We start from the raw sequence: 288,358 nt of genomic DNA, 5'->3' as shown, positions 1-288,358 counted from the left end.
ACCTTTTTTTTAAAGTCGTGCTAATTGTCGACTTGTAAATTGGCGACGGAATCGTGTTGAAGAGTTGCGATGTAGAGGATATGCTTAAATATCTTTTCAATTACAGGTAGGAGCGCAAAGGCACGATGGTGAGTTTGGCTGTGTTTTGGGTGCTTGTCCGGTTTCTTAAGCATGAGTTTTAAGAGAGGCTCGTTTCTATACGTAGGGAAATATGGATTTTTCTAGGCATTTTTTGTACAGCGCATGTTCCATGAGATGTTCCGGGAAGATGCCGTGAAACTTCTTTATAACTTCGACTTCAAGTTATATAGGGACCTCAACAATGAGACCCCTTTCAGCCAATAAAAGGACCTTAGTGTTATTATTGCTATGGTTGTGGTTTTCATTGAGAATTTGTTGTTGGGATTCAATAAGAAGGTCATCGTTAGGAAACGAAGTGGAATGAATATTGGCAATAGGGTAGTCCCACGAGCTGGTAAGTGATCCCGTTGGTGTGATGGGGTAGCTGATTACTTCCCCTCCCCTTGGAAGATATCTGGTGACGATCTTGTAACGATTTCCCAGGGGCTTGAATGTCCAGTTGTGCAAACGAGATTTTTCCATGACACACACCGTTGAAGATGTGATGGGAGTCTTATTGACCATGCGTCATTCCAGCTAATCTTAAAGATTTTCTATGGCAGTCAGATCAAGACTGAGCCAGTCACCTCAAATGAGATTCCTGTGATGCTGGCTTTGTGGCTTGGCTTGGATCCTGCTGGTATGTGCATAATCTGTTTCCATCGAATTATCACAGTCTAGGTAGCATGGAATTGATGCTTAATGCAAATAACACTACTCACTATATTTATAAACTAAATTTATATCATATAACGAAATAAATTTAGTTTATAAACGTAGCTCAGAAATATGAACTGTTCTCATTATGATTATGATTGCACAACTTCTTCGTCAGAATGCATTATCAATTGTTTAGTTTAGGACCAAATAAACTTTGTTTTATAATTGTCCCGCAGGTCGTACAGTACTTAAAATCGTTATCGTTTAACATCATGGAAAAAAAGCCAGGTTGGAATCCATGTGAACGGGAGAAATTTTAAAGAGACCATCTTGACACCGTTTCCTATGTCAATTGGGTAGTTCCCTCAACTTCGATGAGGCCTCCATCCTACACAAGAATCGAACCCAGATTGTTTACACTCGTTGTGTGTGTGTGAGAGAGAGAGAGCAACGATGGTATCCACTACACCACTCGCAAAGGCGAAAACTGGGCTTATTCAGATATCAAAATTCACCAGTCAAATGATTGCTTCGCGAAGACCGTCGGGAAACGATCTCCGGAAAGCCGATGTTATTTTCATAACAAGAAAATTGCTGAAGTGGTAGGGTGTCGTATTTCGATAGTGCTGTGAACTGTAATGGATTAGTTGTTAAGTTGAACCACTGACTTCTTGTTGCTGTTTATTTTCGAAATATCAAACATTCTGAATTCGGTGATTTCTTTTGGAATGTCTGGACTACGTCTTGGGACGCTTCATTTGTCGTTTAATTACAAGCTATTAAGGCCACAGGTAAGGTACTTAAAAATGCTACACATGTCCTTTTAAAGGAGGCGTGTCTAAATGGCTTTTACGTTCGAAAATGCTTATATTTATGAAAATAATAAGCATTGAGTGAGAACGGTTGAAACTAAATTAATTGTGTTATACAACTCCAACCGACAAAGCAAATTCAAGTTCACCATAATACAGTCCTTCAACTGTGAATTGCATTTTGATAATGTTTATACAATTAAATTATTTCCTTACATTTATAGCATGAAACATTTTGTTTTGAATGAATAGTAGTTATGTCTAAACGGTCAGTGCTATTTTCCAATCCCATAACAGCATTGTATTCGTCACTGTATTCTCTCAAAGTATCTAAAACTTGCTGAGGAATTCGCACTAGAGGTGGGGGGGGGGAGACGGTTGTAGGAAGGACGGTTGTCCTTCGCAATTAACCTCAGTTAGTGCAACCCAGAATAAAAACTATTCTTCTATAATTTTAGCTAGACGACTATTATGCAATTAGAATGGTTTTGTTTAATCAGTTTTAAGCGCTATATTAAAACAGTAGGGAAATGAATTGTTCCATTGCCTCTGTGTGGGCGTGTTCTATTTTCTCACTGGAGAATAGGGGTGGGGAAGAAGGAAGGTTGGAACCTAAATACATATTCATGGGAGTGATTAGTGTACAATAATTTATTGTACACTAATCACTCGTCCATCTTTTTATACTTCGAATAATTATTGCTTCGCCAACAGAGAAGTTTGTTGTTAATTATTTTCAATTGAGTGCCACCACCAGAATGGTCATTTAGGTATTGGTTAAGCATTTATCAATGGACGCATATACCCAATGTTTGCTGCGACTTACACCGAAAGTGTAAATAAGTCGCTTAAAGTAAGGGTCAGTTTTTGTTATTATAAAAACTGACCCTTAATTTAATAGCTGAGTAATTCTATCCTCATACCAGTTTTCAGTGATGATATTTTAAGAATTTATTTATTATTTACCATCACAGTTTTACCCTCTTACAATGTGTAAGTTAGTTGTAGGCGTAGTTGCGTTCTTCTTTTCTGGAGGTTGGTGAAGTGGTGTTTCGCTAAGAAATGCTAATCGGCACTGTGATAATTATGAAGTTTATCCTTTTGCATTAAGTATTTTATCATTTTAATCTGGATGTTTTCTAATTTGTTGTTTTCGAACCAAAGAGGACACTCGAATTCCAATAGGAGAAGCTCCGGAGTGGTATATAAAGTTTTGATTAAACGAGTATTGCCGAAAGAGGAAGAATAACGCTTTATGAAATCTAGTCGCCTGTTTGGAAATGTAGTCTGTGAGATGAGAAGGAACAGTTGTTCGAGAATGACACCTATATCACTCATTTCATTGGTGACTCTTGAAGTCCTATACTAACCAAGCTAAAAGACTTTCTTAAGAGGATCTTTTTAAGAAACCACCTTGCATTTATCGATATTTATATGTAGATTGTTAAGTTTGGTCCAATGATAAAAGAATTCAAGAAAGGTCGGAAGTTTAAAGTGTTACAGGATTTATAAATATTGATGTCATCAGCATATAATAAAAGATTTACACCTTCTAGTCTAGGATCTACCTACTCATTGAAATGGCCACACATCAAAATTTATCCAGACGATTACAAACAGATCATACGACAGTAGCATTTTATAATTTTTTCTGCTTCGCTTAAGTAAAAACTTACGATGACACCCACTCCAGAAAAACAGAAGCAACCTTAGATAATGATGGAACCACCATCGTGCATGAGTGTAGGCACTAAACAATGCGGCACCACTTTTTTTTTCAGTTGATCATCTCACATAAACTATACACGTAGATGCAAAAATTTTAAATTTGGATTCATCCATCCACAGTACGTTTTTCCGCTCTCCAATTGTTCAATGTTGGTGGCTCTTAGCCAAAGCCAATAAGGGCTTTCGGACCGCTACACGACCATGAAGTTCTGTTTGTTTAAGAAGTTTTACAGTGGATGTAGACACGGGAGTTTCTCTGTTCCTATTGAACTCAGCTCGATTTCAGATGCAGCCGTCGACTGCGTTTATAAATCATTTTTATGGTCTTGTCTTATGCAGCCGTTGTTACGCGTGGTCGGCTTGAACCGGGTTTGTCCTTTAAATGAAACACCTAGTTTTCTGCCAGTATTTCTCATGGAATAACTTTCTTTATAGAGCACTTCTTAATATAATTTATATATAATATTATTCTTTATATAATAACATTTCTTTTTTTAACAAGTTCCTTATTTCTTGCTATATTTATCACGAAACACAAAACTTACACCAAACTCTTTCTGAATGACGGATGTTCGATTTTATAAGTTATAACTCTTACTCCTCAATTTATTTATTGGAAAACACTCCGGAATCAGCTACAAACTTCTGTAATATTGAAAAAATATTCTCACTTTCTAGCATCGCATTTAGGAATCTTCCGCACTGTTCTACCACATTCAGGAGTCTTCTACGCCCTTCTGGAATATTCTGAAAATTTCTTTAATATTTTCTTAAATATTATTTACATTTTTAATTTTTATACATAATGAAGATATTTTAATAAAAATTGGTAAACAACTTGGTCCTATTTTAATGAAACGTTTGAAAATTAAGAAAAATGAAACGTGATTCCAATCTTTCAGGCTGGAGTGCATATGGATACTGAATTTTATAGTATTTTCAGTGGCGTTAACTGTTGTACGTAATGCACAATGATTCCATTCCAGAATAGGAAGCTAAATGTTAAAATGGGCCAAAAATATACACTATTTTATATGAGGTTGGGGTTTTTTTTTTTTTTTTTTGGTTTTTTTTTTTTTTTGGTTTTTTTTTTTTTTTTTTTTAGGAGCATTAGCAACTAAGGCCATATTGCTCCGGGATATGCGGTGGTCATTCCCTGACCTTTCCGCATCCTCCATATTTGGTGGTGACGGGCTCGAACCCCGGTCTAATCAAGAAGCGTGTGCTACGCACTGCTGCTCCTTCCCACCTGGCTACGGAGGCGCCTGAGGTTGGGGAGAATCTACATAATGCGTCAGGGCCATAGTGTAACCTCTAAGCATTAGCAAAGGCACATGATGCAAGAAAGCAAGCTTATATAGCATCAGCCAAAAAAAACTCTTATTTTACCCATCCACTCGCTGCAAATGTTTTTTTAGTTCTGCCTTGAATCTATTTAAGCTATCAACTTCTACAACGACAGATGGAAGTTTGTTCCAGCAATCAACCACCCGGCGCCTCCGTGGGCAGGAGTAGCAGTGCGTAGCACACGCTTCTTGATTAGATCGGGGTTCGAGCCCGTGACCACCAAATACGGAGGATGCGGAAATGTCAGGGAATGACCACCGCATATCTCCGGAGCAATATGGCTTAAGTTGCTAATGCTCCTAAAAACCAAATAACAACAACAATCAACCACCCGCTGGCTAAAGTCAAATTCCGCGCATCTATCCTACAAGTATCTTTCCTCAATTTGAATTTATGCCCGCTCAGGCGATTATTCTAAGCAAGAGGAAGAATCCCATCAGCATTGAGCATGCTCAGACCATTCAAGGCTTTATACACCTTAATCAAATCACCTCGCAGGTGCATAGACTCCAGACACTTAATTTGCAAAACTTAAGCCTTTCTTCGTAAGAGCACCCCTTTGTTCCATTCACTAATCTTGTTGCCCTTCTCTCTACTCGTTCCAACAGCTCTACATCTTTCTTAAAATGAAGCCTCCAGACCTGTATACAGTACTCAAGGTGTGGCCTGACCATTGCCTTATACAAGGAAATAATCACTTCCTTATCCCTGCTAGAAAAATTCCTGTATATCATTGACAAGACACCATGAGCTACTTTTGCAGACCGTCTGCACTGTCAGAAAATTTCATATCTGCCTGCAAAATTACCCCCCCCCCCAGGTCCATTTCACTCTCTACCACTGTCAGCGTAGTACCACAGAGTTGATACGTTACTCTGGGGTTACTGCTTCCCATATGCAGTACTTTACATTTGTCAATGTTAAACTTCATTTCCCACATCTCAGCCCATCTGCTCAACTTTTCTAGATCCTGTTGCAGCAGCGTAATGCCCTTAACAACCCTGCCGACATTCGTATCATCTGCAAACTTGGACATTAAGCCTGATATACCCCATCAATATCGTTAATGATTACAGAAAACAACAATGGACCCAACACTGAACCCTGAGGGACTCCACTAATAACATTAGTCCACGATGAGCAGTGTCCATTGATTACCACTCTGTCTTCTCCCACTCAACCATCTCTTTATTTATAGCAGCAATTTGCTTTCAATGCCACACTGCTCCAATTTGTGCAGCAGTCTTCCATGTGCAACAGTATCAAAGACCTTTCTAAGATACAAATATATGATATTAAAATTATTCTTTGCATCCAGTTCCTTTGTGACCGCATTATAGTATCCAATCGAATTGGTCAGACAAGACATCCCCTTAACAAACCCATGCTGTGTCCGAGCTATAACTGAAGCCTTGTCTAGGAGATCCTGCAGTGCATCTTTAACCAGTGCATCCATTAATTTCCCTGAAACAGAAGTTAAACTAACAGGTCTGTAATTACCTGTCTCCCCCTTTGATCCTCCTTTGTGGATTGGAGTCACATTTTCACATCTCCAGTCTATGGGTACCTCCCCTGAGTCCAAGGAAGCTCTCATAATTATGGCTAAGGGTTTGCTTACTTCCTTTGCTGCCTCCTTTAATATAACTGGATAGATCCCATCCACCCCAGGTGCCTTTCTTATGTTTATCTTTAACAATTTCTCCTCCACTTTACTCTCTCATTTATTACAAGATTATCTAGCTAACTGCCTGAATTTAATACACCTCTGGCATTCCTCTCCCTTAATTCCTCATGTGTGAATATAGATGCAAAATATTCATTTAGTTTGTTAGCTACCTGAGCAGGATCATGAACACTTGAACCATCGATATCAAGTGGACCAATCTGATTCATACCCTTCCTTCTAGAATTTACCTCAGTAAAGAACTCTTTGCATCCTTTGCCAAAGATTTCTCGTAATCTGCCGTTTTCTGCCTAACCTCCTTTGTGACTTGGTTACAAGATTAGGAACGTGAGCACAGCACCACGAATTACCTTAATAATACATTATGTAAAATGGACAGACCAACTTTTAGATCAACTTTTAGATACAAGGACATATCTTATTACAAAATCCAACATTCGTCGGATGGCATACTTTTCCCTCCAGGATTGCGAACTTTTCAAAAATGGAAGAGGAAAAATTTTACTGATTTGATCGGAAATGAGATTGTCTTAAGTAACCATACATGTATATCAACTGAAATTAGTCCTGCAGTGGAATTTTACGTTCTTAAAACCAGAACTGTTTCATTTCTTTAGATATGTTAACTGTCCTGAAGAACGCCTAATCTCAAACACAAAATTTGGCAGAAGGGAGTCATAGCAACGTTCACAGCAGAAAGGGCAAAAGCGATTGTTCTTTATTACTGCCTCCTTTAAAAATTAGCATTATGGCCGCGAGCGATTTTTACTGATGTATTGTTTCATGACTTCACTTTGGTGATTTCACCAAACAGGACATTTTATCCTACCCGCTCACAAGAACACTGAAGTCCGAACTAGTTCTTGAAAAGGAAGATCCAGTGCAACAAGCTGCAACTTATCCTTGTCATCCTACTAGAAATTATCACACTAAAGTAAGGACGAAGAATTTTGAATAGGACCTCAACGGCTATTGATGAAATTTACATGAAATTTAAAAATAAAGATGAAATTTACAACGTGCAGTAACCTTACCAGAAGTAACTTTCTCAATGATGTAACATTATTTTTTTAAATGAACCACATATTGCAATGAATAGTACCATTTCCTCGAACGCTAACCACAACAAATTTTCTAGCTTGGCATTATATTTAAATTGAATAATGCATTGCAGATTTGCTGGTCTACTGAAAAAAATCTCTTCTGAACTCATTTCCGGAACTTGGGCATCAAATTAAAATATGCGAACTTAGCACAACCTCTAATTACACTGCTCAACATTTGGCAGCACATCCTTGTCCTATTTAATATTATATTCAGACTAGAATATAAAGCATCCTCCTGAGCCTTTCATCCCAATATTCCAAGCCATCTCTAAAGACAAAATTTAGAAGTATATAATCCTATTAATTTCATTAATTGAACTTCAACAATTTTGGACACAGTTGTGCGCAAGTGTAATCAATTTCTTTGACTTCTTCTCAAAATGGCTTTACTACTGGCTAATCAGCCCCTACGAACCTAACAGTCTTTTGATAGTTTATAACAACAGCAGTGGATGATGGCAGATAAGTAGCTGTTATCCTAATGGACCTTGGTCATGCATCTGACGGTAGTTCGTGGATCTCTTTCTAAAAAAAAAATTAAGGTACCATGGACTATTTGATCCCTTCATGCTTAGGTAATTAGTTGTATCAGTAACGCCATTAAACACCAAACAAACCAACCAACCAATCGTATCAGAAACAGCACGAACTGAGGCTAATTTCATATATTGGCGAATTGAAATATACTACTAAGCAGCAGTAAATGTATCTGTTTGGGGTTTTTGACGCTCCCTCAATGGTCGACATAGTCTGTTCGAGATGTGTGCGCGGGGAAGTGGCAAAAACACATTCCAGCGCAGTTGTAGATAAGCGTAAAGCGATGAGAAATTCGGCGAATACAGGCAGAAGATATTGTCTGTCACGAGTAAACCAATAGCAACAGTCATTGTTGCTATTGCTCGAGTCACGAGGACAGCGTGTCACGTGCCATCAGCACGCTTTATGTGGAAGAAATGGAGTCACTCAAGTTCATTTACAAGGCTTGTCTTTTGTCTATGAATGGGCGACTTGTGAGCGAAAAGGCTCTGGAGTGGAACTTCCTTCCGTAAATGTAGCGGTTTCCGGGGGTCGGCAGTAATGTGTGCACGTGCTTAGTCATTCAGCGGTGTAATACACCTGAGTCTGGAGTTCCCAGGTGAGTTACAGCACTCTAGCGACGATTCTTCAAGATGGTGAGATACAAACACAACGCAGGCGGCGAACCGGAATTTTCCATTCTCCAACCGGAAACCGGAAACATTAAGGTGTTTCCGGTAGAGCCGCGATTTGAGGTGTTCTCCACTGATAGAGAGCGCTCTTTTCTATGAAGGGATGGCGACGAACCACTTTGCAGTGGCGATTTGGAAAAAATGAAGCTCATATGTTTTCATCCTGTGACGTTCGTTGCAGAGAAAATGGTGTGAAAGATTTAAATGGTCGTTCGTGCTTGTTTCTTCGCTGCACGCCTCTCGCTCAGCAAGGGAACATCAGCTCTTTTGTGATTTCGAAACCATTTTGTGATGGGAAATCACTTTGCCACGCATTCTTACGCAGCGTATGCGAACTAATAAATTACTCAAATGTTAACAACTATTCTCGTTTTCTAACGACATTGTCTTTCATTGGCTGACCTCTGTTCGAAGTCCTCGAATTCAGTGACACTGCACACATTAAGCGCTTCATTTCCGACTTTTCCAATTTTTTGTAATCAAATTGTCCTTACAAAATTAGTTTGCAGAATCATTAATGAAGTATACGACGAGCTCTTTCTATGAACACAACTGGTTGGAAAAAAAAAAAGAGAAAAGGATTTAAGAAGCAATCTCTAAACCCGATAGAAGTGAATTTAATTTTTAACATTATATTTAGATTAATACGTAAATAGCTTCTGTTAATTTGATCTCTTTGGGATTGTACGCAAATATGAGCTATTAATTATTTACGAACATTGCGGTTCATTATAAAGAAATATTTGTACAAAGGCAGTGAGGTTTCTTCGTGTTATATTCGAAAAATGCGTGAAATTTGAATATTAAATAGTTATTTCTTCGCATTTAAGACTCGCAGACTTTTTTTTTTGAATGATTTTTTCTCTGTTGTTTGGGGAGCTATTGCAGCTTTATGTAGTACAAAACTGTAGCTCTCGTGGGTAGCACAGTGGGTTGGATCGCCGTCCTCCCCACACCGTATGGAAAAGACGAATTCGCGTCTCGTCGATAATGGAAGAAATTTTTATGGGTTTTTTTCACGACGTGTCTGAGTAAGTTGGTCTCAGATGAAGGTAGCATGGTTTTTCGTCCAGCAAACAGAAAATCGACCTTCGAACACAAGCAGTTAAGAGACAAGTATACATGGAGCAATATGGCCTTAGTCGCCGATGCCCCTTAAACACTGCTATAACAACAACACAAAACTATAATAATCTTAAATTGTAAAATCTGCATCCGAGTAGTATCTTTGGCCTTCAGGTGGCTTCCATAGAAAATTCTAGAGTGGGATGAAAACTACACTGATGTACAAAACTTAAGGACCATTCAGGTTTTCACCTGTAGCTTCTCATAGGAGCGACCTAGATATGGGAAAAGCATACCAAAGGAACCTCGTGAGGTACAGAAATGAAGGAAGCAACAACGGAAACAAACCGGTACAGAGGGACTTTATTCAAAAATGGCAACATATCACTGGCTGCCATGATACAGATGCATCACTGCCAAAGACGGAACAAAGGGAAGAGGTGGTCCTCAGTAGGAGAAATGGCCACCCCTAATGTCGATGCAGGCTTTGCACCGCCTGTCGATACTTAGAACAATGTTGTTGAGAAGTTCTTGCGATAATATCGTCCATTCCTCTGTCAGCGCCATCTTCAGCTGGTCAACATTTTCTGATGGGTGTGGACGTGCCGCTAGGCGTCTCACCGGAGCGTCCCATATGTGTTCGATGGAATTTAGATAGATGGAACGGGCAGGCCAACCCATACGAACAATGTCCTCACTTTCCAAAAGCATATCAACAGCTGCAGTGCGATGGGGTGTGTCGTTATCCATAAACACGAACTCGAGGCCAATTGCACCTCGGAACAGACGCACATGGGGAAGTATTACTTCAGTACAGCAGCGTGCACCGATTACAGTACCGCCTTCTAGTATCTGGAGTTGTATACGTCCATCCAAGATAATGCCTCCCCAGACGTGAACACCTCGACTGTCATATCGATCCATTTCAGTGATGTTTGCGGGCTGATACCGTGTGCCAACCTCTTGCCAAATTAGCTGACGTCCAGAATCGCTACTGAGACTGAAACTACTCTCATCAGTTAAGAGTACCTTACCCCATTGCGCTGCTGTCCAGTCCTTGTGTTCGATACACCACTGTAAACGGTTTTTCCGATGGGCAGGTGTTAAAGGGACAAAACTATGGCTTACAATACTGGGATCCCGGTCATTTTTTTTCCGGTATTGATACAAAAAATACCGGTTTTTCGGTACTAATTTAAAAAACATAATTGTTTATAATTTAATCATATAAAGGTTATAAAATAACCTTTATGTGATTATGACGTCGTTATCTCTTCTTGCAAATGTTCGATAAATCATCGATAGGACACTATGCAACATTGCAACCTCTCCAGAATTCTCGGACAACTTCATGTCTGACCGTATCGTAACTCCCAAGTCCCTTTCCTCCACTACTGACTTTAGTTCAACTCCACCAAGTGTATAAGTTATTTTGAGGTTGCTGTTCCCCAGGTGTAAGACCTTGCATTTTGCTGAATTAAAGCATAACTGCCACTCTTCTTGACTGTCCCGGAAGTCTATCTAGATCACTCTGAAGAAGCTCTGCTTGGCGGCGATCATTAACTACTCTACTGATCTTTACATCATCTGCAAGTTTAGACCTCACGCCCTCCGCCCCTTCATAGATGTCATTAAAACAAAAAACAACAGTGGTCCCAATACTGATCCTTAGGGAACCCCACTTTTTACATTAACCCAATCTGAGGAATAACCATTTATCAGAACCCTCTGCCTGGTGCCCTCAAGCCATCGTGCTATCCATCTAAGGATTTTCTCTATGAGTCCAGCCTGCTCCAGCTTATAAAGTAACCACTCAAGTGGGACTGAGTCAAATGCTTTACTGAAAGCCAAATAAACAATGTCGAAATTATTCCCTAAATCCAGCTCACGAGTGATCTGCAAAATGGCTAACCAGATTAGTTAAACATGATTTTCCCTTTACAAAACCATGCTGTGTATCCTACAGAATTCTATTTCCATCTAAATTATCCTGAATTCCACCCTTGATCATTGCCTCCATGATTTTCCCTACTACTGAAGTTAGACTGGGCGGTCGGTAATTTCCTGTGACACTCTTAGAACCACCTTTATGTTCGAATTTACCAATCCCACGGAATCTCTTCTGAGTCCAGTGATGCTCTCATAACTAGCCTTAATGGTTCAATGCACTCACTTGCCACCTCCTTTAAGGTTATAGGGTATATGCCATCAACCACAGGAGACTTACTCGCCTGTAGGTGCGAAAGTTCTCATTAAATAATCATTTGAAATTTCAACATCATTAATTACATTTTTTCAACTTCACTTCCATAATATCTCATTGACATAAAGGGTTTTATAATGTAAACATCGATGCAAAGTAACTGTTGAGTTCATCTGCAACTTCAGCTATGTTATCTAATACTATCCCGCGTCCATTGCATAAGGGTCCAATCTGAATTGTTCTTCTGTTCTTTGCATTTATATATGTGAAGAATTCCTTAACTGCACTCTTTGCTCTTTTCTTTAGTCCTTATCCCCACTCTTTGCTCTCTGCCAGACTCAGTAAAGATACTATAGTGAAAATTATACTTCGCTGAATAAAACGTCTTTCTCCTTCAGAAAATGATGAATATAATTCAACCATGGAAGACCAGCATGGAACAGAACATCAGTGTTCCGCAAATTCTTTCCAAAATAAGAAATTGCCTGACTCCAATGAGATTTTAAAAGATGAACTTGAGTCGGAAATTAATGAAATACTTTTAACTATTTTTGCTAAAAAAAGTTCAAAGCCTAGAAAATATGGACTGAGATCGTCTACGATTATCTCAGTACCAGAATAGAATCCGAAAGGGCGTTTTCTGCTGCTAATCAAATATGTACCAAAATTAGATCAATTTTAAAGATCATACTATTGATTGCTTATGTTTCTTAAGAACTCACTTTATTAGGACAGGTAGTGTGGATGCTTAAACATAACTAAACTTTGCAGTAACAATATGTATTTTTTTGTTTTTAGAATAACTGTATTTTAATGATTTTTTTCAGAATATTTATTATTGCAATAAAAGTTTATTTAAAACACGAATTCAAGTAATTACAGTACTTGTTTTTTTCCCTTACTTTATTGCACCTAACTTTATTGAGAAAAACGTTTGCTTTTGGAATACCGGTATCCTGGTTTCATAAATTAAAAATACCGAAATACCGGTATTAAGATTTTGACCGGTATTGTAAGCCCTAGACAGCGTATTGGCCGTCGGGCAAACAGTCAATATTTGTGGAGTCGCCTGGCCACAGTAAACCGCGATGTCCTGTGCAGCTGGTTTGCAATGGATCCCGCTGTCTGGTATCGGTCCCTCTTGGCCTGTAGGAGTATATAGCGGTCATCATTGGGCGTTGTTTTTCGTGGACGACCACCACTAGTCCTTCGAACAGCTGTACCTGTCATTCTGAAGGCCGACCACGCACGTGAGACGATGCCATGGGCGATACCGAACTCTGCAGCCACACTCCTCGCACTTTTTTTTCTATTCTACCCCGGATAAAGTCATCCAGTGTTGTCTACTGGCCATTTCGTTGTCTGTAGCACTGTATGAAACCAATGGAACATCTGTAACAATCGTGCTCACCATTCGGTAATTTGCACATAGCTGTTGAACTGCTGCTTTTATCTGTTTAAGTGAGCCCTGTCATCACGATTCAAATTTTTGCATGCGCACCAGCTTTGTACTGAACGGCCACAATTAAGCAAATCGCCACAGGCTGGTTCGTTTGATTTTTGTGTTGTAACCTTTAGAAATAGTGTTGGTCCTTAAGTTTTGCACACCAGTGTATAATGCGAAGATTTAGCTCCCTTTCCATCAGTTTACAAGAGTTTTTCAAGGAATATATCCCTAAATATCAGAGGTAGCGGATATTATGTTCTGCAATGTTTTACTATGTTTTCATCATTTATTTAATTAGCTGGAAGAGGGCAATACGTCGATATTCGACTTATGGGAATGAACTAAAGTAGACACTAACCTTCCACGTGAAAGATTACTTTTTATTGAAAATAGAAGTTGAATTTAAATTGAATTCATCTGAATAGTACATCAATCCAGGAGCTGGTTCAACAGGCTCGACGAGAAGAAACTGCCTTTTCGAGACGTCCAAACTATTTAAGCCTTTCTAGTCAGGTGTGTTCAATTTAATTACGTTTTCAATAAAATAAATTAACGACTCATGCGATAAATTGTCTTAGGTTTAGCTCACTCCCATACGATTATTTTTTTTCCCTGTAGAATTGGGGACTTCTCTAAAACCTCATTAAAACTGATACAAAAGTCATCGTGCATATGCTCAAACTATGCATTGTAGGATTTTTGAAATCGACCACAAGTGTTAACTCAATCGCCAACCATTCTCTATAACGAGGATTTTTATCGTTTTGTATCTAATGGTCGTGCGATTTCTGCATGAAATATTTTAATAAGTTTTATGAGTATTTATAGTGTTTCCTATTTAAATTCATTGCAGTATTTTATTCTCTTATTTTTATTCGACTTAACACCAGTGCTGGATTTAAGCATACGTGAAATAAGCCATGGCTTGGGGCCTCGCTATTCTAGGAGGGCTTTACCTCTTTCTTTTGCAATGATAAGAATGTATAATAACATATTTTAGGGCCTCTTCACGTGCTCAGGCCCTCCTGGGTAACACAGTTGGTATAATCACCGGCCTCCCACACAGAGTGAAAAAGACTAAAGTTCGAATCTGGGCAGTGACGTGAGAAATTTTTATGAGGTTTTTCCGCAATATGGCTGAGTTAGTCGATCTCGGGTCAGAGTAGTATGTTTTTTTACCCTCGCGGACGGTCTGATTTTTCGTTCACCTAACAGCAAATCAACCACAGAACACACAATCAGTTTACAGACATTATATACGGCGTTGCTTAATGGTCCTACAAGATCACTCTGGAGGAACTTCATCGAGCAGTATTGAAACTCAAGGACAGACAATGCCCAGGTCCGGACCTTCTGGAGCCCGAGATTGTCAAACGAGTAGCAGACTACAAGCCATACTTACTGCTGAACCTTTTCAACCACTGTCTTGCAAAAGGATACTTTCCACTTGATTGGAAGACAGCTAATCTTCGACTTCTTCTCAAGAATCCGAATAAACCGCTACAACAGCCAACATCATACAGACCAATCGCCCTTCTAACTGTCCTCAGCAAACTCCTTGAGAGACTAATCTTCTTCAGAATTCATAAGTATTATACAAACAGAAATCTACAGGCCAACAACCAGTATGGATTCTATCATCATCATATATTAATGTATATATGGTGGCACCCGGGCCCCTCGACGTGGGCACCTGTACGTGGTGAGGGGACCTCCCAGTGATGCTGCTGGTTTTTCCAGATTAGCATCACTGGGATCTAACGCCCATACCTTGGTTCCAGGATTACATCTTTGGAATCCGGCGTGTGCAGCCGTGCGCCGCGACCCGTGGAATGCGGAAAGGGGGTTCCTGGTGGTTGAGGGGCCCAGCCTTAATACACCACTTTGGCCCCTGCTTCGACAAGACGGGTGGTCCCGGACCGGCCCGACTGGGATCAATCGGCGTGTGGTTTTATACTGCTAGGGTCAACTGCGTTCCAATAAGTCTCCCTCCCTATGGTCCTGGGACGGGATAAAGATTTATTGGTAACGTGGGTATGGTGTTCTAAGCGAACTCGGCGTCCCATTCGTGTACGCAGTACCTGCTAGTTCACGAGTGGTCGTCCCCTCGTAGGGCTCCGTGGTGGGTGAGGTACTTAGGGCATCAGAAATTTTTATTATACTCCTATGAGTATTATTAATTCAAATTCTTCTTGGGGGCCCCAACAAGGCCCCTACCTAATCGAGATCATGACGCAGATAACACCTCTGCAAAAAGAGCCAGGACTGAGGATACACCATCACCATCAGTGACACCGCTTTTCCTCATTCTCCATTCCACCGGAGAGCAGTCCATTGGGAAGATGTCACCCTTCTTTATCCAGAAAGGATTAGAAGGGTTGGCAGGTTCACCTAAAACTGTAAAAAGACTGCGTTCTGGCGACCTTTTGGTCGAAGCTACGTCTATTAAACAGGCGGAAAAAATCCTGAAAGCTACATTAATAGGGGGAATACCCATCATCGTAACCCCACACAAAACTTTGAATTCTTCAAGAGGTGTCATTTCAGAGTGGGACCTTCTTCACGTTTCTGAAGAAGAGATCTGCTCTGAATTAAAAGACCAAGGAGTGACAGCTGTCAAGAGAATATCGATACGGAAGGATGGGAATCTCGTCCCTACCCGAGTTCTTATCCTCACGTTTAACACCCCACGGCCTCCAAGTTCCATCAAGGCAGGCTATCTAAACTGCCCAGTGAGGATTTATATCCCAAACCCACTGCGGTGTTTTAGATGCCAAAAATACGGCCACTCACAAACAACTTGTCGTGGAAATCCTGCCTGTGCTCGATGTGGTGTTAAAGACCACGAGAGCAAGGAATGTTCAGCTCCAAAACCGACCTGTGTCAACTGCCAAGGAGAACACCCCGCCTACTCTAGAGCATGCAGCGGTGGAAGAATGAAAAAGAAATACAAAAACTGAAAACAGAGCTGAATATCTCCTACCCAGAGGCCAGAAAACGTATCCAACCAATAAATAGCGGGAAACCTTCATATGCCCAGAAGGTTTCTGCTAAGTGCACTATCGGGACACAAACTGAGATGACTATACCACCAAGAGAGTCATTCACCCCGATTGCACGCTATTTATTGAGTTCACAAAAGCCCACCAAAAAAACACAGTCAGTTGCCACTCCTATATCCGTATACCTCCTAGTGCTCCACCACTACCAAAACCAAGTGGTAAAGAAAAGCCAAAAATTTCAGAAGAGTCATCCGTGATACCAGAAACAATGGATGTAGAGAACAAGGAGGTACCGGATGAATCAGTCTTGGAACTCTTTGCGGAGGAAGAAATGGACACCGGACAGCGTCCTTTCTTCCCCAAAAAAGATAAATCCAAGACTGACAAAATAAAGCCCCCAGCATCTCGGAAGCCGCCTGATGGACCCACCAAGTCAAAATAATGGCTAAATTCCTGCAATGGAATTGTCGTGGATTCCGGCGAAATACTGATGACATCAAGGCCCTCCTGCAAAAGCACGAGCCAGTTTGCTTTTGCTTGCAGGAGACTTATCTAAAGGCAAATGATGATCCCACCTTGCATAACATCACAATGTTCCGTAAGGATAGAATTGCGGATGGTCCTGCTCATGGAGGAGTGGCTATCCTTGTGGGCAATCAGACCCCAGTTCAGCCTTTGCTAGTTACAACCAGCATAGAGGCTGTTGCAATTCGCCTTTCAGTGGGATTTTTATTAACTGTGTGCTCTATTTATTTGCCACCTGGGACTGACATCTCCCAGGCAGACCTTGATGATCTTGTAATGCAGTTGCCTCCCCCTTTCTTACTTCTCGGGGATTTTAATGGACATAACACCCTGTGGGGTAGTGCTAACATCGACGGAAGGGGACGAGTCATAGAGCGTATGCTCAATGACAATGACCTTTCCCTTCTAAATAGTGGAACAAAACACCTTCTTCCACATGCCTACCCGGACCCTTTTTGCCATTAATCTCTCTATCTGCTCCCCTTCTCTACTCCCTTCACTCACTTGGGAAGTGGAGGAGAATCCATACGGAAGTGATCACTTCCCTGTGATAACCTCGTTACACAGTGGGAGACCATGTCTTCCCTTCAGGTTACCACGGTGGAAGATTGATCAGGCTGACTGGACTGCCTTCCAAGATCAGGCAAATTTTGACCTCAGTACCGTCAGTCAGGAGCCTATCAATGGTGCAGTAACGTACATCACAGAAATTATTGTCCAAGCAGCTGCGACTGCTGTTCCAAAAACATCTGCCCGGTTTCCACCATTTCCCAAACTTTGGTGGAATTCACAATGCACAGCAGCAAAAAAGGCTCAAAACAAAGCGTGGGGGATATTCCGCCGATATCCTACCACGACCAACCTTATAGCCTTTAAACACGCACGAGCCAAAACACGCTATATCCGCCGTCAGAGCCAAAAGGAATCGTGGATCCGTTTTATATAATCTATTAACCAGGCTACCAATTCTAAGGTAGTCTGGGATAAAATCCGGAAAATGAAGGGAAAATATACATCCCACCCTTCTTCAATCCTAGATTATAATGGATGCTCTATTGCAGATCCAACTGCAATAGCCAATGCTCTTGGGGAAACATTCTCTAACATCTCTGCAACATCTTCATATTCCCCAGAGTTCCTGGTCCTGAAACATAAAATCGAAAAACAGGCACTTAATTTCAAGTCCAAGGGACTCTATCCCTACAACGGGGCATTCACTAGAGAGGAACTGAAAAGAGCCCTCACTCTTTCCAAAGCAAGTGCTGTTGGACCAGATGGCATCCATTATGAAATGATTAAACATCTTTCACCAAAATCTATGGATTATCTGCTCCTTCTATATAACAGAATCTTTATTGAAGGGCAGTTTCCGGTCTCCTGGCGCAAGGCAATCGTCCTTGCCTTTCCTAAGCCAGGAAAGGATCCAAAAATCACAACCAATTATCGTCCTATTGCTCTGACTAGCTGTCTGTGCAAAATCCTGGAGAGAATGGTTAATTCTCGTTTAATATGGTACTTAGAATCAAATGACCTTCTCTCCAACATCCAGTGCGGTTTCCGAAGGAACCGGTCCACTTTGGACCATCTTATTAGACTGGAAACATCCATTCGGGATGCTTTCCTAAAACGCGAACACTTGGTGTCAGTGTTCTTTGACATGGAGAAAGCGTATGACACAACTTGGAGATTTGGCATCTTAAAAGATCTGCATAGCCTGGGTCTTAGGGGACGACTCCCCATTTTTATTAAAAACTTTTTAGCCAATCGATCTTTCCAAGTTCGTGTGGGATCCTCACTCTCTCGTTCCTTTAGCCAAGATGAGGGAGTACCACAGGGATCAGTTTTAAGTGTCACGCTTTTCGCCATCAAAATAAATTCCATCACAGAACAACTTCCTCCTACTAAACAGTGCCCTCTATGTTGATGACTTTAGCATATTTTGTCAGTCATGCAACATGAGGGTTATTGAAAGACAACTGCAAAAATCCATTGATCGCCTCAACTCCTGGGCACTTTCAAGTGGCTTCAGGTTCTCGCCGGAGAAGACCGTTTGCGTACACTTTTGTCGTAAGCGTAATCTTCATCCTGAACCTGAATTAAGGCTCGGACAAAATGCTATTCCAGTAGCAGCGGACACAAAATTCTTGGGACTCGTATTTGATAAAAAGTTGACCTTTCTGGATCACATCCGTCAACTCCGCACAAAGTGCACACGCGGGCTTAATATTCTCCGCTCGCTCTCCTCTACATCTTGGGGAGCAGACCGATGCACCCTTCTTCGGCTTTACCGTGCACTTGTGCGATCCAAACTTGATTATGGGTCCCAGGTATATTCTTCAGCCAGAGACAGTGCCCTTCGATGGTTGGACCCTGTCCATCACCAGGCTCTTCATATCGCTACTGGAGCATATAGAACATCTCCTGTCCAGAGTTTATACGTCGAAGCAAACGAATCACTGTTATCGCTTCGACGTAAGCAGTTGTCTCTAAAGTACGCTTTTAAACTGAAATCCCTGCCAGACCATCCTACGTGGCTATCCGTTTTTGAGCCACGATGGGAAAATTTGTACAATACCCCTAAGACTGCTAATCGTCCTTTTGGTATTCGTCTCCAAGAGCTACTCATAGAACTTGATATCAAGGTAGACAAGGTTGCCCAAACACCGAAGCAACCCCTTCCACCCTGGCATGCTCATATTCCAATATGTGACTTGTCCCTTAAAAATTGGGGAAAGTCGGACACTCCATCATCGGTCTACCTGCAGCTTTATTCAGCACACCGAGCTGAACTTTCTGACTTCGCGCCAGTTTACACAGACGGTTCGAAGGCAGAATCATATGTGGGATCTGCTGCTGTCTTTAGAGACACCACTACATCGGAGCAGATTCCCTCTGAATGCAGCATATTTACTGCAGAGCTGCACGCTATGGAGTTAGCCTTGGATCACATTAGTAAATGCCAATACCAACGGTTCATTTTATATTTTGACTCTCTTAGTGTGTTACAGGCTTTAATAACCGTGAGATGTAATTCTCATCCAGTTCTGTCTAGTATTCAGCAGAAGATTCACTTCCTCCGTGGACGTGAATATGATATCCTCTTCTGCTGGATTCCTAGCCACATTGGGATTAAGGGAAATGATTTGGCTGACACCGCAGCCAAATCAGCAATTCCCAGTAATAATCGCTGCCTGTCAGTCATCTATACAGACTACAGGCAAAGAATACACGAGAAAATACACTCCCAATGGCAGGATTCGTGGAATAGACAGACTGCGAATAAATTATATCATATAAAGCCTGTAATTGAACCGTGGCAGTCTAGTCTGCGCAGGAATCGTAAGGAGGAAGTTGTTCTTGCCCGGACCCGCATAGGACATAGTCATTTGACACATTATTTTTTGCTGAGGGCTGATGACCCTCCTGTGTGTGAGTTTTGTGGCACAATTTTATCAATTAGACACCTTTTAATCGACTGTCCAGAATTTAGCAATATCCGTTTTACCGTTTTTAATCATCTGACTGAGCCGTATACACTCAGTCAGATTTTATCCGACAATGACCATGTGTCTGCTATTTTTAGTTATTTTAAATCAATAAAGGTTTTTACTTGTATTTAATATTTACATGTTACTGTTATTTCCTTATTGATTTATCTTTTCTACATTTTATACCTTTGTTATTTTATATACTGACATGCTGGCCTAAGTAATTAGGTCAGTGAAAATTGAAATTTTTATATATGACCTTAGTTTGGCGCATTATAGCCTTAGTAGCTAATGCGCCAATAAAACCAAACAAACAAACAAGCACCCATCACCACCCGAAACCTCATCGCCACCAGGATACATACACTCAAGCGTGACTGCCCCTGGTGCTCATCCCTAAGTAGCTGTAGCCAGGCCCGGATAATCTCTGTCGGTATTAAGTACCATCTCCACGCCCATTGGATAGTAGTGCAATTCCAATGGGCATCATCTTCCCCACCTCCAAGGGGCCTAACCCAGGAGGTCCTAAAAAAAACCCAAATGATATCAACAGCAATATTAACACTATTAAAGATAAAACAAAAACTTAAAAGCATCAGACTACATGAAGTGGCAACAATCAGCAACATCAATCAGTATACAGAATGTCTAAAAAAATATCCACCAACACTTGTAACCTTCTTCTCTTTCAAAACACTAACTCGCAAAAATTACTAAACTTGTTAAAATTAGACTTAGTCTCTATGTAATGAGGCTCAAATCCTCTTCCAAAATATAATAATTCATACCTAAACAATTGGCGATATTCCTCATACAATAAACAGTCGTACAATACATGATCCAAACTTTCATTATTATAACCACAACTACAATTTGGCTGGGTTTCCAGACCAAAATCATATAACTTGCTCCTTAAGGATCCATGTCCCGTTAATATAAAGGACGTCAACATTTTAGGAAAAAACCACTGCTTATTTTGGTATGCAAGATGGAATAAATAATCTGGTAACCGCCCCTGTTACACTTACATCCCATCTGTCCTGCTATATTTTCAAGAGTTTACCAAAAATCTCTTTTTTTCCTTCTTTAACTCCCACTGCCACATCATTAGTTATTCCAAGATATGATATCTGCATTCTTTTCCTTAAATAGTAACAAAAGGCTGTATGTAACAACTGACAATCTAACGGTAATACTCCTGCAATGACTTGCAGAGCATTTGTTGACACTGTCCAAGCTCTTACCATTAATAACAACATTGATCTTTGAATCGACATCAACTTATTTCTAAATTTGACATTGGATATTCTCCCATACACTATCGAAGCCGCATAGGTTACAATTAGAATAAAAATAACTTTATAATATAACCCCAGAACTCTCTTATTTAATCCCCACTCAGTTCTTGTCAACCTTACAATAGATGTCGTTTACTTCTTAAAAAATCCAAGTGTGGGAAAAAAGATAATTTGTCATCTAACAGAACTCCTAAATATCTATTTTGAGATATCAATTTTGAGATACCAATGGTACCTGCTTTCCATTAATAAGCAGCCTGGAGGGTCGTCTGTAATCAAGTTTCCCTTTAAGCAACATCATTACATTCTTGCTCAAGGAAACCACCAATTTGTTATTTGTAGACCAATGCACCAGGCTATCAATTATATCCTTAATTTTTAGTTCCAACTCATTTCTGGAATTTCCCTGCACTGCCAAGACCACATTGTCCGCAAAAGCTACTTTGTGGCAATCCTTGTGATTCATTGACAACCAAGAATTAATTACAAATTACAAAATATTGGGCCTAATAGCGATCTGTGGGAACAACCACTACTCAAGCTATCTTGATATCTTAAATGTTGAGATCTGATAACTACCTGCCTTCTGCTTAAATAATTTTGAATTGTCTTATATAACCTATTAGGACATGCCAGTCTCCTTAAAGTCTCGAGGACGCTCTCATACCAAACAGTATCAAAAGCGCCCTCAAAGTCAATAAACACAGCTAACACATTTTTTAACTGCCAGTCTGTTATAATCCAACAGATCATGTATTGCATCCTCAGTTGAAAATTTCTTCTTAAAACTGTATTGGTAAGGAAACAATAAATTGTTCTTTTCAAATAAAGATAGCAATCTAATTAGTAAGAGACGTTCAAATACCTTCCCCCAAATTCGCTAATAACGAGATTGGGCGAAAGGCTTTTGGGTCATTCTTATTTTTCCCAGGCTTAAGCAACAATTTCAGTAAAGCTATTTTCCAAGGACCCGGAAACTTACCTTCCAAAAGACATTTGTTAAACATGTTCAAAAATATGACAGGAAAATTCTCTATAGCTTTCACAATACAATTGTTCTCAATCAAGTCTATTCCTGGACTCTTATTAAAATTTAATTTCGAACAGACTTGCACAAGTTCTTCAGTATTAAACAACATAATTTCATCCAACATACTCTTCATTCAGCCTTCTAATCTCCTTTTGCCATTCATTATCATCCTCTGGACAATCCCTCCTAAAAAGCTTCTGTACAATTGCCTTTACTGTTGTTACCCAATCAGAGGATTCCGCTCCGTTCACCACCACAGTATACATCAAGTTACTTAAATTGAACTTATTCCTAGTAAGCTTGAAAATGAGGCACCAAGGATCGCTATTCCCCACATCATACACAAGATCTTGCCACGCTTTAACCTTACATTTTAATATCTGCTGATGGTAATGCTTCCTTTTGAGCTTATAAAGATCCATATTCCTCTCTTCTTCTCTCCCACCCCTATCTCTAGATCTTTGATATACTTTCCATAGATTAAAAACCACCCTTCTGATCAAGGTCAATTCAGCTGACCGCCATGGAACAGTCTTACCCCTCTCCCTTTTCTTCCTGGCAGAAAGCCAGGAAGAAAAGGGAGAGGGTATAAAATACCAACTCTTTTGCTGACATATTATTTAATTCCCCCATGGTATAATCAAAGCTAACAGACAACGAGCCTCTAAACTTCTCCCAGTCTATCTTTTTATAATTATACCTTTTACAATCATTAAAAGCCAAGGAAGTATTTCCATCACAGGTGTACAATAACTTAAAATCAATGACTGTATGATCACTGTTTGTCAAATACATTTTAACATCCCAATCAACAATTTTCCTGCTTAAATTAACTGACGTCATCTTCACATCTATATTAGAGGAACCATGTACATTATCAAATGTACTTGGCTTCCTCCCTTCATTCAACACCTGTAAACCATAACTGTTCACAAACTCTTCTAATAACAAACCCCTTCTATCAATAGTACCACAGATCTGATTTGGCATTTGCATCCATAGTATAAACCACACTCTTACCTTGTACAAAACTCATCACATTTTCCATATTCTGAATTGATATCTCCATCTCCAGAGAGGGAGGTCAATATAATGACACTAAATAAAAAGAAATCTGCGGGGTTGACACAGAAATACATACACCCCACTGATTACACAAACTAGTTATCACTGTTACATTTAAATCTCTATTCAATACCACAAAACTGCCTTAGGTTTGGCATCTAACCCATGTATAATCTGGGCTGACACCGGAAACCCTGTCACTTTATAATTTTCACCGAAGGTAGCCACATAAAGCTCTTGAATACACACTATATCATAGTTATCATGTACCCCAGCTAATCTGACCTCTTCATTTACAGCTTTGGCTCTCTGGCAGTTCATCTGCATAATCTTAACATATTTCCGATTTATACTGTTATCAATGCTACTACCTAAAGAATTGTCTTGTACCCTACTAAAATCCTGTATTTCAATACTACTATTACCACCAGACATTTATATTATCTGTATTATTCATGATATGTCCTACTACTAGCTACATCCAAAGCTCTGACGTACTCCGGGAAGTTGCTGTCTCTAACCGAGTGGTCACATTGCCTCCCTTTCCGCTTACAATTCACACATTTTGGGTCTTGATCTTTACTAGGACAATCAACTAGGATGTGGCCACCCTGGGCACAATGCCCACACGTTACAGCTTTATGGGTACAATGAATAGCTGAATGACCGTAGACCAGGCACCGAAAACACTTACTCACAACGACAAAAGCACGAAATTTATGAGATGTAAATCCCAGATATACCCTGTCCTTGTCAAATAAACGCTCGTACAACTTTGGGTTTAACCCCACAATCCAGTTAGTCGTTTTAGACTTAGCCCCTGTGCTAAACCTAAATATCACCCCATCAGTAACCTCCTTCTCAGAAAAACCATAATCACTAAAATTCTTAACATATAAATCGTGCAATATTTCCTCCTTGGTAAGTTCCTTACTAACATCATATATCAAAATGAACGGGTCCATTAGCTTCAACCTGTCGGGGACTATCCCCTTACTCGACAATTCCCCAGATCCTATTACTTTATTCAAATCCTCACTACTTTCTGTCTCCAAAATAACCCCCTTATTTCTTATCATTCGCAAATTCCTTACTCTAATATCCTTACATTCCTTATTCAATGCGGCAACCACTACGTCTTTAACCTCAAGACTAACAGCATAGCTAGACTCTTTATCAGCCATCAAAATAATAGTTGTATCAAATTTCTCCTTAAATTTCCTATTCTTACCTTCAACCCCAGCACCCCCTTCCACTATTTGGTTAGCTGTACCATCATCACTATTTTTTTCTCTGACTAGCATAGTTGCCAAATGTACCAGCATATGTCTGATGCGGACTCTGCTCAACTACTTTTCCCATTCCTGAATATCCTCTCAACAAGTCGCCAAGAAAAGCAACTATTGTTTGTAACTCTTCATTCTTTACCTTCAGATTTTCGTTATTTATTAACAATGCAGTTGTCACAGCCTCCAATCCAACCATTTGTCTAATATGAAGTTTGACGTAGCCTTAGTCACTTTATTAGAACCGTGGGTAGTATAATCTACCACGATTTTCTTTAATTTAACCATTAGTTCATAAATGGTGGTTACGTCCCCATATCAAACTTACTGCTCACTAATATTTGAAATAATTATCTCACTCTTCCGACCACAATCTCCAAAGAAGCTATCAAAACTCCCCGATGGAAAATCTGTCAGCTCAACCATTTTAGGGTCGTCACTCGTTTGTAACTCCACATTCCTCTCAGTGATATTCTCAATTAAAGCTCCTGGATCCATACTCGTCCCTGAACCTTCGCTAACCTCAGGGGGTTCCTACACTCACTGACACAGTTTTCTCCCCTGTATCACCAATGGCTAGATTTCCCACACTTTCTGACGCATTTATCGCATCATTATCTTCACTTACTGGGGGGGGGGATGAAACCGCACTTCTAGCTTTTGCACCTTTTGACTTCAAATACTTATCTTCCAACACTTTTTGCACTGAATCATCAGCAGATAATCTAGGTAACCTTGAAGAAGAAGTTAGGGGGAAAAGAACTGGAATCCTCCTCCCTTCCACCCCCTCCACGTTGTGGAGGATTCCTACTATAAAATTTACCTACTATACTAGATTTATCTTCCATTAACCAGCATCACCGTAACAAATTGACCAAATCATCAAACAATGTCCCAGTACTCCTCCCGGTATTTCGAATCCAATTCTAATACTCCGACTTTACACTGTACTTGTTAGTAGGAAGAAAATGCCTAAAACACTTATTCACTGACTATATTTCTATACAACATCCCCCTCAACTAAAATTAGTATACCTGCACTCCAACTCCACACTTAGTAGAATATCTTTATCAAAACGATGCAATATGCCGCCTCACACTACAGCACTCAGTCAATCGCAACAATCACAACACTGTAAGTACAAGTCACAACACTGTTGTTAATTTGTTGTTACACTAAGCTGAAATCCAATTAATAAAACAAAACAACGGTTAAGAAAAACTCTTAGTAACACGTTGAAATCTTAGTAAAAAACTTAGTAGCAGAACGTCAACTGCACACAACCCAGCCTATCTCTAAACACGGAGCACAGTAGAAATGCGACCGCATTCTCGTATAGAAATACACAAGGCGACAAGCTTTTTCTGAAGAACACTAGTTGAAGTAGAAAGTTCTATGGACTATCAGGGGCTCTCGACAGCAGACGCACTAAACAACCTGATAATATCTGCTCAATCCACACCTGAAAAATACTTCCTTGTAATTGCCTTCGCCGGGGCGTTCGACTCACTTTGGTGGCCAACGTCCTGCAGGCTCAGACAAGCACAGATTCCTCAAAATCTCTACTCCTGCACTAAAAGCTATCTATGTGACATCTGTCGGTGTAGAGACTCCCTACTCCAGGGTGTCCACAGGGCTCGGTCCTAGGACCAACTTTCTGGAACATGGTCCTGGATGAATTCCTAAATCAAGATCTTGGGCATGTTAAGCACAAGCATATGCAGATGATTTGATGCTTTCCGTGCCTGCAAGCTCAAGAGCCCAGCTTGAAATTTCTGCTAGCCGAGCACTCTGGCTCCTTCAGGAGTGGGCTACCCAGCACAACCTGACAATCTCGGCTGAGAAAACCTCCAGCATCCTCCTGAAAGGGAACCTAAGCTCAACCAGACCACGGCAGATTCAGATCATTGCCACAACCATCAAGCACCGCACCCAGCTTAAGCACACCTTGGTGTAATCCTGGACTCAAAACTGTCCTTCCTCCCACACCTACAGTATATCAAAAAGAAAAGAAATTATGCATAGTGTGCATAGTATTAGGGTCAGGCGCCACCTGTGGGTTCCCACATCTGCGCCATATGTTCGCTGTGAAGGAATACAGTACTACTGTAAATGCCAGAAAAGTGTTGTGTGTTGTATATGACATATTGTGTTAGGTTCTGTTGTGTGTCCTGGCATTTGGCCGCAGGGCCCCTAGTGGGACTCCACGTTGCCCGCACACACCACTAGGAGGTAGCCAGTCTGCCCATTATTCTCTGGCTTGTCTCCGCCAGGGTCACCAGAGCTTCCTGGACGGAGACAAAAAAAAAAAAAAAAAAAAAAAAAGAAATTACGCAGCAGTGGTGGCAAGGGTCACCCGCAGGGACTGGGGTCTAAACCGACGTACCCTAGCCATGTTTTACAAAGCAGTCTTTATTCCAGCCATATCATATGTTGCAGGGGGTCTGGTATCATCGGGCAACTATTGTCAGAAATCAGAAGAAATTAGTCACCATTCAAAGAGCAATACTACTTACTATAACCAGAGCCTGCTGCACGGTGAGCACTCTTGCTCTCCAAGTTCTCGCTGGAGTCCTCCCTTTAGATCTTGAAATAATTAGATGCGGCATGTTGTATCATCTGTCCAAAGGAATCTTCACGACCAACCCAGCAATCAATCACAAGACAGAGAAAAGGCGCCTTCTCGCTCACCTGCAGTAGGACAGATGGACGACATCCGCTAAGGGAGCAATTACAAAGAAATTGATCCCTGAAGTAACATTCGCGTTCCCAAAAGCTCCAAGCTGGTTTTCCCCTAGCCTGTACATAACGTATCTTCTCACAGGCCATGGGTCGATACAAGAAAAATTAACGTCTCTGGCCATCACAGATGATCCACTGTGGCACTGACGAATCTAGGCACCGTATATTGACTGTCCTGACTATGAAGACTTGATCTATTCTGATCACAAAGATTATTAATTTGCCAAAGAACATATACTAATTCACACCCATGACAATTATAAATACTTCACCACTTTTGCACAGGATATCTTCAACAGACGAAGAACATTAAGGAGCCTAAACCCGAAGAGCAATAACTTGAGACAGATTCTGGGCACCCCTCTCCAGTAGCATCACCCACCGGCCTCATCGAAGCTCAGTTGAACTGAAATTCACTTCCTTCAAGTTCCATCGGGCTAATATCTGCAATTGAATCTGCAGGCAAGCTCTACCAGTACCTGTTCCCACTCAAGACTCCAAACCCAGATACTGGAGGCACCAGCAGCTTTTCTGCCACAAGCCACATTGGCAATCAAAACAGTGGACATAACACTATATCCACTACTCCCCCCCCCCGACTGGGAGGAGAGTAAAAGAAAACCAGGCTAGAGTGCTCGGTTTGATTGCCAATGTGGCTTGTGGCAGAAAAACTGCTGGTGTCTCCAGTCGGGGGGAAGGAGATTGGTTCCTGTTTACTTCCCCTGCCGCTTCCTTCTTCCGCCTAGTGAGGCATGGGCCTGCCTCACTGACTTTCTGGGGTCGCCTTCTCTATCGTCCCCATACCTCTGACTTTCCCCTTCAGTCTTCCCCCTACTCTAACTCGCAGTGTATACCCCACACAATTTATCAATTAATAATGTCCAAATTTAAACCGCACATACAAAAACCTCTCTTGGTCTTTTATATTCTAGCGTTACCCACCACCCCTTTTTTTTTCACATAGGCCCTTGCAACTGGCAGAGCCTGCCAGAGTACAAAAAATCTACTGGGTACCTGACCTGCCTCTGCGAGGCCAAGTGCGGTAACGGTGGGGCCCAACGTTCAAATGGTCAGAAGAACAACGGTACACAACACTACAATCCGTCCACTCCCCACACACTTTTTTTTAAATCTCTCCCTTTCACAGAGTTCTGTGCTCCACAGACAGTCCTTAGCAGCCTATGTGTCGTTAAACTCAACAACAACAGAGTGCACAACGCGGAGATGGTGGAAACCATGGTGCCGTCAGACAACTAACACACTTAGCACTTCTTTTTTATACATACAAAGGGTAGAAATTGCGGAGTTAATGCTTCTCTTAAGGTCATCATTTCTGTTCCGAAAAAAAAAAAAAATGGACTATGACATGTGCCTGTCTTGTAAACCATTTAGCACCCTCGTAATGCTCATTCGTTACTTGATGTCTTTGAACAAACTTGTACTTGTAGGAATTCATTATCATTATTGTTTTTTATTTACGTTATTATTATTTTTTTTAATTTTAACTATTTATATTCTTGTATGCCGTTTGCCGACCGGGCTAGCCGAGTGGGTAAAGTACCTGCCCGGCAACCCAAAGGTCGCGGGTTCGATTCCCGCCTCGGGCTTGGATCAAAGTACTGCAAAACCCTTGGGAGGTGCAATATGGCCACAGAAGCCGATGCGCCAACAACTACCAAATCAAAAAAAAAAAAAAAAAAAAGTATGCCGTTTATCAGAACTATTCTTTTTGGTTGATCAATTGTATTTAAAGGCTGCTAAGAAACGACTGCAATTTATGAGCTAATTTTACTGCTCTTGTTCAACGAGTGTCAAAATGTCTGAGTCCTACGCGATTCTAATATCGAGTTTGAAGTTCTCTAACGATATTGGAACTAGCACTAGGTCCAGTAGTATGCAGCTGGACTGATTCTTCTCTGTCTTGTCCAACAGTTCCATATAGTCAAGTTTTCGCATTAAATTCACGATGGTTTCTAAGATCACATTGAAAATGTGTATTCGCCTTATCCGTCTTTAAAAACCATGAACTGCATTATAGCGCAGAAACGAGTACATTAATATATCATGTTTTGTAGTGCGAATGAATGTTCGAGTTTCAAGAGCACATTTTTGGAAATTGCGCATTCTCCTCAGGGATAGCAACAATATTCGTTATCATGGATACGAAGACATCATCAGTGCCCTGATACCATGTGGACTGGACAGTGAAGATGGAATCAGTCCACATTACTGATGTTCCTTTTGATTTCATCACAAGGATACTTAACGGCAACTACACGGTCATAAATAAATACATTCCTAAATAATCGTTATTGTTGCAAAGTGAGGTGCAGATGGTAAGGTAGAGGCGATATTGTCTATTGAGGTGGCATGGTCAGGAGAAGAATTACATCAAGACAAATACGATGACTTATGTTAATATTACTGAAATGTATAGCGTCGATTAGAATACTTGCATTTACACTGAGTGGCCAGTTAATTAGGCAAAAAGGTAAACTGCAGCTATTACCAATTCACTGAAGGATGGAAGCCTTCTCAACGATTCGTGTCGAGAGAAATGGATCATAATCTGTCACCCTGGTCAGTGCCAGTTGGCAGATCGCCGATGCTTGATTCTCGGTCTACTCAAAGAGCGTGTGCTACTGCACTCACGCTCCTGATCACTCCTCTACGGAGACCTATTAATTCGGTATATCCTGTTATCTCAGGAATCAATCATTCTGTCACGTGTCCGGACCGCACTATATAAAGCAGATAGTCAGCAATTATGAGGGACTGTTTGTGTTATTCAGCGAGATAATGAACCAACAGCACTACTAAGTGACTTGATGAGCAGTATTATAGCTGGTGTCAGATGCACCTGTGGAAGTATTATGGACATGTCCGCCCTAGTGGCCGACCGGGTTAGCCGAGTGGGTAAAGTACCTGCCTGGCAACCCAAAGGTCGCGGGTTCGATTCTCGCCTCGGGCTTGGATCAAAGTACCGCAAAAAAAACCTTGGGAGGTGCAATATGGCCACAGAAGCCGATGCGCCAACAACTACCAAATCATAAATCCGCCCTAGTGGGGTGTTGCCGTAATAATGTTTAGAGCTTACTGAGAATAGTCCAACAACAAAAAGAAAATCTTAAGGGCAGTTCTGTGGCAAGGAGGCAATATAAGGGGCTATTGGATGGTATTAAAAACCCAAGTCTAAGAGACTGGCTACAATTGGTCGAACGGATAGCGCAGTACAACAATGGTGTGCAAAGCAACAGAAGCCCATTTCGGTTGAGCAGTCTGTTCAGTTGAGGTGTAGGAGCAAGCGACCTCACCAGCTTCCATTCTTGTCAGCTAAAACCAAGTAGCTACAGATTCAATGACAAAAGAACACCAAAACTGGACACGAGGAATGGAAAAACAAAGGTCGCTTGGTTCAATGAATTTCGATTCCAGTTGTTCTGTGCTGAAGTAAGGGCCAGGACATGGCTACAGCAGAATGAATAAATGCAGGTTGGCAGTGGGGAGTATTTTTATTCTGCTGGCGACTCCCATACCGGCTGATCATCGTCTGAATGCTACAGCCAACTTGAAGATTGCTGACCAGATACATCCCTACAAGTTTACAGTGCTTTCATCAGGGTGATGGCGCCATATTACAAGACATAGATTGTTCGGGCAGTTTGAGGAGTATTGGGTTTGACTTGAGCATACCTCATTGGACTGCTCAGTTACCCAATTGGACATTTGTCGTTGATGTGGAACGAACTGTTTGCAATAGTGATCCGTTAAGTCGTAATCAACTGCAGAATACGATTCAGTTTGCATCCTTATGACACTCTTTAGGCACCTTTTTATATCCTCCCCAATGACGAGGGCTAAAGGAGGTGCCACTCACTATTAGGTCGGTGTATTTAATAAATTGGCTACTCAGTGTACGTGTTCTCACGTTTACTTTTCATATTCTCTGTTTATTATTTATATACTTTTTATTATATTATTTATTTTATTTATTACACAGCTATTATATAAATAACATCTGTGTATTTATAGTTTATTTCTTTATTCATCATATTATATATACTCTAATTATATATGTTGTGTGTTGGAGAATCAGCCAGTGTCATATGATCCAAGCTTTTTCGTCGAATCCGTCTTATTCAGCAGCATCGCTGAATAAGACGGATTTTACGTTTCCCTAATTTAAAATATTGGTTTCAAGAAAGGTTTCTCCTTGTTAAATGTTGCTGTGGACTTTGAATAGTTAATTCAGTCCAAGGTATCATTAAAATCAATCAAATGTAATATATTTTCACTTGTTTTTTATTATCGTTGATAACAGAGATACTGAATGGAAAAGTCTGTTAAATATGCCAGCATGTTAAATGATATACATTCTGTTAAGCAGGTTATTGAGATGGGGTAGAAGGTTAAAATGTTCACAAATTATGTGAGTTACTACATAAAGTTCGTTGAGAAGACTGTGTGCTAAATTATTTATTAATTAGGAAGGGGGAGACGTAGGTAGCTGCTTTGAGAGTGCACAACGGAGTTAATGTAAAGAAGGAATTCTTCAGAATGATGTAAATTAGCATAGGAGATAGCAATCGCATGAAAACTCGCTTTCATGCAGAACAAAGGCTGCCTCTCTTCTCCTTGTAGTAGCTCTACATTTAAATTAGGCTTTCTCTTCCGTAGCAACAAGTCTTCATAAAGTTGCAGCCACATCTCTGAGACGTGAGCAGTGCATTTCCTAAAATATCTTTCCCTCTGCCTGACAGTTTGATCTTTAACCTGGTGGACCTCGTTACTTTGTATAAGCCTTCGGATTGGGCTATTATAAGAACAGATAGGCCCATTTCTGACTGGAACTGAGATGGATTCCAGTGTTCGACAACCCACTGTCCATAGATGAAGTTAATGAGATTTAATCGTCTGTTAAGCCCTCAGATTTTATTTGTTCCCATAAAAGGGGGGACAGACCTTTAGTTCTGTTCCTTCTACGGTGCCCTACACCTCAGTTAGTTCTCCCCTTAAATGTCTAATTGTCAAACTTTGTAGTCCACGCCTTCCAAGCTTCCTTTTTTTAGGTGGGATATCTGGACATGGATTAATATTCTAAATGCTCTCACCGTTGTCTTGTATAGCTAGATGGCATACTTCTCAGTACTAGCAAAGATCCTAAAAATCATGATCGCTACACAATGCGCCTTCCGATCCGCCTGCTTACATCAGATTGAATCGCAACAGCTAAGGTTTTTCTTTAACCACTTTTATTTCCTTTTCCCTAGCTTATATGTGACTTCTGGATTTTCGTTCCCCAAATGTATAACCTTTTTTGAAGCAACACGGCCTTACTCAAATTGTTAACCACTCTATCATCAGCAAACGTTAACAGCATCCCTCGGATACTTTCATTAGTATCATTAATGAAAATCAGAAATATGTAAGGACCCAACGAGTCCGGACGGACCACACTTAGTACACTGAAGTCTGACAAACCTCATTAGGATAGAAAAGATTAGAGACAGAGGGTTGTCATAAATGACAACCCTCTGTTTCCTATCTTTTAGCGAGCTTGTCGCCTGTAGTAGGACGTCATCAGCAACTCCAACTTCTAGGTTATATATCAGGCTTCCATGTGGAACGGTAAGCTTTAATAAAGTCGAGGTATCTAAGGTCAAAATTACAGCGTGCATCCAACTGTTTAATGACTGTGTTGGTGTGGCATGACCTTCCATTAACGAAGGTTAATGGAAGGCCATGCCACATCCCAGTATCTTGAATACGCCCCAGTTTGGGATGTATTCAAGATACCATTCTTGTCGGGGTGGTCCAGAATTGCGTCCTTGACTATAGACTCTGATCTAGCCTACCACAGAATTCATATTCATTGGTCTACAGTGAGTTTTCAATGTTATCCATCGTTTTAATTTTGTTGTCTTCAATGTTCTGTAAACAATCGTTTTAATTTTGTTGTCTTCAATGTTCTGTAAACAATCGTTTTAATTTTGTTGTCTTCAATGTTCTGTAAACAATCGTTTTAATTTTGTTATCTTCAATGTTCTGTAAACAATGAAAAATATTTGCTCGCAGCCTATTTACTAATAATTGGTACATAACTGTACATTAGACTTCTCTACTCGGTGAGATTCGCTGGTATGTTTAGCTATATGCTACAGCGGTGTTTGTAATATACTATGTTCACCGAATAATGGCCGACGCTGCATACATATATGAATCGTTCATTCATATCTGCATTATAATTAGGATTACCCCGTGTAGAAATTTTAAGCTCTGAACTATCTTTTGAATATAATTTATTAGCAATGAACATTAATTTTCGATGATCATGAGATCACTCAAAGAATTCATTTTAACCACCAGCTTATCCAATATATACCTTCATCTTAATGAAAAAATGAATATGCACGTTATATAAAAATTATATCTGAATTAAGAACGCAAAAATAAAAAGCATGTGCATCCATTCTGATATATACTTCTGCATAAATGTATTTTCCACCAACTTTTCAATAATAATAGAATGAAGTAACCATAGTTACCTTAACTGAGAGAAGAGTTAAATGATTATAATCTGAATATTACAAGAAACAGGCTTTGCTGCCCGCTAATAAAATGCGTAGGTTTTTATTTTTCTTTCTATTGCACGCTACATTAATTCGATCGACTTCTTCAAACAAACTTCTTTCTTAGCTTGAATGTGTCAGGTTAAGAGAAAAATTTGCCTTTAAAATGTTTCACGGGGATGGGTCGGGGAAAGGAGAAGTAAAAAAAAACAAAGAAAAAAATGCATCTTCCGTTTCTCTGTACAGAAAACGGAAGCAAAAATGGACCCGTCTCTTCACCTCCCATACAAAGGGAATTGTTTTAACCACTTCCAAGCATCTCAACTAAGACAAATGTCTCGTCGCATGCCCTGAAGCTACCCCCCCATCACCAGAGCCCGGTCTGAGCAGTACGGAACTGGCCTATTATCTGGGAGACGACGTTTCAAGTTCCTCTACACCAACGCAAGTCGTTCTTCTGTGAAACTTTCCATCAGAGAGAAAGAGTACGTCTAGCATCGACTGAAAGCGCGAGCACCGCGTTCAGAGACAGAGACGGGAGGACGAAGGAGTGGAGGGGGGAAGGGAATGTAACGGCGAACATGAAGGAGGCGGGGGAAACATGCCTGTTTCTTGTTCTCCGCTCACCGTGAAGACGTTGCCATTCAAGAGCGCTCAGGCGTCTGCTGGCATTATGGGCGCGTGCTTGCGCGGCGTCTCCCGGATGACGTGCGCATGATGGGTGAGAGAGACAACCGCCATATTGCCTGCAGACCCCAACGTCGTTTCGGTCAGATCCTGCACTCAGATAGTCTTCCCCCGACTGGTAGGTTGCCGTTGCAGCATCCTCACGGACTCGCTATTTTCGGGAGAAACACGGCTCAAGTCAAGTATATAACTCTGACACCATCGTCGGGTAGTTACCCTCATTAATCTTCGAGATTTATACTCAGCAGGGCGTAGCGCTGTTCGAAAGCAGTGTAGTGTAAATCAGCCACTGCTGGACAAGAACACAACTCGTGACACTCACTCGCTTGTTCGGCAGCGTTATGCCCAGCGCCCCCTGACAATGGCGCCCTCGACATGCTAATTGGCAGCCGCATACTTCTGTCCATATGGCAATGGGCAGTGCAACTCTTTGCATTGCATACACAAAATAGTGGCACCGTTTAAACAAGTGAGTACAGCGAGCAGATGACAAATGTTTGTAGTCCAAAAGAAGTACACATCAAGAAATTGCATCACAGTTTTCACTTCTTAAGAAAAAATTAAGTTACAGTTTCAGCCATCACTTAGGTTTAGTCAGAAAGTCATTGGGTTTCTTCTGTGCCGAGAAATATTTGGTTCATTTCAAATACCTTTGAAATAAACCAAATTTTTAGCACAAAACGAGCAGTTTCTCTTTGCGTATATTGGTAAAGAAAATCTTGTCGCTTGGATCAGAATTAAGATTGTCCCAAGGCGAATGATGAAGGAGGAATAACAGAATCCCCCCGCCCCTTAGGTATAACTCTGGGAAGTTGATGTAATTAAGTTAGATTCGTCGGTATCCGGCTTTTTAAAGCTGCAGAAAATTACGTTAATGTAAAAAAATTAGCATATATTTAAATGAAATATTTTCACTTTGGAGTAACTGCTGACCAGAAGGATAATCTTCCTGGAAAAAGGTGTTGGCCCAGATCCCAATATAGGGAATCCGGTAGAAAGAACTAGAGATATTGATTTTAATAAGAAATTAAAGAACATTAGGAATGGGGAAGGGTTATGTATTTAATTCATTATTACTAAAATTAAGAGACTAAGATTCATATTTGAGATTACATTTTTATGACAGAATTATTGAATATTACCACGAATATTTATAGACCTATTTGTATAAATCTGTTTATCTAATATCAAAGTACTTATATTTCTGGAATCGGGTGTATCAAGAAGTTCTAGTGCTACTAATGTTTATGCAATCACAGCCTCGTTCACAGGGATTGGATTATACTACAGTGTTTAAAATTGTAGTATATTTGAGTGTTTGGTAAAATAAATTAATGAGGTGGCATTTGTTCTACTATAGCGAGTCTCGAGAAAGAAGCATTTGATCAATGTCGCACAGCTCCCCTTAAGGATGACATTCGACAACCCTGCCTACTTCAGAAGCATCTTCCCCAGGAACACCATAATCTTCAGTGAGCTTCAAATAAACTATCATAAACTGAAAATAAAACCTAAACGAAAACTTATTGCAACCTCTCTTGGCTCAGATCTGAAAATCATAAGAGAATGCAGAACCTTAATGAACGATTTCCACTTTCATCTGAAAAAGCAAATGATGTTTACGTTGTGCAATAGGATAGTAAAATGAACTCTGAGTAAATTAACAAAATAACCTAGTTTAAAAACAATATGCAACATGTTTCAACCTCACCGAATTTTGGATTATTCATTTCAAGATACTGAATTATTCCTATCTATATTTATAATTGGAATATTGGACCATTCTTCACAGAGGAATGTTTCAATCTCCTTAAGTGATGAAAATGTGAAGTTAATCTGCTTTTCACTCTTCTCTCCAAATATGCTTAATGGCTCAATAACGTTTAAGTCTTTCAGGCCATGGAAGAAGCTTAGCTTCAGTTTCATGCTCCTTAAAACAAGATTGGACACATCTAACTGTATTCATTGGAGCACTATCGCCTTGAAACGTGCATTGTTTATAAGAAACAGTGTTTGCATCATGGGATGAACATAGTCACTCACAATATCAAGGTGGCAGTAATTCGGTAGTTCAGGGTGATGATAGGACCTAAAGAATACCAAGATATTGATGGCCTAATCATTGTTGATCCTTCTCTGTTTGAACTCCCTGAAATACAAGACAGCCAGAATGATGTGCTTTTTGGCATTCGCCAAAAAAACAACTCACCCTGATTTTGGAAACAGTGAATGATGATTCGTCTGGAAATATGATATATTTACAGTCGGTCTCCAGTTTTTGTGCTCCTTACACCACTGTATCCTGTTTCTAGCATTATCATCAGTAGCGAGTGGCTTGGCAATAGCGGCTCTGCCATAAATTTCAGCGTTTTGAAGTACTCGGTGAATTATTTTGCTAGAAAATGGATTGCTGAGAGTCACATTAAGTTCTGCAGTTATTTTTGAGGCAGTAGTTTCGGATTAAATTCCTTTAGTGTCCAGCGGTCTCTTTCAGTCAGCTTCGATTTTCTGATACAGTTAGTTTTTCCATAATTGGTGAATGCAGACATCTCTTTTGACACAGTTGCTCTGGATGCATTAAACAAATCATCAGTTTTATTCACCGATGTCCTTTGCTAAACTGCACCAACAAATTAGACCAGCATTCTAGATTCTGAGGCGTACGGAGGGGGTTGAATGTAAAAATAAAAGCAATAAACCAAAATAATAATGATAATATGCTGCCTGTTCATTAACCACAGCTTTCATCTGATTGCATTTCTTTAAGTATTTTAAAAATGCACATTGGAATTGTTTATCAAACATGCATTGAAATTTGTCTTTTTTCATGATGTTCATTGTTATTGGGAATAATTTTTCTAACCATATTAAATAGTACAAAAAGTTTTACAAAACATTTTTATCGAGAATTTTATGATTTTGTAACAATTGTTTTCACTCTTACTTTTTTTTCGACTCTTGCTTCGTCCTGTGATGTTAATATGCTGGGCGACTTAATGTTCATAATGAATGTTCATCGACAGATTCTTTCTTACCCAAATCTCGAAGTCAATTTTAATTCTATTAATTTTAGACAACTTTCTGCTAGCTTTATCCTGTAGAATTCATTATCGTGCGTGTCAATTTGCAAGCAACAAATTCTCCTAAAACCCTCGTTTCGCGTTAAGTTTGCAGCCCATTTTCACGTACCTTAATCTACATAAGTTATTGAAAAGCACCATAAAATACTGTGGATTGATTCTGTAATATTTCTCTGCATTAAACAGAATAATAAAAGATTTTTTTAATACGGAGAAATATGTTTTTGCAACGTCACTGTTCTTGCAAAAAATTCGTCCCTAAACACTGCATTTTCCGAGAGTTTTGTTATTTACTCCTCCTGCCGTCTTCCACACGCGTCACCCTACTCAGAGGATAACGGAGTCGTGCTTTAGGTCAGACCAGGAAAGAAAAAACTGAGTGGAGGAGGAGGAAAGTTATCTCCGCCCTTGCCATTGATCACCCCCTGATGACCGTATGGTCTCTGTCCAGAGATGTCATTCGTCTTGTAGCTGATAACATTTTTGATGGGGAACGATCATCAGCGCCACGCAGGATGTTACCTAGAGCACATTGGACTGCCTACAGATTTGTAGTTGAATTATGTATTAACGGAGAGAGATTAAAGAGGTTCTTGTACGGAATAACTGCAAATAAAATAGGCCTTTTTAAAAAGAGGTTCCACGAGCCTTGTTAAGCTTTTTTTTTTACTGATAGCCGTTGGTTAGTTGATCGTTGTTTGGTACAATTTCTTTTGAATCGAGCAATTAATTAGGTTATTGGGTTCAGTCACTGAGCACTGGAAGAAGCCTTTGCGATATATTGACTAAGATCTACTTAAAATTAACGCTCTAGTTTTATTACAGATGTTAAGATCTTATTTACTTAGTTTTTGCTAATCCAGTAAAATTATCTAACACTGAATCCTTCAGGTTTTGTTTTAACAAGAACTATGGAGCCTTAAAAACGTAGTTTCTTAATTTCACACATCTTCAAAAAAATAATATTTTACGTCAGAGTAAAATAAACTCGTATTTAAATATACGCGCTGTCGATTTTAAGGATCTGTGAAATGTAATCTTCCCATAATTTGTTTTATTTAAATAGGTGTTACAGCATTTAGGACTAACAGAGAGATAGTTCAATCGGAAAACGTCCAGATAAGCTTGAAACATACATATCATTGGAGAATGATATATATTTGATTCTCTTGTAACATTACTGGTTATTTAGACGTTATGACATTTAAATTATCAGTGATATCATTTATAGAGAGTGATTCAAAAGTGGAGGCTAGTATTTCATCACGTTGTTCCACTCACAAAAATACAAAACAAAAAATGAAAAAATGCTGCCATTTTATAATTTTAAACACTCGATATCGTGTTATACGCCCGAGAACATTCATCTTAGCGCATTGTCTTTTCTGAAATCGAAAAGATAATTCTCTGAATTTTGCAAAACAAAATTTTCAAGTAATAGAGGGATAATGTTTTAAAATTTGTAAAATACTTGGCTTTAATTTGCTGTAGTATTACTGAGCGATAATGTGCATGCTAATGTGACTGTATCAGTCATATAAATTTGGCAATCCCATGATTGCCATATTTATGTGATTCCTGGCAGAAAACTTCATGAGAGACATCAAGCCTGCAGAAATAACCACATCAGCCCAGTACGCCGATATGCACCTTGTGTGGCCCATGCCAAAGAGATGCTACAATTCCAGAATTTAAATATCCTCGTCTTCGATATCCCAAATATCGTATATTTGTCACAATCTACCAAAGGATATGGGTTTCCCCATCTAGAGAAAAGTGACTTGGTCGGCCTTGTTCAAGACGATATATATATAGTTTTTTATTTAAATCTTTTATAATGCATATGGTACATTCTTGTGGTAATTTCTCTATATTATTTAATAAAATAAATGGATCAAAAGCAACTGTTATGAATGCTGTCTATCAACCCTCAAACAGAACTCATCATATTGCAGTCATAATGGGAATATCAAAATCTCATTTGGCGTTGTGTTTGCAATAACTTTGTGTCCGTGCACAACGGATTCAATCTCCTCAACCACGAAACAGATATATCCAATTGCACCTCTCAGGAGATTCTGCACCATTGTTGACATTAAGCATCCTTTGACTTGCAATAGTCAAAGGATGATTTAATGTCGCAATCTGCATTTTTGGTCAACAGAAAGTCTGCACTTTTCGAGCATTGAGTGAGACTGGGCTGTTTTCTCCTGACAACGAATTTCCCGAGCATTTGAACATTACAAGGTACCTTGTTTTTTGTTGTTGCTTAAATTAAATTATTGGAGAATGGCCTCTTAAGTCAGTGCCGTAATTTTCCTTTAACAGACGAAGCGACCCTTATTTTGAGCTGCAGTTTGAGGACAGCTGAATGAACACGAATAACACCACTGAACTGGCCAGTCGCATGGCATCCAATTCACTGATTTAAATCCGATCGATTGTTTTTGCGGTTGCACACGAAGTATCTCATGTTGGACAGAGGTTACGATCTGCGGTGACATTTTAAAGACTGCCTTTTCTGCAGTTGTCCAGCAGTGCCCTGGACAATTTAATCTCGTCCATGCATCTAGCTCGCTCTCGTAAAATAGTGACGGCAGTCACTTCGCGCATGTTCTATGAGTATCAGCTCAGCTCCAAACGGGGCTGTTTTAAGTGGTATAGGATGTACTGTACTTAATATAAATGCGAAACACATCATATTATATCAAGTGTTGTATTTAAATACTTCATTCAATTTGGTGTTTTTAACAATTTTTTATTTCGTTTATTTCTTATCTTTATCTACAGTTGTGTTCCCGATCCATGAAAATTCGAGGTCGTATGACTCGATAACGGTGCATTGAAAGTAACATTTATTCTATATGAAGCTGTCGTGATTTAAGCGTGGGTTGCGTTCCTGGAACGCGCACAAAGATTCGCGGAAATTAAGACCCGTTATTACCCAGAAACAGATTAAAATTCGGGACGAACGTTCTGCAAAAGCAAAGTCACCAACTTGATAATTTTTTCAGCTTATTTTTTGTGGATAAGTTAATTAATAGAATTTTTTAATAGTTAACATAAATAAGATAAAAAGTAAATGAAACTTGTAACAAAAATTTACGTTAATTGTTTGCGAAAAAATTCAAGTAAATTAAGAAATAAAGATGCGAATTAAAAATGAATTAAAATATAAAACATCGGGCTTTACCTTAAATCCAGAACTTCACTCACTGCGATCTTTTGCTTTATTGAGTTAGCTGGCAATTTTATAAGGGTCTTTTTTTTCTGACTCTCAATGAACACAGAACAATAAGATTTATTTATTATTATACTTATAAGGGCGCTTTATTTTAAAATCGCGCAAAATAAGACCACATAAATCACAACCGCACTTGCATATCTTTGTAATTTCGTACGGAAAATCCTCTCGAAATATTTACTCTGAGTTATTGTGTAGCCAGTACAGCTCTTCGAGGAAAGGGTGCTTGCTGGCACAACCCGATCCTAAATGGTGTTGATAGTTCTAGCGGCTTGATTTCTCCTATTAATTTGCAATATGGAAATCAAGTCAAAACCCTGTTAGTATTTTGCAAAACTTAGCAATTCCCTTTGAGATATGAAGGGTGAGTTTTGTCTCGTCCTCCGTATCTGAAAGGATGATTTTTTTAAATATTTATTAGTTTTTGCGCATGGATAAGAAACAATGTTGATTTTCATTAAATCATTTCTTCATAAGAAACGGCATTCGCTAACATCTTTTCAAATATTCTATATAGAAATTTAGATGGAAAATGGTTAGCTGATCTACTTAAGTAAGTTCCGAATGGTATGCAGATGAATTATATCGTCTTAATGAAAGAAAAGGAGGAACTGTGTTTTCTTTAATTGAGAAATAGCACCTTCCATGAGTAATTTTAAAAAAAAATAGTTATTTTTTTTAGATCACAGGCCTAAGAGATGTGTGATATCCGAGCTCCGGATATTTCATGGTAGAAAATTGAATAGTGAAGTTTAAGAGCATCTGGTAAGTTTATACAGTAAGAAATTAAAGGATCTCGGTGCATAGCAGAGGTAGATAACAAGATGCATCTAACCAATTCTGTATTAGGATTGCTGCAAAATTTGGGATAAATTTATCTGTTTAAAAATGATAAAGATATATGAAATGACCATATTCGGAATGAGTGTCAAGGTAATTCAGAATTATCACGTGTCTCTGTTTCGTGCATGTAAACTGTGTGCGTGTTCTCACGTCAGATTAGTTTTTCTGTGATGAAACACTTGCCAAAATCCGTGAGAGGCTCTGCACTTGAAATTGAAGCCAGCTAACTCAGTTATTTTCTGCTTGCAAAGACCTTATTAAACTCCTCGCATCGCCGTGAAAATTTGAACCTAAACCTTTCTGAATGGGTGACAAATGAAATGGCCCATGTGTATCACCTAGAACGAGAGGCAAAAAAATAACTGCCTCGTGCTTTCTTGCAGTGTATAAAATTATAATTTCATTACGAACAACGAATGTAAATTTTATGAAGTCCAGCTCGGGCTCGATACGCACATTTGGCTTGTTGTGGAGCAGATTGCAGTTAACACTCAGTGCTCTGTATCTAGAATTAAACTGTTATAGTTAAAAATTCCTATAGCCATACACGACTTCCAATAGTGCAAACATGATGAGGAGAAAAGTAGTAAAAATAATATTAGGGGGGCGTTGCTGAGTCCAAGCTCAACTGCATGATGTTTGCATTTATTGTGTTTAGGTGGTCCCAGCCAACACCTTCGGCATCCTGATGTCTATCGCAGGATCAACCACAACGGCAACCTAATGAGCCACCATCGAGAATCAACCACCAAGCTGGCACAATGAGCCACTATTTTCCAGTCGTTAGATGCCGACACGACTACAGAATGGTTTGGTAGTAGTGTCGGTACTTCCTTCATTAATAAACGATGAGAAGTAAAATACCACTATCACGTTTTTCAAGCCCTTCGGCTCTGATTAATATTAACTTCGAAAAAATAATGTGGGGTCGGGAATTTAAATGGCTTCAAGAGAACACACTTCAGATTAATTCTAACTCTTGTTGTAAAGTCATTGAGTTTATCTAATATACATTTTCTTTTATTTAAATCAATCAATCAACATCGATGAATTGGAGAAATTGTCTCGATCTTCATCGGTCCATGATTGGTATGGCTGCAGGTCACGGGTTAGCTGCGAGACTCAGCTCCTTGGCTTTGGTCCATAATGGGTCTGTTACATCAGTTGGAACTGGTTAATGTTTGTAAGTGCAATTTACTTTGGGGGGGGGGGGGATTAAGATACTTTCATTTTCATATTTAATTGAAATTTGCGTGCTGTGAAGAATAAATCTGAAAATGGCGCATGTTGCTACCTGTATCTTTCCTATTGAAAAGTAACATCTTTCCTATTGAAAAGAGGGTGGTATGGAATCTAACATGCTCTCGCGCTCAATTACTCAGAGAAAACAGTGAAAAATCACCTATAAAACCATACCAAGTATGGTTTTCTATATTTAGGAAGTTAAAACATTTTCAGATATTTAATATATTAACAGTTAACATTCGACTGCTATTTTTAAGAGGCATTTGTCAGGTACCACAAAAGCATCACCTGGTTTAAGAAACAGCGCTATTTTAGGTTCTGTTTCTTCATTCTTAAAGAAAAGCAGGCGTATCTTTCAATGAGATTAAAGAGTAAATACAGTATTAATTGTAAAAGTTGTAAAATCATGAGAAATTTTCCATGTACTCTTCATCACTTGGAGACAAAGATTTTTTCCTTATACGTATAGTGTATACATAATATCTTTATTGTCTCGTGTAAAGTACTGTACATTTACAATTGCACGGCAGCATAATCCATTAAGGGTTCCCCCGATGGAATTAACGTAACAATAATGACTGTTAATGGTTGGAAACATTGTATAATAAAATACGCTTATTAAACTAAATTTATTCACATTGCCGAATATTATATAAACATTAGACAGACATCGGAATTAACCCCATCCATACATTCAAAGTATGTTTAAATAATTGCTGATAGGCGCTCCATAAGATGGTGTCCAAGTTGTTTTCATTAAAATTATTTGTCACTGTAAATAAAATCATTTTAGCTAATTATTTACATTTCATTTGAGCTTCATACTTACGAAATCCCAGACTTAATCCTAATCTTAATGAGCTATAAAGTAGTTTGTGTTTTGTCTGTGAGACAAATGGCGTGTATTATGTAAGTTTTGTATGATTTTTTGGATATTTTTGGCGTTTTATTAGAGAAATTAATTCTAGATCAGGATCATCGAATAGGAATAAATTCACTCAGATAATTCCGATTGGATCATTCCAACTACAGTCTAAAAGTCGTAGAGATGATCTGTACGAAAAGCGTTTACAGGGATTATGCAATAGCCCCGTAATTTTTTACCATATGTATGGCGCACTATGACCATAGATGCCGATGCGCCAAAAAATCCCCAATAAATCAATAAACCCCGTAAATTTCAAGTCGTTTAAACCATTTCATTCTGCTGGAAAAAATTATCAATTAAAAATAACGATAATATTTAATATTTTGATGTTTTTTTTAAATACATTGTATACAAATTCGATTTTGTTGACTTTTATCCTTTTTTTGGTAATGACTTTGAAAAGGATATCAAATTAATGGCATATTTAGTAAATTTCCAGTTCCAAAACAGGATTCTGTTCAGATTATAAACGCAGATAATTCGTTTATGCGGTTCCAAATGCAAGGCGAGTCATCTGCAGTTAAGGGTTACTGAAGGTGTGGATTACCTTCAACCTCAAAGGATTTAGTTGAACAGAATGATCCAAATTTCAGAGTTGTACCAGTCCGGAGATTGTGAACGGAAAAATATTTCACACTCTACCACCGGCAGATTCAATGCTCACAACTGGAATGAGAGCGAAATAAAGATTTAGCAGTTGAATTAAGAGAAATATCATTTCCTTGTGGAAGAAAACGGCGTGTGGAGCTATTCACAGAGCGAGCTGATGCATGGTTAAGTGATACATCGGCAATAAAGGCTAAGAAATCTCTGCGGCTGTGTATATTCACAGATGGCCTGCAAATCTGGAGACCTTCAGAGCACCAATTCCTTAAAGTATTATCATATTCATACTCGAAGTGATTTGGAGTTCATTGACTTTACTGTCGATCGAGTCAATCAGATATACAAGTGTCTTCAACAGGCAGATGGAGACGGTTACATTTGCATGTCTGATGAGAAGGAAGATCATTCTGAACCGTGAAAATACGAGCTGCCATGTTGCAAATACACACTTATTACATAAATTTATTCGTTAGATAGATGACTATTGCGCTGTATTTGGTATCCATTGCCGCAATCCAATGTGATTTGTCTAAAATAAGTGTAATATGTAATATTGAATATGTAATATTGTTTAGCATGTGGATCTATATGCGTGAGTTATAGTTTTTATCGAGCAATGTTCTGGCTTAGAAGAAGTCAATATTTGGCCAATCAGTGACGTTATGTATGGCACGAGAGGGTTATACAATTAAAATGCAGTTCTGGTTGCGAAACAACTTTTGTTTTTTAAACTAATACAAAATTTAATTGAAGCTGTTACAGATTGTGGAATATGGGCGACATAGATTAAAGCTGTTGACCTTGTAGTTGTGTAGGATCGTTCACGGTACCTGTTTTGCCAAAGTGCTGATAATGAAATGAGCAGTATTAGCAGACACCAGCACGTTGTTGTTTATCACTGACTGTCTCTTGGCATCAGAAAAGATTTGGATGCAAGGCTGTGTTTCAAAATAAACGCACTTCTCGCGAAACATCCATGTTATGGACTGGGCCAATAAACATGCTGAGCCTTGAATATCATTTCTGTAAAACTATGCCAGTTGTCTAAAATATGACACCATTTACTCTTACCACATTTGTCAAGGATGCACACTGTTGAGCAATGTGTTGCGTGATAAATGAAGAATCATTTTCTACCCAGCATTTGTTATAATGTACAGCGTCCTGTTGAATTTCATTCTCTCTCTCTCTCTCTCTCTCTCTCTCTCTCATTCATTGCTGTGATGAGTTCTGTATTAATTTAGTATCATTGCTATATAACATGACCTAGTACTCAAAATCGCAATCCAGATGAACCTTCTGGATTACGATTATCTGCTTAATAAATAAGATTATAATTCGATTGAAAATACGTTTTTGTCTTTTCAAAAATTTACTTGAAATTTTACCTTAGGTCTACAGAAAAGTTTTGCAGCTTCCATTCTCGGCTGAGAATTTTAAACGCGATTTCGCCCTTGTCCCCATAAATATGTTGACTCTTTCACCGACCGTTCATATTGGACTGAGTATTGTTAAAGAGGTTAAGAGCCGTAACACATCAAAATAAAAAACAAACAAACAAACACGAGAATGGATTCATTAGAGTCATTAAGAGAAATCTTTAAAATTTTCTTGATAATCATGACTAGTGGACTATCTAGAGCATTTATGTTTCGCGTGAATGCGTTCAGTTTTAAGTAGTCGCCACTAGAAGTCTTTTTTCAAACAACTGCTACAAATACTGCAATCTAAAGTTAATCCATATATTCTGTTAGTACAGAAATAGATATTCGGAGGAGAAACTGATTATCGTATGAGACGGGAACGCTTTCTAATGAGCAGAGCAGATCTTGAAGGCCGTTCCATAAGAAACCCTCCGGGTGAACTTTCCGCATTTCCAATCTCACGAAAGAGGACTCCGCACAGACAGTCCTCCGCTTTTTCAAGACCTACCTTGAGCAGGTGGATTTTGATCATTTAACCAAATATTGGCAAAAATAAGGCTGATTAACACAACGGAACGGTGGAACCAGTGACATAATAGAAGAGGCAAGTGTTAGAGAAATTCTGTATGAAAGCTACCGGCTTGATAAAGGACAAATAAGTAGAGAATCAAAGGAGGATTAGAAAGAGAACTTGAGATGGACGGCGAACTAATTAAATCCTTCGGAATGCCAAATTCTATTTAACATCGCGTACCATTGTAACAAGACATTCGTTAACTAACACAATTCTTTCGGCGGTCCATACTCTGCAAATTATCATAGTGGAGTGCGCGATAAGCGCTCAGTTGGAGGGGAAAGGAGAATGAGGAGGAAAGAGTGGCCTAGACGAATAAGTGTCCCAACATGGCGGAAAAGTAGCGTCACCCAGCAAGCACATAATTACCCGTACACAGCCAGGAGGCAGGCAACGAGCTCCTAATGAGCGGAGTATGACGTTGATTACACTGAATTGCGGGATCAGCGATTTCGAGCAGCCGAAACCCCATTGTCTTCCGTTGTAAGCCTCACTTCCCCCAGGGAACAATTACATGCTAATGTGCCTTCGTGGCGACGTCACACGGTAAACAGAAACTCCCGACGCCAGATATTAAATCGCTGCCTTTTCTATACCCAAGAGAACCCGACGAGGTCCTGCTTGATACCCGACTCCGGGATGATCGGACTGAAACAACATAACGGATTATAAGTGCGTGCGTTCCACAAAGGCTCCCTCCGAAACGCACGCGCCCCCACACACACGCGCACATAGGATATCTGAGTTCGGAGAGAGAACAGATGAGCTTTTCTTCAGTTTCGAGAGGGGCTGAATGAAAACTGCACTTCTCAGTGAACACGTTTGGCAGCTTCACGTGCCGGGCCCAAGAATTGGGGGCTCATTTTACACAGGTCAAGGCACACGGGAATATTCAATAGTTTGAACTGTGTCAGATCCAGGCGCACCGTCTCTGTTTAATTTCGGGGACAGGACTGGGGTCAAGTGTTGTCAAATAGTGGCTGCTTTAAATTCCGCTCCACTAAGAATTAAGCCTCACACCGATCCGGAAATGAACACGCAAGAAGTTGGTGGGAAGGTTGTAGGATAAGAGGATATTCGTTTTTTTTTTTTTTCTTTTTTTTTTTTTATACTTTTGGTATACTGCTCATCTGTCTGGTTTTTCTGAAGTTAAGACAAAAGCTAAAGGTATGCGATGTAAATCAACTGCAAGATACCTCTTCTCTAATGAGGCTTTCTAACTGGGTTCTGCACTTGGTCTCGAACAGAGATCTGTCCCATTATGTTAAACATTGCCAGTAGTTGAGCACTAATTTTACACTTTCAGTGGTTTTCGCAGCTGTTTGCAATTTCTGTGGTGAATTATTGCAATCTCCACAGTTGGATTAGAGGAATAACTATAGAAAAACTTAATTTATCATTTTACGCAACTTTGGTTTATTCTTAAATGCACGCGATCAGGACATTGAAAGCGAAGGTCAGTGAAAAATAATAGCATCTAAGAAAGGTATAAAAGCGAGAGGCAGAAAAGGAGGGTAGAGAGAGATGTTAAATGAAGATAATGAATTCAAGAAACGAATATTTGAGACAAAGGAGAAAGATAAAGATGCGGTAACGGGAGAGGAGAAAGCGAAATATGAGATAGGGGATGTTCAGAGAGAAGACTGGACGTGATCGGGGTGAGTAGGAGATAACCAAATAAACATGGACTGTTGCAAAAGAAAGGAAAGAGAAATGTGACGTTATAGAAAGAAATGATAAATTGAAATTATCATAATGACTGACAATGCATGCATTTGAAACACTCCCAGATAAATCCTGCAATTAAAAACGCAAATAATCCTTTTCACTGTTAGGGCGCGCTTAATATTTTTCGCAAAAAAAAGTGCCAACTTCTAATAACCGGCAGTGTACACATTTTGCTTTCTTCTAAGAGTAGAATGAGAATATTCCGGTGCTGTTGTCAGTCGCCCGGGTTAAGAAGCTTGAACAAAGCGAGTAAATTTAATCATCTCTTAACCTTATTAATCAAGGGGCGCGAGCTGAGCGATGGCTATTGGAGATCGGCTACTACAGTTTACAATGGCATGCACACAGACGGACAGCTACATTAGAGGAAGCAAAGACTTCTCTGCTAAGACCGATATAAAGCAAGAAGCTTACTTTCCCCACAATAAGAAGAAAAAAGAGGTGACATACTAAACAAGCCACTGCAAACAATAAGGGGAGCTTCTCGCCTTCCCCCTGCAGGGAGGAACTGTAGCTCTCACAAAGGCGTATTGCCTTTTTGCCATTGTTGTCTCCGGGCTCCTCACGGCCCGGCTTGCGATATGACTCCGTGAAGAAGGCGCAGCATTTTATTGGCACATCACACTTTCCTGGAAGGCGAGTAGTTTCCTGTTCGCGGCATCCTGCCAGGCGACGACCTTTAGGCTCCGAGAAGCTTTGTGGGCGAGCCGACTTTCTTTTTTTTTTATCTTGTCGTCAGATGACCGCGAGACGCCGGGAGGTCTAGAAAAATGGAGTTCCCGTGGCCGACTCTGGCCAACGGACGAAAAGACTGTCATTCCGGAAACGACCAGGCTTCCATCTCCGTCGGTTGCCAACTGTGGAGAGTATGTGCGCGATTAGAGGTAGGCTGGCGGGGCCGTGAAAGTGTCATATCGACAGGACAGAATACCCCCGCGCTTGAAGGGATAATCCTGGTCACTCCGGATATGGAACTCACTGCGGCAAACTGCTCTCTTCCTCAATGTTATCAGCTGCAGAACTGGTCACTTTCTAGCAGATTGGCACAATGTCCAGGTTTGCTAGAAAGCATATCGCACTTCCACCCGGTATATAATGGCGAAAGTGCGAAAATATGAGAAAACGTGGCTGAAATTTCCTAACTGATAAAATGGGTTAGATATTAACGCGTGTTATCGGTCTCGAACAAAGTCGAGTTTTTAGAGAAAAATCTCGGTATCTGATTTGTAAATATAAAACGTATATCTGGGGTTTCGAAGGAATTTATTTTGGAATCGATCACAGGCGCGCGAGTAGTGAAAATGCAATTTAATCTTCATATTCGGAAGTATGGGAATAGAAATGAGAAAAAAAGCCATTCGGAATGTTCAACACTTGAGCTACATTTACAGGGGTTACAGTTGGCGCGTGGAAGCTTAAAGGGGAACCGAAATATAAATTTTAAAAATAAAACAAAAACATTGAATAACAGGATATATATTTACATTGCTTTATTATTTGTACATTTTCATAAATAAAAGATTACTTAATAAAACTGCTTAAAATAATTTCTGTAGGTTTAAGCAGTTTTATTAAATAATTCTTTTATTAGCAAAAATAGAGATTTTGCAACTCTCATAGGCGAAACCGGTTTAGACTAGTCACTCATTCTCCCTCTCTTCTTGAACAGATACCATTCACTATACCCAGCTTGAATTTCTCATTATAAAACTAATTTTTCACTGCCTGTCCCTCGTACTCAACACTTGGAAGTCCTCAGTTCCGTTTCCTTCAGGTATTGAATAATCACAATATTGATTTTACAGTTAAACCGTCTATGTATAAGAAACTGTTCTTTACTCTGTTAATCTAAATTTTGCATATATTTTAATACCAGTGGCTGTTTTGTATCGATCCTCTGTAATTCTCAGTTTTCTCACCATTACTAGGATATACGTGCCCTGGGGGAGAAGTTTGTAAATAAATAAATTAATTAAATGTGAGCTGAGCTGCATTTGGAAATCTTGTAAGCGACTTTAACTAAGAGATTTTTCATTCATTTCTGGCGTTAATAAATATTGTTACAGTGCATTATAAATTTCGTACCACGAAGTGCAGCAATTCTTTTAACGAATGTTCTAAAAATTGAACTCCGAACGCGATTGAAATTCACAGGAGGTGGAAAGTACATCTAATACAGATTAATAAGTCCAATAACAATTGTTGATTTAATCATTTATGAAAAAGAGTATTCCTTTCGAGTCTTCTCTATTTTGATTATGAACAGAGTGCACTTAATAACAATTTTAATAATAATTTCGAGAGGCAGAACGAACAGTGAGATGAATTAAAAGAAGAGTTCTGTTTTAGTGATGATGCAGATGGTTATGACAACAGCTTTAGGGGGGGAAACCTCGTAGGACAAAAATAACTAAAGCAGTCGGCAGATTTTAAATCAACCCAATGGCAATAACGCTAAAAATTTTAATGGTGAACGGTGGGTACGATTTTACAATTGTACATTCCCTGCCATTCTAAATCTACAACACAAGCATATTAAGTTAACATTTGACTCACTCTGTGAATATATGAAATTCTGTTTGCAATACTAAAGAAAGAGCTTGTCTCATTTTAGGCAGACAATTGAAAATGTATGACAAACTTTCTTGTATATTATCCCGATAGCTGAGCGAATTTTTTATTTTTGTAAGTTATTCACAAAATGCACAATTTTCCTCATTCTAAAACATTCTCGCGCGCACGCAGAGTCGTGCCATATTGTTATTGGTTATGAAAGATTACGCCCTCTGCATATATTTAAAGCAAAAGTCAATTTTATTTTATTATAAGCAATATATTAAGATATATTGCTGCCATTATTATTATATGGTATATTTTTTATATAAACTTCAGTTTCATTAAGCTGATCGCCACTAAGGAAATATAAACTTAACCCAGAGTTCTAGACATTTCTTTTTTTCTCAAAAACGGAACCGATAAAACTTACATTGTATTACGTACGAGTATATTTATTAAAAAAAAACATTCGGAAATTCTATGGTGGTTTGTATGTATAAGGAAGAGAAATTTTTCCATACAACACATTACATTTATGGGACAAAAAGATTGAGTGATACAATTAATTTTTCTGAATCGGGAATATATTATGATGGAGTTTTATAGTATTTTAATTCATAACTAAAATAAAGCTCCTGATAATCACTCAGAGAAATATGTAGCTGGGAGTACGTCGAGTACGTCAATTATGGTATAAAATTTGATAGTAGCTTCGTAATGATTTCGGTAAAAATGCGTTTCAATTAAGAAATGGTACACAATAAACAGCAGAGCTTCTGGTGAATTTAAAATAGTAGAGATACGTATTCATCACGCAGCGTTGTAATTGGGAAAAAATTCTATCCTTAATCTTCATCAAAAGACTTGGTTCCTTTATAAAAATCGGAAAATAACTTTAACAGGTAATAAATAAAGCTACTCGACACCCTTTTCTTTCTTTTTTTGTAATATTGCCAACCTGCAGCTCTTTCAATCTGAAATGATCCTTCGAACATTATTCATATTAACTTCAGATGTCTCAAAATGATACGATGCTATCCCATAAATCTAGCTTTACGAAGCGGCACTTTTACTGATACAGAAAATATATTAGCTACTGGGATATTAAGAATTTTCGCTGATTCTTCAAATGTTCATAAGCTTCCTTCTGACAAGTGGTTGAAACATGCCCAAGTTGTACGAAGAACATCGGGACAGTAACTGAATGTCAAACAGTAACCGAGCGCCTTGTCGAGACTAAAAATTTTGGCATAGACGACGGACAAAGAGCGAAGTAATAGATAAAGTGTATTTAATAGAAAGAGTGAAAGCACCGGCGTTTACTGCAGGGTTGTTAGCAGACGGAAGGTAAGATGGATCTGACAAAGTCTGACCCGAAGGACAAAGTGTTAGCGAGAAACTTGACAGGGATGGTAATAAGCAACTTCCTTTATACTTTAATGAAGCCCAGAGTCGACAGGAATGTATTAAAAGCCTAGATCTGCGTCTGCGAGAGAGATGTAACTGCCGTAAGAGACAGATCTATCCAGTTCCTGTATCTACCGAGTATTAGATCACCCTCTTCCGCATGTGAGTATTAAGGATGATAATCTTCTTTTCTTTCCTGCTCCCGCACGTGGGAGGAATTATAATTCTAAAGACTGACACCAGGGCACGTCTCGATGGATCGTTAACACAGCAATCAGGTCTGGAATAAACGATTATGCTATAAACAGCGCTCGGATTTTCTTCATCTTTTTTTTTCTCTGTTGCCTCTGTAAGCCTAATTCCCTTAAGATGGATAAAAGCTTAAAGAAGTACTTTGTGTAAACAACAGAAATTTCTTACTCGCCGCTATCTTACCTGTCTACAAGGCTCTATCGTGAGTGCGTTCGGATTTCACGAAGTTGTATTAAAAATTAAAACAAAAATGTTAAACTTTTGAGTTGTATAATTTGATATGAATGTTTATGCCTATACTAAGATGATACTATTTATCCGTGATAACTACATCTATTTCCTAAATAGATTTTCCTTCTGTTGATTTCAAAATATCACATTTAATAGATTTATATCTACATACAGCACTTTTCCAACATCACATCCATCCTTTATCCACTTGGTTACCATAGCAATTACACGTTAAGGAACTGATTGGATAATGAAGTTATTCATTATTGCAACCCCCATTATTGTTGGGATCATTCTATACTAAATTTTAAGCCTGGTGATAAGTGGTAGCATTGAGAAGTTTGTTTGTACCTCAAGGCGTAATAAAGCGTACGTATTTCTAACATATGTAAATTATAATTAGCACTTTGAGAGCAGAATAAACATTTTTTACAAAGTAAAAGAAAAGTAATACAACACGGTGGACATATTTGTATAAAGATTAAATACGAGTAAACATTCAGGACTTCATATTTTGCATAAACCGATCTGTGTTGTTGATGTTGCGTCATTGTTGATCTTGGTTTCTATTGCCCGGAGGTGGAGTGGGGAAGAGAATTGCCTGATACATAGGAAAAGAGCTACATATGCGAGCAGTCAAATAGGACAAAACCAACCTTCGGTTTTGTTCTGATACTGGAAGTAAACTGTTAGACAATCAACAGTCGTTGTCGTCTATCCATCTTCGACAGGCAACTCGGATGTGTCCCTCGACTCGGTGGGCGGTCCACACACCGTGTAGAAGTGGGTAAGTCCAATGGTTCGGCGCGTGCCCGGTATTCACCCTTAGTAGCCTAGAGAGCCAGGAGTTGGAGCAATGTAAGCGTTATTTGTCTGAATGTAGTGACTGAGCTCGCAGTTAATCACCGGCACTCTGTTGGCCGCTTTTAAGGCTCGCCGTGATCCATCAGCCCCGGCCCTTAGAACTTTGTCCCCTCCATTACCATTCTGGAGGTGGGCTTTGTTTAGTGATGGCAGTGTTGACGCCAAGGCTAGCGGGAAGCGTTATTATGGCATACATGTGAAAAGGGGGAGGATCACATCCCCCTTTTGTTGCCCTTGATACATGTTCTCATGTTGCGAAAAGCACAAGAAACGGTCCAAACTCCGCATACATTGAGAAAGAAACGTATCTGTGGGCACCTACTATGTTTTCTTTCAAATATTTGAAACAGTATTTCGCTATTTATCTGCCTGTTTTTAGATTCAGTGAATTTTTCTCAGTGTTTTAATGTAATGCGAATTTCTCCGCTGGGAAACAACTTTTTGGGAAGCGCTTTATCAAACGACAAATTGCTAAACCACTACACATAATTGATGGCTATAACAAACATATTCTTTGCTCCATTCTGCCCTTTTCGGGACTTTCATTTTTCTTGACAATCTAGTGTGATTATTTCTTGCTTCTCGTCTTGCGAAGAATTTTGCAGATACAGAACAAACTATTTAAAATACTACAGATTTTATAATATTATATTGATTTCATTTGAACAGTACCTTTATTTATAAAAGTAAGGTACTTTTCAAATATTTGTAAAGCCATATCATAGACACTAAGGTCAGGAATCTTAATTGGGACTGCTGATGGGAAGGAGAACATCTGGTCAGGTGACCCATAATCTGCAAATCAGTAGTTGAACTGATCAGTTAAAATCATGAAACTGACTATATCTGTCGAGTACTGAAGGCTGGAACTCGCCACGTGTTGAACTTCTTTCCCAAAATTTACTACTAGGCCACAACCTTTTCCTTTTGTTTATGAGCATTTTAACTTCTACAATAGCGAAATTGTAGTGCCATGCACGTTAGTTAATGTCGAATGATTTTTTTCTTTGAAGGATGATGATGACAGTATTAGAATTTAAAATTTTTTTCTTGATCCTAGCAAGAATTTCGTTTTGGCTTCAAACCTTAGTGAGTTTGAAAACTTCATTGAAAGAAGTAGGCCTGTGAAATTATGCTGTCATCTCATTAATAAAGGTTTCTTGGAAGAAAAGAAGCCTAAATTATTAATAATCATTAAACAGGAAGTTGTTGATTTTTTGTTTATTTCTCTACGAAGTAGGAATTCGCGCTCCTTCTCTAGCGAAACTTAGACTTTTAATCAAAGTCTTACGAGTGATTATAATTTCATCGAGCTTTGCTGTCACTATATTAGCACTGCTGTTTTCGATTACGTCATCAGAAGTGCCATATTTTGTTTTAGAAATTGATTTTGATAAACTGCAAAGAACATGTCCAGCTATTATTAACACATTCGTAAATTTCTCTATTACAAAACAGTCCTCATTACGATCTGTTAGAAATCATCGCATAAAACACACGAAAGAAATCGTACTTCACTAGTTTGCAAGGAAACTGTGGAATAAATACTTGTTACATTAAGACAACCACTAATTGTGGTATTCTCATCTCTCTTTCTGAGACCACAATATTCTCCTCGCGGAAGAATAGGAGAAAGAGATAAAGACAGAAAAGGGGCTTATTTAATGCTCAGTTCGCACATGTGGATTCCCACAACCGTAAATTCCCTCGTGTGGTCTGGCCTCCCACAGTGGCAGTGTGGCGACTGCGGTAATCGTTACATAATTCATCTCCAAGTCAATCGGTTAGGCTTAGCAGTGAGCAGTAGCAGCTTGAGAGGGCTGCGGGGGGCGATGCCGAGCCGCGGACACAGTAAATGACAAGTCTCATCCTGTTATTTAAATTCACGATATTAATTATACCCCCCTCGTGCCCTTCAGTTAGAAGCCTGCAGGCGTTGACCTATTTCGTCACGCTTTGCGGAGATTGGTAACGGTGGCTCTCTCTTGCTTTCACATACACGCTCGTTCGCACGCGCGCGCACGCACATACATACGAGAGAGAGAGAGAGAGAGAGCACCCCTTGGTAGTGGCAGTCGACGGGATTTAGTGTCCGTACCGCCATTGCTGCTCGCTTTGCGGTGTTCGTTGTGGAGCCCTGGGATTAGGCCTAAATAGCATGGTTTGTGGTCTCGTGAAGAATGGTCCTCATAACAATGAGAGCAGTACTTAAAAGGAGAGTGATGATGAGCAGTGAGGCTCGATAATCCTTAGGATTAGGCTTAACTTGGCACGTGATCTTCCACTGCAGCTGCTTGCTATTGTTAAGGGGAGATAGCCCTCTTCTGAGCAGAGAAGAGAGGCGGACTGTCTCTGGGAACTATACATTTCGACGTGTGTTCGACTTCGTTTTATTCATGAGTGTTTTAAGAAAGATTTACTACAGCGTCAAAGGATTAATTCTCACCTTTTCCACTAAATTACACTTAATTACCTGTTCCACGGAAAGTGCAGCCTCCACACTCAACGGAAACCGAACAAATCGAGGGTGAAAACATCATTCCATAGTTAGTCCCCTTGTGTATCATATGATCAGGAATTTCCTCATCTAAGTACAAGAATGATATTACAGGGGGGTATTGTTACAGGTACTAGCTAGAGAAGTAAAGTACAACGTACGAGAGGTCTAATGTACCATTTGTAAAGTTTTTTTTTTTTTTTTTTTTTTTTTTTTGCTGCCATATAAACGCTGTCAGACAGAAATAAGGAAATCTTGCTGGAATAGTTAAGACAGTTTGTCTTACTTTGTTTACTTTTCAGAAAATAGAGACGGTTCACAGCAGATATAAACAAACGTTTTTGTTTCCATATCTAGTTGAGTATTCAAGTAGCACATTGGTTTCTTATGACCATTTAAAAACCTTAAAAAGCGTGAGCCTTTTAATGGATTTTTCACCGTTCAGCATCTTACTGCAGTACACAAAGATAAACACCTTAATCTGCTTAAAAATGCAGCTGTAAATTTATTTACGGCCTATTAAAGGCGACTAAACACTTAAGGGAATCGCACACAATTAACAGACATTAGATAAATGTTAGTGGTTTGCCGTAATAACTCTGTATACTACTTCGATTTTCTTACTAAATTTTCAACTATTCCTTACGTATAGATGCAAAGTACTTGGGAAGAAACAAAGCTGTTGTAAAACATGGATGAGAGGAAGTTTCTCTGTGGGACATCCACCATAAGATTAAGTTCTGATGTTGAAAATAGGCATTGACAATAAAACTGTGGAAGGCTTTATCTGCGGATTTTATTTTTTCAATTTTTTTAAAATTTCAGCGAATATATTATGGACCGGATATAGTTGAGTAAAGCTTCAATAAATGAATTCACGCATCCCTTGAGAGTGTACTCTGCGTGGTAAGATTTGATTGCATTATAATCGCCAAAATTTAAGTATGTTTCGTCCAAACTATTTAATGATTTCTAAATATGCTGAAAGTGTTTAATATTTTTCCGGAAGGATCTGAAAGTGTTTTTTTTTAGCCTTTAGGACCCATAAATGTGGACTGCAGTTATTGTGACCTAGTTTCTAGAGGAGCTTTTACCAAATCTCTAAATCCTCACGTAATTGGCAGTGCAGTTTACCGATATATTTATCATCTCAAAAAAGTTTTAAATATATCTTTAAGATTTCAACTTTGCCACTTTCATTGCAGGTCCTATAGAACAAATATTAACAATAGCACTAACAAGATTCCATCGACTATAATTGTAATTAAGAATTCATTCCCTTCATGAACCTATACCAGGGTATTTTTGGCTGTAGTTTTTAACACGCTTACTCTACATCTGTGCTTACAGCTGTTACTCTCACATCTAGACACCACACCGATCAGTTGTATAATTCAGTCTTGGCACCAACATTAAGGAGACCGCTCCGGGTGTAAAAAAAAGACCAGTTTCCGCAGTTTATACAACAGGAAATGGAACCTTTCTGGCAGGTGTGCAACCCTTTCGTTTTAATGATGATTAGCACCTTGGATCGAAGGAGAAACGAAAAAACTCGACAATCCAGTAACTATCAGGAATGATTCGTCGATGTATACACTTGATAAACTTCACGGTGTTAGACATCGTCACTTGACGTCCATCGCTTTATCGTTGCCGACAGGTCAGAAAGAATAATCGCAGTTAGAAACCCATCTTGCTGTTTGCTCGAAAATCGGAGGCGAATTCAGTCGACTGTGGAATGGCCGTTTCGCTACATGTGTTGTGCATATTGTGTGTGTCTTTCTCATGCCGAACATAAGGGGGAACAACACTTTCCCCCAGTTCTCCCCCCTGACAATAAATAGAGTCCCGCTTTATTTACTGTTCGCATGAACTCCGCTAATCGATCATTGGTAAGTCACATAATGCTCAGGCACCTTCCCTATCTGTAACCCCCCTTTCCCCTTCAGAGCACGCTTGTAGCGAGGGGTGGAAAGGTAAGCTTCCTATTGTGCACGGCGCTAAACAGGTCTTCGACACAGAGGGTCGCGTGCACATTACGCGACCCTGGCGTAGCGTTACGGGCAAACAGGATAGCTGGCAGAGCAAATATTGTATCGACTACTTATACAAGTCGGCCAGGAGGGCCAGTTCTCTGTTCGACCTCAATTTCGCGAAATTTAAAATACGATGATGTTGGTTCTGAACTCGTTTTTCTCCTACATTGGGGCGCGTGTTCCCGGGTACATGTAGTAGATAAACATTATAGGACGCGCACGAATGAGTGCATGCAGAGAAATGAGTTACTGCCAGCTCTATGGGATTCTGTCAGTTTTGTTATGGTCCTTTATGTTACCGGCAATACAAATGCTATATTTGTCGAACATGGGCGATGTATTTGCACAACTTTGCACGAGCGTGGTGTTGAGTCCGGTTTTATGAAAATACCAATATTATGATGTTTTGTAACATTTCAAATAGCGACTTCCGATATTGACATCACCAAAGTGGACATTGTCACCCCGAGGAAAAGTTTTCCACTTTAAGTATTCTCAATAGTTGTGATCAATTGGAAAAATGTCAGTAACTGGAGCATTGCCACCTGCCGGATACCTCATATCTTCCTCTCCAGTCCTGGGCTCATGTCCCGTATGAATCCAGGATTGGAAGAACTTGATTTTCTTTTTTATATTTCAAGTCGTGGCCACACTAAGCTGGAAATACTCAGTGAATGACTTGGTGACCTTTTCGTACGCTCCAAGTCACCAAATTAGCGCAAGAACGATGGGCTGATTACTGCTGTCAGCTTTGCCTATCATAACGACTTGCGTGGGGATCGTGCATACGTAAAACTAAAGTCCAACTGTGACATAACGTTTCACGGTACGAAAGGAAACAACACACGTGAGAGGATTATTAAATATACTAACGACTTCCTTAATGACTTTTGGTTAATGTACGATATGTATGGCACGAACTCCGGTAGTAACCACCCTTCAAGATGCGGGAGTTATAAATAAACGGACCGAAATTACGCATAGAAACAACACTTAAAAAGCGACAAAGAAATATGGGCAAACTGAAACCGCAACGTTCTGTTGTCACGACATCTGCCGGAGAATTATGGTAACTAAATATATCCATAATTGGACTATTAATACTGGCGGCTGCCTTCAGGGTATATTGGGTGTGTTAAGAAAGTTCGGGGGAGGGGTGAATAGAGTTGTTTTCGCAGTGATTATTCTTAGTTAGATTTGATCTCGTATTAGCATAAAATAAATGTTTGAAATGTCTGTATCGGGGACTCGAAACTGCCCTCTTGGGTGCGGTTTTCTCGTAGCTAAGCGTGTTATTGCGTGATCTGGAAGCGTCGATGATTTCTGGCAGTGAATATTGACAGTTTCCAGTGGAGTTGTGTACATTACGACAGGTGAGTAACTACACGGTCTGATATTTTGGCAAAACACCCTGTCTGCCACCCTGATTGTTTGATTTGATTTACGTGTCTGTTTGTACTCAAGGCAAGCAGCGATATTCTGATAAAGTCTGTCATGGGGTATTAAGTAAACGTTATGGGAATTGTCTGTGTGTTTTTGGAGAACTTTGAGCGACAAATTGTGTGTTTGGAGATGGGGGAAAAGGCGTGGTGGTTATGGTCCGCTGTTGCATGAGGAAATTTTAACCACGTGACCCTTTATGGTCGTTGGTGGAGATTATTCAGTTTTATTCATTTGAGTGGGAAGAAATTGTGGCACAGATGGCGCTTTCTAATCGAACTTTCGAGATGAATTTTTGGATACAACTACCTCATTTAACCAGACTTATACTGAAAAACTCGTATTTTATTGCGTTGATGTTGCATATTTGCTGTATGCATGCAGTGAGCAAATTTTGACGACGTGGAAATTTTTATAATCATAAATAGCCGACGTTAATTTGAAAAGTTTCGCCTTGTTATGATGCAGTTTTTGTTCTTCCTCCAGCATTATAACAGCGGTGATTCACTGTAAGTGAGCGCGTTAGTCCGGAAGACTTTTTCTTGGAGTCTACCACGGCGACAATGATAAATTCCTTAGATTTCCGGAGGAAACACAATTTAAGTTTATAAAGAAAAGACGTCGCTTTCTTTTTCACTTTACTTCCTCTGTTTCAAAGACCAACTGACCTAGCTCGAATAAACATATGTTGCTCTGTACACTTCGAGGCGATTAAATGCAGCTGCTAGAGGGGGGAAAAAAGCACAGCTCGACTCTTTTCTTTAATATCTCTCAATATTTACACGGTGATCAATTACCCTACTTGGCACTTTTGTAAGGTGGTGAATAATCGCCGAACCGTGTTAAGAGAGTTTTTATTTTTTTATATTAAGTATTCTATTGAATTCTGTTTTGTTCTCACTGCTAGCTTTCAAATATTCTCATTTCTTGTCTGGTGCCTCTTGTTCGCCTGTTTTCCTTTTCCTGCTGTCAAGAACTCGGTTTAACAAAACCTTAGGTGTCATTTGAGATTCAATTTTTTTTTTAAGTGAAGAAAAGTTAGCAAAAATTGTTTAAAGAAAGTTTTTATTTTGAAATTGAACTATTAAACTTTGCAATGTTATTGACGTCATAATAAGCGATGCTATTAATCAACCAAAGAGTAAGGGAGAAGATATGAACAAGATTGAAGTCAGCTGCTACGAGAGTTCCAATCAAAAAGTGTGCCATAATCCGTAATAAATGTTCCATGGCAATTTACACTGCAATTTACACTTTACCTTTCCAATACATTTTTATTTATATTACATTCAAAAATGTGATCAACTATACTATTCAGATTTAGGCAATTATCTTACTTATATCGCTTTTCGTCATATATGCTTATGATTTTATAATTCTTGTTGGCACAAGTTCATGTGATTTTCAAAATCTCGACCAGAAATATCTCCTGATTTTTTTTTTTTTTTTCAAAGCCCCAAAGGGCGTTTATAATATGGTACCATAATATCTACATATCAACAATTGCAACTGAACTTTGAAACACGATAACAAGAATTATTTGTATACATTGATAAGAATTTATAGAATCATTCCTGATAACAGTTACTAACAGCTAAACAATGTCCTTATAGTGGACAAGCAATCCAAAGTCTGCTTGATAATGATATTCCATATAATTCGTTTCGTCTGCAGAAATCATGAAAATAGAATACGAATAAAATAATACATATTCGCCATCATCCTAAGTTATAAACACTTAAGGTGATCACGAATCTCCAAAATCGTAAACTCAGTGGTTTACTCAGTGGTAAAAGCAAGGGAGTATTTGGTGTCATGTAATTTGAGTAAGCCAATCATTTCATGATTCCTCCGATCTTCGGTAGCTACTTTTTTTACTCGAGAGGGCCACGGAACCGAAGAGAGCTTTTCAAGTGGTCACCCATGTAGAGAACCAACAGATGTCCTCTGCATTAGTGGTGGAACTTGAGATCCGAGAAACCGACGATAGTCTTGTCCCAACCCCCATCAGTGAGTTGGGTCGCCATGATAAATTAATATTTTTTCCATTAACTAACAAGAATTATTTGTAACTCCTGTGCTCGCTATCTCTAAAATCCTTCTCTGTACTTTAATAAGTACTTGGCATGATTTTTCTGTGGTGTTTGGGTTGATTAAAAAACTTCAAATGTTTCCATCATTATCTGACATAAGGAAAAAAAAACGAAAGTATTGAGCTGAGTAAAAAAGTTTTTTTTTCTTAAAACATGTGGAATTAGGTTCTTTAAATTGTGTTATCTTTATAACACAATATAAAATTGTGTTGAAATTGTGCGGAAAATTATTAAACAACCATATAAGTTGAAGTTCTCATGATGACTTAATTTTGGCCCCGTTCGGTTGCAAAAAAGGGCGACAGATGACGCAATTCTATTCACAGAACATGGGAATACTTCTTCAATAAGGGTCAACTTGATTTGACCGTTATTAGAGGTTTTCTTCGGAGTAGTAAGTAATGTTTACATTTTACCAAAGCATTAGATGATATCGAACATGAAGAATGTGGTGATTTCATGAAAACTTGTAAGGATTAATTCCTAGTGGAATTAATCCTTACAAGTCTTCATGAAGACTAAATTTTACAAGGTTAATATCACAGGTTATGCATAACTTGTGATATTAACCTTGCTTCTCTTTCCATCCGTTTTGTGTGTCGGGTTATTGACAATTTTCATTCCACCGGGTGGTGTCCATCTCGGGATAACCAACGTTTCCTTCTCCCAATTCATGGGATAAGGAAAAGTAGGATATGGTAGTGTTCTGAGGGATTGTCCTCTAGTATCGACGCCCGTTTCAGAGATTGAATTGATTAATCTGTAGTTTTTGTTTTGACACCTTTTGCTTATATTGTTAACTGATGTAATTATAATCCTAGGGAATGTTCTCTCTGTGAGGTTGATGGGGCTGACTGATAAACCTAAAGTAATAAAAGTAGGAAGTATCTATTTGCAAAGCAGTGATAACACAATAAGGGATGCTTCATCAGTTGCTGTTGTGATTAGTGTGAAGAGTGGGTCTTCAGTTGGCACACTATACCGATGTCGGTAGCCCTGGTGGCACACTAGTTCACTTCTCTTAAGATGAACAATTACAGCTGTGCAGGTGGTATATTATAGTATGATTTGATATACTTTAGTAAAGAGCACAGCATTACATTTGCAAATCTTGTTGGGGGCGCAGACATTTTAGTCATACTGCTATTTTAATATTCATTATTCGGGTATTTCAATTTTCTGTAGTTTCATTTACGAGAAGATAACCAAATGACGCAGTTAGAAGAGCTACACACACACGTCCATCTGGATGTGCATGGTTGTTATAATTTCCAAGTTCTCCTACTTTATCTTCCACAAGATACTGCTGATCTTTACTTTAAAATTAAGAGATCAACAAGATGCAATGTAAGCGTATTATTCCGAATGATTTCCAGGTCATTATGTTCGCAGTAATTAAAAGTAATATCCAAGAGAGAGAGAGAGAATCAGAAAGTTTATTATCTATTCTTTGATGTTACTATTGCTAGAAAAACCTTAGAAACGAGAACATGAAGGATTCCTAGTACCGTTTTGTACTTAATGTGTCCTCCAATATGTTTTAAAACGTTAAATTAAAAACAAATCTAGTTAGAAAAACGAATTTAATATCGAATGTGACCTTGTAAGCTTTTAAGACATTAATAACGGAACATAAAATAAAAAAATGCAAAAAGTGTACCACACAGTGTTTTTCGTACAGAATTCTTATAAAGTCCTTTTCCACTTTTCAAAATTACTCAAACTATAGGTCGTATCGAAAAACAGTCTTTTATATTGTAGTCAGTATATGTGGGATTTTAAGAAATAAACATTAATTCGAAATTTATCCACCGGGGTTTAAGTTATTATTAAATAATATACAAGGATTATGAACCCTGCATATTATTTAATAAACAGATTATTAACTCCGATAGAGAAATTAGCTTGGCATTCGTTAGAAAGAGGAATGATTCCGGGATCGGAGAATTCGAGTATTTGCATGTCGTGGTCTTATTCATCATCGTCAAGATAAAAAAGAAAAAAAAAAACGAACAGCTGTATCTCTAATTTCAATAAGAGTATAGTAAATTTCGTTCTAAAATGTTGTCTGAAGCTAAATTACTTTAATCAATTTTTTATAAGAATAAAAATAACGTTATTGTATCCATTAGAGTATGTCAGACAGAAAATTGTCTCAAGACTTCATTATTCGAAAAGAACCGTATTAAATATTGAAAGGCGTTTTGAAGAAGACTATCTTGACTGCTGGCCTAGAAGTGGTTCTCCGTCCGCGTCACTAGAGGGAATTGATGAGAGGTAAAAACAAGCCTGATCAAATTCGTTGGGATTATCTCGTGCTCATCATAAACTCGAGTGACTGGTATTCCATGGAGTATGGCACAGAAAGCCTTAGAGGTATGCCTTCACCTGTTTTCCAATAAAATAAAACATCTGCATTGATTGGAAGCACAAGACTATAAACGCCGTCATGATTTCGCCCACTGGATGACTAACAAGACTGCACAGGATCCAGAATGGTTGAACATTCTATAGATGGATTGGAGTGCACTTTCACTTTGTTGGGTATGCTTGGTACAAATTGTCGAATTTGGGATCTGGAAAAATCTCATTAGCACGCTGAGGAATCACTCCACCCGTTATTGTTGGCCTCTCTTTCTTTGAAATGGTAGGCAATCGGGGACATTTTCAAACAGGCACAATTAATGGCACACAATATTAATGGCCTATTGAGAACCAACATTATTCCAGAGATTAATGAATGTGGTTTATACGGAAGCATAATTTTTATACAGAATAGTGCTATGTTCCATATTGACAAGTGTCAAAAAGATGTACGAGAAGCCTTCAAGGAAGGACCAATTATTAGTCACCATTTTCCACATCCCATCGCTCGACCTAATGCAGCAGGCTTTTGGTTGTGAGAATATATGGAATACCTTGTTTACAAGAGATATCCCTTCAGCTTTTTCAGGTTTTATTTCAGCCCGTCAGGTGGTAAAAATTCCATCAGAAAATTTTAAATTGATTTTATTAAATTTTATATATTATTATTATAAAGCAATGGTGGACAAGTGAAGATTTCATCATCAATAAAGATGTAAAAATTTACCTTCGTGCCATTTTTCTAAATTAATCACTTTGCATGCCACCTTTCGAACTAATACATTTATTGTTAAAATCACATATAATGCTGATTACAATGCAAAAAAATGCTTTTCATAACAGCTTTCAAGTTATAATTTTTAAAAGTTGGAAAGGACTTTATATAAATACCACGTACACGTTTTTCGTATGTATAGACTGGAATCTTATTCCTCTTCTCCTTATTAGGTTGCGGCTAGTTTTCGACTTGAATTACAACTTTTTATTCCGGCTGTGGGTTGTTTAAAAACATCCCAGAGATGTTTGGTTGGGTATAAATCTGAGCTTTTGGCTACAAATTGCAGGTTTATTACGTTATTGTCTTTAATCCACTGCTATTAATTGTGTTTCATGACATGGGGCGAGGCTATGCTAATATAAATACTGCTATCTCCACAGAATTGCCACAAAACAGCTAATATATTTTATAATATTGCAATAGACAGGCCCATTTATGGTACCATCGGTGATCAGTGAATTATGCGAAAACCAAGCGGAAAATGAACCAAGATTTAGGACCTTTTCTCATCTCATTCTGTTCCATAAAAATTGCAATCGAATGTGCGTGCTTTTTATATCCTACTTTTGGAATCTCTTGAATTAACCCTTACTTTCTAAGGGTGGGTGTTCCGATACGTGTTGGAGGAGAGTGTGTGTGTGACCTAGCGTGTGAAAATTTTTCATTTCATTATTGTTCTTTGTTTACAATATTTGTTTTTAGACTGCCGCACTCTTTAGATGTCTGACACTTCGATTCCCTTTAAATAAACCTTTGGCACCAAGCATAGAACCATTTTGAGTTACTTCTGTATTTGATGAGATTTGATTTATTGAAGCATTGAGAGTGGAATTGCTATTTATTGAGGAAGAGAACATGTTTTTGTTTTCGAAGTGTTGGTATAGCCTCGCCCCATGTTCGAGAAGCATCCAAATGAGGTCTTTTGTAGTTAAAGTACGTTATTTTTTTCAGTGAAAACTGTTTAAAATATTTCTTTTTTAATGTAATTTCGTTATTGACTTATTTTGTTGAAGATCCTTTTGTTTACCTTTTGTTATAATTGAAACCAACAATCTCTTGTTGGTTTCAATTATAGAGTTGTACATTTTATTTGGAATTAAAATGCAGTTGTTAACTTATTTCATATGGTTGGTGAACATGAATACTTTAATATACCTGAAATATGAATGATACTTTTATGTCACACGATCTCAGAACATTGATGCTTCGATGGGTTTATTAGGCGCGTTAGCATAGGCGTTAAAGCCTGTTGTCTTCACCATTTCTGTCCGCATGCAAGAATTCGACTCCCAGTGGATGGATATTCAGGCAATGAGCACATTAACTAACTTGTTTCGAGATGACGCGAAGTAATTGTAGATTCTCCCTATTAAACGAAGATTTATTTAGATGCGCGGAACTCCACGGTATAAGTATTCAGTATAAGTAGAATATCTTCCGATCAGTGCTTTCTCAAAGTGTTTCCATGATAATCAATGCGAATTCATATTCAGAACAGTACGGGATGTTTATAATACCTCTGAAATGTATCCGTAAATTGTGTCAGTGGCGTATTTATGCAGCCTATTGAGAAAATATGATTAGAATTTGTCATATCACAAGCAAGTTGTTTCTTCCAGCCTTCTTTGGACACCAATCTTATTGTGGAAGCCGCTATAGTTGAACTTGCTATACGTAGATGGAGCTTCACGCCATGACGATTACGCATGTGCAGAAAAATTAAGATCGGTTGGTATATTCAAATCACATACATTTCCTATAATGAAAGTAAGTGGGTCCAGCCGTCTAATTAGCCGTAAATTCAACCTTTTAACTGATAAAGCAAGCTAATATGCGCATGTGGACGACACGCTCTATCATTTAATTAGTTCGGATAATCGAGACTCCACCATAACTATAATAAATCCATATATACCTTATGTGTATAACCTCTGCTGAAATTTTCACGCAACGATGCTCTGTGCAGTTTATAACATGTTGCGTATTATAAACCAAAGGACATTTTGAATATGAACTTTGCCAACTTACGAAGGTAAGAGAAGAGCTTTAAATCGAGTTGCGTGGAAGTTTGTCGTATTAGTTAATTTTAGTGTGCTATAAATGAATCAGTTGAATTATGTAATATGCAGTAAAATCCCACTTAAATGCGCGAAACATGAAAATTTAACTAGAAAAATTTGCGATATTAATTAATGTCATTGTGTACATAGAAGGAGTCAAAATAATTGAAAGAAAACTCTAAATCGGTTGATTGTTCACCTGAAATATTCAAGCCAGTTGTGAGCATATTAAGACAACACATAGATAGTCAGGTTAATGGTAATATCCATTTTGTTTATCATAAACCTTGAGTATTGAATAAAGCTTTAAATCAATTTGTTTGGAAATGCTGAAATTTTGAAGTCGGTGTTATAAACAAAAGAGGGCGTTATAAATTAAGTGAAATTAAGCTATATAATGCAAGTTATTACTAACACTTAAATGTTCGAATGGGCAGTCCATTTTGACAACTTCTCTGAAATAAAAATAAAGTAAGCTTTAAATTAATGTGTTTGGAAAGGAGTGATTGGAAAATGGCTGCTCTCGCAGTGGCCACCATCAGGGATTGCTACTAACAGGAGGAAGAAAGATTTACTAAGTCTTCAAGTTGCCTCTTAAATCTGGCAAGAAAAAAGGCACTAATTTGCAACTGCTTCAGTCTATGGTCCTTCAGAAACTCCAGCGTTTTTCCTGGAATAAGTGCAAAATGACTTAGTCCTCTTGATCGCACCAAGCAAGAGGCCGATGCTTGATGCGAGCTAAAAACTGCCAGTCATTTTTGGTGGAACGAAAGCTAATGACCTATCTCAAAGCTGGTGTACATTTGGAACCTTCATGCGCGTTGTACATGGTTACGAATGTTGTCTTCCACACCATGCGGCGCAATATGGTTTAAATCGCTGATTCGTCTTAAACTTAAAAATAACTTCCACACCGTGTGGTAAAGACCCGGGTTAGAATTGTCAAGAAGGAAAATAAAACGGGATTTTTTATGCCGTGATCGAGTTAGTCGGCCTCCAGTGAGAATTGTGCCCTCCCCCCCCCCTAAACTCTGCTTTTTCGTATAGAAGGAAAAGGTAAATCTATCTTAGAATATACAGAAAGCACAGTCAGAAATTTGGCCTAACTACAAAGTGCGAATGCATTTTCTCGAGGCTCTTGAAATGTAGCTCAAACTGGTTAACGGAGCCATCTGATAATCAAAGCGTGATTATGTAAAAGAAAACCGATGTGAAAACAGTTACAATGCTCCATGAATTGAAAGTAGCAGTTTACTAAATGTTATATATCACTTCTGTCACTAAAAGTGACTCTGCCAAAGAGCCATCCTGGCTCTAGAGCTATTCCAATTGCTTGGAATTGAGAAGAAATACATGTCTCTTAACAGAGGCCCAAACATTAATGAGGCGTCAGGTGTGTCTGTCCATGAACTGAAGTTCATTTTAGGTTTAGTGTTCCCATCACGTTTTATAGTAATTTAGACATCCCCTCCCCAACACTCTACCATGGAACACGATCGACTGTCATTTTATTGAAGCTACCATAATGACCAACCGTGCAACAGATCGGGAAGTATGTTGCATGGCCGGTCATGCAACACATCGAGATATATTTCAATTAAACCGACTCCAGGTTCCTTTCCGGCTAAGTTGAGCTTCAGAAAGGCACATGGACAACCATTGAGTTGTGTTGTTTGGCTTCAATCTGTTGGATATACGGAATAACTAATAATAAATTAGAAATCCGTAGCCAACTGTATTGGCTGCTCGTGATGAAAAAAGATTTTCATCTTGGCTCCAAATACAAAACATCATTGTCGAGATGAAAGCTATATAATCTAACACTGTCAGTCACTGTACTTAACTGTGGGGTAATAAATATTTTATTTACAGTTTTAAGTAGTTAGTACATTTAATGTTTAACTTTTAATCTCTTTCTGATTGATTAATGGCTTATAGTTTACCTTTATGACTGGGAGTTATATCACGCGGGTAAAAATAAGATAATTATTATAAAATACTCAGTTTTTTATTATTGCAATGAGTACGAAGGATGCTTAACTAATTCTAGAATTAAACTACCAATTTTTATTACCGGCAAACAAGTGATGTTAACAGTAACGACTGTAATATTATCACATATTTAAGTTTTGCGCCTCCACAGTTAGAAATTATTTGGTCTTTTCTCTTCGAAAGAAATAAAATTCAAATTCAACTATTTTACTCACTCACCAAGTTAAGAAAGGCTAACAGATCGTGTTCAGAAGATCTCTCCAATGCGTCTTTTTGCCTTTGTTTTACTTCGTATTAAGAAAGTGCGCTCTCAGCGTTTCGAATATTCGATTTCTGAGTTGCTGTATTTTTTTTTAAGTTTTCTGTAGCGAAGTACTATCCTTCATTTTTCTAGTTTTAAAATGCCTCGAAGTCGTTTTACATAATGTGTGTTTTTTATCGGTTTCAGCTCATCTGTTACGCAGCGATGCGCGAACACCTTTGTCCTAAGAAGATGAGCTTTTTTCCCCCTTTCTTTCCCCTCAAAGGTGTCCTCTGTAGAAAACCAGCCGAGTCTGTGCACACACAAAAACTAATTTTAGCAACGAAAGAGAAGGCAGTCATTATGAACGAGAGAATGAAAGCCTGCGTTAGTTATTTGTCGGCTGCCGGCAGACTCTCGACTACTCCATCCCTTGGAAAAGAAGGTGGAGAGCACATCCGACAATGACGCAACGAGTGACTTCGTAGCTTACTGAGAAACTGAGCTGGGTCCTCTCTGGCAGGCGTGTCATTAGCAATGCAAAACGTCCGATGGGTTCCTGCGAGAACTCATGCAAAGTAAATAAAGCCGGAAATCAGTGAATGTGAGCCACGGAGAGCAGACAAACCTCGGGAAAGGGGGATTTTCCGATCGCAACTTTCGCCGGCGGAGGAGCGGGAGTTGCGGTCGGCGAGACTCAGAGCACCTCACGCAACAGTGCGCTTCGAAGGCCATATTGTCTGTCTGTATGCGTATTATGAGTCAGAGATCGCGTTGCCCAAAAGGATTGCCATTAAAGTCAGGCCTGTCAACCTTTGATGCACGCTGCTAACGAGGTTACAAGTCATGGCACACAGGAACAGAGACGTGAATAGTGTGAGCCCATCTGTAATATTTCCTTTTTCCTCCCAAGCTTGTGTTTTTGTTGCTTTCTTTCTCTGTAGGTAAAACGTGAAGTTGATGGTAGGTTATGGTGGATGCTGCGTTAGAAGGATTCTTGTTTTCGCTTTTTATGGAAGTGGATATGCGGTTGTGTTGAATACGTCTGTATAGAGAGAGAGAGAGTGCCGAGCTGAAGGGGGGGGACTGCAACAGCCGATGGGCCATTTTTCTAATTCCTTTGGAGATGTCTGTGTTTGCTTGAATACCGCGTAATCGTGAATGGGAGCACAGAGGAGTTTCGGAGAATTCCATTTGCGTACCGCCGCATCCTTTAGGGGGGGGGGGGAATTAAAGAAATGTAATAAATATGGCGATGAATTACCAGTCTTAGTCCTCCTTCCCGGCTTCACATTCGTGATTCATTCTTAATGATGCGGTCGTAATTGAATTTTGTTTTTGTTTGCCATGATCATAAACAAATTCACCGTCTACGAACTAACAATAATAATTGTTTTTAACTAATTAATTTTTCAACCGGCGCAAATATTAATATCCTCTGGGCACGAACCTCTGCACTTAATGCAACAGGAAGCGCGCGCACAGCAAAATGAATATCTTTTACATAATCAATCCTTCATTAAAGAATGTCACTCATTCTCTGGCTGAAAAAGCATAATGACTGAACTTATAACGAGCATGTTAGATGGCTGAAGGGCCATTTATCTGAAGTCGAATGGTAGAATAATGCCATATTTGTCACGTGATGGAAAGCGGTCTTGTTTTGTAAACAGCATCTCTTCTTCTTTGCGCTTTTGCATATATCAGGAGAACCACCCGGTCGAATTTCAGAATGCTGAAAATTTAGTAAGCTGGAAAATGGAATAGAATAATGGCAAAGGCGTTGAATCAGTGTTGTCTTTCAGAGAACGTGACGTTCTTTATCCATTTTAAGAAAGCAGTGGAGTATACATTAGTCTGCTACAACATTTTGGAAATTATCCATCTATCCATCTAGTATCTATCTTAAAGGGGATTCGGTACTCTTGAAACTCTTATTTTTGAATCGTACGAAGTGTAACATTGAACTTGCGATTTAGATCATTATTATTTGCATATTAAAATTTTTAACGTGTTTTAATCATTAAAAGAATCTTTTTATTATTTATAACTGTTTTAATTGTTAACTTTTCAATGCCCACCGGTTAGAGCAACACTGCTCTAAACCACATCTCGAGATTTACATTGCTTTTCATTTTTTTCTATAAGTATTATTATTAACAAATTCCAGTCCAACGATTCTTTTAAGTCTAGTCTTTTGTATAACTACAAATAAACTGATGGTAGATACTCAAAATAATTATAGGAAACTTTTCATAATTCGCAAGCTTTATTCATAGCTACATTTGATTAATATCAAGTTGAAGAGAATTCAACGTAAATTTTGTATTGGCAATCTAAAGTATCAGATTAGATTGTCAATACTTGATAATATGCCAGTAATGTTTTAAGGAATGCATCAAGAATAATTACAGTAATTTTAAGCAATGAGCAACGGGTGTGATTGAAACAACAGAATATTCAAATAACGAAATGTGTACATTCAATTACCATTTAGTTTCTTTTGGGATTGGAGGAAGGATATTCACTATGTTAACAGCATCCTTGACTCTAGTTCCTAACTGTACTAAAAACAAAAGCACATGAACAATAAAAATTAAAAAAACAAAACAAAACGAAACTGCTGCATCAAATTTAATAAATGGTTTTAATAGAATTCTGACACAACTATTGTAGCAAAGTGTTTTGATAATATCCAGTTTCTTTTCACTCCTTCTCATATACATACGTATATTCTCAAATACTTCTCATATCGAGGATTGTTTAGAAATTTTTCACATGTCCTAGCATCGAATAAAAAGAGTACACTTTTCTCTTATCAACAAATACAGCTTCTACATAAGATACTCTGGAACCCCAAAAACTTTGTACAATTGAATATATTTATATATACTTTGTACTCTACTCGATAAGTTTCCAAAAAACAAGTGATTTGAGGTGGCAATAAATTTTTAATCAGTATAATACAAGGTTTAAGCGACTAAAATGACTAGTTCTAAGGTAACATAATTACAGCACAATGATCACTGTCCCCATGTTACCTCCAAATACAAAACATGACTAGAAATTAAAGATTTAGTTCGTGAGTCACATCTACAATCATCGAGAAAAACTATTGCACTGAGACACAAAATCTGTAGCAAAAATAAGGCTTAAAAGCAATGTGGAATAAATACGGAATCGATCATAAATTACTATACAGAACGCAATGGTAAATATATGACGATTCATGGAACGACTTCTTACGTTATAGAAGAGGGGAATGTCTTGACTACGATGTACAGAGAGCGATGACGTCACCAGTACGTTGGTCATGCGTAATGAGGATAAGAACTGATGTGTGAAGTAACATGAGTAGGGTGATGGGGCATGGTGTGGCTAGAAGCAGCGGCAATGTTGGAGTACAAGTTGGCACTTGGATTTGTCCAATACGACGTAGGGGAAGGGAATATGCTCCCCGTGGTTGACGGTATACCTGTGTGGGCCCCTACAGCAAAGTTCAGTTTGGGACTGTGGTGGTATCCAGACATGAAGAGGTCCGATTGGTATTTGTAAGCGGTGGGATCTGCAGCCGTCGGCTGAGTGGCTTGCGCTAGTCCCTGGAAATCGAACTTGTATGCGTACCGCTTCCCGTGTACTTTGGTCATGATGTTTTTGTCATAGTAGTACCGTAGTGCGCGGCTCAGTTTGTCGTAGTTCATGTTTGGCTTGCTCTTGCGTTCACCCCATCTTCGGGCGACCTCGTCGGGATCGGTGAGTTTGAATTCTCCGTTCGTGCCTTCCCACGTGATGCAGTTGGCGTTGCTGCTGTCGGATAGCAGTTCTAGGAGAAACTGCCATAGTTGAATCTGGCCGCTGCCTACAGGGGAGAGCCACATGAAATAAAGAAAAAGACGTTAAGTTTGATATTGGCGATAATACATATAAAAAACGACAAATAGAAGTCACTGTATTTTTAATTTAAAAAAAATAAACACTAGTTCCTATTGTTTGGTCATCTGACGATTTTTTTTATTTCAGTGTAAGAAATTTTAAATAAGTAACCAATATATGAACATCCTTTCATTCTATAATAACGCAATTTTGAGGTTTACTGCCTCGAGATTACATTGCTATAGAATGTCTTTCTGCGCAGTGCAATCACACTGCTATCATGCCACCTAACAGCTGTAGATTGAACTAAATTATGGACTGAGATGGACGTTTGTAAGTTCGCTTTCCAACGAAGTAGGTTTAATATAATACTAAAACTAATAATCAGTTTCCACGAGCATTGGAATAAATTATGATTGTATGTTTATCAAATAAGTGCTTAAACGGCTCGTAAATTAATTAATTCGACTGCCGGTTTGAATTTTCAAAGTATTTAAAAGAAATACGCCAACTTCAAGATGTCACGATAACGAGATTATTTTCAGAAATGAATCTCGGTTGCCTAAAGTGTGATTGTTCATGTTTTAGTGAATGACAACTGGCAGATATGTTGCCTGCTGTTATATGTAGAAAATATCGTCGTAAAGTTCCCAGAGGAGTAGTCTACTCGTTTGTCGCTGTCTCTTTTCCATGTTTGTGCTCAAATTTTTGAATATGTTGTTTATAATCGCGCTACATAATTACCATTCAGATTTTATGATTTTGCTTAATGAAATGCTGTTTTTTTTAACGGGAAATCTATTCCAATTCACTAGTATTATACTTGCAATAAAGCAAATCTATTTTATTAAAAAAAATGGTCAAATGAAAGCCATGGCGACTGCATATATCTATCAGTTCTTCAGGGCGGAATTCTCGCGTTTGCTTCCAGTCACTTGACACTGCTCTAATGCTTGTATTCGTGGCACGAAAGAACCCTGGAAAGCTGTGGATCGCACCTGTTTCTCCACTGTCGTGGCCACCTAAATCATTGATTCGACGCCTCTGGACTTCGTTTGGGGCTCTGTTGAACTCCACGGCGTATGCTACATCCAAGTTGGATCTGCATGATCGAGTTATGGATATACGACTCCTGCAGTTTACAGTGATGACGTATGCCGTCCACCATGATACAGCTATGTAAGCCCAAGCATTGTGGCTGACAGCGGTCATTTGGTTAGCTCCTTCCCTAATAGTTACTTTTAATTTGCGTGTCCGTCATTGGTGATAAACTTTATATCACAGGTTTGTTTATATAATGTTAAGCTGCTGACACACCAACAGTATTAGCAGTTAGGTCCACTAAGGATAATGCAAATTTGCCTTTCGAACAAGCTACAGTTGCTTTCCTTTCTACTTTGTATTTACCTTTATTTGGGCCTGGTGTATTCTTGATTACGGTTCGCTCCCGAGTACGGCCTTAAATGCCCTTGTTGATGTCACACTGATCGACGATTTCTACTAAACCGTTAATACTGTTCAACTTTACAATTAACCGTTTCACACTTGGTAATAGTACACGACAGAGGGGCTGAAACACAGATTATCAATCAGCTCGCAAGCTTTGTAATATCACAGCTTCCCGAGATGTTTTCCTGTAAAGAGAATTTAATTAATTTATTACTTTGTATTACTGCATTCTGTTTCTGAACTACTTTATTTCTTATACGAGATAATAGCTCGTAAATATTCTTCAGCGGGAGTGAAATGTTAACAAGTACTTATTCTTTATTCCTCATAGTCATATACTTCAATCGCACTATGAATTTTTATTTAGTATTTGTGCTTTCTGGTAAAACTATTTTCTTATCTTTTGCACTTCTATTTCATCGTTTGTGTATCTACAGTGTCTTATGTTAATTTAGCCTCGCTAGCTTCATTTAGTAATTAAGAATTAATCATTGCATCGGACAAAGTTTTAATGCATTTGGCGTTTCGAAAATTAAAATACAAAAGGAGAACTGTGTTGTCAACAAAGTGCATTGTCTTTGGTAGGTGTTCGAAGACTTTACGTATACCTGAGCGAATATGGATCATTGGGTTGTGTGAAGATGGGTGGTCAATGTACAGATCAATGCTGATGTGGATCAGGCTACAAGAACTGTAGAAAGGTGTTAGCAACAAGGTTATAATAGTATCTATTGTCCAAGTTCTGAGGCCAAGACGAATGTTAACACATGAATGTCATGAGTGACTATGAACAGAGCCCAGATCAATGAGTAGACGCCATATGTCCAGTATAAATGACATTTGAGCATAAATAAACATTATAGCGTTCAAATTGTAGTTTTCCATACTAATACAGTTAACATACGAAGAATTATTGCAAAGCAAAGCATAGCATAGCAAAAAGTATTAATCATTCACGTACATAAATCAATGATGGTTAAGCCCTCTTCATCATCGTCATGAAGCCAAGTTTCGGTTTTTCACTAGCCTGTACTGGTGAGCATTATGTAGACTTCTAAGAAGTTGGATGGCATTTTCACTGTCTGTTCCCTCCATATGACTCTCACGTCATATCGGTTTGGAGTGTTGTCAGGAAAGAGCTGACTTCCGTGATGAATTGCATTACATTGTCCTCAATGAGGCATGTTGATTCTGTTTGGGAGGTAGCGAGGGAAGCATTTACACCTTGAGACAGCGGAGAGAGGGAGCGTTCTACCTGCATCAGGGACACTATACTGGGTCAACGGCGAAAGTTATAGTAAGTGAAGACGGAACTATCAACAAAAAGTACACCTGCATTTGTGATTGAGCGCAGTTTGACGGCCCAGAGGTGTTTGTACCACCCTGAGATTTGTATTATTTGTTTCAGGCAACGTATTCCAGAAAGTGAAAGGCTGTATGCCCATAAACTAGCCAGATGCAGTACTTCTCCGGCCGCAGGATCATCTGACTTATCCCCACTAGAGAATGTCTGGAACACAAGGTGTACTCCTGGCTCCCGCAAGCGGACAACTGTTGCCTAGCTTAATACACAAATTGGATAAGCGTGGAGAGATTATCCACAGAATGATATCATCTACATCCGGCACCCGAAGTACAGCGACCTGTATCACTTCCTCTAGAGGGATCAGACAAAATAATGATGTTCGTATTTGCTAATGAAGAGTTCATTTTTTCTGCAAATGCAATTATTTTTTCCATGCATGGATAGCAATTCTTAAACACGATTTGAGCTAAATACCTCTCCGTAGTCAGGAGTGGGCGTGCACTCCCGGTCTACTGAAAGTAGCACACGCTTTTTGAGTAGACCGGGATCCAAGCCCCTGACTGCTAAATACGGTCGATCTGTTAACCCGCATTGGACCAGTGTGGCAGATTATGGTCCATTTCCCTCAACATGGATCGTTGAGGAGGCTTCCATCCTGCAGTGGATTGATAATGGCTACAGTTTACCTTTTTTTTTTACCTCTCCATGGACCAATTTCAATGACAGGCAGTGTGAGTTGGCAAGTTTTACCAAGTTCAGTAAACCTGACTTGCTGGGCAAGATTAATCTCCAAAAAGGCTTGAATCTCGTTTATTTTTATTTAAATTTATGTATGCAATAAAATATTATTTCAATAATTCTTTTTAAAATCACGAGAAGCTGAATTTTACTGTTAATTATGTTGAGTGATAAATAAAGGTAGCCCATTATGAAAATATTTTTAAAGTAAGCAAGAAAGCTTGGAAAAACAGTAGAAGAAAGAAGAATAAAAGGAAAGGAAGAGATTACGGCAATTCTCAGTTCGTCTGTCATTGTAAGAAAAAGGTGTACCTGTTTTCAATCTGCCTTATAAGTATTTCGAAATTAAAAGAACTCTTGGAATTTTTGGTATTTTTCTAATTAAAGAAAGGAACAATTCTAATTCTGCATAAATTAAAGGCGCGGTGTGCACGTATTTCTTGAAAGATTTCAATTGGGTATTAAAATAATTAGACATCCAGTTGCTATCTGTATTGTTCTTTTTGTATTCCTATTAATAAAAATATTATTTTGATACATGAACTAGTTCAGGCTCACTCTTTAAATTTTCAGTGTGAAAGGCCTCAGATAAGCAGCTTATAAAATTCAAGATTAAACGTTCAGGGGAAAATCTTTCTGCTGAGAAGCAGAAGACCAGTAGAAGAGCAGACTGTAATATTGGCCTAAAGAAGTTAACGTGGGGGAAGGGAATTGATCGCTATTGCGACTGCTGTGGCGTGTGATGACAATAATTCCACAGCACTTCAATTAACAGTGCACACTACTATTTCCATTACAGCAATAAGTTCATTCCAACTAAAAAAAATCTTTGCTAGAACTGTTGAAAGATATACCCTACATATGGGACATTGAAGATTCGGGGAAGACAGAGTTCAATGTGACTTGGTCTTCCCTGAACTCAGAAAACTGTCTTTAAGGACGCTGAAAGCTCCATACTTTGTTATTAAAATTTAGTCACTGGATACGCTGTATTGTTATTCTTTAATCATGGAATACAGTACCACAGGCCCATTTGCCTTCGCTGTTTATCTAGTTGTGAATATCCAATATGAATTCAACGTATCACTCCAAAAACAGGTTGTAGTTCATCCAGTATGATGGAAAAAGTTTTTAACGCTGGGAGAATTACGAGTATTTCGGAAAGAATTTTTTTCAGCTTTAAAAATATGGAAGTTTTTGCTGCTAATCTAGTGCAGGTCTTTCTTAAACAGTACTTATACAATGATATCCTTGTTTCATCTGTCTTCCGTTTAAACGGAGATGGCAGGATATGAAACTGCAATTATTAAGAACAGAGGGGATCTCCGATCTTTAGTTTCGATTTAAGAGGTTATTGCTCTAATACAGAGATTCCTATCATATGGATTGCGGTCCCTGTAGGGAGATCTGAAAGATCTCCCTAGTGGTCTGCAATCTAGGGGACGTGAGCTGTTTTCGATAGAGTAAGTGATGGTCTCTCAAACTAAATTGCGGTAACTTAAAGGTCTTGGGGGAGGGCTGCTAAATTATTTCAATAAAGATGTATCATTGTTTTATTTGGTATATAGAGTAAAATCTAATTATTAAAAATAAATGGTATTTTTATTTCTTATCAAACTATAATCCAAATGAAATCGTTAGTTTTAGTTATGGGAAAGCGAGGGTCGCACAAATTCAGTTATCATTTTAGTGGGTCGCGATATGGCAAAGTTTGAAAACGCCTATCTGTGTTTTGCGGATTATTCCTGCATAGCTTTCCCGGTTTCTTTTATTTTTGTTACTTTACAAAATTGGTAGCTTTGATAAAGAAAAATGGAGAAATTACAGTTTGATTGAGTAGGCAAATCCTTAAAAAGCATGTATCTGTGGGGAAAATATTTAAAAAAGGGTCCTCCTTGGTGGCGGCAAAGCTAGGAACCAATTCTACAAAAAGTGTTATTAACAATGGTAACGCTGAGCGAGCAGGGTCGCAAAAATAGAAACCAATGAACAGTGATGGAAGTAAAAAATGGGGCAGTAGTGGTGCAAGCAACTTCTAATGGACTAGACTGAGCTAGGTTCTCTTTCTGAAGAAAAGATATGACCAAACAGCTTCACCATCTCGACCGATGTAGTCTATTCTGCAAGAAGTAGTGTGTTCAGATGAAGATCTGATTCAGGACAATGTTTTTAAATTATTCATACGATGTGGATGCCCATGTACAAAGAACATGAGATTTTTCCGTCCTTACCTTCAATTAAAGTGAAAGTTACGTTTTGGGCTTCATAACAACAACTTGATGGTTATAAAAATATAGCGCAATACGGCCTCAGATGCTAAAGCACTATAAATGACAACAGTAGCAAACAAAGGTAAAAAATTTGCATTTAGTTTCTCATTCAGTAATTTTAACTTAGACGTTATTAATTAAAGACGTAATTAAACTACGTGTTTTTCTACTGTCTCAGTGCTAATGCGTTGAAGTGAATAATGTGGCTCGAAATGCCCTTATTAAGAATTATGGATCAAAGAGTATCATTTTGTTGACCACCAGTAACCTCTTCTAGTTGAAAATATCTACGACTGCGGAGAGTAGGGGAAAAAACTTTCACTTTCCGTTAGTAGCGAGTCCCCGAATTGTAGGGGATGGATAAGGACTGCATAGAGACAATGGAATATTGAAAACGAGCCCTCTTCGAAGCTGCACGTGGTCAATCTACTGCGTCGCCTGAAACAGAAGTTAATCGAAGATGTCTTTCTGCGGTGGCTTCGCCAGACACGCTTTTTCTCAAAACGAAAGGTCGCAGTAAAGAATACAACCATTCGATGCCTAAACGATGTCGTGCATAGCTGGAAATCCACGGGGTAAAGATGGTCGTCGATACGCCCTCATAGCTTCCTAATGTGTCCGCGCGGATTTCGTCGTCGGCGGAGATGACTCCTCGATCTAAAAACACCCTTTTCTTCCGCCATACTTCCGCTTCTAGCTTTACACATCCTCTGCATTACCTGTTGACTTCCGTTCCGACACTGAGCTGACCCAAAATGAAAAGGAATGGCAGCCCGTTCTTTCCCCCTCCCCTTTCCTCCCCAGAGCAACGTAGTAAGAGCGATGGGGGGGAAAGGAGTGGAGGAGGAGGAGGAAGAGGAGGGGGAAATGAAGATATTGCATCAACATGGCTAGAACGCACGACACGCTACGGAGCGCTTATCTCTGGCTGGCTGCAAATAGGCCTAGCTACTCTATCTGCCGGGCTACTGATCGGTAATGGCTTTCAGAAACGCGAAAATTATGTCGTCTGGATGATGATGGAGTGTGTTACCGACGAGCATTCATCACCCCCTACCCACCCCCCTTCCCTCTCTCAGTCTCACGGTGGTTGCATCGGCCGCTGACTTCTCGGCGCCGGCCACATTTCGCAGCACGCAAACTGCACAATGGAGCAATTACTGGTGATCTGATGGAGGTCCCCGTGTAGTGGCGTATTTCGGACGTGGTCGCTGAAGAGAGAAGAGCGCTGATAAGACAAAGGAATATTAACGGACAACCCTTGTTCAGCGGAGAAAAGGGGGGGCACCTATCAAGAGCACGAGGAACTACAAGGCCCTCTGCTATCTCCACGATGTTCGACGGAGCATTTCCTTTTTATTTTTCAAGTCGCTTGAAAATTGAGTTCGAAAATGAACGGCTTGTTAACTGATTTCTGCTTCCTCCACCCCAATAAAGATCGCGCACTTGTCCGTGTTTATAATAAAACTCTTCGAACCCGCTTTTTTCGAGTAAACGAAGTTTGTTTTGGTTTAAATGTGCGGAAACGGTTCCTTTACTAGTTCTTCGAGGGAATTTGTGCTCATCAACAACAGGTTCATTTTTCCTTTTAGGGAGTAAATGTGCAACAGATCGTAAATTGTTATAAAATATTCCATTTCTTTAAAGGAAATTGAAAAGCTAACGTATCATGACTGATCCACGTTCTAAACAACTAACAATAACTTCAACTGGTTAAAAATGAATCGCTATAAATTTTATAGTTAAATAATACGTGAATGACGCGTTTTATGGCTGTAAAAACTCATTTTTCTGTCTTTCTCTATTTGATATTGAGTATAATCGCAAAAGATGGATATTTTACATGCATTTTCAAAATCAGCAGAAAGGTGAGTGAAAATATTCTTACCTGAGCTCGCCAGTCGGCTGCTGGTTGGGCCAAACATCTGGTAAGGATCTGAAAAGGACAAAAAGAAACATTCCTTTCAAAAATATTGTTTGTACTTCCTCTTCTAAATATCAAACTGTGTGATCTTCTTAAACGCTTTACCAGCGATTATAATTTATCAGAAAATTACTAAAATATTCGTAGCTTTATTTTTTAATACGGAAACTTTTAAATAACGGATTGACACGTGTCCACGTAACTCCAACAGTCCCACACGTACGATTTTTTGTGATATTTGAGCCATTTCTTTTATTAAATTCGTTCGAAAACCGTGTAATTAGCGCAAGACGTTCCCTGATTGATACGTTCATTAGCGGCAATGTCCCCAAAAAAAGCTGTTGTCCACCGAGAGAGAGATTCAACGAAACGTATTTCGCTGTCTGTTCGACGTTAGCTGCCATTTGCGTGTCAACGCGTTCGGTGGAGTCAATCCATACGGCACCTCTTGACTGGCTACATTTCATCTTTACAACGTAACCACATCACCCCCAGAAAAGTAATCGATGGAAACACATTGACGCTACTACCACGGGGTGTATGTATGTATGTGTGCGTGTTTATTTTTCTTCAGAGAATTTATTTGAAAGTGGCGAACACGACTCCCATTCCAGGTGTTATCAAAATAAATGTGGACGCCTGCCACTCCTTCCAATCTCGCTTTCCTCCCGCAAGACAAGCATATGCCAAATACAGTTATAATATTTTAGCTGCCACATAACTTACTGGCAATTTTACTTTCACGTGCCCTCGGGGAAGGCGATAGAGGCAGCGCCTAGGCGCGCGCATCAAGCGTCACTTGAGGATATGACGATGACATCTATCCCAACAGCGTTGCCGACATGTCAACAAAGTGGCACACGCACGGACGGGAATATTAATACTCATCTACGTAACATCAATATTGTCCTAGTGCGCCATGTCAGGCTCGCATAACCAACCCTATTTGCACAGCTCTGATGGACTCACTTAGCTAAGGCCACCTTTTTTTTTTTTTTTTTATTGAGCGCTGCCAACAAAAATGGAGTTCTTTTTTTGCCTTTAACCGCCTTCTTGTTTCTGGGTCGTCTCTTCCGTCCAATGAACATAAAGATGAGAGGTGAGGAGAGTTACCCGGGTGGGATAAAGTAGGTGGGGGTGGAAAATGGAGTGAGTGGTTGGCCTGTGGAGGATTTTATTTCATGTTGAAAGGACTGGCCGTTCGTTGGCAAACCGGATGTTATATGGAGGCAAAGATTCTTCTGAAACTTCCCAACGATTACTATTTAACCTTATTTCTCCCCTCTTTCCCCCTGTGCTTCGTTGTCCCTGATGGAAAACGGAGAAAATAGAGAATTTGTGAGGGAGAGGTGGTTGGTTACGACTAAAGGTGTTTGGAAGACGAAAAAATTGAATGTTGGTACGTGATAGCAAATAGAGCGACGGATGTCGGAGACTTCGGTATTGCTTTTCACAGGTAGACGTTATTTACACAGCTGGAAACACAAAGAGAGGACGAAGGAACAAAAAATTGAGTTTGTGCGTGACGAGTCGATAGACAGCCAGCAGAGAGAGGTGGTGGAATAAAAATTTTATACTTGTAGTAAAATATTCGAGGGTCTTGGCACGTTATTAAATGCAAAATGTTCCAAAAGAGGCCGTTGTGGTAGACTTCAATTCCCTTGATGTTAATAGAGAAACTCGTTAATTGAAAATGTGTTGCTCTTCAAGTTGCAAATACTGTGGAGTGGTCATTAAAGTTCGCTGGAGCGACCAACGCTCAAAGTGACATCGCTATTATGGATCGTGGTTCATGACTGCTACATACGGATAATGATTGCGTTCATTGTCAAAAGGATTAATCTTAGATTCTTCTGACAGAGTGGTCTTACCGGAGTGTAAACAAAACATTGATATTACCACCACAGCCTATCCTTAGACCCATTATTGGGTATTTGTTGTTCTTTATACATAACGTATATAAGTACACATCTTGAGACCCAAGTAGACCAGACTGTTGCTAGGTTTCCTGAATAACTTTGAATAAAAGCTTTTGCAGTAGTCCATCGGGACTATTTCCCGGTTTCGAAGTAATTTGGCAAAAATTCTACTACAAATACTCTTTATTCCCACCATTGAAGGTTGCCAGGGGTTTATACATTAAATGGATATTACACAGAAAACTAGTACATGGAGAAACATAATATATAAATAACGAGGAGAGTAAAATGTAATGAAAGGAAGGTAGAATAATGAATTGTGTGTAAGGGAGAGGACTTAAAAGAAACGTAAGGAGTGCTGTGGCAGATGCCGATAGTCAAACTGGAGAATATGAAGGTGCAGAAGCCAGATGCAAAGCGGGAAGTGCTGAACGGATCAGTTCACACAGTTTATGATGACGAGTCAGCTGAGGTGTTGGGGTCAGGAGAACATTGTGACTGTAAGCTGTTGGTGGCAAATAGATGGAGGTCAGCATCGAGTGCTTGGCTTCTGTCAAGCATCCGATTCGGTAGGAAATGGTCCGATAATGCAAACCTGTTGGAATACACAATTAAGGTCGGCGTTGATATTAGACGTGCAAGGGAGAAGTGCCATCAACATATGCCCCAGATATTGGGCTCCGATATAATTCCAATTTTAACGGTCAATAGTCTTCTGTCTTCAACCACTTTTGGCAGTCTCGTTAGCCCCATTTCTTATACCATTGATGTTATTCGATGTAAAGGGGGAAGATTAAATTTGTGGGTAGCCCATTTTACAGACTACTGTTCCTCGGTATAAATGCGCTTTTGTTAGTCTGGGCACCCGTAGCCCAGATTTCAACTCTGTACAGGATTCCGGCAGGCATAGAGGAAGGTAGTTATGTATTTGCGAGCGAGCATAGGTTCACGAATGTGGAGGGGTTGGCACTTTCCAAGTCTACGTTAAGTGTCCGATTAAAGGCTTATCCGTTTAAGCTAATCACCACCTTGGCTAATAAATCGAGTACTTCTGTCCAAGTTCTAAATATCCTTATTTTTTGTAAACGTCACTATTCTTCCTGAATATTTTCTCGTTTTTAGGGTCCACAGTCTAACGAAGGACCCTTATAATGTCACTCGGTTGTCTGTCTGTCATAGCATTGTATCTCTGGAACCACTCAACCTATTGACTTGAAATTTTGCATGGGTTTGTACATCATGTGAGCCAACATAACGCCATATTTATCGTTGTTGACAAAAATTTTGTCTGAGAAATGGGAGGGTAAAATGTGAGAAACTTTTTTCAGTTACCATAAAGCTCTCTATTTCAGATACTACACTAACGACCATTCGTGACTACGGACTCTTCATCCTGAGTACCCGGCACTCAGTGTTGACCGATTTATTTTTTCTTTAATTTTATTTTTTATATAGGTTTATTTCCTATTTTATCTTTTAATTTTATTTATATATAAAAGTATACAATTAAAATTATGTTACAAAATGACGGACAATGTTTTACTTTGCTCATTTCTTTAATGCTTCGAATATTTAAATATTAGCCTCCGCATTTTTAGCTATCGATTTTATTAGAAACGCTACGTGTTCAATATCTGTCTGTTGTTGGTTTTTAGACGCATCATCAATTTAGCCCGTACTGGACATTTGTGTATAATGTCTGTTCACGTTGTTCAGGATGAAAAACTCATAATTCACGGGAGGAACAACTCCTGCTTGAGATCCGTTTTCTACAGCCCCCCGATTAAAGAGGATTTTAGAAATTCCTCCAGTCTGTGATGGGACTCTGACCTATCCAAAAGTGACAAGTGGAGAAACTACTACTATACTGCCACAGAGAATATATCAGGCAGTTTCATTCACTCTGTTTGATCTGTCTGTGGTCACATTTTGCCACTCAAATATTTCGTGCTCTTTTTTGCACTATTCTTACATTTCCTTTATACGCAAAGATCAAAAAGTCGCCCAACCCACGAAGATTTTTATTAAATTATTGGAATATTTTCATAGCATAAAAATACCCACATTAACAACAGCTATTCAAAGTCCCACGCATTCGCTCTCTGGGAATGTTTCCTGAAAAAGACTGCGTTATCTGTTTGAAATGCACACCTCAGTATTTTGATGCAGTTCCTCTGATCTAATGAAAGTTGTTTACATACATTCTGTTTTAAATAACCGTGAAGACAAAGTCTAATATTCTGGGCAAGAACGATGCTTAATATTCAACAATGAGCACGTGTTGCACAATTTGCACACGACTCTTCGCACACAACTGAAACCAAGGTGACGCCTTTCAGGGTCATGCGCATTACACTGTTTGTTATACAGCAATGCGCTAATGCCTTACTTCAGTATTTCCCAACCGTTTTTTAAGATACAGACCACTTTCAAATACGAGGTGAAAACCAGAGCACGAAAAATAATGAACTATCTATTCAGATATATTAAAAAATTAATTTTAAACGCGGCAATAATGCAGTAAACGTAAGGTTGTTTTAGGAATGTTACTTTTCATGTGGCATCTAAACTAATATCCCAAAGCCAACAAATAAGAGGCTAATTATTTTCAACGTAATCCACTTCGTAATTCGTCAGGCGGATGGATTAGTTCTAAGCAGTAACGTCATCGGAACGTGTTATCGCTCGACCCGAATGCCGTATTCATCAATTACTTCTGTATAAACGTTAAAATGTGAGAGTGGTTTAAGAAATAAATTTTTCCAGCGCGAGGGCATCGTTGGAGATATTTTACGTAACCATCGCTAAGCCTAACTGAGTGCGCGGCCGGTAATTGTGATATTTTTAGAGAGCAATAAACCTACCCCGGACAAAAGCTGCGCTGACATTAACTCTTGCAAGAGCCGAAGATAACAGTTAGTTCCATTTTGCATGGAATGAACGTGCACTAAGGATGCACTATAGGGGTAGAGGAAGTTAGCGTGGAGCAAATGATACATCGTCTGTATCCGGACTTTTGTCGATGGATTGGGCGTGCCAGAAAAAGACAAACACACACATTGTAACGTAAAACTACTGCAAGAACATTAGCACTTCCGTTAGAAGCAACTGCATTTTCCGCTTCGTTAGCAGGACTCTTGATCGCCTAGCTGCTTCTAGGATTTAGCGACTGACGGCTGGAGACAGATAGTCGCTTCATCTTCTTTGCTTCTCCCTCACTTTGTCTTTTTTTTGTGTGTATTTTTCTTGCCATCTGCCCGCTCTACACCTATCCCTTTACACAATGTTTTATACTTTAATATTTTCTTAGTTGGACAAAGCCGAAATCGAGACGGATCTTTATTTCCACCGCACCTCCTGAATCCATCCAACTAGTGTTCAGTCCTGTGTCAAAGAAGGAAAAAACGCTAGAGGAATGTTTTTATCTTGATTTGCGAACTGTATTGCCGAAAGTTGAATATCAAGATCTTTCGATGAGATTATGAAAATGTAAATTCAGATGAAGTTAATTTCGTTTTGTAGTTCCAGTCAGCACCAGTTTTGCCAAGCTGTAATAATAAATTTAGAGCGAGAGAGAATAAAATATGACGAAGACACTCCAGCAGAAGAAGAAAGAACCTATTTTCTCGATAATCCCTCAATCAGCAAGAGTCTGAATTGGGGAAGCGGTGGTCAATCCCCCTAAAAAACGACAACCAGTAGAAAACAAATTCCTGACACATGAAGACGTGGAAAATGAACAGAAAAACGAACTAATCCAAATATAAATTTAGTACAAGTTACTAGAAAAAAAATAAGGGATGATCTAGCGTGCCAATTAGTAAAAAAAACTGGAACAATAGGAGCTCGATTACAAAACGTAGAAGGATTGAATTACAAAATAAAATGGTGAAATCAAAAGGATAAGAAAAGAAAAGTAAACTCCGACACGCAATATGCCAGAAAAGAGGAAGGGAGAGAAGCATATGTCAAAATCCCGAAACATCAAGAAAAACAGACAAAATTGCCAGAATCGCAGGGGAGAGAAAGAAAATGAGGGTACTCTATTTCAGATTTCGCTTTTTCCACCTTTTTGCTTGGTCCCTACTACCTAGAGCGCTTTCCATCTTTTATTTTTATCACATTTCAAAATTTTGCATTTTTGTCTTGTGTTCCTCTTTCTTATAAATTTTAAATCATTTTTGTCAATTTAGATTATAATATTTACCATATGTAACTTGAAGTATAATTACTATATATTTTATCTTCACCAGAGACGCTTTTCTGCGAGTATTTATAATTGGGTCCATGCGTTTTTCTGTTGCATTTTGCGCGGCTTCATGTGTTTAGGTAGTCAGGAAATGTTTTGTCGTACTGTAAAGACTGCAGCCACTCAACCCAGACCCTTACTAGGTCGACTGGGTTATGGAAACACCAGATTTTTCCCTTATTCAATTCGAGGTGCCTTATAGTTTTTTCTTGAACAGATAGACATCGGCGAGCGAATTCACCCCTTTACTTTTTGTTCACAGGTATTCCATTTCTTGTTAAGGCATCTACTTGTCAAACTGGAATCAACATACAGAGCCATACCATCTTGGTTGAATTTTCTAGTGTCATTTCTCTCTTTGGTCGGAGTTAGCAAGAACGTTATACATTTAAATAGTTACCAGTTTATCTTTAAGTAGGTGTTGTCTTCATTCAAACCGCAACACAAAGATATAACTTATTTTTTACTAGCATTTGTCAATGTAAAACTTTAATTACCTACTCATGATCTGAGAAGAATCCAAATAAGATCATTTTGTGTTAATACTTAATAGTGTGGGTCTTCAGAAAGAGCGAGTTCTTTGTGGCCATCCTTTCCGGTGACGAAATCCAACTGTGAAATTTTTTATTCTCTCTTAACCAATACGAAACAATTGAGGAATCAGCTTCTTTTTCAATGCACATATGTGAACAGTTCTCGCTCATATGTGAACAACAAAATTTGGAAAAAGGTGACAGCTGGAATTTTAATAGGATAAATTCAGGAGTAAAACACGTTTGTTACCAGATTGACACCTGTGGTAATAAATTGTTTTTATAGATTTTTTGTGCCTTCTCGAATTAGCGCACTGATTACGATCTCCATGTCTATGGAAAGGCATGGAGATCGTAATCCAGGTCTATCTAAAAGGAAATTCGAATCCAGGTCTATTTAAAAGGCAAATGCTACGAAATTTGGTTTTTCACATCGTGCTCGAGTTACTCGGTCTCATTGAGGAGGGTTTCGTGTTTCCCCTCTTAGAAACTAGTTTTTCATCTTTCAGAATAAGAAAATCGAACATATAATTTAATGATCAATACATTGACGTCTAATAGCTTTGGCTGTATAAAATAATAGAAAGGTTTGTCTCTGTCCACAATTATTTAGACTAAGTGGATTAGTGTTTTGTGTTTAAAATTCCAGGCACAGAAATAAAATCCTGAATGCAAATGGGTTATGGATATTTTCAAATTAAAACGATAGCAAAAAATACTGTGGTGGATTTGGCACCAAAAATATGCAAAAAGAAAAGGCCGGAACCAATCGGTTTCCTATATTTATTAATACATTCCTATTTATAGATCTTTAAATCCTTTAAAGAATGGAAGAAGGAATAAAAAGGGTGTATCGACTTTGCGCAGAATATCACTGATAGTTCCATCTTCATAAATAACGCTTTGCTATATGACACGATCTTTGATCTCACAACTTGTGTCATTCAGGAAAAGTCGGCAAGATGTGGTCTACCAAACATTATCAGCAGTGTTGCACCACAGTGGCAGTGAAGAGCCAGTGTGGGTGGAAGGCGTCGCCGAGTCATCTAAATCATTATTTGCTGTAAAGGTCAACAGGCAAAAAAAGTACTTGATCGCGTCTCCATCGAAGTTTACTGAACTTTAATTTTCTTCGCTGTCAACTTTGAGATCGCGAGGCTCTTTTAGGAAAACATTCATTAAACTCGCATCTTGGCAGCTTTCCATAATTCGCGTAGTTCGTATAAAAGATCAGATTTCCGCAAATTTAAAAGTGCCGCTTTATTACTCTCCTCGTGAGAAACTCTTGCGCTAGGTGCTACTGGAGATCTTTATAACTAACAGTTTTTTTTATATTTACTTTTGATGGAATTAGACAAGGGAGGATACAAATCCGTTCTTCGAAGGTTCGGAGGAAGGATTTTTAGTCTTTTAAGGGTTGAAGACCGCTATTAGAGGCTGAGAACCCTGTCCTTTTTGCAAGCTTTAACTCCACAACTTTTCTCCGTTCTTGGAAGAGTGGTAATTATTGTGATATGCTAAATTGCCTTTTTTGTGACATTTCCTCTCTCTAGACTCCGATTTATTTCTTTCAAGTTCAGTTCAACTTATTACAATATGAAAGAAATCAGTTAACAATAAATATCTCTTTCACTCCATTTTCAATAATTTTTACAGCTTTTATTTTTGTTTATCATTGCTTCACCTCCCGCACAATTATCGCATTAGAGTATTTCTGTATGATATTAAGAAATTTTTAGCTCCATTCATTAAATGAGAAGCTGAGGAAGAAACTCTAATTTGAACTCAACGCTTCCGTATTATGCCAAACACGCAGAGTTGCCCCATGGAAACTCCAAGATCACTCTGAGGATATTCATCATTAAAACATTGCTATTTTGGATTTTATTTAGTCCGCGTATATGAGATGTAACTAAAGGGATGCCCTCGTGGGGTAGCACAGTTCGCAGGATCGCCGTCCTTCCCACACCAGGTGGAAAAGATCTGAGTTCTAGTCGATGACGAGAAGACTTTTTATGGACCATTTTCATGACGTGGCTGAGGTAGTCGTTCTCAGGAAACATCCAGCAAATAAAATCGACCTCAGAACATGCGCAGTTTACAGATATCACCAAGAAATATGTCTTTACCCGCTGATGCACCTAAAACCCTACAACAACTGACGGGGTGAAGTACGAATGTACACAATGACGCGATAATGGCGTCACGCTCACTCATCAACTTTGCTCTTTCAGGTTTCACCACAGATTGCTCTTTGGTTTCCATGATGTTCAGCATTTTCTGTCTGATGAAATATCCGTATTATGCTTCAACTGAGCCCACGAAGTTCAGTATAATATACTGTCTCTATGATTCTTTCAAATCACAGCTTTTAAACAGCATTTAGTTCCATCTTTTGAAAAATGACAAAATCATCTATTTTTTTTTAATAGACTCCGATTAACTTTGCTTTCGAGAAGATCATCGTTCATCAATCTGATTCAGATTGGATTAGAAACGACTATATCTGTTTTTAACAATGGATTAGGCTGATCTTTAAAATTTGGGGTTTTCTCAAACCAAAACAGGAACACGTGGCCATCCTAAGGCACAAAACGCACCAGACTTGAAGGTTCACAATGGCGTTCGATTACATACAACCCTTGATCATCTCAATTTTCTTAAAAGACATGAAACTTGAAGCTGTAATAAACTGGTTTAAGAAACTCTTGCAGATGACGTTAGCACCTGCTATTAAGGACGTAATCATTAATAGTTTTTCAAAATGTAGTAAAGATGGTGGTAAAAGGATGTTTAATGAATTTCTAACTAACATCAGTGACAAAACGCTTTCAATCTGTCTTAAGATAATAAAAGTAGTCTCAGTAAGATAATTACTTTACAGATTATTATTATTCCAATCCACCCACAGTAGCTTGTTGTTTCTAGGAGGTCGCATTTCTTCTCTGCATCATCCTGAAAACTTGACCACATCGCGGCATTTTTCGTGAATGACAAATGAACTGTTTCTGAGCGCGTGGGCGCGAAGCAATCAGTGTCAAAACGCCTGCATATATACCTGCTTAGTAAATCATAAGCCGGACGGAGGCACACGACGACTCTTTCTCTTCGACAGTTCCACAGCAGACGCCATCAACGGGCGGAAAGTCATTTCCGTTTTCTCTTAGCGTAAATGTTTTGTCGTGGGGGGTTGCTGCAGGAACGGGCAGGTAACCCTGGAACAAGAAAATTTGTTCAACGTGCAAGTGTTTTACCGAGTTAATTACACAACCTGCGGAAGTTGAATTGCTTACAGGTTCCTGAAGTGAAAAGCGATGAAAATAGAGGTCCGTGGAGTGCAGGAGATGTGCGTGCTTGTGCACGTACACACACACACATCCCTCTTCACTCTAAATGGCGTTAATTCTCTGATTTACATTCTGGAAATTATAAATTTCCTCGAGCGTGAATGGTGGCCCTTACTGGTCCGACAACAAATATTTATTGTCTTTGTTTAGCTGTTTTTCTGTTTGATTGCGTCAAGAGAATGTTTGCTGACATTGGGCAATAAAAATTAAAAATGGCGTTCTGGAGAAGGTTCAGTTTGAGAGGAGGCACTTAAAACATTGAGGTTAGCGACAGAGTTTGTTCCACGCAAGCCTTCATCTTTAATTCCTAATTTATTTTAGAAACAGAGTAAGCAAACAAACTGAACTAATTTGGTTTTTAAATCGATAGAAGAATTGTGTAGTCTATGAATAACATTATGCTGAATATACTGCTCTGTTTTCAGTAGATGGCAGCACTGATATCCACATCATTAATGAGAAGGCTTCCTAAGAAAGGATGCGCAATACTCCGCGATATTTGTAATTTACAAAAAAAAATTCGTAGTCTCTTGTATTTCTCTGCAACCGAGCTAATGGAACGTTGACTACATTTTGATTGTAATTACTGAGGACTCAGGCTATCGATAACTTATCTTTTTTTCGCCTTTCATCTTCCATCTAATTCTCTAACAAGAAATCAGTCATCCCCTGAATCTACATCAGTTTCGACACCGTTTGAACGAAGCTGAATTCTCATTACTTTGACTTAATTTTTCTGCTCAAACTGTTTGTAAAAAAGAATTAAACAACTTAATGCAATTATCGGAAACTGTAGGCTTGTTTGAGTAGTAGACTGCTTTGGGAGGCTGCCATTAAATACTTTGTTTCCCCTGAAACAAGACCCAACGTCCATGCCAAAGTTTACTTAAGTGTGTTTGCATTAAGCCGAAGACTTGTCGCCTTATTTTCCCCTCTTAAATAAAACACGGAGAGTAATTAAGACATTCTAGCGGGGTAGCTTGTGTGCACCGCGATGAATTAAGGCCTTTTATGCAATTAAATTTAAATGATTTGCCTCATCTGTCTGCTGTCACTCCAGGTACCTCTACTTTTCTCTATTTGGAACTCTGGTGTTATCTGTCGCATTCACTGATATTTCTTTCTGCCCATCTTTCGCGTGTAATTTTCTGTATATATCTTGATTTTCTTTGTCTTCTCCTCTTTGGATTTCTTCCTAATTGATTTTATTTGCTTGTATATCCATGTTTGATCATACAAGAAGCTCAGTGTAACGTGTTCATCAGTTTATCATCGGATGGGTTCAAAGAATTGAAGCCATCCTATACTGTCTTTTTATATATTTATCCATACTTTCAGAAAAATTCCTTTTATCGTCCTGTTTATTATATAATGTATGGTGTTGCCGCTGTCCACACTTTCCAGTGTGAACAGATGGTAATTATGATGGTGTTTAATTACCCAAGAGACGATGTTGTACGACATCATAGAACGCCAAAGAAACACCAAATGCTAATTGCGCAATGGGCCCCACCAGACTTGTATTATTCTGTGGAAAGACTCCATTGTTTGAGAATCATGAATAAAATATGAGAGACTGGGATGCAGTACCACCTGAGCTATAATTATGAATCTGTCGGAGAAAATAAGCTTACCTATTCAACATACGTAAGATTGCCTGTGAATTCTTATGAGCTTCAACTTGTTGCTGGACTGATTTGAGGACAGGCCTGCGGAATTTCTGAAATCGACATTACGGAACGTGACGAATACCATAAGAGATTCACCCGAATTTTAGGAATCTCTCTTTCTAGCTATGGAAGATCGGTATACAGGGTACGCGCTCTCAACATATAGAAAATTTAATGAGGGCAACTTATTTTTTCGAAAGCTTTGTCCTCACTTAAGACCATGATTAAATAATCATGGTTTTAAGCGAGCTACTATTATTATTGAAAGTTAAATTTTTACTACAGTAATTGGCTATTTTTGTTGATTTTGATTTATATGCAAGCGAATGTTTGTAAGTAAATTCTGTCTCGGTCAAAAATCTGCTATTCTTAGCTGGAAATCTCCCATTCTTTCTTTCCTAACGATTTGCACCTTTAACTGCAATTCCGAAAGTGTTTCGGTTCTCTTTTCATGTGCTCTTCCAGCTCTTAGTCCCAGCAAGCAACCCCTGATGACGCTTACCCAGAAGTCGCTAAAACTATTGATAGCGTTCTGTGAACATCATCCACAAAGCTCAAAGTTTCTCTTTATTGATGCCCATGTTATGACAATCACAAACGGGCTTTCTATGTTTTAGTTAAACACTTGTGAATACTAATGGAGGGGTATTTTAGCATGAATAGGCCGGAATTTCATATCGTGCATCTAGATGTCACTAGATAATATCATTTGAAATGCAGTTCTAATTCGGACAGTAGTTCTACGTATTAGGGAGTCACTATATTGAGGACACTGTGGGAAAACTTGTGTTCGATAATGCAGCTTGTGACCGCAAAATTGAAGCAGATGCCAGGAAAAAGTAGTTGAAGTTGCTGCTGCTGAAAGAAGCAGTAATTTTATAACTGTTCATCTAATCCGACAACGGTGATCTTAATAATATAAATAAAATGGAATTTAATAAACAATCTTATGTCCATAATAAGAATTGAGTTTTTGTCGAAATTGCAGATAGAAATTGAATTCGATTCCAAGTGTTTACGTATGCTTTTACCACTTTAATCTTTTCATATTAGTTAGAATCAAAATTAAATGTATCGTAATCAACCTTCTGTTTCGATCTGGTAATCGTACAAGGCCGAAACAAAGGACTTACATCTACTGAAATATAACTGAAGTTTTGTTTTTCGTTATATCTTTTAAGTTTAAATTTTGCCTAACTTACGTACGCCATTTCGGATTCTCGAAGTTGCTGTTGTGATTGGCGGTTCATTGAAATTTATTTAAAAATTTGCTGTACATACAGAGAATGAATTGCTTATGGATTATACACTGCCCTCCATTAATATCCGGACACCAGCCTTTAGACAAAAAAAGAGCTTATATTGTGTCATTTAATATTTTGTGCTGAAACCTTTTGCTTTTATGATGGCCTTCAATCTTCGCCGCATATTCTCAACTAGCTTTTTATAAATGATATGTTCCTCCACTCGGCCTTTAACGCAGCCACTAGTTCGGCCTTGTTCTTTGGGTGATCTCGACGTGTACGTACTCGGCAATCCAATCAAAGATGCCTGATAAGATTCAGATAAGTACTCTGGGCTGGCTAATCCAACTTTTCCACACCCATGTCCTCAAACCACTCTGTTACGATCCGAGCAGTATGGTATGGCACGTTGTCTTGCTGATACAGGTATGGGCTTTCCCTGAAGTATTGCCATAATGTTGGAAGTGCATAATTGTCTAGGCTGTCCTAATATTGCACAGCATTCATGGTTTTGTCGATAACGACTAATGGACTCAAGCCAAACCATGAAAAGCACCCCATACCATGACACTGCCTCCATCAAACTTCATTGTTGGGAGGATACAATCAGGAGGGAACTGTTCCCCTGGCATTCGCTACACCCAGGAACGGCCATCAGACTGGTAAAATGCGAACCTCGACTCGTCTGTCCATAGGACTGTTTTCCACTGCTGCATAGTCTAGGATTCGCGCTCCTTATGCCATTTAATCGGCGTCTAGCATTTGTTGAGGTGATCAATTCTGTTGAACATGTAATCTTGCATGCCCACTTTTGCAATTGTCAGTTCGAACCCCAGTGTGCATATTTATAGCGGGTTCAGTGACGTGGTGCTTGCATAAGACGTGTTTCCCCATCCATGGAAGGGTGTCCGGATATTAATGGGAGGACAGTGTATATACTGCGCAGGAAAAATACGAAAATTAATTTCTGGTTCAAATTTCTACGCTTCTGGATTCAAAAATAATATTAATGATATTAATTTTCTACAATTTCAGATGCCTCGAAAACGTAGTGTACCAGGATGCCCATCAAACTGCGAAGAAAATGTTTCAGTAAACACCTTTTCATTTTTCTATAAACCCATATTTTGCATTAAAGAGCTTTCAAGAACTTTCATCCCTTCGCTTACATGTAATGCAAAATTTGTGAAAAATGTGCATGTGAAACTGTTCAGAATTGCAGTTAGATGAGTTCCTTTCAAATATTTTCGAAAAGGCTTAAACCCACGTTAGCACACTAGATTAAATTGAGCTATTTTTACATAAATCTTTGCTGTTATTTAAATATTACTATTAATTTCTCTTTAATACTGCACATCTGTTATATGAGAAGGATAGTTGTTATTTTGTTGCAGTAGGACTTGGTTTCTAGGGCTCCTTCTCTTTATATTTAATGAAAAAAAGCTTTGAGTGGATTAAGCAAAATTACCATGTCCTGTAGATGACACTTAGAAGAACCTGCAGTTATCTACAAAAATATAAAACTTATAGGGTCTTCCAGTACTAAGACTGTTAAAAAAGTTAAGTTATTCAGGATCTATTTGACGATGCAGACTAAGCCATAACCATTCAGGATCAATGTTCTGTGTTACTCCGCATGTTCGAATAGAATACAAAAATCATAATCAAAATTATTTAAAATTTCGCAAGCATCCTCGATATTTATGGAATTCTTACATTTGGTCAAAAAATTACAGTTAACGAATATAATTTAATTTTCCGAATTAAGAAATGTTTGGTATTCCAGAATTCTCGCCTTGGGTAACCGGTTTATTCAAGATCGGTTGTACCCAAAACGGGAAAGCCACAGATCGATCAGTATTACAGTATGATATTGCATTATTTTAGAATATGTAACTACAAATCTAAAAAAAAAAAGTTAGAAAAATACAGCTGAACTTTTGATGTCTGTGGGGTAAGCAGAGGAAGACACCAACTACTGTAGATTTGGATTCCTCCCTGTATGGAATAGCAGATTACATTATGGGAAAGGGACGATATTTCCGATGGACCCAGTCCTGGCTCTCCACATCCCTAGCCCAAAATTTGACAAGCTATACAATGCAACCAATCTGTTTTGATTCTTCATATTCACCTTAGTAAACAATACAAGATCCATAATTTTTGGCCCTTGACCTCAATTAAAATGTGACTTTTAGCTTATCGTTGTTTGCCCTGGCGATTTTGTTTCTTGATTATTTGGGGGAACTGCTGGCTGCTACATATGTGACCATTGGTTAGGTGTAATCTTCCTCAAAAGATTACGCTTCAGGAAACTGAAGCATAATCTTTTGAGGAAGGATTAAGCTTTTCTTTCCTCATCAGAGAAAATACAAACCTATACAAAGCCCCTTGAAGCGTGACATTTGCAACGACTGAGGAAATTATTTATTTAGAACTTGATAGAAATTACTTAGTTTCAAATGGAACTGGGACAGAAATTAGTAATATCGGGAGTTTTCAGAAGTTTCACAGACTTTAGAATCAGTGTATATAGCGTCAAGGAGGTGACTTCGACGGAGATCCATCCTAACAGTAAGTTAGGATGGATCTCCATCGAAGACTCCACAGTCCCCGAACCTTTTGATTACACCTCGTATTATGTTTGTTTGAATTCTAATTAATGTTCAAATCAGCCAGGCCCTAAATTTCGACGCTTAGTCAAGTGTCCGTCTTGCTTTTACAACGGTTATTTCTGTTCATTCGGTTGTTAGTTTCTTTGAAGAAAACGAGAATGTCAACCAGAAAAAATCTCCCGCCAGTCTCATACACAGAATAATAAGTGGAAAAATGAGGCATAAAAAGCTTACAACTCTATTCGGAATATATTGAAACTTGGAGAGATAAAACCGTTTTTTTAAAAATGTTCCGTTGAATTATGAAGTGACATTATGTAGAATACCCATAGGTCCACATTTCATGAAACTTTGTACATAACAGTATTTTGTCCCAGTACTTAAGCTGTATTTCGTACGCAGCGTTGAGTAAACTAAGTTTGCTGCTTAGTACATTGATCTAACATTGCGGAGGCACTCTTTGAGAGTTACCTTGGTATTGCATTACTCTAATAAAAACGTACTCCTCCAATGAAGACCTTAACAACCCAATGAGGGAAGTGTCCACACTATGTGGGAACATAGAGAGGCTGTATCCAAAAATGAGATAAGTGCACTAAGCAGCAGACTTAGTTTGCTGAACTCTACGTACGAAATGCGGCTTGTCCTCCAGGTACAATAGTGTTATATAGTACTTGCAGTATGTGCCTTTGCCATAAAATCGCTTTACTTCATTTCATTTTCCTACGCACTCTCGCATATTGTGGATACTTCCCGTTAATAGGTTGTTAAGGTGTTCTTCACATCACGACGACAGTGCCCAATCGACTAATATGATCTAGCCAGATCCAAATCTTATTTGGATCTGGGTGGACTTATCAACGCGAAGTTGTAGTTGAGTTTCTCCACTGATTTTCACAAGGGTCGAATGAGTTTGAGTAGTGAGAAACACTTAAAACAGCAATATACTTCTCAACTGGACTAATATCTTTGCATATCAAAAATAATATGCAAAGATACTTCGCACTGTAAAGCTGTACTTCACCCTAAGTAAATTTTTACTGAAAATTTCCTTTTTGTTTGCCATTACCTCTTTTAAGCATTATCTAACTGATTCAACAACTATGGTAACTTTTAATTTAAAAAAGATCGGTGATCTGAGTCTTATGCTGAGGAAGTATTTTAATCCGTGGGATCCTGAGTTCTGGAAATAAATTTAATCAAAAATAAGACTTTAGGAGCATTATGACGATGATAAAAACCTTGTGCTGTATCTTCAACTCCGTTTTTTTTTTTTTTTTCAATATTAACAGCTATTGTTTCTTATAGTGTCCCTCCATGTTGTCAATAACTGATTCAACAACTATGGTAACTTTTAATTTAAAAAAGATCGGTGATCTGAGTCTTATGCTGAGGAAGTATTTTAATCCGTGGGATCCTGAGTTCTGGAAATAAATTTAATCAAAAATAATATGCAAAGATACTTCGCACTGTAAAGCTGTACTTCACCCTAAGTAAATTTTTACTGAAAATTTCCTTTTTGTTTGCCATTACCTCTTTTAAGCATTATCTAACGTTTTTCTTCTTTTTTAGTGGCTTGAAACCACTAAAGAACACAGTGAGAAAACTTAGTCTCCAAATCGTGACTGGACATCTTGAGATAGACACAGTTTACATCAAAACATTGACAATTTACTGATTGCTAGTGGGAATGAATGATGTATTTCGAACGCCTCCACCATATCCGCTTGCCAGAATTCAGTTAGACGACAAAGGCCTGGAGTAACATTTAATTTTAAAACCTTAAAAATAGACCGGTTAGATGTTAAGAAATTGGATTTGAGAAGGGGAAGAAAACGATGCTTTCACCTCTGGGACGTCCATCGGATAATTAGAGGGGAGGGGATAAGAAATGATTCTTGCACCATGTTACTAGAAAGAAAAGAGAGGGATGTTGCTACGATCTAGTTTTACAAGAAGTGGAGGAGAAAAAAAACATCTGAGAAGAACCGGAACCGTGGTGCTATTAGATATCGTGAAGTCTCCCGTCCAGCTTTCCACAATTTCCTGCCGCTCCTAATCCGACGCCGTCGGTGAGGACTGATGTAAACCTATGACACTTGTTCCCTACCACCGAGGTCTTCGGTGTGCGCGAGGAGGCAGCAAAAGAAAGGACAACGACACAGACGGAAAAAAAGCGAGAGGGCCAACCAGGACACAGGCTTCGGGAATCAGATTAAGGAATGATCGTCCGCAAACATGACCAGCATTCGATCGGCGCGTGAGATGTAGCGGAAAGCAGGGTTAGGTCTTGCACGATCTGAACGGTCTACGAATTCCCAATACTGATCCGTTGATTTGTAGAAACAAAACACGATGTTCGCTTCTTATCTCCGTGTGCTGCCGAACATTCTCCCCTTCCCATGAGATCCCGAACTGAGAGAACGCTTTTGTGGAGCACTCTGAAACCTTCCTGGCAGTTATATTTGTTAGGATGCAGGGATGGTTAAGGGAATGTAAATTCGCGTATGTTGTTTCCGGTAGTCTCTTGAAAATCCTGAGGAGAATGTGTATGACCGCGTTGCACATGATCAGATCAGCTCCTCGTCTAAATACCGCTGCTCCCATACATGTAAATAACTTCCATGAATGTCCTTTGCAACATTAAAAGTTCGCAGATTGGTAACAGTCAGTCAGTTGTGTGATTTAATATTTAATCAGCATAAAGAACTGAATTATCCGTGGTCCAGGTGAATGAGTTTATTCAAAAAACATTTGCAATTTTCCTGACTCCTATACTTACTTTCAACTGTTGTTTACGATATATATATCCTTCACCTCTAGAAACCTTCTCATTGTGTCAGTTTTTAAAAATAGGCAGCCCTTCCGATCCAAAATATCATTGTCAATCTCTAACACAAATTCCACAGAAGAGATAACCGTAATATTCCATCAACATCTTAGATACTACTCCTCTTATAAATAGCATCTGGCTGGGGCCGTATTTTCAGGAACGAATCAGGACCAATGAAAAAAATAAATTTCACATAAATATGCGTCCTATTCTTAGCAGTTACGGATGTATGGCTTTTTCAATTTTAATAATTGGCTGTGGAGTTTTTCCATTTAAAAAATAATTAAATAAGAATAAGCAAAGACGTACCTAATGTGACTAAACTTTTATTAGCTATATGTCTCCCTTTTATTATTTTTACCATCGCAAACTCAATAACTATCAGAATGGGATGAATGTTTATAGGAACTTTATATACACATCCTGCATATCTGAAGCACAGCAAAGTTTTCTGTTAGTTAAGTCCATAAGAGACTTAGTCATCTTTCTGGCTTTGTCTTGGATTTCATGGATTATGATACCCAGATTGTGGTAACAGGGTAATTGTAGATAGCATTCTCTCAAGCTTCATTCTTCCCATCTTCGGAGGTATCTCGGGAGTCTTATTTTGAATCCCTTTCATTTTAGTTCATACAATATTCCTCCAACTTGTATTAGCAAGTTTGTTGCTAATGTTGAGATGCTTTTATTCATGATATAACTGTTCGAATCAATATCTGCTTTTAATGAGAGCTTTTTTAAAAGGTTCCCTCCATATTTTCAGAAACTGGTTCACACAGAACCACTTATATAAGAATAAGCAACTTAACTCCTGGATGAATCCCACTGTATAAGGAAATTGTAAGATTGCAATTGGGATACTGTGTACAGATATGGTGACAAAATGCTACACCTGAAAAAAAAAAGACATCGAGCTGCTTGAGAGTCTACAGATGGAGAGCTCGTATGGCGAGATCTGCAAAAGGGCGTTCATATGAGGAAAGACTTAAAAATGTTGACTGCAGAGCAGGGTAACGAGTCACCTTAGACAGGACCTAAATGAGGTGTATAATTTGAGGTATATAGAGGTCTGTATTTGGAATACAGTGTTCAAGTACAGAGACCTCATTTGAAATAACACTGAGCTTCTTGAAAGGATCCAAAGAGGAGCAACTCGCATGGTGAGATTTGAAAATGAGCGACCATATGAGGAAAGACTCGGTATATGTGGGCTACAGAGCTTGTCAACCAGGCACCTCAGAGGTGACTTGATGGAGGCTCTGAGAGGAGTTAGTAAAATGAACGAAGACGGAACTTTTACTGTTGCAGAGAATTCCAGAACTCGTGGTCATAATTACAGGGAAAGAGGTTTAGACTAGATTGTAGAAAGTTTTCTTTTAGCCAGCGAGTCATTGATTGCTGGAGCAGGTTGCCTTCACAGGTAGTTGAGGCTTGACAGGTTGAATAAATTCAAAAGTAAACCGAATTGGTATGCACTCAAGGAGGGAAACAAGTAGCTTATTTATGTTTTATTTTTTCGACTGGTGCAGCAAAAAATGTGGAGCTTCCTTGCCCCTATGATTAATACTAACGCTATATTTTTAGATGTGCTGTATGTAATTTCACATTTCTAAATTCTTCACGATCCTAGCTTTCCTATATTTTTATTGATTGAACTCTCAAAGTATCATGATCATTGCCATTTTAGACATTCTCTGTACAGCTAAGCTACACCTGGGAACCCATATTAACAATATTATTTCTCATGATTCAAGAGTCTAGGTATGACGAAAGAATTCAGTTAACGGCTCCACTCATTCTCACAAACACAAAGTTCCTAATGCTTTACTACGATACATTTTTCCTTAATTGGACACGTCTTCAGTCAATCAGGCAGTCACCACTGGTCAAAGGGATTCATGAATAAACCGAAAACAATTCTGTTGTTCTGCCTTCTGTGTAGGAAGGGGGAGGCCTGGAAGAACGAGAAAGTCGTCTGAATAGCATAACAGAAAGAAACATGGATGTTATAGAACAGTTTCAAAACTGAAAGGTTAACTGTTTTGTAGTCGAAACCCAATTTTATCTTTATTTCAGCAAAGATCTGTTCGCATTATTTGTGTTCAAAGAGAGATAAATAAATCCTTTATGTTATGTGTACTTCTGAGCACATTTTTGAGATAGACAGCTCATAAAATTAAAAAAATAACCGAACTCAAATGGAAACTCCATAATGATCACTCACTGTTTTATTAAGAACGATGAACGGCCATCGTGTTTTATCTCTGCGGACAGCATACACCTCAGTTACTCAGAGTATGAATAGTTCCCATTTAAAACTACAGAAAGCTTACTTATTAGCTGTGATAAAAGTATTTCTTAAAAATCAGCTTAAAAATAAGATATACGTAAACATTGATATAGGAACTGTAGAGGTTTAGAAGTATATAGAATTGCGATGAATAGACTAGGTCATTTTACGAATGAATAATAACTCTTCTGACTTATCGACCCGGCATTGATCGATTGCATTTATCAGAACAAAGGCGACGCACTCTGTAGTTAATTCTTCTTCTTAGTAAAACATCGCAGTAATTCTTCTCTCAGACTCTTTGGAAATTGAGGAGAGGAGTGACTGACGCTTTCGATTCAGAATATACATTGACAGCTAAAACTTGCTAACAACAACAGCTATTCGTCTTTTAAAATTCCTATGCCACGTTTTTAAATTCACTTTTTGTTGCGCATCGAGATGTTTTATGAACCGAGACAATTTTTTTGAATTGACCTTGATGATAATGAGGAGAATTGCATCTTTTTTATGGATATACCTTTTATTCTATCTCAGGCACAGGATTTAAGTTTTCTCTGGTGAGTTATTCCGGGTTAATCAGCCCGCACAACATTCAAATTGGCCCATGAACACACTGTTCTATAGATATGAGTGAAATAATATATTTTCTACATAATATATCTTCTACAGAGTGAAAAATATCGAAAATAGCACGGCTTCTGGCAAGTGAAATACAGGAAATGTGCAATTTCACTTTGCCTTGCAGAATATAATATAGAACCCCCCTAAATGTCCAAATGTTTGTCCCAACATCTTACACCCACTACAATTGTACAGAAGTAAGGCTACAACTCTTTAAATTATCCTGATGATTTTTAATCATTTTCTTTCATTGACTAATAATAGTTATTCGTACTTTTTAATTTGCTAATCTAATAAAATATTCTTTAAAAGTCGAGTACATTCAGATGTAGTTTACAAAACTAAATTTGTATTTATAGTAGTTCACTCGGTTGGAAAGGTCTGGTTTCTGTTCCCATCTGTGACTGGAGGAACTGCTAAAGGCATCTTCAGTCTAGATGGAAAGAGTAGGGCTTTTCCTAGTGAGTAAAATTTAAAAACGGAAACACAAAAAATCGTGAAAAACAGTTGAGAATTGGCATCCCCACTTCTCATTCTTTTTCATATTTCTAGGTTCTATTCTCGTCTATGGGAAGTGCGCACTTCAGCTGATAACTACAACGGTATTATTAAATCTGAGCAGAACTTGGACTTTAGACTAAACGTTTGTCAACAGCTGGATGTAATAAACAAGCGACTAAAGAAGAAATTAAATAGTGTTGAATGAATAACAGAAATAGTTTCGGGACTGCGATTTATTCCGAGAAAATGTAATGTATGGTAGGACATGCACGGGACATTATATAATTATCAATATGATCGCTGTTAACGACAGAAGAGTGCATGCACGAATAGAATATACAAATTCCAAAGCACCATCTACATTAGTGAGGGAAATGATGCGTGTCTTGATGAATCGCGTGACTTCATGCCCCCTTCTCCCGTCTTTTCCTAGAAAAATAAGCTAAATGGTAGTCACTAAGTCACTACCAGTTTATCAGAGAATTTATCTTCACATATAGAGATTTAAACCTAGGGCCTCATTTCCCCCTTAACGATTATACTGCTGGGGTAGACATATTTACAATTCATGAAGAGCGATTGCTTAAGAAGTTTTATAACTTATTTGGATGTTTACCACTGAAGATTTTTTGATGGTGGTGCCCCTTGAATTTGGCTTCCACGTGTTCGGATAAGTATAATAAGATTTGGACAGAAATTCGAATGTATCGCTTAGGTTTTTTGGAATGTTTTTGTAATTTTAATTGTACAGATATTCGGTAAACTTTTTCCAAAGTAAGCTTCCAAATTTTCATTCTTTTAGACGAAAAGAACAAGGAATATAAATTATTTAAATGTTGCTTTTGAAATGGTCAATGTTTATTGGATGAATTTAAACTTACCCTGCATGTTCCGTATGTGGGGATGCGTGTGAGCATCGAGAGTAGGTTTCGCCATTCCAGCAATCGCATTGTGAGGATAACCTGCAAGAGAAATATCAACAAACATTTTGGTACTGAGCTTAAGACAAAAAAAAACAAACTATTTTATCTAAAACAACAATAAAATTACATAAAATCTCACATACACAACGCTCTCTACACCTGGTACCAAATGAACCATTTCCACAGCTCAAACTGAAGCGGTACATTGGACTACTTCGATTTGGTGAATTCCAATTTTGTTTTTAATCCACACAGCTGGAATTTGTCTACTTCGGATTCTCTTGTTCCCCCTTTTTCATCCACACTCACGCTTTATTAAGTGAAATTTCTTTTCGAGTTAAAAGCTGAAACAAGAAACGCAATAAGTATTCACGCTCTGGAAAGGCACGAATTGCCTCAATATTGTTAACACAGATGTACAGAATATGTGATCTACTGCAGGTGAGCAAAAAAGCAAAGTGCAGGGTTAGTCTGTAACTACCACCTGCCATTAATAACAAAAGCGATCCTTTTTAACAGGTGGCCTTATAAGTGGAGCTCCATCGGGTGGTTGCTGCGATGCATATAAATGTACTCTGAAAACAAAATTGTATTTTTAGGAGAAAATTCAACTTTTTGGTCTAAAAGAATTCGGAGTATTTAGGAGCAACGTTTCATTGCCTGAAAGAGTTTTCGGCTTTGTTGATCTTAGGTCAGTAACTCATATTTCTAAGCTGTACTCCAATATTTCTCATAGTTAGGCGAAGAGTTTCATGGTGCCCCAATCTGAAATTCTTGTGGACCGTGTACAGCTTTAGAGTAGATTACTTGTGCCAACTTAACTGGATTTATGGAGAAGCTGAACGAAGACGGGTGGTTTTTGAGATCAGCACGCTTACTATTAATCAAAGTGGAAGTTTCCAGACGGGAAGAGTTGGACTTGATGTGGATGAGTACCCTAATGTATCATCGGTATGATATAATATCATGCCGCCTATGGGTAACTGGGAATGGCTCCATTCTTGAATAAGAGACATTTCTTTTCTGCATAAAAGAATGTACTCGCCTTTTTAAGAAAGCGACGGTTTAATCATACATTAACCATGCATTTCAGTCTTAAACCAGTAGAGGACTTTCATTTTAGAGTACGTTAAATCTTTGAATACTAAACTTATAGATTTAGTATTTTGAAAAAGAATTCTTTTTGTCAAGTATTCTTTAAAAAATATATATATACTAAAGTTTATTACTAACTCCTAACATTTATCAGCACCCATTTTGAAATATCTTTCAGTAGAGATATTTGAGATTGTGCAATGCTGATTGTAACATTCATTAATATTATTTCGTTCATTTTTCATATCAAAAGGGTCAAGGAATAGTGAAAGTGGGAAAAGAACTACACGTCTGCATTTTATTATGCTATGGGATAAAGACGGCCCTGTTATGTTGTCCTGATTTACAGTGTCAGTTGGACATTTGCGCAAATGCGTGCATTATTTAATTTCGTATTTAAAAATTAACTCGTTAAATTCTGTTTAATATCATAAACTCACTTCCTGGATGGTACTTTAGGAATGATACAAGATTTATCTTTGTAGATGCGAAATTCAAGGTCAATATCCAAGCAGATATTTGAAGAACGATTTTGATAATGTGTAATAGACTGGCAGATGATCATTAAACTCCAAAATAAAATAACAAAACAAAATAGGAAACATTTTATTCCAAGAATTAAAACATTTAAAAGAACCATAATGAGAAAAGTAAAGAAAATATTCCAATCGTCTTTAGCTATTGTTGTTTGGATTCGATTTTAGCAGTTACAGGCACCATTTCTAAAACAAATCAACCTTGTAGAGTAGTACAAGCATCATGTTATATAACAATACGAATTACCAACTGAATATTCTCTAGACCATACATTACTAGTTGTAAAAGATCACTCTCATCTCTCAAATTAAATTCTTAGCATGGTAGTGTGCACAGACTATCGAAATCAAGCTTGATTGCTTCCCAAATTGAATACTGTTAGTACAGTGTGCCAAATTTAGGACTGTTGCAGCAGCAAGCCAGTAGGAGGGCTACAAACATTCGCCAAATAGCATAAATGGACTTATATGTAATTAAGATAGCCGTGGGAATGGAGCAAGGCTAATATTGTCTGCTGATTATATCTAATGGATAATAACGGTGTGGTGCTTTCCAACAGTTTAACAATAGGTCAGGTCTTCTGAAGACACAACCAAGTCATTCAATCAGAGGTCGTTCCGCGTGTCTAGATTAGCTTATTTGGGGACTATTTATCCGTAGCGTGGTGGTGGTGATCAAATCGTTGGACGGGGACGTCTATGTGTGTGTACAGAGGAAAAGAAAGGGTTCGGCCGTACTGTGTGACATTCTTCCAGATTGTAATTACGCTAACTGATTCCATTGTAATGAATGACGCACGAGCTGAAGATATTTCCCCCTCTGGTCCAGAGTAAGCGCATTTGCTTTAAGAGATATACATGCGTGTGTTAGAAATTGCAAATTCATTCTGATACAGCAACACAGGTGTAAAAAATTTTCTTTAATATTCAACTTCCATTTCGTTATTTATGAATTCATCAGAATGCTAGTCAAGACTTAGGTCTATGCTATTGCAATTTTTCCATGCTTCTTCAGCCAATTCCAGGCATAACCCCCGTCAGCTATTTTGTGATTTTCAGTCCTCAACAGCATGCAAATTAGCCAATGAATACGATGCGCATGAAGAAAACACAAACTAGCAGAGCATGTAAACTTTCATGCTATGGCCAAAGTAGTCGATGCGCAAAGAAGTTCCTAAAAGAATCAATCAAACAAATGATGTGCATGCATATACCAAGAAAATTATCGAAGACTCAAATTACCACTAGAGGGTCTGTGTATTTTCTCTCAAACAAATGGTTACGAGGATAACAACCTTATTTTCAAAGTTTTTTTCATTTAGTAATCAGGTGTACGATAGAGTGAACAATGGCCTTTGTGGAAAAGGTGGGAAGTAATGACTCCAACAGAGATGAACTAGATTAAAGAATGTGACAAGAAAAGAGTTCAATGAAAGAGTCCAAGTGATCTCATAAAGACGAAGTCTGCACAAGTACGGTTTACCGGAAACACGGAAGGTAGGTAGACGTTTACTGATAACCAAGGATTTGGCTTGAAGAATTTATCGATTACTTCCTTGATTGATAGATTCGCTTGGGGTCATTTCACGATACATAAAGATAGACGAGACAGATAAATGAGATATTATTAGTAGCCACACACACTACTCATTGAAAACCAGATTAGAATAGAGGTCGAAGACTGCATAACACTAAGCGGGGAGAGGAAAGGGGACAGGCATATAAATAATAAAGCAACACGGCACTTGAAATATTGGGAAACATTAATCGAGGTTAAAGCCGTTGAGAATCGGTGTGCCATGGGTTTCAGAAAAGGAGAAAATGATAAAAAAGAAACTAAAAATAGAAGACAGAAGGGAGAAGAGAAAAACAGGGACGAAATATGGAAGATGGGGAAACAGAAAAATGTAGGGAAACTGCAGGTAGTTATAGCGTGCGTGGGCACAAAAATGCACTGTCTGTTTTAACAGTGGTGTTGATAATCCGGCTTCCCTTAACTCAATATGTATACCGTCACAATGAATTCTTAAAGTTTTTCTGGTCTTGGCCGTCTAGTGAATAAATAAGAATTAAATAAATTCACACAGACTATTGCAAACAAAACTTTAAAATTCTCTTTGACAGCTTTGCAGAAATCTGCTGAAAAAATTATTTCACTGACCGGATTACCACAGCGGTATTCGTATATGATCTGGTATTTTTATGGAAATCCGAAATAACAAAGAACTTATGTTATTCTGGACAGATTGGGAATAAGGAAGCTTAGTGTTGTTGACATTGGACTTGAATTTCTACAAGATTGTAATTTTCAGAAGTCACGTGCCGAAGATGGTTATTCCAAAAAACAGAAGTAGAGGAAATGAAAAAGAAAGGTTAGTACTGTGAGTTTGGAATTAAAATTAGAGTAGATGCTGACCGTTTGTCTGATATTGAAGGCAAGTTTAGAATAATAATACCCATTGAAATGTCGAAAGTACGCCGACCAAGATGCATCTGCCACTCGTTTGGAGAAGTTTGCGTAATTTAAACGCCTAAGTTACTCCTCACAGTAGGGATTAACTAACCGGAACCAAGGTTTTAAATTGCATAAACTTTTCTCTCCAGAAAAGAAACTGATTTCATCAGTCACACTATTTCCTTTAGTGAACTCACTGCTCTTTCTAGGGACGCACTACAAACCGCTCAAATACTGCTTCAGCTGTTCCGCTCCGTCTACAAGCAACAAAGAAACTCAAGATTTTTCTGGAACACCTGTAATATTTCAACTTCCGGTTATCTCTCTTAGTTTCATTTTCATCAATTTATCTTGATTCAAACTTGCGCGTGCTTTTCGTCCCCTTTTCTCTGTATATTCATTTATTTTTTATCTATTTTAAATCTCTCCTGTATTAGATTTTGAACCATATATATATATATATATATATATATATATATATATAATGTATTCATAATCGGTAGTCGAGTCCTCTTAAGCCCTTTATAACCTTTAACGTTGGCCATAAGAGTTGTTCAGTTTGCCAAAATCACAGCGATATAAATCACCGTGCTGTAAAGTTTAATGGAAAAATGTGGAGGTTTCGGTTTCCTGTAGTGAGCGCGAGTCGATTACTGTAGTCTAGTTTCTGCTGACACCATCAGACCCACGAGCATGATAATGTAAAACAACTCGGCACAATATCCTGGATCATGTAATGTTTACATTTAGCGCAATTAATGAACGTTGAAGCGACCGAGTAGCACAAAAGCGTCCACAATTACGACAAGATGTTGCGATGCAGACCAGATCCGTACTAATAAATTACAGCTATTGTGGCCCTGTTAACTTCTGTTTAGCCGTAATTAAACAACAAATGTTGACCACGTTGAGTGGAGTATCCCAGTCATTAGAACAACCAGGCAAATGTTCAGCGTGCCATCACGTGGTATAATATGCTTACGCAACAATGTGCAGTAAATGAGTTAATCTCCCGTTAGATAGAGGACAGAACAGACAAATACAATGTGCGTTATCATTAATATTCTCCGTTATTACTTCGGTGTCAGTCTCGCAAGCGAGCACCGCCAATCAGAGCAAAGTTCAGCCTCCATTACCACAACTTCTTTGTCCGGCATGCATTAATTGGTACCCTTTAATTAGCATTTTGTGGGTAGATAACTTAATGTGACAGTAAGTACTGATTAAGAAACAAGCTCATATACTCGTAATTAGGGATGAAAAGATGCACCAGATGAGAAGCATCAAGATGTTGCTTTGGAAATTTCTTTGCATCTTACTTTTATATTTAACTAATATTTAGCACTAATGACCTCATTACAAAACTTTTTTATATAGTACCTCACTTTCTGTCTTGCGATTGGACAGGTAGCCATGGAGATCAAACAGGAGTGAGGTACAGAAATTCAAGTAGAAATCACGTATTGTCTTAGAACCAAAATTGTGGAAAGCAGACTGAACTATGACTGTCAATACTATTTTGACCCCAAATGGCTGAATCTCTGCCGGTCCTGGATCTAAGGGCATCCCTATTTCTGTGCTAACACATGACTTAATTTTTATGGACAGATTGGTCTTTAATTGGGTACTCAATTTTGTGCAACAGATGGATTCTTATCTCAAGGTTACAAAAAAGACCTTAACTGAAAATAAATGCAAACGTGCTCAACTTCGCTATTTCACCCTTATGTTGTTTACTTTTCCTATTTTTGAGGCAGGCATTTCATCGTGGTAACCTCGCATCCAGACAGGAAACCTTCAGCCGGCAGCCGAGAGATTGTTTCAGAGATATGATGCTTTTAAGTAGGCTACAGATCTTCAGTTTTTAATTTTCTTTAAATTATTTTAAATAAAATTTTAATGATTCCTGCAGTTTCGTAGTATTAACTCATTACAATGTAAAGTAAAAATTTATTTTTCGAAGTAATTCAAAATAAAATGAAATAGAAATTAAATAACACAAAAGGGAAAATTTTTAAATTTTAATTTAAATAAAAATTCTAGACGGACGTTATGAGACTTGTCAGACGACTGAAAATTGTGTTTGATGTCCAGGTACCCCACAAGGAAATTTTCTAACATAGACATTAACTCAGGTTTTCGTGATGTGATAACAAAAATAATGTTGTTAATGTATTTACGATACTTAATATGAAAAACCTGGTTTGTTTTTCTGAATACTCCGTTAAATCTAATAAATATAAAATATCAAAGTTCTAATCTCCATTAAAACTGAACCACTTCTTTAGCATCAGTTTTTAGGCTCGTTCGAATATATATTGTAAGCGCCTATTGTCTTCATCATGTCCATCCTTCCGCATGTAAGAGAAGGATTCTCAATGGGCGGATTTTCGTGAAGTTTTGTATTTAGACTTGTTAAAAATATTTGTTAAGTCAAACAAATTTCATTAAAATCGGAAAAATACAAATCCGGTAATTATTATTTTTTCATACAATTTATATGGAAAAAAATAAATTCATAGATTAAATCATTGTTAGCTTTAGAGAGTCCATGCACACTTTGTGTTTTGTTAGGCAAGACATCGTGAATAATGTCGTTCGTGAAGAGAAACATATGGTACAGACAGAAAAGATACTTTAAAAAAGAATAATTAATACTGCAGGAAACTCATAGATATTATACAATCCTAATTAAACCAAATGGCTAAGTTTAAAGAACGCAAAAACTAGTTTTATTAATTGTTCTATAAAGTTCTTTTCTATATTCAAGTTTAAATATATCCAGTGCCGATTTCGATTAAACGCATTTCCCCTGAGAATGCCACTTCCTCGCATGTATTGAGACACTGCAGAGAAACATGCCGCATTTACACAATTTTCTTGGAATATCACTGAAAAGCGATTTTTTTTTTTCTTCTTGGTCCAGAAGAATACCATTTAAATACAAATGAGCCAGTCTCATGGTAACTGCAATGCAGCACACCAACCGTCTATAATTGAAACTTTATTGAAATAATAAAATAAGAAATTAAAATAATATTTCAATAGAAAATCTCAATCAGAAGTCGCTCATCGTTCTAATACTGTTACACCGTTCTTTTCAATTAATTTGTGCAGAACTTTTTTGGCAATGTTCGGTGGGATCAGAGTCAACCAATCTTTTAGGCAAGGATGTAGACCAATTAACAATCCTGTGTATCTCTCTAAAACAGACAATATGCTATCAGCATTCATTATATGCTATCAGCATTCATTTGGAAAATAGACGGGTGTCGAGATCACATTCTGATTCTTGGGGAAAGGTTTTGTCAATCCCAGTTTTTTATATCACTTATATGAGAGATGAATTTTAAGGATATAATGCGTGCATTTATGATACCAAACATCCTTTTGGTCTTGAAGATCAGCTTTAAAGATATAGCTTTTGTCCATGTGATTAGACTGCAGATGAAACTATATTTAAACACGAAAATATTCAGGATTAAGCAACGAATAAGTTCACTATTTTACTAAATCAGGAGTCTCAGAAGGTGTAGAGGATTTGAAAATTTCATCACTTCGGAAAATGCGGAAAATGAAATAACCTGAATTTTTGAATTTCATAAATATTATTGGTGTAGATTCCAATTTCAGTAAAGTCCATTTACGGTCTTCTAAACTAGAGCATTTCAAAATTTTGGCCACTTAATCTTTTAGAAAATCTGTCTTCCGCGGAACGTTAATATTTTTAAAAACAACAATAATTAACTGTAAATTGAAATCAGCAATACGTATTGAAAATTAAATTAAAAAATCAAAGATAAAGATTAATGGAACATTTGCAAAACGTCTGGTGTCCCTTGGAGTTCAGTGGAACTCACTCTTGAAACCCACTGCTCTAAATAGTTCTCAATCTTGGATAGTTCTTAATTTGTATTAAAATATTGTTAATCTATCTCAAAAATCGCCATCTAAGATCTTATCAATGTTATCTGCCCCCTCTTTCACTAGAACCCCAAAAAGCTCTCAAAGAATCCTCTATCTCCTCGGAACCAGTTTAAAAACCTGTCGTAAATTACATTCATCAGCATTGTTTTAAGTAACTTAGTAACCGCAAGCGGTATGTCAAATTCTTATTGGCGAACACGCATTGGTTCCTCAACCATTGCTGATTTCATGGCGCCTCCGTAGCCAGGTGGGAAGGAGCAGCAGTGCGTAGCACACGCTTCTTGATTAGACCGGGGTTCGAGCCCGTCACCACCAAATACGGAGGATGCGGAAAGGTCAAGGAATGACCACCGCATATCCCGGAGCAATATAGCCTTAGTTGCTAATGCTCCTAAAAACCAAAATAACAACAACAACAATTACTGATTTCATGGACTTCACAGCGTAGTTGGCTCGAACTGGATAAACTTCCAAATATCTCACCTCTTCCGGTAAATTTTTAAAGCATGCCCTTCATTAAGACCGATCACTAATTTTCTTAACAGAATTAGTTCTCCAATGTCGCTCTTCGTTTTTATTTCAACATAAATCACCAATTTCCATCATAAAATGTGAATGTGTTGTGCTGGTATTTTATCATTTCCGTGGTAGACGACAGGCCTTCGCTGCCGCCATAGTGTTTTGAGATCGGAAATGATCTTATCTCCAGAACAGGAAAATATTCCATCCCGGATAATCGAAAAAATTAAGTGCCGTTAAACTTTAATTATATGATTTAGTTCAAACTGATTTGTTTCCGTTACCTGTTGGCGCAGTTATTTTTAAGAGGTTTTAACGAACCAAAAAAGACAAACTGGTTGCATTAGGCGATGAGAGGAGAAACTTTCGTCGTTAGAAAATCGATAGACTCAATCTCCATATGCACACTAAACTGTTAACTTTCTTTGGGGATAACTCTCGAAAAATGCCGTGGCACAGAGATGAAATGTTTGTGCGGCTATATGGCCAGTCATATTGCTTGCACAACGTCCCACAATAACTTTAAAAAGTGGCCAATAGCACCCGCACTCTGTACAGTTGGTTAGATCTCAATTCTGATAGGCCAAGGGATAAATGTTTTAATTTCTTCCAGTTCGAAAAAGTTATTCGGATCTGGACGCATTCTGTCTTGATTAATGTTTCGGCCGAGGTAAACTGCTTCATTCTTAAACAGCTGGCACCTTTGATGGCCTCAAACAACTTTGCCTTATACAGTTTTCTCCTTGGTTGGTTTTAGCCGTTGCGAGTGAACTACGAGTGTGTCTGAATAAACAAGGAAGCCATTCTGGTGGCATAAAATGCCATTCTGACTCTTGTGACCATATCTAGCAATAGTCGCAAGAGCCAGGGTTCATCATATCTTGGAACGAATTCTTGGTTCCCTGTGGCATTCTGCAGAGATTGTCTCCTGTATTTGTATCTAAATCTCAGATACGATCAGCTTTTCTCACTGGCACCTGAAAGTAACCGTTGTTGCGGTCAATCTAATCTTAAAGAGCCACCTTGAAGACTTCCAGCATCTCCAATTATTGGCAATGGGTAGACGGAAGGTGGTGTCAGAGCATTAACTCCCTCAGATCCAGCACAGAAACTGAAGATTTCAATCGTTGTCGTAAGTACAATGAAGAGGCAATGAATATAGAACCATCAGATTCCATTTTGAATCTGATGGTTCTCTATTTCAGCACAAGGTATCCCCAGAGAATCACTAAGTGAAGCTGAGAGTTCGAACACGAAGGAACTCTGTTGCCTCGGTTTTGTTCCCATCAGCTTTTATGTTGTTCAGGGTGGCTTTATGCATCTGCTTGAGGCATATATGCAATCAGTAATCATTGAATTATAACCACCCCCATCCTTAATGGACTATTCCCCTTAGCTCGTACTATGAAAAGTCGAACAGCTTCGTACACGTAGTGATAATTTGCATCTGGAGGTACAAGTCAATGACAAAATAGAAGTTATGGGACGTAGTAAAGATATCACGGAATTTCAAGAGGGCATGGGTGTGGAAGCTCGAGCATCGGGTGCTTCCATATCAAAAACTGCACGTCTTGTCCGTTGTTCACGGCCCAATGTGGTTAAGGTGTACAAAGAATGGCGAGGACCGGCCACACGACCTCCCGTCGACAGAACTGTAAACGATTACACAAGGTGGATGTTTGTGGTGAGCGAAAATGCAGTGCGTTATACGGGCTAAACGGTAGATCACTATGGGACAGTTGACATCGCAATACAATATGGGGAATGTAAGAACAATATTCTAAATGACGATGCGCCGCACACTTAGATATATTGAGTTCCACAGCAGACGACCCAAGAGATACCTCTTCTCATCGCTTATCATCGACAGAGAATGTTGTGGTGTCAACAAAACACTGGCTGGGGACTGGAAACGAGTGTGCTGGTCGGATAAGTCCAAATACCTGGTACAACACGCCGACGGATGCCCTGATGTGTGACGCAAGCAATAAGAGTCCATGGTGCCCACTATTCAACAATGTGACGGTGGTTGCTTAATATGGGGTATGTTTTGCTGGTAAGAACTAGGATCTCTGGTGCATATGGATCAACGTTTCATTGGTGAGGTCTACCGGCAACTTTTAGGAGACAATGTGCACCCTACCATGTTGCATTTTTTCCCGGACAGAAACGGAATCTTCCAAGACAATGATGCGCCATGTCATCGGGCTTACATTGTGCAAGAGTGGTTCGAGGTACACAGTGAAGATATCACCCACCTTGATTGGCCTGCAAATTCGAGTGACCTCAATCCAATTGAACACCGTGGAATGTTTTGAACGGGAAGCGAGGCGTATGGACACGCAATCGTCATTTATTCCGACTGTGGAAAGCCTCGCAGGTAGTTTGGCTACACGGACGCTTTCAAACATCTGGTGGAGTCAATGTTTAGATGAACAATCTCTGTTATTTGTGCGAACGATGGCCCAACACAGAGTATTAAGTAAGTAGTCATAATTAATGATCATATCCAATAAAAAGAGACATAACACTTCATTCTCCTGAGCTGAATCCCGATTGATCGAAATTGTGTTATTATTAATAATCTCAGTTTGAGTTATGAGGATTGTGGATAAGGTCACGTATTTTGAAGCCGTCTGATATGTGAAGATGTTGCTGTGATGAGCGCTGTCTCCAACTGTAACCCAGTATTCATTTACTGGTCTAGGGTGTTGGATTGTCACGTTGTCCCAGTAGAAAATTCGAGCAATTAAAGGATGCCATTTTCAACACCAAGAAATCCTGGGCATCAAATATCTCGTAATACTGCAACCAATTGGGAATGAGGGGGAGGGGAGGGAAGAGAGACACACATCTTCCGAGTTACCCAAGCTGTTTCAGCATTAATCTTCTATAGTTAGGATGGGATTGATTATACATTTAATTATATCTCCTGATTTTGAGAGCCTTATGGTTTCCCAAATTCAGAGGGAGTATGTGGATCCTGCATCTACTAATGCCTCATATGGGTCTGCTTTCAAGTACACTCATGAGTCAAAACTACAGCGGCACTCGAATTTCTGGCAATTCTGCAGCGCTGTGGAGGCAGGGATCAGCATCTGAGCAAACAACAGGCATTGTCGGCTGTTCGAAGGCTGCCGTAGCGATGGGGTGATACGATGACAGGGCACCCAAAGGGTCGGGACTGGAGACCCCAACTGGTTGGCAGTCGAGATGAATGGCTGTTTGGGGCTCGCTATCACTCATTTAACGGCGGACTACAACCAGAGCGCATAGAGAAACGTTTCCGAGCACACCATCCAGTGGACGCTCTTGCGGATAGGCCTACGGAGTAGACCACCTGTTAATTGCCCATGATAATCGACCGTCATCGACACCTCCGCCTGCAGTGGGCATGGAAACATCGTTCCTGAATATTGGACGAGCGGAAAAGGTCGCCTGGTCTGATGAATGAAGGTTCCAGTTCCGTCACGTCGATGGACGGATGAGTATTCTACGGAAAGCGGGTGAATTGATGCAACCTGACTGCACAGTTGAATGAAACAGGCAGACAGCTGTGGTAGAGTAGTTGAGGGAACCCAGTGATGTTCATGGACATCACTGGGTTACCTCATTCCTACTGCACGCACCCTCACACCGCTAGTTTGCCATACACGGTGACCGTGTATCCAGATAGCACTGGACTCTTTCAATAATACAACCCATCGTGTAACAAGGCTCGAATTGTGCAGGAATGGTTTGGGGCTATGTCTAATCATTTCCTATGCTTTTTCTGGTGCCAAATTTCCCCTACATCAATCCCATCGAATATTTGTGGGATGCGGTGGAACGCAGCATTCGCCAATACTTCGTTACGTTGCCGAACTCCAGGATGTCCTTCTGTTCGGCTAGTTAAGGACACCTGAAGACACCTTCCACGATGTCATCGAAGCCATGCTTGAGTGCAAACTGTTATCAAGACGAAAGGCCGGTTCAACAGGTAATTAGATATTTGGTCGTATTCTTTTTGGCTCATGAGTCATTAGCCTTACCACGTCTGTATTGGAGATTGGATTTCAGACAGCATAGGTTCATTGTTATGTTATTCGTTCATTATTTAGTCCATGTTTTATAATAGTGTTAATTTTGCCAGAGTGGGACACAAGTCCTGCAGCAATACGCCAGTTGTATATATATGAGCTCCTGGTTGGACTTTGAACTAAGTTTATAGCTTCAATGTAAGAAGGCTCAATAGAGGGCTAAATAGTTTCAGTGCAGTTAGTTTATAATGACAAGCTGAACTTACGATGAGTGATATTTTTAGAAAATGTATTTTAAAACTGATTACTAGAAGTTCAAACAACTAAAAAGTTAGTTAGTCCAGGTGACTTTGAATGCGCGTGGCACCAAATGGCAAAATTAGATAAGGTCTTTTCCTGGGTGCAGTTTTGATGGTACGGCACACAGATTTCAGTAAATCATTATAAAAGCCTTTAGATTAAGTGTGATGACCCTACGTAACAGTTCTGGATCAGTGCACAGAGAGAGTATTTTGATGGTATCTGATTGTCTTGAGTCAGACATTAAAATCAAGGTGCTGGGATATGCCTGTTGTGATTTTCTTTCCCGGCTGGTAATTTCGCTGAAACATAGCATATATGATAAAACAAGCAAGGGTTAATATAGCTCATTATAGAATCCATCGATAATTAATAAAGATACACAGTTCCTAGCGAAATAGTCCTTCCTTGATTGTCATAAATGGAGATAGGATAATCCTTACAGAAGTAAGACTTACAATGAAGGCTTCAGTATTAAATTCAATGAGTATACAGTTCTCATCAGGATTCCTGGCACATTTGTTTTCAATTTTTTTTTAATTTATTTTATTTTATTTTCAGGCGCCAGGAGGATATAATGTCTCTTCTCCTTTTTGGCATGCAGAATTGAAGAAAGATTCTTCACAGAAAAGGATAACAGTCTAGAGAGATTGAATATAGTTTCATTAACCATCCTACTGAGAGACAGGATTTACGAGTGCCAAATTCCTATAATTCACAACTGTCAAAAGGGAAGTGCTTTATGACTGCTTAATTAATACGTAGAAAGAGCGCAACTTACCGTTGGACACCTTGCTTCCAATTGCAAGCAGAATAGACACGAGTAGAATTTCCAGGAATGTTCTATATGCAGCTAATTTTCAATCTATTTTAACGAGCGGTATACTCCTGCTCCACCATTACTCTCCCCTTTTGCATTGCAATTTACACTTTGTCCACGAGAACACCCCGTGACACAAATCGCAGTTAGTGTCCCTTAGATATAATGTGTTGCAGATTTTATACTGGCTCTATTTAAAGACTTAAAAGTGTATGATAAATTTTACTTTCAAGTTTTTCGCATTTTAAATCTTGTTATTGCCTGTAGATTGAGCAAAAGTATTGTACATATTTGTATACAGATGCAATTAAGAATTCAAGAATTTCTTCTTTGGATTTTTTAAGCATTTTCTTAATCGTATTCACAAGAGATCATCCTTGTCATTCCATGGCATAAGAATGGCGTCTTATGTCCAACAAACTATAATTAGTGCTAGTCGTTGTACATGTTTAGCAGCCACTAACGTAGTGTCCTTAAACTAGTATTTGTTTCTATGATTTTTCATTATTAACAAGATGGAACCAGATCTGTTTTATTATAATAGTCTAAGTAGACAAAGGGTAAAAGCTGTATAAAGTCATTACACATGTTGCCAATAGCTACGAGCAACAAACTGGGACTGCTGCATAATGTAAGGATCTCATATTGTGGAGGCACTTCGCTATGAGTTGCCTTGTTTGTGCACTATTCTTAAAACAAAACGTACTCTGTTGCGATACACTTCTCCATTGCAGTGCAATATCAAGCCCTTGAAGAAACTGCCTTCACAGCATGCGATCAATGTATTAATTGGCAAATCCAGTTTGTTCATAGTTATGTACAAGAAAGAAGCTATGCTCGACATGTCAAATAGCTTTATGATAAGCTAATTCTTGAATTTTTATTGACATTGCCTATCATATCTTGTATATGAATTGAATAAACAAATATTTGCTCTTTGGTCAGGTAGCATGCTGCGCTGTTCTGTTAAAAGATGACATCGACGTTGAGTTTAAAAAAACAGGCTAGTTTGTTTAGGATTAACGTCGAGGCCGAGGCTTATAAACATCATGGATCCTCTAGGACCCACGAGGTATACAATATGTGTAAATTCCAGAATGTTTTTGTAATCGTCGAAGTTTGACGCATCACGCAAATCATGTAGGTGATGTGGGATTTCTTCAAGGGCAGTGGGACGTTGACTTGGCAGCATGTTCAATACATAATCGGTTTAAGAGGAGTCATGCTGCCATTTCGGAAAGGGAATGGAATACAACTCGAGAAAGTTCATTATTTGGACTGTCCTGAGCGGTATTTCGATTTAAATTCTGAATATTGACATGTCACTGGCATATTGACATACATACTAAAACTTTCCCGTTTTCTTGCTCTCTATATCCACTTTAATTTTCCATTACATCGCTTGTGATGACTGGGTTGTCTTGCCTTCAATTTGCCAGTCCATGTGTACATTAAAAACAGCAGCTCTGTAGAAGCCCACGAAACATGTCTCGGATAAGTCACCCACCCCTTCCCACGTCAATAATTATCTCTTTCAATAAGTCGAAACATTTTTCCATGATTAGTTCAATTACCAATTTTCACTATCCTACCAGTAACATTTGGATTCAATGTTTGGGGAAAAATTACAAATTTTATTGAACAGATCAGATTAATGAAGCCCACCTTTGGCTCTGACGACAGTGATCGGTCACTTTTAACTGGTTCCTTGTACAAACAACAGGAATTTTCTGTTTCATCCTTCAGAGTAGGCGTCAGTTCAGCTGGTCAAATTGGACTTTCCCTTTATCCTGCGTTCCACTTCATCCCGAAGGGTTTCGATGGGATACAGAGTTGAGCTCTGAGTGGCAGGAAAAGTTGTTTGACTTCTTTTTACTGAGAAGGAGAATTAATGTGTTGAAATCATGGAGGGTTCATTTCCATAGAATTGCCAGAGTGGACGCTGATATCTTAGACCATTTGACGGGCACCACAAATTGTCTAAGATGTCAGCGTGCGAATTGGTGTTTATGTATTTTGGCACTAAAAACAACAATTCGAATCAGAACCATGAGAAATACACTATGACCATGCTTTTTATAAACTTAATCGTCGACACAAATGCATTGCGGTAGATGAAGTTTTCCAGGCATACACCACCACTTCGACGGTTTGATCTGAAAAGTGCAGGATGCGACTAGTATTTCTATAGGACCTATTTCCAAGGAGCAAGAACGATTAGCTATGCGCTGAAGGCAATATCTGGCGTTTGTTAGCCTGAAGTGGATCTTGCGGCCAGCAACTACCTGCGAACGTGACATTTTTTAAAAACGCTGCTTCGCAGATAGAGGGCGACAGTTTGAATAAATTCAAAAAGTCAGCTGGATTATATTATATTGTACTATTATATGTGCTTCCCTGTATCTCTTATAGATCGTCATTACATTGGGATGATGTGCGAGTACTTTTGATAGGGGAGTGTATAACACGTTTTAATGCTAAATATTGAATATATAATATTACTTTTAAATTAATCCAAATCTTTTGGATACAAAGCAAACTTATTCCAGTAAATGACTATCAACTAAGAATACTATCTTATTTTAACAATATACCCTATATTAAAAATTTTAAGTGATTGTATCTTTATCTTATGTAAAGTATACGCAACAGGGAATCTATTGAAAATGTGGTTGAAAGGATTATGATTATAAACAGAAAAAATTACAATATCTACAACGAAATATTTCAGAACATTCTACCAGCCATAACGAAGGGAGAAATCTTTCTCGATTATTTTTAGTCTTTTGTCTCAGATTCTAAAAACTAAACTTCATCTAGCCTCTCCCTATTTCCACTAAGTATTCGCTCTTGCTTTGCGAATCGTTCTTTTTATTTCTGCAACGTTATATACGAATTGTCAATTTCGTATATAATACTGCAAAAATAAACAAATATAACCTATAACCTCCATTTCTCTTCACCATCACTTGTAGTGATGTACATATACGAGATTTATTTTGGTTAATTGTCTAATATAAATTGTTTATTCACTTACTGGAATCGTTTATTTTAACTGAAATCTTACTGAATGGTGACCTATTAAACAACCTCTTTTTCCAGCCTCACTCCCAATTCCATTTCTGTTGATTTAAAAGAAGGCATTGCTTAAATATCGAAAACCTGAAACTTCTTTCATCTTGCATTACCAAAACTGTTCTAGTTTGAATGGAATATATCACATTATATTTTACATTCTTGGATATTATTTAATCCTTTAAAATGAGCCAAGGACATTCCAGAAGGAAATAAATCATATTACAACTAAGTGTGCAAAAATCTTTCCTCCTTCCACGCAACCAAATTATTAATAATTCAGTTGAGTTTGAATGTCCAAACATCTTGCTAAAGCTATTGTCATCATCTGCCATTTATCCTTACCCTTCTTTTAGTTCCCTAAGAAGTAAACTAAAGATAATCCTACATGTCTTCCAAGCCTTATGCTGGCGATCATGATAAATCCCTGTCCTACCTTCGAAAAAACATCCTTCTAAAGGTTCCCTTTTTCTGAAATAGATCAGGGATCTCTTTATCGTTTACGACGAAATCTTCAGTTAATGAGAGAATTTACTTAATGATTTAAAGCTTCTTCTTCGGACGTCACCTTTTCCCGTCCCTTATTCTATTAGAATTTTTCCTTGAAACTTGTATGGCTGGTTATTCCAAAAAGGGTGATAAATCTTCATCCATTTTCTTCTTATTTTCCTTCCGAGTCTTTCTATCGTTAAATTCATTAACACTCAGTTTCTAAACTATCTAGAAACGTCCACATTGATGATTGCGAATAAGTATTCCATCGCGTCTGTCTGATGTCACACATCTTGCGAAATATGCCAAAGAAAAATTCCGATAAATTCATTCAGGCCCTCTTAGTATTTAAAAGGGTTTCTGATCAGAATGACAGAAATGGTTGTGGGATAAAGATTCGCCTTATTGGTCCTTGGGTGACCAAATTCCTGTCTAGCCATTTATTGTGAGCGATGGAAAATGGCTCCTTATTGTCCATCCTTTACCATAGGTCACTCTTCCTCATCTACTCTTTGTTAGATTAAATGACATTGGTTTTCCATTGAATACAAAATCATACTCAGTTTTGCTCTTAGTGTATTGTTTTATTTGATGAACTTTGCCTGTGTTAGAAGTAAACTTTCTACCAATCCTCTAAACCATCCGTCGTACTGAAAGCTCATTTCAAAAATAAATGGCTTTAGATTCCACGAAGTAAGAAAATTTAATCAAAACAAAATCAGACATCGAAATTTGTTTAACATTGATCAATAAATTTTTTTCTGATAAAGTAAGATTTGAATTTTTTATTATACGAAACCTAAGGGATTTAAAATTAGCAAAACAGTTAAAAAAATCTGATTTGTTCACATCAAAAGTAGCCATCTTTCCCTCATAAAAGTCAAATTTCATTTGGAAAACGAATCAAAGAAAATACAGTCGATTAAACTAGCATTATGCTTTCGTGCAGTGCAGAATATTTCTAGGAAATGTGGAGGATAACCAGCTTTTGCACTTTTGTAATAGTCATAATGTAGAGGAAATACGAGATACCGTCAATCAGATAGCGGGGAAGCACAAATAGAAGAGTTAAGCTAAAAATAAAACCCACTTTGGCAATGGCATAACCACAGATAATAACAAATGAATGGACCTCCCATTCATCACTCAACTGTGCATAAAGAAGATGAGTGAACTCGCGGAAGTCAGCAAGTACATAAATGGCTGAATTGTTCCATTTGTTGGAAGACAAAAACAGCATGGCTAATGTACACTTGACAATCAATAACGTGTGTCGAAATGACTGCCGAACTGTAAGCATGTCCCGTTCTATATGTTTATCTGAATCAAATACGGAGGTTTTTCGGCCGCTTGTTAATTAGCCATCTGCGCAGAGGACTCACTAATCACAACTTAAGCCTATAATATCATTTTTTCCTTTCGACAGAAGGCGGTTCTTGGATCCGCTTTTACTAAATGTCAAAAGAATAAACAAATGACGGCAGAAAATAAATTGCGAAAGGCTTTTAAAGAAGAGAAATGGAAAAGCTGTTTTTTCCATTCGGGATTTTAGAGAAATTAATTACAAACTTCAGTTGCTTTTTTACGCTAATACACCAGCTTCTGACGTAACATTAGCGCTTTGTGTTTGCACACTGTTTCACCCGGTATTTATCCTTTTTTTGTCTTTCCATTAAGTGTTGGGGACTTTGTCAATTTTGTGGTTCTTTTTCAACGATGTGTCATCCTGGAACGGAGCTTAAATATTGAGCAATTCAACTTCTTACGGTGTTTGTAAATCAGTGGTTTTAAAAACGAATCGACAGATTTTTCTCTTATAAGAAACGTGTAATTTATTTCTTCAGCGAGTCTTTTTGCTTTGGTGACGGTGCAACCAATAATTAACAGGACAAATCGAAAGGGATTCACAAGTACCTTTGTACTCTTGACAACTATTCTTGCATCCGTTTTTGAATGAAGGAAAAACTAGAATTTCTAGTCTTGTTATTGAGTTCATAAGAAACTTAACAGAATAAAAAGTATTTAAGCTAATCCAGGAGGTAATTTTATTTTATTTTTTATGAACTTAAAGGATTCTACAATCGCTACTTCGAGTGATGAAATGGAATCCAAGAAACATTGGTCTAGCTGTTATTTTGAGCTTGAAAATTGAAAGGCTTTTTAAAGAGAACTATTCTACGTCTCCCATCCTCCCTCCCCGTAGACATTCTGGAAGTGATATTAAGAGTTGTGATGTAAATTTCGATTACAGCCTTTATTATCTTCATCCGAAATTTCTCTCTTTATACATAGTTCTTCTCGTTGTTATTCGATTGATATTTCCAAGAATATACATTAACTTTCAAAGTTATTTTTGATTACTGGAAGGAATTAAGTTATATAATCAGTAACATCTATTGCGTAGTGTCTATTGACTGATAATTTAATCTATTTTGCTTTTCTTATAAACGACATTTTATCAAGCATATTCGAGAAAGAGAGAGAGAGAGAGACTAAATGTTTTAAAAAATGGAGAAACTATAGGATGAAGAACCGAAAGGAACAATAAAAATCGGAAAATAAGAAATGATGGTGAAAAAAAAGGAAGTGATGGAGGGAAAGATAAAACGGACGTGGATTACTAAAAATAGCACGCAACAAAGAAGAAATATAGAATAAAAATTGAACTCCTGAGAAAGAAGGAGTGATGAAAGATGAATCACGTAGCTGAGGATGTTGGGATATATTTTCATCGAACAACAAAGAAACGCCCTGCGATTAGATGCAAGAGATGCAAAACAAAAAAAAAAAGGGAGGACGGTGAAGGGGGGTGACATAAAAGCATAATTATGTTGGCCAGCTGATCCAATTGTTTCACATCTCTTTTACTAGTAGAGCAGCACGTGCGAGCAGGCATGGCTAAGTGGTGTTTTCCTCTACGCCAGTACCATACGAAAGGTAGAGACAATGGACTTTCTCGGAGTTTCAACAGAGCCCTGTGCGCACTAAAAGCTCGAGTCAGCCTCATGTCTGCTGTCCATAAAAACGTTCATTGCTTCCTTCATGTCCGTCCGTCCGGTATTTTGTACGTAATTTATTGAGTCATTGCGTTCGGGTGCTGTAGTTTGAGAGGTATTCTGAAGCTGCCGCCACGTGTTGACAGTGACACTACATGCATGCACACAAAACCTTTTTATGTCACCGCCGACTGTATTGACCTGCGTTATTGTTCTGAGGACAAAAAAAGATAAAAAAAAAACGTGGCTTCTAGTCACGGAGTCCAAGGTAGAGAGGAAAATGAAGAGTGGGATCTCTTGTATGGTTATATCTGTGGAGGTCTCTGGTGAATCACAGTTTACCCTTGAATAAAAAGTGCATCCGGGTTCTTCGGCTTGGTTTCGTTGAGTACACAATACCTGGGGCTTAATGGACGTTAGCATAGCGGTGTATTTATTAGAGGGTGTAAATTCGAGTAATTACTACCTGGCTACCGTGGTCAAATATCGATCAAGTTCAGCTGGTTCTGCGTATATTGGGCTGTATTATTACCGGAACCTTGATTCTCGTAAAGAAAGATACTCTGCCCTGGCATATTTATTATTTCCATTATTGGTTTCTAGAAGTTATTTGCAGGCTTTCATCCCAACCGCTGTATTCATTCATTCACTCGTAGTGAAATCTAGCAATTACAGACCCGTAACTTAAAATCATTTGAGCTAGTTTAATTGGCAACATAAAACCGTACATTTAATTATTATTTGATAGCTATTCGGATGGTTTACCGAATGGTAATCATTTCCTCTTAATATGCCAGATATTTCGTGGGAATCGGATGACCCCTGAGAGCAACGATTTAGATGTGGTTATTTCGTTAATAATTTATAGATCCCGCCGATACATTTGCAGTGAAAATAGACCACAAACTTATGATAATTCATAAAGAATAATAAGAATAATAAAGATAAGAATAATAATGAATATAACCTTCATTAAACTTCTTTGGCGGTTTTATTACTTGACCAACCTAGGAAGATGCTGTGCTACTTCCAGTGAGATTAATTCTCGCCTCTAATGCAATATGGTCCTGAGCATCCTTCTCTTAAGAGGACGAGTTAAGAGAGGAAGAGTATAATAAAGTTCGAATCTTTCTTCACCGAGGTTCAAATCTTTCATTTTTCCCTATCCTTCTTGTTCCCACTTGTCTCCTACATTTCTCGTTTTTTTGGCATTAGCCCATTCTTTGATTAATAAAAGAATGTATTAATGACAAGGAATGGACTCTCTCATAAAATTTCAGAGGAAATTTTATGGCACAGATTTAATCAGAAGCAAATACTCTTTGCTTCTGATTATATATTTCTCAAACAACAGAGACTAAATAAGCAGTGCATGAAATATATGCTTATTTGGTCTCTGTTGCAGCAAATAAGCAGTATTATGAAAATACTGTCATTGAGATGAGGGTAATTTTTAAGAACTTAAATTGATAAGATTCAAAGCATCAATTGGTTTTCGTGCTGGAATGTATTGTTCACTCGTATATTTTCCCAATGGAAGGGAGCATCGCAGCCTTAATTGGCTGTGATGATAGGCTTAGGTTGAAAATGTCGTAAACCCTTCACTGTAGTCATCTGTTGATTACGGGATGAAAAAAGGGGCATCCGCTAACAGCAAGAGGACAAACTTCTCCGTATGTCCAACTAATGGACTTCGAGAGAGAACAGATAGTCGATTTACATTCGCCAAAGACATGTGTTTTTATCCAACGGATATCTTTGGAGAAGAGGTCAGTAACTTTTTCCCAGATTAGGGGCGTTGCTGTGCTCCCAAATGACCCTTTACACAATTCACAATCATTTCGTTCAAGCGAGGCAACAATTTTGAGTCCTCTTGAACTTGTTTGGCTCTCACTGCTATTGTTTGTTATGAAGGTCGGTGGGTGTCGTGCACGGGGTGATTGGAAGCTGGAGTAGTGTTTAGTGATGAGGCTATTTCGTCCACAGTGTGTGTGATAGACGAATGAGGGTCAGTAAACGCCCGAGAGAGATCACAAACTTCTAATTTAATGGTTCCATTGTGCAGTTCCATTGGGTATGACATGAAATATTCACTCTTGTTTTTGTGAAAGGTGACATCACAGCCTGTTATTACGTTGAAAATGTCGTAATCCCTTCATCGCTATCAACGCATGACTAGGGTGAATGGTTTATATGGGATGAAAAAAAAAAACCTAATTATTCCATATTTGGTGAATATGGAACATGTTGCCAAAGGATAATACCTACCCAAATACCGTCACCATTACCAGATTGCCTTTACAAGACGTGAATCCTACCTGTGGCTCACGAAATCATCACAGCGGGTCTCAATCGAACTTGTTAGGTTCACGATTGGCTGCACATTCGATATTGTAATTTTGAACTCTCAGTTGAAAACTGGAGTGGAATAGGCCGGGAATGATATACTGCAAGATTATATCCAGCACATTTTTTAAGCGACTGCACTCTAGAGTCAGCGCTTGTATTCAAGCACATTTTCACACCTGATGTTAATTTTCAACGATGTAAACATTTTCCCTGGATATATCAAATAAAAGTCAATATAATAATTTAATAATTTATTCCTATAATCTCTCTTAACATACGCCAACTTTGGTCAAAATCGGATCACTTTTTGTCACGCTGCAGTTTCCGTTTCCGTAGTGTATATTTAGTTTCATTAAATCCATCTTACTGGTTAAAATTTATTCTTTATTTCTAAGCAACCCATCATGAATGCAGCTGGTTGGATTATTTAGAATAAGCAACCAACCACACTGTGCCAATTAAGCGTCAATTTATCGTGTTTGTAGATTGCGTTTTTACAGTTGATTCTCTATTTTCGGGATGAAAATCGGGAAGGAAAAACACAACGTGAAATCGAGACCTAATAAATCGGCACCGATATGGAAAAGTCCACTTCCTTTTATCATGAAAGGAATCGGATTCTGGTCTTTTCCACGAGGGGGAGAGATCGAAGAATAGCGTTCATACGGATTGTGCTAACAAAGAGAGAACACTTAAAGTGGCAGTTGAAGAATCACTTTGGTGGTAGTAGCAGTAGTAATGGCAAACGATATCAGAAAGCAAGCTTATATAGCATCAACCAAAAAAAAAAAAAAAAACAGTTCACCTATCCCGTAAGGTCCAAGAACTTGTTTAGTTCTCCCTGGAATTAATTCAAACCATCCACTTCCACAACAATAGATGGAAACCTGTTCTAACAATCAACCACACGCTGGCTGATGACATACTTCCGCACATCTATCCTGCAACCATCCTTCCTCACATTAATTTATGCCCCTCGTGTGTAGTCTCAGCAAGTGGAAGAATACCATTAATATTCAGCTTATTCAATCCATTCAAGCCTTTAAACACTTCAGTCAGATTTTTCCGTAGGTTCCTGGCCTCGAGACGCTGCGATTTGCAGAACTGAAGCCTTTTTAGGTAAGATCACCCTTTTGTTCCTTTCATTAATCTGGTTGCCCCTGTTCCAGCAGATCTCCATCCTTCCTAAAGAGAAGCCTCCAGACCTGTACGCAATGCTCAAGATGCGGTCTAACCATGGCCTTATACAAAGGGATAATCATTTCCTTATTCCTGCTAGCAAAGTTTCATTATATCATTGACAAACACCATGAACTGTCCTGGCAGCATGTCTGCACTGCTCAAAGAACTTCATGTATGACTGCACAATTACCCCCAGGTCTTTTTCATTCTAAACTATCCTGACTGTAGGTACCACACAGTTGATAAGTTACTATGGAGTTATTGCTACCAAAGTGCAGACCCTTGCATTTGTCAATGTTAAACTTCAACTGCCATTTCTCAGTCCATCGACCCAATTTTCCTAGTTCTTGTTGCAGTAGCTCATCCTGATACCGTTAACCACCCTATCAACCTTTGTATCATCTGCAAACTTAGATATTAAGCCTGATATACCTTGATAAATATTGAAAACAATCGACTCGGCACTGAATCCTGGGGAACTCCGCTAATAACATTAGTCCACGAAGAGCAGTGCCAGTTGATAACTACTGTTTTCTTTCACTTAACCCATCCCTTCATCCATAGCAATAACCTGCCCTTAATGCCATATTACTCCAGTTAGTACAGCAGTCTTTTATGTGCAGTAGTATCAAAACTCTTCCTAAAATCCAAGTATATGATGTCAAAATTAGTTTTTGCATCCAGTTCCTTGGTCACCGCATCATAGTAACCTATTAGATTGTTTAGACAAGACTACTCCCCCCCCCTTGACCAATCAATCCAAGCTGTGATTGTAGTATAATTGCATTGCCTGTCCAAATGGCTCTGCATTAATTTTTTTATCAAGTTTTATCTGGAACTGATGTTAAACTAACAGGTCTGTAATTATTGATGTTGCCTTTTGATCCATCTTTATGAATTGGGAAAGTATTCGCACTTCTCCAGTCCATAGGAACCTCCCTTGAATCCAAGGATGCTCACATAGTTATGGCTGTTTTTGCTTACCTTCTTTGCTACCTCCCTTAATACAATTGGATAGATTCCATCCGCCCCAGGTTCCCTTTTTATATCCATCCTCAGTTTCTCCATCACTTTACTTTCAGTTATCACAGTCATTTCTCTCCTCTTTAGAGTTTGATAAACTTCTGGCATCCACTTCCGAAAAGAATTCCTCACGTGTGAATGTTGATTCAAATACCTATTCAATTTGTTCGCAACCTGAGCAGGATCATCAATAGTTAACTCAATGTGATTGAACCCCTTCCTTCTACTATTAATATAAGCATAAAGTCCTTGCTGTTTTTGTTTGCATGCTTTGCCAGATACTTCTCATACTCTACTTGCCTAACCTCCTTTGTGGCTTGTTGATTACAAACATGTTGATCATTTTCTCGAATACTTCCCATTCAGAATTTGTTGTTGGTAACGTCGTCAGTTATTCCCACTGCGTACAATTTAAAAACTGTCTGAGATCTCTATAGTCACCCTAAATAAATGTATTCAGACACAAAGAAAAATAAGAAGCAATAGGACCAACGGACAACATAATAACTATGACCTCAGTATATAATTTTGTTAATGTTATTTAGCCAACACGTTTTATTTCCACTCCTCTGACGTTACATTTCTTATTCAGGCAGATGAATCAGAGTATTTTCGTGTTTGTGTTTTGCTCTTAAAAGCCAATAAATATGTATTAGCCCATTGACTGTGGCTCTGTTACATTACTCTCTCCTCTACAACTTCCAGTCCTTTTCCCCTCCTCCTACTCTCATCATTCGCTAACGCACTTGGCACGTATTTTTTTCGTGTCCACCATTTTCCAGTATTCTGCCAACTACGATAGCACTGAGGATGCGGATCCCTCATCGGCCTGCTTCAGTTGATCTCCTGTATAAACAGGCAGGATGCTCTCTATCCCCGCTGCGGTCGCTTTTCTGTAGTCTTTGTATTTTCTGGGCCTCAACCTAGTCAATCAATCAACTATTACATTTTGCGCGTGACGATGGCAAGCCCCTCTCTGGCCGTCCCGCAATATGCTTTGTATGACCTTTCTACGAAGTGGAAAAGTGGGGACGGGTAGTTAGTTTAGCGTGGTCGTGGTGATTCGCTTTAGTATCGGGACGAACCATACCAGGACTAACATTGCTCATATTTCGCTCTCCATTATTATTCATTTACTGCACTGCACACTTGCTTCGGGGGAATGAAGGCCAGCGACAAACACCAATATTAATTATGAACTCAATGGAAGGGACGTCGTTTGATCACACTGCGTAGTGGTCGATAACGATCGCGAAGACTCTTCTTTGCAAGGTTTACGGTTGCCCAATCAGTTAAAGGAGCTGCTGAAAATGGATCATTCTCTCATTTTTATCTGACCATTTCTGGACAACCCGGGTGGGATTGGTCTTTGCCGATAGCCGAATGAATATGGAGATTGTTCTTCATCTTGTTCGATCTCAGGCGAGGGTAGTATGGTTTTTTTCGGATTTTTCGTCCAACAAACAGAAAATCTACCTCAGAACACGCAATTTACCAACAATATACACGACATTAGTCACTGATGCTCCTAAAACCCAACAAACATTTTCATCTTGTGGAAAAGGCCCGGGTTCGATTTATGCCGGAATGAAGAACACAAATGCATTTCACAGACGTGATTTATTGATATCTAATAACCTTAACCTCTCCGCGCTCTGAACAGCACAATCCAATGTAAGAGATGTCGACCTGAATGTCTAAATAAACTTTGCATCATTTAATGTTGATGCGCCGTTAAAACCCAAACAGTCAACCAGTCATTTAATGTACGTAATGCGATAAAGGAATAATTTGTAGTTGTCCACACCAAGGTCTATAGATCCAGATGGCCTGTCAAGCAACAACTTTAATGTCACCGAGTGTGATACCACTCTACGGAGCTGAAATCAGATGTGATGATCTCAAAAAGAACTTTGAGGCCATCATATCTGATAAATACTGACTACTTCGGTGGGTTCTGTATTAAAGATAATGATTCAGATAAAGAAAGGGCTAATTTCAGACGAGAGTCTGAAAGGATCTTTGGGCGAAACTTGCAGAAGCAGGCCCCAAGTGGATATCAAAATGAAAATCAGTGTGCACGTTAACAATGTTCTGCTGTTGTTCCCATTTTTTCTTTAACACTGTTCTAACAAGTAGAATGTTTTTGGAAGTTAAAGGGATGTGTGTATTCTTCATTAAGCCTTTCCCCATCCCTATCCGATTCACTCCATTTCTGTTTTGAAGTACTGTCTGTTTTTTCTTTCTGTAAAACTAGAGAAAAATGTAGGTCAGAACCCGATAAAATATACTTAATCATTGATGAATAAAAAGCTGATTCTAAGAAAACATAATGAACTTCCGAATAAGTAAGCAGTCTCAGAGTGACTAAAACGAAAGGGGTAGCCACACGGTCACCCCAATAGCAAATCATAGCACAATATCCTTAAACAAGGCGGTGCGTTACCTCAACTAGAAAACAGATGTGAGAAACTGCTTCAATACCAATATTTTAGGAAGAATGGAAGATCAGGAGAAAGCCATTTCTCTGGTGGTCTCTTCGTAATCCTAATAGACGTCACACGATTCAATTAAAGTTGAAAACAAACAGAAATCATAAAGCTGTGGAACCTCTTATTATGGAAAGGATGAGAAGGAAAGCAGCAATATTTCAGTACCTTGCTTACCACTTTCTTCAGTTGAGAGCGTACTTTTCAATATAACACCGCGTGTTTATATCTCTCCAGCATTGATAATTAAGCTTAAAAACTACCATTCGTGTATGTTCAGTCTCCATATATGATGGTATCATAGAAGCTGGTGTTTCAGCATTGGTGTGACAGCTCGATATTTCTGCATGCACACACCTCAGTGGGATATGTCTTTTCGTTCTTACGCTGCTTCTATTTCACTTCTGAGACCACGCGAGTAAACATAACACAAAGTATGCGTGACACATGACACTGACTTGTAGTTAAATATACTGTTAACGCCGTGCCACTAGCACGAAAGATCACGTGACTAGAGTTGCAAAATGGCCGTTATCATTTGTTTGTTAGAAATGTGACTAACCTTTCACGTGTTAACCTTTACCCTGGGACGACCCATTACGACCTTTGAGTTAAATTATCCGTGAACTTGTGGAGGGAGGGAGGGAATGAAGGAGGGTGGTTAATTCGAAACCTGGGAATTAGTCGGTAGTAGCAGAAAATCAAAAGAAATATTACTCCTTTTCTTTATTTATTTCGTAGACTTTCGCAGCATCCAAATCGCGATCTATTTCTTTCTCGAGAACATAGCAGGATTATAAGATGTAAGACGTTTCCATAGTTACATGGATATACGACACTTGCACACAAACGGAAGGAAGATAGAAATGATGACTCCCGATCATTTCAGGAAACGGAAGTAGCCTCAGGAAGCTCAAGATCAGAGGAATATATCTACACAGGAAGAAACCCTTCCTTCCGGTTTTCTGTCGTGGCCGTGATTTGTAGAAAGTACTTAAGAATGTCACCCAGAGACTTTGAACGTTTCACTGTTTGATAAATGTTTTGCGAGAAGCTCAAGCCAAAATGCATCCTATCCTCCCTTTACCTTATACTATGTATTCACTACTCGAATGCCAAGATTCAATAGTCCTGTTGTTCTTTCTTGTTTTATGTTTTTCTGAAAAATATGTTTAAAACTTGAGTTGGGTTATTAATGTTGATTTTTTGGTAATATGATCTTTTTTCCTTAATTCTCACTATTTGAGTACTTTTTTTAGAATTTTATTTTCTATGATTGAGCTGTGTTTTTATAAATTTCGATTCAAATTCGTTTAAGATGTTCTGAAAATTCAGAGAACCATCACTGCCCTAATTCGAGAGATTCTGAATATTGAAGAAAATTTCTTTAAGGGTACGGACACATCCGAAGGACGTCCTTATTTTAGGTGCGTAAATTTAAATAAGAATTAATCAATGTAATTAACGAAGTGGTTCAATTTAAAATTTAACTGCTCTGTCCAATGTTCATCTGACATTTAGGAAAAACGCTGTTTTCAAATGGTTCCAAGATTCAACAATAGAAAGCGCCTTTATTAGACTTACCATACCAGTTGAATCGTTTACATCCCACGCTAGTTTTTCCACAGTGGAGTTTCGTTTCATCTGTATCAATGAAAATCAATATATGTTCACAGAATTTCGCACATGCGCTAAAAAGTTAGAATAAAATTCAAATGCTTCATGGTTTCACTTATTTTTTGGCGATGTCACTTAAACATCATCTAAAGAGAGCGCCTTATTTCAGGTACGCATTAGGCACGAGACGAAATTCATTCAGAAATGCTGTCAGAATCATCTTCGTGCTTTCTTGTTGCCATTTATCATATTAGGGACGCATTTTGCTATTTTTTGTATTTTCAGTCCCTTTCATTAATCCTTTCCTTGTCAACTCCTTGAGTCTGGAAACGCAATAGGATCGAATTTGTCTTGGTGTCAGCTTTCTCCGGAGATGCAGAAGAAACTATATAAAAAGTATTTTGATGTCTTTTGACGAATAAGTCACTCGAAAGGAAAAGAAAACCAAGGAAGAATCCACTGACGTGTGATTTAAAGATCCGTCTATGCTAGACGACATTCAGTCTCACCAAATTTGAAAACACGTTGGAGAGTAACAATCGCTATTGCATCCTTAAGTAGTATCGCAGCATATTCAGGATTGCCTTAAGAGTTAAAACGATGCAGGATTTGAACAGAAAATAAAAAGACAGTTGTACAACTGATTCTGTCATTGTTTAAGAAATACTGGCAGCTCCTGGTCAATGTAAATAACAGTGCAGTCCACGTTCTGAAACCTTTTAACCAATTTAAGATTTATCAGAGGAAAAGTGGTTTTTTTTTTAATCTGAAAATCTTGACTGGACGTTACGATGAGTCCAGATAATTGTTGCTTCAATCCTTCAGAGATACGAAACTTCATCACTCTCCTCAAGATATTTACCACGAATGCGCTATTTCCATTCGGTTTCGTGGTAGAATTTTTTTCTTTATATTCATCTGCGTTGGTTCGCTAAATACATTACAACAGAAGCAGAGCAATTTGGAAAATATTTAATTACACGGTGATGAGCTAAGAATTTTAGCGATGCCAAAATCGGGGATTTTATTGCTTAGGAAACAAGTGATGGAGAACGATTCTCGGTCTCTGACGTCACCACAGAGGAGAAGCACGACACACAATCTGCGGGCTGTTAAGAGAGTAATGAACATTTGTAAATTGAGTGGCCAAAAACACATTTACTGCTTGTCTGAAGGATGGAGGGCGCGGGAGGAACGGTGGGGGAAGGCAGTGAATATGGGAATGCAACGAGAGGGAAATGTGGAATGCGAAAACTGAAGGGAGGAAATTAGATTGACTGTCGGAAATTGGGACCGGCGCCTTTGGATCAGGATGATGCTAGGGCGGAGTCGTAAGCCTTTCTCTTGCGCAAGCCGGACGCGGCGTGGTTACAACCGTAAAGCCACAGCGTCCGGTTACGGTGGCATGTCCATGCTCTCGCTATATGTAAGTGGGAGGTTAGTGAGATAATTAGAAGACTTGGATGAGCTCCATCCGCATTGGTTCACCTGTTAGCGAAGGGTTTTGAAGTAGAACTGAGACCAGAATCTTTCGGTTTGGTTGCAGAACTCGAGTAGAACGGTAAGGTGGCTTTATGGAGGAAGAGGTTGCTGCAATGCGTTCCGAAGCCATCGGTCTGTTCTACACTACCGTAGTTATCCCGTTTAGTAGAATTACCCGCGTGTCGGACAGCAAAACATCCGTTGGCACCAGCCACTAGAATGCTGTGGTTAATTTCTCTGTTGGTATTAGGGTAAATACGCATCTGGTCTGTTGATAATGGCACCACTATCTCCCGCGAAGCAGTTTGGACACATACAATTCGTCTATTGCCTGTTACCATAGGAAATGTTCTCGATGTGTACAACAGGTACTATTGTAGCTGTTATTTTATCTCCATCCACTATATCCATTGTAGTTAACGATGTTTGTCAACGCCTTTTATACAGTTTGTGAGGCATTCGCTGCTACATCAAACTTCTTTTCTGTTCCCTTTTTTTCTCTGAGTTCTGTCTTGAATAAATTGTTATGACCTGGTAAACGTTCTTGTTATTAACAAAATGTAAGGCATTAAACTACGCCAGTGAACTAGAAAAATTATCTACCTTATGGAAATAGTTTTTTTTTTTTTTTTTTTGCACATTAAGACGTAAGTTCCATCTACATTGGTTGGCCTATTAGTGAAGATCTTTTAAATTAGAATTCTAGACCTGCATCTTTCATCTCAGTATTACAATACTAGCGGTAGTACTTGAGATGGACGTTTTAGAAAAGGCTACTGCCCTTTTCAAAGCAAAATACACTGTGCTGACACTTTATTAGGGCCACCTACCTAGTAACGTGTTGAGCCTCCTTTAGCCTTGAAAACAGCCTGAATTTGTCTAGGCATGGATTGAACAAGATGCTAAAAGCCTTGTGCAGGAATGGAGTAGCATGCAGATATGAGTGTGTCACGCAGTTCCTTGAGATTCGACGGAGGTGTAGGCCTGCAGCGAACAGCCCTTTCCTGCTCATCCCAAAGATGTTCAATAGGATTGAGATCCGTGGACTGAGCTGGCCACAGTAGCAAAGAAAAGTCATTGTCATGTTTCTGGAACCATTCCATAGTGATTCGGGCTTTGTCTACCAGTGCATTATCCTTCTGGAAGTAACCATCTGACTGAGGATAAATTGTCAACATGAACGGATGTACTTGGTCAGCAACGATATGGCATTCAGACGTGAATCTACGGGTATCAATAGACCCAACGTGTGCCAAGAAAACACTGCCCCCACCCACCACATTGCACAGTAGTTGTCAGACCTGACGGGTCCATGGATTCATGTTGATTCCGCCAAATTCTGAGCCTTCCATCAACATGATGCACCAGGAACTTCGACTCGTCAGACCAAGCAACTGTTTTCCAATCCTTGATAGTCTAGTGCTGGTGTTGCTGTACCCACAGGAGGCGTGCTCCCTTGTTCTTCATTGATAACAAAGGTACGCGATGTGGCTGTTGTAGCCCATTCGGGGCTACAACAGCTGACCTTTGCGATATTTTGTTCTGCGCACCAAGGCTGTATTCTGACGTGATGTGCGACATTGGTCCGTCTGTTTGCTTGCACAATTCTAGCCATCCTCCTCTGACCTCTCTCATGAACAAGCGATTTCTTCCCCAGGAGTACCGCTTAGAGGATGTTTTCTGTTCGTTGAACCATTCTCGATACACCCTTGAAACTGTGGTGCGTGAAAAGTTCAGGAGAACTTCCGTTTCAGAGATGCTTTGTCCAGCACGTCTTGTAGCTACTACCATGCCACGTTTGAAGTCCGTTTGATCACTCCTTTTCCTCATTCTTGCTACGGTTTTACGCTTAACTGACACAAGAAAGGTTGTTCTGCTGCATTTATATCCACAACTGTGGTCATGTGACTTACAACGTTTAGGACAAACCATTTGTGTGCACAGCAGTGGGGTACCTAATAAAGTGGCAGCACAGTGTATATTTATATCGCTGCACGATGGATGCAAAATGTTTGAGTTTACTTCCACATATTTTAAAGTAAAATTTCGAAATTTAATAATTCTAATAGTGAAATGATTTCATGATAATTTTATAAATTCATAGCCTTTGCTTTGGACGAAAAATATGGATCAATAACTGTTGATATTTCCTGAACAAAAGTGGACAATTTTTCGTACATGACAGAAGAACGGGAGTGTCTACGCTGTTCAGAGGATGTGAAATATCTGGTTCAATGTCCTGATCATTTGGTATAAATATACTTGTTGTTTTTCGTGTCAAATGGAAAAACAATACATGCAACTTCCTTTCGTGTCAAATGAGCAGGAAACTGGTAAACCGTCTGTTATTTTGGGCGTATTTGGTGCATCGATCACAGTTTGCTAGTTATTTTATAATATCTTATTCTGATTTATATGATATTTTATTTATGTATTATAAATGTACAATTGTTTGTTTTTGAGCCAATAAGCATGCTGTGAGGTCGAAAAAAATCCAGAATTCAAGTATGAGTGGCAAGCGCCAAAACAACTACGGCTATGAAGCATCAGTGTATTGTCAATGATTGAGTGCACTCTTCGGTGGATTGTCTGGACTAAAGGCCGGAGTTCCTGGAAGAAAAGCCCATGCAACCCTTGCCTAAAACCGACTACAGCCACGTTGTGATAAAAATTCCCAGGGTCATTGACGGGATTCGAACGCAAGCCATTTCCACAAAGATAAAAATAACCCGGATAACATCATAGGAACCGTCGCAATGTGATTGATTTGATGCGCCATGAAAATATACCAAACAAGAAGAAGAAGAAAGTAGCTGACACAGACGCTAGATGCAAAGAAAGTAAAAGTTTTATTTGGAAAACTGCTCAACCTATTGATACTCTAATACTATGGATTGATTTGAAGGTTTGGAAGCCAGAAGAAACTTGGTTAACCGAAAAACCAAACGTAAAGACTGTTGAAACCTGGAATTTTCTAAGAGCACGGATGGGTGCAAGGATTTAGTTGGGAAGAACCGTCACAATAAATTTGATATTCTTCAGTTACTTTATTTTTAGTCTCTTCATATCAAAAATTTATTACTTGCTTTTCAACCATCAGAACATACCCGGTACCGAACTTTAAATTCGTCCCGTAACAAAATTGTAACACAGGATATGTGTTCAACTGACCGCCATCCATTCAGGGTTCAGCTCAAAATTGGCTATTTTTTTCTTGTGATTTATTCACTCTACTTTTACTCCCTGAAACAACCTTCTTCTGTAGCTGTTTTCTGGGACAACAAGCAGTAGAAATTTAAATCCAGCTTGAATCATTGCTTCTGGTGTCTTAACCCCATCTACGGTACATTTCATGGGATTTTCATAAAAAAAGTAGAATGCAGATCGTAGATTGAACTAGAATAGCTCGCCATTGAACTAGGATAGTGATTTAATGAAATTTATTGATATTATAAGAACCATTATATCACTAAATTTCATTAAATCACTAAATTTATCACTTTGAGATTTGCATTGCCACAGTTGCTGACCACGATCAATGTTTTGCATAAAATGCTCCGAATTCGATATTCAGCGGTCTTTTACACTTCAAATTGTCACATATCAAATTAATGTGTACTTAGGGAAGTTTAAGGTAACATTCTGCTGTTAAAATCATGATCATATGTTTGTTCGTCATAGAGGTCAATTAGCTCTTCCAAACTTTACTGATGATCTTCTCTTTATTATGATTATTGCTGCTGCTATTACGCTATGAAGACCAAGAAAAATTGACGCTCCTTTGCTTTAGACTGGAATAGATTATTTTAAAGTTATCCTTTTAGTGGCACGGTGCGCAGATGAATAGTGAAAATCTAAACACTTCGTCCTACGTAGAGTATAATGTTTTAATTTATTTGAAGGAATATAGATAATTCTCAGATGTTTCATGAAACTTTAAAGAAAACAGAACAGGACATTTTGTAGAAGAAAGAACTTTATACTGTATAAGTAAATTAAACAGAGGTCTTTGTTTAATGAATTATGAGCTTCACTGAAGAAGTGACGTATAAGAATTATCTGTATTCCTTTAAAAAATTAAAACAGATTACACCGAATATAGGTTAAACTGTTTAAACATTCACTTTCTATTTCGCCAGGATTTTCTGGCTTATCAATCGGTGGAAAGGACTATGCTTTCTCATAATCATTTATGGAGGAAGAAAAGCAGACTAAACATTATGATTTATGGTTATTAGTTCAGATCTTACTAATTAAGATACGGAAATCCAGTTCCTCTTTATATCATGTCTGCCAAATGCTATCTCAAAAATTTTCTTAATCAGTGGACATTTTCAGTTGATATTGCAGTTCCTGGTATTATGATTATAGCTTTCTTTGAAAACACCAACGATCACACCATTTCTGAAATTCGCGCTGTGGTTCCGTATTGCCGTCCAATGAGAGGTCTTCGCTTGTTTCGTGAACAACTGATTTCTTTGAGCGTTAAGTTGCAAGAACTGCCCCGAGTGTTTCTTCTGCAAACTTATTCAGGCGAGAGTGTGCAGATTAATGGTGGTACGCGGTAGATTTAGCGATCATTAACTAAATATACTCCCTTCTTGAAGGGAACACTTTGAATTTCATAGCTTAAGGCTGTGTTTATACAAATCTAACCTTTCGGTGTCTAAACACTACGATATATCTCATTTAGCCTTCAGCCGTGGCATCTACTAGTAGACATATTTAGCATTCTCACTACGTTAAAATCGCTTCCTATCATTTCCCATATTTAACATCAGTCTGTTCCTGGAATTAATTAGAAAGGACAATCTACTGTATGATAAATTTTGTCGCGTGCTGAACCTCATTCCTAGAACAGCACACATGACACCGTCATTTTCGCGACTCTGGGAACTACTCCACAGCAACACAGTAAACCCCACGGAAAGAATCGACACCAGACTGACACTGATTTAATGGAAGATTCTGGATGTAAACGAAGGCCAAAAAAGGAAAGCTTCGCTTAAAAATACATGGCGAACAAAAACACATAATGAAACTTCATTTTCCGAATTTTAATTATGCAGAGGTTCGAACTCGGGCCCAAATTACATGAGTTTTAAATCTGTCTTTTGCAAACGTGCACTGAAAGAAAAATTATAAGCATATTAATTTATTTTCCAATTATCCTAAAGTATAAAACTAGAAACAAGAAATTCTATTTATGATCCACCCTCCTTGCCTTTATGGCTGTACCGGGCTGACTTGTAATAAACAAATAAATTAATTAGAGGTTTTTATACTCGTACCCAACAGAATAGAAGAAACACTAAAAATCTGATTCCTAGCGATACTTGTCGCAAGTGATTTTCATCTCCAAAAGCTTCGATGAAAGTCCATACTTGGACTCCAAATCGCTGTAATCAAATTCACTAAGTTGTTTCTGCATATTCTTCCCATCCATAACTTGAAGGATATCTAGAAGAGACTGAGATCTAACATCGCTTGAATTTAACGGTACATCATTGAAAACGGATCTGAAGGCGATTTCCAGGCTGTAAACTGAACCAAACCTAATGGTAACGCTATAAAAGGCTTCAAAGTCCATTAGTGAATAATCACATTCCGACAACTTTTTGCTTATAGAGGGAAATTAAAAATCTCAAGAGGAATTTGCGAAGTTCATTTACAGTGTTCCAATCCATGTCTTACTAAATCAAATACCGGTTCCCTCGACATTAACTCCTCTCACTTTGACTCCTCACAAACCCATTTATGAGTGAACAAGTCTCGATACATTAACTGTAGTTGTAAAATTACAATAATCGAATGCCAATGTTAAGGAAATGCTTCAGATCTCGATAATAAAATTTATTAAACATTTAAATAAAAATCGATACACAGATGTTAGCTATTCTAGTATCATGCAACAACATAAGGGATCCATCAAAGGATAAGATAAAATATGGCTACAGTTATGAAATGTAAATTAAACACTGTGTGCATAATTTTATGCAGTACAAAAATCCAGAATCCAAAAACTAGAAATTATAAGTTATAGTTTTACGAGAAATAATTTATATACTCGCGTATTTCTTCTCCTTAAATCGACAAATGATCGATTTGTGCAGGGAGGAGAGCTATTTATAGTGAATTGGCGAAGTCCAGCTTTCTTAATGGAAAATAAATATCCAGGGGTATTGTAAAACCCCCTCATAGCTGGCACAGTGTCTATGACCGCTGTTCTTCCACACCATGAAACAGCCTGGGTTCGATTTGTTTTTTACTGCCGAAGATCCCAAGTTTTCTTATCCTGCAACACAACCAAATTGATTATAGGAGTCGTTTGCTAAAAGTAATTCATAAGCAAGAAATAAACTGTGATGCCTCATGGTCCTAACTGCCTGGAAGCTTATTTCCGAACAACTACCCGATCACTAGTAAGTTATTAAAATTTCTAGGAAAATACAAGTCCTGGAAAAATAACTAGTGGAGCTTGAAGGGTCACTGGCCCATGTTCAGGAATTGCCGATCGAAAATATTTTTTTCATTTACTTTACAGAATATCAATATAACACTTCCTAACTTTTCCCTTTTTTGTTAAAGTGGATAAATCATGCATATTCACTAAGAGTACAACCAAATTACAATATCGCTACTTGAAATCTTCAGTGATTAAAAATTTCAGGTTTATTAATTAAAATTCATAATCTTTTCTTTACCATAATCCTTGTAAACATATTGCATATATTACCTATCTTCTACTAATCTGAAATCCTAACTGTGTTGATATCTAGCACCATAAAGAACCCTTGCGTCACCCTTTCCTTTTGTATGTCAGGTTTTTCTTCCATTCACGAGTTTTCTGCGACAGCGTACTCTTAAGTTTTCCACTTGTCACTCGCCGGATAAGTCTTATTTCGAACCCAATTGACGAAATTCTTAAAGGCCACTTCAATCGCGGAAGGTGTACAGTTTTCCCCGTGAGTAAGTCCAACGAGACTCAATTTGTTCAGCTTGCGTCTCGTGCAAATCGGCTAGTGGATGCGGGATTCTTCTTTATGGTCTTCATCATCTTACTTGAATATAGGAGACTGATGCACCCATACGACTTGCGCTTTTTCCTATAGGTGCTGGTAATAATACATTTAGTTTAGTACGTGTATAATCGTGCCCTGCCTCCACGTGGCATGGACGGGTTCTAGGAAGCAGCCTTCCTGGTGATCACTGCTTCCTGGAAGATAAGTGGCCAGAAGCAGCCAAACAACACAACACACACACTGCGCAAACATAGCGCTACACTTTTTTCTGGCCATTCTACAGAGTTCTGTATATCATCACAGAAAACCATGGCGGAGTTGAACTAACGTTTAGAGGCCGCCTTACATAAGCCACGACACATGTCCATATCAAGACAATATAAATTAATATACCATATCAACTATTTGACTATATTAACATTTGGCCATAGGATGACCAAAATTGTCAATGTGCTAAAAATCGCCACTAAATCAACCTTTCCTTGAGAACAAATATTCTGTATTATTCATTTAAATTCTGACTCCATCTTCAGTTCCTCCCCCCCGTATTGGCTATCAAAAACTTTTTCCCCTCACCACTGAAAAAAATATCCACGGTACTGAAGTTCACCATAGGGTTCATTAATTATCATTATTTTGGAGTTCTTGTTTATACTCCGGCATGACCACCAAGTCAGAGGAGTTTACAATAAATCATTAATACAAACATTAATCGTATTTAGCTGTCACGGACTTCAAAGCAAAGAAAAGTGCTCTCTGGATATGGATGCAAAATCTTTTGACCTTTAACATACTGTCCCATAAAAAAAAAACAACAGTTATTATCAATCCATTGAATAGTGTCCTGAAGATGTTCTAATATGAACTTCCGATGAAAATGATGACATTTTTATAGAATATTACTATTAGGGTGGCCGCAATTGCATAACTATAATTATTTTAAGATTTCATCGCCTAGATAAAATCTTTCAGTGTTAATGCGACTAGTGTAATTTAAAAACTTGAGTCTTAGATTATACAAGAGATACTGAATTATCCGGTTAATGAGTCCATGTAATGTTCCTGGCCCATATAACTTCAAACATAACTAGAATTTGGATGCGCATTCTTATATTGGTGATTGTAACAACCGTTTTGTTCGAAAAATCAAAGATCGATTATAATTTGTGCTGTAATTTTTCGACATTTCTACTTGTATGACCCGTTTCAAATAAAGCAACTCAGAGAGAGTTTTACATATTCTTTAAATGTGTATTTTTCCATATTTATGAGGAATTTTTATCAATGTAAAGGATATACTCAATTACAAATATATAGCATCTTTAAATATTTAAAGAGAAACCTTCTTAAAAAATCTCTTTAATAATTATCTTAAACTCTTTCATTAAAATGAATAGTTAAGAATGTATTACCACATTGTAAAGCTACATTAACAGTTGAGAGGAGAGAAGAAAGCCATAGTTTTCCTTATGAATAACGTCTACGCTAACCTACTAAAAGTTATGGTGGCTCCATATAAGTGCCGAAATTTCAGCTCTAAATTAAAATGGCATCCAGGAACTGAACTGTGGATTTCCCATTGTCATAATTCATTGTGGTATGTGAAAAGAAGTATTCGGTTAACAAAGTATGAAATCTTTGCTTCATGTATAATATAACGTGTAAATTTTACCACAGTCTCAGGAAAAAAACCTTCGCCCTTTTTTTACTTTCTGAACGCTGCCGTGTGGAATTTCCATCTGGGCAATTAGATGGCCGCGTGACTCCTTGAGCTGTAATAGTAATGAAATGGATTGCGTGCCAAATGAACCCACTGTTTAACAGTTATATTAATTTCCTGATTCGGTGAATGCTTTGACAACTGTATTGGTTACACTATAGTGCACTTAAACTGCAAGCATAGATTCGGAACCCTAGTACAGTTTAACCTCACTGCATATTTAAATTTATCGTTGGCCCTTTCGCTCGCGCTATTAACGAACAACCGCCCTTTTAAAAATGTTTGCAATTTCTGTTGATCCCAATAAGCTACGAGGTATCTTCATTTTGATGGATCAAACTTGGGCAAAATAATATTCTTATTAGAAAGATGTTCGTTTTAGAATGAGAAAATTCTTTTCAATATCCGACATTCAAAACCTGGTAGCTGATCACGATAATTGCGCTGTTATATTGCATTAATAATAGACAAAGATCGCTTAGCAATACCAAATATGTTGAAGTTCCTAAACAGCACAATCTACGCATGGACCGAAGTCCCAAACTCGAACTAAGAAGAATAAATACTGATAATTCGAAGCTGATTAAAATATTGATATTTAATATATTTATTAATATTTATTTCTTGATATAAATACATTTATATTAATAATCTTTCCCTTCTGTCTATTATATCTATAAAGATAGAGATGTAGCGAATTTTTGATGCGGTCTTTGTAGAAAAGATAAAGCATGATTACGTTATCATGCTTTATTAAATAAACCATTTCCCAGATAAATGAGAGCATGGATAGATGTCATTAAAAATATTTTGTACAATCCATAGCACTCGCTCATATTTGCCAAATTTCGATTCATGAAAGCTAACGTTTATTACAATTAAATTATTATTCAAAGCGCTATTAAATTTCGTACTTGTCAGTCATTTAGTAACTTAGATATTTCTTAATGAACACTGCTTCGGTGTTTATGTCCAGTTGAGCTGTACAGTAACTCTTCCAAGAAATGTAGATGGCCTAGTCGCGTTCATTAAAATGCGGTACTCCGGTTTCCATCTGTTTTGCTTTTCTCCACATAATAAACACGGTAAGGAACAACACAGGTGCGAGGTGCCTCATGCACACCTGTTTTTACGCAGATCATAGCTTGTAATATGAAAGACAGCGGTATTCTACAAATGTCACAAACGCTGCATCATTTTTAGAATATAGACAATGAAAAAAACAAAGTAGTACAGTTCCTTAATTTTTATTTCTATCTCAAAACCCTTTAGCATCTTGCAGTTTAAAATTTATTCTAAAAGATCAGAAAGAAAAATATTTCGATTAATGTCCATATCACAAATATCTCGATGGACTGCTTTAACTAAATTTATTACTTCAATACAGGTTTAAGACACGCAATAGACGAAAGCCGAATTAAAAATCGTACATATTCATTTAAACCATTAAAATGCACTTGGTGATTGTACATTCTGTTGATATCTATCCACGCTCACCAAAGTTTTGGGGAGTGCTTCTTTGCCCATCCAGTTAATGGTAGTGGGTAGCTCCATCGCTGATGTGCCTACCACCATTAAAATATATCAAAATTTCACAATTAAGACTCATAAAATAGTATTTAAATTTTAAAGCGGTCCACTAACAACATGCACAATCAGTTTATGTAGGTTCGATCTGATTGACAGCCTGCAGTACTTTGAAGCTCTACAGAGAAGCTACATTTTCAGGGAGAGATTATTAAGAGGAATAAGTTTGCTAAACATTGAATATAAGTTAGTCTGCCTTACCTTGCGTTTGAGTCGGTGATGGAGAGCCCCAGGCTCCTTTATACGATGGCTCTGGAATATAAACAGAGTGTGTTATCAAAGATGAGAAGATAGGGGTCATTCTAATTACGCTAAAAACACTATTCTATCTTTGAATGAAATTTTCAATAAAATGACAGTAACTCGTCTTAGGGATGGCGAATTGCAAAGCTAACACCGCATTAACGCAAACAAACACAATGCGCGCTACAAAGACAGTGACATTTACCGGTGAACAGCATGGGCAGATTGCCGACGGGAGAGCCGTTGCTGTAGGGTACGAAGTCCGTTGCCTTGCTACCTTGCATCCACAGCCGGTAAACGTCGGCCGTCCCGTAGCGGCACGGGAGCTGATGAGGGCAATCGCCGTCTCGAGCCACGGTGGTAGACTTTGCGCTGCTACAGGCGCTGTTGTCCACTGGACTCGCGGCTGCTGCGGCACGGCATGCAGTGCACGTGCAGGAAGAGGAACGGTGGCTAAGATGAAGCACGGTAGTGCCTGGAAGGTCACTGTCGGGCAGTGATGCCTCGAAATCCTCCACCAAGACGGTCGTAGTGTCAGAGGTCAAGCTCTTCGTGCTGCCGCGGTGGTCTCTACGCACAGCTAGTCGCGGGGAATTGTCATCGGGACGGTTTTTAGTCCGTAGGACATCCGACTCGAGTTTAGTCGCTGTTATTTACGAGTAAATGAACGCTACGACGACGACGACGACGAACGGGGGGAAAAGCCGACCGTTTCGGGCTACATGCACACACACACAACAACGCCAGGCGTCTGCGTGACCGAGCAGTGGGGAGACACGCAAACCACCCCTCTAAATTCTCGCTGACTTTCCGCTGAAATGTCAACCATGTTTCGATCGATTAGCGCTGCTCACTTTATAAATGTCCAACTAATAGCAACTTTCAACCGCAACACCGCGTTCAGCCCCGGGATCAGGAACGAGCCAATCAGAATGGAGAACGGGCTATGACGTCCGGCATGCGTGTCAAGTATCTGTTCCCGCTCTTCCGCACCGCGGCCACCAATCAGAGCATGCACGAGTCGGCGTTCCCCGGCAATGTTAATGAATTATGCTTATTTCCTTCCTAAGGAATACACTTTTCCTCCTCGTTGTCAATAGACGGAAACACAGTAAGAAGGCTCCGGAACTAGGAACTTGGTATTTCCTCAATCAAAGGAGCAAAGCAACCGCTCGCAGTAAGGAACATGGCAAAGAGAGGGTGGATGTAGAATGGCAGCAAAGAGAGAGAGAGGGAAAGAGAGAATGGCAGACACTGCGAAACTTTACCTTGAGTTCACGTTGAAGAATTCATAATTGTTGCCTGTTATACAGGAAAGAAGTCTTTGGTTAATGAAAGAAATTCCATTTGATACGACATCCCCCAGATAAAGCGCTGGCTCTTTTTGTGTCAGAACTACTTTTGTCTCCTTCGTAGAACCTTGAGAAGAATGGGATCACAAGAAGAGAGTTGTTCTCCACGGATTGCACAGAGCTACAAGATGCCACCTGAACGCATCGTCTGAAATAAAAGATTTCCTGATTTCTTAGATTTTTCCTCAAAGGGAGGTCTCGGATATAAAAGAGTTTCTGGAATACTGGTAGCTGAGGAAAAGAAAGATGAGAGAGAAAAATATAAATCACAAATGGGAGAAGAAAGGAGGTGAAAAATAGAGCGAATAAAAAGAAAGAGGTGAAAGTCAAAACAATAGATTTATAAAAACAGAAAGATAAGTTAAAATTAAAATTGACAAGGCAGAAATAAGTCATACTGAGAGGGCAGCTGCGTATCCCACAACACAAGCCCCTATTTCTTTGTGTCTGAATAAGGGGAGGGGGGAAATGGATGAATTCCTGTCACCTTGGACTATGGCTAATCTTCCGGTTGTTGATTTTAATCCTGAAGATAACGCATAATAATCGAATTTCTTGGTGGGGTATTGGGTTGCTTTATAAGTAGCACCGAGGCGACTAAGGACATGAGCCATCAGCATATTGAGTGTGTAAGAAAAACTCCGATTTTCAAAAAGGGAAAAAATTCTGTTCGAGACAGGCTAGTTCCTTCTCTATTTAAGAAAATCTTTTTATAAGAACTTCTTCCAATCTATTTTAGAGAGGGGGGGAGGGTTTGAGAGGAAATCTAACCCGCAAATCCGTACCTGCGCACAATGATGAATTATTATTTTTTTTTCTATTAATTTTTATTAATACTCTTATGATGCGCTTGAATTAAAAACAAACATAGACCGCAAAATATAAAAGAAAAGGTGTTTCAATAAACTTGAGTTTAAAAACAATTGGAATTAATAAAATAACTAGTAAATTTAAGGAAATAAATTTTAAACATCATAGAAATCATCATAAATAACAATTTTGTTTTGAATATTACATTTTTCAAATATTTTTTAAAGCTTTCTTTTAATCGACCACAATATTTATGAACAAAGGAATATTGTTCGATCTTAAACATTGCGAATAATATTTAAGAGTGAACAAATATTGACATTCTTCTTTTTTTTCTAATGATGACTTCAGTATTCATCTTATATTAGCATTGGTAAATGCACATGATGCAAGAAAACAAGCTTATATAGCACCAGCCAAAAAAAAAAAAAAATCAAATTTCCAAACGTTTTTCAAGTTCTATCTTGAATCTATTTAAGCTATCAACTTCTACGACAGATAGAAGTTTGTTCCAGCAATCAACCACCCAGTAGCTAAAAGCAAACTTCCGAACATCTATCCAACATCTGTCTTTCCTCAATTTGAATTTATGCCCTCTCAGGTGATTATTCTGAGCAAGAGGAAGAATCCTAACTGCATTGAGCATGCTAAAACCATTCAAGGCTTTATACACCTCAATCAGATCACCTCACAGGTGCCTGGTCTCCAGCCACTGTAATCTGCAGAATTTAAGCCTATGTTCCTAAGAGCAACCCTTCGCTCCATTCACTAATCTTGTTGCCCTTCTCTGTACTCGTTCCAGCAGCTCTACATCCTTCTTGAAATGAGGCCTCCAGACCTGTATACAGTACTCTAGGTGTGGCCCAACCATTGCCTTATACAATGGAATAATCACCTCCTTATCCCTGCTAACAAAATTTCTATATCATTGACAAAATACTATGAGCTACTCTTGCAGCCTGTCTGCACTGCTCAGAAAACTTCATATCTGCCTGCACAATTACCCCAGGTCCTTTTCGTTCTCTGCCACTGTCAGCGTAGTACCACAAGGTTTTTGCATTTTCTACTCCGATCCAAGCCCGAGGCGGGATTCGAACCCGCGACCTTTGGGTTGCTAGGCAGGCACTTGACCCACCCGGCTAGCCCGGTCGGCGATACGTTACTCTGTGGTTACTGCTACCCATATGCAGTACCTTACATTTGTCAATGTTAAACTTCAGTTGCCACCTCTCAACCCATCTGCTCAACCTTTCTAGATCCTGTTGCAGCAGCGTACTGTCATTAGTGTCATTAACAACCCTGCCGACCTTCGTATCATCTGCAAACTTGGTCATTAAACATGATATACCATCATCAATATCATTAATAAATACAGAAAACAACAACCGACCCAACACTGAACCCTGAGGGACTCCACTAATAACATTAGTCCACTGATTACCACTCTCTGTCTTCTCCCACTTAACCATCCCTTTATCGAATAAAATATCGAAGTTTTAAGTATAATCAGAGATATCTAAAAAGGTTCATTAAGACACTTGGTTAAAATAACGATTCAGGAATTTTGGTTTCTCTGTATTAATTTTCAAATTTTATTTGAAATTTTTCTATACACTGATTTTTTTCTAAACACTTGTATTTCTCCTCCCCAATCCTTTCTAAAAGCACTTTTTCTCTCTCTGGCACCTTCAGCGTAAAAAACACTTAAAATTATAGCATTTAATATTAATTTCATTCATTAAGAATAAAATATCGAAGTGTTAAGAGTAATCAGAGCCATTAACTATTTTAAAATCACTACGATTCCTTTTGTGAACCCAATTTAGCGATGAGGGGAAAAAAAGCAACGTTCGTGATTCCACCAACATCAGTAGCGTTTCCTTCGGCCATTTACTTATTTAAAAACTTAATTGCGGGTTAGCAGAGCCATTAATTTTTACGCTGGCGATTATAGGCTTTGAGTAGTCACGGAATGATAAACAGGGTGATTTACTATCAAGGATTTAGTCTTGTTAGCGACAAGACCCCGGGTCTGCTCAACGGGTGTGCACAGTAATTTCCGTCCGCCTCTAGTTCCGCGAGCAACAGTCCCGGTAGAGATTTGATGTCGGGTTTCAAAGCGTATGACGGTTTAATGCCGGTGTCAGTACCGGATATTGTGTCCCTGCAGGAAACAGGCCTAACATACGGATTGTCGAAGACTTTGTAACAATCAGATCCATACGAGAATTGAATACTGCGAGCTCGGGCGCGTTCATTTTTTTCCTTCGGGTACCCCCTTCCCTTTTCTTCCCCTCGCCATCCTAATCCACTCCTTCATTATGAAGTTGCTCCATTAAGCTTTACAGGGAACAGGATTCTAATCCCCCGATGATCAGCCGAGTGACGATTCTTCGCCAGCATCCCTGCGTTTGGGGTAATAAACCCCTGTGGGCTCCGACTGTCACCTTTAACATGAAATTATGACCCACTGCAGTTAATGATTTTGAGGGGATTGTTGCTGAGATATCTTTCATTGAACCCACACATTATTTACCCCACTCTCTATTAGGGACAGGCTTTTGTTGTTTGAACAGCTTTGGCTTATTTCGTTGGGATGAAACGCACGTGTTCTAGTGATTCAAATAGAAGTCTCTGATTGGTGTTTTGTCTTTTTTTTAGTAACTCGAATTTGTTTTGTCCAGGACCGGCTAAGTTTCATATATTGGTTAGCTGCGTACCCCGCCATGAAATGAGAATACTTGGATGCTGGGAGAAAGAGATGTCCAATTAATCTTCCCAATGTTGATTGATTTACGTAAGCGTTTCTTAATTGAAAATTGGTCATATCGCACCACCTAGAGAGAGAGAGAGGGAGAAAAAGAAGTGGGTAACATTTTTCTTTATTATGGTTATTGGCGGTTCTTGACAGATGTTTCACGTGTTATGATGGAGAACGTTTCTTTTCTCAAAGCTGTTTAGCGGTTGCTTTCAATTGAAAAAGAATTTTATTAAAAATTCTATTATTTTTATTTTACAAAAAAACCCCTGCTTACTGGTAAAAGATTTAAAATGTATAAAAGCTATTTTTCGCAAAAGAATAGCAAGATGTAGTAACTTCCAATTATCAGGTATAATTAGGAAATGAAACTGTCCGGATTTAATCAGCAGTATGAAATAAGATCTAGGAAATGTAAAATAGTAAATTTATTTCCAAAATACTCTTTTCATATTTATAAAAACATACTACAGCGTGGGAATATTTAGCGTGAAATTTAAAACAAAAACATAAGTTTTGAAAAAGGAAAACAATGAAGTTCACTTTTTTCCCTTGGGTTTCTTTCTTGTCTTGTCAGCGAGAATGGCGTGCCAGTTGTTCCATGTAGTCGAGTAAAAACTCATTAAAGCCTATACCGAGTGGACAGAAATCATAGGATACCAACCTAGTAACAGGTAGGCCCACTTTTCGCCAGGATAAGGGCAGGATTTGTGCCACCGCGAAGCATTGAGTCCACTAATTCACGAAAGCGTTCCACAGGTATTTCCATCTATGCTTGCTGCACCGCTGTCCATAATTCCTTCGCATTCCTGGGTGGAGGATCCAAAGCTCGAATAAAACTTCCCACATCATCCCAAGGATGCTTCACGGGGTTCATGTCCTGAGAACGGGGAGGCCATTCATGGTATCTGCGGAATGCTCTTCTAACAGTGTTCTAGTCACCACAGCTCTGTGAGGAAGCGCATTGCCCTGCCCTGTCCATAGTCCTGTGGGTGCACGATGACCATGAAGGGATGCAGATGGTCTGCAAGGAAGGATACAAACCTGGACCGTTCAGGGATGCGTCTATACATACCAGACACCCCCACGTGTGCTAGTTGAATACGCCTCAGACCATTACGACCGTCCACCTGCCTGAACAATTCCTTGTTGACATGACGAGTGCGGCGCCTCAGTAGCCAGGTGGGCAGGAGCAGCAGTGCGTAGCACACGCTTCTTGATTAGACCGGGGTTCGAGCCCGTGATCATCAAATATGAAGGATGCGGAAAGGTCATGGAATGACCACCGCATATCCCCGGAGCAATATGGCCTTAGTTGCTAATGCTCCTAAAACCAAACAACAATAACATGGCCGGTGCATAGCTTCCTGTGGTTTCCGCCAGATACGCACCCTCCCGTCATCTCGAAATAACTGGAAACGGGACTCATCGGACCAGGAGACCCGTCTCCAATTATCCAAGGTCCAGTGCCAATGTTTAGTTGAGTCCTGTGTTGTGGTGTTAACAATGGGACCTTGGAGGATCAACGGCTGTCACATAACCTATTGCGACTAATGTTCACCTGATGGTCTTGGTGGAGACGTTTCTGGCATCTCCCTCATTGAAGTCGGCTGTGATTTGTGCCACGGTCACTCTCCGGTTGGCTGAAGCAATGCGAGTCTGACATCGATGGCCACGTTCATCCACCACCTTTCTCCGCCCACAGAGCTGTCCACGATGAGATGTTATTCCGGAAATGGCGTTTTCCCGATGCACTCTTGATACTGTCGAACGGGGAGGGTGCAATTTTTGTACCTCCAAGATAGTGACCCATGCGTCATGCACCCACTATCATCCCTATTTCGAAGTCGGTTAACTCGCAACGTTTATCCTTACTGACATCGAATTACTGTCTAAGTGAATGCAATGTACCTATACACCTGCCAAGCGGTGGGTTCGTCTACTAGCGAGTTGCCTAGGAACCAAGTGTCCCATGAATTCTACCCTTTCAGTGTACACTTTCGTAAATTTTTCGTGTTTATTGACGAGCTTAAATATATTAACACTAATAATAGTAGAACTGAAGAATTATATGAAAACAGAGATGGGGATAGAGTTTGAGAAATTCGGGACCTTGTCTACAGGAGCATAATAGAAGGTACAACTGTAATGGATTACACGTATTTGTTTTCATTATCCAACTTAGATTTCTGCGGATTAATCCGTAGCCCGAATAATCGAGAGATACGTTGGATTTAGACCCTCATACATGCTTAGCACGAAAGCGAACGGTAGATCTGCCACCCGCGAAGAAGTTGCCTTTCAAACAGGATTATTTAACGATACTGCTTTTCTCAGCATTTATCCCAACAAATGTGCATAGACACAGGCCTACAGAGAAAACACAAGGAAACCTAATAAAAGGCTGGAATTCATATTTGTAAACTTCCATGGCGTTTTTGACCTTTGTATGTAAACTAAATTAAAAATCATTAAACTCAATTGCGTACAGCAAATATCTTTGGACTTGAATGAAGGTTGCAAAAAGGAATAGAGACAGTCCTCGACGTGCATCGCTGGTGTATTTTATTCTTCATGGAAGCCGCGTACGCTTATCATATTTTGATTCTCACTGCTTTCATTACATTTTCTTTAAACAATACAAATACACCAATAAGAAAATTTACGTAGATGGAAATTATAAAAAGAAACAAATCTAATCATAAATTAAAATGCCTTTGATGCACAAAAGAATTTAGATACGTAGATCACCGAGTCAATTTTGGCCGAATTTGTTTTTCTGAAGAAGAATGACTTCTTCTGGTGATGTTTTTGGTAATTTTTAATCGCTTTAATTTATGTAATCCTCAGAAATGTCCAATGAAGTAGTAGGACGGCCATGACATTGAACGTGAATCAAAAAGTGGCGAAATAATTGCGAGGGCTGTTTAAAAAGTAAGGTAACATTTGAGTAGAAACCCTGCCTTTTTTTTATCAGTAAAACGTTTTATGAATAAAGACATACAGATCGTATCTGGTGACTAAACTAAAATGGCTGGCCTACTAAACGCGGACAAATGAAGAACTACACGCAGTTATTCAATTTCTGCATGAAAAAAAGGAACTATGCCACAGAAATTCATCTGCGAGTTGTATATAATCAGACGGTCTTTCCAAGAAACAAGTCTGTTTTTGGTACGATCATTGCTTTTTTTTTTTTTTTTCATGATGGTAGCACGCCCATCCTGTCTGCTCAAGACTGTGGTTGCAAGTGTCTGTCCATCTACCACATAATCTCGACTTTGCTCGCTCTTTCTGTCTTTAATATGTTTGGGTCTTTGAAAAGATTTTCCAATTAGTTGTTGCCACCTTACAGCTCAACTTTAGTTGAGCTGTAGGGTGGCACAACTAATTGGAGTGGCAAAACCAACTGGAAGTATCCTGAGAAACTTTCTATAAAGTGGACGTGGGAATCAAGCATCCTAATTCTCATTACCAAACCGAGAAATTCACGCAAACTACCGAAATTTGAAATTCCTTTCTGCCAATCAAGAAAACAAAAGTGGTGTAAAGATTTTTGCCTCGGGTTCATGACAGACGTCAACCGGTTGTGACTTCTTTGTGGTGACTTCAAAATAATTATCAAACGTCTAAAGTCACGAGTAACGGTGATGCCAGTATTGCGATCAAATCCTGTTTATCTCCACGTGACTCACCTCTCGTATCGGACTTGTTCAGAAATATTCGCTACAGAAACACGAACAAACTCCCTCATTACGTGACGAGGTGGTTGGGAGGCACACAATAACGGTGTTTAAAAGATAAGGCGTTAACGAAAGACGGGTAACCAGACACCGTTGTACGTGGTGTCAGCATCGATGCGATCGCCCTGACATGTAATGGCAGACGAGAAATTTAGGATGAAGGAGATTAAATCGCGAAACGCAGACCTGTGCTTTGAGTCTTGTCACATAGCGCTGGTCAATGATACCCAGAAGGGGATGTAGGAGAAGAGGGGATAGATGAACGCATCGTGTCACCATTCAATTTGTTTGTACCTTCCAAGACCGCGACTCCAATTGATTATATCGTACGGCATGCTCCGTCGTCCCTTCCCCTCCCTTTCAAACGGGCCAAAATGGGACTGTTCTTTAAAAGTACGCAGGGCCACGTGTCACCATGGTTAACACGCGGTAAGGGACGCGGAACTGGTCCCTGCGAATAAAGACACTGTGTGCATGCACTTTTGTTAAATCCACTTTATAATATTCATGAGTAGGCTTAGTGTATATGGAGAGATAAGAGGGGCTGGGTGGCCGTTTCTCAGTGGAACCGTACGCGTGTATGATCCTGCTATGGTTTATACCCGTCTCAGGGACTACGTTAATTCTTCCCCCATAATAATTCCACTGTTTTACAAGGGAGAACTGGTATTTTTTAGTATTTTTCAATAAAGCATCATAAAACTATTTGTATTATAAGCTGTTCTAAGCACGGATATAAATACCACCCTATAACAGCTAAAAGTTTTTTTCGTGGTCTCACGAGGAAGGTTTCTTCAAACAGGCGTATCTTGTTATATAATTGAAATATTAATAAAATTCTTAGTTCATCTAAAAGGAAAAACATTTATAATTGCACAAAATGATCCCCAATGGATAATATCAATAAAATACTTTCAAACAGCAATAAATAGTGGATTGGACCAACAACGGAAAACATTTTGAACAAAACGAAATCTTGATTATGTAAAGTTTTTAAAGCTATTCCTCCATTTTTCGCATATTGGGATACAAGCGCGACAGGAAAGTCCATCACACCCAAACTCTGACAATATCCAGTTTATTTTATTTTCCCTACATCTTGCGCAGTTTCGCTGGAAGATGGACCTGACAGAGTCCTTGGGGTAATACTTAACAGCCAGATATATTGTTGCTCTTCGATCCTCGGTCATCGTTCTAAGAAAAAAAAATCACGGCGGCAGAAAAGAATGCAGAGCAGGTGTCACAGAGAGGAAGATAACGGGAGAAAAATGATATATGAAGACGAGCACCGAGCAAGTTGCCCTGAGCAACAGACGATAACAAGGAGAACTGATCCTGGGCAAAAGATCAGAAAATGGAAGAATGGCAAAAGGTAAAAATATTTTACATTTTGGAAATAACTTTACTTGAAGTAGGCTCAGGAAGTGGGGGAAACCAGATAACTTCAGAACCTAAGGGATAAAAAAAGTAAGGAAGCTTTAGGAGAATCAACAATAGGTTGGTGATTTTCCTCTTGCTTACAGGAATCCTTCATAAATACCCGTTTAATAAACTCTCCAATCTCACTGAGTTTAGTTTCTTTTTTCCACTATTCCCTGAAATTACTTCAAAATATATTAATAAAGCGGATCATTCAGGAACCGGTCTAAAATAATAATAGGAATGCACCCGATAATAAAATACCTGTTTTAGATAATAAATGCGCTCATAAATGCATTACGCTGAAGTACACTCTCTTGACAAAAGTAATAGAACGCTGCATTTCCGATACTACAAACAGTTTTCAAAAGCTGATGATCTCTAAATGACATCTAAGATTCTTTCTTCACTTTCGAGATATCTGATGCACCGTGGCATTGACGAGATTCTATGGAGTCTGTGGGAGAAAGTATTTCTGATCTGACGGGTTAATCCCCACCCTACTGTCCCCGAGACATTAACTAAAGGCAAACCGATACAGAGGTAACCCAAGACTGCTAATGGACCAGGAACTATTGGACAACAGTGGCAAAAAATGGAGTTATGGCATTAAAGGAGCAAGCCGGAGGAAGTAACGTGGAAATCCAATGAGGTCAGCTTCCGTCCACTAGTGTCCGGATTCGTTCGGACACGCGTCTTCTCTTGTGTGGAAACTGACCGCTCCTTCACTCTGAAACACATTAAACACTGACAGACGGAGTGATGTATCAGCACGGGAACTCTGTTCATCCTAAGTAACGTCAGAAAACAGGAGACCAGTTGGAACCATCGTCAAAAGGTTTTTTGCAAAAACAAAATAATTCGCAGAGGAATTCGTGGCTGTGTTACAAAACCAATTTGCTCAATGAGCACATTCCGAAAACTGTGCTGGTCACTTCTTATAATCACTATTACTGTTTCAGTGCTTTTAGAAACGAATTTTTTCCCATTCTTGTAGAAATAAGCGAAACATCCAGAAACTAAAATTGGGGAGGAAAAAAGAAAGAAAGATGATTCAAATCGTAATTTGTCATTATCAAGAAGAATTCCTTGTTGTTTGACTCCTTTTTGAAGAATTCCTTGTTGTTTGACTCCTTTTTGAAGAATTCCTTGTTGTTTGACTCCTTTTTGAAGAATTCCTTGTTGTTTGACTCCTTTTTGAAGAATTCCTTGTTGTTTGACTCCTTTTTGAAGAATTCCTTGTTGAAAAATTCCTTGTTCTGGCTATAAGTACCGATTAACTAGATATATCTGAAACTTTCTAGCTTATTATTCATCTGCCAATTTCACAAAATAAGCACAAAAGAGTTACCATTTGTAAATAAGATTTGAATAATTGAATTACAAGTGCACAGCATTTTGGGAGTTTTTGTACGATTTTTTCCGGAAGTTGGTGAAAGGGATAGCCGGAAACTACTCCCCCCCTGTCCGAATATGGTAAAACTACTCCCCAGCGCGAGCAGGAAATGAATGGTGTGTCATCAGTCGATAAGAGACGCGCTTCTGAAAGCGTTGAGAGGTATACGACCGAGATGGTCCGAAATCCCTCGCGCTGACGTCCCGGCCTGGCAGAAAAGTGTACGCAATTCTGTACATTTAAGATCATGCATTACAACTTAAATCCGTCCATCCATCTGTACTGGACCAATCGTACCTGAGATTTCTTTCGCAGAATGAACGGATCTGCTTGGTTTTGTTCCATCTGATGATGGAATAAAACCAAGGCTTGAAGTTAATGGATCTGCTAACTTCATGGCTGCTAAGTTCTCTGTCATATCGCAGCAGAGTTAATGTTCAAGTTTTTCTCTGCAAAATTCGAGATTTTCATTTCGAAAGCAGACCAACAAACCACAGATTATACAGTTTACGGGATGATGTACCAACATCTCATGGCTTTTGTTGCCTCTTCCATCATTAGAAACACAGTTCAAGTATTATGATTAGCGGTATAAATATTACAGTGTAGAGTCATTGAGGACTGCATGCTAATTCCCTTGCTTATCTCTCTCTCCATCTTGCACCCATTTCCTTGACTTCAAATTAGCATGCCATAAACAGTTCGTACAATTTTAAATGTGAAAGAGAGAAAGTTAAAAAAAAAAAAAAAAATCGTAGAAGGAAGTGAATTAAAGATTACAAGGAACTCCCTTTTGCTTCAAAACGAAAGAAAAAAAAATGGCATTATCGCTAATTATAACGTAACCAATCTCCGTAGGGACGATTCCCATCGCAGCATCTTTGTGTTCATTTGTACTCGTTGCTATGACTACGAAGGAGCGAATTTTGTGTTCGTGTGTAAGGGAGTGAGAGTGAGGAGGAGGAGAAAGAAGGATCGATCGTTAAGAACATAGTTCACGCAAGACGAAATCTATCCCACCAGCTTCGGTATGGTTTTAAGGTTAGCGAGAATCCCAACTAGATAGCTGGCACTATCGCCTGCGGTGAAGATGCATTTTCTAGCAAACTATTTTTTTCTTCTCTCTCTCTTACTCTCTCTCTCTCCCACCACTGCTTCCTGATCCGGGTGCTTTGTCACATGAGTTCCAATAGGCACTGCGCGAAGTTCTATTATTGCTAAGAGTCACCATGCGATTATGCCGATAGGTAGGCAGGCAAAGAGATGATGGGGGGAGAGCAAGAGAGAGAGAGAGAGAGAGTCAGTTGCTTTCTGTACTTCGCCTGCAGCATACGTATTGTAGCAATCCAGGGCCTATCTCCTGCTGAAGCGCTGGGATGAAGGCGAGAAGCCATTTGTTAGTCCAGATTCAACAGCACAGCGCCGCACATATTCAGGAAGTAGATCAGGATATGAGGCTGTCGCCAGTGCTGGGGGCTACGCGAGGTTCCATCAACAATGTTACTGCTACAACTGTTAAATGTCGGCCATCTAGGCGCTACTGTCACGCTGCCATCGCTAGCTGTATGCGTTCCAACGTCAACGGTGGACGAAAGTGTCTGTTCACCCTCGCCTTTTGTGTGCGAAGTCTGCAGAGAACTGGTCACAGCGCTATACATGAAAAAGGACAGCCACAGGACTGGGGATTGTTGCTAAGAAATGCGGTAGCCATTTACTTTTTTTTTTTCCTCTCTCTTTCTTTCTTTCTTTCCACCTTCACGGATAGCGTAGCGCACGTGGAAGGAAAAAAAATTCCTTAAAATATATCGGGAAAATGCACGTTGTATAAACACTACGTGCATTATAGCGTTTACATCTTCCCTTTTAACTGCAGCCTCTCGGAGTTCTTTGCGTACCTCTTCGTACCTGATTGGCCCATTCTCTTTTTCCTTCACTTTTACTCGCATTGTCCTTGCAGAACATTTCCCTAAACATTTTCCTTCGTAAGTTCTCTACTTTCATCTCTCTGATTCTTCCATCCCACAATTTCTGCCTCTCGCACTTCTTAAGTTTCTCTACCACTTTGAAAATCTCATCCACACACCATCCAGCATTTTGCCATTAACTTAAAAGATCAAAATTACCTTATCCATACTTCATAAAATACATTCTCTGTTTATACTCCAGGACGACCACACGATCACAGAAGTTCACACGACAGAAGAATATAAGGAACAGCACCGTATTTAGCAGTCACGCGCTTGAGCCCGGTCACTCAAAGCACGTGTACTTATGCACCCTCGCGAGTGACCACTCGGCTGTTGTCTTTGCACCTCCCTATATACTGCGACTACCTTTCAAGAGCCAGTTACTTAACCCTTCCCCCACTTAATACTCGATAGATGACGCTATCAAGTCCTCTGTACATATTTCGCTTTTTAGAGTTAGAAAATGGAAAGATATTTTTCGGAGACCAGTAAGATAGAAATAGGCAGCAGAAAAAGCGGAAACAAAGATAAAATGTGTGCAAAGAGAGAAAAAAATGCAATGGAAAACAAGGATAAACAAGATAAAATTAGAAATACTGAAGCAGGATGAAAATATGGTGGAAAATTTTTCAATATTAAATACAGTAATTCATTAATTTGGAATGACTCTGCATATTTTTCTAAAAAGAAAAAAAATATATATGCCAGATAATTTTATAAAATTTCGCCTTTCAATGGTAGTCGAGATATGCGAGGAAGAGTGGACGTTGGATGGGCGTGGTGAAGATTACAGGTGCTTCTGGATTTGCTGATGATTTTAGAAGGGGAAGATACGAAGAGAGAGTGAATGAATAAATTAATAAATAGTGACAATACCACAATATGAATTCAAAATATGTTCACTGAATAGTTCCTGTTCTTGCGAGTTCTGACACGTCGGCAGCTGACAGTAACAGTTCATGTTTGAACATGTTCAAATGAACAAAGTGACGCCTCGCCACATTCTTATTTTCGTCCAAGGCAACTTAAATACATCAGTAATTGAACAAATTCAAATTTTATATGCTGTTACAAACAGCTCAATTTGAAATGCCCGCATTCTTACAGTAAACTTATGGTGAAGATTCAGTGAAGCACCGACCACTTAAGAAAAATCTAAAGATGATGGCCGAAACTGGTTTCTTCTTGGATTGTTGCTATATTTCCGTTGGCAAAAACGATTGCTACTCAAGTACATTACTAGAACACAACAAAATTAAAATTTCGGTTACCCTCTCTCTTTGGAAATACTCAGTTTTTTTTTTTATAAACTTCAAAATTTAATCTTTCCTGTGGGGCAGCTCGACTAGATAAACAGCCCTTTGAGTACTTTAATTATATCGTTAAGGGAAATCAAATAGCAAGGTTTTTGACTCAGTCCCTTATGGGAGATTATTGTTATAAGCTGGAACATATTGGAATTAGAATTAATTGATATTCTTCAGACTGATATAAAGTCAGAAGAGGGGTTCCCCAAGGATCAGTTCTTGGACGCTGTTGTCTCTGATTTTCATAAACGACATCTACGATTGGATAGAAGGCTACGTAAAAATTTGCTGACGACCAAAAGATTGTTAACTAATGATCAGTACCAAGCAGCACTTTTTCAGGATGACTTGAGCAGGCTGCAAGGATGGTCAGAAAAGTGGCAGCTATGTTTTAATGCGGCAAAATGCAAGGTCTTGGAGAATAGCATCCCCAAAATGAATTGTACACTTGGTGGGGTTGAATTAAAAAAACAGAGGGGAAGAAAGACACCTGAGAGTTATATAAGGGCAGATATGAAGTTTTCTGAGCAATGTAAACAGGTAGGCAAGAAAGCCCCATGGTTTCCTATCGATGATTTATCCAACATCATCCTAGAGATATGAAGACCACAGTCCCACTATATAAAGCAATTGAAAGACCCCATATGGAATATTGTGTTCAAGTATGGAAACCTCTTCTGAAAAAAGACATTGAGCTTCTTGAAAGAGTCGAAAAACGGGCAACTCGCATGGGGAGATGGGCGAAAGGGCGACCATATGAGGAAAGACTCCGTATATGTGGACTATAGAGCTTGGCACCAAGGCACCTCAGAGATGACCTTATCGAAGTTTATAAGGCTGTGTTGAGGGGTTAATAAAATGAACGAAGGCGGAATTTTCACTGTTGTAGAGAATTCCAGAGTTCTGGGCATAAATTACACAGGAAGAGGCTTAGACTAGATTGTAGGAAGTTTTCTTTTAGCCAGCGAATCGTTGATTGCCGGAACAGGTTGCCTTCAAAAGTCAACTGGACAGTTACCTATGTGAGGATGGAAGCAAATGAGTTCTATTTTCTTATCCACTCATGTTTTTTTCTCCTCTTTTCGGCTAGTGCAGCAAAAGCCTGTGGCTTTTTTGCACTATATGACTATTACTAAATAATGTTAGTAATAATCTCTCATTCGTCGATGGGAATATTTTCTTTTGCACTATTGCTTCAACGCTCGTTAAGGAATGCTCTCTTAATTTTTTTATTAAATTTTAATTCTTTCAAATGCGCAGGTGATCGTTATTTATGAATATTTTTATGTGAACATATATTAATTTCATGTCAATTTAAAGTGGTAACTATTATTATGTTGTTTCTGTCATTCGTTCTTTAATGCGTTTTCCTTACTGCTTATTTGACTTCTGTTTATCTTATTAATAATCATTCCTGCACTTCATCGGCGCGTCTACCATAGAGGTTATAAAGGATGCCCCCCCCCTCTCTACCTTGTAGAAAAGATCTGCACTCAAATTCCATCTCGATGAGAGGATGTCCATTCAAACAGGCAAGTTGGAGACACCAGTTTACGCGATGATTGACACATCTTTATTCGAGAGACTTCCTTTGTGGACGTTCAGGTATTTTACAGTCAATATACGCAGTAAAGTGACCTTAAAATGTCTGCATAATGATACAAAAACTGCAAGTCCATTGACACTGCCCCCCTTCCCTGTTTAATATCACCCTGGAGCGGCACCAGGGACACCTCCAGCATCGAAAAAGACCACTCACCTAGTTTACTCCATTATTTAGCATCCTCCTCTTCTACTTATTTTTAGTTTGCCTTTTTCTCCATTCCTTTCCATTCGCGCCTCGTGCGGGATGAAAGCCTTAGTACAGTAAAAACGCGGATCTGCAGAAGCACAGCCACCTACAAAATGTGTGTGTTAACTTTGGCTATTTTAACGACCGAATGAGTGATTGATTACACCTTGCTCGCGCTGCCTGCACACACAACGAAGACTGGATCGCCTAGGGTGAAGGAGAAGAAGACAAGCCAGTTCCTGTGTCGTTTCCTCAATCACTGCATCGTAATCCACCCTTGCCGGCAACTTTAGTGCCGCTGTCAACGATGCTAGAGCGAGCTGGCTTATTTCCCCACGGTGACGCGAAGTTAGTTAAGAAAGGAAAGAAGAAATCTCGGAGCTTTTTCAACACGCAAAGAAAGAATCAAGACATTAACGTACAACTTCAAAGAGAAACATCTTTAAATTTATTAAAACAGTGTTCGTTTGGCAGTCCCTCCTTGGAATATTACTTATCGACGAAGATTTTTAAAGGTTTAGCGATAGAAAGCCACAAAAACTGTCAAAGAAGTTACAGGTAACCTTCTTATAGAAGTTTATGGAGTTATACTTCAGCTGTATATCGAAGAGAAAGAATTATCAATCTATAGAATTATCTTTATTTCATTGTGGTAAGTAATCTTGATATTATCCTAATTATTAGGATAACTAGTTTGCTGCTAGATTGCTCCTTTACGTAATGTATGGAACTTTGAGAAATATGTAATTGATGAAAATTCTTTACCAACTTTAGTTCCATTATGCACTTGACCACGTATGATTGTTCCTCACTTTCTACCCAGTTTGTTCGAGTTGTTAGTTCAGTTCTAATAGCTTGTATTTTAACGTAAGAATCTTGAAGTCCTACTGTCCGACTTCAAATAAATCAGTGTCTGCCCTCCCTTCTTTGTTTATGCTTATCTTATGGATATTATCACTCTCTATATCAGTGTTTCTCCCCAGAAAAGTCATCCAGAAATTTTGCGATTTCTTTGTCTGGTTACCATAGAAGCGAGACAAAGAATGGCTGATGCATTGGTGTCTTTTAGCAAACCGAAATGTGAGCTATAAATCCAGATAGCGTAGAAACAGTACATTTTGATATTGGCTGAGAAATATCAGATAGTAAGTAATTTCCTCTTCGATCAATGCAGATTTGGAAGACAGACAGAGTATTCCGTTATTACAGAAATCATTCAAAAACCACTGCAGGAAATGAAGAATTGAAAATTTGCTAAATTCGTATATCTGCTGATCTTACGGAAAATGTAAGAGATAAGAAAGCTAATGATGAAAATATTTCTAATCCACTGTTATTTAGTTTTGCTGTTTTATTTATCATGCAAATTTTCGGCCTACTTTATATAGGTAACAACCAATCTCTTTATAGGGATTTGCTATTCATGAGAAGCCTACTTCAACAAAATTAGTAGACGAATCTAATTAACAGTCATAGCAAGTGTGAAAATTATTACTCTTGCCACGACTATGGGTGCATGAAGTATGAATCAGTCAAAGCTTCGTGCATTCTCATATTATGAGATACGCACCAAACCCATCATGCCTTTGATTGACTGTTCGTGTGAAGCTAGGTGCAAATAGGTCAATCTTTCATCCAGAAACGTGACTAGAAATTCTGGGTCTCCTCCTCCTGGTGAGATTTTCAAATCGATGTCACTGATCTTCAACGGCCTGACTATACTGACCATTGAGTATAGTATACTCAATGGTCGGGCCGCGTGGGGTGGCCCTTCGCAGTGAGGGACCTACTGGTCACCACTGCTTTCAACCTCAATTTCTGAATTTTTCTTGGCAGTGATTTTCTCAACCTCGGAAAGTAGGTCTTCTTTTCTAGATTCTTCCTGCTATTTCTCAAAAGGAGTTGTCAGTTAAAATAACAGAATTCTTCTTCCGGTTTTGTTCATTTCTGTGTTCATTCCTTCTATTTCAAGCTGTAGTCTTACATCTTATCTAACCATAAATAAGATGAAATTCTGCTATTTTTCTTTGAGGTTGAAGTGACACATCTCCAGGAAAGCTTGGTGTTTGCAGACTTTCTCTGGTGGAGGACCCAACTTCATTAAGACTTGCCTGCAGCATAGGCTTTTTGCAGCCAAAAGCATTGATGTCTGAAGCTCAGGCACTCGTGTAGCCTATTTATGTTATCGTGGTATATTTGAACAGTTCTGCACGTTAGGTACTCAAATGAAAAGGCACATTTCTGTTAAATGAATGTATTTTCTATAATATTAAACCCCACTGTGACAATATTGTTCCTTTTTGGTAACAGGACAATATTGACCACGCCCAATAATGGTCATCATATTATTTAAACAATTAGACATCCAGGAGCTATATACGCTTCTGACATTCTTTAGAGGATTCCAACCAATTCTGTTCAAAAGCTGCAACTTTTCGCTACAGTTCAACAGAATAGTTATTCCATAGCTTTTGTAACGCGGACAGATTGGTTCAGGGCTCAAACAAATCCCTTCATCCGTTATTTCGTTTGACTTCGGCTCCTTTCTTCTAGTCAGTAATTATAAAATAAAGATGGCAAGAATAAATGGAATGTCCGCTTTCAAATGCGTTTGAGATGACTCATTTTGTATTCGGAAATGAATTTACATACACCAAAGAGATACTGAGATACAGATACATACAATTAGATCTGGGCATAGAGAAATATGCTCTAGATGGATACAATCCGTACTTACTCTTCACGATGCAGAAGGGTTTCCCCTGCTGGATGGTGCCGTCGGGAGACGGATCTGTATTCCGACCCACAGACTCAGAGGTGCCTGGATCATTACCTTTGTTACGTTTTCTCTGTTCGCTTGATTACCGGGTCTCTCCGCCGGGCCGCTGCCGTACGTCTCTCTCCTCTCTGATCCCACAGTCCAATTTTCCGCCGGAGAAAAGGCGGCGTTTTGACACAATCGGAGCCTCAATTTGCTCCCAGCTCGCCCGTAAATTGGAGGCAAATTGAGCAGGAACTTCCTCCTGATGAAGGTGATTATTTATCAAGGCAGGGCCCTTCAGATCATTTCGACAATTTGTTGTTTGCGTTTGTTCTCGATCGAACCACAGATGTCACTTGCTGCGCTCATTCTCCACCGCCGAACTTCTCTCTCCCCAAACCCTCCTTTTCCATGCCCCCCCTACTATCATAGTTAGACGGTGACGATGCCGCCAGCCGACTAGGTAGCGGAGTGACAATCTAATAATTTCATATTTCCTGGCTTCCTGTATCCGTACGTTTACCCACTGTGGGCTTTACTAGGCCAACCGGAATCTCTGATTTATAGGAGCGGCAAGCTGGCTAACTCAGTTTCCTCTGCGCTCAGCTGCTTCTTCACATCTAAACACACGCACACACACGCCAGGCCCGCTGCGCTCGGGGAGACTCGCCACGTTACAGTGAAAACTAGTAAAAATGTACAATAAATTGGATGTTTGCATCGCTCGCTGCGAGGTGGCTGCATTGACGTAAACAAGATGCAATAAAGCTTCCCTACAAGTAGATCGCGTGAAGAGAATATGACGCTTTTCCTGATGGGGTATTTTACTAACAAATTCATCACATTTCTGAAGACGTATTTCTGAAGAAACACCTGAAATTGATGATAAAGAGACTCGCACGTAGGCGGAGAGGATGCTGATTGAGGATGTTAATCGAGATATTAATGAACTCTCGTGTGCGAGAAGTTTCCTTTTAACTTCCAACACAAAGAAAAGAGTTTGTTGTGGAATAATCATATCTGATAAGAGGATGAAACTTTTGCATGTGGTTAATTGATTACTTCTTTATAAATGCCTTTTTAAAGCATTTGCTATACAAGGACACGGGTGGAATAAATGACGGGAAATCCCGATAGTTAATGGAGACCCGTGGCGGCCAATTTTTGTGTTATATACCCCCGAGGACATCCTGTCTAAATTTGGACGCCTTAGCAGTCCACCAAGACATTGACCATGGCCATCGTGATACTAAGATCGACGCCTTTTCCACGCCTGTTTCAGTGTACAAATTTATTTGACAGCACCGGAGTTTGTCACTGATATCTGTGCTATATTTGTCTGTAGAAGAGTATGTGTACACGGGCCAATTTGAATGTGGTGCGGACTGAAAATACTCAGAATAATTGAGCGTGGGTGAGTGCTCCTACTCCCTCCTCCTGAGATCAGCTAACTACATCCTCAATTGAAGAGGACTTTAGGGATTCCTGGAAGCAGGAATTTCTCAAGTTTGATTCCCAGTCAGTGATGAGAATCGAACTGAGACATCTTTAAACGAGCAGCAAACTGCGAGCTATGTATCACGCTGATAAAGATGCCATCGACGACTTCCTCATTGCCCTGCACCGTTACGAGTGAAATGATGTACAAAATATACATGAAGAAAATGGAGGAGGAGTCGCTGGTCGCCATTTTATCAGAGACGGGATTTTAAACTGATTGTACCCAGATTTGGGCCTCCTGGGTAAGGGAACTGCTGGCATCCATTGCTATTACACTTTCTCCAGTGGATGCGGGATTCTTTATGGTATGCATCCCCGTGCGTGATTATAAGAGACTGCTGCACCCATAGGACTCATGCTTTTTTTCCAACGGGTGCTGGAAATATTACATTTAGCTTAGTACGTACATAGTTGGGCCCGGCTCCTTGTGGCGTGGACGGGTACTGGGAAGTCATTTCTGGACGGGTACTCATTTCTGGCCATTGTACAGAGTCTTGTATATCATCATAGAGAACCATGGCGGAGATGAACTAATGTTTAAGGGTCGCCTTGTGTAAGACGCAACACATGTCCACCTGAAGATTAAATGCCTTTATTTGACTTAATTTTCACTTCTGCCAATTAATGCATTGTGTAAACAAAAAAAAATCTATCGAAATCGTTAGATGAGTCGCTTAGTTTTATCCAAAGATGAAATTCATTTATTATCGGACTCTTTTACCACTATAATTTGACCGAGGAAAAAACGTGGTTCCGAATACACTTTGGAACAGACAAATGAATACAATCCCTTTGTAGTATTAAGACAACGAACAGAATGGGTGGCGCAGCGTTATGAGAGGAAGACGAACGAATCGTTATAGTTGTAACTGCTATACTCCCCTGTGTTTGCTCAGGCGAAACAATTATTGCTGCGTTTTCCCTCTCCTATTCGGCGATTATTTGCGCTGTCGGTTCTCTTGTGACCCGAGCGAAGTTATCACCTGCTCATAGATGTTTACTTTTCATTTCGTTTTTTGTTGAAATCGGGAAGTAGGAAGGAACCGTCTCGTACGCACCCTAAATGTTGACACGACGTCCTGCTAGTTTCTGCGTTGGTTTCGAGCAGTCGATCGTGTCATTCCTCATGGTTTCTGAAACCCGAATGGCCCAACGAAATAATGCGTATTCTATGGAGAGCTCTACCCCGCCCGGTAACGGGTTTTGCACTAAAGATAGTTTTTTTCCCCAAAATAACACGCATTGTGTTTGGGGGAAGGGGGGAGACAGAAGTATTTTTAGCTGGGAGACCCACTGCCACCAAGGAGAGGGTTTAGTATTCATCCGTGCCGCTCCGCTAATCAACAATTAGCTCAATGACCAGATTTCCAGCGGCCATTTATGTGGGCAAACAAGCGCGGGGGACCATACGAGGGCAAGCCAGTGGGAGAGCGAGTACGGGAGAAGGTGAATAAAGAGAAAACGGTCTTTTTAACCAACATACATATACGAAATAGGCCTCGTGGCGCGCGCATGCTGCCCGTTCACACATCGGAGCAACAGAGCATGAAACGAGACGCCAGGGCGTGCGGCGATCTCCGCTAGGACTCCACGGCCACCGAGAATGGACTTGTTAGACCCCCCCCGTCCCTACCTCCCTCCCGTGCCATCCTAGATTCTCCCGTACGATGGCTGGCTGGGAACAAAAGAGGGGGCAGCCCCCATGAATAAAGCGACTAAGTGTAGTGTTGTACAGGTCTGGACCTGGGCCTCATTAACGACGACCACATCTAGCGTGTTGTTGTACGGGATTCGGGACTCGCGGACGTGGGAACGAACGATAGAGGACATCGCTGGGTTGTGTTAATTCGATGTAGACCATCCCTGAACGCGACACTTGAAGAATCACTTTTCTCTTGTTTGGTTCCACCCTCGATAGGGAGATTTCGAAAGACAAAGGGGAATTTTTTATCCCCAAATTATCAATTTTCAGAGGTAAAATTAAAATATATTTTCAGTGATATATTTTATATTATCAGAATAATGCAACGAAATACAAATTGTTCTCTATCAGATCTCTCTCTGACAGATTCCTGCCAAATCGGATTCTCTTCCGGGAACCGATCATTGACGCAGACTTGAACTAACCATGCCTACAGACAGGCAGTCCACAGACGAGTATCCATTGAGTTTGAGTGCTAACTTCGTCCTTTCTTGGTGAAGATTCTGGTACTGGTTCTCGCCATTTAACGACTGCATTGGCTTCACGCTCTTGCTGCTTGGGAAATCCACCGATGGTTCCAATAAAGATTTCTGTTATATCTGTAGTTTAAATTCCTCAGAACTAAGTAAGGTCTTTACACCACAAACCGCTCTCCTCATTTAAAGTATCCGAATTTCCCGATCGTTGTAAACAATGGTACAGCGTATCTGATGGAGGAATCCTCCTAGAAAACCGATCTTAGCCACAACTTCATTATTATAGGAGCGTATTTGAATTTCAACGCACTGTAAAGTAGTTTAAAACGAAAAACAGCTCTTGTGCTTGGATGGGGATTTTGCCCTTTTTTGATTACTCCCTTGTGAATATCAGATTACCATCCTTGGGTATCTCAGCCAGCGAAACAATTACTTTTGCGTACAGCGCAGTATTAGCGTCCAGGGTCCTGCAATCTTAACTACAGTAATGACAATAATTATGCTAAAAGGTCTTTACACGATATTAAACTCGGGACCGTTAAGAGGCAGAATGTAGCGCTCCCAGCTGAACATGGGGGAAGGCCGGAAGAAAGGGAATGGAGACTGAGAGCAGCCATGAAGTTGATACTCTGTATATTGTAATAATAACATACAATTATAACAGAATCATCGCCAGGGAGATCAGTTAAGGCGACCATCTTCTCTGGTACACCAAGTTCACACGCACTTCAACTATATTTGAATTAATTATTGGGCAAAGTGTTCCACCCTCTCTTAAAATGCTAGTTATATAGCTAAAAGCGCTAACAGCAACAACAAAAAACTCACTCTACCCAAACACGCGCTAAATGAACGCTTAAACGTGAAACGTGGCGCCATCTACCGATGACTTTATTTTCACTTTGATCCTCACTTGTTTATCGTTAAGTTAAAAAAACACGTTGGGGTGGTGTGGTGTGGTGGGACGTTCTGCGTTTCTATATATATAAGTTAAAGACCAGAAAAGAGAGATATACCAGACACGACCGATCATTGAATTGCAAACAAACTATTGCTCTGCCAGTGTCTTTAAACTATCAGTAAATGCGATACCGGGTACTCATAATTTCATTGTGTCTCGGGCCCGTTATGCGTTTAATCGAAATCGGTTTGAAAAATCCATAACACTGGCGCACTATCTCTTAACATTCAAAAAATGCTATAAAGAGCGTCATAATTAAAATATACATATAGTTTTAGAGCTGGGGGGACTCCTATAACACCCACAAGCACTGAGAAAAGTGAAAGCCCTTATTGGGAATGCCATCAAGTACAAACGGGGAAAATCCATTCATTTCGCCAATCGTTATTTCCCAGATTAATACTGATGTAATTATTCAAAAGTAAATAGAAATGAATGAGTGGAATTCCATCTTTATGCTTAGACGAAAACAATCCGTTTGCTGACAATCTGGGGGTCATTGCTTCAAATTTCTTGTAAGGGATTGTACCAGGTTTAAGCTCCTTCCCTATCCATCAGTGAACTAATGTAGTTTCAATGAAAAAAGAGAGAGAGAGACAGAAAAAAATATTCTGTTTATATTAAGAGTAATGCACTGGCTCATTTTGTGGGTTTATTTCTTCTTGCCAAACGTAGAAACAGTATCTCCACCACACCAGACGTTCAAACATGACTCCAGTATTTGGCAAAATGATGAGGCGATTCTTCCACTTAGAAGCATTAAATTTTAGTTGCCATTTTTTTAGCCATATCACAAACGATCCTAAGTCTTTTTGAAGCTACTTGGCTTAGCTCCAATTGTTAAATGCCCTTTTCAAATCGTCTCTAAACATTGACAGCATCCCTTGGATACCCTCGTCAGTGTCATAAATGAAAATTAAAAATAGGAGGGGACTCAACAAACAATCTTGAGGGAAACCCACTTGTTCCACTGGGCCACCTTGAAGAATTTAGATCATCACATGGGCTGGTCGGAATAGCCCTGCTCATCTAAAACAACCGTCTACTATCCCCACCTTTCCGGCAGTTGTTGAACCTCGTGATATGGTAATTTCAGGTGGACCTTCCCTTAACAAACCCATGCTGGGATCTACTCAAGATATTCTTGTCGAGAAGGTATCATGGGGAAAATCATGGAGTCAATGATTAAGGATACGATTCTCGCATCCTTAACCATAGATTCCATGATCTTCGCCACCACAAGTCAAACTCTCTGGGCCGCCGCAGTTACCTAACTTCTGTTTTGATCCACCTTTGTGCACTGGAAAGAAATTAGCACCTATCCAGTCCAAGGAGATCTTCCCAGAGTCTAATTGCACTCTTATTAACATTGCGAATGGTTTGACACACATGCAGTCTTTTAAATTAAAACGGAAAATATATCAATTCCCCTGGAGCCTTGGCCCCCTCCCCATTAATCTCAATAACTTCTTAGTTTTTCTGGCAAATGCTTTTGTGAGTTCGTTATGTAATTTAATTTACAGCAACCTGATTGCTTAACATTTCCAAGAAATTCAAGCTTGCTTTCGACTGTACGTGTGGACGTATGGTTGAGAAGTATCTGTTCACGATTTCTGCCAGGCTTCCTATGGACCTTTCACTGCAACCAGTTAAGGGATCTATTTAATTTTCCGCCTTATTTATTTTTTTTCATTTACATGTGATAAGAACTTCTTTTTCCCATAGCTATTCCTGTTCTTCGCTCTCTGCTGTGCATTCTCGGAATCAGCTTTCAGCCGCCTTTGTCATTATTGGATTCGTTACAGATCCACTTATAATGGCCACACAGATCTAAATCACATGATTGTCTGTAACTGTTTCATGCTAGTTTCTTTTGCACAGTTAAACTCTTAACTTCTCTTGTCACCCATTTTGGCATCATACGTTTACGGAACCGAACCATTGGCACTTTACTTCCTCCATGACAGTATAGTAGATTCGCTATCGGTTATTCATTTATAGAGGTCTGGGTTCGAAGCCCATCGATGACTAGAGGAATTTATAGAGGTCTCTTCAATTTGGATTGTAGTTAGCCATCTCAGTGGAGGGAGTCATGATTCCCCGTGACTTATTCCCGGGTGTTTCAGCCCACCCTGCAAATAAACTACACTTCATGTAGAGACGAACTATATCCATTTCTATGTACCAAGGTGCCTCCACCCAGACAGCTGTTTCGTTGCTGTTTTCGTCTTATTCAATTTTTACGCATTCGGTCTCAGAAAGCCGGCATAAAAGTTACTTTGGATTCTCATCTGACCTACAGCGCTCCAAGATATCCACAACGCAGCGAGTTCCCATTAATATTTAATGGTACAAACTCCATCTCTGCCCGAACAAAACATCATTATTCCTCTGCCAGCCGACACGCGTTTCTCATGTATGGCTAGAAGCACGCGGGCCATGAAGCATCTGTTTCTGTGTGCGCGGCCATTCGTCCACACACACTCCCCACTTCTCCCGCAGTCACTACAGTCATTGATTTCTCCCGGCAGGGGGCAGTCACAACCAGAGCGAGGAGTTACGGGCCAAGAAGAAGAAGAAGCGACTGCCATCCTACTTTCACGAGCCTGACCTCCCGCGGTGTCAGCACCAACGATTAACGAACCTTGGTTGTCTTGGCACACTCAACGCGTTCTGTAGCCGTGACTGCAGTCTTTATGGAAGGATCGGAGAACTCGACGGGCGCTGATATATTACCTGTCATTATATGGGGGAGAGGTGCGAGATGTTGCTAGTAGCGATGTATTCCCACAGGGGATGTTGAAAAACCACGGTGGATGTAGCTGGGGTGTTTAGTTCTTCAGTGTGACTTGATCGCGTTTGTAATTCTAGACAACTTTTCAAACCATCATCGACGATTTATTTAAAGGGGAATTTGATAGGGGTAGGGTAATTGCAGTTATAATAACACAAAAGTGGGCATTTAATTGCGTTACCTGCTGTTCCATTACAGAAGTCATCAGAGAAAACTGTACTGAAGTGTGGTGGATGCATTTGTTGTAAACTAAGACACGACACACCACTCAGAGTACTGAAAGGTTTATTGTGGAATCAATAGAAAGATTGTTATTTTAATTGTTGTTAGAAGTTGAAAAATATTAATCTCTGTGAGAAGAGAACAATGCAATGCTTCAATCGGGATTACTGAAAGCCAGAAAGCATACGCAAATCAAGCTTTTTCGATTCCAATTCTCTGTGAATTGAAAATGGTTGATTTTTAATAATAAAAGAGCTTGTTCATGTATGCCTCCATCGATGCTCGCAAAAATTAGAAAAGGACCGTCAGAAATGTAAAATAATAGCACGATTAGCCTTCGACAACGGATGCCTCTTATATCCCTAGAAGCATTGTCGTTTACTGGCACTGAAATAAGAATTACATCATTATTAAACAAAATAGACGAGCAAACCCATCTTAGCTCAAAACTAATCACAGTATCAGTCAAAGTGGTAAGTTCATGAATATGAAACTGTATATAGTAGTGGTGGTAAATGATACAAGAAAGCAAGCTTATACAACATAGGGGGTGGGGGAACAGTTTACTCATCCATACCTTCCAAGAATTTGTCTAGTTGAATTTATTCAAACCGCCCACTTCCACAACAACAGACGGAAGCTTGTTCTAACAATCAGCCAACTGCTGGCTGAAGGAAAACTTCCACGCGTCTATCCTCCAACCATCCATCCTCAATTTGAATTAAATTATGCCTCCCATGTGTCTGTAGTCTTAACAAGTGGAAGAATGCCATTAATATTCAACTTTCTCAATCCATTCAGGGCCTTAAGCACCTCAATAAGTTCATCCAGCAGGTGCCTAGTCTCTAGATGATGCAATTTACAGAACTGAAGCCTTTCTAGGTAAGAGTACCTTTTTGTTACCTTCACCAATGTGGTTGTCCTTCTCTGCACCCGTTTTAAGAAGATCTACATCCTTCCTAAAGTGAGGTCTCCAGACTTTTATACAGTACTCAAGGTGTGGTCTGACCATTGTCTTATACAAAGCGATAATCACCTCCTTATCGCTGCTAGCAAAGTTTCTGTATATCGTCGACAAAACCCCATGAGCTGGTTCAGAACCTCTGCACTGCTATGCTCATGTATATCCTTAATGATGCACGATGAGCCTGCATGATAGAGTACTATACTTTTAATGTTTTTTCTAGGACTTTAATACATATTCGTATATTTATAGTTATGTGCAGAAGTATTTTGGATAACACGCTCTAAACCTAGATTTCGGTGGCACTGTTACAATGGCAACGAACTTGTTATCTCAACGCGTGGCGCCATCTCGTGGAAACTAATGGAACTAACACAAGTATTTTTGGAACGAATAAATGCTACATTTACGACTATTTTCTTCCAATTCGATTTCTTTTTCTATTCGTATCGCTAAGCCGACTCCACATCGCTTCCCTTTGGACAGTTAAAAGAGCAACTTTTAACTTTTTAAATGTTATTTTGTCTCTTTCATTTTTTATTTATTAATTTTATTATTTATTTTCTTTTTTTTTTATTTATTTTCTTCCATTTTTTATTTATTAATTTTTTATTTATTTTCTTTAATTATTATTTTTATTATTTATTTTCTTTATTTAATTCATTTTCTTTTATTATTTTTATTTATTTTCTTTTAATTTACTTTTATTTATTATTAAATAATTTATTCAAATTAACCTAACTTTGATACATTTAAACTGTTAAATACGAATATGAATGGAAGGACTGCAGTTGTTATTTTAAATAATTCTTTCATTAACAAATAATCAAGCTTAAAAAAAATCAATATTAATTACGTACACGTATTTATCAATATTTTGCAGGAAAAAATTTCCACTATGAATAAATATCAAACATATTCTATAAACAAACTGATTTTTATTTTATTTTCTTTCAAACCATCCAAATAATTCACACATTATAAAACAGCATTCTTCCAGTTACCTTCAAATTTAGTTTCAGAAATTTTACTTTATTTTCTAAAGTAAAATTTCTTAAGATTTTAAATAAATTGGCTGTTTGCATTTAAAAAAATTAATTTAATTTTTTTCAGTGATATTTATTTGGCTCGTGTTTACTTAAAAAAAAAAAAAAAAAAAAGCTAGTGGGACATCCTTAACGGTTATGTTCCCATGAGAGGGGAGGGAGGTTGCGTTGAACATTATGAAGCTAAACAGCATTCGGCAGAGTTGGACGAATATCAAATTGACCGTGACGAGCCGAGGGCAAGTTTCTGAATATTTTACGAGTGCGCACCCCCATCAGCGTCCCCTCCTGCCAACATAACATCTTGTTCGCGTCACCAGTCATCGTTTTGTTATCAGAGCCGACGAGCGAGTCACCGACAATGGAAACCTGTAATTGGGCGCTATTGTTCGCCACTCCCGCTAGGTGTCGCGACAAACGAAGCGTAGCGGTGGTGGTCTTGCCGCCGCAAAAATTGACGTTCCCATGGCAGCGCCGACTGCATGCATGCAAGGGCGCCATGGGTGAAAAGGAAGAGACCCTGGCACGCGAGCTTGATGTGTCCGAAAGCGAAGTCTGACCTCCGGTCTGGACTATGAATAGTGAGAATGCACGCGGTTGGCCGTGTTGCTGGAACAATCACACTTCCTTGCAAAGGAAATTAAACTGCAGTCGAGCAAGTAGCGGAGATCGGTAATAAGCGGCAGTTTGTAGCGACACCGAACACGTCAGGGTTACTGGATTTGGTCATTTTCGGCATGCCTAATGAGGGGATGTCTCCCAGGTGACTGTAATGGAGTTCTAACAGATGTGGGAACTAAATTCATGAAGCAGCGTCCGCTGGCAGTTAGATAAACGGTGTATTGGACGTCAGCAGAAGGGTTAGGGGTTGCAAACAAGGGGGGATTATCTATTATCGTGCGCGCTTTTAGTCATTTCCTCCGCAATTAGTTTGCTGGAAACAGCGAGGAATTTAGGATGGTACTGGAGCTGCTTTGTATGTGTTCTGCTTGACCAAGATTTGCTTATTTATATATTTTTGGCGTAGAAATCGGAGATCTTGAGTGGCCCATAGCTGAACACTATAGAAGTGGCCATATCAATGTTCAGACAGCTGCCATTTAAAAGTTAATGCTAACGCGTACATCAGATGGCGCTGATGATGCTATTGCATACATCAGCACCTTCCGAATTCTTGACTCCGGTGACCTATTTCGTGTGGTGTTCTTTTCGTAATAGCCTGTCCTACATCGTTCTATTTTTATTTCATTTCACGTAGATTTACGAATTATCTCCTTGAAACTGTTCAATGATATGAACGTACCAAACAGCAGTCTTCTTTGCAGAGATGTAGATCGTTGGAAAGTGCTTGACCAGGAATGAATCGTATTTAACAGACCAGAAAGAGAATGATGGACAAGTTATCCCTTGTGAAGTCATTGCTGTATCGTAAAAATGGGAGGGGGGTATTATAGAAAGACGATTATTCCTCGATAAGAATAAACTTTTCTATCAAGGAATAGTCTTTATTGATTTACATGAAAGAATGCATTTAATGATTTCGACATCGGCGAAGTCATTAAATGACTTCGCCGATGTCGCAAGAGAATTGTAAACCTGTCGATACCCCTCCATGACTCCACCGTATCGGCTAGTTGATATTAATGTTTGTGATTATAGCGGATGAATTTGATTCAGTAACCTTTTGAATGCTGTCGAGTAAAAGAACATCACCTTTATAATGATCAAAAGGGCAATAACAAGCGAAATTACGCTCTGCCCCCAACGAATAAAGAAATTTGATAGACTGGTGCCTCGGTCGACTCTTGTATTATTTTTTTTAGAATCAAAAGGATACTGCGAAGCTCAAATCCAGAATCAATAAAATAAAACGAATAACCTATTGAGAATAAAAAGCAAAAGTAACATTAGCAGAGGCATCTAATGCAAGAAAGCAAGCTTATACAGCATCAGCCAAAATAAATAAATAAATAAATAAATTATCTTCAGCTATCGAATTCAAGACATTTTTAAAATATTATATTATTAACTTTGATTTCATTTCGACTCTCCGAAACCTTGAAGTACTAGTACCATGAAATCTTTAGTATTGAAGCTTTTAGAATCAATCGCAGCAAAGCGTAGAAGTTTGATACAAAAGAATTGTTCTCTGCTTGTCCACCCTCTACCCATTCTGTTTCAGGGGCGAGAACAGATTCGATATAATGAGCTATGGCATAACTGGACATTTACTGAACATACTGTCTGTGATGAAAATTGGAGTATATGTATGGTATCTCAGAGGATCTCGATTACAACTAGCCTATATACCTGGGATGATCATCAGATTGGGGCAGTTAGAGAACACACTTTATGTAGTAGTAGTAGTAGTAGTAGTAATGGAGGCATGGTATGCAAGAAAGCAAGCTTATGTAGTATCAGCAAAAATAAAAACAATTTCATACATCCATTCCCTCTAAAAGTTTGTCCAGTTCCTCCTTGAATTTATTTAAGCTGACAACTTCCACAACGACAGTTGGAAATTTGTTCCAGCAATTAACCACCCGCTGGCTAAAGGCAAATTTTCCCACATTTTTTCTACAGCTGTCTTTCCTCAATTTGAATTTATGCCCACCTCAGGTTCGTAATTTGAGCAAGAGGAAGAATCCCATCAGAATTGATCCTGCTCAAACCATTCAAGACCTTATAACCTCAATCAGATCACCTCGCAGGTGCCTAGTCTCCAGCTGCTGCAATTTGCAGAACTTAAGCCTCTCCTGGTAAGAGGATCCCTTCATTCCCCTCACCAATCTTGTTGCCCTTCTCTGTACAAACTCAAGCAAATCTACATCCTTCCTAAAATGAGGCCTCCTGATCTGTACGCAGTACTCAAAGCGTGGCCTGACCATTGCCTTATACAGAGGGACAATCACCTCCTTTTCCCTGCTAGCAAAATTCCTATATATCATTGACAAAACTCCATGACCTGCTCTTGCAGCCTGTCTGCATTGCTCAGAAAACTTCATATCTGACTGCACAATTACTCCCAGGTCTTTTTCATTTTCTACCACTCTAAGTGTAGTACCACACAATTGGTACTTTCCTCTGGGGTTACCTCTACCCATATGCAGTAATTTGCATTTGTCAATATTAAACCTCAGTTGCCACTTCTCAGCCCATCTGCTCAAATTTTATGGGTCCTATTGCAGTAGCACACTGCCATTACTGTCATTAACGTCGGACACTTAGAGACACCAAATAATAATAATAAATCCTGGAAACAATGCTTTAGCTCAGCTCTTTCCAATCTTTATTCAAAGATTGGAAACAACTCTGTACAAAACATTTGAATCCTTAAACTATTTTTCTTCCAAGGCAAAACCTCAATTCTATTTTGGTTTCGTTGTAACAGGCATCAAGCCTTTTAATCGTCTTTGGATTCTTAGGCGATTATTCTAAATTGAGGAAATCGACAGCAGTCTTTCAATTCCTACAACTGTTAAAGCATAAAACACCAGTTAAAACTCTGCCTTCCCGATTCTCTGCCTTCAGTAAATGGGATAAAAACCACGCTTATAATAATAAACGCCGATAAATAATCGAAGGATTCTACCTGTACAACCAATCAAAAGGAAGGTAACACCTTTTTAATGCTTCATCTTGAATCATTTAATGGTAATAGTTATCGAATTTTAAAAATGCCAGTTTTTAGCATAGAATTGATTTCTTTTTCTCTCATCGTTCATCAGCCAAATACGTATAGTCATCACATTTCAAAGAATAAAACCAATTTTCCTAAACTGATTTATTACAGAAATCATGTCAATTGTGAGTAACACCTATTAAACCACGCGAATTGTTATTAGCGAGTGAATTTTATTCTATACAAAGTATCTCACGCAGTGTGATCGTCATTAACTCCTTGAGAGGTTCACTTGCTGTTAGCAAGTGAACACACAAGAGTACTTGCTGCTAGCAAGTGAACACACAAGCAGAACAAGATTTTACACTTGTTATTGTACCGTTAAATCTCTGCTGTTGAACATGTTTTTTCTCAGTTCTTTGAGCATCTTGCCCATTCGACAGAAAATGCAAGTGGTAACGATATAGCGGATTTGTCACTTGTTTGGAGAGGTCCGAGTTCGTATCTCATAGAAGGCTTGAGGATTTTTTAAAAGCCTATTAAATCGGAGCTACAGTTAGCTGATCTCGGGTAGATAGAATAGAGCCTCCAGCTGGGGTTTTCCGAGATACTCATCCTGCTGGGTTTTGACGTTTCTCTGGTGTTTCGGAATTGGTCCAATAAGTAACCGATATCCAGCCAACTGATATCCTGTGTTCGGAGGCTGACAGACAACATTCAGTACAACAGTGGTACCCAAGAGGCATTTAGAAAGCCTATTGTTTACAGTGGTGGTAACACTTGTAGGTATCATCAAGGACTGGATATTGCAATATCCAATAAACCAAAATCCTTGGATATTGCAATATGCAGTATCTAATAAGACGTTGTCAAGGATTGGGTATTGCAGGAGACGATCGAACCGGATTCCACACCGTTAGCGAAAAATAAACACCAACGGAAAAGATTGAAAAACATTGCCTGGCGAGTCCCGGTTCATGCTGTTTCACACTGATAGGAGAACCAGAATGTGGTGAAAATATTGAGTCCGTCGACCCAGCCTGTTGGTGGTGGGCCAAACGAGTGACCTACTCGCTATGCTATTAAATAGCAGTACCTAATAAAGTGACCACTCTGTATAGTTCTGATATAAATTTTGGGTGTTTATGACGACCCTGAAACATGAATTTAGAAGACACAGTAGTGATAAAAAAAAGTACGACATACTCTTCAGTTTATCGAAAAACAGCCTGTTTTTGATAAATGAATTACATGTCCACACTTCTGTTTTCTTATCACCACACACATTTGCGATTCCAGTCTCAGAACTTTTCAAATATCACTCGTAATATAGATGGCGCTTTAGAGATGGGAATAACGGATTTCTGACTAATACCAGTCGTCAGTTAAATGATTTTATAACTGAACGAAAGAAGACAAATGCTGTAGATAAAATTAACAAAGCCTGGAGCTGATGGAATCTATTCAATTATATCGAAAGGAGTAGAGAAAGAGGTAATCAGACCTTCAGTTATAATAATGAGAGTATTCTTGGATTCAGGGGATGTCCCTACAAATTGGCCATGTGTAAATGTTTCTTCCATTCTAAGGGTAGATCAAAAGACCAAGTGGGTTACTTGACACGTATAAAATTTACTTCTGTACTAGAGAAAGTAAAGAAATTAAATTAATGGAGTTAATAAAAGTAATGCAAGGTCATGATACAGTACGAGATTGTTGTTAAATTGGAACAAAGTGGAATTAGGAGCAAATAACTAGTAATAGACTGGTATTGAAAAAGAATGGTATAGTGGTTGAAACAAATGGTGGTCAAAAATGGCCATTGCTCTTCAATGGACTGTGTAATGAGGGATCCATACGGTTTGGTGTAGGGCTCCTTACTGTTTTTAATATTTATTAATTATATTGTGGTAGATTTCAAGTTTGACGCCAGACTTTGTTGATTATACAAAAGTAGTCAAAGTTGTTAGTGACATTAATTAGGTACTTCAACCGGATTTGGATTTACCAGAAAAATGGGCAAAAAAATGTCAATTGAGGTTTAACATGGATAAATATAAAGTACTGCTATTTGGTTGCAGTTATATTTGTAGCACCAAACTCAAAGTAGTTGATAAAGACCTAAGGGAAATAATGCAATTCAACACGACTTTCTAGGTGGTAGATAACTCTTTTCAACCGGTGAAATACCACCACTTTGCTTATTGGAGGCTTGAAGTGGTGGAACCCATGTTTAGTCTCCAGAGCTAAGTTCCGGTCAACCCTTCCCCATCTCTTCCATCATGCAGTACGACTGATGACTTTTGAGGTTATGATGAACATCATGGTGTGATCCAATCTTCCTTACATTTCGAGGGTACAGCTCTAAAACGGTATTCGCAGGTCGGCGCTAGTTAGTACACCGGACCGAACCTATTGGTAACTCTTTAGCAGGCTTCCGGATCAGCTAGTGTATAATCTTGCTACCTCTACACTACCAGATAGTGACTGGAGGGAGTCCGAGTAGTGTGTATGCGGGGGGCATTGTCGAGGCCACGTTATGTCAACGATCTAGGTATATTTTTTTACCATGTGTACGCCACATCCAAAAATTTCATTACTTCATACAGCATTTCCCCCCACTCTTTCTTACTATTGAATACACTATGAATTGTCAAACTAATAGAGCAAGATTATCTGCAAAAAGATCTAAACCTCCCAAGTACTTCCTAATTCATTTCACAAATATACGTGGTCTCAATTCTAATCTCAACGATGTCCATTTCCACTTGCAGTCTGCCAAACCCCATGTACTTTTTCTGACAGAATCTCAGTTATCGGTTGATTCAACTACTGCTCATCTCAGATGCCCAAATTATTCGCTGTATGATTCCTTTCGCCTCAAAGGTGGTACTTGTGCATATGTCCGTTCCGACATTCCCTGTCAGAGACTTGGTAATTTGGAATCTCCTCTTTTCAATCTTCTCTGGCTTAAAATCTCTCTTCCTCATTGTGTCAAATTCATCTGTTGTCTCTACCGTTCTCTCAACTCCACTAATCACTTGGAGCGCTTCGAATTCCTTTCTTTGCAACTTGACTTTCTCCAGTCCAACTTTCCTAACAGTGAGGTAATTTTCCTTGGTGATTTTAATGTTCACAATTCCAGCTGGCTTTCATTTTCTAGTCACACCGACCCAGCTGGTCGAGATGCTGAGACTTTTGCAATTACTAATGGCCTTGCACAGATTGCTCATTTACCTACAAGAATACCGGACAATCCTAACCACGCAGCCAACACGCTTGATTCTTTTCTCACAAACAACCCTTCTGAGTACACGGTCGAAGTGAGTGGTCCTTTAGGCACTTCAGATCATAACTTGGTGATTGTGTCTTCTCCAACGGAACCTTTATCTCATGGCTAGGTGGGAAGGAGCAACAGTGCGTAGCACACGCTTCTTGATTAGACCGGGGTTCGAGCCCGTCACCACCAAATACGGAGGATGCGGAAAGGTCAGGGAATGACCACTGCATATCCCCGGAGCAATATGGCCTTAGTTGCTAATGCTCCTAAAAACCAAATAACAATAACAACGAATCTCACAGCTATTCCCAACCTCGTATTGTTTGGCATTACAAGAATGCAAAATGGAATAACCTGCGAGATTTCTTTCCTTCTTTTCCTTGTTCGGATTACTGTTTCAAAACTTCTGATGTCAACGTTTGCTCAGATCGTGTCAGTCAAATTATTCTTTTAGGAATGAAATCCTTTATTCCACAATCAACTTTAAAATCTCGTACTTTATCTAAACCTTGATTTTCCAATAAATGTGCTAAGGCGGTTCAAGAGAAGAACGTTGCATATCGTAATTGACTTGTTTCCAATTCTTCAGTTTCATTTTCTGCTTACACCAAAGCTCACAACAATTGTAGAGCAGTTATTAATCAGGCCAAACTAGATTTTGAATAGGCTAAGAGTAGAAAACTTGCTTCTTGCCCTAATGGTAGCCGAGCATTCTGATCTCTTGTCAAAGCTATTGGCCGCAACTTTTGTCCATCTCTGCTCCCACCTCTGTCCAAACCGAATGGTTCTGTTGTCACTTCAGCCAAGGATAAAGCTGACCTGCTAGCATCCCAATTTCCTTCCACCTCTTGTATTAATGACCTTGGTAAAACATCTCCCAACATGCTCAATTCAATGCCTCCTGTGGTCTTCCGTCAAAAGGATGTCAGAAAGATTTTGACGAATCTTGATGCTAAGAAAGCTTCAGGTCCTGATGGTATTTCTCCACTTGTTCTCAAAACCTGTGCTCCTGAACTTACTCTGTTCTTTGCCGCCTTTTTTCACTTTCTTATTCCAAAGGTGTTTTTCGTTCTGCTTGGAAATTTGCTCATATCCAGCCAGTTCCTAAAAAGAGTGACAAATCCCTCCCATCCAATTATCGTCCCATTGCAATTACTTCTACTCTTTCTAAAGTAATGGAGAAATCAATTAACCACCAACTCTTAAACTATCTAGAAACCTTCCGTCTGATCAACGATCGCCAGTATTGATTCTGTCAGTGTCGATCCACTGGTGATATTCTGGCTTATGTTACCCATTTATGGACAAATTCAATGGAAAAGTTCGGGGAATCACAAGCATCTCTTGACATATGAAAGGCTTTCGTTCGTGTTTGGCATAAAGGTCTCCTAAACAAGCTTCTATCTTATGGTTTGTCAACTGTTTTTTGTAATTGGTTATCCAGTTTTCTCTCTGATCGCTCATTGAGGGTGATGGCAGATGGCTCTCTGTCTTCTAACTTCTCCACTAATGCCGGTGTCCCCCAAGGTTCAGTTCTTTCCTCCACTCTTTTCCTCTTGTATATTAATGACCTTCTTCCACTGACTGGAAATCCTATCCATAGTTTGCCGATGATAGCACATTGAATTCCACTTTCCATTTTGAGAAACCTTGCCCTGCTCAATCAGCTTCAACCTCTCGAATATCCGCTAACAATTCCTTAAATGCTAATCTCCAGGTAATTCTCCAGTGGGGCAAAGACAATTTAGTTGATTTCAATCCTTCTAAAACTCAATCTTGTCTTATATCTCGCAAAAAGGATTCTTCTGCTCCTACGCTTATCTTTGGTGACACTCCAATTTCTAGCCAAAATGATATATCTCTTTTGGGGATTACCCTGACTTCTAATCTCTCTTGGCACAAGCACATTACAAATATTGCTTCCTCTGCATCTAAAAAACTTGGTTTTCTCTTTGGCTCTCGGCGTTACTTTTCTTCCAAACAGCTGCTCACTCTGTATAAATCGCAAATCCGCCCTGCCATGGAATATTGTTCCCACATCTGGGGTGGTGCCCCCAAAACCTCTCTCAGGCTTCTTGATTCCATTCAGAAGAGGGCAGTTAGGTTAATTAATGATTCATCTGTAACAGAGTCTCTCTACTCGCTGTCTCATAGACGTACTGTTTCTGCTGCATGCCTCTTCTACAGATACTTCCATGGGCACTGATCTTCTGAATTTGCTTCTATAATTCCCACTCTCTCTTTCAAAACAGTCCGAACACGTGCCGCCACCAGCCAACATCCATTTACTGTCCAACTTCAAACTCACAGAACCAACTTTTCATCTTTCTCATTTATTCATTCAACTGCCGTTTTCTGGAACAACCTTCCTTCATACGTATTTCCTGAAAATTACAGTCTACAGAAGTTCAAGTCCAATGTCAACAAATATCTTCTTTCGTCTTCTCAACCTCCAACCCAAGCAAGGTACTAAATACTATAGGTTCTAATACCTCTTGTGTTTGGGGTTTACATAAAAAAAAAACTTTCTATAAGCAGTGCAGAGAAGCTACTGGTACCGCCCATAAAGCAATGGCCAGGCCACATCTGAGATACTGAATAAGTTTGGATACCCCATTTATGAAGGAAAAATGTCCGTGTGGAAGGGGGAAAAGAGGGAGAAGGAAGGAGTTAACTAACAGCGCAATGTGACGTAATTAACAAGAACTACTGGGATGCTGTAAATTTCTTACAGATGATAGTTTGCAGGTTTTTGTTTAAGACATTAATAGGGTCCAGTAAATTCGAATGCTGATGACATCTTTACTCTTTCTCAGAAAACTCATAACTGAACATACATTTAAATCAGCAAAGGATAGCTGCTGGACATTCATAGATGTGTGGAAATTTGTTTTCCGCCAGACAAGTTTTGTGGAAGTGGGTAGTTTCAATAAATTTATAGAAATATGAGATGAGCTATTAGGAGGAATAGACAACGAATGAAGTTGGTAGTTTCCCCCTTTTATTTTATGGTTGATACTGTATATACTTTGCTTTTTAATTACATAATTTTTCTAATACTAATGAAAAACTTGCTCATCGCAATAGCCAATTGCATAAAATTGAAAATAAAGTTAAATAAGTGCAGTAAATTCATGAAATTCCATCGGATGATTCAAAAAGTATTCAGAAATGCTCACACAAAAAGGATTTAAATTGTAAAGTGCGTAATAAAGAAGAAAACAAAACAGTCAGATGTAAATACCACGGTAGTATTTCTAATAATTTATCCACAGCTTGTAAAATTACACTGGCGATTATAGAATATTCACAGTGCATTTTCATTCGTGTGGGTATCACAAGCGAATTTGCTTTAAGATCGATCCTGTGTAATGAATTGCGGACTGCCCCTTTTAATCAAAAGGATACTTTGGAATAATTTTCCAATTGTAGTGCACATTACTATGTACTTGTATATAAAATAACTAATCTTAGCTGTACTTATTTGCTCAATAAACGGTAATACATTCTGATTCATTACGCACATTTTTTTAAAATTTTGATTGTGTTTACTAAAGTCTTTTAGCTTCTGCTTCTTCACATCCACTGCACCATTCAATCAAGAACCATTAGTTCAGAATACTGCTAGTTTAATAGTTTAACTGTAAATTAAAACCACTTACTATTTATCTTTTCAATAATACCAATATATTGTACTTACGAACATTTAAATATTCTATATTAGTAACCATATAGAGAATCGTTGAGCTTGAATGCGAGTCCCATCTGAGGCGCCATGGTGCCCGTGATTAAAAATTCGTGGGTGATAATGCTCTTGCTAATAGGACTCAGGTGGTCAACGAATCTTTGGTCACCTTGAGAGGAATGCAATTAAAAGGAAATCACAGCACGCATTTATTAAGGAGCAATCTTGCCCGATCAATCTGATTGCATACTGTGACAGTATCCAATCAGAATGGTAATTTTGCATCCAGTTTTTCTGTACTGTGTCACAGTAACAAAGAAACCATTTTGATATCATATACTTAGATTTCAGAAACGTTTTTGACACTACATAAAAGACTACTTTGTAAATGGAATAGCACGGCATTTAGGCAAGTTATACTGCTATGGATAACAGGATGGTTGAGTGGAAGAAGACAGATTGCTTATCAATGGGCACTGTTCTTGGACTAATGTTATTAGTGGACTCCCACAGGGTTCAACTCTGGGCGCACTGTTGTTTTCAATATTTATTAATGATATTGATGAAGGCATATCAGGCTCAATATCTAAGTTTGCAGATGGTACAAAGGTTGGCAGCGTGATTAAAGACAATAACAAAGTAAGCTACAGCAACAAGTTCTAGAAAATTTAGGCAGATGGACTGAGATATAACATTTACAAATGCATGCTACTGCATATCATGGGACAGCAGTAATCCCAGATTAATATACCAACTGTATGGTACTTTTTCACTCTACACTACAGGGTAGTGTAGAGTGAAAAAGACCAGAGGTATTGTTCAGTCAGACATGAAGTTCTCTGAGCAGTGCAGATAGACTGCTAGAACAGCTCATGGAATTTTGTCAATGATATACAGAAATTTTGCAGTCAAAGACAAGAAGATGATTATCCTATTGTACAAGGCAGTGAGTACACCACATCTTGAATGTTGGATACAAATCTGAAAGCCTCATTTTAGGAAGAATGTGGATTTGTTGGAACGGGAGCAGAGAAGATCCATCAGATCAGTCAAGGGCGCAAGACGGTACTCTTATTTTATACATGCAAATTACATCAGAAACTAGGCACATTTAGATAGATCTCATTGGGGTGTTTAGGTAAACTAAATGCCGATGACATTCTTACTCTCCCTCGGACAACACCCCAAGTCTGCCTAGCGCGCGCACACACACACAGTATAAATTTAAATTGAGGAAGAATGGTTGCAGGATGGATGTAAAATTTGCCTTGCACTAGCGGGTGGTTAATTGTTAGAACTAAGTACCATCTGATGTTGTTGGAAGTGGTAGTTTGAATAAATTGACGGGGACATTAGATAAAGTATTAAGAGAGATGATCAAGGTATATTTTATTTTATTTTGGCTGATGCTGTGCAAATTTCTTTCCTTGAGTCATTTGCATCTATTAATACTAAGCTTCTCCTATAAAGGAAATTATTGTTACAAGGCTTTGGCATCATCCTTTGAAACCAGCATGCGAGCTGGTTGTGAAAATGGTTCGGGTGTGACCACACTACTCTTAAGAATCCGAATTATGCAGGCCCCCTCAATTTGATTTTCATGATTCATGAAAACAGATTTTTTGAAACTGAATATTATTTTTTATAGTATTTTTAACACCATTACACAATACCGAGAGGGACATCTATTTTTGATTATTTATTCAGTGCCGACTAATGGTACGTTACGATTAAATTTGATTTCTATAGATAAAACGACAAAACAAATTTTTGCGGTAATCCAAACACGAAAGCTCCTGTCCTTCGTATTATCTGACACGAAGGAAGGTTGTCTCAGAGAACACAAATATAAGGGAGGAAGTGATAATTTTTCTGTGAGTTTGGAGTTGCACAAAGAATGGGTGTTGATTAGTTGAGGCACGAGTTAAATGCCCTCTTTTGGATGGAGTTGAGCGTAGCCTCAGTGTTTCGAAGAAATGTAACACCGAGAACAGAACAGAAAAGAAAACTTTTATTTATTTATTTTTTCAAATTCAGAAGAAGCAATATTTATGATATTCTTAAGCCACGAGAGAGTGGTTAGAAGTCAGCAAAGACATGCTGTCTAGAATTCTGACTGTTATCGAAGATTAGCATGTGAATAAGACTCCTAATAGAGATGACAGGGCTGAGTTTTAGGAAGATTTAACTAGGTTCCCACGCAACTGACATTTTGTTTTTGGAGATCAACACTTAAGGAACTAATTGCGTTTCCTCATGCGCACTAGGAGGTCGGGCGTTATTGTTTTGAAGGTGGCAGATTGCTTCGTTGTTCTTTTCATTAAGATTTCTGAGGATAATGCACGTTCCAGTACTTTGAGCGCTGACCTATTTGAGCAGTGTTGACTGATTCCCTTTGGACTGGAAATCTACCAGTATTGCATCCTTAAATTCTAATTTTCTTGACAATGCAGTGGAAAATCGCTAACGTTCATTACGAAAAATCTTTTATTATCCATTGACTTCGCATTTGCGATATGCTGATATAATCCGTTTATTTAAACACAAGGTTTTTCTCGTACGCAGCCTGTGCATAATTCAAGTTACAATGAATCCATCTCTGCGTACAAATGATGTGTTTAAACATATTCAGGTAAATACTACAGTAGTTAAGTCCCATGAAAACAGAACGTTTTAGAGATTAATCTGACTATCACCAAGATAATATGTATACTCATTTCCAATTACAAATTCGGGCTAGGATTACATGTAGTTTTACAGAATAACTTTACGGTATTTTCACTAACACCTCTTCTCTCTGAGTGCGGTGAGGAATGGCTTCCTCATGCCTTTTAACACTGGCGGTTTGTCAGGAGTATTCTAAGTGTTTATGAAAAGGTGGCCATCAGAATTAAGGGGAATCTGTCCCACACTAGAGAACTGGTAGGTATTCCTGAGTGAACGATTTCTGTAGCTGTTGTCATCGAAAAATTTATAGGGATCTGTGGCGAGATCATCATAAAGACCAATTGCGTTAGATGGGAACATACTCTTGAGACACACTAAACTGTTAACGGTATCCCACGCGGCTTCCTTCCTGCCTCGCCAAGTTTATACAGCTGATGAAATTTGAAATTGATGGGATGTCTGTCTTTCCTGTGACAAGTTTTGTCAACAGTCGGATATTTGCGGTTGCGATCTGTATTTTCCATGGGATTAGGTCGAGGTTGGAATGGAGAACCGATCTTGAGATAGTCAATGGTCGTCCATTTATCTGGTTGACCACTTCAGGATACAATATTCTAACCCATAGTATCTGCTCAACTGCGCTTAAGGAACTGAGGACCAAATAACAGGAGCATTGAGCGGGATCGGAACGAGGCATATTTTGATATACTGTATCATTAGGGTGAGGTCTCTGACACCCACTAACTCCTTCCTAATCGCTCACATAAGCTGCGTATGTCTTGGTCTTCGTACTGTCGAAGTGCCGATATACTGATCATTTCGCTGTTCTGAGTCTACTTTTTGATATTATGAGTTTTACTGATTTGGATGCTCTCCTTTTGGACAGTGGTTCGTAATTTAGGGGAAAAACAGTTCTGATTTTTTTTCCCTCTCCCGGTATAATCTGAGCAACGTTAAACGTTATTCGATAGTAAACAGCAACCACCCGCGAGTGAGATGTCATTAAGTGAGAGCACGCGAAATTTTTAGCCCTAGCGTGGTTCTAATGTCAGGATATTTGAATAAATCTTAATGTATTTTTCTGCAACTTTCATTTCGGAACCTATCGATAATCAAATGTCCTGAACCGACCACATCAGCTCCCTGTAATTCAGGAGAGCTAAATTAAATGAGAACAACAACTGTTAGAAATAATTTATTATACTAAGTCTCCCATCAGAACTAAATTTTTATTTTCTCATTCAAAGTTAATGAGAATTCTGATATTGTGTGTTATTCCAATTAAAAGTGTTCTAGTTTTAAGAGTGGATCCACTGATGGATTTAAAAATGGCTGGGCAGCAACTGAGGATTCAGATGTAAATACAGTATAGAGGCATTTGTGCCAAAACCCCGAAAGTGCAAAATCCACTAAGAATTGTTCTGGAATTATTGTCAACGGTTTTAATTTTAATTGTCTCATGTTTTCTGAAAAATAATAACACGAACAAAAACTGATCATTTTAATTATTATTTTATTTAACTCTCCCTTTCTCCCACTCCGAGCGAATATTGCATACGCAAAATAAATATATTACATACTGCAGTACGTAATATATTTCTTACTCTTGCTGCCATCTAGTGAGCGAATGATACACTGTGCAGAATGATATTATATATGAAATAATAGATTAATATATGAAATAAGAAATTACGAAAAGTATTTGTAATAGGAATTGATTTTAACCATCAACACAAAAAAAAAATGGTGTGAAAATACCCAAAGCATTCCGGCATACTGAAATGAAAAAGAAAAAAAAAAAACATTTGGAATGGCTCTTAATATTCTGGATAAGTTGAGTGAATTGTTACTATAACGACGATTGTTACAATAACAATTGTTATCGTAACAATAATTGTTATTGTAACAACGATTGTTACAATAACAATTGTTATCGTAACAATAATTGTTATTGTAACAACGATTGTTACAATAACAATAATTGTTACTGTAACGATGATTGTTACAATAACAATAATTGTTACTGTAACGATGATTGTTACAATAACAATTGTTATCATAACAATAGTTGTTACTGTAAAGACGATTTTTACAGTAACAATCGTTTAGTGTATATTATTTGATTGTTACTGTAACAACTATGACTCTTCCGTCATAGTTGTTCAACTGTTGTAGCTCAACAAAACAAATAGCATTTCTTTTGGAGAACAATGTTACTAACAGTACTCTGGTTTTAAAAATAACGTATTAAAGTTTGTACGTGTTTTCTTGTAAAGCTTTGCGCTGAATTATTAGCGCATAATGTTTATTCTGGTGACAGAGTTAAATAACATTGAATCTTTACAGTGTTCTAACTTCATAAAACTTTTTTTAAATATTTTTTTATTGGTTGCCGACAACGGATTTTTACAAGTTTTTCTTCCTAAATAAGTTTTTCACTTTTCGCCATTTTTTTCCACCGTTATTTTCCTCATTCCATCTACATAAGTGGGCGTTTTTATCAGCCGCTCCATGATGACATCCTCTCAGATTACAGTTTCCTACGAAAAGTTTAGTTCATTATCAATTCTCCATGGAAGCGGTGACAAGGAAAAAAAAAAATCTATTTAGGGGGAAAAAAAAGTGCGCACAGTTACTTTGAAAACACGCGGTTATTATCTGCATCATCATTACACCAGGTAAATTAAAGGTGAGACACTTGTCCCACGTATATAAAAGCGGGCCTTTATCTCTCTCGGCTCACTGCACTTTTTTGTTTCAATGTGTCACATGGAGACAAAAGAAAGCGGCTTGCTTCTACTAAATGGTGCAGCGAAAATTTCCCGTTCTGAGTTCAACTGTGTGATAACGCTGCCTGTCGTCTGCAGCCTCATTAATATCTGTCACAATACTCAACATGATATCAGAGGTCGATGGATCGTTTTTCTCGACTCTACGTCACGCACGACTGTCATAGGACACCGATGGTACAAAACAGTTTCCGGAGCCGCTAGAGAGCCTGAAGAGGGCCCCGCTGAACGCAGTTTCAGTTTGACGATACGCCACCATATATACTGGCTGCCGGAGTTTGGTATCGTCGGCCCGTTATCAGTGACACCAGCAATGGGCAAAAGCTTCTATCCTTCTCCTCTCTATTCGTCTGTCTTCCCCCCGAAAAAGCCCCTCCACCTCTCTCACTCCCCTTGTGAAATGGCAATCGAATGGTGAGACGAAGGAAAAGATAGAGATGGTGCATCAATAAGGGTCGCAAAAACCTTGTCGCTGGAGGTACGCTTTATCTCTCTGTCAACGGGGGTACTATTCCAGTGTGGGGTGAACGCGGCGTTCTTTCACAGGAAGACAATAGAGGAAGCGCCATGGCCCAGGTGTCAATAGAACTGATTAGCCGGCGTAGCTCATCAACCGCCCTATCATAATTATTTTTAGCTGTGTTTTCCGATGTTCGGAGAGTCAAAAAACAAACTAACGATATTAGCCGGGTTTTTTTGGGGACTTCCTCCCAGTTTGAAGCGAACATTAAAAAACTTTTACGCTTCCCATTGTTTAACGCTTATCAGAAAACTCGCCCGAACACCCTGGCGGTCGCTAGAGGACGCGTCGGTCGCTAACAGCGTTGGCATCATCGGCGAAAAGGGGTGGGGGAGGTTGGGGGGTAGCCGTTATTGATTTTTACGAGCAGGAAGATGCATCTTCATATTTTTTCTCCTTTGTTTGTCTAATTAAGCACTCCTTATGACACCTAAATAAATCTTACGTAAGAAAGAAATGACAACAAACGACGGGGTTTATTTGTTAAAAGAAAATAAAAGGAAAAAACAACAGGTTTTTTGGTGGTGGTGTTTTTTTTTTAATATTTAGGGGAAATTAGATGCCTCGCAGCAGAACGGTATTGCTTTCAGATATATAATTGTAATTTATCCACAATACTTCGATTCTTTTGTCTGTAGAAAAACTAAGCCTATCGGGAAAGAGACTCTCCACACATGTGTGAGGAGGAAAGAAGTTGTCGATTTGGTGCGGAACTATTACATAATAAAGTGGAAGAGAGCTTTCATGGGGCTCGTACGAACTAAAATTGATGAGAATTGTCCGTATTTCGATTTTTGGTAGTGTTAGAAGGGTTTACGATTGTTCTTTTACCCGCGCAATACTTTGGGTGTGATGGCGTCGCTAGGAGCGATTGAAAGAGTTAAGGCAGAAGTCGAATTTTACGTGTGCCCCATTTTCTTCTTAAGAATATTAAGGTAAATGACTTTTAATAAGGATAGACGCTCCATTTGAAAGTGGAGAGAAATTAATATAAAAAGATTCTCGTGAATTTTATCAGAGACACCTTTTTAGCAAAATAATGTCCTGTTAATTTATACTAACAAATCCATCCATGTCCAACAATCAATAAACTTCGCAATAATTGTTATGCGACTGATTGTTACGCAAGTCATTTCGTTTGGATTATTAAGTAGATAATTGTTGAAACAAATAATTGTTAAGAGTTGTCTGTAAATATTCATGATTTGGAACCAGCGTCAATTCATAAGAGTCCTATAAGTAAGATAATTTAAAGCATCCGTAGCAGATTATTTTCTTAGGTAATTATAATTAGGCGAATGTAAAGGTTAATTAATCATGGATCAGAGTGCAAGTTACTTTTTATTATCGGTGGGAGGGATTTCAACCTCTTTGGATCTGTTCATCGGCCATTATTATGAATGAGACCTCGACGTTGACATTTATTCTTTGGGTTCCTGCTGAATTTAACGTTTTCTCTGTTCTTTTCAGTTATTGTTGACTTTTCCATAAAGATTGTGTTCCAAAGCTGTTTGGTCTTTGAAAAACTAATCAACAATCAGACGAATTTGAGTAAATTTTTTTTTTTAATTTAAATTTTCTTATGTTTTTTTTTTTTTACATAAAGCCCTGTATATGGGAAAACTGCGCAAAACACCAACTGTTATATTCAATCTTATATCGAAATTTTCATTCAATCGACTCTCCAAGTGCTTCCTCCCCATTTCTTTTTTTCCTAATAGGCTTCGACGTCACACCGAAAGCTAGGAAAAAAGACAGAGAGAGAGAGAGAGAGAGGTAAAAACACACAGACAGACTGATTCATCCTCGAGTTGCCGAGTGAAGCCCGAACTCCTGCGGCGCTCCATGCCCTGACGAGCGAGTCGCTGCCTGCAATGGACATCGCTAATTGTCAAAGTGGGCGCATAATGAATTAAAAGCCCCTTGATGATCTGATGGGCGATACCGAGGCGGCGTTCTGTCGGTCCCCGCGGACAATTTAGGATTAGAGTATTAGTAAAAGCGCCCACTGAGCAAAAGGCAACAGTCGAATGGATCCCTTTCATTGTCGGCCTCATCCCGTTGTTATGGGCTTTATTATGCGCATCTTGTTAATTTTCAGAATGACGTGAAAGGCTGGATCGCAGGAACCGATAGGAGGGGGCCGTGGAACACTTTCGCAGTGGAGTACAGAGGCGCATGTTTAACGACTGAAAGTTCTGGGCTCTATTTAATTGTGTGCGAGAACATTTAAACTGTTATGTAATCAGACTCGGTGCTCCGTCTAATTATGGGAAACTGTCGCCTGGGGGTTACACAAAGGACTCTCTACTTTTAAATGTTTCTATTACGCTCTTAGAAAATATTTAAATTTCTTATCTTTTCCTACTGCTGAAAGGGCCGCCTCGTAGATTTGCGATGGTGGGGGAAAGGGTTTGTACCTTTCAGCTAAAAATACTCGCCGCGTGCGTTAACGACTGTCCGTTGAAGAAGAAAAAATTAGGGAGGGAAAAAATGTTCATTGGTCGCTTGTCCTACTCGGGTACTCAGCCGGCTTTAATAAATTTGATTTGCGACCTTTGTTAAGAAGAAACTCGACAGAGAGGAAAAAAAGTGTTGATGAAGATCTGAGAAAATGACGCGGAAATTAGACTTTTAACTTGTTCGGCTCGGGAACTTCATGGACTCGCTGATAATTTGAAGTGCGCTCTTTAAGATTAAAGAAATGATTGGCGTTTTATAAATAATGGAAAGAATAAATGATGTTCTTTGATAAGATGGAACTGAGAAAGGCGTGATTGTTGGCGTTACAACTGGATCTGGTTCAGGACGTTTTTCAATGCATTCAATCTTTTTCAAGGGCTAAACAAACAGGTGTTGGACCCACAATTTTAGGCTTTCCCATCCTTTAAAACCATTGACTGGTGGTTGGTCAGTGACAGTTTGTTTCTAAAATCTGACCGCTTTCACGTGATTAAAAGAATACAGCACTATAGAGAAAAATAGGTTTTTAATCAATTCGGGTTGTTGTAGTCAAATATGGCTCTTTAAGGTTTATTTCTAGTTTGATTTGTATATTATTTAGCCACTCGTATAGAGGCAAAAATAGGCCCACAACGCGTGGTAGTTTGCGATCATTAACGTCAATCAATCTAATTAAAATATTTCTTCTAGTTCGCGTGCTGTTCTTTCACGGTTTCAGTCCTACATAAAAGAACATGCCCTAATTGCTTTACATCCGTTCGCATGCTTAAGTGAGGTATTAAAACCAAAAATTCGCGTAAAATTATCATGTAGTAAGCCAGAATAATCTTCGTTGTACGTGATGCCTGCAGCCAGCATATTCCACTTCTTTTTTTTTTAAGGCTGGGGGACCTTTTATTGCAAGTTGTTCGGCGGAATCCTTTAAATCTTTTAAAAATCGATGATAAAATTAACGCGGAGCATTTGTAGAACCTCAGGGATCGCTTTGAGTCTCTCAAAGTTCCCCGGATACAAATTAGCAATCTCTTATAAACAGTTTTGAATCTTCGATATTGCTTAATGCGCATTATAGTTATTGTTAAATATACTTCAAACCCTCACCCAGACTTTTTAAAGCGGTATCTGTTGTTTTTCCATTAAAAACAACGTGACAAAGATCGTAAAATCTTCTGTTTCTTTATAAAATCACAAAAAGATAAAAATAAAAAATTCAAATTAATTAGTTTTTATAAAAATAAATGCTATAAATGAATGCATAAATATTTTATAAATAAATTTATGGGTTACCGATCAGCTGAAACGACCTTTACAAACAAAAGGTCAAGGAAACAGAAATCTATATCGCTGGAGAATCTGTAAGAAAAATCATTAAGCATGAGGACTTAGACTTGATGAGGGAGTCACATTTCGGCAGCATCCCAACGTCACCAGAACGAAGACCTATGTATGAATACATGACCCTCAGCTTATTATCCGATACATGTAATGCTGCCTTTATCCCATACCATTATATTCCCTCATCACCTGGTCTTCAGCGCCCAAAACCCACTTAAAGTTTCCAGGGTTAGAGTCATCATCATCATCAGCCGTTTTCAATCCACTGCAGGATGAAGGCCTCTCCAGCAACTTTCCAGTTCCTTCTGTTTTGTGCAATGGCCATCCATTTACTACCCTGAATTTCATCTGTTCATCTCCCCGTTGTCTTCCAGATTTTCTTCTAGCTCCTGTTGGTACCATTCCGTTATTTTCTTAGTCCATCTGTCATGTCTTCGAGCTATGTGTCCTGTCAAAGACCATTTTAGTTTTGATAAGAATGTCCTTTACTTGAGTTTGCTGCCTAATCCATGTGTTAAACTGGTTTACTACTGCACTCTTGCATTAACCACTGCTCTACTTTACAGAATATGTCCAAAATCTCAAAATTCAAAATAACAGGTCAATTATTATTAACTACTAACGTAATTAAAAAAGAGCACTACTTACCTGTTGCCAAAGGGGGAGATCCAGTTTGTGCAGAAGGTAATGTCTTGTCTCGTGACGATGGGGGCAATGATGATTCGGATGCTAACAGAAAAATTATAGAATAAAAATCGCAAAACTAAAAACCAATAATGAAATGTTTATCACAAATAAGAAAAACACAACCACATTGCAACAAAGCCTTCTGCCATTCTAAAAGATAAATAATGATAATCTTTGTCGTATATATAAATAATCATAGTAATAAAAAATACAAAGAGTTCTGCGATTTCGGGGATGGAATCCAATAAGTGAAGTTGAGGTACATTTTAAGAGTACATTGTTAGCCGAAATTTCCCCTGATAATCTGTTTATTTGAGAAATGGAATTCTCCAAATAAACAAATCCTTCTTAAATGATGTGTTTTCGCTGCGTGAGTTTTGTCTTGTTGCTAACCCAGTTTTGCCTTCAAATGACCTCTTTCTTATGTACTCCTTTTATTAGAGATATCAAATTTCTGCTACATATCTTTTCTATAAATGTTTGCAGGATCATTTTTCTTCTAAAACAGCCTTGTAACTGCACTCTTTCTTTCTGTATCTATTTGAAACGTATCGCAACCAACCGGTATCTATTTGAATTCATCCTTTTTACAGTTCATCTTCAAATCTTTCGCATGAACTTCAATCCTTCGTCCATCTTTCTTTTTCTTTCACTCTTTGAAACACCGTCTTCCATATTCTGATATATCGATTTAGGTAGTTTTAAAACTGAAAGTGATAGAAAGAGGACTGGCAGTTCATTACTGGACAGCCATTGTTTTATTATATGGTTATGTTTATTATTATTTCAAAATCATCAAGTTATCTTTCGGAGCATTAGCCTATATATTGTTGTAGAGCAAAGATCTAAAGCTGGTTGCTTGTTTGCAGTTAAATCTCCAATATCCGGATGAAAAATCGAGCAGCCCTGTCAACTCAACGAACTCAGCTTCACAGATTCATTTTATTTAGTTAAAAGGTTAAAGACAGCAGCCATATATACTCTGTCTGTCTTTAATCTTAAGACATTTTATTAAAAACAAAAAACGAAAAAACACGAAGTTGAATAATTAAACGCACCTATTAAAAAAGGGTTTAAAAAATAAGTTTACCAAAAGGTTCATGGCAGATACTGTAAGCTACAAAGGAAATGCTCAACATCAGCTTCAACAATAATATTTAATCTACTATTTTTAGAATCGCTGTTGCATTGTTACTTAGATTTCGATTGTTGATTCCACGATTTCTTAAACAATGCAACAGCGATTCTAAAAATCGTTGATTCCATGATTTCTTAAACAATGGAAGATAAATGGTGCCAATATCTCTAGGCGCGCTCGTTATTTCTCTTTCATTTTTTAAACACATTCTCTTCACCATAAAATATCTCGCATTATGTAGCTGTCAGACTACCACTACCATATAACAAATGACTCACTTTGACGTAGAAAATTAAGATGGGCGTACAGCACTTCTCCGTTGTATGGATTGGTCAGACGACCGAAGTCCTCCCTGGTCAGCTGACACAGCTCGCGACCAACGACGTTAAAGCGTGTCGTATCGACGTCATGTAAGTTGTACTCCTTCACTGCCCATTCCAGCCACTGCTTAACATGCTCGGGATTCCACAGAAGCGGATCTGGAAAATTGAAACCGGAATTCAGATTGTTGTGAGCTTATATTAAATGTCACGTCGAAAATAAATAAGGAAGGAAAAAGTGGGTTAGTGGCGGTCTTAACTGCATTATTTCCTTCGATATTCTCGTGACTAATGCGGATCGGAGGTGGACAGTAAAACTGCTGAAGTGCACTCCACGGGGCAATTTGGGAACGGATCGGAGCGTGCGGTGATTTATGGGTAAACAGACATCAAACACGCACGTACACAGTTTCTCGGTGCATTGCTGTGTCCTGCGCAACGCGGCACGCAGAAAATATTTTAAAATGAATAATTCATCGCACTCTTAAACATTAATTGGAGAGAAAACTATTAAAATCTCATTTTAATGCGTAATGTATTTTAACAATTAAGGGATTCTGTACACCGGGGATCATAAAACACGCCCACGAACGAAACTCCTCTCTGCGTGTAATACAGAAAACCGTTTCGTGCAGGAAAGCATCCTTTTTCAGGATAAGTTTAGTAATTATATGAGGTTGAGGTTGTGTGTCAAGGATGCCGTCATTTGTATGACAAGGGTTAGATGCGCATGGAGACTGTTTATTAAACAGGGTCACAGCTGTAACCCTTAAAACATAAATAGAACGGAGTTACAACTGTAATGTGGTAGTTGGAGTTTTGTTCCGATTGTGCTATTCGAAATCGACCTATACATCATACACTGCCCTACCATTAATATCCGGACACTGCCTTTAGACAAAAAAGAGCTTTTATTGTGCCATTTAATATTTTGTGCTGAAATCTTTCGCTTTTATGATGGCCTTCAATCTTCGCGGCATACTGTCAACCAGCTTTTTATAAATGCCAGGTGATATGTTCCTCCACTCGGCCTTTAACGCAGCCACCAGTTCGGCCTTTTTCTTTGGGCGATCTCGACGTGCACGTATCCGACGCTCCGATACATCTCAAAGATGCTCGGTAGGGTTCACATCAGCACTCTGGGCTGGCCAATCTAACTTTTCCACACCCATGGCCTCAAACTACTCTGTTACGACCCGAGCAGTATGGCATGCGCATTGCCTTGCTGATACAGGCCTTTCCCGAAGTATTGCCAGAATGTTGTTCAGGTTGTCCTGGTATTGCACAGCATTCATGGTTTTGTCGATAACAACTAATGGGCCCAAGCCAAACCATGAAAAGTAGCCCCATACTATGACACTGCCCCCATCAAACTTCATTGTGGGGAGGATACAATCAAGAAGGATCTGTTCTCCTGGCATTCGCCACACCCAGGAACGGTCATCAGACTAGTAGAGTGAGAACCTCGACTCGTCTGTCCATAGGACTGTTTTCACTGCTCTATAGCCCAGAATTCGTGTTCCTTACACCATGTTAATCGACGTCTAGCATTTGTTTAGGTGATCGATGACTTGTGAACAGCTGCACTACCATTGTAACCCGTATCATGGAGTGTCCTTCGTATTGTACTAGTGCTGATATTAGTCCCAATACTCTCACAAAGCGTTTGTGTGACTTGAGACAATGTAAAAATTACGATTCGGCGCACAGTTCTTCGCAGAATTGTTTTATCCCGTTCTGTTAGTTTTCGGGCCGTTTACCAGGCCGTTTTTTTTTTTTGGCAGATTCAGTCCCATTCCTCTACCGTTTGCATGTGATTTCACTAACCGTTGACCTAGGGATCCCCAGAGTGACTGCTATGTCTCGTACAGAACGCTTGCTTATGTGGCATCCCACTATCATTCCACGTTGGAAGTCTGTTCGAAGTCCAGTGTGCATATTTATACCAGGTTCTGTGACGTGTTGCATGCGTAGGACCTGTTTCCCCATCCATGGAGGGGTATCCGGATATTAATGGATAATACATATACAGTATATGAATATATACTGTATGTGTTCTCAACGGACAGTTTTCGGGATGAAAAACCCATTTAGGGCCATCTCACTTTGGTTGGAGGTGGAGAAGACTTCTTAACAAATAATAAAAGTCGATAAGCCATTCATGTGTTTTGAACTCTGATCTTTCTCATCGAGTAACAAGCAGTGGATGTATCATCAGGTGGGAAAATGCTTTTTGATTAACGGAAAAATCCAGTTAACTGAAAAAATTTACGCAAATCGGAAGATATTTTCTTTTTCTTAAAACCAGTAAGATAACAGTCCTACGATTGCACTAAAATCATTCGTATAAAACTAAACATTGTAAATTATCGTAAGTTTAAAAAACCTGTTGAATATCGGTGGTTAAGGAAGCAATTAGAATATCGAAAAATATGTGAAAGATTACATTAAATTTAAAAACAATAATTAGCAATTAATATAAGCATGTGTGTGTTTAAATTTTCAGGAAAATAAAAGCACGAAAATAACACTTATTACATTCGAATTGATTCTTAATTCATTATTGAAAGATGAACTCAGATGATGCATCGGTTCCCTTTTTTTTTTTTTTCTCTTCTTTTTTGAGCTAATAAATATTTTACTCCTCCTCCGTGCAATAGTAGAAAGTAAACATTCATCAGTCTAATAAGAAAGAATTTCAATAACCAACAATATTGTTAATTTGTTTTTAATAATAACTGAAAGCAATCTGGTTCTGTTCATCGTTTTCCACTCATGTGTATATTAACCCATTAAGAAGAATCTGTAACGTAGTATGTTTTTGATAATTGCAATTCTGATTTATATGGCTTGATTAGTCTGTCTTTTGCTTTCGTATAAGTTTAAGTAGGCTGCAAAATACAGACTGTAGTGTGAGTGAGATAGCCAGCGAATGAAGACATAGATTAGAAACTTTTGTTTGTTCCAAGCAAGCATAGATTAATAATGAATTCTGGATTCTATTGGTTCAATTTTAATGGAACTGGGGAGAAGCTTGACAAATCTTTCTGAAAGGCGCAATTATGAAAATCCATCTAATGGGAGCCAAATTGTTACACGAAGAAGGAAAAAAATAATAATAATAAAAATAATTTCAAGATTGTCGAATTTTAATGAAATTTGGTATGGCTCGACAAATATTTTCAAAAGGCCCAAATTTCATAAAAATTCGTCCACTGCAAGTGGGGTTGTTACATGCGGACGGACATTGTGAAGACAATAGGCTTATTGTGCATATGTGCTAACGCGCCTGAACACGACTTAATTAGGATACTGGTATATCATGTTCGTGTCTTTTATTACGCTCCTTAAAGCGGCTCTCATAAGAAGAATCCTCCATAAATCGTTTGTCAAGCGATTCCTGGCAGATTTATTCGTTGATTCGCGTCACTTCGTCAGAACCACTCCTTCTTGCGAAGTTAGGATTGTTTTGGTAACATGCACAAATAATTTGTAGCATTTGTGGACACTTTTTCATGGCAAGAGCAGTTTTCAGCCACAGCTGAATTCTTCGCACCTGGAAACAGCTTTTATTACTTTTTTTGTGAAGTTGCGCCGTCCTTGAGCGCGTGAAAGCTAGGAAAACCGGCATGGCTGTGTTAATTATCTTTCTTGAGTATCTATAGTCTGCTTAAGGACAGTTTGTCTCTTCGCAAGTTTGAATATGAATTCTACTCTTTCGCCTGTCCAAAAAAAGGAAGAGTGAATTAAATAACTCCCTTATTTGATCGAATTGGAAAAATTACGGAAAGCTCAGGAGAAGGTCGTGCAGAATAATTGAATCTTTGCAGCATAGTTTTCAAGCGACCATTCGAATCGTGGGGAAACAGTGACACGGAGTCAGATAACTGTAAAATAAATCAGTTATCACGATTTAGATGAGTCCATTGGAAAAGTTACTGAAAAAAAAAAAAATCGTTGTACCAAAAAAGGTTGAACATGAGTTCAAATGAAGATCTTCATTACTTTTCGGGATGATCCTCGAACTAGAGAAGCACGTCTTCCCAATCCATCTAGATTGATGGGCAGCTAGAGACCATGGCAGTTGACTCCATAAAGGGGCAAGGCAAAAGTCCCTCGAGGATTCGTACGGGACCAACTCGAAAGGAACAGTATCTTTAAGGGATCCATAGCACGAGTTCGTGAAGGCGAGTTCTTGATACTGTTCCCCATGAAAGTTTTATAGGAGCTGGCTGAAGGATAGGAGACAATCATAAATGGACATTGTTCAGTGTGGACCAGTCCGGAAAGTGTATCGTTTTAAAAACCACTTATGCCCCACTCCCCTTTATAATAAACTGTGGTGAAGAAGCAGAAAACAAACTGGTGGTGGCTGCAGTTAAAAAAAATTAATAAGACGGCCTTGTTCCGTTTTTTTTTTTTTTTGTTGGGCACTGTTCTGAAGAGATTGCTTGCTAAAGAGGGTTGAAAATACTTGAAGACATCCCCTGTAGATTTAGTTAATCTAGTATTAGAAAGCAACGTTATAAAGAATTTAGTAAACGAATGAAGGATGTGCAGTCGATCTAATGACTGGCTGGCCGTGTTATTGATTACTCTGTGTCGTAAGCTCGTTCTATAAATAACACAAGGACACTGTTATCTTTCTGAAGGATATTATGTCGATATGATTTCGTTCTAATTAACTGGCGAGATTGAGAAATGCATTCTGGTTTAATTCCGATATTTCACTTAGAATGGAAAGACGAGGTAGTTTGGAAATGCTTCGTATCAGAGTTACCATTTCATTTATGTATGTTGCATCGAAGACGCGTGTCGGGTTAACGTATTTCTTCGACAAGAATTCTTTGCATTTTTTATCTTTAACTTTTTATAAGAGTTCACATTTCGTTTTTAAAAAAAATCCTTTCAGTAGACTTCGTCCTTTGAACCGCAATAATTCAGATGAAATAAGTCAATTAAAAAGCGCATATATTTATTCAAGAAGAAGGAATCCATCCTTGAATAAATAGCATGCGGTTTTTAATTAGCCTCCAGACAACATCCATCTTCCAGGAGGTTAGATGAAAAAACCTGTAGAGTTTGCGTGGGAAAACAGACGTAAAATATGGCGCATAGGACAATTTCATTGTATATTCAGTTATCCTTATGGCCTAAGTCAGAAAGTGGAGTATTAGCGAGGCAATTGCAATCAGTCTCATACAGAATATAACAACGAAAGAGAAACAAACATATCTCTGTTAATTAATATTCTTTACACGCAATGTTCACCTCATATCTGGTTAGCAGGTTCACTACGTTGTTCTCCTCAAACAAACCACTGTTATACTGATTGCGCATTGCGACACGGGTTATTGGCATTATTACTGGAAAAATTATGCAAGGAAGTAAAGCATGCACGTCTTCTGAAGTCCTCTGACCCTATATGGTCGTTTAGGAGTACATAAACAGAAAATTTATCAGCAAAAAAAACACCATTTTGCCCACTGTATTTGCTTATTCCTTCTTCAAACCATCTATCCACTTTCTCAATACCAGGTGAAAGTTCATTGTGACATCATTGATATAATCATTTAATCTCTGGCTGAATACAGATCTGGAAATCTGTTCTTCAACCTACTGCTTCAATTTTCATTTATGTCCCATTATATGTGGGGGTTTTTTGAGACAGAGCAAATATGCCATCAGCATTTATTTTATTTAACCCTTTTTAAATTTTTATACGCTTCAGTTAGGTCACCACACGGATGCCTAGTTTTTACCAAAGACCGCAATTAACAGAATACCCAGTCTTTTTGGAAAAAACATCCTTTTATGTCTCCCTTTTCCCCAGTTAATCTTGTTCCTTTTTTCTGCACCTTTCCCAATAGATTTATGTCCTTCCGAAAATGAGATTTCCAAACCTGTACGCAGAATTTTTTTTTTAAATTCCAGGTGTGTAATATCGCCTTTACCAGTAGGATCAAAGTTCATTTATGTCATTGATATAATTCTGATAATCTGTTGTGGCAACCTATCAGCACTGGTCAGGGTGCACAATTTGGATGAAAGGTATTTCTCGTGATTAACATTATCTCTAAGGTGTGTCCTCCAGATTGATATATTCTGAGATGGAAAAGATCTTGTTTGCAATTATACTTAGCTATGCGGAGACCCGGTATTCTAGGCCCGAAAAATACCCTGATGCTGCTTTCAGGGGCCGATGACCAAATTTGTGACGCGCATGTAATGAGATAAGTATAATGCATTAGTCAAGGTCCAATAGTGTGATAAACTTGCTTAAAAGAACCTAAACACAGATTATTCACTCTACATATTGTCTTAATCTGTTTCGCAGTAGCATAACAATCTCGGATCATTTTTAACCATAAATTTCGCTTCCATTTTCAACCGAAGGCGTTCCACCCAAAGATGTTCGAGCTCCATGGAGAATGGACCCATAATAAGAGGTATAGACGTAGTTTCCTCTACCTATCATCGATTATTGGGATGGAAATTTGGGGTGCGGATACGGTGTCGGATGCTCTCTGCAACTCAAAGCGCCTTTACGCTTAATACTGAAACATCATCTAGGAATCCATGAGCTTCTTCTCATTATTCATCGTATGAAGCAGCTACCATCAATATCAAACCAGCAGGATGGGGCAGCCCCAACCCCAACATTTGCGATGCTTGTAGCTGTCATGTCCGTGTTCATTCGTTGAGTCCTGTTTTCGTGCCGAAACAAAGATGAACTTGGTTGTTAGGTTCTTATCGGCCAAAAGCTCTCTACCACATAGTCTAGGTAATGTTTATCTAGGATAAGCACTACGGAAGGCAAATATACAACTTAGGATAGACCCGTTGAGGTAGCTAGCTGGTCTTCGATAAACATTGTTCCTACATCTTCATCTGAATAAAAGCATAGCATGCATGAGCACGAACTGTAACTTACACGATTTTTTCATGTTTAAGCTGAATTTGAAGAGTTCAGGTTGGCGAATTCATGATATCTTGCTTTAAAGTAGTAGTAGAGGCATGTGATGCAAAAAAGCAAGCTTATGTACCACAAATTTTTCCATGCCAATACCAGACATTGTCCTCATATCCTCCCATGCTTTTGCAACATTATTTATGGCATCTTTGGTGTTACGAGATTTCCAGAATTCTTTGAGGGCGGTCTACCATCAGTAGCATAAAAGCATTTCCTAAATCAGAGAGTTAGTATTATCTGGAAGATACTTGATTTTGCTAAAACCAGAGTGAGAAGTTCCCTATGAACAGGAGCATTGTGCAGAACTAAGATAGCTTTTTGTGCTAAGTCCGAGGCAGCGGATCTCGGAAAATTAATTGGAACCAACGGGACAATCTCGTAAATCGAGACACCACTGTTTGATTAAACTTAATTTTATCCAATTAAACGGTATTAGCTGATGAATATACAAGTTTGGATGGCCAGCGATAATCTGATTTCCCCTCTGCCTGAGATATGCCAACTACGGCCATCTAGAAGAATTCATATAATCTCAATAAATATTCGAATCAGATCTCTCCATGGTCGGGTGCTTGCAATCTGTGGCCGGATTGTTCGCCCTTCTGAATGAAAAGCCCGCACCCCGTTGGGAACACCGTGAGATCTGTCACCGCCTAACTCGGCCACGCTGTGAAAAAGTATAAAACTTCCTCCCACTTTGCTAAGATTTAGAACCCACAACTTTTTCCCCACGATATGGAAGGCCAGCGATCATAACCGCTGTGTTACCGTCGTGGGTTCCAAACGGATGACGAGGGGCGAACTATACTACCATGGAAGGACTTGTATATCTTGGCAGAAGCAACCGAAGACCAACATTGATCAGAAGCTGTTCATTATAGTTAGCAGCTGTTTTTTGATCTGAGGTTCCAGGAGTCATTCACTTCATTCGTTTGAAAAGAGTAACACGTGACAGTTCAATAAACGCTTCAGTGCAAACGCATGAACACTGCAAAGTGATAAAGGGAAACCTGAGAGACGATATAAGCCAGTCGTAAATCACACGGACACCAAATAATTCAAACACGTTCCCGTTATGAATGGCACGAATGACAAAACAAGCCTTTTAGAGTTGCCTATTGATAGTCGTGTGACGTAGAAAGGCGATCAACTGAGCGCGAGGGTGTATTGCCCTTCTCTACCTTTATTGTTGAAGCGTCAAGGGAAAAATATGGAGTTGTGGAAATCACGCGCGATCTTGTTTCACGGGTTGTATAGCTTGACGTCCAGTCTACTCGTCACTGTCACACTAAGAATATGGCCACGCCCACAGAAGAATGGAACAGCCAAGCTAATGATGGAGTAGACAGAAAGTAATGGATTTCGTTGTGGAGACTGTATTTCGCTTCACTCTTGCTATTCTTTTTCCTTTATTGCCACCATTCTTCCTTCTCCCAGCATATTGCCGCATATAAATCACATATAGGCAAGAAATACTCTTCATATGCAGCTTCTCATCTCCACAAATTCCATCTTCGCACACAAAAGGAGTTCCCGATGTAAAATAAATTTAAAATTTTCTTCCCCACGAGCAAGTAATCATTACTTTTACTTGTCCATAAAAGTCTGTTCCTCAGTGGCAGTCCCTGAGGGTTAGTTATCCCATCAGGAAACTTGCTGCTTATTGTATTAAGAGTACTGTATGTTCTTATTGTAGTTGGATAACTCTACTTCTTAATTAGTTGACTAATCGTTACAGTTGGCCTATAAAAAAACTCGTGTGCTGTTTTTATCAGTATGAAAAGTAAAATAATAAATTACACTTCTCGACAAAATTAACAGAACGCGTAGCAAGTGTGGCGTAACTCGCGCAGATTGCGATGAAGCGGAACAAAATTTGGTGTGGTGGTGTACCATAGAATAACGATTAATTGAGGAGACAAAGAGAAACTTCCGACAGGTATAGGGGACATTTATAGGGGCTGTATAAGAACTTCCTAAAAGGCCACATTACAGAAGTCGATACAAGATGTTCAAAAACATGGTCAAATGACATCAGTACGGCATTTGATTGTCTCCGGCGGCTAAACAGGCCTGACAGCAGTGAACAATCTTATAGACATATAAGGGTGTCTATAAGATTCTGTGGCAACAAATCCCATTCTTCCACCAGCACAGATCTCAGCTAAGCAAGTGACCGAGGATTTGGCTGTCGGCATGCAATGAACGCCCAAGAGCGCCCACACATGTTCGATCGTGCTGACCACGGCAATCGTTGGATATCTTCAGTTTCAAGGTATTCCTCCACCACTTGAGCTCTATGTGCAGTGGCACTGTCGTGAATAAAAAGAAAATCTGGGCCAACTGCACATAGTTGCAAATAGGGTTCTAGGATTTGTTCTCGGTATCTCTGCGCTGTCACGGTACCACTATCAAACACATGAAAAGGGGTTCGGTAGTTGATCATTATTCCGCTTCATACGATAACACGGCCTCCACTATAGGTGTCCCTTTCTCTGAGGTTGGCGGGATGGTACCGCATTGCTCGTTGTCTCCAAATGAAATCGATTTGTAGGCTAAAACGATCCTCATCAAAGAACAGAACTGTACCCTATTTGTCAGGGCTCCAAATCACATGATCATGGCACCAGTTTCGACCAGCTCTGGTTTAGGGTTAATGGGATACAAACCACTGGCTTCCTTGAATTGAGCCTTCTTAGCAGAGTCTGGTTGGAAATGTTTTGGCTCGTGACCACAGCAACCTCAAGAGACAGTTGATGACAGGGCATCGTTGGTCTTGCTCTGAGAGCAAGACCGAACCACACAATAATGGTCTGTTCTGGTTTGACGCAGCCCTCGGGCGACCTTAGCTTGTCCTTCATGTAATGGTTCCTGTTTCCTGAAGCTGCTTCCATAGTGCAGAGGCAACATTGCGTTATACATTAACCCAACTTGCCACCTCCGCCTGCTACTACCCTGCTTCAAGCCGTCCAGCGGCCTGCGATCTCAAAGAATCATCTAAACGACGATCCCGAGTACTGGAGAAAGCCACTGAGCAAGCCAAAAAACGGAAATGAGTGATGTGGTCGCAACTCGTGTTTTTATTGTCATGAATAATTTGCATAATGGCTAAGGGATAAATCGATTTCTGTTGGATAATCGGATTTGCATGCCAGCATGCTTATTATATCAAATATTCGCCTTAGTCGACACTGATTACAATAAAATGTTCATGAAAAAACATTTTGTTCTGCTAATTTTGTTGAGCAGTGTATTTAAACAATACTCGAAAATGGAGGATTTATTTTATTGTCAATAGTGCACATTATCAGTATAAAAAAAGCTAAAGCGGCATTTTTCTGTCATCTGTCGGATTAATATTTTATCAAATAACGGAGTGAAATGTTCTTTAAATATCTACGTAGTGAGAAAAAAAATCTTCCACAATCGTCATCTACTGAATTATTTATTTCATTCTTAAAAATGACCAATAAAATGAAAAGGTTAATGCCCAAATTATAGGTGTTATAAAGATGGAAGCGGAAGAACACATTAAAATGAAAGAGAAAAGTAATGCTAATAACATTGGGAAAAATATACAGGATAGGAAATGTGAAAAACGTAATAACAAAGTGCTAAAGGAAACTAAAGAATGTTCCTGCTGAAAAACATAGCTTACGCATTTACTCAGAGATTTATATTATACGTTTCGAAACAATTGCTCAAATTCTATCGCGTGCGAACTGTAAAATCAACGATGTGGTTCAATAATTAACAACAAAAATCAAAGGATAAATCTCATGAGTATTCAGATCTGCATTGCTTGGTTCAGAAGGCAGCTTTATAAAAATATCAGTTTTAATTAATTTGCAGGGAAATCAGCTGAAGCGAAGAGGTGTTTTGCTTTCATAAGAATTATTACAATTTTCTAATTATTCGACCTTTGGTAAGTGACGTATGCTTTGTGAGTTCCATTATTGGCTCCATAAATAAATTAGTCTTTTTTTTTTTCTGACATTGTTACGTCACAGATGTATTCATAGACGTAACTCTTGATTAACGCTTCATGAACACAGTGTTGCGTGCCATACGTCACAATGCCATTGTTGTCTGTCCCATTGCTCATTAATAATAATGGCTACATTCTGCTCCCCATCCCTGCCCCCCCTCGATTGAAGAGGCGATGGCTGTCCAGTATTATTTCGCGATAAAGGTAGGTAAAATCACAGGTTCAACAGGAGCGCTTGTATTATCCAAACAGGTATTAGTTCTTGCAGTTCTGTAGAAAAACGAGAAAATGAAGGTTCTTCCTTCATCGCATTCTAATAAAACATCCAGCGACTGTCCTTTTTCCCACGCGAATAACGATGAATCTAGAGAATGAGTGCCGATCAAAGGAGGGCTCGTCATTGTGCGCGTGCACGCTTGCGTAACGAGCTGTGCATCGCAGCCTAATTGCCGCAATCATCGCTACTATGCCCGAAACTTTTAATCACCGACCGCTCACATTCCCCGAAATGTGAGCTCCGTGAACCAGCAGCGTCTTCCCTAATCTCTGTGTACACTGTGAGGATGGGATCTGGCAGAGAAATGGTTAAACAATTGGGGGAAGGAGAGGGAACGATGAAGGCAGAGGGGGTGGGAGGGATGACTCTACCAGAAGAGCTGACTTGTGGTCTTTTGTGTTCCACTTAACGCTACATGGCTGATGTTCTGGTCCATGGAACTCGGCGCGTCCGATGGCTTTCGCGAGCCCCAGAGAGAGAGGGGGGGGAGAAGCCTAGAGAGAGAGGAGAAGGGGGGAAAGAACTATCCCGCGTGTCTTTCACGACCTTCCAGAGTATCCCACTGTGAGGTCACGCGTGCTCTAAAGTTGACGGACCCTTCTTCTAGATCGGAAACGCTCCGGCTCGTCAAAAGTCATGCGGACGAAATGATCCTGACATATGTTGATCGGCAGGGGGTTGCGGGATTAAATGAAGTTGTCTGGTGGTGTGTGTACGTGCGCGTTGAGTGCTGGTTATGATACCTTTTGATACGGTGCGGGTGTGGTGCACGTGAGTCACTGGCTCGGCAAGGCCTTTTTGAACACTTCGTTGCAAAGAACGAGTTCAAAGGCGGGGGATTCTGTCGGGCTTTTGCTATTTTATTCGTTAACGTCAATTGTCCAATGTCCCTGTTGTTCTGTACTTTGTTCCCTCATTAGCGAGATTGCATTACAGATTATTGCTTATCCCCAGCGAAATTAAACAACGGAGCAGTCAAAAATCTTTCAATCATTTCATTGTCATCATAATTAGATCGCGTGTTTTGGAGTCCGACTCCAAAACAGCGTGGACCCAATTGTTACGTTACAATTGGGTCCACGTACTTGAAATCAAGCTTTGGGTGAACCCGTCTACCAAGTAATACAACATTGAAGTGCAATTTAGGAATAAAGACAGACCATTCGACACATTCACCATTCACTGTGAGCTACCCAAGAAACTACACGTTTTAATTTCCCAGCTGGTCACCAATGCTAAAGCAGTCCTGTAATCTCCCGATTTACGAATACCATTTAAAAGTTCATCACCAGAATGTACGCTAACTGGGACAATGCGTATAAGATGTCCTAGCAATAAAATTTAAAACGCTTTAAACGATAGGATGTCAAAATAATATCTTTATTCCAAAATACAGTAGAAGATTGCTTTTCAAGAGCTGCGCGAGTAATTAACCAATTGATATTGAAATTGATTAATCCCCTTCTACAAGTACAACTTCAATGGAAACTCTTATACAACCTCGATAAATTATAATAATAATAAACCTGCTTATTTATCATTTAAAACATGAAAGGACTTCGAAAACAATAGCAAACAGGTTCAACCCGCAATAAATTGAAATATTCTAAATACAAATCACTTGTAGATGTTTTTTTACAAATTATATATATATATTTTAAAAATTACATATATACAGTGTGTGTGTATTTACTTATTTACGAAAAAAGATGATAATTGTATTTCTATCGGTCCGATTTTAATTTCATTTAAGAAGTCTAGACAAATCTTTCTAAAAGACCCAAATATAAAATTTCATGGAAATCCATCCATTGGGAGTCGAGTTACATGAGGACAGACAAACGGAAGGATGTGGTGAAGACACGCGTGTATGCTAACGCGCCTAAAAATGGATGCCTTCTTCATCAATCAATATGGAACAGACAATGTTTAATGGCACTTCAGAAAAGATCATTGTAAGATGATCTTTTCTGAAAACAAGAGGATAATCACTATTAAAATTAACAGAAATTCAACAAGATAGTAACATCATACGGGATGTTGAGCATAGTGTTTAGGGTAAGGCGCCACCTGTGGTCCCACACAACTGCCAAACTGTATTTTGAAGACGAACTCAGTGTTTCATATGAGATCACTTGACTATGAAGGCTTTTAAGCCCTTGAGACCATTGTTTTTTTATCGCCCTCGCATTGGAAGAATAACAAATACCATAACTTCTATTCCCATTAGAGTTCTTAAGATTCCTTTCCTTACAGCATTTCAAGAATCCTCTTAGCAATTAACAAATCTGCTGGAATCATTCTGGATAAAACTTGCAAATTTCTATTCGTAGCAATGCTTAATAGGGCTAGTCTTTATGCCTCTAACAACTCCCTTCTGATTGAAACTCCAAATCTGTGTCCCCATGCTCCTGCCGCGTAACTTATAATGGGAACAAATAAACATTCATTCAACACATTTAAATGCTCCCCTTTTATTCCGTAACTCTCGCGCAGAATACTTCGTATTTACATAAAAATATTCTGTACTTTAGTTCGCAGGAATCACACATGATTCAGGAAAGGATTCCTCGATCATGCGAGCTTCACATGATCGAGAAATTATCAGTCTATTATCGATAACGACCCATAAATATTTCACCCTCTCTAGAATATGCCAATGTGATCCCTTAATCCCGGGGTATCTTCTTTCACTCAGCCTACCTTTGATCAATGTACATTTGGACTTGGGTGTCAAGATATCCAACTTATTTTTTTCGTGTTCACTCCCGAACACTATTGAAGATACTTTTTGACTTTGTTTAACAAATATCAATTAATCATCGATATGCGGCAATAGCTTTTGTTAGGCTAGACAAGGCCCACAACAACTTGCGCAACAAAATATAAAAAAATAGAGTGAAAATTGATCCCCGAAGATATCCTTTTTACACAATTCTCTCAATCTGTGCAAACCTTGTCCGAACTATGACTGTTCTCTTCGAAGAGCAATCATTCACAACATTGCACACATTCGTAGAACTGTGCATTATTCGCAATCGCCTCAAAACCCCAGGCTACTACAAAGTATCGAAAGCTGACTTGCAATTAATAAACCATAAATCATAACGCAAGGAGAATTGGCTTCATCTACTGTCTGCTTTAACCTACTAGGGCATCTTCTGTTGATCTGACGGGTACAAAACCAAATTGCATTTCAAACATCAATACTTGGTCATAGTACTTTTCCATCAACTTTTAATTCTAAACGATCATATAATTGATAGCAATTAGTCTGTACGAACCAATATAATATCATTTGCAGCTCAACCAGCATCTTTCTTAAAAATCTTTGGCACAGTACGTTTCAAAATATCAGGAAAGCGACCTCAAAACTTTCGGTCTTATCCTAAAAAACTTTCGGTATCTCTTCTTCAACTTCTTCTCCACTTCAACCATATCCATTCCCGGGGCTTTATTGACTTTCATCGCATTTGCATCATTTAGTTCATGCATAAACTCTGTATTTCTTTCACTCCTGATATATTCCTCATTCTCTGTCGTTACTTTAGTATGATAATCTCCTAATTCTTCAAGAATCTCCAGGAAAAAAATCTTCAATGTCTTTTTATTTTGTCATGCCAATCAATAGTTTCCTCTCCTTGAATATGAATTACTGGATAGCCTACTTCGCCATATCCATGATAATCTTATAACATAATTCACTGGGTTGTCTGCCCCTTCTTTTGTACAAAATCTTGCTGCTTTTTGTTTTTACTTTTAACTGTTAGTCCGTTATATTGCTTCCTAATGTGACCCTATTTACTTTTATACCAAGAAGCCTCTTCCAGAATTCTTAGCCTACGAAACCGTTGGAACTATCATCTGGCAACCTGCTCCTTTTTTTCTCTGTTTCGTCTTGGTTTCACAATGGAACAGGTTGTTCATAATGCACAACTCATCTTGTCGAAACTCTGGAAGACTCTCGTAATATATTTCGAAGAATTTCTACTTTCCTGTCTAAATTCGTATTATGCCATTCGTCTTGTCTCCCTTTCTTTAGTTATGCAGTAATTGTAAAATTACTTGGTATTCAGAGAATTCACTATAAAATTATCGAAGTTCAGGCTGAAGTGGTGGAACCTATATTTAGTCTACAGAGCTAAGTTCCGGTCAACACTTCCCCATCTCTTCCATCATGCAGTATGACTGGTGACTTTTCAGGTTGTGATGGACATTATGGAGAGATACAATCTTCCTTACATTTCGAGGGTACAGCTCTAAAACGGAGTTCGCAGGCCAGCCGCTAGTTACACCGGACCGAACCTATTAGTAACTCTTTAGGAGGCTTCCGGATCTGAGTATATCCTTATGTGTACGCCATATCCAAACATTTAATTACTTCGTACAGCATGTTCCCCCACTTTTTCTTACTATTGAATACACCATGAATTGTCAAACTAATAGAGCAAGCTTATCTGTGAAAAGATCTCAACCTCCCAAACACTTCCTAGTGCATTTCACAAATATACGTGGTCTCAATTCTAATCTCAACGATGTCCATTTCCACTTGCAGTCTGCCAAACCTCATTTACTTTTTCTGCCAGAATTTCAGTTATCGGTTGAGTCAATTACTGCTCATCTCACTTGCCCAAATGAATCGCTGTATGATTCCTTTCGCCTCGAAGATGATACTTGTGCACATGTCCGTTCTGATATTCCCTGTCAGAGACTTGGTAATTTGGAATCTCCTTTTTTCGACCTTCTCTGGCTTACAATCTCTCTACCTCATTCTGTCAAATTCATCTGCTGTCTCTACCGTTCTCCAAACTCCACTAATCACTTGGAGCTCTTTGACTTCCTCTCTTTGCAACTTGACTTTTTCCAGTCCAACTTTCCTAACAGTAGGTAATTTTCCTTGGTGATTTTAATGTTCACAACTCCAGCTGGCTTCCGTTTTCTAGTCACACCGACCCAGCTGGTCGAGATGCTGAGGTTTTTGCAATTACTAATGACCTAGCACAGACTGTTCATTTACCTACAAGAATACCGGACAATCCTAATCATACAGCCAACAACCCTTCTAAGTATACGGTCGAAGTGACAGGTCCTTTAGGCACTTCAGATCACAACTTGGTGATTGTCTCTTCTCCAATGGAGCCTTTATCACATGGCTATTCCCAACCTCGTGTTGTTTGGCATTACAAGAATGCAAAATGGGATGACCTGCGAGACTTCTTTTCTTCTATTATTTGGTCGGAATACTGTTTCAAAACTTCTGATGTCAACGTTTGCTCAGTTCGTGTCAGTGAAATTATTCTTGTAGGAATGGAATCCTTTATTCCACACTCCACTTTAAAATTTCGTTCTTTATCTAAACCTTGGTTTTCCTATAAATGTGTTAAGGCTGTTCAAAAGAAGAACGTTGCATATCGTAATTGGCTTGTTTCCAATTCTTCAGTTTCATTTTCTACCTACACCAAAGCTCGCAACAATTGTAAAGCATTAATCAGTCCAAACTAGATTTTGAACAGGCTAAAAATAGAAAACTTGCTTCTTGCCCTAATGGTAGCCGAGCATTCGGGTCTCTTGCCAAAGCTATTGGCCGCAACTTTTGCCCACCTCTGTCAAAACCATATGGTTCTTTGTCACTTCAGCCAAGGATAAAGCTGACCTACTAGCATCCCATTTTTCTTCCAACTCGTATATTAATGATCTTGGTAAAACACCTCCCACCATTCCCAACACGCTCCAATCAATGCCTCCAATGATTGGAACGTGTTGGGAATGTGGTCAATCAATGTGGTCTTCCGTCAAAAGGATGTCAGAAGGATTTTGACGAATCTTGATGCTAAGAAAGCTCCAGGTTCTGATGGTATTTCTCCACTTGTTCTCAAAACCCGAACTTACTCCTGTTCTTTGCCACCTTTTTCCACTTTCTTATTCCAAAGGTGTTTTTCCTTCTGCTTTTAAATTTGCTGATATCCAGCCAGTTCCTAAAAAGGGTAACAAATCCCTCCCATCCAATTATCATCCCATTGCAATTACTTCTACTCTTTCTAAAGTAATGGAGAAATCAATTAACCGCCAACTCTTAAACTACGTAGAAACCGTCTGATCAACGATCGCCAGTATGGATTCCGTCAGTGTCGATCCACTGGTGATATTCTGGCTTATGTTACCCATTTATGGACAAATTCAATGGAAAAGCTCGGTGAAACACAAGCAGTTGCTCTTGACATCTCAAAGGTTTTCGATCGTGTTTGGCACAAAGGTCTTCTAAAAAGGCTTCCATCTTATGGTTTGCCAACTGTTTTCTGTAATTGGTTATCCAGTTTTCTCTCTGGTCGTTCACTGAGGATGATGTTAGATGGCTCTCTATCTTCTAACTTCTCCACTAATGCTGGTGTTCCCCGAGGTTCAGTTCTTTCCACCACTCTTTTCCTCTTGTATATTAATGACCTCCTTCCATTGACAGGAAATCCTATCCATAGTTTTGCCGATGATAGCACATTGCATTCCACTTTCCATTTTGAGAAACCTTGTCCTGCTCAATCAGCTTCAACTTCTCGAAAATCTGCTACCAATTCCTTAAATGCCGAACTTCAGGTAATTCTCCAGTGGGGCAAAGACAACTTAGTTGATTTCAATCCTTGTAAAACTCAGTCTTGTCTTATATCTCGCAAAAAGTATTCTTCTTCTCCTATGCTTATCGTTGGTGACACTTCGATTTCTAGGTCAGATGATATATCTCTTTTGGGGATTACCCTGACTTCTAATCTCTTTTGGCACAAGCACATTACAAATATTGCTTCCTCTGCATCTAAAAAACTTGGTTTTCTCTTTCGCTCTCGACGTTACTTTTCCTAGAAACAGCTGTTCACTGTGTACAAATCACAAATCCTCTCTACAAATGGAATATTGTTCCCAAATCTGGGGCGGTGCCCCCAAAATTTGTCTCAGGCTTCTTGATTTCATTCAGAAGAGAGCAGTTAGGTTAATTAATGATTCATCTCTAACAGAGTCTCTCCACTAGTTGTCTCATAGACGTACTGTTTCTGCTGTATGCCTCTTCTACAGATACTTCCATGGGCACTGTTCTTCTGAATTGGCTTCTATAATTCCCGCTCTCTCCTTCAAAACAGTCTGAACACATGCACCCACCAGCGAACTGTCCATTTACTGTCCAACTTCAAACTCACAGAACCAACTTTTCATCTTTCTCGTTTATTCATTCAACTGCCGTTTTCTGGAACAACCTTCCTTCATACGTATTTCCTGAAAATTACAGTCTACAGAAGTTCAAGTTTAATGTCAACAAATATCTTCTTTCGTCTTCTCAACCTCCAACCCAAGCACGGTACTAAGTACTATAGGTTCTAATACCTCTCGTGTTTGGGGTTTACATAAAAAAAAAAAAAAAAAAAAGTTCAGAGGACTGTCAATGGTATATTCGAGAAGTTGAAGCCGTTTCTGCGGATGGGGTTCCTCAAACCGGATGGAACATGTAGTCATCGGCAAAACTATGGATACGATTTCCAGTCAGTGGAGGAGGGCATTTAGAGGAAAAAGGAACTCGTTCCATAAATTTTATGTGAGTCTGATCAAGTTTAGGAAACACCAGCATTAGTAGAGAAATTGGAGACAGAGAGCGTCATCTACCATTACTTCGGTAAGCCGCTTGAGTGACCCCTCGCGGATAGCACCGTGGTTAAAATCATCGTCCTCGCACACCGGTTGGACAGACCTCAGTTCAAATCGGGTCAGTTACCCTAGGATTTACTTTTTTATTAACCTCTTTCTCAACATGGGTGAGTTAGTCAATCTCAGACTAGGGTTTGGAGTTGTTGTTTTTTTTCTCCTCAAGAAATTCGGATTGTTCGTTTAGCAAACAGAAAATTGAGCCCAAGAATATACGAATTACAGAAATAATACTGATTATGTCTTTGGCGCTTAATACACACCCCTACCGCCTGTCGGAGAGAAATATGGCTACCCGTTTGCAGAAGGAAGAACGCATACCCTAAGATGGAGGCTTGTTTAGAACCTTTATATCCTAACACGATCCGAAGGGATTGGAAATGTTAAGTGCAACTGCTTCAGTTTTACGGAATTTTACTATCGAATTTGTCCAAAGATGAGTAACGCAAGCCAAGGTATCACCAGTGGATCAATAGTTACTGTAGACCCACTGGTGACTATCATCGATCAGATGGAAAGTTTCAAGATAGTGTTAAGAATTGGCAGTTGACTGGTTTCTCCGTTACTGAGAAAAGCATAATGGGACAATAACAAGAAGCGAGGAATACATCACCTTTTTAAGGGATAACTAGATATTCTCAAAGTACCTTTAAAGGATTTATAGAGCGAATAATTAGGATAACTGGGATGAGTGATGGTTGAAGCAACACTACCACATCTGTTGTTCAACAAACCTTAAATGTAAACGCTCAAATTTACATCACATTACATTTATAAGAATAAAATCATCTTTTGTACAGTCTGAAAAGACTGTACAAAAGATGATTTTATTTTTGAGTCAACTATATGCAAAATGATAATTGATCATTCATTATTTTTAAGTATTGATGCATTGAAGGGCACCACTCTCCTAGATAAGTTTGTGCACAGGGATGGTTGATCAATAAAGGGATGGTAATAGGCTTAATAATAATTAAGATGATTCGTCAATAAGAATTAAGTGGTCTTTGACAGAAGGAAATGCAGGACATCATTCAGAATGGAACTGACACCAGGTATATTTATGAAATGAATTGGAAAGTTTTTATCCGGAACCCAATGGCACCTTCGCTGTTCCCTCATGCTGTATGGAAAAGGACTTTGGTTAGAGGCAGGCGGAACTTTAAGGTCGAGCTCCTGAATTTTTGGACCACTGCCAGCGTTCTCAGTATTTGCAACTTGACCACCGCTATTTTTGCCAATTTCCATTCACATTTTTATGTTTTTATTTAGTATTTTAATAACGAATAAAACTTGAGGTTCAATCGAGCACCCAAGACGCGATAAAATTAAAACTCAGCTGTAAAAAAATTCGCACCAGGCCACACAACGAAATTTCTTCTATAATTAAGAAATATTATTCGCATCGAATTGCAGTAAGTTTTACTACATGAAAAAAATTACTACTGTATTTCGTTTTTTCCGAAATCATCATCATGCATGCGCTGTTCCTTTTCTGACGTCACTTTAAGCAGTTGATGTACAAGTGTTTCTGTTGTAGCTATGTACGAATGGTACATTCTGTATTTCGTTTCTTTGAAGGTAAAAGGAACTATTCTTCTGAATCTTATGACCAGAAATAGTGGCTTCTTGAAACTATAGTGGCTTCTTGAAACTCTGCGAAAGTTCCAAGTGTATGTATTGAGGTGTTTTCAATTAACTTCGTAAAATTTTCATTAACACAACTTAATAGCAACACGCAGTAGCTTAGTGTCCTTTATTTTACATCGTATCCACCCAAGAATTCATTGTTTGTCATTCATTGATTATTCAAGAAAACCCTGAAGCCTTTTATAAAGGCTGGCCTCCGGTCCTCGTGGTTAGCGTGCGTGGCTGCGAGTGAGGAAGTTAAAATTCAAGCCAGAATATTTCCACGGCTGATTTTAAACAATGGATCTGAAAAGTTAGCATTCAATATGAATATGCACTGCCCTCAAAAAAGGATTCGGACAAATTTGGAAAATAACGAAATTTTAATGAAGAAATTAATGTGTAGGCTAGCTTTGGCCTAATGACAGCATTGGTCCAGTCGCAGAACACTTTAGACAAGTTTCTTGTAGCTGACATTAGGAATTTGTGTCCATTCCTCCAACGCTCTAATCAGGCATTTCAGTTCATTTCAAAGGTGTTCGATCGGATTCAGGTCTGGACGACTATAGATTGGACTTCATGTTTTAACGATGCTCGCAGTGTGACGCAGAATTGTGCTAGAACATGGAGACTATTCCCATAGAACTATCAGTGTGGGCACCACAGAATTGTCCAATATTGTAGGCATGGATGGTTTTGTCACTATAGCCTATGGTCATAGTCTGAACCACGAGTAGTCCATACCACAATTCCTCCCTCCCTATTGCACAATATTCTACACTATATTACATTTCCCAGTCATTCCCGACATCCACACTCGACCTTGTGAACTAAAGATTTTAATAATTCAACAAATAACCACTCAATACACGTTTCATCGTACGAGAACGATGGACACCACTGCAAACTACATGCAGCGTTCGTTAATGTGACGTAGGGTTTGTGAGCGGCAGCTGTGCCATGAAAATCAATGCTGTGTAGCCCTCTACGGAGAGTAAATGTACTTACGGTCATTCCTGTTGAAATATGGAACTTTCACATAACGTTTCCAAAAGACATTGCTAAGTTTACTTTCAAAGCTTCTTTCCGGGACTTGCCATTTTTAATGCGACGATTAAGCGTCCTTGAAATTCCATAAAACACTCATTCTGCTTGCTTCTCCTCTCTCTACATTCACTACAATGGGTGGGGTGTTCTACTCCTTTTGGTAGGGTAGAGTAGCCACAGTCAATATGTGAGTTTGAGTGACCGTGGTCAAACCCAATGATTATTTAATGCGGTGAGGTTGTTGTATTCCTTCTATCTTGTTAACTCCTTTGATCTTATGTGGTTGACCTGGAGTATAAACAGAAAATTAATTTATTTATATTTCGATTTGTACATCGGTTGGTTCCTTCACTCACGATCAAGATGAATCCAGATACACTCTGAAAAATATAGAATATAAGATTGTTTTCCATAAATATCCATATTTAGAGAAAATTCAGAAGGCAACAATGCCGAGAATACAGAATGGTTAGGAGATTGACCTACTAATCAAAGATCAGATTGCTCCATTGTGTATTGATCCTTTCAACGTACGGCTCAGCTTGCACATTTAAGTCTACAAGTTCAAGCTATACTTAAAAACTTTATTTAAATGACATAAAATCGTGTCAAATTATAAAATACTGCGCTATATTATCCTGTAGCGCAAGACTAATTTAAACACGCGAAGAGATATCCATGAAAAAAATCGCGGTTCTTATTTGCTATTTTTCTTTTTCTCGTTAGGAAATGAAACGGTGAGTGTTAGAGGAAAGCGGCTATCTCGAAATCTGGAAGTTTTTCACTTCAAACGAAGAAATTTAAATGAGTAGTTTAACAGCGAGAAAGCGAATGTATCACGAGCATCATCAATACGATAACGATCCCACACGTGTCATCAAATGCTGCCACTTTCCTCAATCTCGCTTTCCTTTACGGTCATTAGCATATCGATTGTTAAGTGAAAGGAAGTATTTTTCCAATAAGCTTCTCCAAACAACTACACTAATGGAATGACATATCCGAACAGGCCGACAGAAAGTTGTCGTTATTTTATCTGCAGTTCCATATCAGAAGGAAATTTGTACCACTTTCCCAAGTTTTGTCGATATCAGTACTTTCAATGTTAGTTTTCTTGTAGGGAAACCGTTCTGTTACGATTCGAGCCACATGTGCGTGACCGGGTTGCTTTTAAGTATCACGTGCCCAACAATGATGCACGCACTCCAACTGCAAGTCGCGCGTTAATAACCAAAAGACTACTACTAGTGTTTGAAGCTGATTGGTCACATTTCCTTTTCATTTCCTGCGAAAGGCGTGGTATCTGACAGATACCTACGATGATTGGGAGATCGATAAATAGGCGGAGTCACGCTGTCCCCTTGGTTACACACGAGAACCGTTCAAAGTAGAAAGTACGTCTGAAAGGAAGCCGACACGCTAGTTCATTGCGGTAATTACCAGTGAATGCAGTCAGCAAATGTAATCAATTCTTTTGCATCAATATTTGAGAAAGTTTGGGAAGCAAGTCACGGAACTAAAGTAGCGGAGAATAAAAGAAAAAGGTGAATATTCGACGCTATTACGTTTCGCTGATTATCTTTGCAAACGTGAAGCAAAGATGGCGACCAAATGTCCTTTTTTTTTAAATAAAAGATAACGATTCACAAAAGATTATCAGTACATAATGGGCACGTACAAGTAAAGGGACAGTTTTTGCTTAAGAAGGTAAAAAACGCAATTTCTCTGCAAGCGATACAAATATTATGGTATCTTCCACTGAGATCCCCAATCTTATCTTTCATAAAATCATCTTAAAGACGAGGCGTAATTATTAGGGCGCAACGTTGTTCCAACGCCTCAACGCCACTTGGATCCAGTACCCAACTCAATAGGGAGTAAAGTTCTCATAGCTTTTAATTGTACTTCATTTATTATAATTATTTCTAGCTTCATTTATTACATCTAAATATATTCATAAATGTATCACCACAACACATCAAGTACTCTCTTTCAATTACTCTTTGTTTTAGAAAGTTTGATTTTCCATATTTATGTTCGACAAAGCCCTGGACTACTTAAAGGCAACAGACTTCTAACTACCAATTACCGCAAGGTTCAACTGCCCTTCATTAGAGGACGTAAAATGTTTTTAAACTGATTTCCAACAAATTTCTGTAATATTCGTAGAATGTGACGTCACAAGGCTAGTTAAAGAACTGATCTTCTGAATTAGCTTCCTCTGGCAAGCTATTAATATAACAATTCTACCCTACATTTTAACGATTTTTGTACATTGTAATGGAAAGCAAGACTATGCTGGTATACTACATTTGATAAGTAGCTCGCTCAGTGATTAATAGGCTGACCTCCTTATTTGGACAGGTAATATATCTCGTCGCTTATGCACTGTATTAAGCTACGCGCTCAGTTCCTTGTATTCGGGGACCAATAGTTAATACGAGAATCCCAATCCAATATTGGAGGTTTATGTGGCAGATAAGTCGTTAGTGTATCCATTGCACTAGATGGAACTCTCACACAAATTTTATGGGGTTCATTTTGAGGGAGTTATACAACTGAATGGGTTTTGAAAAGCCTCGTTAATCTACCATGGTTGTGGATTTCGCATTTATTATTTAGTATCCATCCATGCAACCATATGGTACTAAGCTTCTGGAAATCCTGTATGTCTGATGACGTTTTCAGTGCAGAAAGTCCATCAGTTTGTCCAATAATGATTTTAGAGAGGCGGATAAGATTTTTCTCAATGGGTAGTTTGCACCAAGGAATAGTTTCCAGGGTTTTTTTGGAGAAAAGATTTGGATATCCGATTAAGCCACCTCATGATCCATTCGAGGTGATGAATCTCATTGCCTCAATCATCAATAGCTGGTGAGGTTCCGTTCTCTTATCACCTACTGATGATGTAGAAAATGAGAATGATGTGCAAATAGGTATTAGATGTTACGTCTTATGTTTCTAGAGTGCAGGAACCAGGTTTTAATATAAAAGAATTAGAAAAGTCTGCATCTAGAATGAATTTGGGAATTTCCCCTCACTGGAACTAACTTGCTGAAATCTGCCATAGCAAAGTGAATTTTTCAGAAACCACCAAATATGTTATTAGGGTTGTTTAGTGAATGTCTAAAAGGAGCATTTCCTAAAGAATATAAAATGGATTGGTGGTGTCCACAGGGTTCCATTATGAGACCTGTGGATTGAAACAGTCATCGACGAACTTCTTGGTCTCTGTTCTGATGATTCTGATGATGGAAAACTGAAAGAAATCGAATAAAAATGTAAGATTGTAATTAGTATTATTGAGAATTTGTGTATCAGTAACAAACCAGTGATTTCTCATAGAAAATTGGCCATGATGTTGACGAAAGGCACATTTTCATTAAACAGGCTTCCTACAGTTAAGGTCTGCGAAAGACGTTATGTGTACTACATATTGTAAGAACTAAATCTTACAAATAAAATATAAATATTTGTTTTGCTAAAATAAATCCAGGAAGGGAGCATTAAGTTTAAAAATAGTAAGTATTAAGTTTGGATATTTAGTTTTAATGTAAATAAGTTTAAAGTTTGAAGAAAGAAACACTGGATTTGGGGATGAGAAAGTTATAGACATATGTGTTAAATTGCGGCTAAATGGAAACAAGTAATTTCGAATAATATAAGAGAGCTAATAGAGACGGGGTGCCATTTGTGAACCGGCGAGAAAGGCTTGCTGAGGGCAAGAACAATAAGACCGTGAAACTGGATTATGAAGCGTCCCTTTTGATCTAAGCCACCATTAGGAAGTAAACAGGAAATGAAGTTCGCATAAAAAGAAAACGGCGTCAGGGTGACTGATATTTGGGTAAGTTCGTTATATTTAGCAGAGAAGGTGTGAACACGAAACTGGGTGTTTTGGTGGTGACCAGCAAACATGAAAGGGTCATAGTGCTATGTGAAAAAAAGCAAGAAATTTCTAGAGAAGGGTTGCTTTGTGCGCTAGGGATACGACTGTGGTCCGATGTTTTAGTAAATAGGAAGGAATGAAAAATTAAACAGAGTATGGGGATTGGTTGCGAGTCTTTGGAGGAGGAGGTATTCCAATCTTGAGGGAAAAAAAGTTCAGTAAGGGTCGTGAGTTTGGGTGGTTGAAGTGGAAGTAGATTTTTTTTTTTTTTTTTTTTTTTTTTTGGTGGTCGGAGTTCACTAATCATGGTAGCAAGATAAAGAGGGGAAAATGGGTGAGAGAAAGGGGTAGTGCGGACTGAAAGTGATTTTGTTTTTTGGAAGTATGGAAGAGTGGGAAACATGCGCATTGAAAGTTGTGCAGATATGTGAGCCAAGAAGAGAAAGAAAGCCTTGTCCGGCAGTGATAGGCCATGAAGGCAGTGGTTAAGTTTAAGGTTACGGTAACGTGCAAGAAAGAAAACCTTGTCCGGCATCGGAAGGCAGTGATCACTCGTACAATTGTGTCTAGAGTCCGGGCCATTGAGAAATGGCCAGTTGTGCAGATATGTGAGCCAAGAAAAGAAAGAATGCCAGTCCGCCACGGAAAAAAAAAAATCAGTGCCCAAGAAATGAATTTAAGCCTGTCTGCTACGAAGGAAGCCTGAACGCAAGGGGATTGGAAGTAGCGACTATTTCGGAACGTAAGTCTGTTGTTTTTTTTTTTTTTAATTGAACCCCGAACTCATGGACTCATAAGCTAAACTCTGTAAGAAATTGATTGATAGTTCTTTCTAAAGAAAATTCAATTTGAAATAGGCAAGTTAATTACTAAGGTTGAGATAAATCGTTATGAATGTTAATGATTATGAAATAACGTAAGGGTGGTACAGGGGTAATAAAAGGGCAGAAATATCATAAAAGATTAATAAAGAAATATAATCATAGGGGTAGTAAGTCGAGGATATGTTAACATGTATCATTAATTTAGAGAAGGTGTCGAAAAATGGTAACTTGACAGATACGGTTTGTAGAGAAAGAAATTTTATTTATTCAGAATCCTCTTGAATAAAAGGAGTAACTAAGGTAGAATGAGTAATCTGTAGTGGATATTACTGATGTAAGAGGATACCAGTTTTAATACATTTCACGTGTTAAAAGCTAAGAGATTAACAAAATAATAAGAGTTGTAACGGGTATTACTGATGTAAGCGATAACAAATAGTAACAGGCGAGAATGACTGAATATTCATTGAGGATTCATAATATGTAGAATGCAATTGATACAAAGTAAAGTGGATAATTTGTAACGGGCATTAGTCCTGAGGGAGAGAGAGAGTGAATTGGACTGTAGTATGGTTTATATATATAGAAATTGATATGCATATACCGTATATAGTTTGCTTATTATGTAAATGTTGTATATAATGTTCATTAAAGGTTTGTAAATTTTTTGTAAAAAATGTGTCTTTAATGTTACGCTTTACACACCCTACAATCTAGAATTTTCTGTGAATTGCAAGGGTTGGGGTGGGCTTGTGACTTCAATAGGGTGGAAGTCAATCCAAATAATAACCTTTTTTCCAACCCCCCCTCAATATAAATACCTCAGAGTCGACTGGGAAATAAAAGGAAATATATGAATATGCATGATGAGGGGTATTTATTTTCATAGCGGTCATGCAGCTTGCATACTTGGAGCCTGGAATGAACAATGTAGAGATGGCGAGACACTTAATAGCTACTCAAAGGCATGCACTGTTATCAACAACACGAGCATGCGCTACTCTATGTAGTTTTATACCCTCCAGGTATTCGGTTCTAGATTAAGAGTTAACCTGTTGGTAGCTTTAAGGACTTTGGTCTGCTGTGATAGAAAAGAAAGGGTTACTTCTACCCTAAGAATTTCGTATCTCCCAGAAGGATACCGAGATGGAAGGATGATTTCAAAAAGAGAAAATAAATTAAGAATCCATGCAGAAAGATGCGGTGGTACATATTTCGGAAATGGAACACACACTTTCCGGCTTCTTTCCTCTGTCGACTTTTGTCAATTATATATATTTTAAACAAGTTATGGTCCATTTAAGGCTAGATTGTCGAGTTTTGGTGTTTCGGATACTGGGTTGTGTTATCGTGGTGAAACCGAGCTTGGAGTTATTTTTAGCGAGGATCACCTACTGCCTCCTCCTGAGATCTGCTAATTTGCAACTGCGATTGAAGAGGCCTTCTCTGGATGCATATTTCCCGCAGCGGCTACCTTTTCTTTACGAACTGACTCAATGGAATCAAGCAAACGTCATCGTTGGATTTGTACTGACCCATCAAAAAGGGTCTTGCCGCATGAGATCTAAAAATGATAAAATGAATTTATTTCCTATCTGAAAGCTAATAATTGGATTGTAAATTGAATCCATGGTTGTAAATGCTAAGAATAACGAGGGTCGATCAAGCCTACACCTCTACTTTCCATGGCTAGCGTTTCAAGTGTTCTTCATCTGAGGGACAGTCTCCATGACAACGCAGCGACTCTGCTACTCGTTTGGAAATGGTCTATGGTGAATTCCCGTGAAAGACTACGAATCCTTTATAAAGACTGTCCCTATAGTCCTCGTGTAAATTGAATCTGTGATTGTAAATGCATTTTAACTTAAGGAACTTGTGGATGGAGTTACTGAATACAGTTCCAGCATCATTGCTGCGCTTGCCAAGAAGTGTATTATGTTAGAAAGTATACCATCAGAGGCATTCATTATAGAACTGAATTAACAAACGACAATTTCAAAACTTTGGGGAAATTCTATACATTATTTTTGGGGATGTGAGGAAGTGAATCGTTTCACAAACAACGCAATCCATTGCCTCCAACTTTCTCACCCTGTTGAACCCTCTGGGATGCGAAAGTATTCAGGACCACGTACAAACTTTCTCCACCATTAACAGAAATATTTAATACAGGTAGAAAGGTATCTGACTGTACTGTGCCCCGTTATTCATATTCCGAGGCCCCCGTAGCCGAGTGGTCAAACCTAAGTATTTATTTTATTTTAAATCGGTGTTAACAGTCGATGTTACGCCTATCACACAGCACATTAGTTAGCCTCTTGTTCCGCTGTTTACAGGGTTGTAAAAAAACAAACCGCATATCGATTTCACTCTTGGCATCTCTTTGTTTAAGAATTTTTGGTTTTTATTGTCATAATTTATAATTTCGGCCAGTAAAAAAAAAAAAAGTAAAGTGCAGCCATTATCAACCCACTGCAGGATGAAAGCCTCCTCAACAATTCATGCTGAGGGAATTTCGGCCAGTATGTTACCACCATGTTTCTATGCGCTAAGAATACTCGAATATATACGTTCTTGTTCAATAACGGGTCAACCAACCGTTTGCCAAACAGCCACGTAAATCCATTAGTGGTTCAAGTTGTATGGATGGGAAATTTCGATACTTAAATACACCCATTTGGATTATCACCACAGCCTTATAACGTATGCTGTGCAATCATTAATAAAACATCTTCGAAGAAGCGTTTACAAAAGAGCATTAATGCATTTAGTTAATACCATGTAAGATGTGTGTTCAAGCGCACGGTTTGCAGTAAATAATACTCTGAAATATTACATATTGATTCATTTTGATGTAACTTCCATAGTATAAAGTGATGAATCTTTCTGTCACTTTAAATACGGCAAGCTCATCATGGTGACCAGCGTTAGGTTTAACATCTATCATAAATAGATTGCAGAACAGTGAATAACTACAAACGATAAAGAATAAAAGAATATAATAATTACATAAAATTCATGTAAATCAAACATTGTAGGTTATACATTTATGTGCAGATATTATAAGTATAACAGGCTGCAGAACAGAACAAGCTCCAAATTGGAGCTTGTTCTGGTGTTACCTTGCAGCAAGGCTGATGTGATTGTTAATTGGGGTAGCGTTCAGCAACCCGTTGAAGTTGGTAGAGTGGAAATTACTAAAGATCCCGCCAATTAAGCGCATTGATTAATTTGTTCTTGTTTTATGTACATAAGCACGGAAATCGCCATCCACTTTGTTCAGACTCTGAAGGTTAGTTGAAGTCTTATTGTGGATCACCTGGTGCAGTTGTCGATTTTAGACATGGCTGGGGGATGTAGAATTTTGGGGGATTCTCCAAGAGGTATAGGGGGGATTCTACTATACCTCTTGGAGAATCCACCAGCCATGTCTAAAATCGACACTCACCTTTCCACACGAGTTACGAGTAGGGAGGAAAGGTGAGTTGGAATCCCGTCGAAGGCTGGAGGTACTCAAGGATTCTTCATGGTGCTGCAGGCAACCGATCTCAAGCGGAAGTAGTAGTAGTAGTTTCCTTTATGAGTTATACCCGATTGATGAGCAAGCAAATCGCTCCATGAACGTATACTGCGGAGTACTATTGGAATTTAACAGGAACGTTGGGAAGGTAGGTCTGCTGTTCCGAGCTCGGGCATTGTGAAAGGAGCCCGGAATTGGAGTCACGCCCTCCCACTGGAAAAGATGGATTAGCTCGGTGAGGCCCAGGGCCCATGTTGACTCGCGACGCCCCTGCTTGTACTTTACGGGTACAAATATCATAGGAACTTTCGCACTGTGGCTTGAATAACCAATGCGCTAAGAAATTGACAGTTTGAGAGAAGCATTTATAGTACTTGATACATCAGTCGATAATAGTACCTTCTTATGTAATTGGTGCCCAGTTGCACCCCTCCCCAAGTCCCCCTTAATATGTATTCCGTATTTCAGGTGTCTAGAATCTATGAAAATCCCATACAAACTCGCACAGTGGTTCTTTTATTATATAGCCTTTATGATTAAGCCCAAATTTTCTTAAATTCTTGTTTAGACTTAATTTCTAAAGAAGACAAATCATCCTCTAACATCATTTTCTCGCGAGAGCTGAGCTGATCCCTGTGAATAACCAGTTACTGCTCATACTTACACAGCCTACAGAAGCTCCTCTTATACTATACCCCATCAAGCGGCTTGGCTCTGTTGAATTCTCACTCACTAGTGTTGTATTATAAACCACGACGCATGCGTGTTAACTTTGGAACTCTTACTTCATGCACGAACTTCCCCCTTTATGAAAGCTAAATTCGGCCATTTGCATTAGAAAACAATAAACAAAGCTTTTGTCTATGGAATGCTGGATTTTGGAGATGAACGAATCAGAACTGTGGGTTGTCGCTTGCCATCTCAAGATGTAAATGATCCTTGCTTACTAATGTTGATCTCCAATTCCTTCCGAAGGTATACGGTAATGATAAAGAAAATCATTGTTTTCCATCATGATGTATCAAACAACATTTTTCTACAGCAAATGTCTGTTTTATGTTTATACGTTCATTATTAAGAGCAGATACGCATACATCCTTTCGTTATACTGAGCTAACATAAGTAGAATAGCTTTTATACTGTAATTTAAAACAGCTTTACGTTCTGCTTTCAGTAATGTATTTTCACTCTAGACACGAAGCTATTATAATCTTTTAAAGATTATCAGAATGAATCTGCCGTCACTTGGCATTTTCAATACTGCAGCATTATTTTATTTATTTCATAATTGAGTTGACGCGATGCCATTATCTTGGTGGAAGCATCATATTTGAAGAAGAGATGATACTTCTCGTGAGTAGAGAACTGTTTATTTGTAGTGCAGTACTGATACAACTTATGAATATGTTGCATGTAGCCGCCGTAGCCGAATAATCAAACGAGAGAGAACAATAGTGCGTGCGTTTGGGTTGACCGTGGTTCTACCCCGCGTGACTGCTAAATATGGTGATGTTCTTGCATTGTTTCCAAATTTGAAGTCCTCTTACTCTATACGAAGGATCAATGATATTATGAAAATTACTTTTGATTTTGTTTTCAATACAAATCTAGGATTCTAAGCTTAGTGGAACAAAAATCGCACTACCATTAATAAAGCATACGCTGTTTCAAAAGTGTGCGCAGAAAATTCCGGGATTGTTGCATTCTAGGGTTCAAAATAAATAAAAAAAGTTCTTATAATCGTGTTTCCGTTAAATATTGGCATTTCTTGTTGTTATTATTATTTACTTTTATCGCTTTGCTGTAGTTTTAAAATTACTCACACTGACATCGCTGTATAAGGGATAAGTGATGTTATCCCTTAACTGGTGTGGTGCGGTCTTTCAAACAACAAGACTTCTAAACTTCCCGGTTGTGCCTTTCTGTTATCTGTTCAGTAGTATTCTTACAAATTCGTAACCTGCTGACAGAGTTTTCTTATATTGTAATTAACTTCTAAATTCTGTACTGTTTATGTAACTTTTTTGAGTTATATAATAATTATTTTTTTTAATTTTCCTTATTTCGTATGTTTCTGTTCTTTCATATTTATGAACTAGTAATAATCTTCTGTTTCGATAAAATTTCAAAATGAAGGAGTTCGTTTATGCGTGGGTAATGCACACACACATCATTTCTTCTACCAGGGTAGTTTTAATGCATCGTTTTAATTATATCTCATATTGTGAATACCTTCACAACGAGTTGCCATGGTATTGCACTACCTCGAATAAGTAACTCTTCACCTATTGTTACTTATTTTCAGCGGATATACCACCACCCAGAAGGCACCATTTCAAGGCTTCTTGGCCTTCTTCGGTCGGTTGGTGGATGGGTAGATACCCTGCAATTGTTGCAATAGTGACAACCCAGTTATGAATCCAAAAAGGGGCCACAATCACAACAATGCTGGCATCGCTATGAACTGCCAGGGGATGTCAAATGGAAACCGAAGACGTCGATCATTGGATACTGAAGTGGGAGTGGGCAGACATCCGAATTCAGAAGCAAAATACCACATCCTTGCCCACTTCCACCAAAACGAATTCATTCTGTTCCGTCCCACAGCACAATCCTTCATTTAAGAACTATGAACTGTATAAGCATGTTTTATAACTATAATACTGCGCAGATCTTCCATACCTGCATTAGCAGCTGAATTCCGTAATATTTCAAAGTCCTTATCTCCAGATCACAAGAGCGTGATCTACTGCAGTGTCATATTCCACAGGAACTCCGCATTTCCGGATTCGTAGACAACTCTTGCCAGCAGAGAATTTAAATGCGACTTCACTACATGAACTTATGGCTCCATTTTTGCAAATCAGTGCAAGCCAAGTTCTCAGAATTCTGGACTGCACTACCAATCACAGGATTCCAGACGCAGAGGCGTCCTTCGCAGATCAAAATACACCAATTGCGAAGTCCTGGAAAGCGAGAAGTTAAGTTGCGTTTCCACTAGCATTGTGTCACAGCCTTCTACTAAAACACTGAGATTACTCATCCGAGATAACAATTCAACTCTTACATCGTTATACTCTTCACAGATGTACAAAACATGTTCTCATGACTCCGTTTCACAATACCAACTAGTTCTTTCAGTCATTCCTAAGTTATGCAACTTTGGGTTAATCGAATCACGACAAATTAATAAGAATATAGAATGTAAGTTCGGTGCGAGCTATTTAGTTTGTGTTGATGCTGCTTGTTTTACATCCAGAAAAAATTTTTTTGGTAATCTGTCTTTTATCACAAACTCTCCAGTGCTCCTGCCAAACATTTATCAGAGCGTTCCAGTTTCTTGCCATTTCTATCCGCGGATCTACCAAGATGTGCAGTTCTATATTCAGAAACATCTCATAATACCATGGCACGCAGAATAAGCTAACCCACTCCACACCAAATGTAAATCAATGAGTAATTTCTCAGTTACAACCTGTAAAGCTCTCTCAAAAACTTTTTTATAATCCAGGAAGGAGAGAAATAGGTCGATAAGATCGAGGATAACTTTTGTGCATAGATGGTGTCTTCAATAGGAGGTTTAGTAAAGCATCCTTCCATAGTGATGGAAAGACTCCATCACCTATACAGATACTAAAACCCTCAAGAATAATCTCCGTTATCAGTCGATGGGCTCGTTTAATGAGATCCATCCTCAGGAATATTCCTATTGTTCAAAACATTTTTTTACTTAAAACTTTATGTGGAAAAACATGTTACCCATATATAATCGAAACGTGGAAATATCTTGAATTTACGCTGAAGGAATTAAAGTCTTGAGGGATCAGTGCATTTTGAATGTAAAACGTGTGTATTGTTTGTGTGGTCCGTTTGCATGTTTCGCTGGAAGAAAAACCCCAACTTTCCTTGAAGGTGTCTCTCACCCGACTGATTAACTTCGTCACGACATGATAAAAGGCCATGAAAGTTCCATCTCTGTGTTACATGCCAATTATGTTTATTGTGATGCATAGAAAATACATCACTAATTATGTAAATTATTTTCATAATTTATTCATCTATTTCTGAAGTTGTGGGAATTTTTCTATTCCTGAAATTGGAAAGATATATATTGTAAGATCTGAGCTTAAATAACAACTCTCTATTCATCTTCATTTTCTCAAACATCTCTTCACAAGTTACTACGTAATTAATTTGGATTATCAATAGATATTTCACGGTTTCCACGGTTATTAGTGATTTTTCCCATCACCAAAAATTATTAATAAGTGGTTCGTATACGAAAAAGAGAGGACAAATTGATGTTCCCACAAAAATGGAAAGCTTTTAAGTGCATTCAACGATCTCTGGTCTGTAGCTACATCTCCTTGTGCCATTTGCAAAGCGCCCACTCATTAAGATATGAATTAAGGACAAAAAGCGTATTGAAAAGGTCATCTTTCGATTATCTTTTCAGTAAGCTAAGTAAGAAAGAGCTTATTGAAAAGATCATCGTAAGAAAAATGGGAAAAAACACTTCCGAAATTACATTATTTTCAGCCACTGTTACAAAATAGACGAATTCCAAGGTTTTCGATGGTTTTTTGGAGATACCGGGACAGAATCTTCGAAATCGGGACTCTTCTTTTAAATTCGAGATAGTTGGTCACTCACCTTAACAAAGTAGATTTACTGCCAGCTTTGAAAATCTAAATTGATTCATCAACCGCCGAAGTCAAGTGATCAGGTGGAGGGTGCATAAATATACTTGCTTTGAGTGACCTGGTGTCAAGTCCGTGACTACTAAATGCGGTGCTGTTTCTTATATTCTCTCTATCTTGTGAACTCCACTGACTGTGTGGTCGTCCCGGAATATAAACAGAACATTTATTTTTTATTTATCATAGATTTGACTGTTGAATGTTCTTTCGTGGCAAAAACTACGAAATATAACATGCATATTTTAATTAGCAAATCTTCAATAAAAAAATAAATTTCTTTTTAATAGATATTATAATTTTCAAACCAAAGGAAGCCCGAAATTTGGTGTTAATACTTGATTAATATAACTCCAACAAAATCTGAGTCAGTTTTTATCCGCCTGGTCCCACGGGTCGCTTCAACCTATGCCAGTGTAGAGGTTGCCTATGCATACCTCTACACTGGCGCAATATGGTGTCAGTGATGGTATACTTCCAAACCAAGAGCAATAACCTAGAAATTAAGCTTCTCTACCACTGTAACCAGCTTTGGTTCGGTTTCTGATCAATTATTCTACCTTAAAATGCAACCGTTAGAGTTTAATTTTAGTTTCTAACTTTAAGCGATGAGTTGTTCAGAATTTGCGCCTAAGATGAACCCTCTCTCAGTAAATTATGCTGATAAACGCATAGTCTCCTTACTCTAGGTAAGCTGGATATCCGATATGATGCAAGTATTCGCCATGCTGGAAATCTTTGCTTGGCCATGAACCCTACAGAACTTATTGAAGCAATGGTTCGTCATCCGTCCACCCTAGGCTGAATCTACCTGGAGTACCTCATCATGGTCCCATATACCATTCGCGACACTTTTTAGTCAGCTCCACGTTGATTATGAACAGGTATGTGAAGACGAAACATACCGCGCAACTATGTATCAATTTCATTGTGATAGACGTGGTAACACCATGTCTATTCAAGAATATAAACCAACAGGACACTGCTGGATTGACCAGGCATTTGTTATAAATAATAATGATTGTTATGGAAAGTAACCTTTTTTTTATTCCCCAGTGTTAAGTAATTATTGTGATTGGCTGTGGGACTTAAAAACCAGCTTCTCAGATTAATAATAATAAAAGAATCCTATAACCTTCGCTCATGACACCTAGGATATGATATGGAAGTTCGCTTTTTTGCCCCTATTGGCGATGTCCCAGTTTTATCGTATCAGGGAAGTTGCCATCTACTTTGTGCGTAAAGTATATGATGCAGCATCCATAAACACAGTTCCATGGCTTGCATTGGTATATAACAGAAACGTCACCACGCTTTATCATACCCCCTTTGCGAAACTTTCCCATCAAATACTGTACCACATACCTAGAAAAAAAAAAAAAGTACACCCAAATTATTACTTTAATGGCACCCTAGCGTGGTACTCATAACCTTATGGATTTTGATCCGTAGTATTCCGTATGTACGGGCCAATTTTCATGTTTTTCGGGTTATAAACACGGAATAACTCATGCGAAAAATCGTACTCCCTCTTCCTGAGATCCGCTTCTGCCATCTCGATTAAAGAGACGCTAAATCTGCATTTTTGTTAACTTTGCTCAAATTTTGTTTTCAGCATTTTCTGCAAAGTTGTATTGAAATTTTTACAATAAAGATTTTAGGCAATCAGAGATTGCGATCTTCGATTATCTTGCGTGTAAATTGATTCATTTATGTACGCTAATATTTCGTTAAAGGACAGAGATCAGTTTTCAAAAGCATAAAATCTGCAGATTAATAAATTAATTTTGATAGACCTCATGGATTTCGGAAAATTTCGAAGATGTATTGGCGAATGTCCCAGTAAAACCGAGGTTTTTAATATTTTGGCCAGCTGTATATTTCGAGAGGTTGAAAATTTTTTCTGATTGTTGTTAACAGGGCAAGATTCCAGCGTATTATAATCATGCATCATCATCAGCCATTTTCAATCCACTGTAGGTTGAAGGCCTCTCCAGCAACTTTCCAGTTCCCTCTGTTTTGTGCAATGGCCATCCATTTACTACCCACGAACTCATGAATTTCATCTGTCTATCTCTGTCGTTGTCTTCCAGGTTTTCTTCTAGCTCCTCTTGGGTACCATTCTGTTATTTTCTTAGTCCATCTGTCATCATGTCTTCGAGCTATGTGTCCTGCCCAAGACCATTTTAGTTCTTTAGTTTTGATAAGAATGTCCTTTACTTGAGTTTGCTGCCTAATCCTTGTTTCTCTTCTTGTCTAACAGTCTGATTCCGAATATAATTCGTTCCATTCTTCGCTGTGTAGTTCTCAGCTTCTCTTCCATTTTTTGGTGAGTGCCCAAGTTTCACTTCCATAGGTCATGGTGTGGAGTATAAATTGGTTCTTTATTTTACGTTTCAGACAAATTGGGATATTGCTCCTCAGTATGTGACTATATTTCCTGAATGCTATCCATCCAAAATTTATTCTTCTCTTGACTTCCAGCCATTGATCATTATTACAGCTAATAACTTGTCCCAGATAAGTATACGACTCCGCCTTTTCAATTACTGTTCCTTCAATCATTATTTCCCTTTCTATGGCATACTTGTTCATCATTACTTTTGTTTTAGCCATATTCATCTTTAGTCCAAAATCCTTACTTACTCTGCATAACTGATTAAGATTTTCTTCTAATTCTTTGGGATCGTGGCTTATGACCACAATGTCATCTGCAAATCGTAAATGGTTTAGGTACTCTCCATTCACATTGACTCCTTTCTGCGACCAGTCTAATCTTCTGAAAGTTTCTTCAATGGCAGCAGTAAACAGCTTCGGAGATATTGTGTCTCCTTGTTGAACTCCTTTCTCGATTTTAAATTTGCTACTGTCTTTGTCTAGTCTAATAAAGGAGGTAGCACTCTCGTATATTTTCTTCAAAATCATAATATATGGAGTATCTATGCCTTGTCTTTCCAGTGCCCGAAACATTGCCTTATGCTGTATGGAGTCAAATGCCTTTTCATAATCCACAAATGCCAGGCATAATGGTGTTTTATATTCATTTGCTTTCTCCATTAGCTGTGATATTACGTGAAGGTGATCCATAGTTGAGAATCCTGTCCTAAAGCCAGCTTGCTCTTTCGGTTGATTCTCATCAAGTGTTCTTTCTAATCTGTTAGTAATGACCCTTGTGAACAGCTTGTAGATGTGGGATAACAAGCTAATTGGTCTATAATTTCCAATTTCTGATTTATCTCCTTCTTATGCAGCAAAACTATGATTGCATTATTCCACTGCTTAGGTGTCACACCTTTTCTAATGCACTTTGTGAAGAGCATGCAGTTTTCGTGTCATGTCTCTTCCTCCCAATTTCAAAAACTCTACAGTAACTTCAACTTCACCCCCGGGGCTTTCCGATTCTTCATTTTCTTCAATGCATGTTCTACCTCATCAGGAAGGGTATGTTGTATGTATTACTAATTTGCGATCCATCTTCCCCTCTGCTGGTATTATTCCCTCGTTCCTTGTATAATTCCCTAGAGTAGTCTTCTGCTATTTGAATTATGCCTTCTCTGCTATTTATAAGTACACATCGCTATTCTTCAGTTTAAGTATCATTTTTCTTTCTGTATTATTGCTCATGGCTGCTGATTTAAGTCCTTTGTTTTCCCTTAATGCCTGTTCTACTTTTCTTGTGTTAAATCTTCTCATGTCCTCTCTGAGTCTCTTTCTAATGGTTTTGCATAACTCAGTATACTCAATTTTTTTTTTGTCAGTGTTTATCTTGCTCTTCATTTTTCGCCTTCGGTTCATCGTAACAGTTGTTTCTTGACTAATTTTTCTTCTTTGGATTTCTTTTTCCCTATAGGTTTCTTGGGCTTTATCACTTTCAGAAAGGTGTAATATTTCTTGTCAATATCTTGGTCTTGAGCAGTCTGCAGAAGCTCAAACTTGTTCTTACGTTCCAGTACATACTGCTTTTTCTCCTCTTCTGTTATCTCAAAGACCTTTGTATTATTTACTCGAGTCAGTTTTTTTCCTTTCCTTTTCTACATCTAAATAAAGTGTACATCTTACCATTCTGTGATCACTTCCTACATTTACCTTATTCAGGACGGTAACATCATTCACAATATATCTTCTGTTAGTGAGGATGAAGTCAATTTCATTAGTGATTAATCCGTTTGGGCTCTTCCATGTCCACTTTCTGTTCACCCTTTTCTTGAAAAAAGTGTTCATTACTGACATTCCTCGAGATTCGGCAAATTCCACAAGTCTTTCACCAATTGCAAAATTTCCTATAGTTCCCCTTTCTGCGCTGTTTTATCTCTTTCCAACCTTAGCATCGAAGTCCTCCATAATGATAGTGTAATAGGTTTTCTGCTTATCTAGAAGACTCAATTTCGGTGTACATTCCTTCAACCTCTTCATCATCATGGCTCGATGTTGATGCATAAATCATTATAACCTTTAGCTTGTACCTCTTAGAAATCCTAAGTGTTGATACCCTTGGTGATGTACTTTTGAATTCCAAAATGTTTTTTATATCTTTATGGACCAGAAATCCAATTCCACCTTTGCCCCTTTCACTGTTTCCATTGGTGTACAGCAGATTTCCACTTGATAAACTTATAAGTGATTCATTTCTTCTTCTTGTTTCAGCCAAACCGATGATATTCCAATTCACATTTTCTAATTCCTTTTCCAACTCTAATATCCTGTCTTCACCGATGAGTGATTGTACGTTATAACAGGCCAAGTTCAGTTTCCGTGCATGGCAGCCTGGTCGTACCCAGAGATTCTTAGCACCCTCTGCTTCCACTCTGATCCTCTGTCTGCCGTAAGAGAGGGAGTGAAAGCCGCTGGGGACTGAGGGCCATTTGTTTCGTCGGGCTGTCATGTGCTGGAGGGTTTGATCTTTTCTTCTTCAAGCTGACCAGGCTTCTTGATCCTAAATCTTCTGAAATAGAAAGATAATTGGATCCATCAGTGTTTTAGACTGTCTGATAACACACAGAATGCCTGTTACCCTATAATCATGCAGTCAGTAATAACTGCTATTGTGTGATTTAAAATAAAATCTCTGTTTATACTCCGGGATGATCACATAGGGTCAAAGGAGTTTTAATGATAGAGAGAATGCAGGAAATCTCCGTTATGGGCTCGAACCACGGCCAACTCAAACGTATGTACTACTGCAGCGCGCTTGGCCATTTCTACGAACGAGGTCAAGAATAACCCATGCCTCTCTTTTCTGATTGTGTCTGCGAGAGAGAGAGAGACACCATCCTTCGTTATTTCAAATTAAAAGATTTCTACCTTCTCTGCTATATTATTTGTTTAACATCACAAAGAATATAAATTGAAAATCTCAAATAAAAGAGAAAAAACTTCTTTTTTCATAATCAGGAAAAAAAAGATCGTATAAAACAAATTTCGAAACATAATATAGAGCAAACGATTTTAAAAATTAAGACATTTGTCTTAGTTTGTTAAGACAAATGTGTTAAGAAATTTGGCCTTCTCTTTTTTTGGCCGATTCTTTTGTTTGCAAAGACAAATGTCAAAATTTTTAAGATCATTTTTTGGTGAGGATTGTTCAGTATAATTATTAGGGGATAACTACATATTTCTGATGACTCTTGAGATGGAGACCGGATGTTATGAATTTAAAAAGTTTTCGTTTACAGATATCCAAGCCGTTAAAGATATTTTATTGCTTTGATTTTATTAAAACCTAATAAATGTGAATACCATCTGTCCTTAATAATGATATTAAGAACATCATCGATATCTGACAACATAAATGGCAGTGTTATTTTGTCATCCCTTATTTCTCACATTTATGCTTTCGCTTGCATATCCATCTATAGTTGTATTGCAAACAACAGTTCCTTTGTCCACGTCTTTACCACACAAAAATATACTTATTTGAATTTGCCCATCTTCTCACTGGCAATAAAAACTGAAGTGCCTGGATGAAAAGGAACTCACACCCGCCTGCAAAGCACTAATACATATTTTAATAGATTTGTTTGGAATATGTTAACAAAAATGGAGAATTCAAGCAACTGGCATACTTCATCAATCTATGTAATTGCAGTAAATAATGTTATGAATATTATTTGATGAAATTGCGGTGCACCTTAGAAACACCGTTGATTTCAATGGGTGTCATTTACCTGTTAGCATACACAAAGGAATATCTAAATGTCAAAATATCCATAACATAAACTTTGTTTTAAAAAATTCAAAGTACAATAGTAATAAAACTTCTAAACATTACAGAATCGATAATGAGATTTTATAAATATTTAAATAATGTCACTCATACCTCCACCTTTGTCAGAAAGTGTCCATCCAATTCCTATTTGAACTTAACTATCAACCTCTGCCACTGTGGTAGGCGATTCCTTCCGATGATCTGCAACCACCCGTAGATCGTTGAAAGGAATTTTGTATTTGTGCTCCTTGATTCTTCTAGCTTTTGCCAGTGAAAATATACCACCCTATTTCATTTTGCAGTTGTACCGTTGCCCTTAAGGGCCTTATCTACTTCAATTAAGTCCCCTCCTCGAGACGTTTAGTTGACTAGCTTTGCATTGGAAACTTTTAAGCCGTCCATATCGACATCGATTAACACCCGTCACCAATCGGGTTACCTTTCTTCGCACTCGTTCCAGAAGCTCTGTGCCTTTCTTCAAGTGTAGATTCCAGACACGAACACAATATTCTAAGTGTGGTCTTACTTCATGCAAAGAGATTACATGATATCCATTTCCCTATTTGCGAAGGTCATATATATTATGGACATAACACTAAGCCTTCCTAGACGTCTGTTTACACTTCACGTTAAATTTTATGTATGACCGAATTCTAATCCTAAGTCTTTTCGTCCTGGACTACTTTTAACTCCACCTCCTCTGGCTTGTAACTCCTGGATTTCTGTTCTCTAAGTGCAAAACTTCAATTGCTACTTTTCCACCCATTTGTGCAATCGATGTAAGTTATTTTTACGCAGAATGATCTGGCTTTGGTCATTAACTACCCTTCCTACCTTTAAATCATCAGTAAGCTTTAATAACTTCCTCTATACTCCCTGATCAATGTCATTAAGGAAGATAAGAAAGAGAAGTATCCCCAAAGCTTATTCCACAGGGACTGACTCCATGTGGTACTTTTGTCCATCCGAGGTATATCCATTCATGGCTACGCTCTACCTCCTGTCTTTTAGCCAGCTGATCCAGAGAAATATCTTACCAGTAAACCCAGTTTGCGCAATAGCCGTTAATAGGGACCGTATTAGAATCTTTACTGAAGTCATTGCAAATAATGTCAGTTGTTTTTGCACTTCCAATTCACGATCCCATGCTGTGACCATTAAGGATTCCATTCTTATCGAAATGGTCTTGTATTTTATATAGTAACAATATCTTATCACCCGCTGAAAGGCTACATTAATGAAGGTAGGAACGCATGTGAGTTTTTCAAGAGGTACTGAGGTAGCTGGTCTCACATGGAGAAGAAAGAATTTTTTCTTGAATTTTCATTGGATATTTTCACTTCAAACGAACTTTAGAACACAGTCTGCTGCTCTCTCACTCAAGCCTCATTTTCCTAGGTGATAATACAAAAATAATCCAAGAACCTCCCGACTGACCTCTTAACCCAAACCATCGCTTCGTACAATACCCCTAAAAATATCGCTTCATCAAGTGCCATTTTATTTCATTTACATGCGGGTCAATGATTAATTAATCTCATTTGTCACTTGTTGGCATGTGACACCAATATTGTTTCGTGGTCCGTTTCAGTCTGTTGCTTGTTCGCTTCTACATGTTGAGGCATGTCAATCTTTTCATTAACCTGCAGTTGATGAAACGGAAAAATGGAATTTAATAAAGCGATAGTTTTATTGTTCCCTGCAGTGTATATGCCTGTCGGGCGGTGCTCTTGTATGAGAGGAAGACAGGAAGGTCGTACAGAACAATGAACGAATAAACGTGATCCATCTGATTAGCAATAATAGGTGAAATTAAAGAGATTCAGAAAAAAAACATTGTATAGTAAGCCAAGAAGTACAGATAAAAGAAAGAGTATTCGGAGATTTTAATGGTGAGATGGTTAATGGTTATTCTGGGCGTGTTTGTTACTCTGTCATTTTATTTAAAAGTACTTTCTGTTCTTCTGAATATCAAGAGGCAAAAGGCAATATCAAAGTCCTTGAAGTGCAGTTCTTTAACACTAATTCTATTCGCTGTATCTGGCTTTTGGTTCTGTACATCAGATTGCAAAACAACCGTTCTTGACAGAACCGTTGCCTACTTCTAACATTGAGTACTATTAATGCGGTAAGTTCACGAGACCACCCCCCTTGATTTATTATTTATGGCCGATCATGTGGCGGCTACCTACTAAATGCTGTTAATCCGGTTGTGGTTGCCTAGGTAAACACACCAAAACCCCTTCGACTGGAAGCTTGGTTAATTGATTGAACTCTGTGTGTGTGTGTGTGTGTGTGTGGAGAAGCCGCAGATCGGAAAGGGAGCGGGGAGTTGGCTCCTGCCATCTCACCCACCGGCCTTAGACAAGCGAAACAGCATTCAGCCCCGAGCTACCCGTCAATATCACTAATGTAGCATTTATGAGTGTGTCAGGGCTGAGTGATGGCCCCGAGCTCTGACAGCTGCCTTTCTAACTTCGCTAACTTTCACCTGTCCCTGGATTATGCAATGGCGATGATTTCTGCAACGAGATACCAGACATCCGCCATATACCCGTTAATATAATCATTACCTGTACATGCTCTCGTTCCCATGGAGATAATTTGTTACGCCAGGTGTAAATGTCAAAACAAGCTCCCTCCTTCGTCGTATTCGCTCGCCGGCTTTAGATTTTCCAATTTTTTTTTTCACCAGTGTTGACACCTTCATTGTAAACACGTGCACAAACTAATTACAAAATGTGAGGCCCTCTTATTTTGTTTATTTTTAAACGTCACACCAGTGTGTGTGCGCGCGCGCCTGGACTTCTTTGCGATGTTCATCCTTCAATCTACTAAATGGAGCATTCGCTGTAAGGGAACAGCAGATACAAGCTGTGGTAATAAAAACTGTCGCACGTGAAGATAACTCCGCTGCCTTACCTATCCGCAATGTAAGCTATATGCAGTGTGCGGGAAGGTAATCCTTCACAGTGACAGGTTTATGACGGGAACTGTTGATGATAAGAATTTTAACCTCACAGTTGATTCTGTTTCTGAATTTTTCGCGAAATGGTTGGTTTCCATAGCTGATTGTGTGAGAAATTACCATTTTGAGATCGTGATTAAAAAAAATTTACTCTTAAGAAATTGTAAAAGAAGAAAATATTCTTTTAAGATCGTAATTAAATGAAGATTAATTGCGATCTTAATTACTAAATTAATTAAATGAAGTTTTTGGGCCCGTACAAGATGTTGATGGATCCTGGAGAATTAGAATGAACCGTGAACTTGACCATGTTATTCAGGGTATGGACATCGTCGAATTTGTGAAGAGGAGCCAGAGGCTTGCTTAGTTGGGACTTGTTATGAGAATGGAAGATAGCAGAACAACTAAGAGTATAATGAAACCTCCAGGGAGGAGGAGGGCAAGAGGAAGACCATGAAAAAGATGGATGGATAAACGTAGAAGAGGACTTAAAGACCATGAGAATAAGAAGTTGGAGAAGTTTGGCTTCTGGGAGGACTTATTGGTAGAACATTGTCGAGAAGGCTAAGACCCATCCTGGGTTATAACTCCAGAAGAAGCATAATTAAATAAAGATGGTGTCTGCATTTTTAAAAAGTAACAGAACTTTGTGCGCAGCGCCACAACTGCTTCTCTGTTCAATTCTAATACTTTATTCATTGGTTAGCAGTGAGGTCATACATTCACAAGCCATTGGGAGTTCAGAAAATTTTTCCGGTCAAAACTGTTAAGCATTTAATCAATAATTTTATCAAAGATCAAGTATTTTAAATTAAGGTTTTTTTGCCTGAGTCAAATAAGCTTCTTTCGAATAAAGTGAAGCAATCATTTTCTTCTGTAGAAAATGAGAAACTTTATTTTTGGTGTTGTTTTTGTTTTTCTAATCAGCTGTAAACGAACTCAATAGCTAGAGTTGTGCGTTATTTGCATTCTAAACGAGGAAAAGTTAGTTAACTTATCCTGTTGGTAATTGTGTAGCTTTCTTCCTGAAAAAAATTCTAAGAAAGTTCTAAGAAATCCACAAAGCGACCGGAAAACAGGAAGGCGGTCTAAGGTGGTTACTACTTCATTGCACGCACTCTTAATAGTTAAATCCCCTTGCATTACACGTACATTCGCCATAAACTAAACGTTTTTCAGTTTCTTATTCTTATCGATATATTTTAAGAAATAAAAGTATTTCAGAAAACCTGTTGCCTCGAATAACTTTTACAAGAACGCTTAAGTCGTGTGATTCTTAAAAATCGGGGTTTACCACAATTAAAAACGGCAGCACCCTACCATCTTAAGAAATTAAAAGCTGCAAACAGCATCAAAGTTATATGTACTCTACTTTCTTATCTTAGTCTCTGGTGTGTTATGCTATCCTTCCTCTTCCGCACAACGGACAAGTTCCTTGAGTGTGCTTCCTGTGTTCAGTGACCTTGTAACATACACGTTGGTTTTTAAGGACGTCGATAGGGTGAAGGTTCGTTGACAGCGCTCTAAAACTACTTCATATCTGCATTGCTTAAGTTTAAGAGTATGTTTGGAACGGACTGAGAGTCAGTTTTGTGAGTTAACATTCGAAGTTGAACTTTGATTAAGAATTGAGCGATTGCCAGGCCAGGATAATAAAATTTATATTACATTTAAGATGATAAGACTTGGGTCAGTTTAGACCCAAGGATTTGCCAAGTTTCTCAACCATTAATATCAAATATAAACAGGGATAGGAGCTATTCAAGTACTATTTAGTTCTGTTCACCAAATATTGAGCACTCCATCAATATCTGAATACTAAAATGAGATTTTCTAAGACTGGGTTGAAAACATTTTTAGGTGTTTTAGATTTTTATCTGATATTGAACAGAAGTAGTTTGTTTTAAACAGCATCAAGTGAGTTCATACATTTGTCATCTGGCCATCATCGCTTATAAGAAAATAAATTATGGCGCGAGTGCCATCAGTCAAATCGGGCGTGTTCCAAAAGTAAAAATAAATGACAACTTTTCAACCTCAGAATTATTCCACTACAGATAAATGGTCATGAACTTCATATATCTATAATAATTATAAGAAAATACACTTACAAAAATTTAAATAACAAAATAAGAAAAGTCACAATACCTGCTGGCACTACGACTCGCTTGTCCGACCCTCTGACCTTCTGACCCGTCGTCTGTTCACCGTGTCCGTTACGGGAGTTGATTGAAGACCTGACCGACAAGTCTGCCTGTGACTGCTGACCTCCGCTGTTCGAGAGCAGGGACGGAGCTAGAGGCACTCCATCTGACGTCTTGCCGCCCGTCATGTCGCTAACATAGGAGCCGGGGAACAGGTGCGCCGTGCCGGTGAGGTTGTTGAAAGCGCTCGGACCCAGGTAGCGGTTACGAAAAGCCAGTGCAGAGTTCAGAACAGGTCCCCCGGTGCCGTTGACGTCCGATGATTTACTTGACAGCGACAGTGGCGTCTCGTTCGTGCCGCCTTTAGGGCTGTCGTCTGACATGTAGCGCCGAGGCCCCAATGCTGCCGCTGCACAAGTCGCCGGGTTGCCCGCGGCTAAGTGTTGCGGTGGTACTCCGAACCTGTAAGTGCATCCCGGCCATTCCTCACTGACTGGGCAGCCTTCCACCTTGATCTGGACATTCTGGTCCCCGGAACAGGAAAGAGGGAGGTTGGCACTGGAAGATGATGATGCCGTCGACTGACCTAACCCTGGACTGCAGCAGTGAGGTGCGGCGATGGCTCCTAATCCTCTCCTTGATCCGCTGGGAGCTGAGGCTGCGTGCTTTGAGAGATCACTGACTTGGCCAAAGGAACAGCTGCTGGAACCTTCGTACATGGCCGTGTGAGGGTGGGACGGTAGATCGTGCAGAAGCCTGGAATGAGACTTCCGCTGGCCGACAGCTCCTTTTTCCTGGAAGTAGGAACACAAACAGGATCTGAACTGTAGGTCAGCTTGCATGGGTAGTACTTCCGGTAAAGACTAAACTTCCGGTAGCAATACAGAATCTCTAATAACGCGTCATATCGTGTCGAAACCTTAGCGAGGGATCTCTTCTGACAGTATCAAGCAATGAAGGAACTAATTGGTGCATTTATTTTAAAACTCGGAAAGGAACCGCACCCGTCCTGCACGAGCTAGCTCAATGTCATGGACACACACTCAAAAAAAAAAAGAAAAAAAAAAAAAAAAAAAGCATTCACTTTAAGTCGAATACACGCTTCAGACCAGAGTGGAAGAGAGGGGAGGGGAGGGTGGGAAAGAGGTGCAGAGGAAGCACGAGCGACCATCAAAATCGCGTGACTCCATACCCGGAACTTTTGCTGAAACCGTAAGTTCGTGACCTGTCGGCCAACTCCCGTCCCATCCGGAGAAGTACGCAATGACTCTCAATTTCCCGCCTGGGACCACGGCATCAGCTGTGAAGCGGGAGAGAGTAGTTGATGGTACGGCGGGAATAGCGACACGTGCCGATCCAGTCAACTGCGCATCCTCATTAAGGCAAGCGTTCTCTTGATGGATGCTGTGACCAGTCGCACATGAACGAAGAAAATCGCCCGTAATTAAGTGGATTCATGGCTTCTTTGACAATACACGCAAAACAATAGGCGACAATACATGCAGCGGCCACGGGCTAGTGTGTGTGGGGAGGAGGGAGAGAGAGAGAGAGAGAGAGAATCAACTAAAATCCATCCCCGGAAAGGAGATTAAGAAGGCTACCCCTGTAGGAGTTACTGATCGTTGTCTGTATTGATGACAGATTTGATTTCGTTGTACGAGTCCAACTGCCACCAGTTGCACTGTGTAACAACTGATTGCCTTGGTGCACAACAGGCAGAAATTGTAATATTCAAGTTGCTACGATACAGATGTATGGCTCTCTCGCGCTGTATCGCCATATAACTCTCATATCTACGCTGTATTTAGACTTTTCACGATGTTGCCATGGCTACAGAGAACCTGTGTACGTTAGAGGAATAATTCATTAATTTCTTAGGAACCCTAGCATTTCAAATCTGTTATAGTCATACACTTAATCTCTCAGCAATCTTTTGTTCAGGAAACCACTTATTTCAATAGCAACACTCGTCCCATTAAAATTACTCGCAAAAAGAACAAAGAAGTGGTTTGAGGGCTTTATTCTTGCACTTTGTGAACAAAGAGCGTTCTTTTTGGACAGACAGCGTGTTTGGGTAAACCCAAAAGGGATCTCTTTGGACTCAAAACAATGTAAACTGCATCCGAATCTTATATTCAATGCAGTTCACATCCTTTAATTGAAACAGCCAACATTTGGCATTAAAAGAAATGAGACTATAGTTAATATATAAATTTGTCTTATAAAAGAATCTTTATTTACAAGAAATCGAAGGCTAAAATAAATCTTAGCATAAAATGGTGAGATATTTACTTATTTTAATAATTAATGAATCTCAGAATTTTGCAATCCATGGTAGTCAACTTCAAACATGCTGGTGCTTCTTCGAGTTCATTAACAGACCATCAGTTGAAAACCACATGGCATTTGTGATTTACACATCTCTCGCTACACTGAGTGGAGGACTTTCTAAAGTCCTCTTCAATCGGGTTAATAATATGGAACGAGTAGGATTTTTTTCATGTTGATGACAGAAGAAACTTCGTTGGAATTTTTTAATGGGTGACTGAGTTAGTTGTTCTCAGAGAGATGTAAGACTTTCTGAGGAACTTTAAGTGTATATATATTCTTTTTAAATTCTAGAAATAGACATCCCAACTGTAGAGCGTAATTAGCCAAACGACACAGTTATGCCTCAAGCCTAAGTTGTAGCACTAATTTGAATGCTCTAACCCAGCTATCAAAGTACCAACTCTTTGATGAACCCACTTACTGAAGTTACCATTATCTAAATATGATGGACGTGGTTTATATAAGAGAAATCTCTTAAATTCTCATCTCATGGAACAAGTTTATCAATAAGCAATCTTTTGATAATATCATGTATGCGCTGGCGATTCCTTGTTTTTCTTTTCCGGAATATCCAAAGACCCTAAAAAAAGAGATTGATGAATTTTGTGATCTGTATCAGATCTTTATACTACCTTAATCTCTATTGGAATGATCAGAAGTTACCTTCGCCAAAATGAACAGCAAATGAAATTCTGATGAGAGTTGTCTTTTTCTAAAGCATTTTATTGATTTACCCTCGCGCATTTTGAATTATTGTACTGTACCCGATGTCCATCTAAAGTGCTTTTTGCCGAATTAGAATTAATACGTTACATACATTTTTAAAATAATCGATTTCGATCAAACAAAATTTTAAGGTTGTAAAATGCAAATCATGATTAAAAATTAATATGTTAAGTATTTAAAACGTGATTTACAAAAGTATTTATAACAGTTGTTTGTCATAATAAAGATAAAAAAGGCACAACGCGCTTTTGACAGTCTAGTCTTCAGGATCTCTAGTCTTTAATGTATCACTTTTCAAACGATCTGAACATATCCTATGCAGTTAGTAGTGCATTCATACGTTACAACTGTTGACCTTCTTCATCTCAGGATGGCCTCTTAAAAACCATGCAGTTTAACAGCCTAGTTCATACGGCAGTGGTGAGCCTAATAAAAGTTTCATAAAGGCGTTTATGCATCTGTGAGGGTCAGTTTTCTGTACGCCTTCTATATGTAGAGCTTGTTTGCGTCTTTATCCAGCGAGTTGAATGCATCCAGGGTATTGATTGGGCGCATTTGGTCGAGATTTGACAGATTCCAGAGCCGAGTGGTGAGACATGACGGTACAAGAACACACGCGCTCTGAATGAACCGTGGTTCAAGATCACATGACTATTAAATGCGGTTAATGTTTGTATTCACTGTCGAAATAATTAATGGAAACTCCTCTGATCTTTTTTGAAGGCCACCGTACCCGAGTGGTCAAACCCAATGGTACGAAAATGTCCGCAAAAGGGATTGCGGTTCAAATCCCCGTGTCTACTAAATATCGTATGATCTTCTTTTATTCTGCCTATTTTGTGAACTGTCACCTTATGCGGTAGTCTCGGAGTATAAGGGAAAATTTATTTTATTTTAAGGCTGAGGGAGGAAAAACGATCTCCGATTCGTCTATCCAATGCGCAGTGAGAAGACCACACGAATTAGCGTTTCAATTTTTTTTTTTTTAGATGAAAATCGAATTTTATGTTTATAATCTGGGATTTTCGCGTGAGTTTACAAGCTAGACTGCAAGAATAGTTGCGTATTTTGTGATATCATGTGGAGTAGAACATGCGGTATGCATAACTCTGTACTTGTGTGCTCATACTCAGCTTAGGGGAACGGGAGGAGAGGGTTTCTCAGGTATTTAACCTATGTACTTTTGTTATTTACAATTGTCAGAATTGCCAGGTTCCTCCCAGAGAGCAGTGGTATCCATCAGGAGTTTTTATTTTCTTATAATTACCAATCCGAGAAGAATGAAATTTTAGTTGAAGGATTTTCGAAAGAACGTTGTAACTGTAGACAGGAGAATAATTTAATATGGACCATAACGCTACCCATGTGCAGTATTTTGCATTTGTCAATGTTAAACTTCAGTTGCCACTTCTCAGCCCATTTTCCCAACTGGATCTAGATAAGTTGCGAAGATGGGCTGAGAAGTGGCAACTGAAATTGACAAAGCAAAGTACTGCATATGGGTAGCAGTAACCCAAGAGAAACGTACCAACTGTGTGATACTACACTAAGGGAAATGGAGAATGAATAAGACCTGGGAGTAATTGTACAGTCAAATATGAAGTTCGCTGAACAGTGCAGACGGGCTGCCAGAGCAGGTCATGGAGTTTTGTCAATGATATATAGGAATTTTGCTAGCAGTGACAAGGAGGTGATTATCCCTTTGTATAAGGCAATGGTCAGGCCACACCTAGAGTACTGTGTACAAGTCTGGAGGCCTCATTTTAGGAAGAATGTAGGGTTGTTAGAACGAGTACAAAGAAAGGCAAGAAGATTGGTGAGGGGAACAAAGGGATGCTCTTACCAAGGTAGGCTTAAGTTCTGCAAATTTCAGCGCATGGAGACTACGCACATGACCTGATTGAGGTGTATAAGGCCTTGAACGGATTGAACAAGCTGAATGCTGATGGGATTCTTCCTCTTGCTCAGATTAAGAACCTTGAGGGGACATAGAATCAAACTGACGAAAGACAGTTGTAGAGTAGAGGTGCGGAAATTCGCCTTTAGCCAGCGGGTGGTTGATTGCTGGAACAGACCTTCATCTGTTGTTGTGGAAGTTGATAGCTTAAATAAATTTAAGGCTGAGCTGGACAAGATTTGGAGTGAATAGATGAGTGAAATGGGAGTGTTTTTTTTTTTTTTGGATGATGCTGAATAAGCTTGCTTCTTGCATCGTATGCCTCTGCTAATGCTAATAACTGAACGGAAGTGAAGCTTATTGTGGACCTATCTAAGTGGTTCACTGATAAAAAGTACGCTGGTTGCCAATACTTAGGCAACAGTTACAAAAGAAGGGGACCAGTGGAACGTGCTTTCACTTCGTAGGTAGATGACCTTTAACGAGCACGTTATATTGATAGATAGAAAAATGGAAATTAATTTCAATAACAATTAATGGTAAAATTAATACATAGAAAAATCAATAAAAAGAACGATATTTTGATCAAGAGTGAAGTCATGGATGGAACTTTAGTTAGATAAGAGGTGTGGTTCCCAATGGCTGCGGTACACGACCCACAAAGATATTGCTTGCTGTTGAGGCTAGGAGTTCATGATTCTTACATGTCCACGTTGACGAATCATCAACTCAGTATAACTGAATTGATTATTCAACCTGACTAACCGACCTTCCTCAAGTCTTCAGGGACTTCCTGACATCTTGCCACTTTGGCATTCCTGTCGTGACTGTTCGGTTGACAGAACAAAGAATGTGTTCTCTCTTTTGTCTCTTCCATATAAAATACGAATGCTTAATAGGCCACATCAGCAATTTTGTCACCGTGCGTCCGCAGCGTAAAGTTACGGGAGGTATATGAAATCAGCATCATCTTTTCGGTACGTAATTATCCGCTCATTTCAATGTTTACAACCTATATGAAAAATGCATTACAAAGTAAACGTATTTCTGAGGTTTTGAAAACCACAATCATTCGGAGAAACTCCATTAATCCTAAATTAGACCAAGAAATTAACGGCCACAACAGATAATTGGAATAATTACCTGTCAAGGTGAACGAGGCTGAGAATTTGGTAAATTCAAAGCGGGACTGAATGGCAACTCTGCAGCAATGAGGAAAGTATGAGTGAGTGACTGGAGATTTTATTATTCTCGTGGTAGATGCAGAAAAAATGCCCCTTTCCTTGGATCATTTAGCCATTCTAATATTAATACTCACGATTTCTGGCCCTCTAGGGTCTCGACTTTTGCTATCGCTGGTCAAAAAGTCTAACGGTTAGTGCAGGAATAAAATTTTTTAAACGTTTGATGTTTAGCAGCTGTTTCTTAGTATTTTAGATTTAAAACTTACGGTTGATCACGTGTACAGTTATCGGACATCACATCTGCCCGGTGCTTCCTTAGTATGAACAGCAGCTGCATTGACTGATGATCATCCTCTTCGTTCTTTCCAATACTGGTGTACAAGACTGGTTAATATTAAAGCAAGCTTATAATTCATCATTTTATTAACAGAATTAAATAGATAAATAAAATCTCACGAACGTACAATCCTCCACCTGGTTCATAAACTACAGTTTTAATTTTTCGAAAAACTTAAATTTTATCTTGAATTAAATATATGTATTAGTTCTTGTATTATAACACTACATTTTGATGTTATAAACTGGCTCTTCTTGCCAGTGTAATGCTAGCAGTCATTTTTTAGCAAATTTCTTTTATTTTTGAACATAATTCAATTTCTGTCAGCGGACCTCCCTTGCAAAAATTAATTTGTAATCGAACATTCTTGAAATAATTTCAGGAGATCTGAAAAACATTTTCCCATGAACTACTTAAGATAAAAAAAATAGCTGTTATTGAATTTAGTGGGAATATTTAAAATACGTAAATCCTAGTCTTCCACTATTTCTCAAGTAGTCTTCTAACAGCTTGACGGACACAGAGATAAAGTTCATTGCAACTTTTAATTTTAATCAACCTGCTAGCCTTCTCCCTGGGAAAAAATTCCAACTCGAAACAGCTGATTTTATATAAGGTCATTTTGTTATGAAATATAGCAATCCAGGAGTTTCATTGCCACTGTCAAGATTATTTACAGCCTCATTAGCTTTTGGTCGGGAATCCTCCTAAGATTCCCGTCGAGACCCTCGGGGTACAACCACTTCGCCTTTATAGCAATAACCAGCTTCACATTGAAGACAGATTTCGTTCTGCTCAGATGCTCTGTCGCATCCACGAGCTTTATATTGACAGCTTCATCACAGTCAAAAAGTATATCCTCGCTCAAACGGTGGACTTCCCGTCATGCTTTAATACATCCATCAAAATTCTAAGCAAAACTAAATAGCTATGACCTCATAACTCTATAATGGCTTGTTCTCCACAAATAATTAGAAATCATTTCAGCCCCAGCACTACTTCTTACGTGGCATCCGTCTCGAATTCTGCCTCATCAACCCACTTTAATCTTGATATGGATATTCCGGAATTAGGCTCTCCCCTCCCCACTATATTTTCTGAATTCCTCGCCTATGGCTGTGAAGAACGTTGCTATGAGTGTTAATGTTCGAATGTTCATGGAAATAGAGTATATTTATTTATTATAGAAGGTAATATACATGATTTAGATGTGTTTAAGTATGCTGTGGTATACCACAGCATAAATAGGGTCTCCAGCCATTTTTATACTGGGTTTTCCAGCCCGCACAATATCCAAATCGGCTTTTGAAATATGCTCACGAATAAGCCCCTTCAGTAGGGATATAATATGCTGAACGCAGGAGGGGAGGGGATGTTTTTCTTCCTAGTTAAATACAATAATCTTGTCTATACCGACAGATAGGAAATGTAGATTGAAACTTTTATTTAAAGTAGTAGAAATAAGTCCACCTAAATAGCAAAAATGATTGGAAAAGAAGTAAAACTCCAAAAAAATAGAGGGAGTCGATCTGTTCACGTTTAGGGTTTTCACGAATAGAAGAAAATTTTCAGAATTGAAAACTCCGAGTGCCATTAAGACAATATGTCGTCTCCTTGACTGGAAAAACAAAATGCTTGTCGTGGTTATTTGTATTTCGAAGTTAAAATAACAATATATCCAAAGTAGTCTCAACAGTTGAACTGAGTAATCCTTCATTACACCATTTTATCCATACTTCCACTCTCATTTTTGAAACTTGTCCTATCGCTGTCATTTCCAATATTCTTGGCATCTGTAGATTGGGACTCGCCTCTTTAATTCTTCTGAAATCAATCGTAGCCCCATCATTTGTAAATTTTTCAAACAATTCGAAAAGTTATGTCCCTTAGTAAATAACTAAATAAACGGAATAGCAAAATCGCATAGTTCCTATATTCAATTATTCATCTAATCTATTAATTATGCAACTCCAACCTATTTATTACCACAGAAAGAACAGAATAAATTCACAAATGCTTTCTGATAGTAGTTTTTCTATTATTATCGGTTGCAGCTACATCCAGATGATTAATCGCGCTCCGCATTACTCATAAACACAGTGGAACTTCCTTCATGACAAATATGTTTTGAATACCCTAAGGAGGGGATTCCAAGGATTCTAAATCTTTGGAAGGGAGATGATCATGTCCCCTCCACAGTTATCCCAGCCAGCCTTTGTGTACTTCAGACATCCACAGTTATTATAAGCATTGTTAATATTATAATATTTTTATTATAGAAAACTGACGGAATCGTCTGAACTTATTGAGTTTGGTTGTTTGAGATTAGGTACTGAAGATGCTAAGGCCATAAAGCGTTGATGTAGATGACAGATAAGCAGCAGTTGGTCTTCTTGTGCCGTTTGAGAGACTGAAGGATTCGAAGGTGTACTCACATGATTTGAAGACAGTGATGTTAGTTTCTTCATCCACGTCATTTTGTTTCCTGGTAGCTAAGAGGCTAGTCATACTCTACACTAAATACAGATGATTAGCTGTGCTAAGTTAAGCATCAACACAAGAGGCAGACTGCAGATCTGAGGAGAACCTCCAGAGTCGCAAAGATAGTGACACGATGCGCTTGCACTTTTCTTTTCTTTCCTTTTTTTCATGTGAATGACTCAGGACACTCAAAAAGATTGATAAATTGCATGACCCGAAATGTCCAATCTTGATCTGATTAGAGAATACTCCTAACATGATTCCCACATTCAAAGTCCGATCTCTCTTGTACAATATTCTAACATGACTCTTATTTTGACCATCTTAGCAGGAATATTCAAGTGCAGAAACTGACTAACACAACGTCAGGTGTTCTCACGATCAACCAGTTCCTGGTTCAACCTCCACCATGTTGTCTTAGACCAAATATATATATATTCTTTCTTGGATAATTACTGTTCTCTTTTGGAATATTCCTCTATCTCGTGAAAATCATTTAAATACTCTCTCTCACACACACATACTTGGTTAATGTGTGCGAGAGGGAATTACTCTCCCAAAGAGTAGTAAAAAGCTCCGGTTGCTGCTTTTCAAAGCGATGTATTCTGTTCTACAATAAACACTGTGTTCCTTTATAATATTGTATACCAGAGAGGGAGAGATTATGTAGGCTGCCTACATCCCCTTATCTTCATTGCATCGTCAAAATATGGAGATAAGTGGCCTCTGATCTTTTTATATAAGAACACTGACAAGAAGAAAATTGGAGGAATCGTTAATGGTATAAGAGTGGATATTTTACCCACGATATTGGGTGTTGTAAACCGTTGGTAGTCTGTGTACCACTCTTCTGATATTACTGAGATAGTGTGCGAGTTTTTGTTATACAGCGACGTGTTTTATGCTACAAATGTCAAAGATTTCGGCATCTGAATACTCCTAAATAAGGCGATGACTTTCACTTCTCAACCAAAGATAATCCAGCAAACACTATAACTGGGATACTTTCCCTAAGAAATAATCAGGTCCCTGCATTCTGCCGTTTAGAATAACTAGGGCGCACGGGTCTCTCCTAGACTACTTAATATTCTTAATTATGGAACTATTAATTCAAAATGAAATATTAATTAGACCTTTCTCGTTTCGAAGTAATCCAAAACTCAAATCTGAAGTTATTTCATAGTGTTTAAGTTGGTTTTCGCCCTTTTTACTTCGTTGCCAACATGATTCCATGCGGTTCACACACACACAGACAATCGAATCTGCCTTACACTCCGACAAACAAAAGTCTTAGAATTGTGCGTTCGCTTTATCTCTCAGCGTTTTGCTTTATCTGACATCAAGGAAATACATCTAATGTTTCCCGTACTTAAGATAATTGAAATCTTTCAAGGAAGTTAATGTAAAGTGTAGCGCCACCTGCGTTTAAAAGAAGCAATTAAGTCTAGAAAGATTAAAAAAAGAAAAAAACAACCTCAATGGCCAAATAAAAGAAAACATTAAACATATGGAAATAATTGAAATATAAATTATGGCATTTGAATAGTGGGTTATTAAAAGATTATTATAAACTATTATATATATATATATATATATATATATAACTGTTGGCAGAGAAATATGTTGGAAGTACTACCCTTTAATAACTTGTAAAAGTCTTAAAATATTTAAACACCGATTGAAAAATAAATAATAAATAGTCTTCTCTAAATAAAGTTCAAGAATACATCAGAAAAACATAAATACTTGGAAAATCAATAAACACCTATAGTACAGATTTAATTTAAAATAAAAGCTAAAAGTTCACTTTTAAATAAGCATTAATTAAACAAATATTGTTGAAAAACCATTTTTCAAATTTAAATAATATGAAATATTCATCGCTACTCAATTAAAATATTTTTATTCCACAAATCACTCAAGCACAGAGAAACATCCACAAAAACAACAGAGCTCGGAGGATGGTTGTTCATTTTATTATAACACGCCGGTTAAAAAAAAAAAATAGCGTTTATAAATTAAAAATTCCAGCGTCCGCTTGATGGATCCAGGCGATACTCTTCGAGCGACCGAAGAAAAATCCAAAGATGCTTCGCGAAAAATAGAAGTCCATCGCTAATGTTGTTGCTGTACCTGTCACTCAAGTCATCAGTCTTTTTTTTTCCCTACCCACCAGACATTATTAAAAGCTGTGCAATGCTGTATTTCTCAGTTAGAGGAAATCGCTTTCCTAAGTATAACCATATAAAATATACCGTTAACTGCAGTCGCAAGAGGAAGGAGGAAATATGGATGAGAGCAGCACTCTGTAAGTAAACTTTCTGCGACTCAGTCTGGTTGCCGGAGGGAGACAGCTGCGTGCGTGTAGCCGCAGGAAGGGCCCGATCTATCAGCCGTGATTCAATCCTTCCTGTCCCGGTCCATCTTGCTCCAGCGGGCGCGGAAAGAGAACGCGAGCGAGAGCCAAGGTTTGCACTCCCGAGCGGACGGCCCCTCCGGATTGCCGCCGGCGGCGGCGGCGGGCAACGAGGCCCCGATTTCCCCGGCAGCTTATTGACATGCGCTCGCATATTTTGTGCCCCTTCCTTTTCCGTGGGCTGATCGCTTGATAATTCGCTCGTTACAAGGCGAAGTCGCTATATAAGCTGGCGACGAATCTTCAATTCGCTTAGTTTGAAAGGGACTAACCCCGAGCGGTGAACTAGTGAGTGGGAGGCTTCTTTTCCTTTTTTTATTTATTTATTTTTTTATTTCTTAACTCGGCCATATTTCTCAAGAAGTTTGTCTTAATTAGTAAGTCTGCGGAAATATCAGTTTCTTTTAAGCTTTAAAAAAACAGCGAAGTCGATTTTAAATATTAAAGGAGTGGATTTTACGTTTAAAAAACACACACACACACACACACAGGAAGGCTCGTCTTACCAACCTTTGTAGGACTGCTGGCCGGATGTCCGCTGTTTGAGAGTGAACTACTTCTTCCTTCGCCCTGGCCGATTTATGGGACTGCGGAAAACGCGGGTTCAGGAATAGATCCCTCGGCAAGCCAGTGGCAAAGGCCGGCTGTAGGGCCTCGCATACAGCCAAAGGTTACGCTCTCTGCTTTTGTTCTCGGCGTGTGGTTCGCTGGCGTGCTACTTCGATCGGCTCCTCGTGGCCCAACCGCTGGATTGTTTCTGCCGTGGCTCTGCACGCAACCCCCCCGTCACGAATCCCCGCGCACTGTCCTGCCGGACTATAAGTTTTGCTGAGCCTATGATACAGGTGATACGTCTTGCATATGAAGAAAGAGAAAAGAGGGGGAGAGAGAGAGAGAGTATGACTTAAGACGTAGTTGATCGGGTTATCATCTCTCAGCGTGAAAGGCATCGCAAACAGACTCCTGTAAATGTGTTTTCACTGCAAGACTCTGCTGTAGTGCCAAGTAGCTATCTCGGAGTCTTGGTGCGGTTAATGGACTTGAATATCATTAAAGAAATATAATTTTGCATTACTTTTGTGCATTTTTCGACATTTTAAAGTGCGCAGTGAATAAAATATATTATTTTGAATTCAGCTTTTCTAATTTAATGTTTATAATGATTATGAGAATAATATGTGGCGTTTATTTATTTATTTTTTTAATCAAATGAAAAGTTTTAAGATAACTGATTTTTATAATTTTCGAAAATTACATTTATTATATTTGGAAAAATTTAGAAACTGTTAGAATTGCTCTATATTTAAAACAATTTCAAACTTTAATGAGTTTGAATGTTTTTCTTAAAAAAATTGACTTTCTAAATGTATTATATTTCGATATTATTGTAATATTCTTATTTTTCGTATATTAAAAAAAAAAAAAGGTGGTTTTCGAAATTCCATTTATTGGAATCATAAAAAAAATCTAAATTTAGATTATCCCAAATTAAAAATCGCTTTTATTAAAATAAAATTCTAGCTATAAAACTAAGATGTACTAAGAGCCATCTTTAAAATAAACTCTTTTATAAATATAACAGTTTCTCTCTAATAAATATAACTACTGCTAAGTGATTATCACATTTTAAAAAAAAATACTCCATTAAATAATAACGGGAGAAAAGATTTTAATTAATACCAACGATATTCAAGATTAAAACAATAATATTTAACTATATATAGTTCTTTTAAAAATACCAAAGATTAAAACAATAATACGCAATTATTTTAAAAGACCCAAAAATACCTCGTTCGTATAGAAAAGTTTTTTTTCTTTTCTCTTACCTCATTTCTTTGCCGATTTTTCCAGTTATCAGTCCCAATTATGATTTTTCGAACTCGTTTCTGTTTTGTGACTGAACTCGAAGATAGGAGTCATTTTAAAACAGAATTGAGATAATTAAGTGAACTGCCATTCAAGCTAAAATTTTCTTTCCCCGTGTTTGGCGCCTGATATGCGCATGCTCAGTACACATTTAATTACCAACAGTGGCGTTGCCTTATTGTTTTGCTGATAAAATATATTGGATTTTCTCGCTTAAAATACTCCAACGGATAGGGAAAAAACGCAGCGCGGTGTTTTTTATTAACGGGTGATATTTAAAATCGAAAATATTACGTTAATTATTGAGATGGGACTGATTATTTGTCGTACCGCTAATTTATTGTTGCTTTCCTGTTCTCTAGAGGAAAAATGACACAGGATGCAGATTATTAGCAGCGCATTGTGCGTAACAAAATTGCGTGATGACCAAAAGATTTTATTGTGTGGTTAGCGCAACAGCAACATACGCATTCGCTATGGCCACGAAGGATATTATAAAAGTATTTAAAAAGCGAAGTAGAAATTCTGAAAAATGGCACGAGCGATTAAATGAAACGGATTTAAGTAGAAAAATTGATAAAACGAGTTCGGTATTTTGAAATGCCAAATGTTCTAAACAAACGTGGATTATTGGTTTATTTTTCACGGTGGTCTACCCCCTGCGAATAGTCTTTCCCCACTTCACTAGCGGTGCCTGTCGTTGTGATGTGTTAACTGAGCATATTTCAAGCAATCAGAATTATAAATATTACAAAAGAAAATAGCTGTGGGTATTAAAATATTATTTAAGAGCTATTTTTGGTATATTTTAAGATTGCAAGATAGCCATTTTGAGGTGTTATACTCGAATAATTTATATAAGTGCGCAGAGGAGCTCACAACATAGATAGAGAATACAAGAAACAGCACTGTATTTCGCAGTCACAGGCTTTGAACCCTGGTCACTTAAAGAATGTGTACTAATGCACCCTTGCGCTTGACTACTCGGCTATGCCTGCTGCAGAGAGACTTATAGTCGTGCTGTAAATAATGTTTGGTCTTCTTATCTTCGCTTTTAAGCACGCATTCTAACTGAATCGTCAATTATTTGTTTTGTGACGAATGCAGCATCCAGAAGAGGAAAATTAAATATATTTTTATCCCTTAACTCTATCTGATAACTCCAAATTGTGTTTTTTCTTCATCAGAGTGGTAAAAATCTTAGGGGACACCTCCCCCTTTCCAAAACAAACAACATATTGCCCTGGACTTTTCATTTATAATTTTTCAGCCTAGACTGGGGATGGAGAAAAGCTGTGGTTATTTCCTTTGTGGTATGATACTAGATTTAAGTTCCAAATGGCTCTATAGTGTCAAATAGTGTCAAATCTGAATCAACTGAATGGCGCCTTACACAGAGCGTTTGAAAAACCAAGAAAGAAGTAAAAGGAAAATGAAACACATTTTTTGTCACAGTATTAAATTATCCAACGTATTTCATTGCATTATCTTTCACATCGTGGCAGTTTTCACGAACTCCTTTAATCGGTAATTTATAAGGATTGGGTATTGTCAAATGACACGAATAAGCGTAGTGTTGTCATGTGGAATGCGATACCTTTCCAGCGAATTTCTTTGACTAAAAGTTTATTTAGGGATTTCCACTACTATAACACATACACCGAGTGATCACTGAATTATGACCACCTACCTAATACTTCGTTCGTCCTCCTTTTGCCCTCAGTACAGCAGCTATCCGACGTGGCATTGGTTCAACAAGATGTCGAGAGGTATGGCCAACAGTGGAGGTGATTGGTGAAACAACCGCTGAGTTTGGAAACTAGACACCTTAGAGGAGATTTGATTGAGGTGTTTAAGGCTCTGAGTGGCATCAGTAAAATGAATGAGGACGAAATTTTCAAGGTTATAAATGAGGCTAGAACTAGGGGACATAAATTCAAGTTACGGGGGAAAATGTTTAGATTGGACTGCAGGAAGTTTTATTTTAGCCAGCGAGTTATAAATTACTGTAATTAGTTTGCCTACATGGGTGGTAGAGGCTGACAGTTTGGGGAAATTCAAAGGTCATCTGGATAGTACCTTCGGGTCAGAGAAGCGCATAGGATGATAGGTTTAATTTTCTTTTCTTTTATTAATTATTATTTATTATTATTTTTTTATCATTGTTTTATTCGGGTTTTTTTTTTTTTTTTTTTGGCTGGTGCAGCATAAGCCATAGGCTTTTTTGCACCATGCGACCATTACTAATACTAATGTCTTTCAATAGCGTGTCACAAATGCTCTATGGGATTGATATCGGTGGGGTTCAAAGGCCAATCGATACGCTGGAAGTCAGAACTGCGTTCCTGCACATCAAGTGCCCGATGGCTCGGCGCACTGTCATCTTGGAAGACACCATCGCCATTCGGGAAAAAGTATAACGTATCGGGGGTGTACAAAGTTAGCAAGCAGTTGACGATAGCGGAGACCACTGATACGTTGATCCACATGCACCAGGGGTTCAAGTTCCTGCCAGTGAAACATGCCCCACAATATACAACCACCTCCACTGGCTTGCACGTTTGATACCATTCATGATAGATCAAGAGCCTCTTGTTGTTGATGCCAAATCCGTACACGACCATCCACGGTGTGGAGTAAATAACGTGACTCATCCGACCAGCACACCTTCTTCCAGTCTTCTAACGTCCAACTTGCAAGCTCTTTGCACCAGGCGAGTCTTTTACGCCGATGAACCTTGGTTAGGAGAGGATGACGTAGGGGTCGTCTGCTGGTATAGCCCATACGTGCGACGCACGGTTATGCCAGATATTGTTCCGGGTTGGCCCATGTTGTATTAGGTAGTCGACTCTTCAATAGTGCTGCGCCTGTTTGCCTGTACAAGTCATCGGACCCGGCGCTCACCTCTAACATTAACCTTTCACTGACCTTTGCAGTTTTGCTGTTGGATCGTTGTTTGACCATTTTGACGCCAGTCCTGGTACACTTTATTTTATTTATTTATTATTATTATTATTTTATTTTATTTATTTTTTTTTATTTATTTTTTTTATTTATTTATTTATTTATTATTTATTTATTTTTATTTATTTATTTATTTTATTTTATTTTATTATTATTTTTTAAGGTCCTAGCCACTGAAATCTCAGGAAATTAGGTGGCAGGACCTGCCAGAGTAAATAACTATAATAGCGGTGTACCTGGTCTGCCTCCACGAGGCAGAGTGTGGACAACGTTGGGTCCCATAAGGGCCCAGCGGCTAAATGACCAGAGGAACAACGGTACACGACACTACACATGTACAAAATCCATACACCTTTAAACCTCTGGCATTGACAGTGTTCTGTTCACACCCACAATGTATAGCACGCGGAGATGGGGGAAACCCCTGGTGCCGTTTGACACTAAACACACTCTACACTCTACACTTTAACTATGGTGGCTCTCGAACATCCCACCAGTTTAGCCATTTGGGAAATCGAGTCACCAGTTCGTCGAGCACGCACAATCTGTCCTTTATCAAAGCCCGATAAATCCCTCCTTTTATCCATCACGCTCGGAATTTTACTACCTACTGAACCACTGACACCTTATCTATGCTACTTAGGTCGACTTACTCCGCACTTTCGTACCTGACGTAGTCAACGGATCGCATTCAGTTTTCATAGGGGTGGTCATAATTCAGTGATCACTCAGTGTATATCACAATAATACTGATGCGATCAGATCAGCGTAATCAGACTTCTTTTCCCTAAATTCTCAGCTTTCTTTCCCCCTCACTGAGAGCGACGCAGCAGCTTCAGAACCCAATACCGCTCTGAAGTTCATATTCGGTAATAAAAACAGGATGCTCAAAAGTATGTGTTTGGAGGAGGAGAGAATTATTAGCCATTGGGATATAAAACCTTGATTCCAACTATCATTGTTAAATCAAAATCATTTTGGAATTGAACTGCTAAAATTAAGAAATCTATATTTAAAAAGAATATTCCAAATTTGAAATACGCTTAAGAGTTTTCAAAAAAGCGCACAATCTAGTTAGTGAACCTAATTTTAATAAAAATCAAGAAATTAGATCAAGAAATTAAAAACATCCAACTTTTTAACGAAGCAGTTCACATACAAGAAGACCGCTAAGCTTCGTAGCTAAGGAGTATATTTATCAAAATCAGAAAATGATTCAAACTTAATTAAACTGTATACACTGGACGACCTCGAGAGATTTGTCTGAAGGTTTTTAGACGACTTAGTTCGGTTTAATCAGCATTAGAGAAAGAAACATAAGAAAAATTGCTTGAATTCAAATGTACTTGATTCCAAAGTGAATTAAAACAGCCACTTCATGTCGGTTTGAAACCAATCCTTCGATTATGATTGTTCCCGTTAAGCGCAAACTGAGTGATCCATTATTAAGCCTAGTCTCTATTATCTTAATTGAATGAATATGGTGAAATTAAGTCCAGCATTTGTCTCTTAATGACATCAAGATGGGCTGGGCGTGAATAGTCACAGTTATCTCTTTGTTTAAGGTTGCGCAGATCTAAAAATCTATCAACGAAATTAAACACCCATTTGGATACCTAATTAAAAGCTGGGCTTGTTTTTATTTTACCGAATATTCGCCCCATCAACCATCCTTGGAGACAACACGGCTTCGCTCATCCCCTTGGCAGGTGATTCCAGCGTTTGTTTGGTACTCAATAGTGGAGAGTAATCAGAAAACACAACACAAGTGTTACATCCGCTGCATTTCACTGACACAGTTATCGAATAAACAGCTTCCTGTACTGTGAATCAACAACAATCTATATTTTCGATTGATAATAAAAGGCGTGGAGTTTGAGGACGGGGGAAGCTTACAATGAATATTTACGGTCTAAAATGGGCACTGCATTAGTTAATGAGGCGCTTGATTGAGCTGCTGCAGCTGCTTATCACTGTTTTCGCACTGGAACTATTCAGAATAGCTTTGTGAAAATTTAGCTTCATTATCTCCAGGCGCATTTCTCTTACGTCAATGGATCATTCAAAGTGCTTTACCGTGCGCTTCAAGAAGGAGAAGCGAAGGTAAACTAGAGATTGGATGGCTGCCTTACAACCGCTTGATGCACGATCGTGGTGAACAGGGAAGGATGCTCCTTGAATTCATTGTTAGAGAGATCTGATTTTTGCGGAGATTTGTAGATAAGACAGCAAATGATGCAACAGAAAGGACCATGCTTATGTGTACACTGAACTACCAAAACTATGGTCTGGTTTATCAACAATATGAACGAGCTTATAATGATGATAAGTTGGTCTTGCAGACTCACTTAATTGGCTAATTCTTTGTGCAGACAAAGCACGTTTCTCCCACTTTAGAACTTCAGAATGACTTCATAATAAAATAAGAGATGTATTTCAAACTGTGATTTATGAAAGCCGATGGGTATTAGAAGTTACTTCCAGCTTTAAATTGGGTATTTATCCATTGTAATTCACAGATAACTTTAAATTCGAAATCAGGTTGTTAATGTGACTTAAATACGATAATCAGCAAATGAAATACGAGTCTTCAACGGGGAAAAGGCGAGCCCATCGAAAATAATTAATTTTATGTTTATATTGGAGAATATCCAGTAAAGAGGAACCATTGTTAAAGTGGCTTGCCGTGGATAGACAGCACCCAACTAATATTATACCACATTTTTCATGGAGTCTGCAAACTGTGAAACACTGGATGTAGAAGAGAGAGAGCGAGCGCGATCTGGGTTCGATTCCAGTCTATGATGGAGGAATTTCTAAAGTTCAGTTGAGGCTGTAGTTAGTAGATCTCAGGCAGAAGGCGTATGGTTCTACTCGTGAGTTTTTCCCGGTTTTTCAGCTCGTACAACATACAAATTGACTGGTGAACATACTAGTATAGACCTAATACACTATTGTGCAGTATGGTCCACGTCGGTGATGACCCTTAACATCCTACAAGATCAGCATTGTACTTGTGTGCCAGTCACTCAGCCATAACCATCCTCTACTTTCTCCAAATTAATAGATCATATAAAAACATTGTAAAACTTTGATTTTACTCTGTAATTATAAGCTTATTTAATATTTAACAGATTTTAAATGAAAGATGGTGGGGATGGGTGTTACAGACAAAGGGACTTCAAGGAGGCGTATAAAGCTCCTTTCAGAGATTGTCTTCTCTTTTTATTTGTTTGTTTAATCTCACCTGCTGTGGCAGTTACAGACTATCGGATTCATATTTGATAATTATAAGCATATTTGTAAACCGCAAACAAATTATGGACATCGCAGGCAAGGTCAGTTAAAAACAGGGAAGAGGGAGATGGGGGGAGAGAGAGTAAATCATCCCTTAAAACATAGTAGTGGAGATAAATCATAAATGGACATTGCCTAGAGTCGATTAACAGAGCAAGTGGACTCCCCAAGGGGTGTTTTCCAAAATGGGTGTCGGATCATGTTCCAAAGGGTTTCGCCAAATTTTGACAGCATGTCGTGATTGACTCTGATTTCCTTTTACTAAGTATGTTGATGGAACAGAGTAATACATTGAAAATTTACGATATTTATTTCTTCAGGTGCTCCATACTCGTTAGCCTGCAAGCTTTAGTTCTTTTTCCTTGACGGCTGCTAACTTTGGCCGACCGGGCTAGCCGAGTGGGTAAAGTACCTACCCGGCAACCCAAAGGTCGCGGGTTCGATTCCCGCCTCGGGCTTGGATCAAAGTACTGCAAAAACCTTGGGAGGTGCAATATGGCCACAGAAGCCGATGCGCCAACAACTACCAAATCAATCAAGCTGCTAACTTTACATAGTCGATTTCAAATGCTTTGGTCCGAAACAAAGGAAGTTGGGTACCGTTGAATTTTTTCTTATACGTGAAAACAAGGTTGTTACTTGTTTTCAAGTTGAGGCGACGAATTATTTTTTGCCCATACATAGACATAAAAAAAATACAAAAATTATAAAGCACTACCCTAAAGGATCAAGGCTGAGGTGTCCCTTCTTTCTAATCATTATTTTTGGAGGGTGTTTAACGATCAGAACCTTCAAAACGATTTGTAAAGGTTACAAATATGGTCAGATAAATGGAAACCAAAGTTTTAATTAAATTACAAGGTCGTTTACCGGTACAGGAATCCAGGAGTAACTTAGAAGCGGCTATTGAATGTACGTGATGTCCTGTTTGTGATTTATCTGAACCTGTCAAGTAGAGTGAGGGGGAGAGATAAGGTCCTGAAGAGAATTTGTGAAATGAATGAAGAGGTATATTTTTCACTTGTAGAGTGACAAGAATCGGGGCGGGCGATCAAATAATAAAATCTCAAAAAGAGTAACAGAAGCCTGGACTTTATAAGCTTGGATATTTTCTTTTACTCCTCAAAACTGTATTTCTGACTCTTAGTTCTCGATATAGACATCGATCAGAACCACTTACCACTGTGATTTCCCTTCTCTGAACTCTTCACAAATTCAATGTCATTTTTCAACTATGGTGTCTAATTCTAGAACACAGTCTTCTAAATGCGGTCTTATCTAAAGGGTCAGTTAGATCCTTTTCCCTACTGGAACTAAAAATCATGGATAGGACACCAGATGCTTTCTTATCCATTTATTTACATTGCCCAGAAAATTTCATGTCATAACTCCTAAGTCCTTTTCGTAGTGAACCACTTTTAATTCTTCTCCCTTCTGTAACTCCTGTATTTCTGTTTTCCAGGTGCAAAACTTTTGTATTCTTTGAAACTAGGACGCACTTCACGTCATTTCTATAAAGGAGAATTTTAAAAATCTTTCAGTCATCTTTAAAGTAATCTCTGTACTGATGAAAACGTGGTATAGTTGCATACATGATTATTTCTTATTCAATACCTATTGAGCTGAGAGTTTGTCTTAGAAATTGATCGACCTTGGCATAAAGATTCAGTGATTATTGCTGAGGACATGAAGGTCTACTGTAGATTACTCGTGAGACAAACAAATAAATTAAGCGTTCCTTTTTTCGCCTAATTGAATGTCTTACTTCTTGTGGCTAAAGTCATTTTGATTTCAGTAAGAAAAGATTTTAAATCCTAGTCAGTTGCTGAACAAAACCGCATAAGTTATTTGTATCAAAGGAATATCGTCCAAGTTGGATAGAACTGACACATTTCTAGCTGTAACGTTCAAAAAATTTAATATTTTAGACTTCTTTTGATAGATTATCTTGAAAAATGTATTTCGATCATTCTTAACAATTCTCTGTAAACTGAGACAAATTTCTTTCCTAAATTCAGGCTGTAAGAGAATTCGTTGTGTTTATCAGTGAAGTTTCGTTATTGAAAATGATTTAGTCCTTTATTTCAAAAGGTTGAAATGTGACTCGGAGGAAACCTTCACCTATTCAATGTGGGATAGGCAGAAACGATATTATGCTGCTTTATAGAACGAAAGAAAACAGAACTGTTTTCTTTTCAGTTACATTCCGCTGGCAAATACAATTGTGGAGAAAGTATAGTCCAGTACACATCTTTAACAACTTTTAAAGTATTAATTAAAAAAATATTAAAGTTCCTCTGTAAATTAATAATTGTTAATTTATAGAGGTACTTTAGAACAAATGAGCACTTCGGACCCTATTTGTCAAGTACTCCTATTTGACATTTTAGGTACTCATGTCTATATGCTGTCTGTCCGTCCGCATGTAACAACTCGACATTTTTTTTTTTTTTTTTTTTTTTTTTTTTTATGAAACCCCCCAAACACGGAGGTATTAGAACCTATAGTACTTGATACCGTGCATGGATTGAAGGTTGAGAAGATGAAAGAAAGATATTTGTTGACATTGGACTTGAACTTCTGTAGATTTTTCAGGAAATACTATGAAAGAACGTTGTTCCAGAAAACGGAAGTTGAATGAATAAATGAGGAAGAAGAAAAGTTTGTTCTGTGAGTTTGAAGTTGAACAGTAAAAGGATGTTAACTAGTTACGGCATGTATTAGGGCTGCTTTGAAAGAGAGAGCAGGGATTATAGAAGCCAATTCAGAAGAACAGTGTCCGTGGACGTATCTATACAAAAGGCATACAGCAGAAACAGTACGTCTATGAGACAGAGCGTAGGAAGACTCTGTTATACATGGGTCACTAATTAATTTAACTGCCCTCTCTTGAATGGAATCTAGAAACCTAAGAGAGAAGTTCTTGGGGCACCGCCCCAGATGCGGGAAGAATATTCCATGGTACAGCGGATTTGCAATATGTACAGAGTGAACAGCTCTATGGAAGAAAAGTAACGCCGAGAGCAAAAATGAAAACTTAGGTTTTAGATGCAGAGGAAGCAATATTTGTAATGTGCTTATGCCAAGAGAGAGAGATTAGAAGTGAGGATAATCCCCAAGATATTGCCTAGAAATCGGAGTATCATCGAAGATAACCATGGGAGCAGAAGACTCCTTTTTGTGAGATATGACTGGACTGAGTTTTAGAAGGACTGGGTTTTGTGAGACAGACAGAACTTAAGATTGAAATCAACTAAATTATCTTTGGCCCCACTGAAGAATTACCTGAAGATTAGCATTTAAGGAATTGGTAGTGGATATTCGAGAGTGGAAGTTGTTTGTGCAGGGCAAGGTTTCTTAAACTGGAAGGTGGAACGCAATGTGCTACCATCTGTGGATAGGATTTCCGGTCAAAATAATAACGTTTCTTCATTGCTTTGTCACAGTATCACAATTTTTCTACTGCAGCTGATGATCAAGGTCGCTTGCGCACTTTCATACCCATCATTCACCTCACCAACCCCCTAACTCAGCTGCTGTTCAGCCATTACACTTCCTGCAGCCCTGTCACTAATACCTTTTCTTAAATTTACATTTTTCTCTTTGCGACATGATATTGCGAAGAGAAAAGAATTCCAAGAATAAACCCAGATTAACTACTAGCTCTTGGAAATATTTAAAATACAATAAAGTATTTTAAACAATATTATGTAAGAGAAACGTTTATTTATATGTGGCTGTTTTTCATATGGATATTTTGAGCTGAATCCCAACGCATTGGTTTTTTCTATTTACCAATATTTTTGACGGCAATTGAAGGTTTGTCTTTTCGACATTTATATTCATTACATAAATTGCGTACCTCTGAAACAATCATACCTTATGAACTGGCGCATTATGACCAACGTAGTCAATGTGCCATTAAACTTTGTTGCATATTGTAATGTATTGATGTATAAGATCCTGTTGGAATAGACTCTGAAAAATAAATTTAGGGAGTACCCATCTAAAACTAAGATGATATTTCACAGAAAATTAGACCATGATAGACAACCTCCAATATCAAGTTTGGTGGAGTATCTTTACTACTTGTTATCACTCATAAGGTTTCTCCTGCTGGTACGCAGATTTGGGCTTCCTGCGTACGGAACTGCTGGCATCCACTGGTATTGCAGTATCTCCATTGGATGCCGGATTCTTTGTGGTTTTGGATACCATACGTAATAATATAGGGGACCGTTGCACCCGTAATGCTTGTGCTGCTTCCTTTAGGATTGCACGTGTTTAGTTGTGTCCCGCCTCCTAATGGCGTGGATGGGTACTGAGAAGCAGCATTTCTAGTGATATTTGCCTTCTGGTAGCAAAGCGAAACAACTAAATAATAATAACAATAACACAAAAACTGAACAAACATAGCACTACTCTCATTTCTGGCCATTTTACAGAATTCTGTATATCATCATAGAGAACCCTAGTGGAGCTGGAGTAACGTTTAGGGAATGTCTTATATGAGGCACAACTACATATCATGTCCACATGTATAATAAGAGTCTGTAGTATTAGTATAAGCTTTTTTGTTGCAGTTTGCTATGGCTACCAACGAAGGTATATGTTAATTCCTCCAGACTCATTCTTAGATAAATTCAATGCAGAGGTCCTAACGTGTCGTTTAAAAAAAGCGGAATCTATTGGATCCCAGCTGCAAGATTGCCACATACAGAAAAAAGACGCATGTTTTGTTTTTACACTGCTGAAGAATCTCTTTGCTTGTTAGTAGCATTCATAATCAAGAAGCTTTCTCTTTTCAGAGACAGTTCAAGTAAACTTTGAAAGCTTTGTTGCTTTACAATCGGAATTATACGCCCATAAATTCATGTTGTCCCGTCTTATTAAAGAATACGACAGAAATTTGAAGCATGTTAGAGAAGAGCAAGTATGACCAGTATAAATGGAATGTATGTGGGAACTTCAAGATTATATGGTTTCATTAAGTTCGCTTGTTTATCTGCTTGTTGGGCAGCAAGGCCGTAGATCATAACTACAAGAGAGAGAAGAATGGTTATCCAGAATTGTGTCGCAGCCTATTGCACATAATGCAATACACACGTTCTTGGTTCCAAGAAAGCCTTGTTCCATCACTCCATGTCTAGCTAAGAATGGTCAAACAATTTTTTAAGGAATTCACTGCTAAAAGTGACAACTTCAATAATATGCAGCCTGTTTCCAAAACTGTCTGATGTGAAAGATGGCATATTTCTTGGTCAGAAAGTTAAGCAGACGTTGGCGTCACTGGAATCGGAAGACGAATTAATGACTGATGCTGAGCGAAAATTTTAAAGAACTAATTGAAACGTTTGATTGAAAAGTACGGAAAGTGGGATGCAGAAGGCCAATCTGGCTCCATTATTTGCACTCACCTGATTTTTTCCCTTCAAAATCTAGGCGATGTTAAGGAAACGCATGCCGAGAGAGATTTCACCAGGCTAGTCCTCCGTGACCATATAATGGATTAGCAGCTTGTCTCTCATTTAGAGAGGTCTGGCTTCGAATTCCGTCGATGACTGGGCGAATTTCTAAAGGCCTCTTCCATTTTTCGTGGCTGAGGCCATCATGACCTTGGCATCACTGTTTGATCTCAAACCTTTTCACGGCTGAGGTTTTTGCAAAGCTTAAGAAAGAACTTGGCTCACATTTTTACAAGTTTTTGTTTAGATACTTCTCTTCTGTATTATTATACTTCTCTTCTGTGTTATAGATACTTCTCTTCTGTGTTATTGATAAATATAATTAGCATTATTGGCATTTACTTTACATCTCTGAGCAAACTATTGACGCCATGCAAAAAATAGTCATATTCGGAATTATGGGAGGGATGAAATTTCATAAAGAAACAAAAAAAAAAAAAAAGCCTTCAAGCAGAAGCTTTTTGAAAATTTGTTTCATAGTGTTCTTTAACGTTGCACTGTATTGAGTTATGCTGATTGTGGGTCGAGGGCCTGCGTCATACATCCTAAAAATCGATGGTGGGACTGAATGTAATAAATTTTTGTGACACACTGTTTGGAAATGTCTGATCTAATACATAAAATTCGCAGATATGTGACATTAAAAATCCCAAAGGCGACATTTGTTACATACGAAACAAATAGCTGGATTGCTAACTTCATGTTGTATCTCCAAGACTTAAATCTTCGTGTCAACATTGGCTAATCAGCTGACTTTAGAACCATGGTTCGTCCCCCTTTTTGAGATTAGGAACTGAACCTTAGAACACATACACTCAATTTGCATACAACACAGATGCCTCGCTGTCTGAGTTGCCTTGGCTTTTGCTGTTATCGTGTGACATAGCAAAGTATCATTACTCTTGTAATCATTAACGATTGAGAACATGCAAATTCTAAAATAATTTTTCGATATATGTATGATCAAGCGAATCACTCTTATAAAACGACACCTTAAACTCCTGACCAAGAAGCCCTATTTTTGTAATGTGCTCCCTGTATATATATTCACATACGTATCGCCATGTTTGCATCTAAGGTTCTTGCTTTTAAACTGCTATTACTTACTTCCTCTTTCGGATGCCCTATTAGAAAGAATTTTACCCGCATCTAGCCACAGAGCACTTCTATCCTCGTGTTCTCCATCTTTTCTTTCACTCTGTTGCATTTCGTCTATTTTTCTACTCAGTCTGGTAACAGATCATCTCTTTTATTCCGCCTTCTGCTGGGAACAGCCTGAAGAAACATTATCATGTAAGGCTCCTCTATTTTTCCGACGCCAGTCTCGCTCAATTTACCCTCTAGCCAGCAGGTCAGTGGACCCGACTGGGATGCCGAAGTCAATGCCAACTCCGTGGCCTTGCTGACATAGAGAGATGGGTTTTCTTTAGTAGGATGACAGGAGGGGGACTATCTGTTATTTAAATAGGAAGGAGGTAATCGGGCAGGAATGAGGGCTAACAATAAGAGTGGATAGCTAGTGAGCCAAGTTGAACGCTAGTTGGGTGACTTCGTGATACGGTCCCTTCCAGTCTTTGGAATTTTAAAAGCAGCGAGACTACTTTAAAATCCTAAGCATCTCAGAAGACGTAGCTCGCATGGTATTAGTAAAATAAAAAAGGACTAGAAATACGCCTTTGAAACTTCTCTAGAAGATATTCTTAAAAGTTGACTTAAGGAAATTGAGATAATAATAAGAAGCGGCAATATGAGCGTTATTTTATTTCATGTTATTTACAGAATACGATAAAGAAGGTACTCTAGGACACAAGGCATACATTTGAATAAGCTCCTTTATTCTGTTTGCTTTAACTGAAAAGTTCCTAATTCTAGATTTCCTGAACTGTAAATATATAATACAATCATAAGACGTATGTTCGATTGATTTTTATGTAAATTCTTGACTCATCTTAGAGAAGGCAGAAATAGAATTTCCGAAATTTAGCAATTAATTAAGAGATAAAATTGTAAACTTTAATAGATTTCTGTAGCAGTCTCTTGTAAACGTAAATCTCTTGTGGAACTGTCAGGTTAAACTTAAATATTAATAGGGTTAGTTTATCCCCTTTATGCACTTCAGTCCTTGGTTTTATTAGTAGCCTTCCTTCTCTGAATCACAAAGCCATTTAACCAAGAAGTTAACTAAAGCGCCTCAAGAGCTACATTCCGAAGGAATAATATTTCTAGCCTTAGTTCGCACACTACGAATTCGTAATCTCAAAAAGGGTGTGGAGGACGAATGATGATCCTAATCCAATGCACAATCTTTACACCACCACTCCTAATTCTTGCTATGGCCTGTGAAACACATAGACAAATAACGGCCTCGCCAAAAAAGAATTATATTACATCTTCTAGAATACACAAAAAGTTCACTGGATGCCCCACAAACGTCAAATCTACGATGTGGACAAAGACTTAAGGAAAGTCCTTACGCAATAGTTTTTTTTATTAGTACAGCGTTTACTTTTTCATTCACTCACGTAGTTTCATGGAACCAGTCAGCTTTGGTTTCGAGACATTACTCTTTAATGAAAAAGGACTATGGGTTGTCCATCTATCACGCAAACGGTTGATCAACAATGTGTACTGAAGTAACCATAAGGACTTCCTCTGTTATAATACAGTGGTTTTGCTAGTTTGCCAATCGTTGGGAAAGGTCTGAGTTCGTATCCCATTAGATACTGGAGAAGTTTTTAAAGGCTACTTAAGTGGCCTGTAGTAGCTGATCCAAGGCGGGAGAATATGGGTTTCTCCTTTGAGTTATTTCGTATTTTTTTCAGACCACACAAAATGCAAATCGGAACACACCATTGACCACAAGAACAGACGAAAAGTAGTCCAGATAATCATAGAAACTGGAGTAGTATAATATAAACAGCCAATACATTGATAAAATCCTTCAAAGTTGCAAAAATTGCTATGGAAACTGAACTCTAAATATCTTCGAATATGGTGTACGATATTTTAGGTGGATACTTCTGATACGTCCGTAATATTTTAGTATTACTCAGACCAAATGATGCAAGGAAACAAGCTTATTCTGTATTAACAAAAAAATAATAATCCTCGAGTCAATTACAATTTTCCCATTTTTAAAAAGTATCAATCCAATTTCCGCCTCTAACATTCCTAAACTGTCTACTTCAACTACCCTTAATTCAATTTATCCCAATGATCAACAGTACTCTTAGCGAAAGTGAACTTTGAGCTCTAATCTTCTAGCGCTTCCCAATTTTTTTTTTTTTTTTTTTTTGATTTATGTCTCTTTTTTTTTGTTTTACCTGTCAACTTGAAAATACCGCCTTTATTAATTTTGTTTCCTTTGAGGACCTTAAACACCCTTGTTGGATCATGTTTCCGGTGTCTAGTCTTCTGGCTTCTGCAGTCGACATTTTCTAAGACATTCCTCAAAGGGATAATCTTTAGCACTTCCAAACAATCTAGTTGCCCCTTTTTGGACCCTCTGTAGAGGTTCTGTGTTCTTTTTTTAGGTGGGAACTCCCGACTTCAATACAACATTCTAATTGAGGTTTCGCTATCATGTTATAAATATGAATAATAATATCCTCCCTGGTGACAAAAGTCCTATATACTAGTGATAATACACCTTTGGTGACCTTCCTCGCCGCCTGCTGACATTGCAAGAAAAACTCATATCTACTTGTACCATTACCCCTAAATCGTCCTTATCCTGAACCACCTTTAATTCCTTTTCCCTTTATCTGTATGTCACTCCCTGAATTCTTTACTAGAATACAAAAGCTTACATTTACAGAATTAAACTTTATTTGCCAATTTTAAGTCCATTTGTGTAACCGATCTAATTCGTTGTGAAGCAGTGCAGCCCAATCCAGATTTTTAACCATCTTATCTAATCTTAAATCAAAGCTTTTGACAGCTTTTTCAGTATACCTTCATCAATATCACAGAGGAAAATAGAAATAAGGACTGCCCTAACACTGAATCCTGAGGAACCGCAACCGTACATTAATTTCCATCATCTATTTCCTCTTACTTTCACCAACTGTGATCATCTTGAGGATCTTCCCAGTAGTTCAGTACTTTCCAGTTTTCACAGTACCTTCTCATGAGGATCCGAAAAAAAACTACATTTTATCTGTTTTAACTCAAAGCCAAAAAAATAAATAAATAAAAAATTGAACGCACTGGCAATTTCTTGACTACCAATTCCAATTGATAAGGAGTAAATTAAAGTTACTCATAATGGGACATGCACCCTTCTTTGCTCATTCAAATTGATTTTTTTTATGTTCTCAATCATAGGATTGTAGCACACCCTAAATACAAATTTAACGTTATTATCAGGACAACTCAAACCATACTGATTCTACTCACTTTTGGCTCAATGAGATTCCTCTAACAGTCCGACTAATACAATTCACTTTTGATAACCATAATCCCCCCTTCTCTAAGCAACTCCCTATCTCTAATAAACACATTATAATCACCATTATGAAATTCCTCATGGCCAATCTCAGGACGACACCAAATCTCAGTTAGCCCTACAGTATTAGCTTTCGAAGACTTGGCAAGTAGCTCAAATTCACTCATTTGTTAACAAAACTGCTGGAATTACCATATAATTTTTTTTTTTACTTTTATTACTCTTATACGAGTAGCTGTGTAAGTAAGTTTAGTTGGTTGACGTCTCTTCTCGCGCGTGTGCTATAATGAGGTGTCTTAGAGATGTTCTCGATGAGGGTTCAAGTGGAACCTTGATGCATGTTTCTATTTAGTTTAATTTTTGGCTCAATGAGAGGTTTAGTTACCTCTGTCCCTCTGGTTAGCAGTTTCTCTAGAACCGTTAATGCCTGCTGTGAGGTGATATGAGGCATTAATAGTTCAAGGACTCTGCTAACCGGCAAAAAACTGGACCATCTATATTAAATAAATTAGTTTTACCAAATAGGGTAGGCCAGCTGAGGGATTCAACAAAAGAAAATGAATCATTTCTAATGAAATTTCGTGATATTCCAAATTTAGTTGTATTATTAATTGGATAATCCCATATTCTCAATGCCTTGAGGGCTGTTTTCCCCCTTCCTTTCATTTTGACTGAAACCAATTCACAGCTATGGCCATGGTATAAAGTAGCTTTATTTTGTCTACATTGCTTTTCAAAGGGTCTCGCTAAGTAGTTTACGTTAGAGTTAGATTTAACTGAAATTACATCTCATCCAGCCTTTTCATTCTGTTTTCATTATGCCATTGCATCTATGGACGATTGCCGATTTGGGATAAATGCATGTCAGCATTTGTCACCTTAATCACTCGAGGTGGAATTTGCAAGTTGTCGAACTATAATTATTTTTCCACTTAAGTTTGAACTGTAATAGAGATAAAAACTAACTTAATTTTGTTTTCTTATCCAAAAAAAATTATAATCGACCGGGATAAACATAATATTTATGTAATATATATTCCATAAAATATTTATAAATTTTCCAATAATGTTTTAAAATAATATGTTCATTGAAATATACAGTACAATAGAGGTGGACTGCATTGGAGGAGCCACACCTTGAAGTATTACGTCGAGTATCTCGTCACTGGGTTATTCAGGTCTTCATAGTGGCAATTTATCCATTGATGAGACCCCAAAGAGAATTGAAACCGGGGTTGTGGGTAGTGGAATGCATTTCAAATAAATAGAAATATACTTTCCCACTGGAACAGGAGTATTGCACTATTTAGAATAGAATAGTGCAATACCAAGGCCCTCATAGGTAGCACAGTTGGTAGAATCGCCGTCCTCCCTACACCGGGTGGAAAAGACCTGGGTTCGAGTCCCGTCGATAAAAAGAGGAATTTTTATGGGCCTTTTTCGCTGGCTGAGTTATTCGGTCTCAGGCGAAGGTAGCATGGTTTTTTTTTCCCAGAAACTCTGGTTTTTCGTCCAGCAAACAGAAAATCTACCTCAGAACACGCGCAATTTACAGACAGTATATACGGAACAATATGGCCTTACCCTCTAATGCTCCTAAAATCCTACTACTACAGCAGTACCAAGGCAACTCCATTTTACTTTCATCAGGTGATGCTTTTTGAAGTCAAGAAGTTGGTAAAAGATATGAGTTCATAATGTAAACTGTCAAAATTTTGTTTCTGCTTCTGCTTTTTATCAGATTTTATATTTATATCGATGTGGGACTGTAAAAAATATACCTTGACACTCATGTTGCAGCCCAGCTTCTTGAAGTTTGCCAACATCTTTTTCAACTATATTCTTGCAGTCTGAATCCTTGTCCCCTGAGAGGTCCTCAACAAGAGAACTGAACTAATTCATGCCTTCTTTTCTGTTTTATTCATAGTTTCCTCAAAATCTCAGTCCCTCATCAGTTTGTAAATTTGAGGTCCAACAAAAATACCTTGCTTCTCTTGGGTGATCGATGGGAATTTAGTACAAAGGTAGTTTAATTAGGGACCGTAAAGCCTTCACAAGCTGTTTCATCAAACAGTTCATCAAACAATCCTTCAACACAGGTTCGGCAAACTGTGTGTGGAGCCCATTTTTTATCTTGTTAATAGAGTTTCACTCCAAAATAAACACGCTGCAATATTGTGTAATATCTTTTCTTTGCTTGAGGACTACAAATTCTGTAATATCTTTGCTTGAGGACTACACAACTGCCACAAATGTATCAAAATAAGTTCGGATCGTTCAAACATCTACGTTTGAACGTAGAGTTTCCTGGAGAAGAAAACGATGAAACCCTTGCCTGACACCGACTAACTCAGTCACATTGTCAGAAAAGCCCATAAAAATGCCTCGCTTCATTAACCGTTTTCAAATGCCGTCCTTTTCCATTCTACATGCAAGGATGCCTGAAACCTCCTCGCCACCATAGAGGACTATGAGAATAAGAGGGGTAGCAAATGTATTGCTGTTCTTTATTATAAATATTGAAACGTTTATTATGTCAGGAATGGTCGCAGTAATTTTTACTCCTCCGAAGTTAGGAAAGACAGCATCCTGCATTAAAATTTGTGGCTGGTATGTCTGCGAGTATTCTCAGGGCAATGTTGATATTCGGCTACAGAATATTAAGCAGATTCTTACGAGAATGCACAAGTACAAATGTGGGTAGAATGAAAACTAGAAGTATAAAATGTGTTACAGTTGGAAATTGATCTTTACTGCTCAACGTGTCTTTTGCATTAGGCTACAAATACTTTTCTCTGTCGCTTGTTGATTTGGCTAGTCTTACTTTATATTTAAGCTCCACTCATTCATTTTCTCACATCACATTTTTGTTAAAAGAAATGTTAACAATTTGAAAAACTAACGAGGAAGGTTCAGACTTTCTCCTTGATGGAGGCTTTATCAGTTGCAGGATCACTACCTCTTATGATCTAGTACCACAGAGTTTGGGGTTATCAAAATTGAAAGAGATGAGGCCACTGTAAGAGTTGCTGGATCACTGCCTACAATACGGAGGATTTAGTATTTTGGGGATTTGAAGTGCTTGTAATCAGGGTATTAATGCGATCAGAGCACCACAGAGGACCAATTTTCGATTCGATATCTCTCCACAATCAGCAGTAATACTAATCATATAGTGTAAGAGAGCAAGAGGTTTCTGCTGTGCGCGCGCAAACACTGCCCTATGCATTTCTTTTTGTCGTAGGTACTGATTTGACAGATCGCTGAATTTCCCCAAGCAATCAGCCCCATCGTTGAAAGTTATTCCAATGGTTAACAATTGTCTGGCTGAAAGAAATCTTACAATCCAGTTATTAATTCTTCCACCATAGTTTGAATTTACTCCCACTTCTAGTATCATTTACTACAGCGAAAGTTTCTCCTTTATACAGCCTGCTGTGTGTTTCTGGTTCTGCACAGCTGATTCATTCGCGTTTTCAATGTTTTGTCCAGAAAAACGTATTCTTCTTTGGTAAAGTTCTCTACAAACCGAGGATAGGTCTATTAGAAGGCTGATTATAGTTTTTTTATGTTAAAAACAGCTAGCCTGAGCATTATTTGCGTTTAATTAGTAGTAGAGGCATATGATGCAAGAAAGCAAGCTTATGTAGCATCAACCAAAAAAAAAAAAAAAAAAAAAAAGAAAAAGAAAAACATTTCACGCATCCAATCCCTCTAAACGTTTGTTCAGTTCCTCCTTGAATTTATTTAAGCTGTCAACTTCCACAACGACAGATGGAAGTTTTTTCCAGCAATCAACCATCCGCTCGCTAAAGGCAAATTTCCGCCCATCGTTTCTACAACTGTCTTTCCTCAATTTGAATTTATGTCCCCTCGGGTTCGTAATCTGAGCAAAAGGAAGAATCCCATCAGAATTGAGCCTGCTCAACCCATTCAAGGCGTTATACACCTCAATCAGATCACCTCGCAGGTGCCTACTCTCTAGACGCTGCATCCTTCTTAAATGATGCCTCCAGATCTGTACGCAGTACTCAAGGCGTGGACTGACCATGTCTTATACAAAGGCATAATCACCTCATTTTCCCTACTAGCAAAATTCCTGTATATCATTGATAACACCCCATGACCTACCCTGGCAGCCTGTCTACATTTCTCACAAAACTTCATATCTGACTGCACAATTACTCCCAGATCTTTTTCATTTTCTACCACCTTAAGTGTAGTACCACACAGTTGGTACGTTTCTCTGGAGTTACTTCTACCCATATGCAGTACTTTGCATTTGTCAAGGTTAAACTTCAGTTGCCACTTCTTAGCCCATCTGCCCAAATTCTAGATCCTGTTGCAGTAGCACACTGCCATTACTGTCATTAACAACCCTGCCAACCTTTGTATCATCTGCAAACTTTGACATTAAGCCTGATATACCTTCATCAATATCATTGATAAATATACAAAACAACAGAGGACCCAAAACCGAACCCTGCGGGACTCCACTAATAACATTAGTGCACGAAGAGCAGCATCCATTGATTACCACTCTGTCTTCTCCCACTCAACCATCCTTTTATCCATTGTAGCAACTTACCCTTAAAACCATTCTGCTCCAATTTGTACAATAGTCTTCTATGCGCAACAGTGTCAAAAGCTTTCCTGAAATCCAAATATCAAAATTATTTTTTGTATCCAGTTCCTTTGTAACCACATCATAATATCCTATCAAATTTATCAGACAAGACTTTCCCTTAACAAACCCATGCTGTGTCTGAATTATTGCTGCAGTCTTGTCTAGATGATCCTGCAAGGCGCCTCTATAGTCAGGTGGGCAGGAGCAGCAGTGCGTAGCACAGACTTCTTGATTAGATCGGGGTTCGAGCCCGTGAGCCACCAAATATGGAGGATGCGGAAAGGTCAGGGAATGACCACCGCATATCCGCGGAGCAATATGGCCTTAGTTGCTAATGCTCCTAAAAACCAAAATAACAAAAATAATGATCCTGCAATGCATCTTTAACCAGTGACTCCATTATTTTCCCCGGAACCCAAGTTAAACTAACAGGTCTATAATTATTTGTGTTACCCTTTGAACCCCCTTTGTGAATTGGGATACATTTGCACATCTCCAGTCCATGGGGACTTCCCTTGAATCTAAGAATGCTCTAATTATTATGGATATGGGGGATTTGCTTACACTTCCTTTGCTGTGTAGGTGTTTGCTTTGTACTGGCTGACTAAAGCCAATGGTAATATCCCTATCACACAAGTTATAATTTGCGTGAAAAGGCTGGATGCCTCCAGACCTGTACGCAGTACTCAAGGTAGATAGTCAGGGCCTCTGACTGCTGAGGAAATTGCCCCATATGGGCAATTTTCTCCTCAGTAGCACATATACATGTATAAGTACTACAGAGGAGAAACCTTCTTGAGTAAAGTTAAGCATCCTAATATCTTTAATTAATATAAGAAGTAATACCAATAAGAAGTAATATTTTTCACAGTAATAAAAATCTTAATTCCACACATCAAAAAATGAAATTCCTATATTTCCAGTCTCAGGATACAGTTCTTACAATCTCAATTGACGTACATCCTTTACCAGAGTTCAAACAAATCATTCTCAAATTTTACTACAATGAAACGTAATGAGCACAGAGAAAACTGATTGCCCTTCTAGGGAATTCCTTTAAATGCTAAATTCTGCTCCTCTGGACTTTTTGGGAAGAAACTTTATTCGGAAAATGGCTACTTTCGGTTTCAGTCAGGTCGGGCCAGCTTACTTAACAAAGGAGATTGCTTTCATTTGGATTTCCTGCGACCTTTTCTGCTTTCTCCAGACCTCCAATTGGATTCAGATATAGTCGGGTTTCTAATTGTTCCTCGTAATTTTTCGGACACCTTTCGACCGTAAATTTTCGACCCCACTTCCCAAAATATCGATCCTACTTTCCTCACACCCCACTCCACTAATCCCACAAAAACCTCCACACATACAACTGTATACACCACTCCTTCTCTACCTACCACACGACACCTCTTATGTCCCCTTATATATGTATACACAATTTCTCCCCACTCCTTTAGGTTAATCCTTGATTTTCCTTTGTCTCTCTTTTCGAGCTTTTGGTCTACATGGTTTAATTCGTGGAATTTCTCGACTTAATTACTTCCGTTGAATCCGACTCCCCGTTAATACTTCCCCGGTACCATCAGTAAGTGAAAGCTTACAGCTGCCTCCTTTAATATAACTGGATAGATTCCATCCACACCACGTGCCTTTCTTATGTTTAACTTCAACAGTTTCTCTTCCACTTTGCCCTCAGATATTACAAAATCATTAAGCACCCTGTTGCAGCTTGATAAACTTCTGGCACTCCCCTCATTGAATAACATAACTCCTCATGTGTGAATGTAGATGCAAAATTACTCATTCAGTTTATCAGCTATCTGAGCAGGATCCTCAATAGTCAACCCATCTATGTTAAGTGGACCAATCTGATTCATCCCCTTCCTTCTAGAGTTTACATAAGTAAAGAACTTTTGCTGTTTTTCTTTGCATCCTTTGCCCAGGATTTCTCGTAATCTGCCTTCGCCTACCTAACCTCCTTTGTGACTTTATTACAGGCGAGCTTATATCTACAACAGGCTTCTTCACCTGATAATTTATACTCATCCCATGCATTTTCCCCCCTACTACGAGTCTCATTAGTTCATCTGACATCCATTTAGGCCTCAACCTTGAACAGTATTTCTTAATTGCGATGATACGTCCGGTAGCTTCCACAATTAATTCCTTGAATGCTTCCCATTTAGAATTTTCTGTTGGTAACATCATCAGTTGGTCCCACTGCACAGAATTTAAAAACTGGCTGAGACCATTAATGTATTTAAATATTACTTCTGTGATGTTGAAAGATCGTTAATGAAATATAAGTGAAAATCATTGGTCCTGATTTATTTAGAGACAAAATAAATCGGTAGTCGTCAATGGGAGTCACATGCGTGCTTGTTCTCGGCCCACCAAGCTTGAGCGTTTAATAACGCTTGAAATCGAGGGCGCTTCTACGATCTCTGTGATGAGTTTTGCTGGCAGGTGCAAATTGCTGTTGAAATCTATTTTTTCAGGGCGTTTGACCGAGGTTGGAGTGGACAGTTGACCTAGTCACTGTGAACAGTCGTCCGGTTGACCTGTCTTAAGATCCAGTATAATTGTCCATAGCATCTGATGAGGTGTGCTTGTGGAGCTGAGGACCAGATAATGGGGATATAGGGTGGGACTGGAAAGAGGTGTCTTTGGATGAATTGTATCATTACTGCAGCATATAACCCTTGGCTAGTTGCAACACATGGCTTCGTATACATTGGCTTTCATGTAATCAGTGCTTTCTAAAAGTTAAGCCTTCATCCCACGAAATGCCCAGGTGCATCTAGGAGCAAACTTTCTTCATTACAGTGCCTTTTATTTGGATGTCAGTTTTTTATTTTTATTTTTTTGACATTACCAGTTGGGCAGAATGTCTTATACAAATTACAGTTCTTCGCACAGAACAATACAAGGCATTAAAGGATAAAGTTAATAAGTGGGAATATATTCCCAAATATTTAATCAATTGCTATTATAATTCGAGCAGTTTAAGGCAGGGGAACCATGCATATAATAAATTGCACTGGGAAGCACGAAGTTCTTGAAACGTTGATCCGTGCCCTTGAAGCAACTATCTGTGAAATTACACTGCTCGACAAAATTAACAAAACACGTAGAAAACGTGGTGCAGCTTGCGATGAAGTGGGACAAAATTTGGTGTGGTGGTGTACCATTGAACAATGAAATGAGGAGACAGCGAGACACTTCGGACAAGTATAAGGGACACTTGTAGGGGTTGTATAAGAATTACCATAAGCATTACAAAAGTCAATACAATATGCTCAAAAATATGGTCACATGACATCAATACCCCGTATTGATGTTATGTGACAGCATCTATAAGATTCTGTGGCAACAAATCCTATTCTAACACCAACGCAGACCTTAGCTAACCAAGTGACTGAGGAGTTGGCTGTCGGCGTGCAGTGAGATGCCCAAAGGGGTCCCATACATGTTCGATCGGATATAAGTGTGCTGGCCACGGTAGTCGTTTGATATTATCAGCTTCAAGATATTCCTCAATCACTTGAGCTCTGTGCACTGGCGTTGCCGTGCATGAAGAGAAAATCTGGGCCAACCGCACCCAATAAAATCGTATATAAGGTTCGAGGATCTGTTCTCACTTCATCTGCGCAGTAACGGTACCCCTATCAAAAACATGAAGAGGGGTGCGGCAGTTGACCATTATTCCGCCCCTTATAAGTGTATAAGGCAAGGGTGTATAAGACCTTGAATGGGTTGAGCATGCTGAATTCTGAAAGTGTCCCTTTCTCTTATGTTGGATTGATGGTATCCCATTCCTCGGTATCTCCAGATGAAATAATATCTAGAATCTGCTTGTAGGCTAAAATGGGGCGCATCAGAGGACAGAACTGAACTCATTTCTTATGGCTCCAAGTCGCATGCTCGTGGCACCAGTTTCGACGAGCTCAGTGATAGTTTGAGGTTAATAGAATTAGTGTATTGTGGGGTGGTCTCCAGAATTTCCCCTATACGCCCGGCAATTAATGGCGTACAAATAACTGGTTTCCTTGCGTAAAGCCTACTTGAATTGAGCCTTCCTTGAGCATTAGATACCAATGCGCTGTGTATTTTGGGACAGGATATTTACTGCAACCCTAAAGCGTCTTTGATATCGAAATGATAAGCAATCAGCAACAGGTGAAGGATGATAACCAATGCTCAGTTATAAATACGTGGGTTTAAATGACTATTTTTACACCAGGACAACGTTGATGTCGCTTTGAAATATAGTGCCAAAAAGCGATATTGTATTTGTCCCGGTGGTATGTAGCCGTACCATTTAAATCCGTGTTATTTTTTTTAAACGCCAAGCACTGGCTGTGGCTCGTTATCTATTGCTCATTGCTTCTCTTTTAAGAAATATAAATCTTCGCCAACCGAATACTAATAAAGAGTTGGTTTTGTATTATTCTAGAGCAGGGGTCGGCAACCTTTTTGAGTGGAGCCATTTTTGATCTAATTAAAAAAAGAGAGAATCCGAAGAGCCGCACTTCAGCTCAAGCTGGGGGAGGGGAGAGTTTTTTTAAGAAATGGAATAGAGTGGAAGGTGTTTTAATAAAAATATAAATTTTCGAAATATTATTTATTAATATATCTAATTGATGTGACTATTGCTGCCGAACTTCTTGAGCGAGTCTCTCAACATCAGAGAAGTATGCCTCAATTTCAGTTTTAAGACATTTTAGGCTTGCACTCCACACGACCTTGATTTTTAAGTCCTCTAACTCCATTTCAAATTGTGCTTCATGTGGGCTAAAACTTAAAGAGCCGCAGTTATATGCTCAAAGAGCCGCAGATTGCCGACCCCTGTTCTAGAGCATTGTAAAAGCTCCCCAGAAGCCATTGTTATTCACACCTTTTACAGCCAAAGGCCAGTCAGAACAGATACTGAGAAACAATTATTTTGATATATTTGAATACAACTTAATTTTGACATGATTCTGCAGCCGATGATTGTTTTGAAAGTATTTATCCATCAATCAACGCACGAATGGTATTAATTAGTCTTAAATTGATTCCAGTTTTGTTTAATTCTAGAATCTCTGCATTTTGAAAGCTCAATTGGTCCAATACACACAAACAAAGAAGTTTTTACGCACCACGAAGGGATTTATACGACAGCACCTACAGTAGGTCACACATTATCGAGTATGTCTTTATTTGTATCGTTTACTCCGATACACTTCAGGTTACAGAGAGAAGTTGCGCGTCACTTCAGCGCCGTTAAAGAGGTCATGGGGTTGACGATTGTAACTCGCTTCATCACCGAGAGGGATTCGGGGTGTAATCCGCTTCGGATAAAACAACGAGTTCCCATCCCCACAGAAACCGGCTCCGTACAAGGAGATGGGAGTGGCCAACAGCCACGCACGCAACAATGAGTAGGTCACGCTCCCATTGGCTGCCGCGATGAGCGAGCACGTGAGAGAGGCTGCAGCGATAGCGAACAGGAAACGCGCGCGTGGCATACACACGAAACTTTCTGCACGTTCGCGAAATTGATTATCTCTACCGTCGAAGGAGCGCAGTGGACTGGTCCCGCACTTTAGTCACGGCCGTTCCTCTCCCCTCCCATCTCCTCACCCCCCCCCCCTTCACAAATATCCTCCCGAGTCTGCGTGCGGTGTAATGGCCGACTGGGTTGGAAATTGCGGAAGCCGGCTACAGGAAGCACCTCTATGGCAACTCTGTCTCCTCATACGCATTCTGGCCCTAACATAACATCATAAACAGCAACGAAGTGCTGGTCGTCATTTGGCCATAACGGCGAAGCCCTGCGCTTATTCAACCCTGCCTGCCTCTCAACGTCGTGCCAAAGTCTATGATTAATACCGCGTTCGGCGCGCTCGACCACTTGTCGCCAGCGTGTGACCTCTATTGGAGCGAAGGCGCAGCGAGACCTCAGAAGTGCGTGTTTTGTAGTAATTAAAATCTCACAACATTGGAAGGCGCAGCAGAAATAGAAAGAATAAATTTAAAAAAAAGGGAAAATTAGAATATCGTGCTAAATAGTACTTCAGTGGTGCGAGGGCTTGTATGAGGAAATTGTAATTGGGAAGTTATCGTTGATGGTGGAAAACCATCAACGATAACGTATTTTTGTATTGTTTGGGCGCTACCATGGAAGAGAATCGGTTAAGGGAATTTCTGTTTAGATAAAAAGACTAGTTCAACTGACCCGGATGAAGTCTTCAAGTTGTTCCTTAAAAAAAATAATTCTGCTTACACTTTTGCATCGTGGAAAAGCAACAACGTGAAAACCAAAATTCTTCCACTTGAGTTACTGCGCATGTGTCTAAAGTTTATTTGAGAGGCTCTGTGGTTTGAACGCTACAAGAGAGGATTTTCTCGAAAAGACTTAAATGGATGGACAAAAATGATTTTAGGCTACCGAAAGCGAAGGTAGAATCTTAAAATAACATCAAAAGAAAAAAAGGTTCTTTTGGTTTCGAGGAGTTTCATAGTCAGGTCTGGGTTCATTGGCCTCATTCTGTAGTTGTGAGGAATTGCTCCGGTTCCCCTGAATTAGAATATCAGATTCATTTCTTCCCCCTATCCAAATAACTATCTCGTATGAACTTCATTATTAAAACCGCTAATTATTTTTAAACTTATAACTATCGTAATTAGCGGCCAATTGGTGAAGGCTTACCATTCTCAGAGATGAGATCCTTCTGAACTTCATTTGATTTCTACTTGTTTTCAGTTACTTTTGCGGCATGATTTAAAACTGGCTGAAAGGGTAAGTTTTATCTTAAAAGCTTTTGAGTGGATATATCGTATCGCAGAATCATAAACTGATGTACTAAAACCACATAAACTGTGTGGTTTTAGTACATCAGTTGTACTTCCTCACAAAGCGAAGCATCCACCAATCCTGATGGGCAACCAGTTCACGACGATAACGAAGAAAAGTTATACTAACTAGACTTAAGATCGGACCATAATCCTCAGAGAAATACCCAAATTATTAGGCATGGAAAAATACAGACTTTGACCACCCTATGCGTATAGCGTGAGGTGCTGTCTCGTGCTAAAAGAGAATATCAGTCTTTATAAACAGAATATCAATCCACTGCAGGACGGGAGCCTCCTCAACAATTCATGTTTGAGGGAAATGGACCATAATCTGCCACGCTGGCCCAGTGCGGGTTGGCAGATTGACCATATTTAGCATTCAGGGGCTTGAACCCCGGTCTACTCAAAGAGTGTGTGCTGATGCACTCCGCTTCTGACCACTCATAAACACGAGAGAATAATAGATTAATCTTCAACGTCTCTAGATGAACCGTATTAGCGTTAATAACAATGGCGGATGAATGCATCTCCAAGTACCATATACGAATACTACATTTACACACAACAAACTAAAACCACAAGAAATGGATCAGTAGAACTACCGTTCTTTTTTTACCAAACAATTCCATTCAGCCAACCATTTCTGAAGAAGCACCGACAGAGTTTGAAACGTTGCGAGAACCCAAGGAAGGTGACAATGTCTTTTCTTAAGTCGGATCATCTTTATAATTAGAGCTTCGTAGCATGATTTTGTTGTTCTTACGTAACCTCTTTCGGCCTCATCCAGATCTGTTTAAGCTGCTTTTTGTCAGTTCAAGATTTTTTAGTTAAAAGAAGCGTATCTTTAGTTTTTCTTGCGAACACTTACCGGTTAAGTTTCATCATTTTCTACACTTAGTGTTGGGAACACGCAACTTGTCTATTACGTGTACGACGGCTCTTCTGTTAGATAGCGTGATCTGAATATCCGTTTCCTTATTTCTTTTCTTTTGAAAGGGAACTTCTCTCTCTCTCTCGAAACCATTTCTTGTTATTGGTCATCGTGTACGAAAAGATAAATGGTTAGAGAGATAAGTGAACGGACAGTGTTTGACACAAAAATGGAAAGGGATCCTATATTATTAAAAATGATATAAATGTAGAGCATTTGCAGTTATTTAGAAAATATGTCGAAGGACACAACAACCATCTTTTAAATAAAAAGGCAATAAGTCAGATTTGAAAATAAACCAAGATTAAAAGTTCTTAATAGAGAGGGTAAAAGACAATATAGGGATGGACAATGTGCAGTTTAAATGTTACTAGTTTTTTCTTACTAAAAAGAATTTTAATATACATAAATACAATTATCGTAAAAATAAGGCAGAAATATCGCTTGATCATGTTTTGAAGATGATCGCGCATCTTCTTTGTCAGGACAAGTGTTTTACAGTGGCCTGGAACAACTCTGTTTTTGACTTTCGTAGTGGCTATTCTTATCTGCATTGATCACAAATGAAAACAGTTAAATCTCTGATCACTCGTCGACAAACTAACCTCACATATGTCAATATTTTAATTTAATCTTATATCTTAAATACGCATGCGTTTTTGTTTTTTTTTTTTTATTGGAGACGTCTGTGGTTCAACTTTGTTTCAATGTCCACACCAGCTGTCAGTAAGGTATTGATTTAAAAATCCATTGAGCTCGCATAAAACCGTAAACTTTCCAACCACCCTTTTTGAAAGTTAATTTCCTATTGGTGGAAACTCCCCTTAAGTCAAATTTATATTTTTATGCCAACAGAGTTCCATGCACTTTCCAATGAATAGTTTCACCATTGTAATTGTCACTTATTATCTGGATTAAATCATCACGAGTTTCTCTCATTCGGGGGCCTCATTCATGAGTTGAATGGAGCCCGCGTTGCTGCAACGTCTAAGCCACCATCCCCCTGCACACATCGATAGAAATCATTTCTTGAAAGAGAAGCGGCAGGTAGCAGAAAACCGTGCACAGGAACGAGTCAAAGCGATCTGTTTTTCTACTTCACCACTTTTTTTCTCTTCTTTACGGGTTATTTTTTCCATTCCATAGGGAGAGGTCAGGGGGGTGCTAATACTACTGTTACCGGAGGTCGTGCAGTTCGGCCCGTTGCACTCAAGCGCTAATTCCGGCGTCGGTACCACGACTCTCGAGGCACGTGGCACCATCTCTGTGGGATCCTGCTCTCTCCACGCTACATTAACAAGCGGCAGTCTAGTCGTTTGGCTCATCGCACTACTGACTCGAGCAGTTAGTTCCCGTCTGGGGCGAAACGGAAGAGTAGCTGGTCGCTCCATAACTAGCTGCCTGCTTGGGGCCGATTAGAGGAGACGATGACTTGATGGTCGCGCTCAGGGATGCTGAGAGACGAAAGAGGAAGATGGAAGACTGTCACCGTAAAATCGCGCTGGTTACTGCAGGAATTGGAAATCCCGTTCGTAATCACCCAATCTTTCTGTTTCTCCCTCACAAGCACAGCTAATGAGATTCTTGCTGCATTTTTCTTCAAGTCCAACTGCGTACACTGTTGTAATAACATTACAACGGAATTTAATATAAAGCATTAATGTTTTCAGGTCTACGACAACATTTCATACGTGATGGGCTTCAATGAAAGCAATAGTTCCATGGGGATGAGATATACTCGCAACAAGATTTCTCTAAATAGAAAGCCAATATTTTGCACTTCCCATCTTTCAAGACAATTGCAAAAGAATTCCCAGAAGTTGGGCATTTATCTGACTCTTAGTTGCTGTTCCAAATTTAGAAATGATCAACTGGATTGAAACTAGAACTACATTTTTGACAATTGTGTTAGATGCGAAATACTGCCATATTGATAAAAGTATGGGACGCTGAGGAGAATTCAGAGGATGTCACAGTTATTACAATATTCCCGGCTCCATGAACAACGCGAGAAAATATAGTGGTTTTGCCACTTTTTCATTCTTTTGGAAATGTCTGGATTCGACCCCATCAACGACTGGACGAATATCTAAAAGTCTTTTCAATAGATGCTGTACTTCGCCATTCTTATGAGAAGGAGTTGTGGATTTTTCAACCATTACCACAAGGAAAAATCGAACGGTGAACACAAATAGATGTACCAACATAATACACAAAGTGCAATATGGACTGCGTCGCTGATGCGCTTAAACCCCCCGCCTCCAAACAAATCTGTTTCTTATGGTTTGGTCTAAATCAGTCACGTGAAAGCAGACCCACACCAAAATTGCGTTGGCATCACCACCAGATTTCACAGAATCTCAATTAAACCATTACTTGTTCACATGCCACACCAGTTGCATCATCTGATATGTAGCCTGTGTAGCGTGATACGTCATTCCACACTGTCCTCTTCTGTTGCTGCCATGCCTATTTCTTCCTCTGTGTACTCCGACAAGCGTTTTTGGAGTTAAAAAGTTGCGCAGTCATATCTCAGCCGTATTTCTCCTGTGAGTTCCGCAAAGGAGATATCTTAGTTATTCGTTGCCACATTAATTGAAATGTGACGTGTTATTGTATTCCTGTGGAACATGAAAAAAAGATATCAAAATAATTATATTTGGAAAGAGTTTTCGTTTATATCTAATTTGCCTTCTTATATTCAATTTTTCAACCAATACTTGAAATTAACAAACACGTTCGATATTTTATCTTTAATTATCGATGATTGGACAGAAACAAAATAAATGAGCGAGTTATAAATTTAATCTTAGTTTTCTTTAAAATTAAAAACGTGCTGTTATCCTTCTACAACATGAAAATCCATGCATTGTCGAGTTTCCGTGAATTAATAGTTTGTGAAGTGCAAATGTAAGCTTTGTGTTTTAAAAAAAAAAATAACCATTATAGTACTTTTTCGTTCATTTGTCCACCCATAGCAGGATGGACAAGTAACAAACGCTCTGGGTGGTAGCGTACAATATCCCGAGCACCTTATAGTTTGAATTTTAAAGTTCAATTCGGTGGATGCCAGCTGCAATGGCAGACAGTCTTGCAACACACAAGAACATATTTAATCAAGCTAATTTTCATCTTTATTTAGCACGTTCGCAGATTACATCGCGTGTCGTAATTTAACGCTTACTGCTACCAGCTAACGTCGTGGTCGTTAGATTAAAGAGCCCCACATCCACTCGATGTAGCTGCGTCCATCCTCCCTCCCCTGTCGTTACAGAGGCCCTTATCTCGCGATCGGTGGGCAAGGAAAGGGAGATAACCGGACCACATTCCGTCCATTGCCGCCCATCTTCGCACTCATCCCATCGATAAGCCTACCAGAAGCATGGAGTGTTAGAGGGGTGGTGTAATGACCGCATAAGGGGGGATTGACAAGAGACTCGTGTCGGGCAATGGTTGCTACTGATGGCTGAGTAAGCTGTCACTGGAGATGGTCCGGGAGTGGGGAAAAACACCAAAGATCTAATCTGTGATAGCGCTGACGGCCTTCCTTCTCCTGATGTAATGGGGTAGTTGCGGGAGGTCTAAGTGCGCCTGCAAAATAAAGTTTTATAAAAAGATAAGCGTCCACTAGTAATGATCGAAGAAATTTGATAGCAGTCCGGTGCTCCACTCGGCTGTGAGGAGAACGCGAAAGAAAGAAACGCAGTTGATGAAACGCCTAAATAGAAGGCAAGAAGGGGTGGGGGATGAATCGGACGACGAGAACGCGAAGAGGTTAAAAGTTACTGAGAGGAAAACACAGTTCCTGAAGAAGAAATTAAAAATAAATACATAGGAGGAAAAAAAGATAGAAAGCAATACAGCAAGGTTCTTTGAAAATTAACTTTTGTACGTCTTCCAGAGATCTTATACAGCGTTATCACATCTCGTTAAAAAAAATTCAATTAAAATTTCTGCACGTGATTCTCAGTATCTTCAATCTGCTTTCTCAATGAAGAAATATTTAATTCTCTCGTGATTTGCCATTTGGAATATATCTGTTAGCTTGAAATATATTTAAAGATTCTCATTTAACAAGTAATATTCAGCGGAACATGAAAAAACTTGCATTCTTGGAATTGAGCTGAATTCCTTGTTTTCTTGCTTTTATGCACAGTGAACTTCTTATCACAGTAAGATCAAGTTAGGTAAAATAATCATCGAGTTATATTTCAGGCGCGTTCGATTATAAAATAGCGTACATGAGGGAATAAAAGCTTCTATATTATACTCAAGAAGTGTGCGTCAAAAACTTCAGCAGATATGAAGATTTCACTTCTTGAGTATAATATAGAAAATATGAAACACGATGGGAACATTACTCATAAGCTTTCCCTCATGAGAAGTGGGTTTACTTCTCTCTTCCGAGAATTCAGAAATTCTG

General features: G+C 38.7%; 1 protein-coding gene across 1 annotated transcript; it reads right to left on the bottom strand.

Annotated features, from left to right (window-relative positions):
• Positions 1–72,525: 72,525 nt before the first annotated feature.
• LOC150079100 (retroviral integration site protein Fli-1 homolog) lies at positions 72,526–242,971 on the bottom strand. Its single transcript, XM_090382952.1, has 7 exons — positions 242,134–242,971; positions 196,247–196,447; positions 194,792–194,872; positions 144,771–144,821; positions 103,823–103,903; positions 81,081–81,128; positions 72,526–73,415 (listed from the first exon to the last, which is right to left on the bottom strand). The coding sequence occupies exons 1-7, from the start codon at positions 242,969–242,971 to the stop codon at positions 72,868–72,870; spliced, it is 1,848 nt and encodes a 615-aa protein (XP_090239078.1). The 3' UTR covers positions 72,526–72,867.
• Positions 242,972–288,358: the final 45,387 nt, after the last annotated feature.

The sequence above is a fragment of the Mastigoproctus giganteus genome, chromosome 10 (assembly GCF_048544385.1).
Source record: "Mastigoproctus giganteus isolate SK-2022 chromosome 10, ASM4854438v1, whole genome shotgun sequence".
NCBI lineage: Eukaryota > Metazoa > Arthropoda > Arachnida > Uropygi > Thelyphonidae > Mastigoproctus > Mastigoproctus giganteus.
This window is presented reverse-complemented; position numbering and strand designations above follow the sequence as displayed.

What these genes read in the sequence shown, in the direction of transcription:
- LOC150079100 (XM_090382952.1), bottom strand. Translation starts at nt 242,971, where the DNA reads ATGCAAGCTGACCTACAGTTCAGATCCTGTTTGTGTTCCTACTTCCAG. An exon ending in TCTTAATTTTCTACGTCAAA is followed by an intron (nt 194,873 to 196,246) that starts GTGAGTCATTTG and finishes TTTTTCTGTTAG; the next exon opens with CATCCGAATCATCATTGCCC. An exon ending in CAGCCGACTGGCGAGCTCAG is followed by an intron (nt 73,416 to 81,080) that starts GTAAGAATATTT and finishes TCTCCCCTGTAG; the next exon opens with GCAGCGGCCAGATTCAACTA.